This window comes from Bufo bufo, chromosome 7 (assembly GCF_905171765.1).
Source record: "Bufo bufo chromosome 7, aBufBuf1.1, whole genome shotgun sequence".
Lineage (NCBI taxonomy): Eukaryota > Metazoa > Chordata > Amphibia > Anura > Bufonidae > Bufo > Bufo bufo.
The window spans coordinates 178,350,963-178,594,755 of NC_053395.1; the positions used below are offsets into that span (position 1 = coordinate 178,350,963).

General features: G+C 44.7%; 1 protein-coding gene across 2 annotated transcripts; it reads left to right on the forward strand.

Moving 5' to 3' along the window:
* Positions 1-89,269: 89,269 nt before the first annotated feature.
* Positions 89,270-242,994, forward strand: SESTD1 (SEC14 and spectrin domain containing 1). 2 transcript variants are annotated; one of them, XM_040440429.1, is made up of 18 exons: positions 89,270-89,354; positions 118,755-118,835; positions 152,929-153,037; positions 165,413-165,503; positions 182,303-182,416; positions 194,611-194,724; positions 201,720-201,817; positions 203,793-203,848; positions 209,762-209,973; positions 214,116-214,238; positions 218,086-218,280; positions 219,386-219,500; positions 222,719-222,878; positions 226,297-226,378; positions 230,197-230,319; positions 232,725-232,916; positions 235,810-235,931; positions 242,173-242,994. In XM_040440429.1, exons 2-18 carry the CDS (start codon positions 118,781-118,783, stop codon positions 242,300-242,302), a joined length of 2,091 nt encoding a protein of 696 aa, XP_040296363.1. In that variant the 5' UTR covers positions 89,270-89,354; positions 118,755-118,780; the 3' UTR covers positions 242,303-242,994. The 2 variants fall into 2 exon arrangements, with proteins under 2 accessions (XP_040296363.1, XP_040296364.1); XM_040440430.1 differs by lacking the exon at positions 152,929-153,037 and having other exon boundaries at positions 89,334-89,354.
* The last annotated feature ends 799 nt before the right edge of the window (positions 242,995-243,793 follow it).

The following is a 243,793-nucleotide window of genomic DNA, read 5'->3' on the forward strand; positions in this document are numbered from 1 at the left end:
AGACCAAACTCCTGGTCTCCTTACTCAGATTACAAGCCTATGAGGGAGATTTATCAAAACGGGTGGAAAGAAAAACTGGCTTAGTTGACCATAGCAACCAATCAGATTCCACCTTACATTTTTCAAAGAAAGGGCTCTGAAAAATGAAAGGAGGAATCTGATTAGTTGATATGGGCAACTAAGCCAGTTTTCCTTTACACCAGTTTTGATAAATCTCCCCCTGTGTCTTTACATCTTCCAGGAGCTCTTCTCCGTCTTCTCACATCGATGTCGGGGGGTAGAAGCACCCAGACAATGTCCCACACCTTCAGCTTCCTGCTATTAAATGGCTTGGCAACATCAAACAAAATTGGTTTTAGACTGGGGTTCACTGCAGTCACGTGTGGGATTTCAGATTTACATCATGTACTTTTCTAGAAGTTAGAGAAGCAGTCAAGAGTGCGACCTGGGTGTATTTGCTCACAACGATATTTCAATCCAATAGAGGTTTAACTCTTGGACTGAAATCCAAACATGAGCAAATCGATTTGGATTGAAAGCATCCAATGAGGCTAACCCATATTAACATTACATAATCAGGACCAGGTGGCTTCATGTTGCCTATGTTTTTTTCCTTACTAAGTACAGCTGCCTGTTCACTTTACAGCCACTTATGTAAAAGTTTAGCTAGTACTGCAAGATGCCTACTCATAATCCTATGTCTCCTCATACAAGTACTGTATATATCTATGGATACAAAGATAGAGAAATACATGAGATAGATAGGTAGATAGATAGATAGATAGATAGATAGATAGATAATAGATAATTAGATAGATAGATAGATAGATAGATAGATAGATAGATAGATAGATAGATAGATGATAGATATTAGAACTCTTGCACCAGGGCCCATAAACCTTTAGCTACACCCCTGTACATACATGATACAGATAGATAGACAGATTTAGATTTAAATTTTAATTTATATCACAAATAGTACTTATGACCCATCCATCACACCCCAAAATGAATGCAGACCCCCTGAACTGTTAGACCCCTTAACAAATACAGACCACACCCCAGATTCAACTGTAACATATAGACCCTCAGACCAACCCCCCTTATACAGACCTGACTCCCCTTTATGCAGACCCCAAACCTCCCCATATAGAAAGACAACAGACCTGACCTTCTTATTTATAAAGTTCACAGACACCCATCCCCCCCTTATACAGACCCTAGACCAGAATCCTCATTTGAAAAGACCTCCAGACCTGACTCACCAAGACCAAAGACCCAACCACCCATTGATATAGACCCCCATTTATCCTGACCCGAGATTCCCCAATTAAACAGATTAAAGGTTTTCCTGACATGAGTTTCACACTGGGTGCAGGTTAATGGTTCACAGAGATTATCTGGCTAAAAACATACCCTACAAAACGTAATACTGAATGAAGCATGAGGAAATGAGCCTGACAACCTGACAACCTAGCAGCCAGATCCCCTTTAAATTCTACCAAACAAGTTTATATTAGTGCATATGACCCGGTAGTCAGAAAATTACCTATTGACTTCTATGGTTGTGGACATGCTTTGCAATCTGAGCTATCTGCCTCCAGGTTTGTACTAGAGGGGTAGCAGAAGAGGAATACAGCACAAGCTCAAAAGTGACTAAAAGTGTTAGGTGATTATAAAAGCTTAGTAGACAGTAAGAAAATTTCAGCATATTTTATTTTTAAATGTAGATTAAAAAAATGTACCAAAAACTTGACTTGATACAATCATGATATATTCCCTTTAAAGTACATTGTTAATATCATGATCTATAGAACTGTATTTCCCTGAGTAGGTACACACATGAGAAATTATATTATGACAGGGGCATAGCTAGAGGAGAGATGCTGGGGCATGTCTCCCGGATGATGGGGATCGGGGCAACTTTGCAGTATGGCAGTGTTTTTTCCACCAAATTACAGCATAAAAAGCTGTTGAAATAAAAGATTTCTACTTTACTCCCTTCTCACATTTCCATGAACAGGTGCAGTGGTGCTATGCCCCCCCCCCCCCCTCATTCTTCCATACATGCACATGATGACGATAGTACAAGCATAGAAGCTTTAATATGTGTCTGGACATTAAAACCCCAAGATGCTGCAGTCAATAAAAATTGCAGCATCTAATTTATTAGTCAAAGGGAGGGGCCTCCATCTGTCAGCTATGTCACCCTGATTGCAGGGTGACTATGGGTTTCTATTACAGCAAGGGGCCTAGCATGCCCCCAGTTCTGCCATCTTACTACTCTGATTGGGATGTGACAGAGGCAAAGCCTAGTAGGATGCCTATCAGTGTTATGCTAACAGGTATAATACACTGCAAAACAGTAATCAAGTCTTCTAGTTATGAAGTATCCTTAGAATATAAAAAAATAAAGTAAAAAGGGAAAAAAAGAAAAGAAAAAAACAAACACGGCTCCATCGTCAGAGAAATAAAAAAGATATTACTCTTGTCTATCACTCTTTTGTTATGAAGCTGATGTGGATCTGCTCTGCCACTGAACTGATTAGCCTTGGGGCTAATATTAAAGACATTATCCTGGCAGTCCTCTGGTATTCACCATGTAACCCCTTTACAAGGAGCTGGACTCTGCTGCAGGGGAACCACCAGGTAGCTACCTCCTGGAGTAGTCTCTGTTAAGTAGACTGCTGACCCACGGTGGTCACAAGAGACCAGTGTTGAGCAATGAGAGATCAGGCAAAACTGTAGTCAGGGACAGGCCGAGGTCAGGGCAGGCAGAGTTTGTGCAATCCAAAGTCAGTCTGAGATTCAAAGCAGGCACCTCTGGATGAGTATGCAGACCAGGCAGTGAAGTTCAAATCTGGAGATCAGAGGTCGGTACACAGGCAGACAAATGAGAAAACAGCACACCTTTGCAGGTCACTAGAGTACTGGAACCTATTGCTCAGGCACCTTCCCACAGGAGAAGGTACCTTTAATACCCTAAGGTAGCCAGCCATTGGCTGGGGAGGACTGACCCTTAAAGAGCCAGAGACAGTGTGGAAGTGGAGAGGCAGCAGAACACTGGGAAGGAAGGAGGAGAGCAGAGCTACTCCACTGGCCATACCCACCAGAAGGAAGCAGAAGGACATCAGTGGGGACCAGTCGCCAGAGTGAGTGATCTGGCGGCCATGTCCACGATAGTGGGCATGGACCTTAAATATACAAGTTGTAAAACTTTAAAAAAACTTATACATGTTAGGTACTGGTGTAATTATACAGAGTTTTTCTTCCTTTCCCACTGAACGAAAGAGTTAATAAGTTATATTCACCGCAAAATAGTTCCCCAAAAAAAATACAAGTCGTCCTGCAAAATAACCAGCCCCATACAGCTACGTCAATGGAAAAATAAAAGGTTATTGCTCTTGGAATGCAACGATCAAAGAATGAGAAATGTGCTGGGTCCTTTTAGTGTAGCCGTTGCCAGTGACTTAGTAGAATGCCTTTTAGTTGCTTTGTGCTATATTCATATTCAAGGCACAGAACAGTCTGAACATTTGAAGCAAAATTTAATTTGCATATTAACTGTTAAAAAGAACACGTTCATCAATGCATTGCTTATGGTAGCAGCGGTCTGAATGTTATTATTATGTGGATTTCAGATGTACTTGATTAACACACAATATTGCATTGTATTAAGGCTTGTCTGCCAAAGGAAACTCTCCCGAGACGCGGACAGCTGGTTAGAAAGTTCATGAATTTAATTGCATTAAGGACTAATGTTTAACTACATTCAAAATGAATAACACTGCCTAGCTTATATCAACTCTGCAGAATGATATTTTATAGGAAAGGTCATGTGCAATTGTACAAAACCACTGGTGACTTTCCTTGACATATTAACAAACAGAAAGCACTGATTATAAGACACACTAAAAAAAATCCCCAATTTTGATTAAGCCTCATGCTCATGGCCGTACTGTATTATAAGTGCAGAGCTAGCATATAGCACCTATATCCTATTTTGGATAATAGTGTACACTCCTCTACTAATATACCTACATTCTAGAGATGACCGAACCACTCAAGATTCGGTTCAGTTCAGGTTTGCCAAACCAAAATTGCTCCAATTGGGTATATAACACCCTCTAGCCTCTTAGGACTCAGATTTTTCATTTTTATTTTTTCATTTATTTTTTAGGAATTTTTTCTTCTTTCCTCCCCCCTCCTCAAGCTCTCAAATGCAATGACAACAATGGTAAATTATGTCTGAGTGACTCTTGACATACACAGCTATGGGTAAACACAAGTTTGATGGCGTTAACATACAGCGTGTTTAAAATACATAGAGTGCCGGCACATGTCTTGTGTTTTTTTATATTCCAAAGCTTCCAAAAATTGTCTGTAATCGGGGTAGATGATGTTTAAATATTTTTTAAAAAGTGGCTTGGGGGACCAAACATCAAAAATTATCCCTTGACAGAGTCAGAATGCATGCCTATACAAGATGCACAAGTGTTGATTGTCAGAAGAAAAAGTGGCTCATTGTGAAGGAGCATAAAAAAGTCTCCTTTTTAATTGGGAGCAGGGGCTGTGGAGTGTGGATGTGGAAAGGGTAGGTTAATAACAGGCACGTGGACAGAATAGTAGCACCCACGGATGCAGCATAGCATGGAACATACAAGGCAGTAGGTCGGCTGTCTATGGGTAGTAGTAGAAGTGGTCGTAGTGGCAGATGTTTTGTGTTAATGGTGGCAGTAGGGAATTAGCAGCGGCGGCAGCACCAGCCATATGGTACATGCAGAATGATGGAGGCAGAAGCAGCCTTACAGAAGATGATGGTTGGCAGGCCGCCGCAGTGGCATGGTGGCAGAGGTGGCATGATGGAGGCATCAGCAGCCATACAGAACATGTTGGTTGGTAGGCCGCAGCAGTGGAATGATGGTAGTGGTGGCATGATGGAGGCAGCAGCCATACAGAACATGATGGTCGGCAGACTGCAGCAGGGGCATGATGGTGGCAGTGGCATGATGGAGGTGGCAGCAGCCGTACAGAATATGATGGCGGCAATGGCATGATGGAGGCAAGATGGGGCACCGTCAGCAAGGTCAGATCTATTCATCAGCCTCAGCCAGAGGAGTGTGAGAATGATGTTTTAGACATTGGTGGAGGACAACTGAAAACCCTCTCCGAGATGACACTGGAGGCTGGGCAAGAAAGAGAGCAAGCTGTGCCAGTTCGGGCCACTCTTCCAGTCTGCCTGCCCAGAAATCCATGGGGTCAGGGAATTGGGTATGCACCAGACACTGGCCATAGTTTAGGTAGGCTTGAACCTGGGCATTTAGGTGGGAGCTATGGGGTTGCTAACTGGCCTCAGCCTGGCGTGGTACGTGGAAAAACGCCTCCATCATGTTGAGGAAACTGAAATGGCTTCTGTTGCTACTGCTATTGACTATTCTGCTGATTGTGGTGGCGGGAGGGGGTGTTTTTATGTGGGGGGGCAGAGAGGGGCCTCTCTTTCAGACACACAGGAGGCTGGTATACACTGTGTTTCCTTGTAATAATGTAATTTGGCCTCCCTTTCTTCATCAGGAAAACATTCCCGCATTTTGCTTTGATAGTGATTGTCTAAAAGCATGGCTATCAAGTAATCATCAGACTGTTTGATGTCACTGATTCACCTGTCACTGCGTAAGCAAGTGAGTCTACAGGTCACCATTCTGGGCAGCGTGCCTGAGGAGCCAGTTCTTTCCAACTCCACCCCCCACTCAAACGATTGGGTGTCGTGACCAGTGTCACCGTCAGCATCATCATTAGTAATGACGCAAAGTGAGCTTCGGATCCTAGAATACTGTATGGAGATTCACCTCCGTACAGTATTCAAATGTATGGGCTCTGGCGAGTTGAAATGAGTTATCACAGAACTCTTGCGAGACTTCGTGAATAACTTTGTCATTCGATTTTTAAAACTGAAAAACATTTTAAAACAGGAATCATAAGTCGGCTTTGGTACTAGCTGGTACCTCGGTACCAAAGCCAACTTCAGAACCAAGTTTTAAAATGGTTTTCAAGTTGAAAATTCAAATCCCGAAGTTATTTGCTGAAGTTTCGTGAGACTTGGGTGATAACAAATTTCCTTTGGCGGAGCCCATAGATTTTTATGTTTTTGAGCGAATCGACTTTGGATCTTGGATCCGAAGCTTGATTCGCTCATCCTTTATCATCATCATCCTCTTGCTCCTCCAACTCCAACTCCTCCTCCCCCATTGTGGGTCCCCAACAGCCACAGGGCCAACAGCAAGATGCGTTAGCTGTTCTTCTTCATTCTCCTTCACTGAGTGAGCATCAGCGTCTCTTCAAAAATACAGTGAAGAGAATGACGGACAACTGCAGCATAAGCTGCCACTGCCTGACCTGGAAACAACACATGCTCCCTGCTGAGGCGGTCTAGTTCATGACAAAATCATTCACAGCTTTCCGCTCTTTGTACAGACACTCAAGCAATGTTGAATTCCAGCGAGTTGGAACGTCATGTAGCTGCAGATGATTCTAACACTGAAAGTCCAGGAAAGCACTCCTTACCTCGTGAGAATGGCTGAAAAGACAGATAATCTCCTGGACATTGCCAGCACTTTGCGCAAGCTAGTGCATTATTTTTTTTTAAAGGCCATGCAGGGAGCATGTTTTATTTCCCCAGGTTCAGGGAAGCCAGGATGTTGGGGCTCTTGTCACTGACCACCTTGCCCATTTGGAGTTGGCAGGGTGACAGACAATGGGATGTTTGCTACTTGATGTACTTTAGCAACTGCTCGCCAGTGTGGCTACTCTCGCCAAGGCCCATCAGCTCCAATACAGCAGAGGCAACACTTGACTTGACACGTGTGATAGAAACGACGACGAGTACGAGTGACACTGTTGGGGACAAGACCGTGTCCATCAAAGAGGAGGTGGAGGAGGCAGATAAGTGCCTGCTGTGGAAGCCAGCCAGATGATATGGTTGGGAAGGAGTCAAAAGGACCTGGCCATGCTGCTGGGGTGCTACCTCTCCACTGTGACAAAAAACATTGACCCAGTGGGCCATGAAAGACATGTACTGTCCCTGCCCATAAGAGCTGATCCAGGTGTCCACCATGGTATGAACCTTGCTGCACAGCAAGAATCGCAAGGAGTGGCCTGCGTTCTCCGCCACATGAGAGTACAAGGCACTTTCTACAACGGTACTGCTGCGACTGTACCACCAGCAACTTGGCCAGGTGGGGGTTCAGCTTGTAGACAAACTAATTGCTGGTGGAGAAAAGTTATTTCATGGCCGAACATTCTGTTATAGATGTCTCACAATGGAGCCGAGGATAAGGAGGAGTCTTAGTAGGAGAAAAAGAAGGTAATGATGATGACAGAGATACCGTATTGCTTGGGGTTGCGGGTTGGCTGCAACAAAGAGGACCAGGAGAAGACATAGTTGTTCTAATTGGGAATGCTGGAACATTTGTATTTTCCCCAAGGCTTATTTTCAACCTGCACATCTTGCACATGGTTGTGAATTTGTGTGCCTGCCTTGTGGAGAATCGCTCGCACAGATCTACAGGCAGCCAAGCTCAGCTTAACTCTGGCATGTTTTGGCGTTAACCCACCCACAGAGTCAGCAGCATCACCAGATCCCAAAGCAGATGTGGCTCTGGTTGTCCTTTGGGAGGTACGTCACCTCTGCTCTTTATTGCTGCCGCTGCCCTTCTCCAATAATGTTGCCTCCTCTTCAGCACCTCAATCCGGCTCCCAGGTCCTGTCCAGCAAACAATCATCAGAGACCTCAACCTCCCTGTCGCTTTTATCATGTGAGATATCATGGTTAGCTCCTGGGCTCTCCATCCCCTGCTCTTCTTTTTTCCTAACTGCCACTTTCGCTGCCCCCACCGTTAATGCCTTGGCTACAGGTGCCACTATTACCTCCACCATCAACACAACTATGCCTGGTGTCCTCAGCCTCATCTCAAACCTCCTCTTAAGGGCAGCCGAAATGGTAACGGCTCTCACACAAGTCCTCAACAGGGAGACTCTCTTGACTATCTGCTGTAGGGCATGGTGGGGTTTCCTTGCCACTTCTCAGGAAAAAGGAAGGCACCCCACTAGGAAGGGGCAGTGAAGACTGAGAGGGCTCCACTGAAATCTTTCTTTGGGGCTGCAGGGAGGAGGAGCAGGAGGAACACTGTGACCCATAGCTCCACAGCATGGTGTCAGAATCCAAAGTCGCCTCCACATCATCATGCTGTGACTGAGAGGAGGACTGAGCCATCCAATCCACAATCTCGTCCTCTTTCTTCACAACGATAATGTTGCCCCTTTCTGGACAACTGCTGCCTGCTACTACTACAACTATTACTTCTGGCCGGATAGCTGGTGCTGCTACTTTCTGGCTGTGGGTCATTCATTGGGAACCCTTCAGTAGCCCTGACATTTTTGGGCCTCATAGATAATGTTGTGTGCTACTCTGTGTGCTACCTTGTGTATTGGTGTACTAATCACCTATATGCTAGTTTAATAAAATTGAACAACCCCACAAAAAATAAATTCCAACCATGTCACCTCCTAGCTAATCCCTGACCTCTTTCCCTGCACTGCTCAGCCCACATGCAGACCTTTATGGTAGGTATGATGTGTCCCCGTGCCTGGGCTGAAACACCCTAAATTCCCTAAGATGGTGAAGAGGGGAAATAGGAGCAGCCTGCTCGCACAGAACCTGGATGGGAGATATGACACAAAACAACCAAACTAGAAATCACACTTATCTTTCTGAGCTGGAACAGACAACCTTCCTTCCTAGCTTCCAAGACCACAATGATTCCTATAATCCGCTCAGAGCACTGGGATGGTGTGCTATTTAAACTAATGACCCCACCCAGTGCACCTGATGAGAGGCGGATCCAGCACGGCTCCAAAACAAACACTAAACTCGTGCTGCTATCCTGGCCGACCTCCACACATCGTCAGAGCGGGGCATGACAGTACTCTGTGTGCTACCTTGTGTATTGGTGTACTAATCACCTATATGCTGGTTTAATAAAATTGAACAACCCCACAAAAATTAAATTCCAACCATGGGGAGAAAGAAATAAATGGAAATGGATGATGCTTATATCACATAATCACTTACAGACAATTTGTTGCACTACCCTGACTTTTGGTGTACTAATCACCTTATATGCTGGTTTAATTCAATTAAACAACCCCCCAGAAAATTTTTAAACCATGTCGAGAAGGAAATAAACAGAAATGGATGATTGATGCTTGACATTAAGTATCACATTATCACTCACAGTTAATTTTGTGCACTACCCTCTAGTGAACACCTATATGCTCATTTAATTCAATTGAACAACTCCCCAAAAAGTTTGGAACCTTCTTGAGAAGGAAATAAATGGAAATAGATGATTGAGGCCTGACGCTTAATAACACGTTATCACTCACAAATAATTTGGTGAAATACCCTGTGTATTGGAGTAGTGAACACCTATATGCTGGTATATTTACGTATGTGTAAGGTATTCAAAAAAATATATGAGTCTTAATAAATCAACAATTAATTCCCCAAAAGAAAAAGACCCTTAAAATTACAGTATTTATTAGTAATCGTTTAAAACCTAATGCCCAAACTATGGTTAGGATACAATGGCAGTCAATCATATACAGATACAAACAGATGCAAAAATAGATGATGAGGTGTAGTGAGGAACAAGTACGGGGTCACCAAAGAGGGAAAAAATTAACCCTAAATGTCACCCTATTGTGCCCCACAGCCCAGAGACGAATCCTGATGGTGGAGACTCTCTGTCATCGTGCCCTCGATAGCCCTAACAATAAAAAGACCCCCCAGTGACCCCGACACGTTTCCCTCAACAGTATGGGTTCCTCAGGGGGTGAATGTAAAGGGTCTATGTATCACATCAAAAAACATGGAAAAAATGCCCAAAATAATCTGGCACAATCAGATAATGGAAAAATCAGATACTATATCAGATAATTAAAATGTAATAGCCAGACGTGGCTGAAAGGTACGTATTATATAGAATGAAATGAAGAGTGGTAAGGGTATGGCAATGACAGATAAAGGACCAATATAGGACCAGATACAGTACAGACCAAAAGTTTGGACACACCTTCTCATTCAAAGAGTTTTCTTTATTTTCATGACTATGAAGGCATCAAAACTATGAATTAACACATGTGGAATTATACACATAACAAACAAGTGTGAAACAACTGAAAATATGTCATATTCTAGGTTCTTCAAAGTAGCCACCTTTTGCTTTGATTACTGCTTTTCACACTCTTGGCATTCTCTTGATGAGCTTCAAGAGGTAGTCCCCTGAAATGGTCTTCCAACAGTCTTGAAGGAGTTCCCAGAGATGCTTAGCACTTGTTGGCCCTTTTGCCTTTACTCTGCGGTCCAGCTCACCCCAAACCTGATAACCCACCAACCAGGCTCTGGGCGAGAGACAGGGGAAGGGTCACCTCCTAGCTAATCCTTGACCTCTTTCCCTGCACTGCTCAGCCCACATGCAGACCTTTATGGTAGGTATGATGTGTCCCCGTGCCTGGGCTGAAACACCCTAAATTCGCTAAGATGGTGAAGAGGGGAAATAGGAGCAGCCTGCTCGCACAGAACCTGGATGGGAGATATGACACAAAACAACCAAACTAGAAATCACACTTATCTTTCTAAACTGGAACAGACAACCTTCCTTCCTAGCTTCCAAGACCACAATGATTCCTATAATCCTCTCAGAGCACTGGGATGGTGTGCTATTTAAACTAATGACCCCACCCAGTGCACCTGATGAGAGGCGGATCCAGCACGGCTCCAAAACAAACACTAAACTCGTGCTGGCCGACCTCCGCACATCGTCAGAGCGGGGCATGACAGTACCCCTCCTTCTACGGGTGACCTCCGGACACCCCGGACCAACCTTATCCGGATGGGACCTATGAAAAGCCCTCACTAGTTGGCTGGCATTGACATCCAACGCCGGAACCCACATCCTCTCCTCAGGGCCGTATCCCCTCCAGTGCACCAGGTACTGAAGGGAACCCTGAAGAACTCTAGAGTCGAGAGTCCTGGAGATCTCAAACTCCAAGTTTCCCTCGACTAGAACAGGAGGAGGAGGCAATGGCGATGGTCTCACGTATTTTTTTAGTAAAGACCTGTGGAACACATCATGGATCCTCCAAGTCTGCGGAAGATCCAGACGAAACGCTACAGGATTGATCACCGCAGAAATTTCATACGGACCAATAAATCTTGGACCCGGTTTGCAAGATGGCACTCTCAATTTGATATTCTTAGTGGACAACCACACCAGATCACCCACACACAGGTCCGGACCAATCACATGTCTCTTGTCAGCCATTCGCCTATACCTCTCACCCATCTTCTCCAAATTCCCTTGAATCCTCCGCCAGATGGAGGATAAGGCAGAAGAGAATTTCTCCTCCTCTGGCATCTGAGAGGAACTAGTCCCAGAAAAGGTACCAAACTGAGGATGGAAACCGTATGCGCCAAAAAATGGCGACTTACCCGTGGACTCCTGCCTACGGTTATTCAACTCAAACTCTGCTAAGGACAAGAATGAGGACCAGTCCTCCTGATTCTCAGCCACAAAGCACCTCAAGTAGGTCTCCAGGTTTTGATTAGTACGCTCCGTCTGACCATTCGACTGCGGATGAAAAGCCGAGGAGAATGAAAGTTGAATGCCAAGCCGAGAGCAGAACGCCCTCCAAAACCTGGAGACAAACTGTGTGCCCCTATCAGAGACCACATCCGAAGGAATACCATGCAATTTCACAATATTATCCACAAAAATGTGCGCAAGAGTCTTAGCGTTAGGCAGACTAGTTAGTGGTATAAAGTGAGCCATTTTACTGAAACGGTCAACTACCACCAAAATCACTGTTCTCCCGGAGGAACTCGGCAGATCCGTAATAAAGTCCATAGACAAATGCGTCCAAGGACGAGACGGAATCGACAATGAATTAAGTGAACCAGCCGGTCGAGTATGAGCAACCTTTGAACGAGCGCAGGTTTCACAAGCTGTCACGTAATTCTCAATGCTCTTACGTAACCCTGGCCACCAGAACCTCCGGGATACTAGATCACAGGTGGACTTACCACCAGGATGTCCAGCGAGGCAGTATCGTGATGTTCCTTGAACACCTTACAGGGAGTGCAGAATTATTAGGCAAGTTGTATTTTTGAGGATTAATTTTATTATTGAACAACAACCATGTTCTCAATGAACCCAAAAAACTCATTAATATCAAAGCTGAATATTTTTGGAAGTAGTTTTTAGTTTGTTTTTAGTTTTAGCTATTTTAGGGGGATATCTGTGTGTGCAGGTGACTATTACTGTGCATAATTATTAGGCAACTTAACAAAAAACTAATATATACCCATTTCAATTATTTATTTTTTCCAGTGAAACCAATATAACATCTCAACATTCCCAAATATACATTTCTGACATTCAAAAACAAAACAAAAACAAATCAGTGACCAATATAGCCACCTTTCTTTGCAAGGACACTCAAAAGCCTGCCATTCATGGATTCTGTCAGTGTTTTGATCTGTTCACCATCAACATTGCGTGCAGCAGCAACCACAGCCTCCCAGACACTGTTCAGAGAGGTGTACTGTTTTCCCTCCTTGTAAATCTCACATTTGATGATGGACCACAGGTTCTCAATGGGGTTCAGATCAGGTGAACAAGGAGGCCATGTCATTAGATTTTCTTCTTTTATACCCTTTCTTGCCAGCCACGCTGTGGAGTACTTGGACGCGTGTGATGGAGCATTGTCCTGCATGAAAATCATGTTTTTCTTGAAGGATGCAGACTTCTTCCTGTACCACTGCTTGAAGAAGGTGTCTTCCAGAAACTGGCAGTAGGACTGGGAGTTGAGCTTGACTCCATCCTCAACCCGAAAAGGCCCCACAAGCTCATCTTTGATGATACCAGCCCAAACCAGTACTCCACCTCCACCTTGCTGGCGTCTGAGTCGGACTGGAGCTCTCTGCCCTTTACCAATCCAGCCACGGGCCCATCCATCTGGCCCATCAAGACTCACTCTCATTTCATCAGTCCATAAAACCTTAGAAAAATCAGTCTTGAGATATTTCTTGGCCCAGTCTTGACGTTTCAGCTTGTGTGTCTTGTTCAGTGGTGGTCGTCTTTGAGCCTTTCTTACCTTGGCCATGTCTCTGAGTATTGCACACCTTGTGCTTTTGGGCACTCCAGTGATGTTGCAGCTCTGAAATATGGCCAAACTGGTGGCTTTTCTCAGTTCATGGGCAGTTATTTTGCGACTTGGTTTTTCCACACACTTCTTGCGACCCTGTTGACTATTTTGAATGAAACGCTTGATTGTTCGATGATCACGCTTCAGAAGCTTTGCAATTTTAAGAGTGCTGCATCCCTCTGCAAGATATCTCACTATTTTTGACTTTTCTAAGCCTGTCAAGTCCTTCTTTTGACCCATTTTGCCAAAGGAAAGGAAGTTGTTTAATAATTATGCACACCTAATATAGGGTGTTGATGTCATTAGACCACACCCCTTCTCATTACAGAGATGCACATCACCTAATATGCTTAATTGGTAGTAGGCTTTCGAGCCTATAGAGCTTGGAGTAAGACAACATGCATAAAGAGGATGATGTGGTCAAAATACTCATTTGCCTAATAATTCTGCACGCAGTGTATATCGCAGCCCCTTAGGAACAAACAACCTCCCTGGGGTACAAGAACCAGGAGCCCCGTCCTGGGCTCCCAACACCTCCATCTCCAATTCAGGGTACAGAGCGGAGACCACCACCCCATCCGCTAAAATCGGCGCAGGATCCTCTGAATCACCTCCCCCAGGAAAGCTGTGAGACAAGGCATCTGCCTGGACGTTCTTGACCCCTGGGCGAAAGGTAACCACAAAATTGAACCTGATAAAAAACAGTGACCATCTGGCCTGCCTAGGGTTCAGACGCTTGGCAGATTGCAGGTAAGCCAAATTCTTATGGTCCGTATAAACCGTAACGGGGTGAGACGCCCCCTCTAACCAGTGACGCCATTCCTCAAAGGCCAACTTGATAGCTAACAACTCTCTATCTCCAACATCATAATTCCTCTCGGCGACCGAGAGCTTCTTAAAGAAAAAGGCACACGGGACCCACTTGCCAGGAGATTAACCCTGTGACAGCACCGCTCCAACCCCCACCTCTGATGCATCAACCTTCACTACGAATGGCTGAGACACATCCGGCTGCACCAGAATGGGAGCAGACGCAAAACGCTCCTTAATAGCCGAAAAGGCCTGCAATGCCTCATCCGAACAGACAGAGACATGGGCGCCCTTCTTGGTCATATCAGTGAGAGGTTTTACTACGGTGGAATAATTCGAAATAAATTTTCTATAATAATTCGTAAACCCCAAGAACTGCATCAAAGCTTTCTGATTCTCTGGTCGGTCCTACTCCAGAACCGCCCGGACCTTTTCGGGGTCCATACGAAAACCAGAATCAGAAAGCATGTATCCCAAGAACCGAAGCTCTTGCAGGCAGGGGATATGGATCCCGGACTGTAATACGGTTCAATTCCCGGAAATCCAAACACGGTCTCAGTGATCCATCCTTTATCTTCACAAAGAACAAACCTACAGCCACTGGAGACTTAGATGGTCTAATATGACCCTTTGCCAAACTCTCGGCGACATACTTTTGCATGACCTCTCTTTCGGGTTGAGAGAGGTTGTAAAGCCGAGACTTTGGCAACTTAGCCCCCGGAATGAGATTAACTGGACAATCATAGTCTCGATGAGGGGGCAATTCCTGAGCCCCACCCTCCGAAAAGACATCCGCAAAATCCGAGAGATACTGAGGTAAAGCCGTAATGGACACACCAGAGATAGATGTGCCAAGACAATTAGCCGAACAAAACTCACTCCAACCAATGATTTGTCTCGCTTGCCAGTCTATAATTGGGTTATGTCTAGTCAACCATGGCAACCCCAAAACTATAGGAACTGGCAAATCCTTCATGACAAAACAAGAAATAATTTCAACATGTGAATCACCCACCCTTAAGTGAATACCATGAACAATGTGAGTAACGCTCCTTTGAGAAAGAGGGGAAGAATCAATTGCAAAAACACGAATCTCGTTCTCTAAAGTGCAAGTACTTAGTCCTAGGTTTTGAAGAAAAAGAAAGTCAATTAGTTTTATCCCAGCACTACAATCAAGGAATACATCAACAAAAACATTTTTTGACTCTAGCGCCACCATAGCTGGAAGGAGAAAACGGGAACTGCAGGGAGCTTGCATACCTGCCTGCTCCACCACACCATTCGTACTACCAAGTGTCAGGAAAGTTTTTTTTTCTTTTTTCTTTTTCTCTTCCACCTGTTGTTTAACATAAGGACAAGCAAAAATAAAATGACCCCTCTTTCCACAATAGTAACATAGTTTGTGCACTTTCCTAAAGTCTCTACTATCAGAATGGCAAGAAACCTGACCCAACTGCATGGGTTCCTCCGCTATCCCAGAGTTACCTGTAACATCACCCGGGGAGGCAGTAGAGACGAAACCACTCACAGAAGGGGTACCTTGCACGGAGGGAGCCCTATACCTCTCTCTGATACGTCTATCTAGCCGTACTGCTAAAGACATGGAGTTCTCCAAAGAGTCTGGGTATTCATGAAAAGCAAGGGCATCCTTCAATCTTTCAGATAACCCCTGACAAAACTGACTACGTAACGCGGGATCATTCCACTCTGATTCAGTAGCCCACCTCCTAAACTCAACATAGTAAGCCTCTGCAGTAAGTTCCCCCTGAAACAAATTACGTAATCTCGACTCTGCCATCGAGACCCGATCTGGGTCATCGTAGATTAATCCCAGAGCCTTAAAAAATTCCTCCACCGACCGGAGGGCCCGAGAACCAGGTGGCAGAGAAAAGGCCCAGGATTGCGCGTCCCCTTTAAGCAGAGAAATAACTATACCTATCCTCTGACTCTCATCACCTGACGACGATGGACGCAGCCGAAAGTACAATTTGCAGGATTCTCTAAAACGGATAAAGTCATCCGTACCTCCTGAAAATCGATCAGGAAGAGCCACTTTAGGCTCCACACAAATTTGACCTGCACCAGCTGCCAGAGCATTCTGACACCGTGTGACCGAACCCCGTAGCTCCACAACCTCTAGGGATAGCCCCTGCAAGCGGTCAACCAGTGCTTCAATTGACGCCATCAAAAAAACGCTGAGTAATGGCAGTCACAGTATGGCTGATTATAATGTCACGGCGGGCGTGCACTCAGACTCACAGATAACCCACCAACCAGGCTCTGGGCGAGAGACAGGAGAAGGGTCACCTACTAGCTAATCCCTGACCTCTTTCCCTGCACTGCTCAGCCCACATGCAGACCTTTATGGTAGGTATGATGTGTCCCCAAGCCTGGGCTGAAACACCCTAAATTCCCTAAGATGGTGAAGAGGGGAAATAGGAGCAGCCTGCTCGCACAGAACCTGGATGGGAGAGATGACACAAAACAACCAAACTAGAAATCACACTTATCTTTCAGAGCTGGAACAGACAACCTTCCTTTCTAGCTTCCAAGACCACAATGATTCCTATAATCCGCTCAGAGCACTGGGATGGTGTGCTATTTAAACTAATGACCCCACCCAGTGCACCTGATGAGAGGCGGATCCAGCACGGCTCCAAAACAAACACTAAACTCGTGCTGCTATCCTGGCCGACCTCCGCACATCGTCAGAGCGGGGCATGACAAAACCATCTCGATTGGGTTCAGGTCCGGTGACTGTGGAGGCCAGGTCATCTGGCGCAGCACCCCATCACTCTCCTTCATGGTCAAATAGCCCTTACTTTCAAAGTTTTCCCAATTTTTCGACTGACTGACCTTCATTTCTTAAAGTAATGATGGCCACTCGTTTTTCTTTACTTAGCTGCTTTTTTCTTGCCATAATACAAATTCTAACAGTCTATTCGGTAGGACTATCAGCTGTGTATCCACCTGACTTCTCCTCAACGCAACTGATGGTCCCAACCCCATTTATAAGGCAAGAAATCCCACTTATTAAACCTGACAGGGCACACCTGTGAAGTGAAAACCATTTCAGGGGACTACCTTTTTAAAGCTCATCAAGAGAATGCCAAGAGTGTGCAAAGCAGTAATCAAAGCAAAAGGTGGCTACTTTGAAGAACCTAGAATATGACATATTTTCAGTTGTTTCACACTTGTTTGTTATGTATATAATTCCACATGTTTTAATTCATAGTTTTGATGCCTTCATTGTGAATCTACAATTTTCATAGTCATGAAAATAAAGAAAACTCTTTGAATGAGAAGGTGTGTCCAAACTTTTGTTCTGTACTGTATATCTCACATAGTCTAGGAGTCCACCAGATTTCTGCTGGCTGTACGATATATGGGCTCCCAAAACGAGATCACACCACCCCTCACAGATGTCGGATGCTGTGGGCATGCTGGTATGATTCAATTGAACAACCCCCCAAAAAAATTCCAACCATGTGGAGAAAGAAATAAACCGAAATGGATGATTGAGGCCTGACGTTATAACTCACATGTGGTGAATTACCCTGTGTATTGGTGTATCTGGTATACACTGTAAGACCCATCAACCCTCATTTACAGCGAAGCACAAAATGAAGTTCTGCTTGTTCTGCTAGGGCACCTTCCTGCCTGCTGCTACACTGATTGGCTCATGTAGGCTCTCTGTTGGCCTGTGAGAAATCAGGGCAAGCCCTCTCCCTTACTTCCTCTCAGGGTCATGTGAGCACCCTTCTTCTTCCTCCCTAGTGCTTTTTTTCCTCCAACATGTGCAGTAAAATGGCGCTGTTTTACTGGATTCATGCAAAACAAACCTGAAAAGGTTTGGGTTCATCTGTCATCCGAAATATAGCAAAGTTCGGACCAAACCCGGTTTGCTAGAAATTGGTTCACTAATCCTGACCACATTCCCTACTAATACACCTGCATCCTCTACTGATATACCAGTATTCTCTACTGATATACTTGCATTCTTTACTCATATAACGGCATCCTCTACTGATATACCTATATTTTCTAATGATATACAGTACAGCCTTTACTGATATACACTCACCTAAAGAATTATTAGGAACACCTGTTCTATTTCTCATTAATGCAATTATCTAGTCAACCAATCACATGGCAGTTGCTTCAATGCATTTAGGGATGTGGTCCTGGTCAAGACAATCTCCTGAACTCCAAACTGAATGTCAGAATGGGAAGGAAAGGTGATTTAAGCAATTTTGAGTGTGGCATGGTTGTTGGTGCCAGATGGGCCGGTCTGAGTATTTCAAAATCTGCTCAGTTACTGGGATTTTCACGCACAACCATTTCTAGGGTTTACAAAGAATGGTGTGAAAAGGGAAAAACATCCAGTATGCGGCAGTCCTGTGGGCAAAAATGCCTTGTGGATGCTAGAGGTCAGAGGAGAATGGGCCGACTGATTCAAGCTGATAGAAGAGCAACGTTGACTGAAATAACCACTCGTTACAAACGAGGTATGCAGCAAAGCATTTGTGAAGCCACAACACGCACAACCTTGAGGCGGATGGGCTACAACAGCAGAAGACCCCACCGGGTACCACTCATCTCCACTACAAATAGGAAAAAGAGGCTACAATTTGCACAAGCTCACCAAAATTGGACTGTTGAAGACTGGAAAAATGTTGCCTGGTCTGATGAGTCTCGATTTCTGTTGAGACATTCAAATGGTAGAGTCCGAATTTGGCGTAAACAGAATGAGAACATGTATCCATCCTCTGATGGTTACTTCCAGCAGGATAATGCACCATGTCACAAAGCTCGAATCATTTCAAATTGGTTTCTTGAACATGACAATGAGTTCACTGTACTAAAATGGCCCCCACAGTCACCAGATCTCAACCCAATAGAGCATCTTTGGGATGTGGTGGAATGGGAGCTTCGTGCCCTGGATGTGCATCCCTCAAATCTCCATCAACTGCAAGATGCTATCCTATCAATATGGGCCAACATTTCTAAAGAATGCTATCAGCACCTTGTTGAATCAATGCCACATAGAATTAAGGCAGTTCTGAAGGCAAAAGGGGGTCCAACACCGTATTAGTATGGTGTTCCTAATAATTCTTTAGGTGAGTGTATATTACCTTCTCTATTGATATACCTGCATTCTCTACTCATATACCTGCATTCTTACTAATATGCCTGCATCTGTTAAACCTGTAAGAAGGTACAAGGAATCATTGTGGATGATAGGTACGTGTCACCGAGGTTTTATGTGTCAGCAGCAGTTGCTGTTTGACACCTTGATACTTAGTATGGTTATAATAGCTGATCCGGGGTGGCTCTTACTAGGAGTAGTCAAAGTGCTGGGTGGGTGACTACTCCCCATGTTCCAGGCCGGGTTTTGCCAGGCATAAAAACCAGCCAGCATTGCCAGGTGGAGAGGATTACCTCTGTCTGACAGTGGAGCTCATGAGGTCTGTGTGCTGTGATCTGAGGGCTCTGTTGGGATCTGCGGCTTGAGCCGGGGTTGAGGGCTCAGACCCCTGTGAGGGTGAACAGGCCGCCTAACGCCTGCCTGTGGACTTGACAAGGCAGAACTTCCAACAGGATGTGAAGTAACACCCAGGAGAAAAGGTGACTGTTTTGTATATGAACTTTTCATGTGTGTGAACGATCACCAAGCAACGTGCGTTTTTGTTTTGCTTTCACGCGTGAATAAACACTGATGTTTTGAACCTTGTACTTTTACTTTGCCTTTGTGCTGCACCTGATAATCCTAACTACCAGAGCGAATCCCCACACACCCTAGAGCGGTTTTACCACTCCTGCACCCTGGTACTGTGTTTATTGGTCTAACCTCATGCCATCTATGTATTTTGTCCAAGTCCTCAACACTGTGCATTCCTAATCTGTTTGCAACTGTTATGTTCATGTAATATGCCTGGTTCACCAGCAGGTGGCAGCAAATATGGCAGAGCTGTACTTTGATAGAATGGAACTCTCTATTCCATTCTAACCCCCCTTTGTAGGGAGGTGGGCTGGTCTTCCTTCATTCAGGAAGGGTGGGGACCAGTTAGTTCCAGTCTAGTTGACCCCCAGCAGGGGCAGGTCTCTGCTGGATGTGCCCACTCCAGCCAGAGCACCTTAATCTCTGCTGACCATGGAGGCCAAAGCTTGAAGCCTCAGGAGCCAGGAGGAAAATTCCCTGGCATAACCTAGAGTCAGACTACAGAGAAGAAGTGCAGCATAAAGAAGAAGCTAAGTTATATAGCCACCCTGTCAGTACAGCAGAGTCAGAGAGAAACAGAGACATAGCAGAGTTGAGTTTGCCTGCCAGTTTAATACTAAAGCTTGCTGGAACCAAGACAAAGCCTGTAAACTGTTTGAAGAAACATTTATTCAAAGTAAAGCTGCCATTGAACTTCATCTCAAGGTCTGGACTCCAGTTATCCTTTTATCCCTCAATTATTCTCCCTTTTATCCCTCAATTATTGCTTCGGAGCCAAAGCCTGGGGTCCAGCGGTATCCAGGTAGGAGCACCGTGACACACAATAAAAGACATTATAGGCCGCACTATAACACTCGGCATTCCTAAACCTGGGACACATTTTTTCATATATAGAGGGCCCTGGGGGGAGGCCGCCATTGCACATCCTCTACTGATATACCTACATTCTCTATTGATATACATACATCCTCTACTGATATACCTGCATTCTCTACTCATATGCTTGCATTCGCTACTCATATGCCTGCCTGCATCCTCTACTGATATACCCTTCCAGCGGTGCATGGTGTCGGACCCCCAATGACACCTGGGAATAGGTCATCAATATATGATGCCTGCACGACCCCTTTAACTAGCAGCACTAACATCGAGCACCACCTCCTCTTCAAACAGCCGATTGGTGAGGGTGTTGGACCCCAGCCAATCAGATATTGATGACCTTTGCTGAGGATAGTTCATCAATATATATTGCCTGCTTAACCTGCTTAAGTAAATTCAACCCCACATAAACAAGAATACATGACAAATGACAAAATTTCATTATTTATTTAACAAAAACTAGGTCAAAATGCAGAAGCTGTGTGTGAAAAGTTAAGTACACCCTTACTGCTTTCATAGGAATTAAGATGGCACCAGCCAGATGCTGCTCACAAAATACCGTTCATCACCCGACAAATGTGACCACTAGGGATAAGCAAATCAACTTCGGCTGCTTCATCCGAAGTCGATTCGCATAAAACCTCGTTGTAAGGCTCCATTCACACGTCCGCAAAATGGGTCCGCATCCTTTCCGCAATTTTGCGGAATGGGTACGGACCCATTCATTCTCTATGGGGACGGAATGGATGCGGACAGCACACAGTGGGCTGTCTGCAGCCGCAATTGCGGAGCGCGGCCCCGATTTTGGGTCCGCAGCTCCGCAAAAAGATAGAGCATGTCCTATTCTTGTCCGCAGCTTGCGGAAAAGAATAGGCATTTCAATGGGTGTGCCGGGCTGGTGTGTTGCGGATCCGCAATTTGCGGGTCCGCAACACACCACGGACGTGTGAATGTAGCCTAATACTGTACGGAGTGGGAGTGTTAAAAACCTTGATAGCTAACTCGGGTTTGGTTCCAAGGTACCACTTAGAGCCGAACCCGAGTTCGGTATCAAGGTTTTTTACAGTAATAATTAATTCACAAAGTTATTACACAAAGTCTCGTGAGACTTTGCGAAGTAATAACTTAGGCTCATCGGAGACAATACATTCTAATACTGTACTGAGCTCCTGCTCCGTACAGTAGTACAACAAAGTTTTATGTGAATCAACTTCGGATAAAGCAGCCGAAGTCGATTCACTCATCCCTAGTGATCACCTATACAAAAGTAGAAGTTTTGGCAGTGTGTTGGTCTGGAGCAATTAGTTGTGTGCTAGCACACTGTCAAGGAGGAAATACATCAGCAATAATCGTAGAGAAGCAATTGTTGCTGTCCCTCAATCTGGGAAGGATTATGAGGCCATTTCCAAACAACTTGAAGACTATCATTCTCCAGTGAGAAAGATTATTTACAAGTGGAAAACATTCAATCTTCCTAGGACTGAAAGTACCAGCAAATTCACTGCAAAAACAGACCATGAAATACTTAGAGAAATTGCAAAAAAAAAAAGCCAAGACTCTACAGGTCTCAGCATTTTAAATGTTCATGTTCATGACAGTACAGTTATAAAAAGAATGAACAAGTATGGCTTGCTTGGATGACTTGCCAGGAGATATCCTCTTCTTGCTAAAAAGAACATATACCCATGGCTTTAGTTTGCAAAGTTACAGTTTTAAACATACCTCAATGCACAGCTCTACATTTGGTAAAAACCAAACACAGCATATCAGCACAAATACCTCATACCAACTATCAAGCAGTGGAGGGCTGATAACTTGGGATTGCTTTCAAGCCGCAGGACCTGTCCCTTGTATTGTAACGGTATCTTTTAAGTACTGGTTGGTTCTCTCTCCATTTAATTATGTTCCCTTTTATTATTACCATTCTGTGATTATTACCATTCTGTGTAAGGATGTGCCTTGTAATGTAGTACCCATCCCCCATTGTGCTGATAAGTGATCTCAGAGACATGTGCGCTGCACACTGGAGGAGTGGCTAAAAGGTTTAAACTCTGGCACACATACAGTTCGGGGCACTCCATTAAAAAATGCATTCTAGTTAGGATGTAAGAATTGATTTACCCTATCTCTTGTACACCTTGAGGTGTTGTCCATGAGCTACGACATGGCGACCGGAGTGCCACCCCATATTGCATGGCCAGTGATGATTATATATATACTTTTTACTATTCTGTATGTGATTTCTCTGTTTTATCTTATATTTAATCAAACTTTGTAAATATATTTATTCACTTAGCTTGCGTACGCTTATTTATTTTCAAATCTTTTGAATTCACTTTATTTTACATCCCTCTAGCCCTTCCCAGTAAGTTGGTGATGTGGACTGTACGTGACTCTACTTATGTACATGTGTGAACATTAATTGCAAATTTACATGTGTCCTCTGCATAATTTTGAATATGATTGTCTCATAAAGACAACCCATGTCCACATGTTCTATTAATGAATCTTTTAATCTGTACATTTTCTATTTTTGTAAAAGGAAAAATTGCTTTGTAAACAGTTGGAGTTAATTCACTCCTAACAAATTAGATGTGGTAAAATTATTGGACAAACCGTAACATAGTAATACAGTTAACAGGAGAGAAAGGGTAAGAGTAGAAAATAGAGGAGGGTGGGGGGTACTGAGAAAAGGGTAAAGGGGGTACCAGTCAAAATAATCATTTGTGAATAATTACATTAAATGATAACAAATAAAACAAAATGTTTTATACATCTTAACCTGTCAACTTGACAAAAATTGAGAAACTTTCTCTGGAGTCAAGTATTCCATCCAAGCACTCCATATAACCTTATATTTTTGTAAATTTTGCGCAACAGTCCATCTGAGTCTTTCAAAGTCCTGTATTGTCCGGATTTCGAGAAACCATTCTTTGACTGTCGGTGGGTCTTCTTGCAACTTCATCCCTTATACTTGGCATACGTTGGTTAAAACTCTAAAGGAGAACAAACAGTTAGGGAAAACCCCTATAGGAGATGTCTTTAGAAACAATACCCTTATCCCTCTAGAAGACTTTCGTAGACTGTTTGGACGTAGGGCGATCTCCCCCAAAAAATACGCAACTTTATCTAAGCTGCTGACCAATTGTTTTAACGAGCATATTGAGCAGTTGAAGATAACCTTTTGGCCTCCTTGTTGCACAAGAATACAATAGGAGATCACCTAGTGTCCAAATGTTACAAAGTGGTCAACAAAACAGATAGCTTGCCCTCGTAATTAATCTTTTAATCTGAGTAGATATGAGCATCCCGTTGCAGTGCTTCAGTTCTCCTGCAGGGGCACTGCAGGAAAACTGAACACAGTCCCCCAGATTTCCATGCCGATATGAGATTATCACTAGGGGTCCCTGCAGCGGTAATCTGCTTGCCCATTTTTCTGATCTTCCAAAATGGGCAAGCTCTTTAATTAATACAGATGAGGATCAAACGTTTTCTACTCTGTCAGAGAAGTCACCCTCATAGATTTAAAAAAAATATATAGATATACAGTGGATATAAAAAGTCTACACACCCCTGTTAAAATGTCAAATTTCTGTGATGTAAAGAAATGAGACAAAGATAAATAATTTCAGAACTTTTTCCACCTTTAATGTGACCTATAAACTGTACAACTCAATTGAAAAACAAACTGAAATCTTTTAGGTAGAGGGAAGAAAAAAAATAAAAATAAAATAATATGGTTGCATAAGTGTGCACACCCTTAAACTAATACTTGTTGAAGCACCTTTTGATTTTATTACAGCACTCAGTCTTTTTGGGTATGAGTCTATCAGCATTGCACATTTTGACTGAACACAGCTACATCCCCAGTTATAAGACCTCATTATTTTAGTTTTTTTTTTCCTTCCCTCCACCTAAAAGATTTCAGTTTGTTTTTCAATTGAGTGGTACAGTGTATAGGTCACATTAAAGGTGGAAAAAGTTCTGAAATGATTTATCTTTGTCTCATTTTTTTACATTACAGAAACCTGACATTTTAACAGGGGTGTGTAGAATTTTTATATCCACTGTATATAGATATATAGATATATACATTAAATTATAAGCCCATGCAAATGTAAATTACTTTAGCAAGGTAAAAGTGACTACCTTTAAATTTTATGATCCTAATAAAGCTGAAACGTCTAATGCCGGTTGACTGCCAGGTATTAATGCAGATTTCTACTAGAGCTATGTGAGTCTTCTAAGTGTTGATGTCTTGCCCTAGTCATGCAGTCCAATTTAGATAAGATAAAAATCCTTGTGTTCAGAACACACAGTAATAATAAGGCTCCTCATAGATTTCTAATATGATTTATCTGGAAAACATCAGCATCTACTATATAAAGCTGAGTGTGTGTATTTATGTATGTCCACTAAAGGAATTTTTACGAAATTTTGCACACGGGTACATCAGGTGTCCGGGAAGGTTTTAGACCGGGTCTCAGCTCTCTAACACGTACCGTTCCTTAGATATTCCCAAAAAAATGCATTAGCCAATAGAAGCCTGGTCATATGACCCTTATCAGCCAATAGAAGCTCGCAGGCCCTTAGTCTCTACATACACACAGTTTTACACTAGGTTTCCATAACAACCCAGCCATTTTTCTTCAGTGCTGTAGGTCAGCTTTAATGGGGCAGGGCGCTGTGGATGACACTGTTAAGGGAGCGGAGTGCTGTGGAGGTCACAGTTAAGGGGGCAGGTAGGGTGGCCATTCAGGCCACCCTCAAAAGATGGACTTAAAAAACCCGCCCCCAGGTCCCACTAAGCCACGCTGTCGGCCTGGTTAGGCCACGCCCCCTCCCACTCCACAGCCGACGGGGATTGAAAAACTGAAGGTAAACATAAATTTCTGTCAGCTGCAGGCGTGGGAGGAAGGGTGACTTTCTCCATACAGCTCACACTTAGACAGCACAGTGCTGCTGTATGAGAGTGAGCTGTTCTAAAAGACATCCCTGTGTCCGTCCAGGCCCTGCGCTGGACAGAGGACAGGGAGTCTGAAAGCCGGACTGTCTGGCCTAAAACCTGACCTCTGGCCACGCTAGGGGCAGGCTGCTGTGGAGGTCACAGTTAAGGGGACGGTCCGCTATGGAAGTTAGTGTTAAGGGTCAGGTTACTGTAGAGGCCACTGTTATGGGGACAGGGTGTTGTGGAAACTACTGTTAAGGAGATGGGGTACTGTAGAGGTCACTAATAAAGGCGTGGGGTGCTGTGGAGGTCACTATTAAAGGGGTGGGGTGCTGTGGAGGTCATTATTAAAGGGGGGGATGTTGTGAAGGTCTCTGTTAAGAGGCGGGGTGCTGTAGAGTTCACTGTTAAGGGGGTGGGGTGTTGGGGAAGTCACATTTTAAGGGAACGGAGCTCTGTGGAGGTTACTGTTAAGGGGGCGGGTTATTGTGGAAATCACTGTTAACGAGACGGGTACTGTGGAGGTCACTAATAAAGGTATAATGTTCACAATGATGTCACAAAACTTGGCTCTAAACCTGGAATGGGACTCAGTTCAATTTACCACACACTGCTTTCATCATTCATAGTTGCAATAAGTATTAGGCCTTATTCATACAACTGTATTTTCAGTCCGCGTCTGAGCCGCACTTTTTCCGGATCACACGGGGACACGTTGATTTCTAACACAAAAAATGCAGGCAGCATAAGAATGTCATCTGTGTACTGACTGCATCTGTGTGACCGTGCCGCAAGTTATAGAACATGTCCTGCATTCGAATCCAACCAAGGACAACATCTTCATGGAGTTTGTATGTTCTCCCCGTGTCTGCGTGGGTTTCCTCCGGGTTCTCCGGTTTCCTCCCACACTCCAAAGACATACTGATAGGGACCTTAGATTGTGAGCGGATATGACCGTGTGAATGTAGCCTAAAGCTGTTTTCTTTTTTCTGTGATTGATATTTTATATCATTAATCCTGTAGATGTAGTCCTGCTATAAAATGTCATATGGTTCATGCAGAGTCTCAGGTCTTGTATCAGACAGTAACAGGATGTTTTCATCATCCATTTTCACATTTGGGTGGATACTGCAAATGATCCAGAGAAATATTTAGAACAGCAATGATCTATTTCTCTTTGCCAGACGTGTTTCAAGAAACTTTTGAGGAAGGAATAGAAAATGGTTGGAAATGTTCAGGTATATTAGTCATTGTTCAGTTGCTGTGGTAGGGATCCATTTCTATAGTGCTGAGCAAAATGGTTGGGAGACGCCCTGAGATAATTCCTCATATGATGGAAGCAACATAATCTTACACTAAACAAGTTGTCCCTCAAAAAATATTCTACAGTTTGACCTGGATCTGAATACTTTTGTAACTGCATGTAATTAAAGATTTAGCATAGCCACTGATTTATTCAATAAAATGTATCTGTATAGCACCACTTGTTTTTTTCTTATTTCTTTGTCCTGCTCACTGATGGCTGCACATGCTCAGTTTCATCCTTCAACTGCCTCCTGGGCTGTGATAGGTAGAGCTGAGACACGCCTCCTGAGCAGCAGCAGAAAAGACACTCCCCTTGAGCTGTCAGCTTGATATAAATCTAGCAGAGCAATGAATGGGGAGATCTCTGGATCCATGTGAGGTACAGGGCTGGTTCTAGCTTTGTTAGCTAGATACGATGTACTATGTTTTTCATTTTTTACATTAGTCATGGGATAACTCCTTTAAGCCCCAGTGGAAAAGTATAAGTGAAAAAGTATAGTTTAATAATAGTAATCATCATAACATAGTAACATAGTAACATAGTACATAAGGCCGAAAAAAGACATTTGTCCATCCAGTTCGGCCTGTTATCCTGCAAGTTGATCCAGAGGAAGGCAAAAAAAAAACCTGTGAGGTAGAAACCAATTTTCCTCACTTTAGGGGAATAAAAAATTCCTTCCCGACTCCAATCAGGCAATCAGAATAACTCCCTGGATCAACGACCCCTCTCTAGTAGCTATAACCTGTAATATTATTACACTCCAGAAATACATCCAGGCCCCTCTTGAATTCCTTTATTGTACTCACCATCACCACCTCCTCAGGCAGAGAGTTCCATAGTCTCACTGCTCTTACCGTAAAGAATCCTTTTCTATGTTTGTGTACAAACCTTCTTTCCTCCAGACGCAGAGGATGTCCCCTCGTCACAGTCACAGTCCTGGGGATAAATAGATGATGGGATAGATCTCTGTACTGACCCCTGATATATTTATACATATTAATTAGATCTCCCCTTAGTCGTCTTTTTTCTAAAGTGAATAACCCTAATGTTGATAATCTTTCAGGGTACTGTAGTTGCCCCATTCCAGTTATTACTTTAGTTGCCCTCCTCTAGACCCTCTCCAGCTCTGCTATGTCTGCCTTGTTCACAGGAGCCCAGAACTGTACACAGTACTCCATGTGTGGTCTGACTAGCTATTTGTAAAGTGGTAGGACTATGTTCTCATCACGGGCATCTATGCCCCTTGTGATGTAACCCATTATCTTATTGGCCTTGGCAGCATAGTTACAAACATTGCAGTTGGTAAATTTGATGCCTGTAAGCACCGCCCTTGGGAACTTCCCAGCCTCACCTGCGATTGCCTTATCATCCATGGGGTTTACATAAGCACCGCCCAATTTTAGCCCAGGGCAGACCAAATTTGCCAGGACTGCCTTTGAAAATTAGGGACTATTGGCAACTATGTAAAAATAATCAAGTCCCCCAATAGTCTTTTCTGATCTTTGAGGGACAAACCATAATAATAAACACGCATAATTTAAAATTAGCCTTTTGCTTACCGCTGCACAGCCATATATGCCGTGGAGATAAGCTCTTATCTGTAACTTAACATATAAAAGCGTCGGGTTACATTACGCTCTGCCGGTACCCTGTGGTGCTGCAGATCTCTTTGACCAGGGCAGTCAGACAACTGCAGTCACAGTAAGTACCCCGGAGACCAGCAAAAGTGGTGTCCCTGCATGGCATCACTGTAACAGGGTGTTATAGTGATCCATTTCACTGTAAAGTGAAAAGGCCAGCAGCTACACGCTCTTCTTGATGTGAGAGCATCTCCTGCTAGCTGTAAAATTTATTTGTGAAGCTTCAGTCTGTGAATTAAACCTTTCCTGTCCTGACTGTGGCAGGAAGGGGTTAATTCAACAATTTTATTTTATTTATTTTTTCATTTAAAAAAGAAAAAGAAAAAATATATATTAAATAACTAAAAATTAATTTAAAAAAATAATAAAAAGTGAAATATAAAAAATTAAGTTATAGCTATAGTTACTAGTTTTAGCAATAGTATTGCAGACTATGTAAACACACAAACTCACATTTTCCTCTTTTCGTTCATAAAAAAAATAAAATAAATAGATATATTTATTAGTTGTAGCAATAGTATAGCAGACTATGTGTGTGTAAAGTATACAAATGTACCTTTTTTTTATTTTTATTTTTATAAAAAAAATATATATATAAATATATATATATATATAAGTTTTAGCTATATTTAGTATAGCGGGGGGAGTTTTGTGCGTAAAATATACAAAAGCACGCATATTTTTTCATTCATAAAAAAAAAAAGAAAAAGCTCAAAGCTTAAAATGTATACATTTCTTTTAAGATAAAAAAAAACTTAGGTCCTCAATATATAAAAAGTCACTTTGAAGAAGTTTCTAATGTTCTGTGTCATAGAACCAGCAATAGAAAAATTGGCCGCCAAAATATAAAATGTGGTCTAGTCCTTTGAAATCTTACAGTGGGCCCAACCAGTAGATAAATGACACATACAGCGTTTTTTTTCACTGTACAAACATACGGTAATAGTATTAGAAATGTTTTGTCTTAAAGACGACCTTTCATGGGTTTGTAGTAAGTGAGATAAATATCTGTACCTGAGGGGTACTCCCCCGGCTCTGCTGCCACACTGCCTGTTTTTTTTAAATAGCGCTCCTGCGCCCCGTTATGGCCCCCCCTCCAGGGAAAAAACCTCCCTGGCTGTGACGCTTTGCGCTGCGATTGGACAGCGCTACAGTGTGAGATTGTGGATAAGCTCTGCCTGTATAATGTTTATGTTTAAATTGTATTGGAGCTGTCATTTGGCATTCCGGGCACTAGAGGCCACTGTTTTGCAGCACAGTCAGCACACTCTGGGATCTGCATATGCAAAGCAGATGATGACTCATGCAAGCTGCTTCTGTGTGAACCAGGAAGTGTTGATCTGACATGGTGAAAGGAGTGTGCTGTGAGGGACTGAATCCGATTCCATCCTGGCTTGCGGATGTCCGGCAGTGAATGGACACTCAAAGGATGGAGAGTAGGTGTTGTCCCCTTACTGGATCCAGCTCCTTGAAATAGAGGTTGTCCCAGGAAGACCATTTCCTGTGTGTGGACAAGAAGCCTTATCATCAAGCAAGGCCGCACGGTTGCTGAGAGCTTGGTGGCCACCCTGGGTAAGCGGCATCCTAGGGCCCAAAAAGGACGCAGGTCAGTACACCTGATTACCAATTGTACTATACTGTTTGGTGCCTAAAGTAACAGAGACTAGCCTAGGCCTTGTATTAGCTAGTTAGTTAGGGTTATAGCTTTGTTATGACTTACTGTACTGGACTGCAGCGCAGTAATTGACTTGCAGGCTCTGCTGCGTCTGCCCACAGTTAGGTGTGTCCTCTATAGCAGCACAGCATGACTTGTAGGCTCTGCTGTGTGCGCCAACGGGCTAGGCCTGTCCCTCGGACGGGGACGGTGACTGTGGGCCTGGGGTATTACTTATTCTGTTTGTACTTGTGTTATTACTGTTTCCAAAGTAAAGTTTCTGTTCTTGTATATAAAGCTGGTGTCAGTGTCGCTTTCCTTGTCTGTGACTTCGCTGTATCCTGGGGAGCCCACCCCGGTACACGGCTTACAACAGCAGGGTAGAAGGAGACGCCCATAGAGAAAGACTGCGTCTCCTCCCCATTGCTCTGATGCTCAGTATTAGCATACTGAGCGCGAAATTTGCGGGAGGGCCATAATGGGGCGCAGGAGCGCTATTTAAAAAAAAACAGGCAGGGTGGCAGCACAGCGGGGGTACCCCCCAGGTACAGATATTTATCTCACTTACTACAAACCCATGAAAGGTCCTCTTTAACCACTTCACATCCGGGCCATTTGCCCCCTTCCTGACCAGGCCTAATTTTGCAAATCTGACATATCTCACTTTATGTGGTAATAAGTTTGGAACACTTACTTATCCAAGCCATTCAGAGATTGTTTTCTTGTGACACATGGAGGCAAATGACCCCTTTTAGACTTAATAACTGAACCATAGTAATAATAAAATAATGACATGACACCTTGTGTTGGAATAAAAATGGCCGCAATGCTTTATTAAGGGTAAATAAATTAATAAATAATTAAAACTTCAAATTCATTAAATAAATAACCATTAAAAATTCCAATAATTACCAAAATCCACTCAGCAATAGCTGAGTGATACAGACCCTCTAATAAAGCAAAGCGACATAAAGCATAAGAATAGGGAGGGAGGGCGCGGCGACGATTTGGTCTTGATAAAACTGGCCCAGAAGCGCCGCCGAAACCCTCTTTTTAAGGACCATACTTTCCCGCCGCTGGCATCCACACCAATCAGCTGTCCAGAAATCTACCTCAGCAATCAGCTGCACCAATCAGAAGATCCTTGCTTGTCATCCAAAGGCTCAGGTGAGACTGGCTAAAACCAGCTGATTCTGACAGAACTTAACCATTTCATGAAAACCTGAAATAAAAGAGTGGGAAAGCAAGAAAAAGGGGGGGGGGAGAGCCAAACCATACCAAAATACACAAATTAATGGTGTCATTGGCCCCATGTGTCCCCCAAGCGAAACGCTCTTGGGGACCTGAACATGGAGGCAAATGACCCCTTTCAGACTTAATAACTAAACCATAGTAATAATAAAATAATGACATGACACCTTGTGTTGGAATACAAATGGCCGCAATGCTTTAAGGGTAAATAAATTAATAAATAATTAAAACCTAAAATTCATTAAATAAATAACCATTAAAAATTCCAATAATTACCAAAATCCACTCAGCAATAGCTGAGTGATACAGCCCCACAAGCCAAGCCTTAAAAAGTTGAGGCCCCCCAAATCACTGCAGACATTTTTCAATCACATTCTGCAATCCCACATTGAAAATGTCGATACCCACCTCAGACAGGTGAACATTATCCGATCTGTAAAAACCTGAGACATAACCTTCTAGGTCCACATGCCTGTAACTAAAACCACCAAGTAATGGAAGAAATTTTTCCATTGCCCGGTTTACCCGCTTTCTAATTTTTTCAAAAAAGATTAAATCAGCTTCTGCCCATCTTAACCTAGGAACAATTTCCGGAAAAAAACTATTTAGTGTTAGGCAACATAGATTGCAACAAAGCCAGATCTTTCTTAATTTCCCATAAAAGGTCACAGGTCTTTACTTTCTCTATATCGTTACCCCCAACATGGATAATAATCAAATCAGGCGAAGGCCATATACAAAATAATCTCCGTACTTCAACCAACAGTCTTTTCCAAACTAGTCCTCTACTACCCCACCAAAAAATCTGCAAAGATGAACTGTCAAAAGAAAGAATTCTAGAGTAAGATCTCCTTTCAGCTCGCTTCTGAGCCCAGAATATGAATGAGTGGCCCAGAATCCAGACTATAAATTGAAGGCCTGAAAAATAGAAAATTACATTAGTCTGATAACATTAACTCTGGTCTAACATAAAGCCTAACTCTGTGAGAGTCCCAACGACCTATTCTACGAATCACTGATTCATCCAGACCACAATTTGCCGCTTCTGTAGCAGCACCAATCCTAAAGGAATGGGATGACATTTTTAGCGAACTCTAGCCCAAAAACTCTAGTCCAAAGCATTTAAACATTTTTTTTAAAACCGAACAAAACTGAAATCTAGTCAAAGGGGAACAATCCTTGTGTAATAGAAACGGACCTGACAAAGACGGACACACTTCTAACCATGACTTAGCAATAGCCACAGGGCATAAAACTGAACCAACCCATTGATTCAACTTAGTATCAATGTAAACCTGCCTCTCCCAAACTGATCAGTCTTAGAGTGACTCAAAAAAATCTTTATTGAAGTCTCCTTAACTGACACATCTGAACAAGCTAACCAAGAACAAACAAACTTATTGGCTGCTACCAACTCCCCAATTCTTAACGCAGCGAAAAAAGCAAAAATGAAAGCTATCCTGAACAATAAAACCTCAAAATTATCAAAACAAACTCTTGGTAACACATTATATAAATCTAATAACAATTGAATGGAAATAGGCCTTCCATTATCAACATTGGCAAAACGTTTCCTGTACCCTTTTAACATTTGCTTAATCTGAAAACAAGCAGACAGAGGCTGCTCACCATATAATTTTTAAAAGAAAGAAATACCTGAATCAGACTTAGACACAGCAGAAAAAGACAACTGCCTGTCACACAAACTTGCAACAAATAATAAACCTTTATCAGAGACATTGACCAAATTATCGTCAAAACCAGAATTGAATAATACCCAATCACGCCATGCGGCTGTATAAGCAGCCCATGTTCTAGGTGCTAACGAGCGTACAATATTCTCTGAAACTACTCCCAAATAAGGTCCCATAAATGGCGGGGGCATGGAATCCCTTGCTGACTTGCTTCCGGAGCGAGTTGCCGAAACTTCCCAAACTGCAAGCGAGATAAAGAGTCGGCTAAGCTATTTGGTGACCCTACAACATATTTAGCTTTAATCCAAATGTTGCATTGCATACAAAGCAGCACCAGGTGCCTTAACAGCTTAACCACTAACTCTGATTTGGACGCCAAAGTGTTAATGGCAAAAAGCACACCTTTGTTGTCTGTGTGAAACAAAATTATTTTATTCTTAAACTTTGAACCCCAGATTGCTACAGCAACAACCACCGGAAATAACTCTAAAAACACAATACTCTTTGTCACACCACAACTAAACCACGAATCAGGCCATCTCTCCGCTGACCACTTACCTTCCCCAAAATAAACGTAACCGCAACTCCCGGCAGCATCCGTAAATAAACCTAACACTTCGGAATCTACGAATTCCTCTTGCCAAAAGCTAGAGCCATTGAAGTTCTGTAAAAATTCTAACCAAATACAAAGATCATCTTTCAAGCACTTAGTAAGCCAAATGTGCGAGCTAGGAGATTTCAAACCCCTGGTGGAAAAATAAAGGCGCTTTGAAAAAACTCTACCTATGGGGATAATTCTACTAGCAAAATTTAACGAACCCAACACTGATTGCATTTCCTTCAGAGTACATTTCTTTTTCTTCAGTAATGCGACTAAGAGATACCTCAATTTAACTAATTTCGCTTCTGGTAACCTACATTCCATTCTAATAGTATCAATAGTAATTCCTAAAAATTCTAAACAACAACACGGAAAAACTGTTTTTTCATGAGCCGCTGGAATACCAAAACATATTTACAGATATCAAAAAATGTCAACAACAAATCAGAACAAAGACTAGAATCAGGAAAACCTACAAACAGAAAATCGTCCAGATAATGTAAAATACCGCCACTAGAATTTAAAGGGAGTCTGTCACCTACCTGACCGGTTTCAAACAGGTGACATTGTTCAGTGGGGCATCTGTGTCATGTCTTTGTGCCTCAATGAACCCAATGAATAAAGCTAGAAAATGTTTCAAAATAATAACACAATAACGTAAAACCCATAGGAAGGCACTTGTCAAAATAATAAAAACCATCAAATTGAAAACCTAACGAACAAAATCCAGCAGGATTCACTGGGAGCAAGCGAAAAGCCGACTTAATGTCAGCCTTAGCCAACAAAGCCCCTTTACCGAACTGCCATAGTAACAACACTGCACTGTCGAAAGAAGAATATTCCACCGTAGCACATGACTTGTCAACCATGTCATTCAGAGAATGTTTCTCCGGAAATGACAAATGATGTATAAGTCTAAATTTACCTGACTCTTTCTTTGGTACAATACCCAAAGGGGAGAGTCTAAAATTTTCAAAAGGCGGGCTGCTGAATGGACCCTCAATTCGTCCCAAAACCAATTCTTTCTGTAGTTTCACTCTTACAACATCCTTATGAATAGACACAGACTTTAAATTGTCAACCCAGCAACAGCCCCCACCAAGGAGCTCAGGTATAAGAAACCCTACATTAAATCCGTCAAAAATCAATTTAGCTTTCTGCTGATCTGGATAACGCTCTAGCCATGGGAGCATTGCGGATAATTTCACTGGACTCGACGCTTTGGAGAACTTGTTCCTTGGTACCAAGCTGCTGCTGACCTGACTGAGAGTTCCTTTTGAAACAGCGCACCATGGGGTGGGCGCCCCCCGCAAAAGGAACATTCATGCTTGTAGCGACAATTACTCAACCATTTGCATGATGTTTCATTAAACAAAAAGCAAACGCCTTTTTAAAAAGCAGATTGATTAGGCGAGATTACGGATTTAAAAGGAACCGATTTTTGTGGTAACATTAAATTCACCCACAAACCTATGTCCTTCACACCCCATTTAAGAGAAGGATGGACCGCCAGCTTCTGACGAAACGTTTCGTCATAATAAAACCAAGCCAGGCCTCCAAAATTGCGATAAGCCTCGATAATGATATAGTCCAGAACAGAATTCTGGATGCTTCTCTCCCAGCACAGCTGAAAATATACAAAAGGCTTGAAGCCAGTTATTAAATGACCTGGGCGTGACACGTTTCCTCTCATCGTCACCCTTGTCCTCCTTCTTATCAGCCTTAGCCGTATGCTCTTTAGCCGCCGGCAAAAGCGACACAATGTCCACATACTCCATGCGCCAAATCCTCTCCTTAATGCTGATGCTTAGATGAAAACCAAGAGGCGAGACCTCACATGCCAAAGCCTCTCTAAAACAAATCTCCTTAACACCAGCTCCTTTTTCCAAAATAGGAACCCCGTACCCTTTCAGAGATTTAGAGCTTGTGCTTAAAACATCTGCAGCTGCATTAACCGTTACACTGCCCGCTGCATTAACCTTTTGTAAACCAGAAAATAAAGATACCCCATCAGCATTAAGAGATTCGGAGCTTGCACTCCATACATCTGCAGCAGCATTAACAGTTTCCTTGCCCACTGCATTAACCCCTTGTCTGCCAACCCGATCTACCACTAGCTTAAAAAAAATCTGCTAACATAGAAGACTCAGACACAGGGACAACATTCTGCTCCTCCTGGACCTGTCCAGAGGTTGAAGCCAGAGGCTGACTTGTGCTTCCATGGGGGCCCGGAGGTAGCTCAACCACAGAGCGTGGGAGCTCCTCAACAGGCAGCCCCACTGAATCGGTTACCTCCAGCAGGCTTGATCCCCTCCGAGCTAGCAGTGATGGCCAGGCTGCTTCCTGATTCTTCAGCTGTGGCCTCTTCCTGCTGCTGTGCACAACTTCCTTCTGGCCGCTCTGTACTTAACTCTCTATGCTCCTGGAGGACCGCTGCCTCTGCTGGTAAGAAGGAGGAGCTGCAGACACAGTACGTCTGTTCTGCCTGTAGCCGGAAGCCGGGAGAGTGGTCTAAGCAGCCCTAGCTTTGCGAGCTCTTTTGCATGGGCGCATATTTAACCCCTCATCTCCGCTCTGACCGGAAGCAGGATCCTCTGCTTGATCTTCCGGCTCCATGGCACCATCTTCATGCGGTCCTCTCCTGCACAGCGATGGCGAATCCAGCAGCGGAGCAGGCAGTGGCGGTGAGTGAGGTAGGGAAGTCAGCAGGGAAGGCGGCGATACTTGACGCGGTGACATCTCCAGGCAGGCTCGTAACCAGTCTTCTCCTCTGGCGCCTTCAGCATTATCTAACAGCCGACGCAGCAGAGCCTCCATCCTGCAGATCCAGCGACTATCCGGTCTTGATAAAACTGGCCCAGAAGCGTTTCCGAAACCTTCATTTGAAGGGCTATACTTTCCCACCGCTGGCATCCACACCAATCAGCTATCCAGAAATCTACCTCAGCAACCAGCTGCACCAATCAGAAGATCCTTGCTTGTCATCCAAAGGCTCAGGTGAGACTGGCTAAAACCAGCTGATTCTGACAGAACTTAACCATTTCAAGAAAACCTGAAATAAAAGAGCGGGAAAGCAAGAAAAGGGGGAGGGAGGAGAGAAAAAAGAGCAAAACCATACAAATTAGGGTCCATTCACACGTCCGCAACATGTTTTGCGGATCCACTGAGCCGCGGAGCCGCAAAACACGGACAGCGGCAATGTGCGTTCCGAATTTTGCGGACCGCACATTGCCGGCACTATAGAATATGCCTTTTCTTGTCCGCAATTGCGGACAAGAATAGGAAATGTTCTATTTTTTTCGGGAACGGAATTGCGGACGCGGAACTGCGGGTCCGCAATTCCGTGTCCGGGCAGCACATCGTGCTGCCTCATAGGAATGAATGGGTCCGCAATTCCGTTCCGCAAAATGCGGAACGAAATTGCGGACGTGTGAATGGACCCTTAATGGTGCCATTGTCCCCATGTGTCCCCCAAGCGAAAAGCTCTGGGGGGCCTGAACATTGTACTTCATGACAGTCATAAATTTGAGTCAATATATACTTTACCTTTATTTATGAAAAAATCCCAAATTTTCAAAATTTAAATTTCTCTGCTTTTAAAACAGAAAGTGATACCTCATAAAATATTTATTATTTAACATTCCCCGTATATCTACTTTATGTTGGCATCATTTTGGAAATGTCATTTAATTTTTTTAGGACATTAGAAGGCTTTGAATTTTAGAAGCAATTTTTAACAAAATTGCCAAAACCCACTTTTTAAGGACCGGTTCAGGTCTAAAGTCACTTTGTGGGGCTTACATAGTGGATACCCCCAAAAAATAACCCCATTGTAGAAACTACACCCCTCAAGTTACTTAAAACTGATTTTACAAACTTTGTTAACCCTTTAGGCTTCTTCCACAAGAATTAAAGGAAAATGGAGATCAAATTTAAAAATTTAACTTTTTTGGCAGATTTTCCATTTTAATCCATTTTTTTCTTTAACACATCAAGGGTTAACAGCCAAACAAAACTCAATATTTATTACCCTGATTCTGCGGTTTACAGAAACACCCCACATGTGGTCATAAACTGCTGTATGGGCATACGGCAGGGCGCAGAAGAAATGGAGCGCCACATAGTTTTTGGAAGGTAGATTTAGCTGAACTGGTTTTTAGATGCCATGTCCCATTTGAAGCCCCCCTGATGCAGCCTTACAGTAGAAACTCCCAAAAAGTGACCCCATTTTGGAAACTAGGGGATAAGGTGCCAGTTTTTTTGGTACTATTTTTGGGTACATATGATTTTTTGATCATTCGTTATAACACTTTATGGGGCAAGGTGACCAAAAAATTGGTTGTTTTAGCACAGTTTTTATTTATTTATTTTTACAGCATTCACCTGAGGGGTTAGGTCATGTGACATTTTTATAGAGCAGATAGTTACGGACGTGGCGATACCTAATATGTATACTTTTTCTTATTTATTTAAGTTTTACACAATAATAGCATTTTTGAAACAAAAAAATTGTTTTAATGTGTCCATGTTCTAAGAGCATTAGTTTTTTTATTTTTTAAATGATTTTCTTATGTAGGGGCTCATTTTTTTTGCGGGATGAGGTGATGGTTTTATTGGTACTATTTTGTGGAACATACGCCTTTTTTATCACTTGGTGTTGCACTTTTTGTCATGTAAGGTGACAAAAATAGCTTTTTTTGACACGTTTCTTTTAATTTTTTTACGGTTTTCACCAGAGGGTTTAGGTCATGTGATATTTTTATAGAGCTGGTTGTTGGACGCGGCGATGCCTAATATGTATACTTTTTTATTTATTTCACTTTAACACAATAATAGCATTTTTGAAACAAAAAAATTATGTTTTAATGTGTCCATGTTCTGAGAGCTATATATATTTGAGCGATTTTCTTATGTAGGGGCTCATTTTTTGTGGAATGAGGTGACGGTTTTATTGGTACCATTTTGTGGGACATATGCCTTTTTGATCACTTGGTGTTGCACTTTTTGTGATGTAAGTTGACAAAAATGGCTTTTTTTGACACAGTTTTTATTTTTTATTTTTTTATGATGTTTATCGGACTGGGTGGATCATGTGATATATTTATAGAGCCCACCGTCACAGGCGCGGCAATACCAAATATGTCTATTTTATTAAATTTTTTCAATTTTAAAAAAAAATAAAAGATTCTTACTTGGGAAATTATTTTTTTTTACATGTGAAACCTTTTTTTTATTTTTTTATTTTAACACTTTATTTTTTATTTTATTTTTTTTACACTTTTCGTCCCCCATAAGGTCATACAAGACCTCTTGGGGACATTTAACTTCACTTTTTTTTTTCACTATTGATTTCTCCTGTAACTGGGGCTGACAGCGGGATACTGCGCTGTACTGTCTGTGAAAGACCCGACAGCTACTGCACTCTCCGGCCCCGGCGGTCACATGACCACGGGCCGAAACAGGAAGCGCATATCGCTTCCTTCTCTGTATACACAGCGCTCGGTGAGGTGGGAACTGTCCCTGCCTTCTCTAAGGGTTGCCCTGCTGTCACTGACAGCGGGCAACCCGATCTGCAGCTGCACGATTAGCGTGCAGCTGCGATCTCTGAATGGACATTCAGAATCGTCCATTCAGAGATATAGAACCACCTCCCGGATGTTTTTAGTCAATGTGTGGACTGGAAGTGGTTAAAATCTTTTGTAAGAAAGGAAAAATATGATTTTTTTTCAGAATTTTCCCAGTTTTTTTCTAAAGGGGATATCCAAGACATATTCAGACCTCAACTGGCAGACTCAGACTGTTGATGATACTCCCTGGTCCCTGCCGCTGGATTCGGTCTGTGTGGCTCCTGCACCATCACTTCCCCTCCCTCTGTGCCAAAAACAACTTACGTTGACAGGGGGACACGTGACCACTGAAGCCAATCACAGGCTACAGTGGTAACCCGCTATAGAGATAGATAGATAGATAGATAGATAGATAGATAATGAGAGATAGATAATAGATAGATATGAGATAGATAGATAGATGATAGATAGATAGATGATAGATAATGATAGATAATAGATAGAATTAGACAGAAAGATAGACAGATACAGACAGATAGATAATAGTTATCAGAGATAGATAGATAGATAGATAGATAGATAGATAGATAGATAGATGATAGATAGAGAGATAGATAATAGATAGATAGATAGATAGATAATAGATAGATAGATGATAGATAATAGATAGATAATAGATAGATAATAGATAGATAGGATAGAATTAGACAGAAAGATAGATAGATAATAGATAATGAGAGATAGATAATAGATAGATATGAGATAGATAGATAGATAGATAATAGATAATGAGAGATAGATAATAGATAGATATGAGATAGATAGATAGATAGATAGATAATAGTTATCAGAGATAGATAGATAGATATGAGATAGATAGATAGATAGATAGATAGAATTAGACAGAAAGATAGACAGAAAGATAGATAGATATAGATAGATAGATAGATAGATAGATAGCTAGAAAGATATGAGATAGATAGATAGATAATAGATAGGATAGAATTAGACAGAAAGATAGATAGATAATAGATAATGAGAGATAGATAGATAGATAGATAGATAGATAGATAGAATTAGACAGAAAGATAAACAGATACAGATAGATAGATATGAGATAGATAGATAGAGTGAGATATTAGATAGATAGATAGATAGATAGAATTAGACAGAAAGATAGATACAGTAGATAGATAATGAAATAGCTAGACACAGACAGACAAGCAGGTAGATAGATGTAAACAGACAGATATCAGCTATAGAGACGAATAGTTCTCTGCATCAATCACATAACGCAGGGCCTAGTAGGTCAGTGGCCTTAGCAGGTCTGAGGGCTTTTTTCTAGGCCCCTGGCCTCCATTACAACCCATTAACTCCTTGTGGTGACAGGACGTGAGCCTCTCCTACTGTCAAACTCCTACTGACGCAGCGGGATATAGACCGCATATTACAACTGACAACCACTAGTGATGACACGGGCCCCGCTCCTGTGACTGCCCCATTCCTATGCTGTAATAATGCTGCGGTTTAGAAAAATGGCTCACATATCATGACAAGGGGTAAAAAAAAAAATACCCACGATAAAACAGTTTCAGAATATGGAAATGATTATTTATGTTTTTATAGTGCAAAAGTATTCATACATTAAACAAAAAAAATATCACAGGAAAATTGATGTTTTATTTCTAATATCTGAAAAAAATAAAAAAATAAAAATACTAAACGTTGATAAGGAGTTGAAAGCTGCTGTTCGGTAAAGCTTGTATGTGGTCCATCACTACAGCAGCGAGCAGCAGAGATTCACCAGAAAACGTCCTGTTCTTCTGAGAAGTCTTGGCAGTGCAATGCAGAAAGTTTTACGACTTCAGAAAAATAAAGGACGTGTTTATCCAAACATTTGCAAAATGACTTTCATGTATGCTAATCCGAGCATTTCTAAATGGTCCCTCGGCATAAATAAAGAGATGGAGACAGCGAGATGTGGAGACACCATTGTCATTCATGAGGTTGACAAGGAAGATCAGCGAGCAAAGCCTTCAATGCTTTAACTTCTTAACCTTCTTGAAACATTTCTCTGGAAAAATTAAAATGATAATGCGCTTTAAGCAACTTTGCTAAAGGTTAAACATAATCATGGTGTATACAAACTAATCCTTAAAATGTCAGTCTTCTAAATGGAGGTCACTGACTAACATTTACATAAGAATGTGACATCACAGAGTCGCTGGACATCAAGGATGATCCGTGGCCGCCGATAAATAATACTCAGGCACAACATTTACATTTAGTAAGATTTACATTTTTAAAGTGGCATTTTCATTTTAGTTCATTTTCATCTGCTCTGAAGGGCACTTGATCCATAAAGATGTAGTATAGGTTGCAACTAGAGATGAGCGAATTATTGGAAAATTAGATTCAGCTGCTTTGGCGAATTAAAAAAAAAAAATTAGCTTAGGCTACTTTCACACTTGCGGCAGAGTGATCCGGCAAGCAGTTACGTCCAGTTGCCGGATCCAGCAAAACGTATGCCAACTGATGGCATTTGTAAGACTGATCCGTCTTACAAATGCATTGAAATATGCTGGTTCCGTCTTTCCGGTGTCATCCGGAAAAACGGATCCAGCATTTATTTTTTTCATGCGCAGACCGGAAGGACAGATCCGGCATTCCGGTATTTTTAATGACATTAATGACATTCAGGCAATTGGCATTCAGGCAAGTGTTCCGTTTTTTGGGCCGGAGATAAAACCGTAGCATGCTGCGGTATTATCTCCGTCCTGAAGACATCCTGATGCATCCTGAACGGATTACTCTCCATTCAGAATGCATTAGGATAAAACTGATGAGTTCTTTTCCGGTATAAAAAGCCTAGGACGGAACTCGGAAAAGAAAAACGCTAGTGTGAAAGTACCCTAAGTGACAAATTACTTAGTTATGAAGCGCATTTCTTTCCAAGCAGTGGGTGCAATGACAGAGAGCGGCGATTGCTCTGCCCCCGCCATTGTACCCCTTAGATGCCGCGTTCATACAGTACATCTGCTATAAATAACAGAGTGTAAAATAAAAAAAATAAAAAAAATAAAATCATACTTACCTAATCCATTTGCTCACCTCAAACAAAAAAAACTCATACTTACCTCATCCATTTGCTTTCAATGGTCTGGCCGCCGCCATCTTGCTTAGGTAAGTATGAGTTTTTAGTTTTTTTTTACACTATTTCAGGTTAAATCGATTCGTTCCACCAAACACGAGGAAATTCGGCTTTGCGGCTAATCGAATTTATCCTGAAATTTGTATCGACGTCAGCACTAGTTGCAACTTCAAAAAGCAGATGCCTTGGGCCTGTGAATTAAAGGGGTATTCCAAGATTTGACTATTGACACCTATGCTAAGGATAAGCTATCAATTTTTGATCGGCGGGGGTCCAATACCGTGCACCCCCATCAAACACCTGCTCCTGAGTAGCTCCAGGGCCAGAAGTCAGCACTGAAATTACATAGCTCTGTCCAATGTGTATTGCAGTGGTCCCCAACCAGTGGCTCGGGAGCCCCTGCTGTGTGGCTCACCATAGCAGTCCTAAGTTATGAGTCTGACCATATGTACTGGAAATTGACATATCGTATATATTGACCTAGCCTAGATTTATCACCAAACAGTGCCAATTTGGATGGTATAATACTAGATTTAAATTTCGCACGGAAATATTTCTCAGCGAATGTTTGCAATTTTATGACTTTTGTTTTTCCACGTTCATAATTTCTCTCCTCTGTTTTTGAATTGGCTGTTGCTCCCGGCCGTCACTGAAAGTTGAATGTGGCTCACAACATACAAAAGTTTGGGGGCCCCTGGTGTAGTGGATGGAGCTGGTTAGAGCAGCACTGCTTCCAGTGAATGAGACTTCAGGCACCGGAGCTACTCAGAAACAACCGATCAGCGGGGATGAGGGGTGTCGGACCAATTAGATATTGATAGCCTGCCCTGAGGACAGACTATCAATAATAAAATCCTGGAATACCCCTTTAAGGGGCAAGCTATTGCATGCAGTTTATTTCATGCATTTGAACTAACCAATTAAATACCAGAGATGCTGGGTATGTCACACTCAGTGCCGTTTACTATATGGGGATATCAGCATTACTAGTATAGTTAGGATTGTCAGGATACCAGAATTTGGACTTTGATCCCGATACCGAGTGCAGTATCAAAATTCTCAATACTAAAACGGTACTTTGCTGAGGTTTGTATTCGATTTTTTTGGCCATGTAAAATGACTTTAGTATGGGCAGCTTAATACTGCCTATGGACCAACTCTGGAAGATTACGAAAAACTACAAACCTAAAATTATATTTTGTTGTTCCTTCACAGATCCACTCACTGATTTCTGGGGAAACCAGTGGACCATCTAATGTGCATGGAGATGCCCCAACTTTTCCCTAACGTGTCTGATGCTCTGTTAGGGAAGGGATGCAAATACAGTCAGGTCCATAAATATTGGGACATCGACACAATTCTAACATTTTTGGTTCTATACACCACCACAATGGATTTGAAATGAAATGAACAAGATGTGCTTTAACTGCAGACTGTCAGCTTTAATTTGAGGGTATTTACATCCAAATTAGGTGAACGGTGTAGGAATTACATCAGTTTGCATATGTGCCTCCCACTTGTTAAGGGACCAAAAGTAATGGAACAATTGGCTTCTCAGCTGTTCCATGGCCAGGTGTGTGTTATTCCCTCATTATCCCAATTACAATGAGCAGATAAAAGGTCCAGAGTTCATTTCACGTGTGCTATTTGCATTTGGAATCTGTTGCTGTCAACTCTCAAGATGAGATCCAAAGAGCTGTCACTATCAGTGAAGCAAGCCATCATTAGGCTGAAAAAACACAACAAACCCATCAGAGAGATAGCAAAAACATTAGGCGAGGCCAAAACAACAGTTTGGAACATTCTTAAAAAGAAGGAACGCACCGGTGAGCTCAGCAACACCAAAAGACCCAGTAGACCACAGAAAACAACTGTGGTAGATGACAGAAGAATTCTTTCCCTGGTGAAGAAAACACCCTTCACAACAGTTGGCCAGATCAAGAACACTCTCCAGGAGGTAGGTGTATGTGTGTCAAAGTCAACAATCAGGAGAAGACTTCACCAGAGTAAATACAGAAGGTTCACCACAAGATGTAAACCTTTGGTGAGCCTCAAAAACAGGAAGGCCAGATTAGAGTTTGCCAAACGACATCTAAAAAAGCCTTCACAGTTCTGGAACAATATCCTATGGACAGATGAGACCAAGATCAACTTGTACCAGAGTGATGGGAAGAGAAGAGTATGGAGAAGGAAAGGAACTGCTCATGATCCTAAGCATACCACCTCATCAGTGAAGCATGGTGGTGGTAGTGTCATGGCGTCGGTATGTATGGCTGCCAATGGAACTGGTTCTCTTGTATTTATTGATTATGTGACTGCTGACAAAAGCAGCAGGATGAATTCTGAAGTGTTTCGGGCAATATTATCTGCTCATATTCAGCCAAATGCTTCAGAACTCATTGGACGGTGCTTCACAGTGCAGATGGACAATGACCCTAAGCATACTGCAAAAGCAACCAAAGAGTTTTTTAAGGTTAAGAAGTGGAATGTTATGCAATGGCCAAGTCAATCACCTGACCTGAATCCGATTGAGCATGCATTTCACTTGCTGAAGACAAAACTGAAGGGAAAATACCCCAAGAACAAGCAGGAACTGAAGACAGTTGCAGTAGAGGCCTGGCAGAGCATCACCAGGGATGAAACCCAGCGTCTGGTGATGTCTACGCCTTCCAGACTTCAGGCTGTAATTGACTGCAAATGATTTGCAACCAAGTATTAAAAAGTGGAAGTTTGATTTATGATTATTATTCTGCCCCATTACTTTTGGTCCCTTAACAAGTGGGAGGCACATATGCAAACTGTTGTAATTCCTGCACCGTTCACCTGATGTGGATGTAAATACCCTCAAATTAAAGCTGTCAGTCAGCAGTTAAAGCATATCTTGTTTGATTCATTTCAAATCCATTGTGGTGGTGTATAGAGACAAAAAATTTAGAATTGTGTCTATGTCCCAATATTTATGGACCTGACTGTAAGCTCTTAACAAGCTCTGCCTCTAATGCCACCAGATGTTTTCACAGGTTAATGCCATCTTCTTATGCTTGCTGATATAGGGGGGTGGGAAGAATAGCTTGTTTCTGCTGACAGCTGTCTAAGGTGTATGGTCACCTTAACATTGTAGAGTGTAGATTCTCGGTCTTGACTAATATGTAACTGCATCATAAATCATATTATACACAGCACGGGAATACTTAAAGGTCATCCATGACATATGCCAGGTGAATACGTCTAATGGTGGTATGCAAGGATAAGTCAGAATAATAAATCGTATTTCCAAACTCCTTACTATAAAGCTGTCTATGTACGTCCAGAAGTGTCTGGGAAACCATGATGTTTTTGTTCTTGTGTATGTACCAATATGCAAAGCTATGATTTTAAAGTGAAGAAGCTGTTAAAGATAATGTCAGCCTTGCACATGCCTTGCTCAGGGTTGCAACATCAAGGTCTGTAGGAGGAAGAATTTTAAAGCGTACCTGAGTTTTCAAATGAAGTTTGCATAATGTTGTGCTTATTTGTACAATCATAACTGTGAAGGAGCAGTTACGTTTGGGCTTCCCTAATGTTTTTTTCAGCCATATTATTTCCTTCTTCAGCTGCACTGCTAGATGCATTTCATTCAAAAGCAAGGGGTATCTCCCTTCTTTCAGCACTGTACTGCTGTGATGTCCTTTACCTTATTTTCCACAATTTATTTTTCAGTTCTGGAGTTCTCAGAACAGACTTCCAGAAAAGCAGGAGGCTCATATGATCTTCAGAAGCAGTGTAGAAGCAGTTCTTTTAACAGGCTCATGCTAGCTCTGACACCCTCCACTTCCTCATCTTCTGATTCTCCGTTACCAGGGACGGATCTTGCCTGACAAAAGGTAGTGGACGGCAAATTAGATTGAAGGGAGACCCGATGCTTGTTTGCATCGTCCTGATTACACAGGCCAATGCAAACTTTGAATGAGAGAGGAACTATTGCTACTGTCGACATTTATCCCTCATTCTGTTCTAATCATTATCGTCAGCACAACCCTGAATACACAGGGGGAAGTGCTGCCAATTATCAGGCATCCTGATGAATAATGCCAATCAGTCCATGAATGAGCATCTGCTCATTCATCGGCTGCTCAGTTATACGGGCCAATTATTAGCAGCAAGCGTTCGTATCGATAATTGGCCCGAAATCATGCAGTGTAATAGGGTCTTTAGTTCTTGACCAGTCTCTGGCTTTTAGGGGTTGACTCTCCTTATTAATACCCTATCAAGGTATAGGTACTGTATGTCAGAAGAGGTTCTCTGCATGATGGCTGTCCCCATAATCACGTAAAATCATAAAATAAAAACATAACATCCTCGAATGGTTTAGAATTACAGTATTTGCAGCCTACTCAGGGACTTTCACTTGAGTCAAGGATTGGGACACCCAATGGGGATGAATGTTCATACAAACACTCATTTCTAATAATTGTCCTGGGTAAAGATGCTGCCAATCATCGGAAGAATAACAAAGTTCTGTTTCACATTGCCGGCAGTAGTTCTGGCAAGCTGTTCCAGCAAAGAACAGCCTGCCAGAGCTGTCATCATCTGGTATTGCCGAAGATTACCAAAATCCTGGTCTGGCGGAGATTTGGCAAAATATACCGGGATTCAGCCAGACAACAAATGCTGCGCTTGGTAGGGGCCAGATTAATATAGTTAATGTGGCTGGTGGGCATTCCCTCCAGCAATGTCAAATCCATTGAGCTCCGTCAGGCTACTGCCGGCAGTGTGAAACAGGCCTAAACACTTGTTTGTGGGATGGTTGCACCTAAAATCATCTTTTCCAGCAGTACATTGCTCTGTGGATACAGGAATGTGCCGCCGAGAAACTGTATCGGAATGTATGATCCCAGATTAGCTGCCATACAGTATCTGACGACCGCACTGGAATGTCAAAAAAATCCCCTCAAACCCACCAATAAAAATGCAGTAGTAAAAACGCTATGTATGATTCCAGACCAAGGGCGTCTGTATTGGAACACTTGAGGTTGTGATTTAAACACTATAGATATAATGTATCTTCTTCATAAACCTTCCTTATGAACCAGCAATATGAACCGGCAGCAGTAAAAACTTAAAGCTGCAATTAAAATGCCTGATTATAATTTAACTTTTTTCTTTGCTGACTTCTAATTAATCTGCTGAATTACAGTTTTTCATGGTTCACCAATGCTCCAGGTAGGAAATTAGTATAATGCATGCATCTAAATGTAGCTAATTAACATTTTGTGTGGTTCACCAGTAATGTTCGGGTTTTCACTGGTTCCAGTTCAGTGAACGCTTTATTCGGGAAACCATTAATAAACATATTCAAGCTTAATTAATAAACATCATGGAGGCAGTGAAGCTGCGCTACACCTGATATAGGTACAACATATGCTGAAGTACAGTCAAGAAAAGATCATCAGACATTTAATGGGAAAGAATATTGTGCAAATAACATGATCTGAAATGTTTTGAGAATGTTTATTTTTTTTATTACAGTTGAAAGAAAACTGTTCAGAAATGTTCAGTACCATCAGAATTTTTTAAGGCACCATTAATACAGTACAGTGGTCCCTCAAGATACAGCGGCCTCAGGATACAATATTTTCTACATACAGTGGTTTTTTCTGACCCATCGTAAGTTGAAACTAGATCCAACACACAATGCCTCAAACTGTGATCCAACCATCCAAGGCCCCTTCTCTAGTAAAATGGCTGTATTAGTTGCTAGTTATCAGCTATTCTTGACTGCTATACTGTATGTAAGGACTTGTTTTGTCTGTCTTAGTTATCTGTTTATTTTTCGTAAATCTTAATTTTCTCTTATCTTGGATGACATTTTGGGGCTACAGTGATTTTATTTTATGAAAGTAGGGCATTTAATTAGAAGCAGCAATGGCGATGTCTCGGACGTACCGAGACATACGGACGTCCCCGCGACAGTGAGTGGCAGGAGATCTTTGAGACTGGCAACAGGTGGTTTGGTTTGACATGTTTACCTTGTGAATCTGTGTTGTTTCTGGTAGTGGCAACACCCTTAACCTCCAGGTGTTGCTATTGTGGTCATTTAACTTTCCGTATTTATAGTTGTCTCTCCCACAATGCTGTGCAGTTTATAGCTTCAGTTGGACCCGTGGATATGCACAGAGAAAAGTCCAGCTCACTCAATCATTTGAATCACCCGCGTGCACGGAACAGCCCGGTGAGCCCATGCAGCAGTAATGAAAAAATAAAGTTCTTATTCTTGAGAATAAGAACTTTGTTTGAAACGTGTCAATGTTGCTACACTAGTGGGTGGATGTCCTGTACACTATTTTCTATTGCCTGAATAAAGCTGAGGACTTTAGCTACCAAGAAATCGTGAGTGCTGGAACTTTATTTTTTCATGGACCTGTGAATAGCTGGTATTTGGATCTCGGCTGAGTTCCTGGTGCTGCCATAGCTTCTTGGAAGTTAAGTGTTACCTTTCCCTTTGTATTTTTGCTTTTCTGTGAGTTGCATTTCTTTGTTGTTTGGTATTAGGCCTTAGGGAGACTCACATTCATCCTTCCTTTTGGAGGAACAGGATGTCTCATTCCTGTCATTAGTACCAGGGTCCTTTAGAGTTAGATAGGACTTGAGGTATACCTGTGTATGAACTCACCTACCTCTTGGGTATGTTCATACTGATAGTCAGTCAGGGCTTTGATTAGGGTTTTCACTAGGAGATGTCCATCTTCCTTCCCTAGTTTTCAGGCCTTATTTCCATTTCCCTCCTATGTTCGGTGTGGAGGTTTCCCTCCCACACTAGACAGTAACAGGTGATTTCCTCAACTTAAACAATTTATTGAAACAAAAGCCAACACCAGTGGTGGGTATACCCCCACAAAAAATGTCAATGTCTCAATAACTTGTCATGTGGCCTTGAGCATCAATTACAGCTTGACAACAACGTCTCATGCTGTTCACAAGTCGACTTAAGCCTCATTCACACGTCAGTGTTTTGGTCAGTGATTTCCATCAGTGATTGTGAGCCAAATCAGGATTGGAGCCTCCACAGACATAAGGTATAAGGGAAAGATCTGCACCTGTTCTGTGTTGAGAGCCGCACCTGGTTTTGGCTCACAATCACTGATGGAAATCACTGACTAAAAAATTGACATGTGAATGAGGCATATTTGTTCGCTGAGGCATGGCATCCCATTCTTCTTTAAGGGTGATACTTAGGTCATTGAGTTCTGGGGTACAGAGTTATAAGCCTCTACACGGAGACTCAGCTGATCCCATAGGTTTTTAATGGGATTCAGGTCTGGAGAAAGTGGAGGGCACTCCACTTGAGGTACCCCAGTCTCAAGCAGCCGTTCCCTAATGATGCAACCTCGATGAGCTGGTGCATTGTCATCCATGAAGATGAAATTAGGCCTGTGTTGTTCATGCAGAGGCACAAAGACTGGATTAATGATGTTATTCAAGTAGTATAGGCTTGTCACTGTACCATTCACAAAGTGTAGGGCAGTTCTTATTGACTAGACACACCTGCCCACACTGTAACACCACCAGCACCCCTGCAGGTATCCCAATGACTCTTTAGTGAAACAAAATAAGGACATGGAGGCAGCCCCAATAAAGTAGTTGAGAACAAAAAGGTTCTTTTAAGCTTGTTTCACACTGACGTTAGAATTGTCCGGCAGGCTGTTCTGGCAGGGGAACAGCCTACTGGATCTGTGCTAACATTTGCACATGTGTGCTGCTAGAAGTCCGCCCTGGCCCCATTCACTATATTGGGAACGGGAGGGAGATGCGGCCACCGCAAACATGCCAAGAGGCAGCCAGACAAAGACCACAGCACAATAAGTGATGGAAAAAACTGACCAAATAGCAGAAATGGGAACTCAGCCTTACAGGTCAATGTTAGCGTCATGTCTAAATTATCGGCATGGACTTAACCGTGCGGTGGCCCAAAATTCAAGTAGTTGGCCCCATTACAGTGGGGAGGGTGTCAGCAGTAAGGCTTTGTTCACATCACTGTTCATTTTTCCGTTCTTCTCTATCCGTCAGAACAGGCCAAACGGTCAGTATTTGGTCAGCATATGATCAGTATTGGAAAGGCAAAAACAGGAGTGGGTCCAAAACAGATATACCATGTGATGGAAATATAAGCATGTCTTCTGTGTTTTGGACCCACTCCTGCTTTTGGCTTCCAAATCATGATCAAATCCTGATGCAAGATACTGACCGTGTAATAGAGGCCTCATGCTCAACTAGCATGCGTTTTGGCCATTTGCCTCTGAAATCGGCTTTATTCAGATGGAAAAGAAGTACTGCATGCAGGTCTTTTATGGCCTCTATCACACATTCAGTATTTGGTCATTTTTTGGCATCAGTATTTCATTAGTATTAGTAAGGCAAAAACAGGAGTGAGTCCATAAGAGAGATAACATGTGATGGAAATATTTGCATGTCTTCTGTGTTTTGGACCCACTCCTGCTTTTGGCTTTCAAATCATGATCTAATCCTGATGCAAAATACTGACCGCGTGATAGAGGCCCTCTGGACGCTCAAACGACAGGACCCGTTTTTTTTTGCTATTTTTCTGTTTTTCTGACGGATCAGAAGAACAGAAAAATAAACTGTGATGTCAGCACTGCCAAACAGGGACACTAGTGGCCCCGTAACAGACTAGTGAGGGTGGCAACAAAATGAAGAGTCACAATAGTGGCGCCAGAACAGACTGGTGAGGGTGGCAACAGGATGAAGAGTCACAATAGTAGCCCCAGAACAGAGTGGTGAGGGTGGCAACAGCATGAGGAGTCACAATAGTGGCCCCTGGACAGAGTGGTGGGGGGAGGCTGCAACAGCAGTGGCGGTAACAGCACAAGATGGTGGTAGATCACAGTAGAAGCATGATGGCAGTGTAGGCAGCAGTCTATAGTCAGATCATTACTGCCAGAATGTATCTGTATCTGGAAATCCTGTATCTGGAAATCCTGGTTGATACAGGCCTGATTCATCTTTATAAAGGTTAGTCCCTCAACATTTTGTGTTGAAAGGCGAATTCTCTTTGGGGTAACTAGGCCACCCGCCACACTAAAGACCGGCTCTGATGCCATGCTACTGGCCAGGCAGGAAAGCTTGCTCAGGGCAAACTCAAGCAGTTGCGGCCACAATTCAAGTTTGGCTGCCCAATAGTCCAGGGGATCTTGGATCTTGGTAGACAGGGTGCAGTCCAAGTATGCCACTACCTGCTGGTTCAAGATCTGCTCCATGTCCTACTGCTGATGCTGGGTGGTTCCTTCAGTAGGCGGGTGAAGAAAACTGCTCATCAGAGGCTCAACACATAAGTTGCTGCTGATGAAGCTGGTGCTGCTTCTGCCCCCCCCTTCCCCCAACCCTCTCTAGCAGTCATGGCAGTGGAGCGTGAGTGTCACGTCTTCTGTCCCCTCGCCAGTGAGATTTATCAGAATCCCCTCCAGGACATGAAGGAGTGGAATGACATTCATCCCATTGTCCTGACAGCAGACAAATAAAGTGGCCTCCTGAAAGGGCTTGAGCAAATGGTAAGTGTCACGCATGTGCTGCCACTGTCTAATGTCAAAGTTACACAGGGGAGTTGTCACGGCTGTCATGGTCTGGTGATAGTACACCGTGACACTTTGGCCGTGCATGCTTGTTGCTGGTGGCAACATATTGTTAGCATGATTTTACACTTCCCCTTTCAGGCTGGTGTTCCTTCCTATTTTGGTTTGTTTACGGTTAAAGGAGTGTGCAAGGTGGATCTGGGTGTGGCCTCATGGCTCTTCTTACATGTATACTGGAGTTGTGTGCCTGAGGTTAGTTATTTCTACCTTTGTACGAGTAGGAGCTTTGCTCCTCTCTGGATGTGTCACCTGTTTGTGAGGGCTTCCTTGTGGAACATTAAGGTCTCTACAGTGTCATCCTGGTGTCAGCTTCCCTTCACTACCCTTTTATATGTGTGGTGTTGTTTGTATTGGTTGGTGTTTTATATCTAGTCGTTGTTAAATGTCTGGTGGTGTTTGGTGTCCAGCATGTTTGCTAGACATTCCCAGGTCTATCGTTGTTTCCTGCGGAAGTGGGTGCAGCATGGATTGCCTCACGTTTTGGGCATTCATGCTTGTCCTCCGGAGGGAGGGCGAAAGGTGAGTTTCCGTTTACTGTGCGGTTCTCGGTTTCTGTTGTTTCCGTTGTTGTGTACCATCACTAGTGTTGTTAGCTCCCCTCGTCCATTTCTCAGTGGTTCCTTGCTCTTGTGCCATGTTGCTGGCTACATTCATTTGGTGTACTGGCTGTGTGCTGGTTGGGGAATGCTTGCTGGCAGCGGCCCTGAGTGTGAACTGAGTCTGAGATGGACGCAGTGTTTGGTGCGGTTTCTCCTGACTGCTTGTTGGCTGGCTGCCTGGTTCCTAGTCAGTGGTTCAGGCATGCTGGCGGCAGTTTAGGGTGACGTACTGACACTGATCTTCACTTTTTTTTCCCCTTGATGTTGGGTTTTCCAACTTTTTTCCAAGGTATGTTTTAGGGAGGGCCTTGAGGGGAGGGAGTGTCACGGCTGTCATGGTCTGGTGGTAGTGGACCGTGACACTTTTGCCGTGCATGGTTGTTGCTGGTGGCAACGTATTGTTAGCATGATTTTACACTTCCCCTTTAAGGCTGGTGTTCCTTCCCATTTTGGTTTGTTTAGGGTAAATGTGTGTGCAAGGTGGAGCTGGGTGTGGCCTCATGGCTTTTCTTATACTGGAGTTGTTTGCCTGAGGTTAGTTATTTCTGCCTTTGTATGAGTAGGAGCTTTGTGTCACCTGTTCGTGAGGGCCACCTTGTGGAACATAAAGGTCCCTACAATGTCATCCTGGCGTCACCCTACCTTCATTACCCTTTTATATGTGTGGTGTTTTTGTATTATGGATGTTTTATGTCTAGTCGTAACATGTCTGGTGGTGTTTGGTGTCCAGCATGTTTGCTAGAAATTCCCCTGTATATCATTGTTTCCTCCATAAGGGGGTGTCAGGGTTCCTCGGAGGGGGAACAACAAGTCTGTATGCAGCACTGCCTGGGGCCACAATGCGTCCTGTTTGTATGGGGGTCCAGGCAGTAACTGGTGTGCTGGATACCTGGGTGTGGTTTTTTGTATTGTGTCCTGTATGGTGTGTGGGCACCAGTACTTATGCTCGGGTTCCAGTCGGTGTTGCTGCGGCACGTAAATGTATTGTATGGTGTGCTTACCTGTCGATCCAGTTACTGTATACGGTCTCACCCTTTTTCCCTGCATCTAGACCGGTGGAGACCCTGTTCATACGTGTCTGGGATGAACAGGTCGTTTCTGCCCTTTCTTTATTTAAAGGGATTATCAGGGCGACTCAGGGTCCTAGGTTTCCTGGGTATGAGCAGTCCTACCATCCAGGTTCGCTCATACAGTGAGGAGTTAGGGCGAGGATTAAGGATGCAATAGGAGGTGACCTGCTCCCTTATCCCAGCCTCTGGCTTAGTTGCTTGTTGGTCTGCTCCACATTGTACGTGGGCAGTTTCCCCCACTCCCCACCGTGACAGTAGTGACTGTCCGTCTGCATCATAGAAGTCGGTCACGGGTTTCCTTTGCTCATACAGTTGGTCCAATATTTGGAGCGTGGAGTTCGAACTGTGAGGTGATGTAGGGGAACACCATTCTGCCTTTGAAGTTCAAGGAGAGCATGTTTTGCACGGTAAGAGTGGCTGAAGGGCATGTACAGTTTCCTGTGTGGAAGTCTTCAGGAACTTGGTGACAACCAGATTGAAGACATGCGCCATGCAGGGCACGTGGGTCAGCCCTCCCTGATGCAGCACAGACAGAATGTTCTTCCCATTATCGGTGACCATGGTTCCTATCTCCAGTTGACAAGGAGATAGCCAGGATTTGATTCATTGGTTGATAACACAGTGGAAGCAGAGGAGGACAATGGGGCAGAAATCCTACGATTACAACGCGGAGGTGGCATTGCCATCACCTTGCCAAGTTGCTGGCGTGCCTGGGCCGGAACCACGTTTACCCAGTGGGCTGTGGAAGACATTTATTGTCCTTGACCATAGTTACAGCTCCACACGTTGGCGCTGGCATGAACTGTATCAGACACTGACAGTCTCAAGGACTGGCCAACCTTCTGCTCAACACGTGTGCATTACTTATTTAGAGAAGAAATGACGGCTTGGGACTCTCCACCTTGGATGGACACAAGCCATCAGATCTCTGAAATGCTCAGGTGCACATTCAGCTTCTGCGCTATTGGATGAGTGCACACATACTGTTGTCTCTTTGCTACCACCTTGGTGATCGATTGCTGGCAAAACACGTGACAAGGAGTAGTAGGAGGAGGAGCATCAGGAGCATTAGCTGAAGGGAAGAAACAACAGCTTTGTTCTGCTCAGGTTGACGGGCCCTGTCTACTGGAGATGGTGTGCGGGCTGCTGGAAGATGCATCGGTTGCTGTGTCAGGCTGTGCCACTACATTAGTGCCACAGTTTTCCCAGGCCACTTTATGGCGACGCTCCATGTGTTGATGCAGGGCCATGGTGCCAACATTAGCACCGTGACCTTGCTTCGCTTTCTGCCCACATACCCTGCATACCGCCATACTGACATCCTCCAGCGACTTGATAAAAAAATTCCCACACTGCCGAGTATGGCATTTTACCCCCAACACTCCGTGATGATTGCCTGCCGCTGCCTTTATGAACCCTGGCTAGTGGTTTCCTGACAGGTAGGCTCCTGAGCAGCAGACGGTCTCCCCTGGGTGCGTTTGACTCCAGATTTACCATTGCTTCCACCTTGCTGGCTCATCGGCATGCTGCCACCCTGCTGCTGTCTCACAGGCCTGCTGCCGCCCTCGCCCCATGATGATGATAATGATGCCCCCTCTTCACCCGACTCCCATGTGTGATAGGCTACATCATCATCCACTAATGTCTGTTCGTCACTTATGTCACCCTCACCAGTCTCATTGTCACATCCCTGACCTCTCGCAACTCATACTCCCACACGACTGTCATCATTCCTAGTTGCACGCCTAAGGGCGGACACAGCGGACCTCACCTCCAAGTCTATGCTGGCCTATAGCTGCTGACTGACCTCACTAAGCTCGTCCTCGCTGAAAAGGGGTGCAGAGCGGCAGCATGCATTACTTCTTCCCGAGCAGAAGGTGCAGCAAAAGAAAGAGGTAGTTGCAGGATAGGAGAGGGCACAGAGGTAGTTCCTGGGCCATGCCAACTAAGTGTGGTGTCAGAGGTACCCACCAATTCCTGGCTGTATATATCTGTTGTCATCTGAGATGATGCTGAAGAGCTAGTCAACCATTCCAGTACAGCTGGATTGTTGGTCAAAACACAACCGCTAAATGACAGTGGCAGCTCTGGCCAGTTGCTACGGCGGCTGCTACCATACCCCTTTTTCTGCCACTACTTGTGCCAGCTACAGCAACATTTTTGCCACTGCCTATTCCTTTTGATGGCCCAGGCAACTGTCTTTTGGCCATAGTGTACAGCCGGGGTGCACATGCTTTCTTGTTGGGGACCAAATTTCCAGACTGAACCAATGACGAGAGCCAAAAATAAAATTTTAAGGAGTATTAACAACTGAAATACTGTATTTATGACATATTGAATATGCAGTATATACCATTAATGTCCAGTTACAGTTCCAGGACTCCCATCTAATGGAAGAATCACGTGAAAAATACATGTGAGCAGCCACAAGACATAGACATACATACAAATACATACACGTCTGTTACCAGATGGTTGCAGGCCGCACAGAATGGTATCAAGGGTATCATGTGGCCCCCGGGCCGTAGGTTGTGCACCCCTGGTGTACAGTAACTAAATCAGTAATGTAACAGATGAAGTATGAATTGCGCAGCAGACTAGAAAAACAAGCCTATATATTACAACGCCTGTTGACAATGAGTCTGATGCACAGTATGTCTATGTATAACTAAACAGATTAAATATTAACGGCGCAACAGATAAACTAGGTAAACGCGCGTAAGGTAAGTTTTATCCTGCAATCTAAACTAGTACATGGATTGCAGGATAAAACTTACCAGGAAAGGTTAAAGGACCTTAATATGTATAGCTTGGAAGAAAGAGGAGACAGAGGGGATATGATAGAAACTTTTAAATACATAAAGGGAATCAACAAGTAAAAGAGGAGAGAATATTTAAAAGAAGAAAAACTACCACAAGAGGACACAGTTTTAAATTAGAGGGGCAAAGGTTTAAAAGTAATATCAGGAAGTATTACTTTACTGAGAGAGTAGTGGATGCATGGAATAGCCTTCCTGCAGAAGTGGTAGCTGCAAATACAGTGAAGGAGTTTAAGCATGCATGGGATAGGCACAAGGCCATCCTTCATATAAGATAGGGCCGGGGGCTATCCATAGTATTCAGTATATTGGGCAGACTAGATGGGCCAAATGGTTCTTATCTGCCGACACATTCTATGTTTCTATGTTTCTATAGACCGGCTGTTAAAACTAAGTCTGATGCACAGTCAGTCTATGTATAACAGAACAAATTAAAGGGTTTCTGTCACCACACTTTTCACTATTAAACAGGCTGACATTATACATGTGCAAATGTCACCTGAATTTAACTATGCTATTCTTTTTTTTTCAGCGTGCCCCCGTTTTTGTGCAATTATAACTTTTATTTTATGCTAATTAGCCTCTAGGAGCAGGGGGGGGTTGCACCTGCTCCTAGAGGCTCCGTTCGCCCACCTCTTTCCACTCCCTTCTACTCTTGATTGACAGGGCCAGGCCAGTGTTGGTCTCCTCCTGCTGGCCCTGTCTGCCAAGGAAATCTTGCACCTGCTCCGTCCCGTTCAGTATTTGGCGCAGGCGCAGAGAGGGAAGGATGATCGCCGGCTGCAGGCTTTCTCACTGCGACGTATTCGGCGCAGGCGCCAAATTTCCCCGGCAGACAGGGCCGGCAGGAGGAAACCAACGCTGGCCTGGACCTGCCAATCAACAGTAGAAGGGAGTGAAAAGAGGTGGGCAAACGGAGCCTCTAGGAGCAGGTGCACTGCCCCCCCTGCTCCTAGAGGCTAATTAGCATATAATAAAAGTTATAATTGCACAAAAATGGGGACACATTGAAAAAAAAAGAATAGCAGCGTTAAATTCAGGTGACATTTGCACATGTCAGCCTGTTCAATAGTAAAAAGTGTGGTGACAGAAACGCTTTAAGTATAAATGGCACAGCAATGGAACAAGATGCACAAGGCGATTACACAGAGCCTGCACTGTCCCTGCATTCTCCCTAAGCTATCTCTACACTGCCCCTGCACTGTCCCTATCCAATATTCTACAATTAAAATATTGCTAAAACGCTGTCACTTGCCATGTCTCTCCCTTTGTTCAGTTCACAGTAAAATGGCAGGGATCGGGCAGAATTAGGCTTTTTATAGGCCTGTGACATCACAAGGGATTGCTATGTGCTGATTGGCTGGCTGCACGACATTATGGGTCATATAGTGTTCCTGGGCTTCTTACTTTCCCTTTGTAACACATGTAGCTGCAATTTAAGGAAAAAAAACTATTGGTTACCACGAAGCGCGAGGAAATTAGGATTTGTGGCAAATCAAAGTTTTCCTGAAATTCGGATCAAATTTTATTTGTTTCACTTCGATTCGCTCAACACTACGTATAACAAATCAGTCTATGTAACGATGTTAGATTATTTTAGCAAAAGGAGAAAAATTATGCTTTACCTGATGGTGTCTTCACATGAGGAGTCTTCAGAAAGATTTCTTTAAAAATAAAAATAAATGGGTCAAATGGTGCAAACATAATTAAAATGGACAATGAAGTTCTGGATACTGACTATTGAAATCTCAAAGCAAATATCAAAGCAAGAAAATAAAAGAGGTCACTGTGAGGGTTGGACTCAGATGGTGTAAAGTTTTATTTTCATCTTAATTAGGAGAAAGTAAAAAGCGTAAAAAGCAAGTGGAAAATGTTCTAGTGTCCTGGCAACCTCTAATTAACTTGCTTACCTACTGTTGTTGTAAAGAAGTGCATCCCCAGCAGCGGTGTCCCTATGTATGCAGAACAGGCATGTCAAACTCAAGGGAAATCAAGAGGCCAAGTGAACTAGGTCAGGAATAGTAAAGAATTCGAGCACAATCCCTGTGTCACTGTTTTGCAGAAAATATTTTTTTTTTTAACAATTCTGCGCCCAAAATGTGGACCATATTAATGGCAATTCTTTGGACCCTTCCCTATGAGTGTGTGACATCATTTAAAAAAAAAAAAAACTTCCCTTAAAACTTAACCTTTATTGCTACAATTGAAAAGATCCCAAAAATATAACCAAGGAAAACCCCTGAAAAAACCCTCCAAGGTCACTCTAGGGACAACAAAGAAGACAGTGGGGTCACCCTTATCAGGGTGGCAGCTCCGCTACTATGTAGGGTAAAATAGGCACTTTGTAGGGTTTATTCTGGGCTTCCCCTTGGTTATATTTTGGGATCTTTTTAATTGTAGTAATAAAGATTACATTGAGGGGATGTTTTTTGCTTTCTATGATATATAGGTGTCACGTGCCGGAGGCCCTGGGCAGACCTCCGGGACGTCATGCAAACAGAACACAGGCAAGAGTCAGACCAGGGACCAACAGAATACTTTATTACACATGTAATAAAAGGAACATGACAGTAACAGCAGGCAAGGGTAATAGTGGAAGAACTATCACCGAACCAAGGTCACTGGCAGACCAGGGGCAAAACACAGAGGCTGGAGAGCCAGTGAGCCCCGTTCTTCACAGAGCCCCTGGAGTTGGGGATAAGCTGGACTGAGGGCTCACTGGTTGCACCTCCAGGAAGGTCCCGATAAACTTGGCCGCTACCTGCAGAGAATCACGCTGGTGCAGGCATCAGCGGAAACAGACAACATGACTGGAACCCAACCAAACACAGGACATGGATCAGACAACAAGACAAACAGGAACCAGCACAGAGGCAGGTGCCTGGACCCCAAGCGTAATGAAAGCATGGCAGTTTAAGGCAGAGTTGCCCACAGACAGGAGGTCCTCCCTCCGAAGAACCCAGGGGCTCTCTCACGAAGGCAGGACAAACACAGGAACAGAAGCAGTAAGGCACTTCAGGACAGACATGGATCAGAAGCAGTTGGTACTTCCAGGCTCAACATTGAACAGGCAGGATCGGAAGCAGTTAAGCACTGCCAGGCTATCAGACGCAGTTAAAGCACTGCTAGGCTAGACATAGAACAGAGTGGACTCAGACCAGGTAAAGAAGATCAGACAAGGGAAAAACATCAAAATCAACACCAACATCATCACAGGTACAGAAGAACAGACAAAGCAACAACAACACTTTACCAGGCGACACCACACAAAAAGTCAGATGGCAAAAAAAACCTGGGCAGGGCCGGTGTTAGGTGGGGCAAACTGTCCAGGGCCCCCATTGTCTAAGGGGCCCCCTGCTTCAGTGCTGCTGTTCAGATGTATGGGGGCAGTGTGAGGGAAACTACTGTATGGGGGCATTGTGGGGGAAATTACTGTGTGTTGGAAATTACTTTATGGGGCAGTGTGGGGAAAATTACTGTGTGGGGACAGTATGGGGGAAATAACTGTATGGGGCAGTGTGAGAAAAACTACAGTATGAGGGAAGTGTGGGGAAAATTACTGTATGGGGCAGTGTGGGGCAAATTACTGTATGGGGCAGTGTGGGGCAAATTACTATATGGGGCAGTGTGGGGGAAATTACTGTATGGGGGCAATGTGGGGGAAATTACTGTGTGTGGGAAATTTGTATATGGGGCAGTGTGGGGGAAATTACTGTATGGGGCAGTGTGGGACAAATTACTATATGGGGGCAGTGTGGGGGAAATTACTATATGGGGCAGTGTGGGGGAAATTACTGTATGGGGCAGTGTGGGGGAAATTACTGTATAGGGGCAGTGTGGGGGAAATTACTATATAGGGGCAGTGTGGGGGAAATTACTATATAGGGGCAGTGTGGGGGAAATTACTATATAGGGGCAGTGTGGGGGAAATTACTATATAGGGGCAGTGTGGGGGAAATTACTATATGGGGCAGTGTGGGGGAAATTACTGTGTGGGGGCAGTGCAGGGGAAATTACTGTGTGGGGGCAGTGTGGGGCAAATTACTGTATGGGGCAGTGTGGGGCAAATTACTATGTGGGGGAAATTACTGTATGGGGCACACTGGTGTTAACCTATGGATCAGGTGATTGTGTATAAACAAGAGAAATACTAGTTGTAAAATATCATTGGAAGAAAATTATCACGTGATCGGTGAGTCATGTGATGTCTTTATGAATGGGAAAGGGTGGCAACTTATTAAGGAGAGGTGGAGAGATTGATTTCCTGTGGTCTACAATGTATGAATGAAAAAAGGGGTGTGATTTATCATCACATTTAAGATTATAGGTTATATCAAATTGGGATCTATATTGTATATGCTAGACATATGGATTTATAAATTTTATGATATTGCTGTGAATTTTGTAAAAGAGTTTTATTGTTCTTATAAAAACACGCTGTATCCTCAAAAAATGGGCGGGCATTACTGTGGGGGCAGTGTAGGGGAAATTACTGTATGGGGGCAGTGTGGGGCAAATTACTATATGGGGCAGTGGGGGGGAAATTACAGTATGGGGCAGTGTGGGGCAAATTACTATATGGGGCAAGGTGGGGGGAATTGCTATATAGGGGCAGTGTGGGGCAAATTACTATATATGGGCAGTGTGGGCGAAGTTACTGTGTGGGGACAGGGTGGGGGGAATTACTATATGAGGGCAGTGTGGGGGAAATTACTATATGGGGCAGTGTGGGGAAAACTACTGTATGGGGGCAGTGTGAGAGAAATACTGTATAGGGGCATTGTGGGGGAAATTACTGTGTGTTGGAAATTACTTTATGGGGCAGTGTGGGGGAAATTACTGTGTGGGGACAGTGTGGGGGAAATAACTGTATGGGGCAGTGTGAGAAAAACTACTGTATGAGGGAAGTGTGAGGAAAATTACTGTATGGGGCAGTGTGGGGCAAATTACTGTATGGGGCAGTGTGGGGCAAATTACTATATGGAGGCAGTGTGGGGCAAATTACTGTATGGGGCAGTGTGGGGCAAATTACTATATGGGGGCAGTGTGGGGGAAATTACTGTATGGGGCAGTATGGGGGAAATTACTGTATGGGGGCAGTATGGGGGAAATTACTGTATGGGGGCAGTGTGGGGGAAATTACTATATGGGGCAGTGTGGGGGAAATTACTATATGGGGCAGTGTGGGGGAAATTACTGTATGGGGGCAGTGTGGGGGAAATTACTATATGGGGCAGTGTGGGGGAAATTACTATATGGGGCAGTGTGGGGGAAATTACTGTGTGGGGGCAGTGTGGGGGAAATTACTGTGTGGGGGCAGTGCGGGGGAAATTACTGTGTGGGGGTAGTGTGGGGCAAATTACTGTATGGGGCAGTGTGGGGGAAATTACTATAGGGGGCAGTGTGGGTGAAATTACTGTGGGGGGGCAGTGGGGGAAATAACTGTGGGGTGGGGGGGAAATTACTTTGGGGGCAGTGGGAGGGAAATTACTGTGGGGGGATTACTGTGGGGGGGGGGGGGAAGTGGGGGGGGATTACTGTGGGAGGCAGTGGGGGGGATTATTGTGGGAGGCAGTGGGGGGGATTATTGTGGGAGGCAGTGGGGGGGATTATTGTGGGAGGCAGTGGGGGGGATTACTGTGGGAGGCAGTGGGGGGAAATTACTGTGGGAGGCAGTGGGGGGGGGGGGAAATTACTGTGGGGGCAGTGGGGGGGGGAAATTACTGTGGGGGCAGTGGGGGGAAAATTACTGTGGGGGGCAGTGGAGGGGGGATTACTGCGGGGGCAGTATAGGGGAAATTACTGCATGATGCAGTGTGGGGAAATTACTGTGTGGGGGCAGTGTGGTGGAAAATACTATATGTGGCAGTGTGGGGGGAACTACTGTATGGGGGCAATGTGGGGCAAATTACTGTATGGTGGCAGTGTGGGGGTAAACTACTGTATGGGGGCAGTGTGGGACAAATTACTATATGGGTGCAGTGTGGGGGGAAATACTGTATGGGGGCAGTGTGGGGCAAATTACTATATGGGGCAAGTGGGGGAAATTACTGTATGGAGCACTGTGAGGCAAATTACTGTATGGGGGCAGTGTGGGGCAAATTACTGTATGGTGGCAGTGTGGGGGGAAGCTACTGTATGGGAGCAGTGTGGGGCAAATTACTCTATGAGGGCAGTGTGGGGGAAAATACTGTATGGGAGCAGTGTGGGGCAAATTACTATATGGGGCAGTGTGGGGGAAATTACTGTATGGGGCAGTGTGAGGGAATTACTGTGTGGGGGCCAGTGTGGGGGAAATTACTGTATGGGGGCAGTGTGAGGCAAATTACTATATGGGGCAGTGTGGGGAAAATTTCTATATGGGGGCATTGTGGGGGGAATTACTGTATGGGGGTGTTACTATTGGGGAGGCACTGTAGGGGCAATTCTATTATTTCTAGGATATATAGGGATCATTGCCTGGAGCACAATATAGGGGGCACTCTAGGGGACATTATAGCTGCTGTGGACACTATAGGGGTAATTTATCAAACTGGTGTAAAGTAGAACTGGCTTAGTTGCCCATAGCAGCCAATCAGATTCCACCTTACATATTTGACAGCTCTTTTGGAAATCCAGTTCTACTTTACACCAGTTTGATAAATGACCCCAATTATGTCTACTGGGGTCACTATTTTTTCAGCAGTATAGTACCAGCAGTATAGTACCTGGGGCATTGGGGGGGCTCAACAGGCACAGTATTGAGGGTGGCAGCAGGATGACACTCTGGGGACACCAGGATGGGGAGGTTGATGGAAAAATTGAAAAATCTAATGTGTCTGTATTACAAACTCTGGCTGAAAGAATTTGTCATAGCGGTCTAACAGAGGAGAAGAGGAAAGAGAAGGTCTACATGACAGGAGACGTCCCTGGATGTAAGAGGTATGTGGTCAAGTATATAACGGCTTGGACATGCTGGGAGTTGTAGTCCCATCCTCTTATATTTACCCCTGTAATGTGCTCTGATATTAAATAGACATGCCTCCTGCGGTAATGTGCTCTGAATTAGGGCCGGGACGATGGATAGGGGAGGTTAGTCATCCGCCTAGGGCGCCACTTCGCTACCCATAAAGGGGGGCGCACTCATGGCCCTGCCCCTGGGTCAGCAGCAAGGGGCTACACCCAGCAAGGCCCAAGACAGACTGACCTCAAGCCCCACAGTCACAGAATGCTGCAGCCAGCAGGCCCGAATGACAACCAGCATACACAGGACAACTGTAGCCAGTACAAGGTTACAGGCAGCCAGCCTACACAGCAACAAGTAACAGAACCGCACAGTGAAACAAACAGAAATGCATCCATACACAGACCCCGTTCACACACAAGACCGCAGCCAGCACGCATCGCAGAGCCAGCATGCATGGGAACACATACAGCCAGTACACAAAGCGCATGCAGCCAGCCTGCACGGCCCCGGTGACAGGAACCACAGAGATGCAGACACGGAAAGCCACAACACAGGCCACAGTTCACACACAACACTGCAGCCAGCACACAGCTCCAAGCAACCAGCATACACAGGAGTCAGCCTGCAGCCAGTATGCAAGAGGGCATGCAGCCAGCCTACACGGCCACAACTGTCACAGTGAACCGCATAGTGACAACTGGTACTTATTTGAGTACTTCTCCCAGATCTTTGGGCCCATTGAGTGTAGACTTCTCAGGTCTGTGTTACTATGAGTGTATGATGCCATATTGTACCCATGAAGCAATATGCATTGGATCAGGCACAATTTTTAGAGATAAAAAAATCTCTGAGAGCTTCCGTACAATATTGAAGGCACACATAGGTAAACTAAGGGCCAATATAGTGCAGTATTTTTTCTAGACATGCTTACCAGTCCCTTTAAGTATTAGTAGCCTGGTTCTAATTTCTGTCTTGGTACGTAGATGGTTATTGGCTTGCAAGGAGGAGAGGATACATTCAAAGGCAAAGATTCTCCTGCACTCCTCCAGGTTAAAATCCGAAAAATGCATTGACAAATCGTAGGTAAAAATATGTTGTCAGCAGTAACCAATCCATTTCTTTGTCAGATCATAGTCTTATAGCAAGCTATGGAAGAAATTTGCTTTACTTTTTATGATACATAGAAAATACAACCCCATGAATAGTTTTTTACTTTAATTTGGGAATTAAAAACATGGCCATATATGCAGGTTGATAGGATTTCTATTGATTTAGAAATAATTCAATAAGTGGAAAATTGTCGGTCATAAAATATGATCATGTCTTTATCCAAGTCATCAAAATGAATAAAGATAATATCAGGAACTTAATTAGCCATGATCATGTGGTGCCTTCCTCTCTTCCCAGCAGGCATCGTCCAGTCTGTGTGGTGCTGGGGGAGATGTGAAGCAGTGCATGTGCCAGCTACATGGCTGTTCACGGAAGGTTGCCATGCTGACCTGCCAAGACCTGGATGAATGGCCTATAAGAGAGAAGGGACACTGGGACAATAGGGCACTTGCTCGGCATCCAATCTGAAGTCTAAGTGGGGGATTTAAATCAGGCACTGACTCCGAGCCATCGCTTGTGATTTCTTATGTGTCCTGGCTCCTGTGCATTGTGCTACTCTCACTCCTGCATTGGAATTCCTCGTGAACTGATTTTGACTTGTTTCTGAATTAACCCTTTGTCTGCTGATTCAGCTTCCACTGACTCTCCTGTCGAACTACAGAGTAACAGTTGGCACTCCGTTCACTGCCGCTGCCCGGTGCACGTGTCCAGGGTTGGCATCCTGTCAATATACAACGGAAAGAGACCGGAACTCACCATCGTGAGTGCCGGTATCTTTCCTTTGTATGTCTCCTGTCGAACTGATTGCGGTTTGTCTCTAAATTAATGCCTGGTCTGCTGATTTGGCTGTATCTGTCTCTCTGGGTTTTGACCCTGCTGCCTGATAATTTATTTGCACTTCCCTGGTCATTTTAGTAGGTTTGTTACTAATGAGCTCACACCTGTTTTCTGCTGTCTTTCTCTGTAAACGTAACCTAGGTCCCTAGCAGCAAAGTCCATCCAGCCTTGTGGAGGGCTCTGGTGAAGAACCAAGGGGTAGCCCTAGTTCCTTCTAATCTGAGTGGTTACCGAAGAATCATAGCAGTTTTTGAGTTGCTGGATGTGGTTCAAGATGGTGACCTTAGTATTTCCTTAAAGATAACCATGTTTGACAATCAGGAAATATTTACATTCCTTATCTTAGTTACACAAATGGTTTAAACAATCAAGGTCATTTGTGAAAAAGGTATGTGAACCCGGCTGGCAATACAGCGCCCAGAAGAAACTGTGAACAAGGTTCCAACACATAAATATAACAATAAAATTTGGCATCAGATTCTTAATATCTATATTTTGTCTATAAGGGTTCAAGCAAAAGTCCATCTCATTATCATATATCATCTCATTATGTCACTAGTAGACATCTATAGGCCCTTTCTGTACCTCTGTGTGCTTCCAATATTATGTGCAGCATTGCTAACCATATTTCAGAGATACTCAGAGCATTGTTCTGTTCATATGACTGCATACAGGGTGCATAACGCCTTATGAAAATATTGCCCTATATTCCCAAGAGTAAGACCTCATGTATACGGCCATATTACGTCTTTGTTTTGCAAGGACTCACAATAGTGATTACATATGGGATGCATGGCACCTCTACGCGACTTCCATACATCTCCAACTTCTCATGAAGACTTAAGGGTACAGCCATATGTTCAGGTTTATTGATGCAGTTTTGGAAGACAAAACCAGGATTGAGTTAAAAAGTGAGGAGAAGTTGTATCTGTCCTTAATAATTTCTCTCCATTTATGATCCACTCCTGATTTTGTCTTCCAAAACTGCATCAAGACCCTGGTGCAGTGGCGGATTATAATTGGGGCATTTGGGTTTGTAGCCCCGGGCCCGGCATAGCTGGGGGTTCCAAAGCCGACCCGAACGCCCACAAACTACAGCGGGGCACGGGAGCACATAATTCCCTGCCCCGACGCCGATCACCGCCATAGGCTTCAGGCCTACTAGGCCTGAAGCCTATGCGGTAGTAAAATCCCGGCGCAGGCGGACTTGATGATGTCATCGCACCGCGCCTGTGCCCAGACGCAGCACACTGACGTGTGTGCGCAGCGCGCCTGCACCATCTACAAGTGAGCGCTGACTGGGACACAGGTAAGTATTAGCGTTTTTTATTTTATTTTTTGTGTGCCAACTTTGGGGGACATTACTGAAGGAACAGTGGGGGGCAGTGTGTGAAATTAATACTGTGGGGGCAGTGTGTGGGGCAAATTACTTAATGGATGGCAGTGTCGGGGCAAATTATCTAATGGGGGCAGTGTGTGTTTTTTTTACTTGATGAGGGACGTGTGGGGGGCAAATTACTTAATGAAGGGCAGTGTGGGGGCAAATTACTTGATAAAGGGCAGTGTGGGGGCAAATTACTTGATAAAGGGCAGTGTGGGGGCAAATTACTTAATGGAGGGCAATGTGGGGGCAAATTACTATATGGATGGCAGTGTCGGGGCAAATTACTTAATGGATGGCAGTGTCAGGGCAAATTATCTAATGGGAGTCAGTGTGGGGGGAATTACTATATGGAGCAGTGTGGAGGAAATTAATATATGGGGCAGTGTGGGGGGGATAATTACTATATGGAGCAGTGTGGGGGAAATTACTATATGGGGACAGTGTGGGGGAGATTACTATATGGGGACAGTGTGGAGGAAATTAATATATGGGGCAGTGTGGGGGAAATTACTATATGGAGCAGTGTGGGGGAAATTACTATATGGGGACAGTGTGGGGGAAATTACTATATGGGGACAGTGTGGGGGAAATTACTATATGGGGACAGTGTGGGGGAAATTACTATATGGAGGCAGTGTGGGGGAAATTACTATATGGGGACAGTGTGGGGGAGATTACTATATGGGGACAGTGTGGTGGAAATTAATATATGGGGCTGTGTGGGGGAAATTACTATATGGAGCAGTGTGGGGGAAATTACTATATGGGGGCAGTGTGGGGGAAATTACTATATGGGGGCAGTGTGGGGGAAATTACTATATGGGGGCAGTGTGGGGGAAATTACTATATGGGGACAGTGTGGGGAAATTACTATATGGGGGCAGTGTGGGGGAAATTACTATATGGGGGCAGTTGGGGAAATTACTATATGGGGCAGTGTGGGGGAAATTACTATATGGGGCAGTGTGGGGGAAAATACTGTATGGGGATAGTGTGGGGGAAATTACTATATGGGGCTGTGTGGGGGAAATTACTATATGTGGCAGTGTGGGGGCGTTTCTATTAGGGGGATACTATACAGGCATTATTACCTGGAGCACACTATAGGGTGTTATTATTACTGGGGGCACTCTAGGGGACATTATAATTGCTGTAGACACTATAGGGACTTTTGGGGTAATTTATCAAACTGGTGTAAAGTAGAACTGGGTTCGTTACCATATCAACAGATTCCACTTTTCATTTTTGACAGCTCCTTTGGAAAATGAAAGGTGGAATCTGATTGGTTGCTATGAGCACCTAAGCCAGTTATACTTTACACCAGTTTGATAAATGACCCCAATTATGAGAAATCTAACGTGTCTGTGTAACAAACTCTGTAGAGACGAGATGCGGCTGAAAGAATTTGTCATGGCGGTCTGGGTCAAACGGAGGAGAAGAGGAAAGAGAAGATCTACATGACAGGAGATGTCACTAGAAGTAAGGTGTGGTGCTTTATTCTCCTATATGTAGAGATAAATCATTACTGTGACCTGCGTCTCATCTTCTCCTCCAAGTCTTTTTTTATCATAATCATATGTATTTTAAATTTGGCAACTAAAATTTTATTTTGTCACCTGCAGTCCTATGTAACAGCCCAGATAACAGTGATAACTTTCTGTGTACAGATGTTCCATGCAGTCCTATTTAACACCCCACATAACACAATAGTTCACTGTGTTATGTGGGGTGTTACATAGGACTGCAAGTAACATCTATGAAATCTGTACTCAGAGAGTTATGAGATGGTGGGCACCCCTGGCACCCCCACCAATCAGCTGTTTGAGGAGACCGCGAGATTACAGTGAGCGCCGTAGCCTCTTTGCTCCGTACCAAGCACAGCGCTGTCCATTTGATAGCACTGTGCTTGGTATTACAGCTCAGACCCAATCACTCATATGAGACAGAGCTGCACCTAGACCATGGGAACGATGTCATATGGCCTAGGAAGAGACTTTGGCGCTTACGAAGCACAGCAGCCTCTTCATACAGAAAAAAATAAAATAAAATGGAGGGATGGGGGGGCTGAATTGGGTAGACAGCCCCGGGCCTATCATGCACTTAATCCGCCCCTGCCCTGGTGGTCTTTTCTGTCTGATTTCAAACAAATCTGAAATAAAGATGTATCCTTGTTTGTAGGGTAGAATATTTTTTTTTATACATACAGAGCCTGTATAACAGCACACGGAGGTTGTGCAGCCAGCTCCATACTAAGGAGCTGTACAGAGTTCTTGCTCAAAGCTTTACCATGAGCCCTACCTAAACTGCATAGTCCTTTTCTGGGGCATTACCATATCTAAGATCATCAATAATGTAGACACAGAACCTGTGGTACCCTAAACCGTTCTACATCCTTAACCCAGAACCGATAGATTTTCCACTTGTAGAATCTTTACCAAGCAAAACACAATGTTAATAAGGTGCACAATGCAAACTTTAGATCTCACTTAGTCTACCGCTGAAGGTAAGTTTGCTGTGTACTGTATGTTGATGAGCTAATCTGATGCTTTGAAGATGAACAGACTCTTGCTGGTCCATACTTTATAGACTCTTAGTGCAACTTATTGTGGATAACAATAGTTTTCACAGTAAAGTATTAGAATATCCTGACAGCCTTTTTTTCTTCTTTAGATGTATATATTCAAAGACGAGGCTCTGACTACATCACTGTTCCTCAGCAAGGGACTTCATGTTTTTTCATGAAATCCTGTTTATTCTTTGATGAAGTCTCGTAATCAGCAGAGGCATTTCTTCTTTTTTGTGCAGACTGCATGTAGGGAAATGGCAATTTCTCGTGTAATGTACGCAAAATCCGATAAATGCATCACTGGAGACAGAGAAAGAGGATGTCAATATTTCAGAAGAGTCTTGTGTGGGCCAAATAACATCCTCCGTCAGAAAGAACGTTTAAAAGAAAACTCCAAACATCACAAAATGTTCCACTGATGAGACATAACAACAATATAATAATCATCTTTATTTATATAGCGCCCACGTATTCCACAGCAATTAGAAATCACAGGGCACATGTGCAAGCAAAATCAAATATTACGAAGTAAAAAACTATTAAAAGGGTTTGCCCATCTCGCACTTTGGTGGTATATCGCTAGAATACTCCACCAATGTCCAATAAGTGCGTGTCCCACCCAATAGCGGATTTTAATAGGGGCGTTTGAGTCAGCAGCCCCGGGTCCAATGACAGTGAGGGGCCCAAGTGCCATTACATATTCATATTTTCACTTGTCACTAAGGGCAGCGCTAGTGGTATGCTAACAACAGCTGGCCGGGGCCTGATTGGAAGGAGGGAGAGAGAGGAGAGTGAGGAGAAGCAACAACTACTCCAATCAGGTAGCTGTTGAGTGCCCGGCCCTCTCTGATGTTCTTAATGGAAGTTTGCATCCCAGAGCTGGCTAGGGTTGCTACCCGGTATATCTGCAACGTGCCGGTCCGCAGGGGTACAACACGTGAGGTTCACGGTGGGCGAAGTGTACAAACAGTTCATCGGTTAGGCCTGGTTCACACTTGAGCGTATTTGATAAGTGCGTTTTTGTCGGACGTTTTTTGCGGGGCGTATTACAGTGCGTTTTTGGAAATAGGAAAACGTGCGTCGTACCCGCGTTCTTGCGATTGACCACAGAGGCGTCCAATGAAAAACAGCCATGTCTACAATAAGTTGTCCAATGAAAGAGACTTCCGTTGAAGTCTATGGGCGCAAACGCGTGACAATACGCCCCAAAGAAGCTCCTGTACTTCTTTGGGCGTAGGGCGTTTTACAGCGCGTTTGTATGTGCTGTAAAACGCGCAGGTGAGAACCATGCCCCAAGGGAAACATGGGTTTTCGCCTGTTGAGTGTTTTACAACGCATAGGAACGCGCTGTAAAACTCTCAGGTGTGAAGTGAAGGGGAGAACAGCACTGGATTCTCCGGGGCACACTCTATTACAGGGGACACCGGCCAGGTGGTGATTGAGGTGCCCTTGATGGTGACTGAGTTTCTGAGTGCCTGTGCGGCTGGGCCCCTGACTTAGGCAGTGTCGTGACGCCAGCACCTTGATGGTGCAAAATGTTGAGAGTGGCAGCAGTTTGGAGTTAGAAGAATGAGCCAGGTTTAAATCCAACTGGTACAGTAATAAAACAGTCTCTGATACACATGCAAGTTGGATGTGATGAATACCAGTAATAGGCTGTACTTGTAGTTATGTCTCAGGCTATCGTAGGTAATTGTGTACTCACTGATATTTCAGCTCTTTGCCTTGCTTCAGTCTCAGTTGAGAGTAGTTCAAGTCTTTATCTTCTACACACAAGTGATGCAACAGAAATCTTATCTATCCTTAGAATAACGGTGAGGCTGCCGGGAGCTAATAAATCCTTCACCTAGATACAAAGGCGCCTAGAGCCCAGAATAATGGCTTTGTCCTTCCTTTGTCTTTATCCACAATAAACTTGACAAAATTCACTTGCTACTCCGGAAGAGTGAATAGTAGAATACAGACTTAACCTCTGCCTATCTTCCTGGCTTTATACTGAGATACACGTTGGCTCCTCTGGGCCATGGAGCCCAAGAGAGAGCTGAGAGGAGAGGGGACCTTTCCTTCCCCCTAGCTCCTCACTCCTCCACACTCTGAACTCAACTCCTACATTTTACCAACTGACTAAATAGGCCTGAACTGTGCTACATATACTGTGGTGCTACCCCCATCTAGTGGTGGAATGTATGTAGCGCACCTGACAGCCTGGTAACAGGGATTTCACATAAGAAAGCAATACAGCATGATATAACATGTGACATAATAAGCTTTTGCAGTGCCCACGTACACTAGTGGGACGCTGCATACACCCTTTGTTTAATATGTGTCGGCCTCAACAAAATTCTTGACTAAGTCTCCTTTATAGAACCAAGTCTTCTATAAAACTTCTTAGTGCAGCATAATAAGAAAAGTGCAAAAAGTCTGTTGAATTGTAAACATAGGAATTGCATAAAAACAAGCACAGAAGAATGTCTTTCTGGGTACGTGACTTAAACATTATTATAGTCCTGTTGCATAATCCTCATCAACCTGAAGAGGGAATAGGAAGGGAAAACTTTGTGCAAACTAGGCGCAACTGGGACAGGAGAAAAACACAGGCCAGAAGAGATCTTGGAAAGTTCCTTAAAGGGCCAGCAGGCTGAGCAATGACCTGGAAAAACTGTCACTGTGTCTTTAAAAACTGACAACAGTCCATGCTGGGTAACAAAGAAGGACTCCCTAGTGACACAGTCATTGTAGAATGGCCTACAGGCCTACTCACGGGTATGGATTCGGCGAGGAGGGCACATCCATGGATAATGGACTACCGGAATTCCATTCATCCGGAGATGGGCCACCAGGAACAGCTCCCACTGGACAGTGGACAGGTAGAACTGGTAACCTCAATTGCCTCCGGATTTCGTTGAATATGGTGACCTTTTCTCTGGTAGCCAACTCACTTCTCCCTTGTGGCAATTCCTGAAGGAACAAACTTTGCAGCCCCCGAACGCACCCTTCTTCGGCATTTGGCTTACAGGTATAAGCGGTCTTCTTTTTAAGGCGCCTTCTCCGGGGGTTCGGATCGAGGAACTTGTGGTGAGGAAACAATGGTGGGCTGCCACAATACATTAGTGCTTGCCGTTCCTGTCGTGTACAGGCTCTGCACTGGAGTGGTGAATGGTCTTTGTGGAAAACTCGGCAACTCAGGGTTAGGGAATTCTTCCGTGGCTTCCTCCTTTGCTTTCCTCTGGCTCCGGTTGGGCCGTGGATTACTCCTCCTTGTGGGTGCAGCTGGCGTACGGTCTCCTTCTTCAGCAGTGTTGGAGGTAAAGGGCTCCCGTTGAGCTTGTAGGGGCTCTGCTGGCCTCAATGGTGGACCCGCGGTATAGTACGAGCCATAGCGGGAGGCCCATGCCTTGTTCATGAGTACGTAAAAGTTGTCCCGTTCCCCTGCCTGGAAAAGATCGCCCTCTGACGACCATTGTGATGGCTGTGGGCCACGACTAATCTCCGCTGTCTCCATGGCGGCCTCAGGTAGCTTTGGCATTGCCTCTTCTAAAGCGGTGAGTGATTCCGGCTCATTTTCAGACCCTGCAGGCACATTTGCCGCCATGCACCCGAATCTTTCTCTCTGCGTGTCTGTAAGCAGCCACTCATCTATCAGACTGATCCACTGATCATGCAGGCACCACCTTTCCTCTTTCACGCCCCCTAGGTTCTGCAGCATAGGGGAGGCGGCGCTCATATTGTAATCTATGGTAATGAAGTGATGGCGCAGTAGAAATTATTTTCCCGCACTTTTCAAGGGGCGGCACTCTATTTTCCCGCCGAATAGGGTGTCTTACAGAGTGATAGCGCCATAAATCAGAAAAGAAGGCCTCCAGCAGCCATTTTAGGTTCAAGGTCAAAGTCAATTCAGTCACAGCAAGCAGTTCTAGTGACACAAAAATATGCGATTTTATCAGTTTTAACAGTGCGATTTCAAAGTAGACAATTGGCACAGTATATCCATGCAGTTTTAAAGAAGTTTAAACAGTTCGTTAGCCCAATAAAACAGTCAAACAAATGGGGCTCATTCACATAAGGCACAGAGGATATTGATCCTGTTCGTGACGCCAATTTTAAATGCAATGTGCCAGTCCGCAGGGGTACAACACGTGAGGTTCACAGTCGGCCGAAGTGTACAAACAGTTCATCGGTTACTCGCGGTTTAGCAGATGCCTCCCTGGGCCAGCAGTGCAGTGAAGGGGAGAACAGCACTGGATTCTCCGGGGCACACTCTATTACAGGGGACACGGGCCAGGTGGTGATCGAGGTGCACTTGATGGTGATTGGGTTTCTGAGTGCCTGAGCGGCTGGGCCCCTGACTTAGGTAGTGTCATGACGCCAGCACCTTGATGGTGCAAAATGTTGAGAGTGGCAGCAGTATAGAGTTAGAAGAATGAGGCAGGTTTAAATCCAACTGGGAACTTTACTATAACCAGGTACTTGATAACAATTTGCATCCAGTAATAAAACAGTCTCTGATACACATGCAAGTTGGATGGGATGAATCCTAGTAACAGGCTGTACATGTAGTTACTGTATGACTCAGGCTATAGTAGGTAATTGTGTACTTACTGATATTTCAGCTCTTTGCCTTGCTTCAGTCTCAGTTGAGGTAGTTCAAGTCTTTATCTTCTACACACAAGTGATGCAACAGAAATCTTATCTATCCTTAGAATAACGGTGAGGCTGCCGGAAGCTAACAAATCCTTGACCTAGATACAAAGGCGCCTAGAGCCCAGAACAATGGCTTTGTCCTTCCTTTGTCTTTATCCACAATAAACTTGACAAAATTCCTGGCTTGATACTGAGATACACGTTGGCTCCTCTGAGCCGTGGACCTCTCCTTCCCCCTAGCTCCTCACTCCATCTCCTTCTTCCTCCACACTCTTAACTCAACTCCTACATTTTACCAACTGACTAACTAGGTCTGAACTGTGCTATATATACTGTGGTGCTACCCCCATCTACTGGTGGAATGTGTGTAGTGCACCTGACAGCCTGGTAACAGAGATTTCACATAAGAAAGCAATATAGCCTGATATAACGTGACATAATAAGCTTTTGCAGTGCCCACGTACACTAGTGGGACTCTGCATATCCCACGTGCTTACTCTCCTTCTGAGTCCTCTTGCACTTCCCTTTGCTTGTTTGCTCCCTGCACTGCCAGATATTATCCTTCTTTACAGCATTCCCAGGCCAGGTGAGAGGTGAGAAGGAAGCAGTAGAAGAGTTCTGAATGATGGAGCAGAGCTGAGGTGAGAAGAGCCGACAGAAGGAAGAGCTGTTTGCCACCGCAGGGTAACTGAATTTACAGCTGTTAGGGTCAGAGAAAGATAGGAGCCTCAGCTCTGCTACTCTAGTGCAGATGTTCTTTTATATGGTACCTAAGGCACGTGCTGGATACAGCGTGCACTCCAGCTAGTCTATCTCAAAGGTAAAAGGATGGGACGTGACTAAAAATACTCAGCTCTGCTCCCTGTTAATAACAAAGAGAGAAATTGAGCTGTGAGACAGAGATCTACTGCAGGACCTGCAGAACATCTATCACAGGGGCCACCTAGAACAGCGTAAACAGTCCTGCTATAGGCTCTCCTCTGCTTTGTACCTTTATACCTGAATAAATAAAACTTAAAGGGTAAGGATGGGTTCACATCACTTTTTTGCCATCCATTTAATGCATACAAAAAATGTATATGTTAACTGATGCCTCCATAGAGTTCCTTTGTAAAAAAAAAAAACATTAAATGTTAACGTATACGTTTTTTTAACCAGACTCTGCAGGATAGAAAAGTGTGGGGTGCTGCGCTTTTGTATCCTTTTTCCCCCCAACGTATACGTTAAAACGGATGGCAAAAACGTGATGTGAACCCACTCTAACCTATTATTCGACCCCTACACTAACACCACCGTAAATGTACAGCACTGGTCGTCTATTTAAATATGGTGCCTCAAAGCGAGCGCAGCAGGCGCCATAGCCACTGGGTTTCAGCTAATGATAATACAAGTTTTACTTATTGGCTCAAACTCCCTCTCCTCCAGCCACTCTAGTACCTCCGGCGATGCAGCCATGACTTTCCGTAGCCTCAGCAGTGGACAGTGCAAGACCACTGAGGCCAGTGACTGGCTGCAGCAGTCACATGCGGTATACAGGTACATCACAGCTGCAGTCTGTTAAAATCGTTGAGTGGCCCAGCCAGAGCCCTGACCTGAACCAAATCAAACATCTCTGGAGAGTTCTGAAAATGGCTGTCCACCGAAGGTACCCATCCAACCTGACCAACCTTGTGGCATCATCCCCAATAAGACTGGAGGTGCTTCAACTCCTGAGTAAAGGGTAGGATTTTTTTTTCCTTTTCAATAAATTAGCAAAGATTTCCAACATTCTGTTTTCACTTTCTCACTATTGAGGTATTAAGTGCAAAATGATGGGGAAAAACTTAGCTTGGAGCACATAGTGGACATATTGCAATTATATAATTATACATTTTCCAGTTCAGAAATATTGTTAGTTACTATCCTACAGTAGGTCATTGGCATCTGATCGGTGGGGGTTTGACAGCCGAGACCCTCAATGATCAGCTGTTTGTGAAGGCATTAGCGCTCACAGTAGAGCTGTGGCCTTTTGCAGCTTAGCCTAGGGCCTGGCCATGTGACAACACAATCATTGGTCACATGGCCTAGACACAGTTCATCCGCATTGAAGTGAATGGGACTGAGCCGCGATACCAAGCACAGCCGCTATACTATATAGGTGAGCTGAGGGAAGGCAGTGGCACTCACAGGAGCGTCAGTACCTTCTCAAACAGCTGATTGGCGGGGGTCCTGGGCATCAGACCCCCACCGATCAGATACTGATGACCTATCCAGAGGATAGGTAATCAGTTATAAAGTCTACAGAGGATAGATCATCAGTTATAAAGTCTACAGAGGATAGTTAATCAGTTATAAAGTCTCCAGAGGATAGGTCATTGGTTATAACGTCTCCAGAGGATAGGTCATATAGTTATAAAGTCTCCAGAGGATAGGTCATCGGTTATAAAGTCTCCAGAGCATAGGTCATCAATTATAAAGTCTCCAGAGGATAGGTCATCAGTTATAAAGTCTCCAGAGGATAGGTCATCAGTTATAAAGTCTCCAGAGGATAGGTCATCAGTTATAAAGTCTCCAGAGGATAGGTCATCAGTTATAAAGTCTCCAGAGGATAGGTCATCAATTATAAAGTCTCCAGATGACAGGTCATTAGTTATAAAGTCTCCAGAGGACAGGTTCTCAGTTAAAAAGTCTCCAGAGGATAGGTCATCAGTTATAAAGTCTCCAGAGGATAGGTCATCAGTTATAAAGTCTCCAGAGGATAGGTCATTGGTTATAACGTCTCCAGAGGATAGGTCATATAGTTATAAAGTCTCCAGAGGATAGGTCATCGGTTATAAAGTCTCCAGAGCATAGGTCATCAATTATAAAGTCTCCAGAGGATAGGTCATCAGTTATAAAGTCTCCAGAGGATAGGTCATCAGTTATAAAGTCTCCAGAGGATAGGTCATCAGTTATAAAGTCTCCAGAGGATAGGTAATCTGTTATAAAGTCTCCAGAGGATACATACCTCCCAACTTTTGAAAATCGCAAAGAAGGCCAATATGTGCGGCACGCATCACGGCAGTTTTTTTTCATACTAGGCCACGCCTCTAACTCTGCCGAAATGCTGACTCCATCAGAACTGCAGCAGCTGGGGATCGGTTAGATGAGTTAGGTTCCTTCATTTTTTTTTACAAATTTTTTTTCTTGCACTTCAATATCTATTTAAATATTAGCACATACATCATTAGATTATAGCTATTTTAAGGTCCAAATTGCACCAAATAATGACGTTCTGGCCTAATATACAGGTAGAAACCATACAGACACTTTAGTAAGGAGCAATTTAGTAAATTTAATAATGCACATTTCTGCATTAATTCCCTAAGTCAAAAAGAGGGACATTTAAGGATCAAAGAGGGACAGAGGGACATGGGTCAAAAAGAGGGACTGTCCCTTCAAAAGAGGGACACTTGGGAGGCATAGGATAGGTGATCGGTTATAAAGTCTGCAGAGGATAGGTCATCGGTTATAAAGTCTCCAGAGGATAGGTCATCAGTTAAAAAATCTTGGAAAAACCCCTTTAGTTGCACTTATTCCAGCTTGAAGAGCACAGTCCATTTCATATATTCATGAAATTCTCTAGCAGACATGTCCTCTTTAGGCCTCATGCACACAGTTGTTTTTCTCGGCCTCCGCTCCGTTTTTTTTTTGCGGATAGGATGGGGACCCATTAATTTCAATGGGTCAGCAAAATAATGCTGATAGTTCATCCGTTTGTGTTCCGCGTTCGTTGTCTGTGTTTCCCTTCAGCAAAAAAAATAGTGCATGTCCTACTTTTTTCACATTAGCGGACAAGGATAAGCATTTATTACAAGGGATCTGTGGAATAAAACTGATCCTCCCAAAAAAACGGATGTCACATCCGTTTTTTTTGGCGGACGCACAATTTGCGGACGCATGAGGCCTTAATGAAAGGACCATCTCCGCATAAAAATGCACCGGCTATCCGAAAGCTTTTGTGTTCCATTTGGAAGAATAATATTAATATTTCAGGTCGACATATCAACAAAAACTTTTGATTACATCCTGATGGGAACGGGAACCAGCACAAAATGCTAATAGGTAAACAGTCTGCCAGTAATTCTGGATCTTCTGCTATTTGGTTTGGGCTCAAAGGCTCTGCTATTTCAGTGATTGGACTTGTGATTCGCCCTTGGACGGCAGTCAGGGTCACAGAGAAAGAAATCGCACATGAGCGTCATCTCAGAGACACATTGTGTTCTCTCTGTAAGCTGTAAGACCACTCCGACCTTCCAGGACGGTGCGCTACCACGTCAAAAGAAGCCTATTTCCTATATCCTAAAGTCACCGAATATAAATCACTGCCAGAGCGCTGCAGACACGGCCAACGTCTGTAATAACACAATGGATTTTTTTTTCCCACTGTAACAAGTACATTGTGACATCTGCTTTAGGAGAAGATCAAGTATCAAAGACGTTTGGACACAATGGAAACCGGAGGTAGAAGATTACAAACAGGGGCCTGAAATCGTATCGTCCCTTTCTACTATGTTCTTTACTTCTCCTCTCTGCGATTTCATATGGTGGAGTGAAGGGAACTAGGTCAGCCAATATATGGCACATATGTGAGTTACACAAAGCTTCAGCTGTCAGAGTTGTATCTCATGGGGGATTCTAAGGGAGGCACCAACCTCTTCATCCGAATTTTAGTATAATGGTCCCTAAAGGGTTTCTGTCACCTGAAAAATGGGTATTAAGCCGGCTGACATTAGCAATGTGCTAATGTCAGTTGAACATAACTATATTGGTGCCATCTCACTGCCTGAAGCCTTTATTGAGAAAAACTTACTTTTATAATATGCTAATTAGCCTCTAGGAGCAAGGGCGGCGTTGAACCTGCTCCTAGAGGCTCCGTTCTCCCACCTCTTTTCACGCCCTTCTTCTCTTGATTGACAGGGCCAGGGCAGCGCTGCTCTCCTCCTGCCGGCCATGTCTGCAGCGTAAATATTGCGCCGTTCAGTATTCAGCGCAGGCGCAGTGAGGAAGCCAGCAGCCGCCGAGCGTCCTTCCCTCACTGCGCCTGTGCCGAACACTGAACGGCACAAGGTTTACACTGCAGACACGGCTGGCGGGAGGAGAGCAGTGCTGCCCTGTCAATCAAGAGAAGAAGGGCGTGAAAAGAGGTGGGAGAACGGAGCCTCTAGGAGCAGGTGCAACCCCCCCCCCCCCCCTTGCTCCTAAAGCCTAATTAGCATATTATAAAAGTTTGTTTTTCTCAATAAAGGCTTCAGGCAGTGAGATGGCACCAATATAGTTATGTTCAGCTGACATTAGCACATCGCTAATGTCAGCCAGCTTAATACCCATTTTTCAGGTGACAGAAACCCTTTAAGAGAAGAACTGAAGCCACTTTTTATTACCATTCTCTTACCCCTCTCCTATTCATTATTCAGTATCCTGCCTTCTAATGGGGAGAGGTAGGGTAATTTCATCAGTTATAGCATTTTTAGAAGTGTTCGTTCCTTAAAACTGGCCTGATTAAATGATGAATGAGTAAACATCACGTGATAGTGTTTTTCAAAACAGGTTTTGTTTTTTTTAAAGGCATAAGAAAACAGATGAAATTAATATTTTTTAAACCACAGCATGCTCTGGATGTGACATTTTATTTGAAACCAGCACCTGGGTCTGAATACTTTTGTAATTGGATGTAATTAAAAATTTAGCATAGCCACTGAGTTATTCAATTAAATCTATCTGTATAGCGCCACCTGATGTTTGTTCTTTTTCTTATTTCTTTGTCCTGCTCACTGAGAAGGCCGCACATGCTCAGTTTCATCCTTCAACTGCCTCCTGAGCTGTGATAGGTAGAGCTGAGACACGCCCCCTTAGCTGCAGCAGAAAAGACACTCCCCCTGAGCTGTGATAGGTAGAGCTGAGACACGCCACCTGAGCTGCAGCAGAAAAGACACTCCCCCTGAGCTGTGATAGGTAGAGCTGAGACACGCCCCCTGAGCTGCAGCAGAAAAGACACTCCCCCTGAGCTGCCAGCTTGATATAAATCTAGCAGAGCAATGAATGAGGAGATCTCTGGATCCATGAGAGGTACAGGGCTGGTTCTAGCTTTGTTAGAATAAGGTTGTCATGTACTAGATTATGTTAGATTTTCACTTTTTTTACATTAGTCATAGGATGACCCCTTTAAGGCGTAAAAGATGGAAAATTTGTGGAGGCCCATGCCACGCCCCCACCACTCCCTCCTCACTCGCAAAAACGCCTGTGTGACAAACTATTGTTGCACAGGAATTATTTAAGTCACAAAGTGGGGTCTTATGACATGTTTTACACCAGAAAGTGGCATAGCACACTTAGTAAATGACCTCCCAATGATCTCTATGGGGACAGTTGATTGCAACAGCGATCATTCGTCTACATACAGAGGAGGTGATTGCAACATGTAAACGCAACTCTCATCTTCTCCGACAATAAGGCAAGTATCGGGAGCATTTAGTTTGTCCCTGATAATTGCCTATAACATCGGTCTGTGTAAAAGAACCATAACTTTTTCAGCCAATCAGATATCTGGGAAATTCACAACAGGAAAATGCATATGCAATAACCAGTCTAATCAGCTGATGAAAAAACGGTATGAAATTCATAGGCCTTCTGCACACGAACGTGTGCGCCCCGTGGTCGTGCTGCAGCCCGCAAAATGCGGGCCGCAATGCACGAACACAGTCCGTGGGGCAGCCGCAGCGGATCGCGGACCCTTTCACTTTAATGGGTCCGCGATCCGGCCGTTCCGCAAAAAGATAGGACATGTTCTATCTTTTTGCGGAACGGAAGTACGGGACGAAACCCCCACGGAAGCACTCCGTAGTGCTCCCGTTGGGTTCCGTTCCACATCTTCGGATTTGCGGACCCATTGAAGTGAATGGGTCCACATCCGTGATGCGGAATGCCCACGGAACAGTGCCCGTGTATTGCGGATCCGCAAATGTGCAGGAGGCCATATTGTGATTTTTTTTTAAACCACAGCATGCTCTGGATGTGGCGTTTTATTTGCCTCATTGCCTGCCATTTTTCGCTCATAGACTTCCCTTTTTTAGCTTTTAAAGATGCATGTGTGATGAGTGTTGGTGTTTTTTATTTTTTAAACTAATGTACAGTATTTTCCCCATACTGCTCTACACAGGATATGGCTTTACAGGGGACACATACTTTCCTATAAGGGCTCCTTCACACACACACTTTTGTTCATTGGGGGAGGGGGTTGGTTCAAAAAAAGGCCACCAAAAATTCCTGACTTCATCATCCATTTTTTGTTTTGTTTTATGAGTTGTTGTTTTTTTAAAGTGGAAAGTATGTGCACCCTGTAATATCACTTCCCCTGGAGAGCTGCATGGGAAGAAAACATTGATTAAGAACGTCATGTAAAAACACCATTAACGCTCACTGCGCTGAAGCAGTAAAAAAAAAAAAAAAAAGAAAGAAAAAAACACGGTCAAGATCTATGGAATAAAAATGACAGGTAATGAGGTAAAAAAACACCAGAGCCGGAGCATGCAGCAATTAAAAAAATTAAATAAAAATCCTCAACGGTGCAAGAAAACCACTACAAAAAGAAAATGCCTGTTGTCCTTTCGTTTAAAGTGGTTCTCCCATGAATAATGTAGAAAATGAAAATCAGACATCATATAGACCATGACAACCTCTTTCTAACAAAGCTAGAACCAGCCCTGTACCTCACATGGATCCAGAGATCTCCCCGTTCATTGCTCTGCTAGATTTATATCCAGCTTGCAGTTCAGGGGGACATATTCTTTCTCATGGGTGTGTCCTTTCTGCTGCAGCTGCTGGCAGGTAAAGGGTGAAGCTCAGGGCCGTCTTTAATATTGATTGGACCCTGGGCAAAAATGTACTTGGGCCCCCTGGATCCCGCCTTAGCAGGCAATCACGCCCTCCACCACAACACACACAAAAAATCCACACACCTGGTAGAGTCCAGTGAATGACTGTGAATACTTCCAGTTCTGAAGACTCCAGCGGCTCAGGATCAGTGCTCTGGGCAGCTGGGCTCAGGCTGGAAGTGGGCACCGCTCTGCAGGAAGGAGACCGGGGCTCGGCTCACCCTAGTGTTACAGTGCACCCCAGCACCCCACAGTAGGCAGTATAGCACCCTATAGTATACAGCACCACACAGTATGCAGTATAGCACCCTATAGTATACAGAACCACACAGTATGCAGTATAGCACCCTATAGTATACAGCACCACACAGTATGCAGTATAGCACCCTATAGTATACAGAACCACACAGTATGCAGTATAGCACCCTATAGTATACAGAACCACACAGTATGCAGTATAGCACCCTATAGTATACAGCAACCCACAGTATGCAGTATAGCACCCTATAGTATACAGCACCACACAGTATGCAGTATAGCACCCTATAGTATACAGAACCACACAGTATGCAGTATAGCACCCTATAGTATACAGCAACCCACAGTATGCAGTATAGCACCCTATAGTATACAGCACCACACAGTATGCAGTATAGCATCCTATAGTATACAGCACCACACAGTATGCAGTATAGCACCCTATAGTATACAGAACCACACAGTATGCAGTATAGCACCCTATAGTATACAGAACCACACAGTATGCAGTATAGCACCCTATAGTATACAGCAACCCACAGTATGCAGTATAGCACCCTATAGTATACAGCACCACACAGTATGCAGTATAGCACCCTATAGTATACAGAACCACACAGTATGCAGTATAGCACCCTATAGTATACAGCAACCCACAGTATGCAGTATAGCACCCTATAGTATACATCAACCCACAGTATGCAGAATAGCACCCTATAGTATACAGCAACCCACAGCATGCAGTATAGCACCCCACACTATACAGTACCCCACAGTATATAGTAGAGCAGTATAGCAGCCCACAGTATACAGCACCCCACAGTATACAACACCTCACAGTATACAGTAGAGCAGTATAGCACCTCACCGTATACAGCACCCCAAACTATACACAATACAGCACCCCACACTATACAGCCCCCTACACTGTACAGTACAGCAGTATAGCACTCCACAATATACAGCACCCACAGTATACAGCCCCCCACACTATACAGTACAGCAGTATAGCACTCCACAATATACAGCACCCACAGTATACAGCCCCCCACACTATACAGTACAGCACTATAGCACTCCACAATATACAGCACCCACAGTATACAGTCCCCCCACACTATACAGTACAGCAGTATAGCACTCCACAATATACAGCACCCACAGTATACAGTATACAGCCCCCCACACTATACAGTACAGCAGTATAGCACTCCACAATATACAGCACCCACAGTATACAGTATACAGCCCCCCACAGTATACAGTACAGCAGTATAGCACCCACAGTATACAGCCCCCCACACTATACAGCCCCCCACAGTATACAGGCCCCCACAGTATACAGGCCCCCACAGTATACAGCCCCCACAGTATACAGCCCCCCACAGTATACAGCACCCCCTATACAGTAGTTTACAGTATATTAGCATAACAGCCCCAGTCACCTTTTTCTGATGTAATCTTCACAAAAAAATCTCCACAGTTAAAGGGTTTCTACCACCAGAAATACTGTTATGTAGCTGACTGATATAGCGATGCGCTAATGTCAGCACTACATAACAGTATGTTTCTAACATTAGTCCCTGCAGCCGTTTTTGTAAAAAATGCACTTTTTCTATTATATGCTAATGAGCCTCTAGGTGCTATATGTGGGCGTAAAATCAGCACCTAGAGGCTCCGTCCACTCACCCTTTATCCCGCCCAGGTCCCCTGTTCTGCCCGCCCCGCTCCTCTTGATTGATGCCATGGTCCACCCCATCCTTGACGAAATCCAGCGCCTGCGCCGTTCACTTCTGTCTTCGGCGCAGTGAGTGAATGATGCGCTCCTGGTGCCGGATTCCTCATTGCGCCTGCGTGGACTACGTCACAGTGAGGAAGCTGGCATCAGGAGAGCGGCCTTCACTCACTGCGCCTGCGCCGAAGACAGAAGTGAACGGCGCAGGCGCAGGATTTCGTCAAGGATGCGGTGGACCGTGGCATCAATCAAGAGGAGCGGGGCGGGCAGGGGGACCTGGGCGGCATAAAGGGTGAGTGGACGGAGCCTCAAGGTGCTGATTTTACGCCCACATAGCACCTAGAGGATCATTAGCATATAATAAAAGTGCATTTTTTACAAAAACGGCTGCAGGGAGAAATGTTAGAAACATACTGTTATGTAGTGCTGACATTGGCGCATCGCTAACGTCAGTCAGCTACCTAACGGTATTTCTGGTGGTAGAAACCCTTTAAGGCAAACTTCTACAGCAACACTCCTGGTAGGACCTTGATGACCTCATAGCCATGTGACCAGTAATATTGCTAGGTTACTGGTCACATGGTGATGATGTCATCTAAGGTCCTAGAGAATCACAGCTCTCACAGTACGCTGCCTGGAGTGCCGGCAGGCATGGCATGGTAGCAGGCATGGCATGTGTAGCTGACAGCCTGACACCCGGGGCAGTGGCTAGCAGGGCTCAAGTGGCAGCTGCCTTGGGCTGCCCAGGAGCAACTGGGCCCGGGGCAGCTGCCCCTTGTTAAAGACGGCTCTGGTGAAGCTGAGCGTGTGCTTCCATCTCAGTGAGCAGGACAGCGAATTTAGAAAAAGAGCAAACAGCAGGTGGCGCTATACAGATAGATTTCCTTGAATAACTTAGTAGCTGTAATACATTTTTGATTACATGCAATTACAAAAGTATTCAGATCCAGGTGCTGGGTTGAAAAATGTAGAATATTTTCTGTGGGACAACCCCTTTAATATTGCCAATAGACTTCCATTCCATGTATCATCTGGAACTGCCACTTTTTGCCTTAAAAAAGTGACAAAAAAAGTGCACACCAAACTGCAAAACACCCCCAAAAAATTAACATGTGACACCATCCTAAAGGTATACAAGAAACGCCATGAAAACAATGCCTGGTGGTAAAACACTCTGGGGGTCATTTACTATGTCCCCTAAGCCAGAAACTGGCTCGAAAAAAGTAGCAAATTGTGAGTCAACTAGATTGAGTCACAATTGGCCACTTGTGGAGAGCAGGGCCGAGGCTCTGATACCATATTGGGTCCCGTGAGCACGATCTAGGCCTTCGGAGCCGGTCACTTGCAGTAAGTTTAATATCGTTGTCTCCTCTGGTGGGGCCAAGAAGCCCCAGTGCGACACTGGGCGCAGGGACTGAAGGAGGATGTGCTTAATATAAAGAAGTCCTGTCACTTCTTAAAGGGAACCTGTCACCGGGATTTTGTGTATAGAGCTGAGGACATGGGTTGCTAAATGCCCGCTAGCACATCCGCAATACCCAGTCCCCATAGCTCTGTGTGCTTTTATTGTGTAAAAAAAGAAGAAGATTTGATACATATGCAAATTAACCTGAGATGAGTCCTGTCCCTGACTCATCTCACATACAGGACTCATCTCAGGTTAGTTTGCATATGTATCAAATAGTTTTTTTTATACACAATAAAAGCACACAGAGCTATGGGGACTGGGTATTGTGGATGTGCTAGCGGCCAACTACCAACCCATGTCCTCAGCTCTATACACAAAATCCCGGTGACAGGCAGTGTTCCCTCTAAGCCTTCGCAGCTGCTGAGCGGGGTCGGCTCAGAGCTGGGCACAGCGCCATCAAAGGTGGGCGATAGGAAAACCTAAGATAATTGTCACTTCAAAGAGCATACAAACCCCTGCACCATCCCGTACAATACAGTATAGTCCTCTCTGTTATCACTGGACATTGCTCTCCATATATAAACCATACAGGGAAAAAAAATCTTTGATCCAGAGAACTTACATAGAAAAACTAATAACCAAGAGGCTAAACAAAACCCAGTTTCTGACCCTTATGTTAAAACATAACTTTCATTTGATTGCTTTAATAAGGAAAAAAATAATTTAAAAAAGCTGCTGTTTCTCTAGATGACATTATGTTGATTGTAGTGGTAATAGTCTCAAGGGTCTATAAAAGCAACTATTTTTACAAACCATTGAAACTCTATTAACACTACTATCAACATAAGGTCATCTAGAGAAAAAGCAGGTTTTTATTTATTTTTTCATCTCTTTAGGTGTTAAAACATAACTTTCATTAGATTGCTCTAACACCTAAAGGGGGAAAAAAAAAGAATTTTAAAAACCTGCTTTTCCTCTAGATGACCTTATGTTAATAGTAGTGTTAATAGAGTCTCAAAGGTCTGTAAAAATAGTGTAGCTGCTTTTATAGACCCTTGAGACTCTATTACCACTACCATAAACATAAGGCCATCTAGAGAAACAGCAGGTTTTTAAAATAGTTTTTTTCCTTTGGGTATTGTTATGGGGGACCTGTGGAGGACACACTGTTATGGGGGACCTGTGGAGGACACACTGTTATGGGGGACCTGTGGAGGACACACTGTTATGGGGGACCTGTGGAGGACACACTGTTATGGGGGACCTGTGGAGGACACACTGTTATGGGGGACCTGTGGAGGACACACTGTTATGGGGGACCTGTGGAGGACACACTGTTATGGGGGACCTGTGGAGGACACACTGTTATGGGGGACCTGTGGAGGACACACTGTTATGGGGGACCTGTGGAGGACACACTGTTATGGGGGACCTGTGGAGGACACACTGTTATGGGGGACATTATACAGGGGTAATATAACTGAGGGGTATCAGGTAAATTATACAGGGGGTAATATAACTAAGGGGTATCAGGGTACATTATACAGGGGTAATATAAGTTATATTACCTCTGTATAATGTCCCCTGATAGCCCTCCTAAGTTATATTACCCCTGTATAATAATGTCCCCTGATACCCCTTAGTTATATTACCCCTGTATAATAATGTACACTGATACCCCTTAGTTATATTACCCCTGTATAATAATGTACACTGATACCCCTTAGTTATATTACCCCTGTATAATAATGTACACTGATACCCCTTAGTTATATTACCCCTGTATAATTTAACCTGATACCCCTCAGTTAGATTATATAACTGAGGGGTATCAGGGTACATTATACAGGGGTAATATAACTAAGGGGTATCTATCAGGGTACATTATACAGGGGTAATATAACTAAGGGGTATCTATCAGGGTACATTATACAGGGGTAATATAACTAAGGGGTATCTATCAGGGTACATTATACAGGGGTAATATAACTAAGGGGTATCTATCAGGGTACATTATACAGGGGTAATATAAGTGAGGAGGGCTATCAGGGACATAATACAGGGGTGAGGGGTAAGATAAGTTATATTACCCCTGTATAATGTCTGATAGTAGTCTAGCCCTCCTCAGTTATATTACCCCTCATGTACCCTGATACCCCTAGTTATATTACCCCCTGTATAATTTACCCTGATACCCCTCAGATATATTATATAACTGAGGGGTATCAGGGTAATACAGGGGACAACAGAGGATTCGTAGCACTGTGGGACAGGGGGGGTACATACTTCTTTTTTTATATGCCCTCACCTCACCAGCTAGCAGGCGGCCAGGCGCGCAGGGTACTCAGATCAGATGCAGCGTGACGTGACGTGACCTCAGCCTGCGCCGCACGTCACGCACTTCCTCTCTGCCTCCACCAGGTCCGGGACTCCGCCCCCCTATTTGAATACTAGCCACCGCCCACCGGCAGCCCACAGTCAGGTATTGTAAATGAACTGACCGTGCGGCGGGCGGCGTCAGCCAGCAAAACAGACAGGGGAATCAGCTGGGGGCCGGCACAGCTGAGTGAGCGGGCATTATAAAATTGTGAGCGGGGCCACAATAATTGCTGCGCGGCCGCCCACCCGCGCAGCTTAGAGGGAACACTGGTGACAGGTTCCCTTTAAGACATGTCAGTTTTAGTAACTACTTGTGTTCCTCATTAGTGTTGATCACAAATATTCTAATCGCTAATTTTTTATTGCGAATATATTACATCACCGATTTTCGCAATCAAGTAAATAATGACTGGAGATCCGAATTTATGGTGAATATTTGACCAAAAATTAGCGAAATATCGTGAATTTGAATATTGCCTATGACGCTCATCACTATTCCCCATGTAATAACCATTCTGGAGCATCTATTCTTATGGCTCTCTATCTATTGTGCCATTCCTCTATTATTGCTGCTAGAATTTTATGAGTGAACTGTCAGCAGCTTGCAGTAAAGGTACAGCTGGGTGTTACCAGTTGGGGGGTGCGACCCTGCACAGTGCGACACCAGCAGCACTGATTGGACAGAGTCAGACATACTGAATACTGGTAACACCCAGCAGTACCTTTACTGCAGACTGCTGCCAATTTACCTCTACACTTCTAGCAGGAATAATAGAGGAATGGCACAACCTACAGCCATAAGAATAGATGCTCCAGAATTGTTATTACATGGGGGATGCAAGTAGTCACTAAAACAGGTCAGGGCCTCTTAAAGCCAAGGAAAACTCCTCCTCCTATGTATGAAGACCGGCATCTTGATAAATGGCCCCCGCTATACGGACAAAAATACCTAAAAGAACCTCTACAAAAAACAATGTCAGGTCTTTTACTGGACCCCCAAATACGCCCCGTCTGCCATCTGAACCCCCACCGTGCACCAGCAGGATCTGGAGTATAGAGAATACAAGTGCAAGGCATGCATGCTTATGCAGATTAGGACAGTGTAATGCAAAAGTGGACTTTTCCTTGAAGCTATCCTGGCAGCACACCGCCCCATGCCTATAACAATACATGTTCCCGGTCTGAAATCTGCATATTTTGGGAAAGCCTCCTCCCAGCGTCTAGATGCGCAGGCTGAGCCGCTCACTGCCCGACTCTCCAGTCTACTACGAGGCTGTCACACATCCACACGCAGAGGACACGCCCCTCCTTCCCCAATTCCCTCCCGACCGCATCACTTTCATTGTTTCCATGTCTGCGGTCGCCAAGGAGTCGAAGTCCCAGTCTCCCTGAAGGGCGGGGCAGACAGGGAAGAGGACCCACGTGAACGCGTCTCGGCCAATCAGCTGTCTGGCTTTCCCTTGGCGCCGTCCCCTTTTGTGGGCGTGGCTCGGCGAGAGGGGAGGGGGGGTGCGCTGGAGTGTAGCGGGGAGGGGACGCAACAGGAAGTGTGGAGCGTATCTGCCGGAGCCGCCGCCGCGGTCGCTGCCTTATCTCATGTAAATATTGATGGGGACGTGGTGGTGGTGGCGGCGGGTGGAGATGGGGGACGGCCGGGGACGGCTGAGGTGGCTTTGCGGGCTGGGTGTGTGCGGAGTCGGGCAGCGCGCTGCTGGCTGCGGGGATGGCTCCGTGGACAGATGCTGCACGGGATGAGCAGCCAGGTGTGAGCGGTGACAATGGCCTCCTGCTCCTCCGGCTGCCCCTTCCCCTCTGCTGCCCTCTAGCGGCTGCCCTGCATGTCACAGTCTCATCAATCTGGCCACACACACATGGATGGAGTCTGATCGTGACATGATGGGAAAGTCACGACAGAAGTCTCCAGGTCACATAATGTATCAATGGGGGTTGGGGGCAATATATACTGTGCGTGTCTGTCATATTTACAGATTTTTGTTTGATTTCTTGATTTTTCACCCCAAAATACCAATATCTCCACCTCTAATGACATGTCTGTTTTAATAACTTACTTGTAATCACGATTCTGGAGCCTCTTTCTTATAACTCTGTCTAGTGCCGCTCCTCTATTATTCCTGTTAGAAATGTGTGAAATAATGTACAACTGAGTGCCGCCAGTTAGGGGGTGTGTCCCTGCGCAGTCTGACACCGGCAGCGCTGATTGGACAGCGTCAGACTGTGCAGGGACAACCCCCCCAACTAGTAACACCCAGTAATCAATTTAGCCACAAACTTCTAGTAGGGATAATGGAGGGACAACACATCATAGAGTCATAAGACGGGCAGAATTGTCATTTCAGATGGTTATTTACTGAAGCAGACGTGCCAGGAGAGGGCTGTGATAGTTGCAGATTTTTTGTTTGATTTCTTGATTTTTTTTTTCACCCCAAAAACCATTTTCTCCACCTCTCCTGACCTGTCTGTTTTAGTAACTTACTTGCATTCCCCCTATAATCACAATTCTGGAGCCTCATTTTTTCATAACTCTGTCTTGTGCCGTCCCTCTACTATTCCTGTTAGAAATGTGTGAAATAATGTACCAGTTAGGAGTGTGTCCCTGCGCAGCGCTGATTGGACAGCGTCAGACTGTGCAGGGACACCCCCCCCCCCCCACCCAACCAGTAACACCCCCCCCCCCCCCCCACCAGTAACACCCAGTTGTCAATTTAGCCACAAACTTCTAGTAGTGATAATAGAGGAGCAAGAAAATCATAAGACAGGCAGAATTGTTGTTTCATATGGTTGTTTACAAAAGCAGAGGTCAGCGGAGGTCCCCTTTAAGGCTGGCGTCTCCCGTGACTGAATAGCGGTGGATTTTTTTCGCGTCAGATCCGCTGCGTTGTACAACGTTGATGAGATTTTAAGGATTTGGAGTCTCGTCCACACGCTCCCCAGCGGATTTCACTCTTTGCAGTGAAGTTCGCTGATGATTCGTTTCCTTGCTAAATATGTCGTTTTTGTTGCGGTCTTTGCGGAGGGATCACTACAGAAATCGCCGCAGACTTTTTCGCTACAGTTTCGGGTATAGTGTGGATGAACCCCGAATTAGTGAGGCAGGTGTCAACTGCTATGAATGCTTTAATGGGGTCCGGAGTGGTTGTCACCCAGCTGCCATAAATATGAAATACAAACTTGGGCCTCTTTCACACGACCGTATGACTTTTTCAGTGTTTTGCGGTCCGTTTTTCACGGATCCGTTGTTCCATTTTTTTGTTTCCGTTGTGTTTCCGTTTTTCCGTATGCCATATACAGTAATTACATAGAAAAAATTAAGCTGGGCATAACATTATTTAATAGATGGTTCCGCAAAAACGGACACGGAAGACATACGGATGCATTTCCGTATGTGTTCCGTTTTTTTGCGGACATTTTGACTTGAATGGAGCCACGGAACGTGATTTGCAGGCAATAATAGGACATGTTCTATCTTTTAACGGAAACAGAATGCATACGGAGTACATTCTGTTATTTAAAATTTTTATTCGGAACCATTGAAATGAATGGTTCTGTATACGGAACGCAAAAAACGGCCCATAAACGGAAAATTAAAACGGTCGTGTGAAAGAGGCCTTAAAGGGGTATTCGAGGGTTACAGCCCCGTGTAGCGGATGGTGCCTGATGGAACAATTGCACTCGTCTGATGCCCGCTGCCCTTTTCTAGTGCCCTGGCTCCGCTCGGCAATCTTCCGGTCTCCGGTTGGGGGTCACACGCACCGCTGACTGGCCTCAGCGGTTACGTCTTCGCAAGCAGCATGTGACCCCCATCCATATATAAACAGGGCAGGGCTGGGAGATCGCCAAACGGAGACGTGGCGCCGGAACCGAATGGTGGGGGCCGCAGAATGTGATCCTTTTCATTAGGTAGCACATGTATTAGGGGCTTGTTACAAAGAGACGTAATCCCGGAAAACCCCTTTAAATTGACTGATGACTACTCCTAAGGGTACGTTTCACATGTGAAGAAAATGGCCGACCGGCAAAACGGTCCATTTTTGTTGTCTTTTTTCGAAAAAACCACCCCTTTTGAATTGTATGGGGGTCCGGCCATTATTCACGGCGGTGTGAACAGAACCTTACACTGCGGCGGTTCTGAAAACTGCCGCTGTGCGAAGAGGATCGGTTCTCTTACCGGACTCTGAAGTTTACAAGTATATTCCAGATGAAATGGCAATACTGGAGTGTCTTTTCTTGGAACTCTGTGGTGTGCAGCAGTTCCTCTGTTGTTCCTCCTAGAAGTTTACAAATGAAGTGACAACTGGGTGTTACCAGTTGGGCAAGGGCTGGTTCTGTCCAGTCAGTGCTGCCAGCGTCGGGCTGTGTATGGACACACCCTGTTGTCAATTTATTCATACATTTCTTGGAGGATTAAAGGAGGAACGGGGCACTGCAGGGTAATGAGAAAATATGATGCAGAATTATTAAAAGAGGAATGGAAGGACTAAATACAGGAAGGGACCCCGTGTCCCATCTGTCACCCCCACTGATCACACCGCGGTCCTATGGCTAGTCCATCAGTGTTCGATCCTGGAAACCCCCTTTAAGTGCTCGGCCTGTTGAGTTTGATATCCACGTAGCTTGTGCTTCCTTTGCATAATTGAGAATCTTTCCACATCCACCTGATCGATGTCCTGGTTCTGGCCGCTGATCAGTCCAGGAATGAATGGAGCTGCACCACTGACGTCTCGCAGGAAAGGGCTGTGGCTGGAGACTGGTTTATGGAGGAAGCAATGCCAAGGATCTCTTCTCTCCAGTCCTAAAGAGGACCCGTCCCCTCTCCTGACCAACTACCTGCATCCCTCACGGAATATCAATTCTGGAGCATCTACTGTTATGGACCCTATGTTGTGTCATTCCTGTATTATTCCTGCTAGAAGTTATGAACAAATTGTTAGCAGTTTATAGTGAAGGTCCAGATGGTTGTCACCAGTTGGGGGCGTGTCCCTGCACAGTCTGACATTATTCAATCAGTGCTGCTACAGTCAAACTGTGCAGGGCCCCCCCCCCCCCCCCCTCCCCAACTGGTAACACCCATCTGTACCTTCATTACAAACTGCTAGCAATTCATTCATACCTTCTAGCAGGAATAATACAGGAATGACACAACACATAGTTAGGGCTCTTTCACGCGGCCGTCGTTCTGCCGTTCCGTGCATTGCGGCGGTCCCCAATGCACGGGCGCTATCCGTGCGGCTGCCGGGACTGATCCAGACCCATTCAACTTAAATGGTTCTGTGATCCGTCCGCACCGCTAAAAAATAGAACAAGTTCTATATTTTTTTTTTGCAGTGCGGAGGCACGGAGAGGAACCCCACGGAAGCATCCGTAGTGTCTCCATGGGGTTCTGTGCCTCCGTTCTTGCGGACCCATTCAAGTAAACAGATGCGGGCCGCAATACGGACGCGGCCTACCAACGGCTGTGTGAATGAGGCCTTATAAGGATAGATGCTCCAGAATTGTTATAACAGGGGAAAGTACGGATGTAGCAGCAGTCACAGTCATAACGTGTTCTGCTACTTTTACACGGATCCGTCATGGATCTGCAAAAACGCTTCTGTTACAAAAATACAACCGCATGCCTCCGTCATGAACGGATCCGGTTGTATTAGGTCTTCTATAGCCATGACGGATCCGTCATGAACACCACTGAAAGTCAATGGGGGACAGATCCGTTTTCTATTGTGTCAGAGAAAACGGATCCGTCCCCATTGACTTACATTGTGTGTCAGGACGGATCCGTTTTGCTGTGCACCACATCGCGGACAGAAAAACACTGCTTGCAGCGTTATTCTGTCCGCGTTGGGAGCGCAACCAAACGGAACAGAATGCATTTTAGTGCGCTCCGTTTCATTCAGTTCAGTTTTGTCCCCATTGATAATGAATAGATACAAAACTGAAGCGTTTTCCTCCGGTATTGAGATCCTATGACTGATCTCAATAGCGGAATTGTAAACGCTGGTGTGAAAGTAGCCTTAAGTAGATGTGATAACTCACCAAGTGTGACTGTTAACTCTGCTACATCCATATGTTACTAGAATGGACATGTCAGGAGAAGTGGCAGCTCCTCTTTAATGAGGACCTTTCACCGGATTTTATTAATTCAGATAAGTACCTGTACTGATGCTGCCACCTTGCCTGTTTTGTTAAAATGGCGCTCCTACGCCACGCTGTGCCCCCCGGTATTTTCCCCGCTCAGAAGCAATGGGGAGGGGACGCAGTCTTTCTCTGTGGGCGTCTCCTTCTCCCCGGCTGTAGCGCTGTCCAATCGCAGTGCAGTTCGTCACAGCAAGGGAGAAAAAAACTCCCTGGCTGTGACGCTCTCCGGATGGCATACAGATGCATTTCCGTATGTGTTCCGTTTTATTTGTGGGCCCATTGACTTAAATGGAGCCATGGAACGTGATTTGCGGGCAATAATAGGACATCTATTAACGGAACAGAAATACGGAAACGTAATGCATGCGGACTACATTCCGTTTTTTTTGCGGAACCATTGAAATAAATGGTACCGTATACAGAACGCAAAAAACGGCCCGTAAACGGGAGGAAAAAAAAACCGTAGTATGAAAGAGGCCTAACTCAGTGGCTATGCTATTTTTTTTTATTACACGCAGTTACAAAAGTATTCAGAACCTGGTGCTGGTTTGAAAACTAGAATAGGGGGGGGGGGGGGGGCGACCCCTTTAAGTTGAGTTGCAGGATTATTTTTGGTTGCGCTGTGTTATTTTTGTGTGGTTGGTTTTCATGTGTTGGCCTCCTGTTCTGACCTGTCAGGTTCTTGGTTATGTAGTATGACTAATGCCAGTCGGGTGGAGGCCCCACATCACAGACCATGCGCCCTAGCAAGTCACACAAATGACACGTGTTGTTGCTGTGTAGCCGTAATCTTAAAGGGGTTGTCCAGATCCTAAAAAAAGAATAATAAAATTGGGGATGGCCGAGGACCTGATCGCGCTGCTTCTCGGGGGTTCGTCTTTCTCCGCTTTGCCAGAAGTCGGACATGACTACTCCCTGAACGTCACCTCTGCTGGCCAATCAGTAGTGATGACCCATGACTCCACATGTCACCACTGGACACATGCAGGGATTCGGCACGTCACACTTCTGGCCAGGCGGTAACCAGAAGAAGCGGGGACGCAGATGTGGCGCAGGAATTTCGATGACCAGAGAGGGTGAATAGGTTTTTTTATTCTGACTCAGTGCTCGGCCTTCCCTAATTTTTCCCAGGGCCGGAAAATATCTTTAAGGGTCCATTCACACGTCCGTAAGTGTTTTGCGGATCCGCAAAACACGGACACCTGCAATGTGCAATCCGCAATTTGCGGACCGCACATCACAGACACTATAATAGAAAATGCCTTTTCTGGTCCGCAATTGCGGACAAGAATAGGACATGTTCTATTTTTTTCAGGGACGAAATTGCGGATCCCGAAAAAAGGGATGCGGATCCCGAAAATGCGGATGCGGATCCAGGAAATGTGGATTTGCATCCGTTCCAGCCCCATTGAAAGTGAATGGGTCCGCAAATTGCGGAACGAATGCGGACTCAAATTACGGACGTGTGAATGGACCCTAAAGGGGTTGTACAGCTATTTAACACTTTTTTGTCACCTTTCTGCTTGCCAGACCTGTGGATACTTACCTGCCACCCTTGGTTCCAGCCCCTGCCGTCCTCCGCTGTGTTCGCCGCGCTCCGGTCCCCTCTGCAGCCAGTGACTGGCCGGAGTGATGACGCCCCCCAAGCGGCACAAGGGCCGTTAGAAGTTCCAGAAGTTGGGCCAAGAATAGTTGAGTTGATAGCAGAGTCCACTGTAAATAGTTATTCTTTAGGGCTCAGTCAGACAGCCGTATTTCTGCCTCTGCATCTGTTCTTGCGGAACGGGTACAGACCCTTAGGCCCTTTTTTTTCCAGTATACGGAACCATTCATTTCAATGGATCCGCAAAGAAAAAGGAAAGCCCTCCGTATGCCTTCCATTTCTGTTTTTTCGTTCCGTTCAAAGATAGAACATGTCCTATTATTGTCCGCATTACGGACAAGAATAGGACTGTTCTGTGAAGGGCCAGCTGTTCCGTTCCACAAAATATGGAATGCACACGGACGTCATCTGTATTTTTTGCGGACCGCAATATACTGAAAAAACCATACGGTCGTGTGCAAGAGGCCTTACTGTGTATGTTTCCCCGGTGCCTGCAGGTTTGTCAGGAATGATTGTCCTGGTTGTCAGGTAGTCAGTGCTCCTAATAAAATCCCGCTGACCCATCAGATCGCGCATTAGTGATCGGTGCTCGGCTTTAGATGCCAAGTCATATGTGTGTCTCTTCCTCAGGAGGAAGGAATATCCCCCCTGATTACTTCCTGTATATGACGCCCTGTACAGATGGAGGTAGAGGTCCCCTGTAAGTAAAACCTCATCTTACAAGCTGCTTTTATGAATGCACAAGACAATGGCTTAAATAGCGATTCCTAAATCTGTTCCTACGCGCTGTAAAACGCTCAACAAGGAGAAACCAATGCTTCGCTATGGGAATGGTTCTCACCTGGGCATTTTACAGCGCGTACGATCGCGCTGTAAAACGCCCGACGCTCAAACAAGTACAGGAGCGTTTTTTTGGGCGCTTGTCGCGCGTTCCCGTACATAGACTTTCCGGAACGCGCGACACTGTGTGTACGCTTGTCTCTGTATGCGCGATTGTAAACGCCCGTACAATCACGCATACAGAGCGCTCCTTTCAGAACGCTCAGGTCTGAACTGAGCCTTAGTCATTGGTACATTTCTATAATAACCTGGTAGATGATACAACATTCCCTAGAACCGCCTTGCAGCTCTGGTTACTACATGTAGAACCCGGCACTCAGTGAAAGTGAACACCGCAGCCGTCTAGACCCTGAATCCAGGATGACATTTATGTTACGGAGCCTTCTAATTGTAGGGCGTCCGGTCCTGTTCTTTCCAGCACTTTGTGTTCTGGAGCTGAACTTCTGTGGACAGATTGATTTAAAAAAATTGTATGTGTGTGTATATATATATATATATATATATGTCATAATTTTAGAATTTTCTAGATTAAAGGAATATATTGCTCTGCCGCTCCATTCATCTCTATGGGACTGCCAGAAATAGCAGTGCTGCGCTAGGCTGTCTCCTGAATTCCCGTAGGAATGAATAGGGCAGCAATGCGCATGCCTGACCTGCTGCGCCATTCATTACTCGGGGGGCCCTGAGAGGCAGTGGGTCCCAGCGGATGGAGGATAATTTGTCATAACTGAAGCACCCCCTACAAGGGCTCATGTACACGAACGTTGCCTGTGGAATGCACACAATCATTGTGTGTGAATTCCTTATTTTGCGGAACAGAACATCCATCCCATAATAAAACTGTCCTATCCTTGTCCGTAAGGGCTCATGCACACAACCATTTTTTCCCCTGTTCCGTTTTTTCATTTTTTTTTGCTGCACGTATGCAGAACCATTTACTTCAATGAGGCTGCAAAAAAAAGACCCGGTGTGCATTCTGTGTCCGCATGTCCATTCCGCCCAAAAATTGAACATGTTCTATTATTGTTTGTATTATGGATAAGGTCAGAACTGTTCTATTATGGGCCGGACGTGCTGTTCCTCTAGATGCGGAATGCACATGGCCGGTATCCGTGTTTTGCAGATCTTCAATTTGCGGACTGCAAAACAGGCAATGTTTGTGTGCATGAGCCCTAAGATGGACAATAATAGGACATGCCATCACACGGGACTGATATGCTTCAGATTTTCCAAATCTCATCCAAAAGCTGTAAGAAAAAACAATCTGTGTCCGAAATTGACGTGCGTCAGATTTTACCAATTGCAGCGCTCAGGGGGAATATCCATGCAAATCTGCTGTGAAATCTGCATGTAACACTCGGCAAAATCCATGATGGAAGTTGAAATGTGGAGACTGTGCGTCATGTAGCTGTACGAACGGCGGGTCCGGAATATGCGCGCGCGCCATATCACAGATGCGGACCCGCTCACTTGAAGGGGTCCGCAATCGGCAAGATAACGGAGGGTTATAGAGCGGAAGCACTACGGAGCGCTTCCATGGGATTTCGATCCGTGCCTCCGCACTTCAAAAAGTAGAATATGTTGGTGCGGACTGAATCTTGCGGATCGTGGACCCATTCAAGTAAACGGGTCCTCAAACGGAGTGCACATGGCACATTGCGGACCACTATTTGCAGTCCACAGCACGGGCACGGAGCGCACACGTTCGTGTACATGAGCCCTAATGCAGGTGTAAATCTCTTACCATGTATATGGTGTCCAGCGGATCCGCAAAATGCACATACCAGCCATGCGGATCCCCCAATTTCTGCGTGCCTCATTACCAAAATGCCCATTCTTGTCTGCCAAACGGACAAGAATAGTAGATGTTCTATTTTTATGCCGGACTGACATACGGATGTGCATTTTTTTTGCGACGGAACGAACGGGGAAAAAAATACGGTCATGTGCATGAAGCCTAAGCCATGGGTGTCGCACGCTGCCCCTGATCTGTTTAGAAGCGTGCGACTGCCCCTGGTCTGCCCTTTTCAGCGCTCTCAATGCTTCCTGTTTTTAGAGCTTTTCATTGTGTTTATTAAGAAAAATAATGACCCTTTTTCACCGTCCTTTGTTACTGCAGCTTTTATACCGTGCCAGCGTGCTATACGAGGCGGCACCTATACGGGACATGGTTCTAAAGTATAGCACTTTCTCCAAATTGGGATACAGTCACTAGACGGTTAAAAAATAATAATTGATTGCTGTTTGGGAGACCTATCCATGTTGCAGTCTGACCCTACTGCACGCCCGCAAATATTTCATTATTTTTTTGTGCCTAAAGGAAAAGTATCTCCCGTGTGGTCTCTCCCTTCTCTAATGAATGTTTCATGAACGTCCCTTGTAGGGTAAATCAATTTTTGTTCCGTTCGGCAGCTGTGCCGGGGACTGTGCCTCCCAATTACAGCACCCAGGACTCTGGCACCGTCCCCTTTGACACTGCTGTCGGTTGCCCATGTCTGGGCTATAATATGTTTGCGCACAGTATGAGTATTCTTGCCATTGTTTGTTGAGGAAACAAGCGACGAGGAGGATGGGGGTGCGGTGGCTCGGCGGAAGAATCGGCTGTGAATGTATAATTATTCGTCTTGAGAGCTCGCTGCCCTGCGTATAATTATGGCTGAATTATGTCTCCGTTTGGCGATGATGTAATCACAATTATCCTTCATGTCTGCTCGACAGGTTGCTGCGCAGTTCCGGGTTTATGATTTGAGAATTTGTCCCTTGTCAGGCTGTGTACGGTGTGAATGATTTCCGTGTCGCAACATAAGGCTGGTCGTAGATATTAAATGGGTATTCCTAGCTGGGAGAGTGATGGCATATCGCTAGGATATGCCACCAATGTCAGATAGGTGCTGGTTCCACCTTTGGGATCTGCTCCTGTCTCCAAAGTGAAGAGAGCACACTGCGCATGCGCGGTTTGCTGCCCATTCACTCCTATGGAGGTAAATAAAGAGCAGTAAACAGAGAGAAACCCTCGCAAGTGCAGCCACCTCTTTACTGTATTTACCGCTATGGGACTGACGGAAATAGCCAAGCCAGCTCTTGGCTACTTATCGGAACTTTGATAGCGGAGGACGGAGGGTGGCCTAGAGCTGAGACCCTCACCTATCTGACTTTGGTGGCATATCCTAGTGATAGACCATCAGTGTCCCAGACGGGAATACCCCTTTAAGGCTTGATCACACTTTCTTATTCAAAGTCATCCTAGTGCGACCAAAACACACTGCCAATTTTTTTTTACCGAGCTGTCTATATGGCCATGTAGGACATGGACTTGGCAACCACTGGAGTCCATGGTCTCCAGGTCTGTATTGCGTGAGATACGGTCTGAGGGGGTCATTTATCAAACTGGTGTAAAGTAGAACTGGCTGAGTTGCCCATAGAAACCAATCAGATTCCTCCTTTAATTTTGGACAGCTCCTTTGGAAAATGAAAGGAGGAATCTGATTGGTTGCTATGGGCCACTAAGCCAGTTTTACTTTACACCAGTCTGATAAATGACCCCCTGAGTTTCTTGGCACAGGCCCATGGTCTGTGCTGGGAAATGGCAGTAGGAGTACGACCACTTATTTCTGTGGGACATGGTGCTGTCTGGGTGCAGTCCGTTGTGACCATGGCAAAAAAACACAGTACTGTGAATGGGCTCTTAGATGAAGATCAGCTGGACCAGCATCATGTAATGTTTCTGGGGCCACCCAACTCTCGCCCCAATGCCAGATATCGAGAGAAGAATTGGGCATTTAGAATTCAACATGGCTGATCCTTTTGTTCTCTGGGGATATTAGCCGCCTCCAGAGTTGTCTTCTTGTGTTTTTGCCCTTATAACAGGTTCCTGAGACCTTTCATAGGGGGCCTGGTAACCCACAAGTTAATGGTAATTGTTGAAAAAATTTGCATAGCTGTGGAGCACCATATACAGCCCTGATCAAAAGTTTAAGACCACTTGAAAAATGGCAAAAAATCATATTTTACATTGTGGGATCTTAACAAGGTTCCAAGTAGAGCTTCAACATGCAACAAGAAGAAATGGGAGTGAGACAAAACATTTTTGGAGCATTCAATTAATTGAAAATAACGACTAAACTAAAACAGGCTGTTTTTCCGCTGATCCAAATTTTAGGACCTTTAAAAGGCCAAATCTGTGCAAAGATGTGGATTCATTGTCATTTTCTGTCAGGTAGTCACACGTTGTGATGGCAAAGGCAAAAAAACTCTCCCTTTTTGAACGTGGTCGGGTTGTTGAACTGCATAAGCAGGGTCTCTCACAGCGCGCCATCGCTGCTGAGGTGGGACGCAGTAAGACAGTCATTTGGAATTTCTTAAATGATCCTGAGGGTTATGGAACAAAAAAGTCAAGTGGAAGACCCAAAGAAATTTCATCAGCACTGAGCCGGAGGATTCAATTGGCTGTCCGTCAAGACACTGGACGATCCTCGACCCAAATTAAGGCCCTTACTGGTGCTGACTGCAGCCCCATAACCATCAGACGGCATCTGAGACTGAAGGGCTTCAAATACAAAAAACGTCTTCAAAGACCTCGTCTCCTTGAACGCCACAGAACTGCTCGTTTGGACTTTGCAAGAGAGCACCAAACATGGGACATTCAAAGGTGGAAGAAAGTTTTATTCTTTGATGAGAAAAAATTTAACCTTGATGGTCCTGATGGTTTCCAACGTTACTGGCATGACAAGCAGATCCCACCTGAGATGTTTTCTACGCGCCACAGTGGAGGGGGCGCCATAATGGTCTGGGGTGCTTTTTCCTTCAGTGGAACAATGGAGCTTCAGGAAGTGCAGGGGCGTCAAACGGCCGCTGGCTATGTCCAGATGTTGTAGAGAGCATTCCTCATGACTGAGGGCCCTCGTCTGTGTGGTAACGACTGGGTTTTTCAACAGGACAACGCTACAGTACACAATGCCCGCAGGACAAGGGACTTCTTCCAGGAGAATAACATCACTCTTTTAGCCCATCCTGCGTGTTCCCCTGATCTAAATCCAATTGAGAACCTTTGGGGATGAATGGCAAGGGAAGTTTACAAAAATGGACAACAGTTCCAGACAGTAGATGGCCTTCGTGCGGCCATCTTCACCACTTGGAGAAATGTTCCCACTCACCTCATGGAAACGCTTGCAGCAAGCATGCCGAAACAAATTTTTGAAGTGATAAACAATAACGGCGGAGCTACTCATTACTGAGTTCATGTTTGGAAGTTGGATTTCTGTTTTGGGGGGGTTTCGTTTTTTTTGGAGGTGTGGTCCTAAACTTTTAATTAGCTGAAAAACAGCCTGTTTCAGTTTATTTGTTGTTTTCATTAAATTGAATGCTCAAACAATGTTTTGTCTCACTCCCATTTCTTCTTGTTGCATGTTGAAGCTCTACTTGGAACCTTGTTAAGATCCAGCCATGCTAAATATGATTTTTTTGCCATTTTTCAAGTGGTCTTAAACTTTTGATCAGGACTGTACATTAGATGGTTGGCCAGTCCTGCTGCAATCAGCGGGTTCCACCAACATTCATCTAATGTGCATGGCCATCTTTACGTTTCGAGGTGGGGGGGATTTGCGAGATGATTTTTGTCAGTTTTGTTGCATATAAAGGTGGCTTTATTTTGCTGCATGCCATATTTGCTTTAAAATGTGCTCTAGCCACTTTTAAAAGTTGTTAAAGGGAACCTGTCAGCAGCAAAACCCATCCCAAACCGCCAGCAGTACCTTCAAGTAGCCGGCAGTGAGTTTTGAATGATGATTTTCTCACTGCATTCTGATGAGGCAGAAGTATGAAAAACCATTCTTTTATCCCCTGAGCGCGCTATTTTAAAGTCACTCTTGAAGTCAAGCGGGCAGCGGCCTCCTTTCTTCAAGTCAAGGTAACCGCGTCCCCTTCCCGGCCCCTTCGCTGTGACTGACAGCACTTATGCCCGACAGCCGACTGTCAGTCACAGGAGAAGGGGCCGGGAAGGGGACGCGGTTACCTTGACTTGAAGAAAGGAGGCCGCTGCCCGCTTGACTTCAAGAGTGACTTTAAAATAGCGCGCTCAGGGGATAAAAGAATGGTTTTTCATACTTCTGCCTCATCAGAATGCAGTGAGAAAATCATCATTCAAAACTCACTGCCGGCTACCTGCAGGTACTGCTGGTGGTTTGGGATGGGGTTTGCCGCTGACAGGTTCCCCTTAAGAAAAGGGGCAGGTCCACAGTTTTAACAGCTTTAGGCCCCTTTCACATGAGCGAGTTTTCCGGATAGGTGCAATGTGTGACGTGAACACACAGCACCCGCACTGAATCCTGACCATTTCAATAGTTCTGTGCATGTTCTATGTTCTGCGTTTTTTCACTCAGTCCTGGACCCATAGAAGTGAACGGGGCTTCAGTGAAGAACGCATTGCATCTGGAAGCAGGTGCGGATGGGATGCGTTTTTCACTGATGGTTGCTAAGAGGTTTGTAAACCTTCAGTTTTTTTATCACGCGTGTGAAAAACGCATCAAAACGCATTCCACCGCGCAGAAAAAAACTGAATACAATCGCAGACAAAACTGACTGAACTTGCTTGCAAAATGGTGCGAGTTTCACAGAACGCATCCGGAGCCAATCCATCACGCTCGTATGAAAGAGGCCTTACTATAACACCTAAAATTAGCATAAATTATAGTGAAAGACTGCGGTCATAGCTAGACAAGCAAAAATGTGCCAAAGGCGTGCATCTCTTACTAGATTTGGTGATTTGAACATATTTTGGTTAAGAACTGCCATATGGATGGCATATGTTCCTCTACGAGTTGTCAGCGATGCCCCTTTAAGTGGTGCTTTTAAAGGGGATCTCCGGGCTACAGATATTGATGGCCTTTCCTCAGGATAAGTCATCCATATCAGATCAGTGGGGGTCCGATACCCGGCATCACCCCCGATCAGCAGTTTTGGGCTGCATCTGGCCTTGCAGATGGTGTTGGTTGAGTGGCAGTACCCCAGCACGACTACTACACAGGGTACAGAGCTTTCTGTCTCCAGCTCTATATACTGCATAGTTCCCAGCACTGCAGAAGCCTGAACCAGTCAATTGTCGGGGGTGCCACGTGTTGGATCCCCACTGATCTGATATTAATGGCCTTTCTGTAGCCCGGAGAGTGCCTTTTATTTAAAGGGCTTGTCCCATCTCAAACACTGGGGGCATATCTCTAGAAAGGAGCCTGCTAAGTAAAGGAGAGCGGATGGCACATGCGCGGCCGCACTACATGCATTTCTGTGGCACTGATGGAATTAGCCGAGCTCGGCTATTTTCGGCAGTCCCATAAAAATTAATGGACCAGTGGCCGTGTCTTCACTTTCAGGCTCCTTTCTAGAAATAGGTGCGGGTCCCAGAGGTGAGACCCGCACCTATCAGACAATGGGGGCATATCGCTATTATATAACACCAGATCTTTTTTTTCTTTTCTCTTTATTACCCCAAAAAATAATAATAATTATATATATATATACTGTTAAAATGTCAGGTTTCTGTGATGTAAAAAAAATGAGACAAAGATATATAATTTCAGAACTTTTTCCACCTTTTAAAGGGATTCTGTCACCTCGTTTTAGCTTATAGAGCTGCGGACATGCACGGCTAGATCGCCGCTACCATGTCCGCAATATACCTGTCCCATAAAGCGGTGTCCTTTTATTGTGTTTAAAAAATGATTTTATAGATATGTAAATGACCCTGGTAAGGTGCCCAAGGGGCTGTACGAACCTTCTTGGTGCCCAGCCTCGCCCCCTGTGAAGGAGCCCAGCACCGCCTGCGTCCTCCAAATCTCCTCCTTGCTCACAATTAGATTGCCGTAATCTCGCGATGCGTGAGCTCGCGCATGCGAAGTGCCGGTATAGTGTTCCTTCCCTGTGCTGGAATCGGCTTTAGGGAAGGAACTGCGCATGCGCGAGCTCGCACATCGCGAGATTACGGCAATCTAACTGTGAGCAAGGAGGAAATTCGGAGGACGCAGGTGGTGCTGGGCTCCTTCACAGGGGAACGTGGCTGGGCTCCAAGAAGGTTAGTACAGCCCCCTTGCATATCTATAAAATCATTTTTTAAACACAATAAAAGCACACAGCCCTATAGGACCGGTATATTGCGGACATGCTAGCGGCGATCTAGCCGCGCATGTCCGCAGCTCTATAGGGTAAAAAGAGGTGACAGAATCCCTTTAATGTGACCTATAAACTGTACAACTCGATTGAAAAACAAACTGAAATCTTTTAGGTGGAGGGAAGAAAAAAATATAAAAATTTAATAATATGGTTGCATAAGTGTGCATACCCTTAGAATAATACTTTGTTGAAGCACCTTTTGATTTTATTACAGAAAAAAGTTCTGAAATTATTTATCTTTGTCAACATTTTTTACAGCACAGAAACCTGACATTTGGGTGTGTAGACTTTTTATATCTACTGTGTGTGTGTGTGTGTGTGTATATATATTATATATAAGCATATAGAGTACAGGAAAGGGCAGACTTCTGAAAGCTGCTGTCCTGTAAGCATCTGCATATAATCGGTGGGGGTCCTCTTTTACGGGGCACATTTTATACCTCATTCCTTTTGCATTAAAAAACGTAGACCAAATAAAGCCCATTCAGCCGGTCGAGAGTGAGTTCATTTTGCCATCGGCGGAGGTGCCTGGTGCTGATGAAGAACACGTGTGTAACATTGGCTACCACATAGGCCTCTTATGTCCTTCCAGTCTAGTGCTGGCGGCCACTAATACCAGCATAAAAGGAATGACAAAGCAACGTGTTAGGCGAGAGTAAGAGCCTGCACCGTGCAGGGAATGTAATAAATCCTTTTATCGCTTAGCTAAGTAAGTGCTGCTTCATCAAACCTTAAAATGTGGGACGGTACATCTGGTGTGAACTGTGGGCTGAGAACTGCCCTATACAAAGAGCTGCATCTTCATTGCACCCGGCAGGTTGCTGCACAGTTGAAAGCGAAAATAGAATTTAAAGGGAACCGGTCACCACAAAATGCAGTCCAGTCTGCAAGCAGCATGTTACAGAGCAGGAGGAGCTGAGCAGATCGGCATATAGTTTTATGGGAAAAGATTCTGCAAAGCTCGCAATTTATTGCTTTAAATCTCTGCTCTTCCTGAGCTCACTTGTACATGGGGTACATCATCATTCCGTATGAGAAATTTAATAACACCTCGAGGCTTTGTTCACATGGCCAACAAATGCTGTTTTATGCAGGGAATTTGCATCCAAAATGCCACCAGTGTCATCCCATTGTTTTCAGAGGGAAAAAACGCAACCTAGTCCATGCGGGCACGTTTTTTTATGCAGCTGCAGTCTGAAGTGGCGTTACTTTTTTTTCAGCAAAAAAAAGGGGGTTAGTCAGCACCTCCCAGTGCGCAGGGGCACGCCGCCATGGCAAAGACCTAGAGGAAAAAAAAGACAATGCAGCAGCACTCTGCAAATCAGACAAAGTACAACAATGCTTACAAAAATGATGGTGCTAATACTACGCTTATTTATAAAAGCGAGATGCTTGGACAATGCATTTTGTACAAAACCATCTAAGCCCGTCTGCCGAACGTCAAGGCGATCTCTGTTAGATGGTTCCTAACACGAAATACTACCTGTTATGCGCCATAATGACCGCCATAAAATTCAGGGAGTGTTGGACCCACATGCATGTTGGATCCACTCTGCCTTTTTCCATTCTCTGTGCCAAAATGGCCTCCATTACAAGGGATGCAGGTACCAACATGCATGCTGAGCCCACTCTATACCCTTCCTGGTGCTAGACAGCTTCCAATGAATGTAGTGAGAGCAGGCTACAGCTTTATACTGAAAATAATTAAAATCAGCCTATGGGGCAGACAGGCTAATCAGGAGTGCACGACTCGCTGGAGTGCCACATCTTCAGCATTGTAAATCTGCAAAAAAAGGGGGTTAGTCAGCACCTCCCAGTGCAGAGTGGATCCAACATGCATGTGGGTCCAACACTCCCTGAATTTTATGGCGGTCATTATGGCGCATAACAGGTAGTATTTAGTGTTAGAACCCGTCTAACAGAGATCGCCTTGACGTTCGGCAGACGGGCTTAGATGGTTTTGTACAAAATGCATTGTCCAAGCATCTCGCTTTTATAAATAAGCGTAGTATTAGCACCATCATTTTTGTAAGCATTGTTGTACTTTGTCTGGTTTGCAGAGTGCTGCTGCATTGTCCTCTTTTGTTACTTTTTTTCCAAGCATTTTTGGGGCTGCTTTCCCCATTGACATCAATAGGAAAGGGTAAAGTACATTGCTGAGGAGGAGAAGCATGCAACGGTTTTTGTCCGGCTAACAGCTAGATCAGGCATGCCGCAGGTGCGAACAGACCCTTAGTCAGGTTCAGTTGACCCCAGGGTAGGTAGAGAGGCGTTGCGGCCATACTATGGATGCTGTTATTACTAGTCTTTCTGCTTTTTCAAGGATATCCAATTTTCTGATCAGCTCGTAGGTTCTGCAAAACTTCCTTTTTGTGCTTAAAGGTTAATGTTTAACAGATATTTTAACTTGAGCTTTAAAGTGTCTTCAGAACATGGAGTCCACAAAGTAATGATTCCTAGATGTCTGGAGCTGAGCTTTGGATGAAAGCTACCATGGCAGGTGTTGTGTCCTGCTCCTCCGAAGGAGCATCGCTTACCCTGCCGTCTCCTTATGTCTTGAGTGTTCCCTTCTAAATTCTGCAGTCATAATTTGTGGTCACCATTCACGGAAGGCTAAACATATGAAATCACCTGTGTCTTGTGTTATATTTTTGGGATTCTATTATTTTCTCCACTTTTTAGACTACATGGCCAGTCTCCACCAAACAACAGCCTGTGGGCTTTATAAGTCACAACTCTAAAAACTCTCTAAATTCAAAGTCACATAGTCTTTGTAGGTTTCAAATGAGGGTAAAAAGGGCTCTTTAGGGTAATAACTTTGGGTGAGTCCACATCAAGTGGCCAAAAACGGTCCGTGCTGTTAAAAAACAAGCTTTGCAGAACCACGCTGATTTGCAGTAAACCTCATAGTGCTAGCGTTTTTGGCTGCTGGCCAGCTACACATCTGCTCAACCATGGCTTGCTGTGCGGTCTGACCCTTGACCTACAAGTGAATGGCGTGGTCTACTTAGGCCAAGTTCACACTTCCTCCAGGCATGGCCACCTGTTCTGCTCCAGCCAGTGACTGGCTTCAGTGATGACATTTCAACCTGCAGCAGAGCAGGTGATCATGACCACGAATCAGAAGGTGGACACGCAGGAGCCAGCACGCTGGACCGGATCGGCAGAGAGCAGGTAAGTATGATTCTTTCCCTAGCAGAGGCATCAGTGAAAAAGTTTATTTATTTCTAGACAATCCCTTGTCTAGGACAGGGCCCTTGAGAGGGCATCCTGTGACTAAGGCCTCATGCACACGACCGTTGTGTGCATCCGTGTCAGTTTTCCGTGATTTTCTGCGAACCCATTGACTTTCAATGGGTGTGTGGAAAACTCGGAAAATGCACCGTTTGTCGTCCGTGTTTCCAGTCCGTCAAAAAAATGTCCTATTTTTTTGACGGACAACGGTTCGCGGACCCTTTCAAGTCAATGGGTCCGTGAAAAAACACGGAGGCACACAAGATTGTCATCCGCGTCTGTGATCCGTGTCAGTTTTTTTCCTATTATTTTCAAGGCAAACTTGACTTTTTTTTCACTTTTCTTGTCTGGTGATCCTCCAAAAATCAAGGAAGACACACGGAAAAAAAAACGGACACGGGACATCGGAATCCCGTTTTGCGGACCGTGAAAAAATATCGTGTGCATGAGGCCTAAAAGGGATTTTTCCAGAGGAGAGAGGAGAAGTGTATGATTGTTGGGGGTCCAACCACTGTGACCCCCACGGTCACTAGAATGGAGGGCTTCTTTGTAAATGGAGTAGTAGTGCACATGTGTGATCACTTCTCCGATCACTTCTATCGGACTGATGGAGAGAACGATTGGTTCTATGTCCATTGACAAAGGAGACTCTGGGACCTTCATTCTTGATTCTCCATAATCGGTGGGGGTCCAACCACCCAGAACGTATAGATATGTCAATATTTGTCACTAAAAAAATGGCACAAGTTTTTAAGTAGATCTGCCACATTGTCAGCTGTACATTACCATTCCTCTTGTCAACAGGATGTATCCCTACTCGGTGTCATACTGTCCGCACTGGTTGGATAGTGCCTGAATGTATTCATATGTTTACAAGAGTAGTAACAGAGGAACTGCATAATGCGGAGTTCCAAGAAAAGATGCTTACAGACACAGAGCCAAAAAAAAAAAAACCTTATGACTGCCAGGAGCCACAAACTATACATTTACACACGAGTCACCGTATTTTTCGCCCTACAAGATGCACCTAGGTTTTAACAAAGAAAAATAAGAGAAAAAATATATTTTTCTTCAGACCTCTGATCAGACTCCTAAATCAGATGCCCAATCCTTATCTGACCTAAAATAAGATCCCCAAACGTCATCAGACGCCCAAAATAAGACCCCCCAATGCTCGGATCGGATAACACAAATCTGACTCCCAGTGTTAGACCCTCAGTACTCAGATTTCCCCCACCCCCTCATGCTCAGATTCCCCCCCTCATGCTCAGATTCCCCCCCTCATGCTCAGATTCCCCCCCCCCATGCTCAGATTTCCCCCCCCCCTATGATCAGATTTCCCCCCCCCTATGCTCAGATTCCCCCCCCCCTATGCTCAGATTTCCCCCCCCTATGCTCAGATTTCCCCCCCCTATGCTCAGATTCCCCCCCCCTATGCTCAGATCCCCCCCCCCTATGCTCAGATTTCCCCCCCCCATGCTCAGATTTCCCCCCCTATGCTCAGATTTCCCCCCCCATGCTCAGATTTCCCCCCCCCATGCTCAGATTTCCCCCCCCCCCATGCTCAGATTTCCCCCCCCCCCATGCTCAGATTCCCCCCCCCCCCCATGCTCAGATTCCCCCCCCCCCCATGCTCAGATTCCCCCCCCCCCCATGCTCAGATCTGACCCCCCTCATGCTCAGATCAGGACCCCCATAGATCAGGCCTCCCCCCCCCCCCCATGCTTAGATCAGACCCCCCTCATGCTCAGATCAGACCCCAATGCTCAGTTCTATAATTTAAAAAAAATCTCTTCCCTCTCCTGATCAGGCGCTGGGCTCCTGCTCGGGCACCGGCTACTCTGCAGGTCTGACACGCTCTCCACTGTGACCTGATGAGCACAACGTCAGGTCATGGTGCGGGTCTCCACGTACTACGTTCTCACACTGTGTGCATCAGGACATAGAGGAGAGTGAGCTGGAGCTGCAAAGTAGCCGGTGCCCGATTAGGAAAAGAGATCGGAGCATGGGGTGGAGAGTGAGCCGTCTGACTGCTTCCCGGCTCCACAGCTAGAGCCGCACGTGAAGAAGCAAAGAGCCGCATGTGGCTCAAGAGCCACGGGTTGGCCACCCCTTCTCCAGATGATCCCATGTTCTTTTCATGGGGAATGCGACCTTTTAGTAAGGCAGACGTGTCCGGAGAGCCATCCTCATTAATAGAGCCCTTCATATACGGTACTTGTTCCCTTCTTGCATTAATAGGTGTAGGACCCAGCGGCTGTCCTTGCCTTCTAAACCTGCATCTCCACAGGATGTTGGAGTCTTGTTTCAAAGGCGTGGTGTAAGTAATGGCTCAGTGAACAAACCTAAATGAGGATTATTTATAGTCGACTGTACAATTGCAGAGCTGCGCTCCTGGGCTCCACCGCCGAGCTGCTTGGCAAGCATGGATGGAGAGCGCAGCCCCCGGGGCAACGTTTCATTAATATAATTCTTTAAGTAACTTGGTAAAATCGCAGAACCTCTGGAAAAATACAGAACACATTATGTCAGCGTTACATCGCAGGTTACTGAAAATCTCCACCTGGAATAGATTAGTGATCTGCATTATTACCAGTTCTATATGGAGAGGTTTTGTATGAACATATCCCTAATTCCGAAAGTGTCCGTTCAGCGTAAGGTATACCCGTATGCGTCGCCGGACACATGTTCTCTTTTTACAGAGGGAGTTAAAGGGGCTGTGCAGAGAGTACAGATTGATGATCTATCCTTTGGATAGGTTGTCAATTTCTGATCGGCGGGGGTCCGACTCCCGGCACCCTCTCCAATCAGCTGTTTGAAGAGGAGTAGGCGCTCATGCGAGCGCTGCTTCCTCTTCGATATTAACCTGAACATTGTCTTGCTTAAAGTGACGACACAGCTTTATTACAAGTGCTGGTCCCATTCACTTGAGACCAGCACTTGTAATTTCTATGCGCCACCGAGACGACGCGCAGTGTAATCTCGAAGAAGGGTCAGCACTTGCACACCCAGCGGGGGTGCCTGGTGTCAGACACCGACCAATCAGATATCAATAACCAGCTAACCAATAACAGAGCTTGTCTCGATTTCAGTTTAATGGATTCCTTCAATTTGGGCATAAATCACCTTAGACAGTCATTCAAGAGGGGCCGGAGGCCGAGCTGTCAGATGGCTAGTCTGGTGGATTTATTACAGAATGGCTTTCTGCAGCTGTCTGTGTAGTGTAAAACATACAGTCTGCATTATTCTAAAAAAAAAAAAAATTCAGATTTTTTTTTAGCCCAATTGCGTGGCCCACATTCACTATTGTCAGTGCACACAGACACTGTCATAAACTGCACCAAAATTTGGCACAGGCTGGTGCATTTTTGACTCAATTTGGAGGATCAATTTTTGGGAAATCTTCTGAACCTATCTTACACTAAATGTCAGATGTTAGGCCACACACCCATTTCGAGCATTGCTTCACGGGAAAGGGTGCATGGCCTTATATGTTTAGCCCCAAAATTGGGCCACAATTCTGGCCTAAAATGCTGTCTCAAACTAAACCAACCAATAGTTGGTATAGAGTCAGAGAAAAGCGTCTATCCTTGCACCACATTTATTATCCAGCCTGAGCCCCTGTAATAAATCTGGTGCAGGTCTGGACAGTCTATACAGTCTGCTCTATTGTAATTGGCTCCCTCTAGTGGTGGCTAAAGACAGCAAGAATTGTATTGTATATTCAGGAGATTAGAACTCTGTTATAAATATTGTAGGGTTTTGCTCTGGTAGACAGGATTAGCGGACGCAGTATAGAGGCAACAACAAGTTCTTTAGATCAAACAGTTCAGTGTTTTATTCATACTCAAGGATGTACATTCACAAGGGCTCATGCACACGACTGTATGTATTTTGCGGTCCGCAAAAAACGGATCCACAAATATGGATGACTTCTGTGTGCATTCCGTATTTTGCGAAATGAAACAATTGGCCCCTAAGAGAACAGTCATATCCTTGTCCGTAATGCGGACAATAATAGGACATGTTCATTTTTTTTGCGGAACGGAAATACGGATGTACGGTTATGGAATGCACACGGAGTAATTTCAGTTTTTTTGTGGACCCATTGAAATAAATGTTTCCTCATATAGTCCACAAAACAAAGCAACGGACACGGAAAAAAAATACGTTTGTGTTAGTGTTGAGCGAGCATGCTCGGCCAAACACCTTTTTCACTCGAGCATCGCGATGCTCGGCACATGGCGGTGTTCGGCCGAACACCGCGTGTGCTCGAGGGCGTTGCTCGAGTATCCTCTCCGCACGTTTGTTGGCTGCTACACAGCCAATAAATGTGCGGGGAAGTAGTGCCAATCGCTGTAATATCGTAGCCATGTTCGTTACTGCCATTACAGTGATTGGCTGGCTGGAACACGTCATCTATGCTATATAGCACCCGATGACGTGGTTGGGCTCAGTCTTAGGGCTCATTCAGACGGCCGTATGCTGTCCGCAAAAATACTGAATGCTATCCGTTTGTTTGCGGATCCGCAAAAAAACGGATCTGCAAAAAAACGGATAGCATTCAGTATTTTTGCGGACCCATAGACTTCAATGGGGCCATGTCCTGATTTTCACGGACAAGTATAGGACATGTTTCATTTTTTTTGCGGATCCGCAAAAAAAACGGATAGCATTCAGTATTTTTGCGGACAGCATACGGCCGTCTGAATGAGCCCTTAGTCAGGGAGAGCTGCAGCAGAAGGGACAGATAGTGTAGGGAATTTTATTTTTTGGTTGGGCAGAGTTGGTGTTAGAGACCCAAAAGTCCTTTTAAGGACTATTTTTGTATCTGGCTGTGAAATATATTAGCGCAACGTGCGCTAAATTGCATGCAATTGTTTTCGCTGCTGGTAACAGCAGCGACATTACCTGCGCTACATCTGTATAATGTTTGCGCATCATAAATATCTGTGACATTGAGATTAATTTATTTGCACATACACTTACAAAATCTGTGCTACGGTACATGTGACATACTTGCAAGCATATATACCATTTAATATGCGGAAGACGAGCAGTAAGGGACAGGGAAGCGGTCGTGCTGTTGATGGTGCACGCAGAGGCCGTGGCCCTTGGCGCGGTGAAACTGTGCCTGCTGCCAGAGCACAAGAAACGCACTCATCCACGATACCTAGCTTCATGTCCCAGTTTGCAGGGCGGCGCAGGACACCACTCTCGACGTCAGACCAGTGCGACCAGGTGGTCGGTTGGATTGCAGCAGATAATGCTTCCAATCGGTTAAGCACCACCCTGTCTTCCACAAAGTCCAGTCTCAGTAGCCAAGGGTCTGGTCAACAGAATCCTCACCCTGATCCTCCTCATCCCACCATGGAGCGTCTTGGCAAACAAGTGATCCCACACTCGGATATTCTGAGGAGCTCTTTTCATCGCCATTCCTTGATTTGGCCCTCTCGGCAAGCCCGCTTGAAGAGGGACATGAGGAGATCTTGTGCACTGATTCCCAAACTCTTGAGCATCCAGTCAGAAAAAGATGACGGTGGGGAATGGCAATTAGTGTTTCACGAGGTGGATGATGACAATGATGAGACACGGTTGCCAATAAGTAAGCCGCAATTAGTGTCTCAAGAGTTTGATGATGAGGATGAGACACAGTTGTCAATAAGTGAAGTTCTTGTTAGGTCAACAAGTCAGGAGGATGACCAGAGTGAGGAAGTGGAAGAGGAGGTGGTGGACGATTTAAATCACTGACCCAACCTTGGAAGGTGGCAAGCCGAGCGAGGACAGCAGTACAGAGGGGAGGTATCCGCAGCACCGCAACAGGCTGGAAGAGGCAGTGGGGTGGCAAAATGGAGAAGGCGGGCCACACCAAACAGGCCTGCAACTGTTTCCCAGGACACCCCCTTGCGGCAATCTCCCTTGCCAAGGGGTAGGTGTTCCGCAGTCTGGCGCTTTTTTGAGGAAAGTGCGACGATAAAAGAATTGTCATTTGCAACCTGTGCCGTACCAAAATGTGCAGGGGCGTGAACACTAGCAACCCCACCACCACCAGCATGATCCGCCACATGACATCAAAGCACCCTAATAGGTGGGCCGAACGCCTGGGTCTACAATCAGTGTCTGCGGGTCACACCACTGCCTCCTCTTCCCCTGTGTTACGTGCTGGCTAATCCCCTGTCCAAGACGCAGGCAGGGATGCCTCCCGCCCTGCACCTGGACAAGCCCCATCAGTTAGCACATCCAATTTAGTGTCCCAGTGCAGAGTACAGATGTCCATACCTCAGGCCTTTGAACGAAAGCGAAAAAACCCAGCCACCCACCCACCCACCCACAGGCCATAGCATTAAATGCGCATCTTTCCAAATTGCTGGCCCTGGAAATGTTGCCATTTAGGCTTGTGTACACTAGGGCTTTCCGCACTGAGGCAGTCCCCAGCCGCCACTATTTTTCCCAACGCAGTTATTGGAAGGTCCACATAACGACTGACACATAGACAAGTGCTTTTGGCCAGGGACGCTACATTTTACTGACTGCACACTGGGTGAACGTTGTGGAGGCCGGGAGTGAGTCGTACCCTGGGATGGCACAGGTGCTACCGACGCCAAGGATTGCGGGCCCTACTTCCATCAGGATTTCCACCACCACCTACATCAGTGGCTACAACCCCCCCTTCTCCTGCTTCACTTACACCTATGAATTCTCATCTTGCAGCACCAGTCAGCCATCAGTCAGTAGCTGGAAGCAGTGTAGCACTGCATTTGGTAAGCGGCAACAGGCCGTTCTGAAACTGATATGTTTAGGTGACAAACGGTATAAGAGACCAGACTGAGCTGTGGATCTCGCCACTCAACCTACAGCCAGGCATGGTTGTGTCTGATAATGGCCGTAACTTGATGGTGGCTTTGGAGCTCGGCAAGCTCACAGACATACCATGCCTAGCCTACGTGTTCAATTTAGTGGTTCAGCGGTTTCTCAAAACCTACCCCAATTTGCCTGAGCTACTGGTGAAGGTGCGCCGCGTGTGTGCCCACTTACGAAAGTCTTTACAGCTGCCGCCGGTAGGGCAATGCTGCAGCAGCGCTTGCAATTGCCAGCTCACCGATCATTGTGCGATGTGAGCATGCGCTGGAACTCGACTTTCCACATGTTGGCCAGGCTTTGTGAGCAGCAGAGGGCAGTAGTGGAATACCAGCTGCAACATGGTCGTCGCCTTTCCAGTCAGCTTCCGCTCTTCACAAGCGACGAGTGGGCATGGATGTCGACGAGTGGGCATGGATGTCTGACCTCTGAGGTTTTACGCAACTTTGAGGAATCAACACAGATGGTGACTGGCGATGCCGCTATTATCAGCGTAACCATGCCATTTCTGTGTCTACTGAAACGCTCGCTGCTCACAATGAAGGCGGACACTTTGCATGTGGAAGAGGTGGAAATGGGGGAAGACAGTACACGGGGTGATAGCCAGACCAGCCTCAGTTCGTCTTCTCAGCGCAAATTGGATGATGATGAGCTGGAGACGGTTGCCTCCACTACAGAGGGTAGTACCCATAGCAGGTTTATTCCATTGGTTCCGCGTGGATGGGCCGAAGAGGAGGTTGTTCATCCTTCTCGATCCCCGCTACAAAGAGAACTTCTCATCTCTTATTCCTGTGGTGGAGAGGACTAGCAAAATGGTGCAATACCAGAAGGTCCGTGTGGAAAAATTGCTCCAAAAATTTCCAGCTGACAACGCTGGTGGTAGAGTACGTAGTTCCTTGGGCTTACCAAGGAGGGGAACACACAGCAGTTCCAACATAGGCAGGGCAACACTCTCCAAGGCCTGGGACAATTTCATGACACACCGCCAGCACCCTCACCCTGATGCGCGGCCTAGTGTCACAAGGAGGGAAAAGTTTTGGAAGATGGTGAAGGAGTACATAGCAGACCATGTCAGCATCCTTAGTGATCCCTCTGTGCCTTACAATTATAGTGTTTCCAAGATGGACACCTGGCACGAACTGGCGCTCTACGCCTTGGAGGTGCTGGCCTGCCCTGCCGCCAGCGTTTTGTCAGAGCGGGTATTTAGTGCTGCTGGGGGCATAATAACTGATAAGCGCATCCACCTGTCAACTGAAAATGCTGACAGGTTGACTCTCATCGAAATGAACAAGGCCTGGATTGCCCCTGACTTCTCTACTCCTCCAGAGGAAATCGGCTGAACATAAAGGCACTTTAAATGTGTTGTTTAATGTACTGAATACACTGTATTCCCATGCACCCCTTCCACCACAAAAAAGGGTATATGGTTCAATCCTCCTTTTCTCGTCCTCCTCCTCCATCATATCAACATGCTTACTAGTCTGCCCTCTCTCCTAATGTTTTAGATGTTCAGCTCAGCAGCAGGCCCTCTCTCCTAATGTTTTAGATGTTCAGCTCAGCAGCAGGCCCTCGCCCCTAATGTTTTAGAGGGTCACCAGCAGGCCCTTGCTCCTAATGTTTTTGAGGGTCACCAGCAGGCCATCAATCAGAATTTTTCAAGGGTGTGTATGATGCCCTTCTTTATGTGTTATAACGGGTGTATTGGAGTGCCGGTTCCTTGTAATTTTTGGCAGCCCTTTCACTTAGTGCATAGGCTTTATGAGTGTAGGAGTCCCACTACCTGAACAATTGTACTACAATGTGAATGAGGCCCCCCTTTATGTGATATACAGGTTGTATCGGAGTGCCTCTTTCTTGTAATTTTTGGCAGCACTTGCACTTTATATACAAGTAAATATACAGGAAAGAATGTTTCCTAACAATCTTTCCTCTAAAATCGATTTTATCTTTGGTATTGTGCATATAATTGTCAGTCTGTAAAATTGGTGTACTACTCGGACAACATCGTTCCCAGCAGCGACCTGGGAATCCAAGATGCATCCAGACATCCTCCCCATGCTGTTCCCGAACCATTTCGGTGGTATTTCCATCAATTTCTGACCTTTTCCTATGAACCAGACACCCTCCCCTCTTCAGAGCTGGGGGTGCCTGGTTTAATGCTCGGGTTCTCCCATCGACTTCCATTGTGATCGGTAGATCACCCGAGCATCCCGAGGTGTTCTACTAGAGCACCCGAGCACTTTGGTGCTTGATCAACACTAGTTTGTGTGCATGAGCCCTTAAAGCATTAGTCCTTGGCTATTATGTGATGGAATTCGTGCCGTTTGATTCCTGAAAGGGCTTTTGTCTTCTCTGTTTAAAATTTGGTTATCCATTAAAAAAGGTATTGCCAATATCGGCGAAAAATTTTGCCGACTCCTCTGTCCTGTTCTGACCGTGAGAGATAGATTTATGGGACCGCATAATTCTCATCAGCCTCCTTATTTATTCTGTACTAATACAAGAGAAAACAAATTTTGACGTGTTTACTTACCATACATATGGAGAATATCTGTGGCATAGGCACCCGACAGCGTAATACCAGCGCTCCACAGCATGTAGTATCTGACGTGTTAGATGCCTTACCAACATTTCTTGCTTCAGCTGTTTGTTAATGGCAAGTCGCCATAAGGATCCATTCAGATGCTGATAATCTATCCTGAGGATAGGTCGTCGGTATAAAAGTCTCGGAAAACCCTAAATGTAGCTCTCCAATTTCATATGTAGTTTGACTACTATTTTTATATGTTTGATTGTGAATCAGGTTTAAGTGCAGTTAGGTTACTTAGGTTCCATTCACATGTCCGTAAGTGTTTTGTGGATCCGCAAAACACGAACACCGGCAATGTGCGTTCCGCATTTTGCGGACCGCACATCGCCGGCACTAATAGAATATGCCTATTCTTCTCCGCAATTGCAGACAAGAATAGGATATGTTCTATTTTTTTCGGGAACGGAAATGCGGACCCGGAAGTGCGGGTCCGCCTTTCCGGATTCGGGCCGCACATCATGCGGCCCCATAAAAATTTAATGGGTCCACAATTCCGTTCCACAAAATGCGGAACAGAATTGCGCACGTGTAAATGGGGCTTTACGCTAGGTTGACACCAGCGTTGTGCATGCACGGTGAAAACCTGGCATTTCTGCTGGAAACCGGCCAGATCAGCATCAGATCACATTGTAGTCAATGGGGATGTATATGTATAGCGCCACCTGCTGTTTTATTATTTTCCTTATTTCTCTGTCCACTTCAGTAACATCACTGGGGTGGTTTCACATGCTCAGTTCCATCCTTCAACTGCCGCCAGCCATATCTAAACTGTGACCGTTACAGGGAGAGAGCTGCAAAAAGGACCCCCCCAATCCCCCCCCAGCTGTTATAGGGAGATCGGCAGCAGAAAGGACACAGGAGTACTATATGATGTCTTATTTTAATTCTTACATTAATCACAGGATAGCCCCTTAAATTTTGCTCTTAAAGGCCGTCATGAAAGGATTGGTATCCTACTGATTTATGTCTGTAGCTCTATGTATCTCCATGGTTAGAGATTACAAAAATACCCAGTATGTAGTCGGAGCTTTTTTTGTTTTTGTTTCAAATGCAGCCGTATTCCCTATTTAAAGGGGTTGGCCCATCTCAAGCATTGGTGGCATATTGCTAGGATATGCCACCAATGACTAAGAGGTGGGACCTGCACCTATTTCTAGAACTGTGCCCGTAAAGTGAAGGAGAGCGGGCCGCACATATGCACGGCTGCCTTTTTATTCATTTCTATTGGAGTCCCATAGAAATAAATGGGAAGCACACTGCGCAAGCTCGGCCTCCGCTCCATTCACGAGCCAGCGCTCGGCTATTTTCGCCACTTAGAAATGAATGGATCCGCTCCCCTTGACTTTGCAGACTCCATTCTAGAGATAGTTGGGACCCGCGCCTGTCAGACATGGGTGGCATGTAAACGCAGAGATGACACAATGGATGAAACACTGCAGAAGCAGATGTGGTGTTTTTTTTGTTATTTTTTTAATTAAGAAAATCCTTAAAAAATGTTTGTTTTTTCTGTCAGTTTTGATGATGATTATTATGGGTACTATAGGCTCCTTTTCTTTGTTCCAGAGCCCTGTGATCCATCACCAGGAAACATGGACGCCACTGTGATCTTACCGATACTGAAGAAGAAACTGGCCTTCCTCTCAGGTACGTTCTTCTCTGGCTGCAGAATCTGAGCGGCCATCGCTCATTTTTCCCTTCACTGAAAAAAAGAGGATTTTCAGAAGCACTTGGATATGTTGCAGCGTCTTGCTACATCTGTTAGCGGTTTTGGCAGAGGCTAGCTGAACTTGCTTATACGGATTGTTCCAGGGCAGGTGTTACATACACAGAGCAGCCATGCCTCACACCCGCTATGTCTCTGTTTGAAGATCATTTCCAGACTCCTTTCTAGCAGAGCTCACTTCCGGACAGCTCCACTCACATTCTCAATGGAAAATGGCATATATTTTACTAGGGATCGACTGATATTGATTTTTTTTAGGGCCGATACCAATAATCTGTGAACTTTCCTGCCGATAGCCGATAATTTATACCGATATTCTGTGAATTTTCTGCTGAAAATGAATGTTTATTGTTAACGTGTAGTTATTTTTTTTGTAAATCTTTTTTTTTTCATTTATAATTAATATTTTGGTGGTTTTTTGTAACCTTTTTTATTTACTAACTATTAGCCCCCTTAGGGACTAGAACCCTTGTCCTATTCACCTTGATAGAGCTCTATCAGGGTGAAAAGGACCTCACACTGTCCCTGCTGCTCTGTCCACACAGCAGCAGGGAGCAGACTATGGCAGCCAGGGCTTCAGTAGCGTCCTGGCTGCCATGGTAACCGATCGGAGCCCCAGGATTACACTGCTGGGGCTCCGATCGGAACTGCCACTGCACCACCAATGAGGAGGAGCGGAGGGGACCCTGTGGCCACTGCCACCAATGATTAATACTGGGGGGCTTGGGTGGGGCAGCGCACTGTGCCACCAATAAATAATAGCTGCGATCCGCGGCACCTGAGGGGTTAACTTCCGCAGATCGCAGCTACCGCTCATAGAGGTCGGGAGCCGGCTATTTGATTCTGCAGCCAGCTCCCGCCTCCTGTATATGAATTAATGAGAGACTTATCTTCATTGGTGGCGCAGTGGCCACAGCCCCTCCCCTCGTCTCATTGGTGGCAGCAGCAGCACAGGGGGAGGGAGACACTGCTTGCTTCTCCCCTGTGCTGCTGAGGGAACACGGAGAGCGCTGTCAGCAGCGCGATCCGTGTTCCCGATTTGTTATCGGTATATCAGCAAAATGGATGCCGATACCGATAACGTTCAAAATCCTTAATATCGGACGATAATATCAGTAAAACCGATAATCGATCGATCCCTATATTTTACATAATACTGGGCTGCCCTAGAATGTGAGCAGGACTGGTTGCTACCCTTTGCAGAGCTGTCTGGGGGAGGGGGGGGGGGGGGAGCAAGGGAGCGTGGCCTCGCTACACTGCTCTACAATAGATGGTAATGTTGCCATCCTGCCTACGATATGTCATCATGACTGAGCAGCCTGACAGGAGCACACACTATTGTTTAGTATATGTAAGTGCCAGCGTGTAGTGAGGCCTCACCTTTCTAGGCAGCTCTGCATCTGGTAAAACCAGTTCTGCTCACATTCTAGGATAAATTGCTGGCGGCCAATTTAAATCATTCCTGGGGAACCCCTTTAAATTGCCTGTGTGTTACTGTTTGCCACATTTACTTGCGTTTTTATGCAATTTTACCATAACAGAAAAAGTCATTGCAAGCAAAAAAAAAATATATATATATATATATATATATATATATATATATATATATATATAACAAAAAAAAAAAAAGCAATTTTTTGTAACTGCAGAAAATAACAACTTTATTGGACTCTTTGCAGTTGTCATATTGCGGTTGCAGAGCATTGCATGTTCATATACTGTTAGGGGTGGGCGATATGGCCCAAAATCTATATTGCAATATAATTTTAAGCATGTGCGATATATATCGCGATATATTCTATATTTCGGGGGGGGGGGGGGGGTTAAACTTCTTTCTTCTTTTTATTTTTTTACTTTTTATTTAATAACTATTAGCCTCCTTAGGGGCTAGAACCCTTGTCCTATTCACCCTAATAGAGCTCTTCGCATAGTGCACACCGCAGCAGGGAGCTGACTATGGTAGCCAGGGCTTGAGTAGCGTCTTGGCTGCCATGGTAACCGATCGGAGCCCCGCGATTACACTGCTGTGGCTCCGATCAGCGCGCCGTGATCCGCCGCAATTAACCCCCTCAGGACCTGCGGCGGATCACAGCGCACAGTAATAGAGGCCAGGTATGGGTTATGGCCGGCACATGCAGGCTACGTTTGTATTCAGTCATATTAACTATATTCTTTGGTGGCGCAGTGGCCACAGTCCCTCCTCCTCCTATTCTGTTCTCATTGGTGGCGCAGTGGCCACAGTCCCTCCTCCTCCTACTCTGTTCTCATTGGTGGCGGAGTGGCCACAGTCCCTCCCCTCCTCTCTGTTCTCATTAGTGGCGCAGTGGCCACAGTCCCTCCTACTCTGTTCTCATAGGGGACGCAGTGGCCACAGTCCCTCTCCTTCTCCTCCTCTGTTCTCATTGGTGGCGGAGTGGCCACAGTCCCTCCTACTCTGTTCTCATAGGCGGCGCAGTGGCCACAGTCCCTCCCCTCCTCCTCCTCTCTGTTCTCATTGGTGGCGCAGTGGCCACAGTCCCTCTCCTCCTCCTCCTCTGTTCTCATTGGTGGCACAGTGGCCACAGTCCCTCTCCTCCTCCTCCTCCTCTGTTCTCATTGGTGGCGCAGTGGCCACAGTCCCTCTCCTCCTCCTCCTCCTCCTACTCTGTTCTCATTGGTGGTCAGCGGCAGCCGCACTCAGTGGGGAGGGAGGGACTCCCTCCTTCTCCACTGTGCCGGCTCAGGAGAACATGGTGCGTGCCGAGAGCGGCGCATGCCATGTTCTACCGCGATATAAACAAAATCTCTATCGTTGGCCAAATTTATATTGTCTCTATCGCATATCGTCTATATCGCCCACCCCTATACTGTACCATGTCATTTGGCCACATAGAAATACACCGTATGCTATAGTCCACCGTGATCTAGGGCTAAGACGCGTGTGCACGAGTGATAGAAACTTTAGGGGGGGGGGGTGATTTATCAAAACTGGTGCAAAGGTAAACTGACTTAGTTGCCCATAGCAACCAATCAGATTGCTTCTTTCATTTTCCAAAGGAGCTGTGAAGAATGAAAGGTGCAATCTGATTGGTTGCAATGGGCAACTACGCCTGTTCTACTTTACACAATTTTTGATAAATGACCCCCTCCCTACTTGTGTAACCCTGAGGGGCTCCTTTATAAGTTAGTGCTGCTGATTACTGCTTGAACCTGTTAGAAGACATGATGCAAGTGTGAACATAGCTGAAGGTTATATGGCCCCATAGACACCATGCACCATTTTGCGCCACAATTTTGACATAAAGATCTGTCTGAAAGGGAGCCAACCAATCGAGAAAAGTGTCTGTCCCTGCACCACCTTTATCCTCCAGCTTGAGCCCCTGTGATAAATCTGGTGCAGCTATTTAGTTAATCTGGGCCAATGTGCATAGACTAGTCTGAGGGGCTGGCCACCATTGTGGATGAACGCACAGAAGATCGGGCACCAGCTGGTTTCTGTTGTGGCGCGTTCTCTATGTATTATATAGATTCTGAATAATCCGATATAAAGCAGGAGCCTTGGAGTTTAGGGAAGTGACAGATTGTTTAGGAAGGAGTCTTGTGCGGCCGAACGTGTCCACCCTGCCAAGTACAAAGCCATAAATCTCTTGGATCCTTTTTTCAGAGCGAGAATGAGGTTAGGTCGGGATCGCTGCTCTCTACTCCTCCTGCTTTGCAAGTGTGAGACTGTAATGAAAGCTAGATTTTTATTTTTAGGCACTTACTATGGAAATGTATTTTTTATTTTTTAAAGGGCCATAATGGGTTTAAAACCCCCCCCCCCCCCAAAAAAAACAGACCTACTCACATGGATCCACCGGTGCTGCTAGTCCAATCCCACTGCTCTTCCGGGTCCTGGCTCCATACAACAGAAACATCAGGAGACGCCCCCTCAGCTGATCTCTCGCTCAGGGGGGTCACTGTGGTAACCTACCCAAGAGCAAAAACTGAAGCTGGTGAACCCATTTAAAGGCATTCTGTCAGCTAGTTTTAGAATATAGAGCCCTTTACATGCACTAGCATCAGCCTCAGGTTACGAACTGCGCATGCGCGAGATTACGGCACTTCAACTGTGTTACGTCGGGGGAGCAGGGAGGGGAGTTGGAGGGCTCCTTCGCAGCGGGCGGTGGAGGGCTCCTTCGCAGCGGGCGGTGCTGGGCTCCTTCGCAGCTGGCGGTGCTGGGCTCCTTCGCAGCGGGCGGTGCTGGGCTCCTTCGCAGCGGGCGGTGCTGGGCTCCTTCGCAGCGGGCGGTGCTGGGCTCCTTCGCAGCGGGCGGTGCTGGGATCCTTCGCAGCGGGCGGTGCTGGGCTCCTTCGCAGCGGGCGGTGCTGGGCTCCTTCGCAGCTGGCGGTGCTGGGCTCCTTCGCAGCTGGCGGTGCTGGGCTCCTTCGCAGCGGGCGGTGCTGGGCTCCTTCGCAGCTGGCGGTGCTGGGCTCCTTCGCAGCTGGCGGTGCTGGGCTCCTTCGCAGCTGGCGGTGCTGGGCTCCTTCGCAGCTGGCGGTGCTGGGCTCCGTTTTTTATCAGACCTGTCGAAATGAATGGGGTCAGTATGTGATCCGCAAAAAATGCCAATCGGACTTGGATCCAAAAGGATGCAGAACCAAAATACAGTCATGTGAATGGGGCCCAAGAATGTATAAGGGAATTATTGCTTACGTGGCTACTGTGGGGGCAGACACATTACTGGAGACTTTCGGAGCTAGTTGAACTGTTTTTTGCCAGATATGACGCAGTGGTTTCTTGCAAATTTGTGTCCCCTCCACCTCTTTGAATTCAATATTCTGTGACCATTGAATTGAATGCAGCTGAGCAACCGCTATGGACCCTGAGTGCGCCGCTCCAGTGAGTGCGGTTTTTACTCAACCAGGCGTCATGGTCACATTGAGTCGCCATCTAGCGCTCGGGCTTAAAAGTTGTCAGTAGTAGTTGTTGCTGCAATACTTCGGCTTACTGTTGTGTACTGTTAGTGTCATTGCTTTCGTATTACTCCTTCTAAGGCCCCTTGCAGACGAGCGTGAGCAGATTAGGTCCGGATGCGTTGCGCATGCGTTCAGTGAAAAATGGGTGATTTCGCAAGCAAGTTCATTTAGTTTTGTATGAGATCGCGTTCAGTTTTTATCGCGCAGGTGCAAAACAACATCTTATAGCAACCATCCGTGGAAAACGCATCGCATCCTCACTTGCTTGCGGATGTGATTCGATTTTCACGCAGCCCCCTTCACTTCTATGGGGCCTGCGTTGTGTGAAAATGGCAGAACATAGAACATGCTGAGATTTTCACGCAACGCACAAGTGATGTGTGAAAACCAACGCTCATGTACACAGACCCATTGAAATGAATGGGTCCGGATTCAGTGCGGGCACAATGCGTTCCCATCACGCATTGCACCCGCGCGGAATACCCGCTCGCGTGAAAGGGGCCTAAGTCTTTACCATTTTAAAATACAATGTATATCTCGCAAGGTTCGTGCTCAAATTTCTCAATGATCTAAAATAACTAAAGAATCAACGCGTTCTGAGCAGACATTATTTTATGACCTGGTTAGGGTACTTTCACACTAGCTTTTTTTTATTTTTATCCGGCACTGAGTTCCGCCCTAGGGGCTCAATACCGGAAAAGAACTGATCAGTTTTATCCTAATGCATTCTAAATGGAGAGCAATCCGTTCAGGATGTCTTCAGTTCAGTCTTTTTGACTGATCCAGACGGAGATAATACCGCAGCATGCTACGGTTTTATCTCCGGCCAAAAAAAAAACTGAACACATGCCGGAATGCCGTCCCCGGCATTTTTTTCTATAGGAATGTACAAACCGGATTCCAAAAAAGTTGGGACACTATACAAATCGTGAATAAAAACTGAATGCAATGATGTGGAGGTGCCAACTTCTAATATTTTATTCAGAATAGAACATAAATCACGGAACAAAAGTTTAAACTGAGAAAATGTATCATTTTAAGGGAAAAATATGTTGAATCAGAATTTCATGGTGTCAACAAATCCCAAATAAGTTGGGACAAGGCCATTTTCACCACTGTGTGGCATCTCCCCTTCTTCTTACAACACTCAACAGACGTCTGGGAACCGAGGAGACCAGTTTCTCAAGTTTAGAAATAGGAATGCTCTCCCATTCTTGTCTAATACAGGCCTCTAACTGTTCAATCGTCTTGGGCCTTCTTTGTTGCACCTTCCTCTTTATGATGCGCCAAATGTTCTCTATAGGTGAAAGATTTGGACTGCAGACTGGCCATTTCAGTACCCGGATCCTTCTCCTACGCAGCCATGATGTTGTGATTGATGCAGAATGTGGTCTGGCATTATCTTGTTGAAAAATGCAGGGTCTTCCCTGAAAGAGATGACGTCTGGATGGGAGCATATGTTGTTCTAGAACCAGAATATATTTTTCTGCATTGATGGTGCCTTTCCAGACATGCAAGCTGCCCATGCCACACGCACTCATGCAACCCCATACCATCAGAGATGCAGGCTTCTGAACTGAGCGTTGATAACAACTTGGGTTGTCCTTGTCCTCTTTGGTCCGGATGACATGGCGTCCCAGATTTCCAAAAAGAACTTCGAATCGTGACTCGTCTGACCACAGAACAGTCTTCCATTTTGCCACACTCCATTTTAAATGATCCCTGGCCCAGTGAAAACGCCTGAGCTTGTGGATCTTGCTTAGAAATGGCTTCTTCTTTGCACTGTAGAGTTTCAGCTGGCAACGGCGGATGGCACGGTGGATTGTGTTCACTGACAATGGTTTCTGGAAGTATTCCTGAGCCCATTCTGTGATTTCCTTTACAGTAGCATTCCTGCCCGGAGATCACGGGCATCCAGTATGCTTTTACGGCCTTGACCCTTACGCACAGAGATTGTTCCAGATTCTCAGAATCTTCAGATGTTATTATGCACAGTTGATGATGATAGATGCAAAGTCTTTGCAATTTTTCGCTGGGTAACACCTTTCTGATATTGCTCCACTATCTTTCTGCGCAACATTGTGGGAATTGGTGATCCTCTACCCATCTTGGCTTCTGAGAGACACTGCCACTCTGAGAAGCTCTTTTTATACCCAATCATGTTGCCAATTGACCTAATTAGTGTTAATTGGTCTTCCAGCTCTTCGTTATGCTCAAATTTACTTTTTCCAGCCTCTTATTGCTACTTGTCCCAACTTTTTTGGGATTTGTTGACACCGTGAAAATTGGAATCAACTTATTTTTCCTTTAAAATGATACATTTACTCGGATTAAACGTTTGATCTGTCATCTACGTTCTATTACAAATAAAATATTGACATTTGCCATCTCCACATCATTGCATTCAGTTTTTATTCACAATTTGTTTAGTGTCCCAACTTTTTTGGAATCCGGTTTGTATTAGTGCCGGATCCGGCATTAAAAATACTGCAATGCCGGATCCGCCCATCCGGTCTGCGCATGCGCAGATGTTTAAAAATGTAAAAAAAAAATAGAAACGGATCAGTTTGTCCGTATGACAAACAGACAGACGGATCCGTTCTTGCAATGCATTTGTGAGACTGATCCGCATCCGGATCAGTCTACAAATGCTGTCCGTTTGCATGCAGATTGCCAGATCCGGCAGGCAGTTTTAGGGATGGAACTGCTTGCCGGATCACTCTGCCGCAAGTGTGAAAGTGCCCTGAAGCTTCCAGCGTAATTGTACTCCGGTGGTGCAGACCTGATGCCCGCTGTTATGTGCAAAAATGAAGGTGTTTCCATACATCGAAACCTTGTATGAGGCGATGATGAATTAGAAAAGTATCCGGCAGGTGCATATTTTCAGATAGACTTGAGTGAAGAAATACCGTCCTTATCCTCACGTCACGGTACAGTCCAGTGAAAATCAGCCCAGAATATCATGACTTACACAAGATGTGTTGTCCTACCCTTGAACTTTTAGGAGTTGGTTCACTTGGCCGCAGAACGCACTGTAAGTCTCCAGATGGGACGTCTGAGGCATACACTACTACAGCTGTAGTAATACTCACCATGCAAGATATTCACAAGAGATTGGGAAGGAATTTTAACCTCTTCTTGCTCGCTCCACCTTAACTTATGTTCTACTGCGTGACCTCGGTGTTACTTCTATGGCACAGGAAGGCACGGAGATAGGCCGCAGCTCTGCGGTGCAAGTACCAGACCAAGCAGGTCTTCAGTCCCTCACATCTGATTGCCAACATAACATCCCCCAATGTGCTTGTGGCGGTGTCTGGTACTGCAGCCCCAGTCAGGTTTATGAGACTGAGCGGAGGCTTAGCGGCCGTACCAGAAGGGTGTCTCTGTGTCAGGTACTGCAGTAAGTGGGATATATCGCGACAGAAACCAGTGAAGTTCCTGCTGCGGTTTTCCGTTTAGAAGCCATCAGCCCACTTGTGGCATAGCTGCGTTGAATGGAGCTACATCTCGAGCAGACACCCGCCATGGCTCTAAGCGGCATATCCCTTCTTAGCGCATTGCGAGTTTAATGCACTGGCCTACGAACTGCAGTGCTGCCTCCCATAGAAAACAATCGGAGATGGAAACCACGTGGCCGCCAGCGGGATTATGGCTCTGTGCCCGCTCCTAAATTCCAGGCCCTTATTGTGCATAGGGGTTAAGTGTTATTAGTGGCACAACCCCTTTCATTATTCTATAAAAACAAAAATGTGAGGGCTAGATGATTGGTTCAGGGTGCAGTGAATAGAACCTAGAAAAAGGAAGGACAGTTGATGAATCACCAGCAGGGGTCATGGAGCGCCCAATTCTGATTATGTGTGTGTGGAGGGGGCAGGCTAGCCTGTCTAGCTTGATCCCACAGAAAAGCTACTTTACCGCAAATTGCCCAAAAAATTAAAAGGGTTTTCCAAGAATTTTATACTGATGAGCTATCCTCTGGATAGGTCATTAGTATCTGATCGGTGGTGGTCCAACCCCTGGGACCCCTGCTGATCAGCTGTTTGAGAAGGCTCCGGCTCTCCTGTGAGCGCAGCGGCCTTCTCGCAGTTTGCCATGCACAGCACTGTACATTGTATAGCGGCTGTGCTTGGTATTGCGCTCAGCCCCATTCACTTCTATTGTGCTGAACTGTGTCTAGGCCATGTGAGTGATGAACGTGACGTCGTTGGCGGCGTCAGACCCCCACCGATGAGATACTGATGACGTATCCAGAGGTCATCAGTATTAAAGAGGTTTTTCCATCACATACAATGGGGGCATATCGCATGCGCAGCCGCCCTCCATTCATTTCCGTCGCCTATTTCTGTCTGCCCCATAGAAATGAATGGGAGTAGGGGCCGCGCCTACGTGATGCGCTCCCAGTCACTTGTATGGGAGCAGCGCTAGGTGGTGCACGGATCCCGGGAAGCCTGTTCTGAAACTACAACTCCCAGAATCCTCCTTTCACTTCTATAGGAGTTACAAGAACAGCCAAGAAAGTGTGTATGCTTGGAGTTGTAGTTTCACAGCAGCTGACGTGCCGAAGGTTGCTCATCCTTGGTCTATAGCAGGGATGCTCAACCTGCGGCCATCCAGCTGTTGTAAAACTACAACTCCCACCATGCCCTTCTGTAGGTGAATTATGGGAATTGTAGTTTTCCAACAGCTGGAGGGTCGCAGGTTGAGCATGCCTGGTCTAGGGGATGTGCTGAAAAAGTAAGTCCGATTTATAGGGACTCTAACTTGCCGCCTACTGGGCTCGAATGATTTGCTGTTAATTTCTTGGTGGCACATACCCAAACTGTTCAAGAATGATTTGAGGAACATGACACAAAATTCAAGGTGGTGACTTGGCCTCCAAACTCCAAATTACCCAGGTCTAAATACGATTGACCATCTGTGAGATGTGCTGAAAAAGTAAGTCCGATCTATAATATACAGTTGCAAGAAAAAGTATGTGAACCCTTTGGAATTACATGGATTTCTGCACAAATTGGTCATAAAATGTGATCTGATCTTCATCTAAGACACAGTCTGCTTAAACTAATAACACACAAAGAATTAAATGTTACCATGTTTTTATTGAACACACCATGTAAACATTCACAGTGCAGGTGGAAAAAGTATGCGAACCCTTGGATTTAATAACTGGTTGAACCTCCTTTGGCAGCAATAACTTCAACCAAACGTTTCCTGTAGTTGCAGATAAGACGTGCACAACGGTCAGGAGTAATTCTTGACCATTCCTCTTTACAGAATTGTTTCAGTTCAGCAATATTCTTGGGATGTCTGGTGTGAATCGCTTTCTTGAGGTCATGCCACAGCAACTCAATCGGGTTGAGGTCAGGACTCTGACTGGGCCACTCCAGAAGGCGTATTTTCTTCTGTTTAAGCCATTCTGTTGTTGATTTACTTCTATGCTTTGGGTCGTTGTCCTGTTGCAACACCCATCTTCTGTTGAGCTTCAGCTGGTGGACAGATGGCCTTAAATTCTCCTGCCAAATGTCTTGATAAACTTGGGAATTCATTTTTTTTTCGATGATAGCAATCCGTCCAGGCCCTGACGCAGCAATGCAGCCCCAAACCATGATGCCCCCACCACCATACTTCACAGTTGGGATGAGGTTTTGATGTTGGTGTGCTGTGCCTCTTTTTCTCCACACATAGTGTTGTGTGTTTCTTACAAACAACTCAACTTTGGTTTCATCTGTCCACAGAATATTTTGCCAGTACTGCTGTGGAACATCCAGGTGCGATTGTGCAAACTGTAAATGTTTTTGGACAGCAAGGTTTTTTTTTGGACAGCAGTGGCTTCCTCTGTGGTATCCTCCCATGAAATCCATTCCTGTTTAGTGTTTTACGTATCGTAGATTCGCTAACAGGGATGTTAGCATATGCCAGAGACTTTTGTAAGTCTTTAGCTGACACTCTAGGATTCTTCTTCACCTCATTGAGTAGTCTGCGCTGTGCTCTTGCAGTCATCTTTACAGGACGGCCACTCCTAGGCAGAGTAGCAGCAGTGCTGAACTTTCTCAATTTATAGACAATTTGTCTTACCGTGGACTGATGAACAGCAAGGCTTTTAGAGATACTTTTATAACCTTTTCCAGCTTTATGCAAGTCAACAATTCTTAATCGTAGGTCTTCTGAGAGCTCTTTTGTGCGAGGCACCATTCACATCAGGCAATGCTTCTTGTGAAAAGCAAACCCAGAACTGGTGTGTGTTTTTTAGGGCAGGGCAGCTGTAACCAACACCTCCAATCTCATCTCATTGATTGGACTCCAGTTGGCTGACACCTCACTCCAATTAGCTCTTGGAGAGGTCATTAGTCTAGGGGTTCACATACTTTTTCCAACTGCACTGTGAATGTTTACATGGTGTGTTCAATAAAAACATGGTAACATTTAATTCTTTGTGTGTTATTAGTTTAAGCAGACTGTGATTGTCTATTGTTGTGATTTAGATGAAGATCAGATAACATTTTATGACCAATTTGTGCAGAAATCCATATCATTCCAAAGGGTTCACATACTTTTTCTTGTAACTGTAAGGGCTCCAACTTGGATTTGCTGCTAATTTCTTGGTGGCACATACCACAGGAAATCATTCAAAAGGCATTACACAATTACCTACACAATTTTAAGCAGGTGATTAGATTTTATTATCAATGTATGTGTGTGTGTATGTATGTATGTGTATGTGTGTGTATATATATATATATATATATATATATATATATATATATATATATATATATGAGAATGGTCCCAGTAAGTGGACCGAAACATCACATGGGTGAATAAAGGATCTCGCATTTTTCACCATCTGAAAGCTTTTTGCTTTTTTCTATATAGAACTGTGGTCAGGTTTGTACCGCTGGCACTCCTATACTACATCGAGGTGTGCTGCCCTGGACTTGTTTTCCTTTGAGATATATATATGTGTGTGTGTGTTTATATATACAGTACAGACCAAAAGCTTGGACACACCTTCTCATTCAAAGAGTTTTCTTTATTTTCATGACTATGAAGGCATCAAAACTATGAATTAACACATGTGGAATTATATACATAACAAACAAGTGTGAAACAACTGAAAATATGTCATATTCTAGGTTCTTCAAAGTAGCCACCTTTTGCTTTGATAACTGCTTTGCACACTCTTGGCATTCTCTTGATGAGCTTCAAGAGGTAGTCCCCTGAAATGGTCTTCCCACAGTCTTGAAGGAGTTCCCAGAGATGCTTAGCACTTGTTGGCCCTTTTACCTTCACTCTGCGGTACAGCTCACCCCAAACCATCTCGATTGGGTTCAGGTCCGGTGACTGTGGAGGCCAGGTCATCTGGCGCAGCACCCCATCACTCTCCTTCATGGTCAAATAGCCCTTACTTTCAAAGTTTTCCCAATTTTTCGGCTGACTGACTGACCTTCATTTCTTAAAGTAATGATGGCCACTAGTTTTTCTTTACTTAGCTGCTTTTTTCTTGCCATAATACAAATTCTAACAGTCTATTCAGTAGGACTATCAGCTGTGTATCCACCTGACTTCTCCTCAACGCAACTGATGGTCCCAACCCCATTTATAAGGCAAGAAATCCCACTTATTAAACCTGACAGGGCACACCTGTGAAGTGAAAACCATTTCAGGGGACTACCTCTTGAAGCTCATCAAGAGAATGCCAAGAGTGTGCAAAGCAGTAATCAAAGCAAAAGGTGGCTACTTTGAAGAACCTAGAATATGACATATTTTCAGTTGTTTCACACTTGTTTGTTATGTATATAATTCCACATGTGTTAATTCATAGTTTTGATGCCTTCAGTGTGAATCTACAATTTTCATAGTCATGAAAATAAAGAAAACTCTTTGAATGAGAAGGTGTGTCCAAACTTTTGGTCTGTACTGTAATATATATATATAAAAAACTGGTTTGGCACACAGGAAAGCTTGCGAGAGGATAAATTCATACGAGACACAACACTTATGAAAGGAAGGAAGAACCCTCAAACCATTTACAAGATTGTAGCTGTAATATAAACTGGTATTTTGCCACTGACGTCTGCAGTAAATGCAGCTAACGGCAAGCTTTTGTTCTGTCTCAGGTGGTTCAGCTAATGAAATACGGAGACTTCTGCAGAAGAGAATAGCAGATTGCTGATGAAGTGGTAGAGGTTTTTTTTTATCTTTCACTAGACGCAGCATAATTAACAATCCAGCCAAGTACTTCTCCAAAAGCATCCAACAGATTGTCTCTGCTAAATGAGTTCTTGTACACTTGATTCCAACTAACACTGACAAATGTGTTTTACTATTGCCTATATCGCTTTGTAAAACGGCTATCCTCATACTGTATGTAGATGTGCCAAATGTACCGTCCTCGCCAGGAACATCTTGTAAGAACAGATGATGAGAGCCATTTGTCTCCTTTTTTTTGTGATGTCAAGAGTATGAACCTTTACACATCAGGGGTGCTTACAGGGGTTCTTCTTTGGGAGAAAATGGTTTAGAAAGGATTCCAAGGGGGAATCGAACCCCCAGGAATTGATGAGCACCCTCACTGATTGCCTGCCGGTCCCATTCCGATACTTGTTGGGTCCCCGTTTGTGTCTACCTCCTGGTCAACACATAGGCAATGCCTTGAGATGCCTATTCAGCCCATCACTGGTAGAGGTGGGTCACTGCTGCAGCCAGCATTTTGCTGAGCAGGTATCTCCAGGATCTGGAGACCAGCAAGAACCTAGTAATTATCAGAACAGGAGTAACCGTGTGTTGGTAAGGTTGAGTATGTAGTTGACAATGGCCTACTTATCTATATAGGAGTAGTTTCTCTTTGTCCTGACTGCTACAGAAGCAGTAGGACAATAGTTTGCATGACATTTTCGATGGTATAGTACTGCCAAAATGAAAAAGAAAAACGGCAATAACTCTTTTTAAAAAACAAAACAAAAACATTCTCTGAATATTGAGTTTAAAAAAAACACCAGGATGGCGCTGGTATCTCTGGTGGCTGGGACTCCTAGGCAACCGTTAGCGTCTTACAGTGTAAGACACTGACAGTTCAATATAGCACAATACAGATGTATTGTGCTGTATTGAAACAGGGATCAGACCCAGAAATCATGAAGTCCCATAGTGGGACAAAAAAATAAAGTGAAAAAAGAAGTTAAATAAATAAAGTTTTACAAAAAAACTTAAACGTTTCAAGTAAAAAAAAAAAAAAAAGCGCCTTTTTCACAAAATAAAGTAAAAAAAAATTTTGTTACTTTTTTTTGTGTAAAAAAATAGGGAAAAAAAAGAAAAGTAGACATATTAGGTATCAACGCATCCGTATTGATCGACTCTATAAAAATATCACATGACCTAACCCCTCAGGTGAACACTGTAAAAAAAAAAAAAAAAAAAGAAATGGTGTAAAAAAGCCTTTTTTTTTGTCACCTTACATCATAAAAAGTGTAATAGCAAGCGATCGAAAAGTCAAACGCACTCCAAAATAGTGCCGATCAAACCGCCATCTCATCCCGCAAAAATGATACCCTAGCTAAGACAATTGCCCAAAAAATAAAAATTATGGCACTCAGAATATGGAGACACTAAAACATGATTTTTTTTGGTTAAAAAATGATGTTATTGTGTAAAACGTAAATAAATAAAAAAAAAGTATACATATTAGGTATCACTGCGTCCGTAAGAACCTGCTGTATAAAAATATCTCATGACCTAATCCCCCAGGTGAACACCGTAAAAAATAAAAAAATAAAGTGTGTCAAATAAGCCTTTTTTTTTGTCACCTTACAAAAGGGGATATGGGGGACAGAGGGGATATGATAGAAACTTTTAAATACATAAAGGGAATCAACTCGGTAAAGGAAGAGAGCATATTTAAAAGAAGAAAAACTACCACAAGAGGACACAGTTTTAAATTAGAGGGGCAAAGGTTTAAAAGTAATATAAGGAAGTATTACTTTACTGAGAGAGTAGTGGATGCATGGAATAGCCTTCCTGCAGAAGTGGTAGCTGCAAATACAGTGAAGGGGTTTAAGCATGCATGGGATAGGCATAAGGCCATCCTTCATATAAGATAGGGCCGGGGGCTATCCATAGTATTCAGTATATTGGGCAGACTAGATGGGCCAAATGGTTCTTATCTGCCGACACATTCTATGTTTCTATGTTTCTATCACAAAAAGTGTAATCGCAAGCGATCAAAAAGTCATATGCACCCTAAAATAGTACCAATCAGTCATCTCATACAGAAAAAAATGATCCCCTACATAAGACAGTCGCCCAAAAAATAAACAAAACTAGGGATCTCAGAATATGGAGACACAAATTTTATTTATTTTTTTCAAAAATGCTTTATTTATTATGTAAAACTGAAATAAACAAACAAAAAAAGTTGTCATATTTGGTATTGTCGTGTCCGTAACAACCTGCTCTCTACAAATAACACTCAATCTAACCTGTCAAATAAACATTGTAAGTGACAAAAATAAAAGCGGTGCCAAAACAGCTATTTTTTTTGTTACCTTGCCACACAAAAAGTGTAGTATAGAGGAGTGATGTCGGACTGTTTAGAGACCGAGTGCCCAAACTGCAACCAAAAACCCACTTATTTATCGCAAAGTGCCAACACGGCAGGTTAACCTGAATACAACAGTCCAGTATAGTATATCTGTCATGTACTTTATCATTTAGCTATAATAGCCTGCCTACATTCAGTGAGCCGCCTGTGCTGTTCATAGTGCACCCTGCGCTGATAAATGGCAGGAAAAGTCTAAGGCATAATGATACACCATAGACTTTTTCCAGGGCGTGGGTGCCCACAGTAAGGACTCTGAGTGCCACCTCTGGCACCCGTGCCATAGGTTCGCCACCACTGGTATAGAGCAACCAAAAATCATATGTACCCTAAAATAGTACCAACAAAAAACTGCCACCTTATCCCTTAGTTTCAAAAATGGGGTCTTTTTTGGAGTTTCTAATCTAGGGGTGCATCAGGGGGTCTTCAAATTTGACATGGCAGCTTAAAATGATTCCAGTGAAATCTGCCTTCCAAAAAACATATGGCGTCTTTACGATCACATATGGGGTGTTTATATAAACTACAGAATCAGGGCAATAAATATTGAGTTTTGTTTGGCTGTTAACCCTTGCTTTGTTAGTGGATAAAAATGGATCTAAATGGAAAATCTGCTAAAAAAGTGAAATTCTGAAATTACATCTCCATTTTCCATTCATTCTTGTGGAAGACCTAAAGGGTTAAAAAGTTAGCAAAATCAGTTTTTAATACCTTGAGGTGTGTAGCTTCTAAAAGGGGTCACTTTTTTTTGGAGTTTCTACTCTAGGGGTACATCAGGGGGTCTTTAAATGTGACATGGCAGCTTAAAATTATTTCAGTGAAATATGCTTTCCAAAAAACATATGGCGTTCCTTTCCTTCTGCGCCCTGCCGTGTGCCTGTACAGCAGTTAACGACCACATATGGGGTGTTTCTGTAAACTACAGAATCAGGGCCATAAATATTAAGTTTTGTTTGGCTGTTAACCCTTGCTTTGTTAGTGGAAAAAAATTGATTAAAATGGAAAATCTGCCAAAAAAGTGAAATTCTGAAATTTAATCTCCATTTTCCACTAAATGTTGTGGAACATCTAAAGGGTTAAAAAGTTTGTGAAATCTGTTTTGAATACCTTGAGGGGTGTAGTTTCTAAAATGGGGTCATTTTTGGGTGGTTTCTATTATGTAAGCCTCACAAAGTGACTTCAGACCTGAACTGGTCCTTAACCCCTTAAGGACTCAGCCCAATTTCACCTTAAGGACTTGGCCATTTTTTGCAAATCTGACCAGTGTCACTTTAAGTTCTGATAACTTTAAAACGCTTTGACTCACCCAGGTCGTTCTGAGATAGTTTTTTCATCACATATTGTACTTCATAACACTGCTAAAATTGGGTCAAAAAAGTTAATTTTTTTTGCATAAAAAAATACCAAATTTACCAAAAATGTGGAAAAATTTGCAAATTTCAAAGTTTCAGTTTCTCTACTCCTGTAATACATAGTAATACCCCCAAAAATTGTGATGACTTTACATTCTCCATATGTCTACTTCATGTTTGTATCATTTTGGGAATGCCATTTTATTTTTTGGGGATGTTGCATAGCTTAGAAGTTTAGAAGCAAATTTTTTAAATTTTTCAGAAATTTTCCAAATCCCACTTTTTATGGACCAGTCCAGGTCTGAAGTCACTTTGTGAGGCTTACGTAATAGAAACCACCCAAAAATGACCCTATTTTAGAAACTACACCCCTCAAGGTATTCAAAACTGATTTTACAAACTTTGTTAACCCTTTAGGTCTTCCACAAGACTTCATGGCAAATGGACATAAAATGTAAGAATTTCAATTTTTGGGAAAACTTTCCAATATAATCAATTTTTTCCAGGAACAAAGCAAGGGTTAACTGCCAAACAAAACTCAATATGGGTTGCCCTGATTCTGTAGTTTGCAAAAACACCCCATATGTGGTCCTAAACTACTGTTTGGCCAAACGGGAGGACATAGAAGGAGGGGAACGCCATATGTGTTTTCGAAGGCAGATTTTGCAGGACTGGTTTTGTTTATACCATGTCCCATTTCAAGCCCCCCATTGCACCCCTAGAATAGAAATTCCAAAAAAGTGACTCCATCTAAGAAAGTACACCCCCTCAAGGTATTCAAAACTGGGTTTACAAACTTTGTTAACCCTTTAGGTGTTCCACAAGAGTTATTGGCAGATGGAGAAACAATTTTGGAATCTCAATTTTATTTTTATTTTTTTAATTTTCCATTTTAACCCTTACTTTATTACTGGAAAAAATGTGTTAACAGCCAAACAAAACTCAATATGGGTTGCCCTGATTCTGTAGTTTGCAGAAACACCCCATATGTGGTCGTAAACTACTATTTGGCTAAACGGCAGGACATAGAAGAAGGGGAACGCCATATGGTTTTTGGAAGGCATATTTTGCTGGACTGGTTTATTTACACCATGTACCCTTTCAAGCCCCCTGATGCACCCCTAGAGTAGAAACTCCATAAAAGTGACCCCATCTAGGAAACTACGGGATAAGGTGGTTGTTGTTTTGGGACTATTTTAGGGTAAATATGATTTTTGGTTGCTCTATATTACACTTTTTTGAGGCAAGGCAACAAAAAATTTAAATTCTAAAATTGTTTCTACATTCGCTATTAAGTTTTGTGGAACACCTAAAGGGTTAACAAAGTTTGTAAAGTAACTTTTGCATACCTTGAGGGGTGTAGTTTCTTAGATGGGGTCACTTTTTTGGAGTTTCTAGTCTAGGCTACATCAGGGGGGCTTCTAATGGGACATGGTGTAAATAAACCAGTCCATTAAAATCTGCCTTCCAGAAACCATATGGCGTTCCCTTCGTTCTATGCCCTGCCGTGTGGCTATAGCCATTTACGACCACATATGGGGTGTTTCTGCAAACTACAGAATCAGGGCAATAAATATTTAGTTTTGTTTGGCTGTTAACCCTTGCTTTATTACCTGAAAAAAAAGGATTCAAATGGAAATTTTGCCAAAAAATTGGTGTTTTGGCACCTTTTTTTATTTTATATTTTTAACGCTGTTGATCCGAGGGGTTTGGTCAAATGTTATTTTTATAGGGCAGATTCTTACGGACGCGGTCATGCCTAATATGTCTACATTTAAAAATGTATTTAGATTTTACACTATATTATCATTTTAGGAACAAAAAAAATAAAATTTTTGTATCTCCATAGCCTAGGAGCTACAGTTTTTTTTGGGCGACTATCTAATGTAGGGGCTCATTTTTTGCGGGATGAGATGGCGGTTTTATTGGCACTAATTGGGGGTGCATATGACATTTTGATCGCTTGCTATTACACTTTTTGTGATGTCAGGTGACAAAAAAATGGCTTTTTTTTTTTACACGTTTTCTTCTTTTTTTTTTTTTTACTCTGTTCATCTGGGGGTTTGGGTTAAATGTTATTTTTATAGAGAAGATTTTTACGGATGCGGCGATGCCCAATATGTATGGCTCTCAGACTTTGGAGACACTAAGCAGGCATCCTCAAACTGCGGCCCTCCAGATGTTGTAAAACTACAATTCCCACCATGCCCTGCTGATGGCTGTAGGTTGTCTGGGCATGCTGGCAGTTATAGTTTTACAACATCTGGAGGGCCGCAGTTTGAGGATGCCTGCACTAAAACTAATTTTTTGGGGGAAAAAAATTGTTTCTGTGCAGGGTGGATTTGATTTAAATCAAAATGATTTAAATTTACGATTTAAATCACTAGTCAGTAAGGCTTGATTTAAATCATAGTTTTCTACATAAAGACTAATTCTTGCTGGTATAACTTATAATATGCAAGTAGATGAAGATTTAAACAACTTTTCATACTACAGTGATACCTCGGTTCACGAACGCTTCTGTTCACGAACAACTCGGTTCACGAACAGAAAAGTTCATAAAAATATGCTCCGGTTCACGAACTCCGCCTCGGTTCACGAACAGGAGCCGTGGCCATTTTAATGCTTTTTCCAGGCTGTCACATGGTCGTGACTTCCTGTAGGAAGACCGTGGAGAGAAGAAGAGACACAGAAAGAAGTACTGTGAGTACTCTGCAAACATTTTAAGTGATTTTTTGATTTTTGGTGTGCTTTTTAGCACATACAGTACTGTACAGTTCACTGGACACCCAATATGGCTCTCAAGAAGCATAGTGGAAAGAAGAAAGTGCGGAGCAGCAATGAAGGTGACAATGTGCAAAGTGGAAATGCAGGTGACAAGAATGTGCAGCGCAAGCATGGTGGCAAAAAGAAAGTGCAGAGCAGTACTAAAGGTGACAGCAAGGTTGTGAAGAAAATAACCATTGAGCTATACTATACTGTACTAATGTGTATTGTAATTTGTTTCATATTTTTGTGCTTCAAAAACCCACTAAAAAAAGGTCAGCACGGATTAACCGGATTTACATTGAACCCTATGGGAAAATGTGCCTCGGTTCACAACCAATTCGGTTCGCGACCAGAGTCAGTTCACGAATTAAGTTCGTGAACCGAGGTATCACTGTAGTTTGATTAGGTTGATTCTGCATTCATAGGTTTGTAGAAGTTAGGATTAAGGTATTTTTCTCAACTCTGTTCATATTATAACATTTTTGCTGTGAAGAAGAGGCATGTGATCTCTGCTGAGTCAAATTCAGTTTTGAGAACTGCAAAAGTTAACCAAGCATCTGTGATAATATCTTGTAAGCAGAGAAACTGCCCAATAATCTTACAAAAAACTCTGGAAGAGCATGACATTGTGAATGGATTAATGGAATTTATTTACCAAAAAATTACACATATAGAAACCTAGAATGTGTCGGCAGATAAGAACCATTTGGCCCATCTAGTCTGCCCAATATACTGAATGCTATGGATAACCCTGGCCCTATCTTATATGAAGGATGGCCTTATGCCTATCCCATGCACGCTTAAACCCCTTCACTGTATTTTCAGCTACCACTTCTGCAGGAAGGCTATTCCATGCATCCACTACTCTCTCAGTAAAGTAATACTTCCTGATATTACTTTTAAACCTTTGCCCCTCTAATTTAAAACATATGTCCTCTTGTAGCAGTTTTTCTTCTTTTAAATATTCTCTCCTCTTTTACCTTGTTGATTCCCTTTATGTATTTAAAAGTTTCTATCATATCCCCTCTGTCTCGTCTTTCTTCCAAGCTATACATGTTAAGGTCCTTTAATCTTTCCTGGTAAGTTTTATCCTGCAATCCATGTACCAGTTTAGTAGCTCTTCTCTGAACTCTCTCCAAAGTATCAATATCCTTCTGGAGATATGGTCTCCAGTACTGAGCACAATACTCCAAATGAAGTCTCACTAGTGCTCTGTAGAGCGGCATGAGCACCTCCCTCTTTCTACTGGTAATGCCTCTCCCTATACACCCAAGCATTCTGCTAGCATTTCCTGCTGCTCTATGACATTGTCTGCCTACCTTTAAGTCTTCTGAAATAATGACCCCTAAATCCCTTTCCTCAGATACTGAGGTTAGGACTGTATAACTGACTTTATATTCTGCTCTTGGGTTTTTTACGCCCCAGGTGCATTATCTTGCACTTATCAACATTAAATTTTAGTTGCCAGATTTTTGACCATTCCTCTAGTTTTCCTAAATCCTTTTCCATTTGGTGAATCCCTCCAGGAACATCAACCCTGTTACAAATCTTTGTGTCATCAGAAAAAAGACACACCTTACCATCGAGGCCTTCTGCAATTTCGCTGATAAAGATATTAAACAATATGGGTCCCAGAACAGATCCCTGAGGTACCCCACTGGTAACAAGACCATGGTCTGAATATACTCCATTGACTACAACCCTCTGTTGTCTGTCCCTCAGCCACTGCCTAATCCATTCAACAATATGGGAGTCTACGTCACATGACCCCGGCGTTGTGACAGGATGCCCGCTGAATGATTTCAGGGGACATCCTGTTCCGATTAACCCCCTCCGCGCCGCAATCGCGTTTTAAAGTTAGGACGTACCGGTACGTCCTGAGTCCTTAAGGGGTTAAGGACTCAGCCCTATTTCACCTTAAAGGGAACCTGTCACCAGTTTTATGGTGTCCTAACTAAGGGCAACATAAATAAGTGACTGATTCTCTTAGCATAATGCTGGGTCACTTTCTTTAATTGACCCAGTCAATCTGCCAACATCTTGTATTGAAAAGCTCCAGCTGATAATGATGAGTCATGAATATTCATGAGCTCCTGACTCTCCCCGCCCACCTGCTGCTGATTGACAGTTAGGGCTCTTTTACATGAGCAGATGCCGTGCGGGTAATCCGCTGCGTAAAAGAGAGCCAAGACCCGTTCTGGACAGCAGAGACACGGAGCAGTAACATGACTGATAATGCTCTTTGCCTCTTTGTGATCTTTTTACTACTACAAAATCACAGTGAGATAAAGTTGTCCCCGTGATTTTGTAGTAAAAAGATCACAGAGAGGCACGGAGCATTATCAATGATGTTACTGCTCCGTGTCTCTGCTGTCCAGAGCGCGGCTTGGCTCTCTTTTACGCAGCGGATTACCCGCACGGCATCCGCTCGTGTGAACGAGCCTTTATTTTCCATATGACTCAGCAGCAGGTGGGCAGGGGAGTGGCTATAGCTGTTAATTAAATAAACGCTGGACTCAATGACATCACGCTGGACTCAAATCAGCTCATTAGCATGCGGCATCTTTGTGTGTATATTATGAGGTAACCACCTGTCACACCAGTAAGTGAATACATCTAAGGCACTGAATTGACCTGCGGTTTGCTGCGATCGCCGATGCGATTGACATGGCCAGGCAGCGCTCGCATCATTCTGCCAGCCCTGTCCGCTGATGAAATCTCTGGAGGGAAAGACGGTCGCAGGCTGCCAGCTTCCCCACCGCGCCTGCGCCAAATACTGAACGGCGTGAGATTTCACCAGAGCACAGGGCTGGCAGACGAATGAGCGCGCTGCCTGGCCCTGTCAATCAGGACTTGGAGGGAGGCGACAAAGGTGGGAGAACGGATCCTCGAGAGCAGGAACAACGCTCCCCCCCCCCCCCCCCCCCCCCCGGCTCCTAGAGGCTAATTAGCATATTATAAAAGTTAGATTTCTGGCATAACGGGGGCATAGATAAAAGTAGGAATAGGCTAGTTAGGTTTAGCTGACATTAGCACATATGTCAGCTAGCTTAATAGGGTTAAATCTGGTTACAGAATCCCTTTTAATATTTCAGTCAAAGCTGTTGAACTCCAGCTCCAGCCTTCACCTCCTCATCTCCTTCCGTTATTGGATTTTTGCAGAGTGCATTTATATGCTCCACTATCTGGAGTCCATCACTATATTACGGTGCCTAATCTGTTTTGCTTGGGGTTTTCAGTACTCTCATTTATTTCCACATTATGAGAAATTGGATGAGTGGAAATGTTTAGCAATGGAAAAAACCTTGATACCCAACAGTGTTTTGCTTAAAAGTATTTCATGGAATTTGCATTCAGCTGTTTTTAATATATTCAGGCCATATAATTTGCACGTAAATGGCATGTGAATTTGGCTAAGCTACTGGTCTTCTGTGGTTTATTAAATGATTAGATCACTGGATATCCAGTTTACAAATTTTACCTTACTTTTGGCCCTATAAGACGGACCATAAAGCCCGTAAGATGAACCTAGGTTTTCGTCAGAGCCCAATGTTAATCAGTCCTCAGTTCAGAGCCCCAATCAGACCCCCAATGTTGATTAATCCTCAGCTCAGAACCCCAAGGTTTATGAGACCCCCAATCTGATCTCCATGTTAATAAGTCCCACATGTTACATCAGACCTCAGACGAAAAAATGTAATTAACTTACCTCTCCTGTTCTCACCCGCCACTCCTAAGACCCAGCGCCCTTCTTGGTCTTCTTGCCACGCCATGCTGTGACCTGACGCCGTACAGTGTGAGGTCACAGAGCGCCCCGACGTCCTCGCGCTGTGCGCAGGGGGTTCCAAGAGTACAGAGCCCGCACGGGTTTTTTGGGGTTTTGCCTTCCTTTGTGTAAACATAGTAGGATTATTAGTTGGACTTAAGAGACCTGTGTCGTTTTTACCCTTTTAAACTACAGGTGCATCTCAATAAATTTGAATTTCATCAAAAAGTTATTTTTATTAATTCAATTCAGTAATTGAAACTTGTATACAGTATCATTACACACAGTGATCTATTTCAAGCATCTATTTCTTTTACTGTTGATGATTATGGTTTATAGCTAATGAAAACCCAAATGTTCAATATTGTAGACTCTTAGTGTCGCACTCTAATCAGCCAATCAACCCAAAATACCGGAAAGGTTTTCTAAGCCTTTAAATGGTCCCTCAGTAGGCTACATCGCCATGGGGAAGACTGCTGACTTGATAGTTGTCCTGAAGACAGTCTATGACCGTAAGCCACAAAATGTCATTGTCGCTGAAAACTGTGGTAGAAAAAGGTGCACAAGCACCAAGGATAACTTCAGCCTTGAAAGGATTGTCAAGAAAAGATCTCCTGAGCCTTTAAATGCTCCCTCAGTTGCTACATAGTCATAGAGGAGACTGCTGGTGTTGGTCCATTGTGTTATATCAAGTCCAAAGTCAGCGGAGCCGTCTACCAACACTTCATGCTTCCCTCTGCTGACAAGCTCTATTAAGATGCTGATTTCATTTTCCAGCAGGACTTGGCACCTGCCCACACTGCCAAAAGTACCAATCCCTGGTTTAATAGCCACAGTATCACTGTGCTTGTTTGGCCAGCAAACTCGCCTCACCTAAAACCCATAGAGAATCTATCAGGTATTGTCAAGAGGAAGATGAGAGACACCAGACCCATCAATGCAGACGAGCTGAAGGCCGCTATCCGAGCAACCTGGGCTTCCATAAGACCTCAGCAGTGCCACAGGCTGATCACCTCCATGCCACGACGCATTGATGCAGTAATTCATACAAAACGGGCCCCGACCAAGTATTGAGTCCATATACTGTAGATACTTTTAAGTAGGCCAAAATTTTTGTATCAAAATTTTTTTTTTTATTGTTCTTTTATAATATTGTAATATACAGACTTTTGGGTTTTCATTTAGCTGTAAGCCATAATCATCAACGTTAAATGACATCCTGAAATACACTGCAATCTGCGACTTTTCCACCGCTCACACCAGATCTAAAAAGGGGACAGGCCGGCAGGCCACTTCTCATTCATCATTTTCTACGCCAGTTTTTAGACGTTGAAAATGGTCTAAATGTAAGGGCTCTTTCACACTTGCGTTCTTGTCTTCCGGCATAGAGTTCCGTCGTCGGGGCTCTATGCCGGAAAAATCCTGATCAGTTTTATCCCAATGCATTCTGAATGGAGAGTAATCCGTTCAGGATGCATCAGGATGTCTTCAGTTCCGGACCGGAACGTTTTTTGGCCGGAGAAAATACCGCAGCATGCTGCGCTTTTTGCTCCGGCCAAAAATCCTGAACACTTGCCGCAAGGCCGGATCCGGAATTAATGCCCATTGAAAGGCATTAATCCGGATCCGGCCTTAAGCTAAACGTCGTTTCGGCGCATTACCGGATCCGACGTTTAGCTTTTTCTGAATGGTTACCATGGCTGCCAGGACGCTAAAGTTCTGTTTGCCATGGTAATGTGTAGTGGGGAGCGGGGGAGCGGTATACTTACCGTCCGTGCGGCTCCCGGGGCGCTTCAGAGTGACGTCAGGGCGCCCCACGCGCATGGATGACGTGATCGCATGGATCACGTCATCCATGGGCATGGGGCGCTCTGACGTCATTCTGGAGCGCCCCGGGAGCCGCACGGACGGTAAGTATACCGCTCCCCCGCTCCCCACTACTACTATGGCAACCAGGACTTTAATAGCGTCCTGGCTGCCATAGTAACAATGAACGCATTTTGAAGACGGATCAGTCTTCAAATGCTTTCAGTTCACTTGCGGTGTTACGGATTCGGCGTGTAATTCCGGCAAATGGAGTACACGACGGATCCGGACAAAGCAAGTGTGAAAGAGGCCTTAGCCAGCTAGGAAGACCGCGATAGACAGCAGCAGTGGACAGAAAGAGGGAAGGGAGACAATACGTGCGCACTGCGAGCGCCATCTCCTACTACAGCTGATCGGCGGGGGTCCCGGGTGTCGGACCCCAGCCGATCTGATATTGCCGACCTTTCCTGATTAGCGGTTATCAATAGTAAAAGCCCAGATAACCCTTTTAAAGATCAGTTCCACTGTAAAGATCCTCTATTGTAAATGTTCAGCAGCGTGTGCTTTTCTTCGGTAGTTTATTACATGTGGTTCCATGTGACACTTTTAGGTAATGCTCATTATTAAGCGTACTTTACATTCTTTTACGTAATTACATTTCAACAATAAATGCTTCTTTGTGTGTAGCCAGAAGGTCCAATCCTCAGAGGACTGTGAACCAACAGCTTGTGATTCTGGTTCTTGAGAGGTCTTGACGTCGCTGGCTAAATTGAGAGCCTGTTAACTGGGATCTCATTGCCCCCCCCCCCCCCCCCCCCTTCTAATTATTTCCAGGTTTTTTAATGATGTAGGTAAAGCTAATTTTAGATTTTTCATCAAAAAGGTAGGCAGGCTTCACCCCTTATCCAAACAGATTGCAGGAGATATTTTAAATTAAATCATGTCTCCCGATGAGTAAAATGAATTAACTGAGACATGGCATAATTGGTGCTCTGTAGAATTGCTCTTGATTTTCTATAATGTGATGCAACTCGCTCAGCAAAGGCTCAGTAGAAATCACGTCACGGTAGTTGACAGCAGGCGCTATGTTTCATACCCTTTTTTTGTTCCTAAAAGGAGTTAAATAAAGATTGACTGGAAAAAGATGTGATTTTCACGTTCAGTCCAGTGTGTATTATAATTATTCTTTACAAGTATTAAAATAAATTAGTCAAAGTGGTAAGGGCGGGCATTGCTTTAGTATTTTAATTTTTTTAATTTTTATTTTATTTTATAAAACATGTCAAAAATACAGAAAAAGCTTGGGGGTAATGCACACCATAGCTTGCACAGAGAGTGAAGTGTTTTTTTTATTTTTTTTAAATGGTCTCTAATCTTGTAACACAACTTGGCATAAATCAACCATACTAGTGAATATATGAAACTTTGTAATATATCTTATCAGATTAAAAAATGCTTCCTTCTTCCTCTACCCCCTCCTAAACTAACATTCGCTGCTAAATCCATTTGAGAGCTAAGGCTACTTTCACATTAGCGTTTTTTGCGGATCCGTCGTGGATCTGCAAAAACGCTTCCGTTACAATAATACAGCCGCCTGCATCCGTCCTGAACGTATCCGGTTGTATTATGTCTTCTATAGCCATGATAGATCCGTCATGAACACCATTGAAAGTCAATAGGGGACCGATCCTTTTTTTTTTTTTATTGTGTCAGAGAAAACGGATCCGTCCCCATTGACTTACATTGTGTGTCAGGACGGATCCGTCTTGCTCCGCACCACGTAGCGGACATAAATAAGCTGCTTGCAGCGTTTTTCTGCCCGCGATGGGGATGCAACCAAATGGAACGGAATGCATTTTGGAGCGTTCCGTTTCGTTCAGTTCAGTTTTGTCCCCATTGACTATGCGGACAAAACTGAAGCGTTTGAAAACGCACATGTGAAAGTAGCCTAAGGCCTCATGCACACGACCGTATGGCTTTTTCAGTGTTTTGCGGTCCGTTTTTCATGAATCCGTTGTTCCGTTTTTTGTTTCCGTTGTGTTTCCGTTTCTGTTCCGTTTTTCCGTTCCATTTTTCCGTATGGCATATACAGTACACAGTAATTACATGGATGAAATTGGGCTGGGCATAACATTTTCAATAGATGGTTCAGCAAAAAACGGAACGGAAACGGAAGACATACGGATGCATTTCCGTATGTGTTCCGTTTTTTTTTGCGGACCCATTGACTTGAATGGAGCCATGGAACGTGATTTGCGGACAAGAATAGGACATGTTCTATCTTTTCACAGTACGGAAATACTGAAATACTGAAACGGAATGCACACAGAGACACTTCAGTATTTTTTGCTGAACCATTGAAATGAATGGTTCAGTATATGTACCGCATACTGAACTGCAAAAACGGCCAGAATACTGAACGCAAAATACTGTCGTGTGCATGAGCCCTAAGTCGTACTGTCAGCGCACTGAGGAATCCGATTACATACTGCTCATAAAAGTTGATGAAGGGGGGTGGCCTTTGTCTTATGTGTTGTGCCACCATTATGTTATTTCAATATAATTAAGCATGAAAAACTAGTTCATTTTCACTTTCTATTGTTGTGAGATATTCTGTCTACCTCATTATAATGGGGCCTCCTGATCTTTAACCAGTATAGTAATGTGCGTGTCCACCTACTAAAGTGGTCGCACATGGTTAGTTCAGTCTTTCGACTGCCACCAGCCATATCTACTGTTAGAAGCTGTGACCGTTACAGGGAGAGAGCTGCAGCAGAAAGGGCACACAGCTGAGCTGTGATAAGGAGAGAGCTGCAGCAGAAAGGGCACACAGCTGAGCTGTGATAAGGAGAGAGCTGCAGCAGAAAGGGCACACAGCTGAGCTGTGATAAGGAGAGAGCTGCAGCAGAAAGGGCACACAGCTGAGCTGTGATAAGGAGAGAGCTGCAGCAGAAAGGGCACACAGCCGAGCTGTGATAAGGAGAGAGCTGCAGCAGAAAGGGCACACAGCTGAGCTGTGATAAAGAGAGAGCTGCAGCAGAAAGGACATGTCCCCCATGCTTCATTTTTACATTTAGTAGAGCAATGAATGAGGAGATCTCTGGATCAATGTGAGGTACAGGGCTGGTTCAAACTTTTTTTTTTTTTAACTTCAGTCAATCCCTTTAAGGCTCTTTTACATGGGCCAATGAATGATGGAACGAGCACTAATTTGAATGCTCATTCCCGATCGTTCCCACTCATTTGTCACCTGGTCACATCCTTTATGCAGTTCAAGAAAACTCTCACAGGTAGACAGCACACCTCCCCATGTAAGCATCAATATTAAAGGGGTTGTCTCACTTCAGCAAGTGGCATTTATCATGTAGAGAAGGTTCATACAAGGCACTTACTAATGTATTGTGATTGTCCATATTGCTTCCTTTTCTGGCTGGATTCATTTTTCTATCACATTATATACAGCTTGTATCTATGGTTACGACTAACATGTAATCCAGCAGTGGTGGTCGTGTTTGTACGCTATAGGAAAAAGCGTCAGCCTCGGGTGGCCAGGACCGTGGGAGCGCACATAGACCAGCACTTTTTCCTATAGCGTGCAAACACGGCCACCACTTCTGGACTGCAGGGTGGTCGTAACCATGGAAACGAGCAGTGTATAATGTGATGGGGGGGAAAAAAATAATGAAGCCAGCAAAGGAGGCAATATGGACAATCACAGTACATTAGTAAGTGGCTTGAATTAAAGGAGTTGTCTGGTCTTTTACTATTGATGACCTATCCTCAGGATAGGTCATCAATATCAGATCGGTTGGGGTCCGACACCCGGCACCCCTGCTGTATGAGGAGACGGCATGCGCAGGAACATAGACCATAGACCGCAGCAGCGGACAGGAAGAGACAAGGGAGACGGCACGTGCGCACTGCACGCGCTGTCTCCTCATACGGCTCATCGGCAGCCGATCTGATATTGATGTAGAAAATTTGTGGCACACCAGAATCAATTAATGCTTTTTAATTAGTAGACATATTACATCATATATATATATATAGTATATAGTACATCCGGATTAGATAATAGAGATAATCCGGCAGAGGCTTTCACTTACAAGTCACAGATCCCTTGAAAAAGGTCAATCACATGACCGAAATGTGGGACTAAACTATACGATTTTTAACCTATATTATCTAATCCGGATGTACTATACACTATATATATATGAAATTATATGTAATATGTCTACTAATTAAAAAGCATTAATTGATTCTGGTGTGCCACGAATTTTCTACTTTGATACCAGACGACGAACCGTCCTCCCGTGAGCACCCAACCTTATACAGGGTGTGCAGATCTCATCACCCCTTTACTTTGATCTGATATTGATGACATATCCTCAGGATAGGTTATCAATAGTAACAGCCCAACAAACACTTTCTCTACATGATAAATGACATTTTCTGAAGTGAGACAAAAACTACCACCAGACTATAGCTACATGCACATGACCGTATGTGTTTTGCGGTCTGCAAATTGCGGATCCGCAAAAAAAACGGATAAAGTTCCGTATGGCATCCGTTTTTTTTGCGGATTCATTGTAATAATGCCTATCCTTGTCCGCAAAGTAGAAAAAAAAATAGGACATGCACAATTTTTTTGCGGGGCAACGGAACGGACATACTGATGCGGACAGCACATGGTGTGCTGTCCGCGTTTTTTGCGGACCTATTGAAATGAATAGGTCCGCATCCTATCCGCAAAAAAAAAAAAAGGAACGGACACAGAATCGAAATACGTTCGTGTGCATGAGGCCTAACGGTAGTAAAACAGAATTAGCAAAAAGTATGAAATAAAAAAAATTAGAGAAATTTGGGAAAATCCCTTTAAAGTCCCATTCCCATTTAAATGTCAGTCGCTAATACATTTTTAGATGCACTGGCTTCCTGACTCCTAGAACTTGTTGTTTAGGTGATTGATTGGTTGTTTTTCATAATTCATCAGTTATTTGTTGATGCCCCCGTTCTAAAGAATAGGAAAATACCGCGGTAATCCATTCGGACCGTCAGCTGCTCTTGGTGATGATAATAATAAGCACAATGGCCCCATCCTAAATTATTAATTCAAAAGTCCGGTAGCCAAAGTGTAGTTCCAAAAAGAATACTCCATCAGTATTCCAGACCTGTAAATTGAGCATCTAAATCAACGCATTGTATAATTTCATGGTGTAAAATATGTAGTTTCGGCGCATCTGTGGCCACCCGGATCCCTGACGAGCATCCAAGCCTTCTCTCTGCTTCATCTAATGGACTTTGCACCATCACAAAGGAATGAGAGCTGGCAGTGACGGCGGTGTGACGGCGCACGAGCCAAGGCTGGATGCCATATCTCTTTCCATGCCGGCTCACTTGCACCTGCAATTTTGCTTTATGAGGATTTTTACTCTATTCATTGAGCCAGGGTGCGTTTTTTCGTATGCCCTCGGGAGGAATTCAAACAGCATTCCTCACCCAAAAACTGCTGCGAAGACCTTATTTTGCCTCCCTGTACCGTACTCTTGGTTTGTACTGCCGCAGGCCCATTAACGAAGCAGGATAATGGCGCAATAACGGGCTTCTGACAGCGGTGGGTTTCACGTTTCTGGTTATCCAGCTTCTATTTCATTGCCACATTGCTTAGATCTGGAGAAATCTAGACCATTGGCCCTGCCGTGCTAGCTTAGATCATAGGAAAATACTCCAACGCGGTTATGTTTTCCACGCAGAACATTATACGTTCCTATGACAGTCTAAAGATAATAAGACGTTAAGAAGACCATGCAGTCAGTTCCGATTACGTTCCGCTGTGGGTTTTCTGCTGCGTTATTGGCAATGGAAAACTATAGTAACTTAGAGGTTATCCCCTGATTAATGTAAAAAATGAAAATCGGATACCAGACAGCCCATGATAGTCTCTAACAAACTTACAACCAGCCCTGTACCTCACATGGATCCAGAGATCTCCACATTCATTGCTCCAATTGTTCTGCTAGATTTATTTCAAGCTGGCAGCTTAGGAGGCGTGTCCTTTCTGCTGCAGCTGGTGGCAGTTGATGGATGGAACTGAGCATGTGCTTCCATCTCAGTGAGCAGGACAGAGAAATGAGGAAAAGAGCAAACAGCAGGTGGCGCTATACAGATAGATTTCAGTGAATAACTCGGAGGCTGTAGTAAAATTTAGATTTACATTCAATTACAAAAGTATTCAGAATCCAGGAGCTGGTTTGAAAAATGTAGAATATTTTTTTTAACTTAATGCTGGAAAAAGACATATGGTACGTTCAGCCTATCATCCTGGAAAGTTGATCCAGAAGAAGACAAAAACCCACATGAGGTAGAAGCCAGTTGTACTCATGTCGGGGAAAGAATTCCTTCCCATCTCCACTTCTGGCAATCTGAATAACTCCCTGGATCAACCTTCTCCAGAACTCTAATAACTATAAGGCCATGTCCACATCTGCGGCAGGAGGATCCGGCACAAATGGCGTCTGTCTGGCGGATCAAAAGCCGCTGTATGCAATGGATTTTGGCGGGCCAAAGCCTGGCATTTATGTCGGAAATCGGTCGGATCACCGCCGGATCTTGTTATAATCAATAGGAATCCGGCAGCGCCGGATCAGTTGAACTCTGCCAGAACAGCCTGCTGGAAAAAACATTCACCGAAGATGTGAACGTGGCCTTACCTAAAATATTATTACACTCCAGAAATGCATCCAGGCCCCTTTTTTCACCATCATAAGCTCCTCTGGCGGGGAGCTCCATAGCCTCTTCTCTGCTGGTTCTTTCCTCTAGACATAGAGGACCCACCTTCTTATAGTTTTACAGTTCTGACCTATACTGAGAGATTTGTAAAAAGACAAAAGTTTTAGACTTTTTTTTAATTTTTTTTTTTTCTATATTATTCACAGCCATTCAGAATTGTGGCAAACTATGCAGAACAAGGTCACACATACCCAGTGTTGTCACTCACAAGCGGTTTCTGCTGTTGCTAGGTAACAGCCCAAAACCATTCCGGAAAAGAGCGCTGGTTAGATATGTACCGTAATTACAATAGTGATGCTGTTTTTTTCAAGTTTCCATTTCAAGGGCTTGTCTGGTGTAGAGAAAAATGCCCGAATGCAATCACAGAGGACCTGTCACTACTCCTGACACGTCTTTATTAATAACGTAATAAGAATTCCGGAGCAACTTTTGTCTTAAAGGGGTTGTCCGATATCTTAATAATTTGAAGGGTGGCCAGGCAATAACACTTATCACCTTGTCAGAGCCTCCTGGTTCCGGCGCTGCATCTCCTGTCCTTGACGCTTTCCGGTTCCCACCAGAGTGCCATCTACATGTACATCAACGGCATGTGGCTAAAACAGGCAAGTCGGGAAAGCTGAGCAGTCCATCTTAAGGAAGTCCCGACTAATGGAGGAAAGATTTCTGTTCAGGGCCCTCGGATATTGGCTAGAAAAAGTATATTCCGCTTTGGAGGACCCGGCATATCTATAAATTGCATAGATGCCCCATTGATTCTCGTGGGAACGGTGTTAGGCCACATGCCTACCACCCTATTTTTTTTTTTATCCGTAAACTATTCATATTTTGTGGGGATAGCACACAGACCTATTAATTTCTACGGGTTCTTACACACATCCAGTATTTTTGCAGATCCGTTGTTTGTGGACCAAGATACGGACAAGGCCTTGTGCATGAAGCAGAAGGCTGTTGGTGCGTCTGGCAGATTTGTAGCAGACCTTTCTGAGACCGCTCTATTCACCTTCATGGGGCTTGCAGAAATGAATGGACGTGGTACAGAAACAACCCCATGTATTCCCAGTTGCTGTTGGGCTTTAGTGCCTGGGGTGGCGCTGCAGGAAAAATTTAGCACTTACCACCGCGTTCCCCATAAATGACAATTGACTCCCGAGGGCAGGACACCCTGCATTGGTCTTATTAACATAAAGGAATTAAAGGGCATCTGTCAGCAGATTTGTACCTATGACACTGGCTGACCTGTTCCATGTGCACTTGGCAGCTGAAGGCATCTGTGTTGGTCCCATGTCCATATGTGCCCGCATTACTGAGAAAAGTGATGTTTTAATATATGCAAATGAGCCTCTAGGAGCAACGGGGGCGTTACCATTACACCTAGAGGCTCTGCTCTTTCTCTAACTTCTGCGCCCTCTCCACTTTGATTGACAGGACCAGGCAGTGGAAACCTCATCATTCCTAGTCCTGTCCGTCAAAGTGGAGAGGACTCGGCAGTTCCAAAGAGAGGGCAGAGCCTCCAGGTGTAATGGTAACGCCCCCGTTGCTCCTAGATGATCATTTGCATATATTAAAACATCGGTTTTCTCAGCCATGCGGGCACATATGAACATGGGGCCAACACAGATGCCTTCAGCTGCCAACGGGTCAGCCAGAGTCATAGGTACAAAACTGCTGACAGATGCCCCTTAAAGTCTCTGGGATACTTACTTAGAATAAGGAGAACATCCATGGTTTCTCCTTGTTCATATTTTAGATGCTTTTTCCATAATTACATAGGAATATAACTTTCCCGCACCTAGAAAGGTTTCGTCTATTGAAGCTTTTTTCTTATTATTATTCTATAAATGATGTCTTATGACCCGCATGCTTCTTCCAGATAACTTTTCCTTTAGTCGCAGGGCAAGCTCCACTTTTCTCTTCCTATAAAGGCAGCTTTATTTAGGTGAACCCAGCAGACGCAAAGGGCACCTTCCCGCTGCTAACATTGTGCCTTCTTTCTACAGGCGGAAAGGACAGAAGAAGCGGCCTCATTCTGACAATCCCATTGTGCTCCGAACAGACAAATATGGATGAGCTGAGCGTCACCCTGGACTACCTGCTCAGCATCCCAAGGTGACTTTTACCTCCGGCATGAATAAATTATAGTGAACTTTAGCGCCAGTCATCTCCAGCTTTCTAGAAGGTGATTTGTGGTCAGGGACTGTTCAGCAGGTCTCCTTTTTACTTGGATGAAACCAGACTCCAGGATTCAAGCCGTAGAAGAAAAACCCGTCTCAGTCTGTTAACTCCTTATTTGATCACCTGGATGGACGGGTTCCAGATTTGGCAGCGATCCGCCTTAGCAAATCCAGGGCGACTGAGCATTGAGCTGTCGACTTATTTATCCAGAAACAATCTTTCAGACAGGATTGCCTTTGTATAAATTTTATGATGGGCAGTAAATTGGGCAAAGCCAAAGCGGAAATATTTTGTTGCCAGCAGTAGAAGAGTACGTGCATAAGGGAGTATTCCGAAATGTAGTGTTTGCTTATAAAGGGGTCAGCCGTCCTGCCACTTTCTAATGTGTTTTATAGAATAGCTCAGTAGCTAGACTACATCTTTAATGACAAAATGACAATTACAAAAGTAATACAGATCCATCATCCAGGTGCTGGTTTGAAAAATGTAATATATATATATTTTTTTATGGGAGAACCCCTGTAATGTAATCCTGCATGACCCCACCTCTGACGAGCACTACGTCCACCAGCATCCACCTTGAGAATAGATCATGGACTCTAGGAGGGAGATTTATCGAAACGGGTATAAATTAAATCTGGCTTAGTTTCCTATAGCAACCAATCAGATTTCATCTTTCATTTTCCAAAGGAGCTCTGAAAATTAAAAAGGTGGAATGGGATTGGTTGCTGTGGGTAAGGCTACTTTCACACTAGCGTTGTTTGAATCCGGCGGGCAATTCCGTCGCCGGAACTGCCCGCCGGATCCGGGAAAAATGTGTGAAAACGGATTACATTTGAATCCTGCTCAGGATTCTGATCATAATGAAAAAATGCATTGGAAAAAACGGATTCGCCATTTATGGACTTTAACTTTTTTTGCACATTTGTCGGGTTTAACATGCAAAAGCCGCATCCGGTTTGACGGAACACGCGGCGCCGGATCCGGCATTAATGCAAGTCAATGGGGAAAAATGCCGGATCCGGCGTTCAGTCAAAGTGTTCAGGATCTTTGGCCGGAGGTAAAAATACAACATGCTACAGTTTTCTGAAAAGCCTGATCAGTCAAAAAGACTGAACTGGATGCATCCTGAACGGATTACTCTCCATTCAGAATGCATGGGGATAAAACTGATCAGTTCTTTTCCGGATTTGAGCCCCTAGGACGGAACTCAGCGCCTGAAAAGAAAAACGCTAGAGTGAAAGTAGCCTAACTAAGCCAGTTTTCCTTTACACCAGTTTTGATAAATCTCCCCCTGTTTTATGAAATAGAGTGGGGGATATTTATCAAGCGTAGCCCAAAGGGGAATTAGAGATTTCTAAAGAGCCTCTAAAAATGAAATGTGGAATCTGGTTTGCTGTGGGTTTTGATTTAATCTTCCTTTTGTATAGGACATAGGCCCTTGTGAAACGAATGCTCTTAGGTCAAGTAAGAGAAAACATGTTCCCTTTTCACATTTATAATATTCTCTGCTTTTTAGGGTCTGTTTTTTATAGTCTCTCATCAAGATTACTGCCTTTACAACTTATTTTCACCCCAAGAGGGATGGGGGATGGGACTCTTGCCCATTGGTTATTGTATTATATCTGGCCAGTATGCGTCAGTACACTACAAAGGATGGACTGGTGCAGTAGTCTCTGCTGTTTCATCCCCCAAAGTCCCGTAAAAATATATATATATATATTTTTTTAAACATGGTGACTGATGCCACTGTATGTTCTGGGCACCCTTTGATTGTGTAATAATAGACATCCTGATGGCGTATCTGTTAGAGCCTATGGGTGATTGATGCATTTAAAGGCACCTGTCACCTATAGGGTATAAAGGCATCCGCTTAATGGATGTGTCTGCAGTTCTCATCTTGTATCCGTTAAATGAAAGTGAAAATCAGTCGGCACTCGACTAAGACTCAGTCCGCACGAGAAGGAGATATATCTAGACCGCATGTAATAAATCTCAGCAGACCGTTGAATGGACGCCATTCTAGCCTGTGGGTGACGGACGCAAGCGTTAGGCATCCGCATCCATCACAGCCTCTTTTGTACATATACACTGGGAGTTTTTCCCATTTGCTGAATAGAGGCGAAAAAAAAACAATTTGAACGTTACTTAAAGGGGTTATCCCATCTTAGACAATGGGGGCATATCGCTAGGATATGCCCCCATTGTCTGATAGGTGCGGGTCCCACCTCTGGGACCCGCACCTACAACGAGAACGGAGCCGGGGAGAGTTGTGGCTTGGAGGACCCCGGGTTTAAATGGGAGCGCACCGTGCATGCGCGGCCACCGCTCCCATTCATTTTTATGGGGCCGACGGAAATAGCCGAGCCAGCGCTCGGCTATTTTCGGAGGCTCCATAGAAATGAATGGAGGGCGGCTGCGCATGCGCAGTGCGCCCTCCTCCACTTTCTCCGCTCTGTTCTCCTTGTAGGTGCGGGTCCCAGCGGTGGGACCCGCACCTATCAGACAATGGGGGCATATCCTAGCAATATGCCCCCATTGTCTAAGATGGGATAACCCCTTTAAAGAGAACCTTTCACCGGTCCTGACATTCCAATATAAGTACCTGGCACTGCAGGGCATGTTGAGGAGATGTCCTCGCGCTTATTTTTTTCCCCAATGGGCTTCTCCGTTTCCCGCTCTGTATGCTGATCCATACCATTGGTACAGGGAGGAGACGGTTGTGTTTCTCAGGGGGCGTCTTCTTCTCCCTGGCTGTGAGATGGCCAATTGCAGCGGATCGCATGAGACGCCCCCTGAGGAACACGGCCATCTCCTCCCTGTACCGATAGTATGGATTAGGATATAGGGCAAGAAGCCAGAACGGGGGAACAGAGCACCCCATCTGAAAAAAAAATAAGAGCGAGGACATCTCCTCAACATGGCCTACACTGCCAGGTACTTATATTGGAATGTCAGGACCGGTGAAAGGTCCTCTTTAATAGGCAGGTCTCTCCCCTTTTATTTTTGGATGTAGGTCTAACAGTATTCCCCACTTTCCATGTATTGTTTTTTTTTGCACATAAAGATGACGGTATCATTGTTCCTGGTGAAGGGGGGTGTTCTGTCCGGAAGGGACAATGACTCTGACACATGGATATCATCAGATAATAGACTTGTTTTGTTCCAAGTGTAGTATTTTATATTGTTAGAAATAATACAGGATATTAGTCACACTGGTTCCCTGGAGTCTCATGCCTTTATATGGTGACTGCAGATTCATACATTCTGCTTTTTATCCTGGCAGAGGACGATCTATTCCTCTAATATCATAAATGACATTGAACAGCCCTCAGGACTGCAGCTGTATCATAGAGCAAAGCCAACCAGTATAGACTGGGAGGACAGGAGAAGGTCATACCACGGCATGTGACAGAATGGAGCCGCCAATGTCATGGAAGCCTGCAAGCATTTGCAGCGATGCATCCCATAATAATACTTTGCCCTGTTCCTGACTTGTAGTTTTAGGTGAAAATCTTATTTCAGGTACACGTACAATTGTTTATCAGGTCTTAAATGGGGTTATCCCATGAAGGGTAACAATTACCAGGATAACAATATTAGGAAATTTATCTTGATAACGATATATATAGATTGAAATACCCATTTAAAAGAAAAAACATTTGGGGCCACTATAACACATTATACTGGATGGAATGGCAGGCCACAAGGAGCCATTGTACTGTATGGGGGCCACAAGGAGCCATTGTACTGTACGGGGGGCCACAAGGTGACATTGTACTGTATGGGGGGCCACAAGGTGACATTGTACTGTATGGGGGGCCACAAGGTGACATTGTACTGTATGGGGGCCACAAGGTGACATTGTACTGCATGGGCGGCCACAAGGAGCCATTGTACTGTATGGGGGCCACAAGGAGCCATTGTACTGTACGGGGGGCCACAAGGTGACATTGTACTGTATGGGGGGCCACAAGGTGACATTGTACTGTATGGGGGCCACAAGGAGCCATTGTACTGTATGGGGGGCCACAAGGAGCCATTGTACTGTATGGGGGGCCACAAGGTGACATTGTACTGTATGGGGGGCCACAAGGTGACATTGTACTGTATGGGGGGGCCACAAGGTGACATTGTACTGTATGGGGGGCCCAAGGTGACATTGTACTGTATGGGGGGCCACAAGGAGACATTGTACTGTATGGGGCTGTAAGGAGACATTGTACTGTATGGGGGGCCACAAGGAGCCATTGTACTGTATGGGGGGGCCACAAGGAGCCATTGTACTGTATGGGGGGGGCCACAAGGTGACATTGTACTGTATGGGGGGCCACAAGGAGACATTGTACTGTATGAGGCTGTAAGGAGACATTGTACTGTATGGGGGGCCACAAGGAGCCATTGTACTTTATGGGGCCACAAGGTGACATTGTACTGTATGGGGGGCCACAAGGTGACATTGTACTGTATGGGGGGCCACAAGGTGACATTGTACTGTATGGGGGGCCACAAGGTGACATTGTACTGTATGGGGGGCCACAAGGTGACATTGTACTGTATGGGGGCCACAAGGTGACATTGTACTGCATGGGCGGCCACAAGGTGACATTGTACTGTATGGGGGCCACAAGGTGACATTGTACTGTATGGGGGGCCACAAGGTGACATTGTACTGCATGGGCGGCCACAAGGTGACATTGTACTGTATGGGGGGCCACAAGGTGACATTGTACTGTATGGGGGCCACAAGGTGACATTGTACTGTATGGGGGCCACAAGGAGGCATTATACGGTGTGGAGGTCACAAGAAAACATTATACTGTGCCTACGTCATCGCGCTGCCTGTGACCTGGCACAGAAGGTTGAGATGAAGTCATTACGACCGCCTGCGCCGTTCTACCGCCTCATAGGCTTCAGCCTACCAGCCTAAGGCCTGCAAGGCTGAATGGCGGGGACGGAAGCCAGAGGCTCCTATGCCGTGCGGCAAACTGCCGCCCCTCATAAAGGCTCGGCCATATTGCCATTTCTTCATACCGCAGTATATCGTAGACACTGGTTTATCTCCCAACCCTATCCACAGGATAGGTGGTGAATGTCAGATCACTGGTTTGTGAGTTCTCTGTCTAAACAGAGTGGTGGTGCGTTTGTCAGATCACCTCTCTATTGACCCGGACCGACCCGGGAACCTTCCGTTTTGGTATGGCTATGGATCCCAGTGGTGAGACCCTAAACAATCGGACATTTGTGATTTAGGCTGCACAGTAAACTCTGGAAAAAAAAAACAATGTCAGATTTGCTGTTTTTTGGTTACTTCACCTTCAAGAATGGAGTAAACAACGATCTCCTTTCTTTGACTAAGCCAGCCCCCCTTCCCGGTCTCTACATCAGATGTGCACTGGCTTAGCTCATGAATTAGCCAGCGAGCCCCCTTCACACATCACTACACTGACACAGGCGGGGAACAAACCCGAAAGTGAATGTCCAGGGACCATAAGATGGGGTCTGGTATCAGGGCATCATATGTTTTATTGATTTTCATTATGAGCAACTTTTTATTTTCCTGCAATGTAAAAAGTATAAAAAAAAAAGCCACACGACTCAGCCCCAGGACACTGCAGGGGCACGGACACCTGGAGCCAGGAGATACGTAACGGGAGAAGATGAAGACCAGCACACAGGGTCTCTGTTAAAACATCATCATTTAATAAAGTCCATTAAAAAAAAAATTTAAATACCATGAGTACAGTACCGCAGGATCGGTCTGCACGTTTCGAACTTGATTGTACTTGATCATGACCTAACTGAATACATAGTAAAACACTATTTAAAATATGCAACAAGTCACATAATCAGTTAGGCCTAGTTCACACGAACGTTTTTTTTTGCGAGTGTACGGGCCGTTTTTTTGTGTTCCGTATACGGAACCATTCATTTCAATGGTTCCGCAAAAAAAACGGAATGTACTCCGTATGCATTCAGTTTCCGTTTTTCTGTTACGTTGAAAGATAGAACATGTCCTATTATTGCCCGCAAATCATGTTCCGTGGCTCCATTCAAGTCAATGGGTCCGCAACAAAAAAAAACGGAACACATACGGAAATGCATCCGTGTGTCTTCCGTATCCGTTCCGTTTTTTCTGAACCATCTATTGAAAATGTTATGCCCAGCCCAATTTTTTCTATGTAATTACTGTATACTGTACATGGCATACGGAAAAACGGATACACAACGGAACTCAAAAACGGAACAACGGATCCGTGAAAAACGGACCGCTAAAAACTATACAAGCCATACGTTCGTGTGAACTAGGCCTTACACAAATGCTGCTGATCAACAAGTCAAAAAGATTAACCCCAAGTGTACTGGAGTAGAAAAAAAATGTAGCAACAGATCAGATCAAGCCTCTCAGTTTAATGCTTTTTTCCCACTCCAGTACACGTGGGGTTAATCTTAGTGTGTTACCATGTATTCAGTTAGGTCATGATTAATAACAAGCCCCTGAAGTTTGAAACGCCGATCCTGCCGTACTCATGGTATGTAATTTTTTTATTTTTATTTTATAGATTTTATTAAATGATGTTTTAACAGAGACACCGTGGACTTCACCATTTTCCTGATATGCGTCTACTAAAGATTCTAAAGAAGTGCTGGGGCGGTGGAAGAGAACCTCTCCCAGCCGTCACGACACCAGGGAAGGGCACATGGGCTGAGGAATTCTCTGGCAGGTTGTATGGTATCGGCAGAGCCAGGGAACATTGTAACGGGAGAAACCAGATCCTTCTCTATAAGGCCTATTGCACGCGGCCATTCCGTGCATTGGGGATCGCAATTTGCGGTCCCCAATGCATGGGCAACGTCCGTGCGGCGGCCGGGACGGATCGAGACCCATTCAACTTGAATGAGTCCGTGATCTGTCCGCACCGCAAAAAATGTTCTGTTTTTTTTTGTTTTGTTTTTTTGCGGTGCGGAGGCACGGACAGAGACACCACGGAAGCACCCCGTAGTGCTTCCGTGGGGTTCTGTGCCTCCGTTCCGTACTTCAGCTTAAGTGAATGGGTCCGCATCCGTGATGCGGGGAGCACACGGCTGGTGCCCGCATATTGTGGACCTACTGTTTGGGGGGCCGCAATACGGCCAGGCAATGGCCATGTGCATGAGGCCTAAGGAGCAATGCTTCTCTTGAAGACTAATGACCTACAGGTTGAGTGATCCAGACTGTGAGCGGTGGAGATTGAAAATTGAAAGTTCCCATTTAAAATGCGTTACACAGGGACTCCTTTTACATTGCACGTATGTAAAGTATAAAACGTTGACCTTTTGGCTCCTGAGATTGATGACCTATCTTCAGGATGGGTCATCTGTATCCAGTCAGTGGTGGCCCACCGTCTCCCTGGAGCTAGCACATTGAATGGACCTGTTCCATGGAGGGGTAATGCAGCTCAGCGCCCATTCACTTCAGTGGGATCCTAGGGGCAGTGACCCATCGGAGCGGTGCTTCCTGTCCCATTCAGAGTGCCGGTTCCAGTGCCCGAGGCTGCAGGGAACAGCTGATCGATGGGGTTGTGGGCGATTGGATATTAATGACCTCGATATCCGGATTCTGAAAACCCCTTTAATTATTCTCGAATGTGTTGAAACCGCTTCACGTCTGGGCAGGTTTGGTACTTGGCAAAAAGCTCTTCTTTTTTTTTTTATAAGCTCCTATTGTGTGAGAAGCTGAGTGACTAATATTTTGGGCGCATCTCAAAAAAGTGGCGTTCACTCCTCGGTCTGGTGCAGTGTATACTGCCCCAGCCTGTTCAGGTTTGGAGGCTACATTCGGACTCTACGCTAGGAAAAGCTCCCCACATCTACACCATATGCGGTATATGCATAGGGCTTCGACTACCTGACTGACGGCCAAAGAAATTATTATATATATTTTTTTGCAGTATGGAATAGTGTAGTAGGCAGAACCTTCAGGAGCTCATCAGCGATGTCTCCCACCAATGTGACGGGTGCAGATGACATTTACCTAGTGTGTGTGGCTGGCTAAGCACTATAGACACCGATGAGACTCTGTATGCCTCTCCCTAGTCTCTGGGAGAGGGTCAGCAACCCTTGGCGCTCCAGCTGTTGTGAAACTACAACTCCCAGCATGCCCCATTCACTTCTGTGGGAGTTCTGAGAACAACCAGGCAAGTGTGCATGCTGGGAGTCGTAGTTTAACCACAGCTGGGGTGCCGGAGGTTGCTAATCCTTGCTCTAGAACAGGCATCCTCAAACTGCGGCCCTCCAGCTGTTGCAAAACTACAACTCCCAGCATGCCAGAACAGCCTACAGGTATCGGCCTACAGGGCTGCAGTTTGAGGATGCCTGCTCTAGGGAATGGGAGGTACTGCATTACTTCTGGGGGTCTGTAAATGTCTCTGAGAGGGTTTTGCAAACTTTTTATAGCTGGAAAAAAACCTCTTCTCATAGGGAACCAATTAATTTTTTTTTCCAAATAAATTCTCTCATACAATAACATCAAGCCTGACATATATTTATTTTATAACAATTTTTTTACTTTATGGCTCAGATTTAGGGCTCATGCACACGAACATATTTTGTTTCCTTGACCGTTCCGTTTTTTATGCTGATGGGATGCGGGCCCATTCATTTCAATGGGTCCGCAAAAAAATGCGGACAACACACCATGTGCTGTCCGCATCAGTATGTCCGTTCCGTAGCCCCGCAAAAAAAATAGTGCATGTCCTATTTTTTTTTTCTAGTTTGCGGACAAGGATAGGCATTATTACAATGGATCCGCAAAAATAACGGATCCGCAAAAAAAAGGATGCCATACGGACGTCATCAATTTGCGAACTGCAAAACACATACGGTCGTGTGGATGAGGCCTTACTAATGTATGTGTATCTGTCTAAAAAGTGGTACAAATTGGCACAACTTTATACAATTTTTTTCGGACTTGCTTGAAAAGGGCATGGCTTAGCGGAAGGGGTGTCACAGGGAAAAGTGTCTGTACCAGCACCACATTTACCATCCAGCCTGAGCCCCTGTGATAAATCTGGTGCAGGTCTAAACCGCATGTCTAAGGCCTCATGCACACGACCGTTCCATTTTCTGCGGTCTGCAAACCGCAGATCCACAAAAAACGGAAGCCGCCTGTGGGCCTTCCGCAATTTGCAGAACGGAACAGGCGGCCCATTGTAGAAATGCCTATTCTTGTCCGCAAAATGGACAAGAATAGGACATGCTATATTTTTTTTTGCGGGGCCACGGAATAGAGCAACGGATCGGGACAGCATACGGAGTGCTGTCCTGCATCTTTTGCGGCCCCATTGAAGTGAATGGGTCCGTACCCGAGCCGCAAAAACTGCGGCTCGGATGTGGACCACAACATCGGTCGTGTGCATGAGGCTTCAGTTTAGTAAATCTACCCCGATGTGTGGAAGACTGCAGATGGCATACCCAACAGTGACTTTACACTCCATACTGCAGAATTTATTGCGAGTTAGGCCCCTTTCACACAAGTAAGTTTTCCGCGCGGGTGCAATGCGTGATGTGAACGCATAGCACCCGCACTGAATGCTGACCCTTTCATTTCAATGGGTCTGTGTACATGAGCGTTGTTTTTCACGCATCACAGCATGTTCTATATTCTGCATTTTTCACGCAGCCCTGGCACCATAGACGTTAATGGGGCTTCAGTGAAAAACACATCGCATCCGGAAGCAAGTGCGGATACAATGCGTTTTTCACTGATGGTTGCTAGGAGATGTTGTTTGTAAACCTTCAGGTTTTTTTCACGTGCGTGAAAAACGCATCAAAGCGCATTGCACCCGCGCGGAAAAAACTGAACGCAATCGCAGACAAAACTGACTAAACTTGCTTGCAAAATGGTTTGAGTTTTCCTGAACGCATCCGTACCTAATCAGTCACGCTCGTGTGAAAGGCGCCTTAATTCAGGGTTCTCATTTTATTTAGGAGTCTGGTCGGAGCACTAAAGGCCCCTTTATACAGCCTGACTCAGCAGGTAGTTATCGGGACAGAGCCGTGCATTCCCAATAATTCCCTGCTCATTCAAGGAGGCGAGAGTTGAATTTACATGCAGTAATTATGTCCTCTGTATGGGGTGAGCACTAGTGATCCCAGGAATGCTCCTTCCTGATAATTGCCCTGATCGTTAGCCCTTGTAAAAAGTCCTTCCTCCCGGTGACTGCATTTGATTTCAGATCGGCTCTCGGCACAGGCACAGGTAAGGGCTTACCTGTGCATCGCCGGACGGGTGAGTCTACCTTACTAAAGATGGCAGCCTGCGAACTGACCATCACTGGTCACCAGATGCCATGAAATTTTCTCCTGGCGCGTAACTGTTCGGGTTGTTTTCTTCTGATGTCTATAGACAAACAGATTGTTTTCTGCCGTCAGATTCTTATTATATTGTGTGTAAAAAGAAAGTGCAATTTTTGCAAATGGGATTTTGAAAGGTGAATCGTCTTTGTAGGGTTTATGTTCCCGGAATAAAAATAAAAAATAAAAAAAAAGTTATGGCCATAAATCTTCACGGAAAATAATGAAATGACTTGTATTGTATTTTGAGGTGCTAGTTTTTAATGGCTTGCACGAGTCTGGAGAAGCCGGCGAATTGAGGCCGACTTGTTTGACCCCAACAAATGTACGCCTGTTGTACATACACATTCACATTTCTTTAACTGTTTCATTAAAATTTTCCTTCTGGCAGATTTCTGATTTTCTTTTTTAAATCTCCATATGTGTTCTGCTGTAAGGCGGAGAGCTCCCTAACTAGTCAGCAGCCTTAAAGGGCATCTGTCAGCAGGTTTGTACCTAGGACACTGGCTGACCTGTTGCATGGGCGCTTGGCAGATGAAGACATCTGTGTTGGTCCCATGTTCATATGTGTCCACATGGCTGAATTTTTTTTTTAGTTTTAATATATGCAAATGAGCCTCTAGGAGCAACGGGGGCGTTGCCGTTACACCTAGAGGCTCTGCTCTCTCTGTAACTGCTGGCCCTGACATCTGGTTCCTCCACTTACAGAGCTCCTTCGGGAGGGGAGGGGGGTGGATCTGAGGGGGTCTGCGCCTCACTACACACTGCATTGCACTAAAATAGATGGTAATGATGTGATCCTGCCTACGATATGCCATTCATGACTGAGCAGCCTGACAGGAAAACTCACCAATATGTAGTATATGCAAGTGCCAGAATATAGTGTGTAGCCAGGCCACGGCCCCTCACTTCCTCCCCTCCCCCCTTCCTCCCCATTCGGCTCTGTAAGTGGTGGCAATCAGTCCTGTTCACATTGTACGACAGGTTGCTGGCAGACATTTTAAATAATCCAAGGAGAATGCCTTTAAGCTGGCTATCCAATTCAGATCACAAAAAGCTATTCTTCCCCACTCCCCTATACATGTGTGCACTTGGCCGAGCATGCATGTGTTTGCAATAAGGAGTGAGGAGTAAGCTGCTTCCAGATGCCCCCCTTGGGGGCTTATCTCTCGTCAAGGACAGATCCAACATGTCCGACCCTTCTTTCCCTCCACATCTGCTGTCCGGACAGCAGAAATGGGGACCACCATGGAGGATTGGTGGTCAGGGGACCCCTTGTTCTCCCTGTAGTAGAGGGTTGCAGACATGAGAGCCCCTACATTTGGGGGGGGTCATATTCTTTGTATATAGTATGGCGCACTGTTATCTTTAGGCCCCTTTCACACGGGCGAGTATTCCGCGCGGGTGCAATGAGGGAGGTGAACGCATTGCACCCGCACTGAATCCTGACCCATTCATTTCTATGGGGCTGTGCACACGAGTGCATTGCGTGAAAATCGCAGCATGCTCCTCTCTCTGAGTTTTTCACGTAGCGCAGGCCCCATAGAAATGAATGGGGTTGCGTGAAAATTGCAAGCATCCGCAAGCAAGTGCGGATGCGGTGCGATTTTCACGCACGGTTGCTAGGTGACGATTTGGATGGGGACCTGATCATTATTATTTTCGCATTACAATGTTTTGCACTTACCTTTATGTTGGATCTTCTAAATCCCGCATTGAGGCACGTTGTACGGTGTTCTCCAGAGGAGACCGTGTACTGCAGATGGCCGCTGGAACATTACTGCACAGGCTGTTCCCTCCGTCCCGGAATGTACAGCCTCAGCCACAATGAAGCGTGCATGATAATGGGGCATAATGGCATAAAAGTATAGTAAAACTAAAGTGGTCATAAGCATTTCTTTAAGAAAAATCCTACTGTTGTATATACAAAAACTAGATATACCGGTAATCATATAATACTTTTTTTTTTTTCAGTGACAAATGCAAAGCTCGGGGGTTTACCGTCATTGTTGATGGAAGAAAGTCGCAATGGAACGTAGTGAAGACTGTTGTTCTCATGCTCCAGGTAAATGATTATATTCTGTTTTGGTGACTTTAAGGGGTTGGCCGGTTTCCTGTATCGATGACCTCTCCTCAGGTTCGGTGGGGGTCTCCGACTCCTGGCATTCCTGCTGATCAGCTGTTTGAAGAGAACGCGTCGCTGCTTTCTCTTTACTGTTTACCTGCTCGCCGTCGACATTGCAGCGGCGAGCAAGGGTGATTGCAGGTCCTCCGCCCCACTCACTGCTATGGGGAGGGGTTGGTCCATGAATAATGTGTGTCGCCTATCCCTGTTTGAATTTAGTGATGGTCACGCACGGCTGCTCAATTCAGTGTTGGGTCTGACAAAGGTAGAGGAGCGCAGGCCATGGCGAGTCGCATGTGTGACCACCGCTTCATTTAGTTTTATGCAATTTATGGAGATAACAGAGTCCTATAGAAATGAGTAGAGCCATGATCGCCATATGGGTGACAACTGCGCCACACTGGACTTGGGTACCCCCAGTCCCGAGACTGATGGCAGGTTCAATGGTCGGACTTCAATCGATCATATATTTATTACTAGTTCTGTGGATAGCTGATAAATGTTTGCTATAAACGCCTTTATATTTTCTTTTACTAAAATGCATATATTTTTAGCTGAAAAGCATTTTTGCAATAGTTTTTTTTTAATTAAAAACTTTGCACCTTTTGGCTTCTATTTATCATATAATTTTAGCAAGCAGTAAAAATCAGTCAGAGAAGTCGACTGACTGTTCGGTCTCCAGCCCCCATGGTTGAACTTTGATTTAGGCTATTTTCACTCTAGGGTTTTTGCTGGATCCGGCAGGGCTCAGCAAAAAAGCTTCCGTTACTGATAATACAACCGTCTGCATCCGTTATGAACGAATCCGGTTGTATTATCTGTAACATACCCAAGACGGATCCGTCAGGAACTCCATTGAAAGTCAATGAGGGATGGATCAGTTTTCTATTTGCATGACTTGCATTGTGGGTCATGACGGATCCGTCTTGCTCCGCATCCCAGGACGGAAAGCAAATCGCAGCATGCGGTGGTTTGCTCTCTGGTATGAGAACGGAACGGAATGCATTTTGGAGCTCTCTGTTCTGTTCAGTTACATTTTGTCCCATTGACAATGAATAGGGACAAAATGGAAGCATTTTTTTCCCGGTATTGAGACCCTATGGCGGATCTCAATACCGCAAAATATTAACACTAGTGTGAAAGTAGCCTTGGTCATAAATCCGCTTACAAGATTGTTCAGGATTGCTGCAGACAAAGTCATCAAACGACCATTCTGGTGGACTTCGCTGTGAATGGGATCCTGCAGTTTGCTGTGTAGTGTGATGGATAGAAGCTGCATAAACCAGACCGTGCAGAATTTGTACTAAAGCCTTATTGCAAAAAATGTTTTCTGCCACAAATGCATGCATTTAAGTAAATAAAAAAAACATACCCTGAAAGATGTCTATAGCCTTTAAAGCTTACCATAGACATGGGACCATTGGTGGTTAAAGCTGTTTGTGGGGACGGCCCTACTGTCTCGCCAAGTCTTTCAATGCCTGTCAGTGCTCTAGTCTTATTGTTTTCCCCAATGTAACGAATGCTAGGGTTGTCCTCTTATAACACTCACTTCCTAGACATGACACATCAGTTTACTGGAGAATTGGAGACGTTTCTCAGTTGTGTGATCGTTATTCATCAGCTCTAGGTTCATCTTAAAGCTGCCCATACTTTATGTGGAAGAGCTGTCCCCTTTCCCGGGTTTCATTTCAGTCACTTGTTCTTCATGTTGCTAATAAAACTAAATAGAGGGGGGGAAAAAAACTCACCTTTTGTAAGTCCTGCCTGTTTGAGCGATGTGAAATGATGATGTTCCATCAAGTGACTGATGCAGCCAATCCCTGGCCTCAGAGGTCACCGGGGCTAGATCGTCATGTCATCGCTGAGCCTCTGCCATTTATATTATTGGAGAACTTTGTAACCATCTGAGACATCGGTGGCTGCTCTGCTTATTCATTCTTCTACATATGATGAGATGCTGTCTATCCTCTGTGCAGTAAAATTATTTAATAGCACCTTCTCCTGTTTAGACAGCCCCTCAAATCCAGCCATAAAGTTATTACTCTGGGTCGCATCTTCTAAGGTTGACCCATCAGCTATGGATTTTAAAGGCAGCCACACGCACCCCCGCAGTCTGCTGTTCATGTGGATGGATCGGTGTATTTTACTTATCACATCCTATTGCTTCCTCCAGTGGTAAGTGTCACTGGAAGAGTCCCTCGAGCTGCTCTACTAAAAGAACATGGACTTCAGACAAGCCAAGCTTTATTGTTATTGAGGCTGTTGGGACTGAACAATGGCCTTACTAGTAGTGTTGAGCGAACTTCTGTTTTAAGTTTGGCGTCTAAAGTTCGGCTTCCGGTTAGCGGAGAATCCCGATATGGATTCCGAATTCCGTTGTGGTCCGGCCATTATTGATTCCGCTACCACGGACTACAATGGAATTCGGAATCCATATCGCGATTCTCCGCTAACCGGAAGCCGAACTTTAGACGCCGAACTTAAAACAGAAGTTTGCTCAACACTACTTACTAGACATCTTTAGAGCTGATATTGCATCTCTTACAGTCAGTCTATCTAGCTCTATCTATTTCTCTCTCTCTCCCTCTTTTTCTTTCTCTTTTAGCTCTTTCTCTCTTTCTCGCACTTTTTCACACTCTTTTTCTCTCTCACTCTCTTCTTTCTCTCTATCCATCTTTCTGTCTCTCTATTTCTCTATCTCTCCCTCGTTCTCTCAGTATCTCTTTCTTTCTCGCTCTGTCTATCTCTGTAGGAAGAGAGAGACTAGTTGGGCAGGTTTATTTGTGAACTTTACCTGAACAGTTTAAAAATAAAAGTGAGCTGCGCTTTTATTGGTTGCAATGGGCGACGAAGACAGTTGTTCTTTTAGACAGTTTTGATAAATGCGGTGTGGTTTGTAGCTCGGACTCGGTCTGCCATTGCCGTTGCCTCCAGAGATCTGTCATTTCTGTGGTTGGTGTGGTTGACTGTCATTGTAACAAATCTAACATTACAACCAGCGTGTGAAAGAGAAGAAAGCTGAAAAGAGTAAATGTAGTACAATATACCAGAGATAATGTGACAGCATAGTCATCTGAGGTCCATTATTAAATTTGCCTCTAAGCCGTCTTAGGACACGGGAATGAGGCGTACCAGATCCATAATTTATTCTATTTAGACCCTCAGGACACAACTTACTTTACACTGGGAAACAAATTAAAGCCAAATTGAAGCATAAGTCCAGCAATCCGTCTCTAGGTTCTCTTTGTGATTTGGGATGAAGCCAGGAGCAGCGTTTCTTTCAACCGGTAATTCATCAGCCGGAGGTTCTTGACTTATTGCATCCTGAACCTCAGGCCCAGTGTGACATGTAGGACAGGATGAGAGCGTTCACTGGACTCCAGTATTTTCTCCACATTAGGGTAATGACAGACCTGAATGGTTCTTGTGGTATGATAGATACTGGAGGTGCTTTGTGCGGGTTATCATGTTATCGCTCGTGAAATTGCTGTTTCCAAATGTAGACAGTAAAATGGCCAGCCTAAGGATCTGAGCGACTAATTGTGATGAACTACTGGGTCAAGACGTCTCCGAATCTCCAGGTCTTTCAGTGGTGTTCCCAGTATGAGGTAGTTGGCTCCCACCAAAAGGGTCATGGGTGCCAAAGGCTCATTGATGCATGTGGGATGCTAGACAGTCTAGTCCCACAAAGGTAGTCCAAATCTAAAAAGTTCATGTTCTTGCGATTGCATGTGTGTGTGTATATACAGGGTGATTGTTCTCTGGTGTTTCTCGCCTGTCATGCCAACGCTCATCCGTTCTATGAAGGAGAGGGCAACCCTCTGCCCATCAGCGGAGATCTAAAGCGGAAATGGAAGCCTTTTCTGCCGATGCAACCTCATTAGCAGAGGTACGGTGACCACCCGTTTGCGTCCGAGCGCCCCAACTGGTAACGCCCATCTGGACCTTGAACTGCAAGCAATTCATTCATAACTTCTAGAAGGAATAATAAAGGAATGTCACATCATAGAGTCATAAGAACAGATGCTTCAGAATTGATATTACATGGAGGATGCGCAGACCTGTCAGGAGAGGGGACCGGTCTTCTTTAAACTTTATAAAGACAACATGTACAGGGAGCTTGTAAGGTAGGGGGGGGGGGTTCACACCACGTTTTATCCCTCCGTGTGAAGTATACAAAGGATACAAAAACCCAACACATCATGTTCTTGTATCCTGCAGAATCCGGTAAAAAAAAGTATCTTTTTTTATTATTATTATTATTATTATATATATTTTTTTAAACAATAGAACTCTATGGTGAATGGATGCCGCTGTCTGACATCAGTTTGAGGCATCTGTTTAACGTATACGTTAAAGGAATGGGAAAAACATGATGTGAACCCAGCCTTAGACCTCATGCACACAAACGCAACCGTTTGTGTGCATAAACGTTTTTTTTTTTCGTTTACATTCTGTTTTTTGCGTTCCGCATACAGTCCGTATACTGAACCGTTCATTTCAATGGGTCCGTAAAAAAAACCTGAATGTTATCCGTATGCATTCCGTTCCGTTCAAAGACAGAACATGTCTTTCCTATTATTGTCCACATAACGGACAAGGATAGTACTGTTCTATTAGGGGCCAGATGTTCCGTTCCACAAAAAAGGGAATGCACACAGATGTCATCCGTATTTTTTGCGGACCGCAAAATACTGAAAAAGCCATACGGTCGTGTGCAATAGGCCTTAAGACCTCATGCATACGACCGTATGGCTTTTTCAGTATTTTGCGATCCGCAAAAAATACGGATGACATCCGTGTGCATTCCATTTTTTGCAGACCCATTAAAATGAATGGTTCTGTATACGGAACACAAAAAACGGAACGTAAACGGGAAAAAATAAAGGTTTGTGTGCATGAGGCCTAACCCTGTGTTTTTCTGCCTCCCTTCAGGCTATACTCTTTAGGCTCCATTCACACGTCCGTGGTGTATTGCGGACCCGCAACACACCCGCCCGGCACCCCTATAGAAATGCCTATTCTTGTCTGCAAGCTGCAGACAAGAATAGGACATGTTCTATCTTTTGCGGAGCTGCAGACCTGAAGATCGGGGCCGCTTTCCACATCCATTCCGTCTCCATAGAGAATGAATGGGTCCGCACCCGTTCCGCAAAATTGCGGAACGGATGCGGACCCATTTGCGGACGTGTGAATGGAGCCTTAGGCCTCTTGCACACGACCGTTTGGCTTTTTCAGTATTTTGGCCCGTAAAAAAATGGATCCGCAAAAAATACGGATGACGTCTGTGTGCATTCCGTTTTTTGCGGAACGGAACAGTTGGCCCCTGATAGAACAGTCCTATCCTTGTCCGTTATGCGGACAATAATAAGACATGTTCTATCTTTGAACGGAAATACAAAAACGGAGGGCATACGGAGTACCTTCCATTTTTTTTTTTGCGGATCCATTGAAATAAATGGTTCCGTATATGGAACGCAAAATAAAGTAACGTAAACGGAGGTGGAAACGTTCGTGTGCAAGAGACCTTACTCTCACAAATCCGGTCAGAACGAATCCAATTTTCCAGAAATCAGACATGCACCGACTAAGGCTCCATTCACACGTCCGCAAATGGGTCCGCATCCGTTCCGCAATTTTGCGGAACGGGTGCGGACCCATTCCTTTTTATATGGGGACGGAATGGATGTGGACAGCACACAGTGTGCTGTCAGCATCTGCATTTGCGGAGAGCGGCCCCGCTCTCAGGTAGGCATTTCTATAGAGGTGCCGGGCGGGTGTGTTGCGGGTCCGCAACACACCACGGACGTGTGAATGGAGCCTAAGGCTACTTTCACACTTGTGTTTTGTGCGGATCCGTCAACACCATTGAAAGTCAATGGAGGACGGATCCGTTTTCTATTGTGCCTGATTGTGTCAGTGAAAACGGATCCGTCCCCATTGAATTACATTGTGTGACAGGTTAGGCTCAGTTTCAGCATTTTGGTGTCGGTCTCCAAAGCAGAATGGAGACTGAACTGATGCATTCTGAACGGATCCTTTTCCATTCAGAATGCAAACTGATCCGTTTTGGACCGTGTGTGAGAGCCCTGAACGGATCTCACAAACGGAAAGCCAAAATGCCAGTGTGAAAGTAGCCTAAGGCCTCATGCACACGGCCGTTGTTTTAGTCCGTATCCGAGCCGCAGTTTTGGCGGCTCGGATGCGGACCCATTCACTTCACTTTGTGCTGTCCGCATCTGTTGCTCCGTTCCGTGGCTCCGCCCAAAAAATATAACATGTCCTATTCTTGTCCCCGCTTTGCGGACAAGAATAGGCAGTTATATTAAAGGCTGTCCGTTCCACAAATTGCGGCACGCGCACAGATGCCATCAGTGTTTTGTGGATCCGCGATTTGCGGACCGCAAAACACACCACGGTCGTGTGCATGTAGCTTTTCCCTGGAAATGTCTGAAGCTGTATAAATAATTGACACATCATAAATAAAATCTATGCTTCAACTGGATTATTTGCAGGAAACATTCTCCACGGGGAGCGAGTGGGAATCGTAGACCTGACCCTAGTTGGTCAATTTCACTCATTTATGTCTTTATAACGTTTTATGGAAAGGATCAGAGCTTCCGATGGTGTCCCAAATCCAGGGGCGACTTCTCATCAGACTAACCAGACATTGGAGCACTAGCGGTTGTTAACAAAAATAATAATAACGTTTCTTCCCTGCCTTCCAAGAGCCAGAACTTTTTTTTTACTGTTCTGTTCTGGTTTTAGCGCTTGTACAACTTGTATTTTTTAAATTCCCCCCCAAAATCTTTGAGGGCTCAAATTGGAAATAATGCAATTCTGCCATTGTTTTGGGGTTTGTTTTTACCAGGTTCATTGTGTTCTAAAACTGACATATTACCTTTAGGCTACATGGATGGCGTCCGTGTGCGTTCCGCAATTTGCGGAACGGCACGGACAGCCTTTATCATAACTGCCCATTCTTGTCCGTAAAGCGCGGACAAGAATAGGACAGGTTATATATTTTTTTTGCGGCGCCACAGAATGGAGCAACGGATGCGGACAGCACACAGAGTGCTGTCCGCATCTTTTGCGGCCCCGTTGAAGTTAATGGGTCCGCATCCGAGCCGCCAAAACTGCGGCTCGGATGCGGACCAAAACAACGGCCGTGTGCATGAGGCCTTATCCTGATGGTCAGTACAGTTACAGCAATGCCAAATTTATATACGGTTTTCTTAGGCTTCGTTCACATCACCGCTCAGCCGTTTAGGAGCAGGAGAACGGAAAGGACGGATTCGGCACATAACTGAGCCTAACGGAGCCTACGGATCCCATAGACTATAATGAGGTCTGTTATGTTTACGCTCAGAAGATGATTTTGGGGCAGAGACAAAAGTTGTGCATGCATTTTTTTGTGTCCACTTCAAAATCATCTTTTGAGCGGAAACATAACGGACCCCATTATAGTCTATGGGGTCCATAGGCTCCGTCCGGCTCAGTTATGTGCTGAGTCCGTCCTTTCCGTTCTCCTGCTCATAAACCGAGCAGGAGAACGGTGATGTGAACGAAGCCTTATGCTTTATCCTTTTTAAGAAAAGAAAAAAAAAAAGTTTTATTGTGTTGTCATATTCTCATAACTTTTTTTTTTTAATTTCCTTTATATCTGTGTGAGTTTTTTTTTTTTTTTTTTTTTTGTAGGGTAAGCCTTTGTTTTTTTTTTTTATTGGTTCGATTTTGGGTTGCATATGACTTTTTTTTGTTTTTTTATCCCCTTTTTTTTATAACATTTTCGCAGGGGTCAGGTGACCAAAGAAAACAGCAATTTGTGCATTTTTTTTTTATGCTAAGGTATTCACCGTGCAGAGTGAATACTTCTGTGTTTTAATAGTTTGGACATTTTCAATACCAATTATGTTTTATTATTTATGTTCATATGTAAATTGGGAAAGGGGTGAATTCAATTTTTAATACTTGATGTTTTTAAACAATTTTCAAAACTTTTTTTTCTTCTTCTTCTTCTTCTTCTTCTTTTTTTATCTTTAGCCATTACAGCCAATTGGCACCCCCATGGGGATCAGATGTCAGAGGGCGCTCTCATGCTGAATAACTGCCCCAGTGCTGGAGTTGCTATTGGCCATGGCATCTGAGGGTTAAAGGGGTCGTCTCACTTCAGAAAAGAGCATTTACCATGTAGAGAAAGTTAATACAAGCCACCTACTAATGTATTGCGATTGTCCATATTGCTTCCTTTGCTGGCTGGATTCATTTTTCCATCACATTATACACGGTTCGTTTCCATGGTTATGACCACCCTGAAATCCATCAGTTGTGGTCGTGTTTGCACACTGTAGGAAAAAGCACCAGTCTATTTGGTGGCCAGGACCGTGGGAGCGCACATAGTCTAGTGCTTTTTTTCCTATAGTGTGCAAGCACGACCACCACTGATGGATTGCAGGATGGTCATAATCCCTGGACACGAGCAGTGTATAATGTGATGGAAAAATGAATCAAGCCAACAAAGGAGACCATATGGACAATCACAATACATTAGTAAGTGCCTTGTATTAACTTTCTCTACATGATAAATGCCACTTGCTGAAGTGAGACAAACCATTTAAGGTGTCCATGATCACAATTCTCTCTGATCACTAACACGGTGTGCGGGTGTCTGTGTCTAACACGACTATCACATGCTGGCTATGGCACTAGCTCACCTCCTACGCAATGTTTAAACATCTGACATCCGCTGTTGCTAAGGGGTTAAAGTTGTTTTCCAGTTTTTGTTTTTTTTTTGTTATAAATGCATATTCATAAAGCTTAGGCCTCATGCACACGACCGATGCATATGACTTTCAATGGGTCCGTTGAAAACTCGGCTAATGCACAGTTTGTCATCTGCGTCCGTGGTTCCAGTCCGTCAAAAATATATAACCTGTCCTATTTTTTTTCACGAAAAACGGTTCGCGGACCCATTCAAGTTAATGGGACCGTGAAAAAACGTGGAGGCACACAAGATTGTCATCCGCGTCCGTTTTTTTCCTATGATTTGCATGGCAAACTTGACTTAGACTTTTTTTTACTTTCCTTCATGTCTGGTGGTCCTCCAAAAATAAAGGAAGACACATGGAAACAAAAATGGAAACGGATCACGGAACAACGGAACCCCATTTTGAGGAACGGAACACAACAACGGTCGTGTGCATGAGGCCTTATCCGGTCTCATTGCTGTTCTTCCTTTTGGCTGTCTATGGGTCAAGCCTAGATTAAACAATGGCTGTGGAATCCTTTGTATCTTTTATCAATATCAATGCAGACACGTGACATTGTCTCATGACTGTGTCCTCCTCCGCTCACGGCAAACTGAACAGAACCCATGTTCCCATAGCTTCTGGATCATCTTAGGCTACTTTCACACTAGCGTTCGGGGCTCCGCTTGTGAGTTCCGTTTGAAGGCTCTCACAAGCGGCCCCGAGCGGATCCGTCCAGCCCTAATGCATTCTGAATGGAGGCGGATCCGCTCAGAATGCATCAGTCTGGCTCCGTTTGTCCTCCGCTCCGCTCAGCAGGCGGACACCTGAACGCAGCTTGCAGCGTTCAGGTGTCCGCCTGGCCGTGCGGAGGCAAACGGATCCGTCCAGACTTACAATGTAAGTCAATGGGGACGGATCCGTTTGAAGTTGACACAGTATGGCTCAATTTTCAAACGGATCCGTCTCCTATTGACTTTCAATGTAAAGTCAAAACGGATCCGTTTGCATTATCATGAACAAAAAAAATAAAAATTTTTTTTTTTTTTTTTGTTCATGGTAATGCAAACGGATCCGTTCTGAACGGATCTAAGCGTTTGCATTATAGGTGCGGATCCGTCTGGGCACATACCAGACGGATCCGACCTAAACGCAGGTGTGAAAGTAGCCTTAGTTGTATCAAAACCGATTGCGGTTTTCATATTTAGGGACCTTTCTGGAAGTGAAGAAGCAATCTGCCTTAAAGGGGTGTTTCACCCCTGGGGACCTTTTATACAGACCCCCCTCCCCAGCGTGGCCAGACTCTCAGTAGTAAGCATGCTTCCCTGATCCCCCTCTGCTGGGTTTCGGCTTCATCGCTCCCCTATGTGAACGTCCGCTCTGATTTGGGTCATGCTGCAGTCAATGACTGGATGCAGTGATCACATTTAAAGGGGGTTGTCTCGCGTCAGCAAGTGGCATTTATCATGTAGATAAAGTTAATACAAGGCACTTACTAATGTATTGTTATTTTCCAGATTGCTTCCTTTGATGGCTGGATTCACTTCTTCTTTCCATGGTTACGGCCATCCTGCAATCCAGCAGCAGTGGCCGTGCTTGCACACTACCAAAAAAATGCACCAGCCTCTCTGTTGGCCGGGACCACGGGAGTGCGTGCTTTTTTTCTGTAGTGTGCAAGCATGGCCATCTCTACTGTATTGCAGGTTGGTCGTAACCATGGAAACAAGCAGCGTATAATGTGATGGAAAAATGAATCCAGCCAGTAAAGGAGGCAATACGGACAATCACAATACATTAGTAAGTGCCTTGTTATTAAAGGGTTATCCAACCCCTATAATGACCCCCCTAATGCCTGGGCCCCTCATATAGATTCTACTTACCCGGCACCCACATCACTTCTGATCCCCGCACGGCTGCTGCTGAATCTCCCGGTCGTGCGGATCAAAACATCCAACATCTCACTCCAGACATGGAAATTGTGCATGGTCAAGCTTTAATTGTGCTTTCAGTCTCATTCATCAAGGGAAGGGGTTAAACAAGTCTGGTATTAGCGCCTCAATGGATGACTGCTCTAAAAAAGTCTATTACAAATGCATTAGAATCAGGTAGAGGCATGCTCTTTTTTTTTAATAAACTGGGTACACTCCTCGCCAACTACTTGCTTCGGCTTCATTGGTGCAGTGTAAATTTTTTCATAAATGACATTCCCTATCGAACCAGAGTCTCTCTAAATACAGTGCGTTTCAGTCAGCTTTCATCCTCCCTCGTTGAGGAATCGCCCCAGTTATAGGCGTCTGACCTGGTAGTTCTTAAAAGGAAATAACACAGTAATGTCTGCACTGACGGCACTTGCTTCAGGCGCAGAGCGATAAATGAAGGCGACGCAGGCCTCACACTGCTGCTCCCACCCCGCCTGTCGCTCGGATCGCACACAATCCATAGCAGCAATTTAGATAAAATGCCTTTTCTTTGCCCCGAGGCTTCTCTTTTAGTGTGAAAGATCCCCATGACCAGCTCTGAGGATGAAGACGGCAGCTCCTCAGACGCTCGACAGAAGTCAATAATCGCCATAGGTTGTGTAATATTGGGTTGTTTAATATTTAAGGGAACATGATGGGATTTCATCTTGAGGTTAATGGTTAAGAATTCGGGTTGTTCTGTTTTTATAGATACTTTTATATTTTTTTTATTTTTTATCTTTTACCATCATCCTTTGCTTTGTATAATGATTGTCATGTTTGTGACTACTTTGTCATATGTTTATAGATAACCCTCTGCTGAATCAGCACTTTCAGTCAGAGCTCAGCAGCGACTTCCCCATCCATGTATATGCTCAACACCGCATGTGTTTTGATTGAGAAGAGGGTAATAAGCCAGTGCCAAACATCTGGCGGTAGAGATGAGGGAGACGATCCTACAGAATCGATTTGTCCAATCAGCAGAGCTGCTTCATTTGCATAAGCTCTGCCGATTGGACAAATCGATTCGAAGAGCCCTGCTGATTGGATAAATTGATTCTGTAGAAATCATTTCGTTCATCTCTATCTGGCGGCTTTTCCGTTATAAGAACAAAGAGGTCAGACATGTTGCAATCCAACAGCCCGATCCTTCTTTCTCCTGTCGTCTGGCAGTCCAGATGTTAGATGGCCAGGGCCCTTGGAGCACTGCATTTGTAACGCCCCTGTGCTCTGCACACTCCACCCTCTGCTTTGTGTGCAGCGGCGCTCCACGTTTGACACTCGGAACAAAGGATTGGGTTAATAACAATGGATACCAATTCTTAAAGCAGAAAGTACAAGGCTTTTTATGTTTAGCACATAGACACCACCCGGTTCTTAATGCATTCTCATACATCTGTATTAGGCTAGTTTCACACTAGTGTTAGGCCTCTTTCACACGGGCGTTGCGGGAAAATGTGCGGGTGCGTTACGGGAACACCCGCGATTTTTCCGCGCGAGTGCAAAACATTGTAATGCGTTTTGCACTCGCGTGAGAAAAATCGCGCATGTTTGGTACCCAAACCCGAACTTCTTCACAGAAGTTCGGGCTTGGGATCGGTGTTCTGTAGATTGTATTATTTTCCCTTATAACATGGTTATAAGGGAAAATAATAGCATTCTGAACACAGAATGCATAGTAAACTAGCGCTGGAGGGGTTAAAAAATAAATAAATAATAATTTAACTCCCCTTAATCCTCTTGATAGTGGCCCCGGCATCTCCTTCTGTCTCCTTTGTTGAATAGGACCTGTGGTGAGCATTAATTACAGGAACAGGACCTTTGATGACGTCACTCCGGTAATCACATGATCCATCACCATGGTAAAAGATCATGTGATGGATCATGTGATGACCGGAGTGACGTCATCAAAGGTCCTTGACCTATAATGAATGCTCACCACAGGTCCTGTTCAGTAAAGGAGACAGAAGAAGATGACGGGCTACGCGATCAAGTGGACTAAAGTGAGTTAAATTATTTTATTTCTTTTTTTAACCCCTCCAGCGCTGTTTTACTATGCATTCTGTATTCAGAATGCTATTATTTTCCCTTATAACTATGTTATAAGGGGAAATAATACAATCTACAGAACACCGATCCCAAGCCCGAACTTCTGTGAAGAAGTTCGGGTTTGGGTACCAAACATGCGCGATTTTTCTCACGCGAGTGCAAAACGCATTACAATGTTTTGCACTCGCGCAGAAAAATCGCGGGTGTTCCCGCAACGCACCCGCACATTTTCCCACAACGCCCGTGTGAACCCAGCCTTACTCTTCCTGCAGGCTGTTCCGGGTTTCATCATATCCAGCATAGCCGTAAAAGGCCAGAGCATCTCCATGGATCTTCTCTGTTTCCGACACTAGTGACAGGATTCGACCGGACAAAACCTGCTGCTGGTTTTTATCCTGCCGAATCTCGGCACTAATGGCAGATTCTCGTCTGGTTCCATTACAGTCACTGGCCCTTTTCTGACTCTGCCTGATCCAATGAACTCCATCAGGCTGTCCCTCTGCCCTAACCTCCTGCCAGAAGATTTTAATGCTAGTGTGAAACTAGCCTTACTTTATAGTAGCTTTGATGTGCTTAGATCCTAGAAGAACAGAGCAGTGCGCAGCAAAGCTGGAGCCATGTTTGGTTATTTAGGTTGTATTCAGATGCAGCGCCAAAGTCAACTGTGACTGGTAATGTGCCACATTTTTACAATAATTTGGGCAAGAAATGACACAAAACCAGTATGTGAGATCACACCCTTAGGCCTCATGCACACGTGTATCCGGTTTTACCGTCTGCAAATACAGATACTGGTCACGTGCATCCTGCATTTTCCCTTTCGCAGGTCCCGCGCTATGTTACAAATGTCAATTTTTGTCCACACAATGGACCGTGGAACGGACATACTGATGTGGACAGCACACGGTGTGCTGTCCTCATCTTGTGCTTTTCTATTGAAACGAATGTGTCCACATCCGGACCGGATGCAGCCCAAAACTAAAGCAGTGTGCACGAGGCCTTCGGGCAGGTTTCCATGTAGCGGCAAATGGGCGTTACTGGAATGGCAGTGGTTTCTCAGCAAGGTCGGTTGAAACTGATAAAAAAAAAAAAAACACATGCTTGACCTGTTCTTGCCAAGAAACCGTGGCAGTTCAGGACAAACCCCTTGGCGCACTACCACTCTGCGGATTCTACGTGATCACCTGCTTGTATCCCGTGGTCATTGCCCACAGCCGGGTTCATAATCCAAGACCATTGAGCCTAAATTGAAAGAGTTCACTATTCATCAGGTAAAACATAAATGAATAAAACCAATTAACAAAAATTGACTGCACTAAATTGATTCCAATTAGCAGCACTGAAATATTTATAACAGTTGTGTAATAAATCGCGGGACGGATATATGACCAAAGAGAAAACGCCATTCAGCCGCTCTTATGTGCGACAGCTTTATGAGTTCCTGTAATCCAGAGTGCTCGTTAATTTAACGATCACAGAAATACTTTATGAGCAATGAGTCTCCTAAAGTTATGCCCTAAAACATATGGGGCTAATTTTAAAGCCGAGCCATATAAATGTACCACCGGAAATCTGGGAGTAGAACGGGCCTGAGTGCCAAGCTATAGACGCTTTATGCCTAAAGGGATTTTTTTTAGAATTATTATATTTTTTTTTTTTACTTATTACAGCATTAAAATCACTGTTTAAAACATTAAGAAACCTTTATTAAAAGTGGTATTAGTGCAACATTAAAAAATGTCATGGCTTCTCATCATGAAAGCCACAACTTATGACAGATCCCAATGGCAGCTGAGGGACCCCTTTTGATTTATATGGGGTCCATCGTGGTTCTCGTCATTTTCCCCTTTTCTCGCATGCATTCACACTTGCTTGGCTGTTCTCAGAACTCCCATAGAAGTGAATGGAACATGCTGGGAGTTGTAGTTTCACAACAGCTGGAGTGTCGGAGGTTGCCGATCCCTGGAATAGGTCATCAATATGAGATAGGCAGTCCGTCTCCCGGTACCCCCGCCGCTCAGCTGTTTGAGGAGGCAATGGCGCTCCCGTGAGCACAGCAGCCTCATCGCAGCTTACCAAGCGCAGGGCCATACATTGGATAGTGGCTGTGCTTTGTATTGCAGCCCAGCCCCATTCACTTGAATTGGTCTGAGCTGCGCCTATGACATGTGACCGATGGACGCGACGTCACATGGCCTAGGGAGAGGCCTAAGCGTTCACGGAGTGCGGCGGCCTCTTCTCACAGCTGATCGGCGGAGGTCCGACTCTTGGAACCCCGGATGGCCTATCCTGAGTATAGGTCATCAATATGTAAATCCCGGAGAACCCCTTTTAAGTGTCTTCACCAATTCCCCTTTCCCCCCCCCCCAGTTCAGTAATAATTCTCCTTTACATCAAGTTGAGACATACTGCCTGATAAAGTGTTGTGGTTGTTAGGTAATGTATCCCTAGCAACCAGATTGTCAGATTTAACCCGACCATAAGGAGAAGCATCTTGTGAAATGTCCTGTAACTGACGTTAGCACCTACTAGCCCCGGACCTAACGCCTCCATATAATTGCATAGACAGCACATTGATTTCAGTAGGAGCTGTGCAATGCTCCATTTCCCCAGGTGTGGCACTGCAGGCAAATTGAGCACACACGGCAGGACTCTCTTAGGCTGATTTCACATCACCGTCAGAAGAACGGGGCGGTGGGTGGGGGGGGGGAATCCATTATGTACATTTGGCGATTTCCATCTGAGATTTGTTTTTCTTTTTTTAAACGGAAAAAAAGTACTGCAGGCATGGTTTTTTTGTTGTTGTTTTTTTTGTTTTGTTTTTTTCTTACAGGATCTTGGATTTTTTTTTTTCTGTTCTTCTGACAGAAAAAGGAAAACAAACGGTGATGTGCCACCCAGCCGTACAGGTGGTCATCTTATTGTTGGAGAAGCTATCTAAAAATAATCAGGACCTTGGACAATCCAGTGGCACGGTTCCTGAATTCAGCGTAGCATAGCCTGAGCTGGCAGTCGCTTGTACCGGATTTCTGTTCTTGGTATCTCACATTGCGTGCTCCAGAAAGCGCAGTGATTGATACAGGCTGGTGTAAAGTTCAGCCCTGTATTTTGTTACCAGCTGAAGGCACTGAATTATGGATTGAAATGCGAACTGCAGGGAACAGTGAGAGCTTTGTGCTTCCTTCCCATCAGATATTCCGTTTTTTTTTTTTTCTTCCCCCGACTTCATCCGTCAGATTTCGATTTGGAGGAAAAATATATATTTTCATCTGTTTTTGTGAGGGAAGTGGGTAATCTTCTCCGGCTTACTGAATTGCTAAATATAATAGTTTTCTTCATCGCTTTTTGCTGCAATCTTTATCGAAACAGCCGGGCATTGGGCAAGCGCCTAATGGAGTTTGATCGTTTTATCTCGCAGTTGTTGTCCGGAGCAGGCAAGATGGATAATCTGTCGTCTGCTCCACAGAATGCGATAAGTAGCTTCTGGAAGTTTATTTAGGGCCTGGAATCCTTTTTCAAGGGGAAATAGTGAAAAATCCATATTTTTAGGTTTATGAATAAAATATACAATACTGTGCACGTTTGTAAAGGTACACAGAAGTAAATACAGGTTTGTAATCATTAAAGGGGGGTTTCAACCTTTTTATACCGATGACCTATCCTCAGGATAGGTTTTCTGTATCTGATCGGTAGGGGTTCCACACCCGAGACCGCCGCCGATCCAGCTGTTTGGAGAGACCGGATCGCCGATGCCTCTTTACAGCGCCGTACATTATATAGTGGCAGTGCTTGGTATTACAGCTCAGCTCCATTCATTCCAGCTGTTCTGAAACGACAAGTCCCAGAATGCAATATGTTCACTGCTATGGGTGCGTATGCTGGGAGTTATAGTTTCACAACAATTGGAGTCCTTATGGGTTGTTATCATCTGTAGACACTTATGTACTGCAAGAAATATTTCATTATTTTTGCGTTTCATTTACAGAATGTGGTTCCTGCCGAAGTGTCCCTGGTTTGTGTGGTGAAGCCAGATGAGTTCTGGGACAAGAAAGTCACACATTTCTGCTTTTGGAAGGAGAAAGATCGCCTTGGTTTTGAGGTAAGAACGCTGGGACTAAATTTTTGTCTGGGAAGTCGTCACCATGGGTTGAAAGAAAATGTAGCTCTCTTACTTGCCGGACAAAACTCGGTCAACCGGGTTTTCCCTTCTTCCCATCACATGCGTTTAACGTTTCCAACCAGCACCAAGTAAGTTGTCTCTGACAACATCCAGCTCCATCTCTTCCTGCAGGGATCTCACCCCCTCTAAGGATAGCACAATGGGGGAGATTTGTCATCTCCCTTGCACCTAAAAAAAAGTTGCAAAACATACGCTTGCGACTTTTTAAAAACCTAGTTGCATCTCCAGGTTTTTAGGTCACCCTCACCACTTTTCCTAAAGGGGCATTGCAAGGACTGGAAGGGGGCATGACCAACAGCCGCGAGAAATTTTATCCTCATTAACGCCAGTTTTCTGGCGCAAAATGAAGCTAGAAATCTACGGCAGCTCATAGATTCGTCATAGATTTCCCTTTGGGCGCACGGACTGTCAGAACGTACAGCAGTTGTGTGTAGCGCATTGCTGTACCAGGCAGAAGATGGGTACATCGGGGGGGAAGGCTGGATGAGGACCCACTTTGACTCACTATGAATGGCTTTAGGGAGGCTTGCTGTGTCTGCTAGGAAAGGAGCTGAAGGAAGCATCCTGGGGAGAAAGAAACTACTGGATGGATATAATATTTTTCCAAAAACTTTCTATCATGGCAATAAAACCCTTCTCACATCATGCTAATGACCTTGGTTTGACGCCTATGCGGGGTAAAGCTCCCTTCTATGTACATGGCATTGAGGCTTGCAACATATCGCTCTGTTTAGGCATACAGTGGGATACGTCGCCCTTAGGGTCCCATTGTAAAAAAAAACTTATACTATGTGGATTTTAAAGGGTACAATTCTGGCCATTAATGAACAATGAAAACCTGATTGAAAAAGAAAAAAAAAACATAAGTTGAAGCAGAGCCAGCGATAAGATTAGATTCACCGATCATCCTTGGTAGGAGAGCAATTTCCCTTCTGGTATATATGCCCGGTTAAGTATTTCATTAGAATTCAGCAAGCACTGAACAGAAGACACGGGGCGCCCTGCTGCATCGTAGTCACCGGTACGACATACAGTGAATGACACGATTCACTCATAGTCATGCTTTTGGTGGCTATGAGTAATGTCTTACTCTGAAGGGCCGTGAACTTTGTAACACAATACATGTCCAGTTTTTTTTGGTAGATCTAGTTATAAAAACATCCTTTTAGGTCTGCTGGGTCCACCAGGGTAGAAAATATTCTGGATCCCACAATGCTTTGGCAGTCATGGCTTAGGACAAGGGTTACTGGAATAGACAGATGGGCATCAGGCAAAGGGTCAGGACACAGAGAATCACCATAGTTTTTCAGGTTATGTATTATTATTATTGTTGTTGATGATGTTTGTTGGACAAAAATAAGAAGTCCATCAGTTTATTGTATTTATGTGTTTGGCCCCAACACACACAACAGCAGTGAAGTCAATTGATCGATGTAGCCCATCAATTTAAAGGTGTTGTCCGGGCTTCAATATCAGATCAGCGAGGGTCCAACAACCGGCACCCCCGCCAATCGGCTGTATGAGGAGACGGCGAATACAGTGTCCACGTGCCGTCTCCCTTCTGCTGCTGTCTATGGTCTTTGAATGGAGCAATAGCACATATGTGTGACCACCGTTCCATGTGCACTCCTCTGGAATGGGAGGGGGCTCGGGACCTCCATTCTAGAGATCTGTGGGAGCCTCAGAGGTGGGTCCCCCAGTTATCAGACCTTTATGATCAATTCTGTGGATAGATGAAAAACGCTTTTTGTGGGATAGCCTCTTAAAAGGGATTCCCCACTTTGGACAGTCCCTACTTAGAAGGGTCTCTTGACAATACGCTGATCACACAGTGTCCCTCTGCTCGGATCCCAGCAATGAAGCTTGAATCTGTGGGGAAACCTGGCAATAAGTGTACAGTTTCCCTATAGCGCGCCCACAGGAGGAATGTAAGCATACACCGCGCCTGTGTTACAGCCCATTTTAGTATTGGGAGTGGGACTGGGGTGGCGCTTCTCCTCAAAAAGGTGGACATTCTAGGGGGGGGGGGGGGGGCAGTCAGTTAGTCAAAGTGACTTAAAGTAAATTTGTCCTCAGAAAATGACCTATTGTTTAAGGCTACTTTCACACCAGAGTTTTGTATCCATTCATTTTCAATGGGGACAAAACTGAACTGAACGAAACGGAGTGCACCAAAATGGATTCCGTTCCATTTGGTTGCGCTCCCGTCATGGACAGAATAACGCTGCAAGCAGTGTTTTTCTGTCCGCGATGTGGTGCGGAGCAAGACGGATCTCTGACGCAATAGAAAACGGATCCGTCCCCATTGACTTTGAGTTGTATTCATGACAGATCCGTCTTGGCTATAGAAGACATAATACAACCGGATCTGTTAATGATGGATGCATGTGGTTGTATTATTGTAACGGAAGCGTTTTTGCAGATCCATGACAGATCCGCAAAAAACGCTAGTTTAAAAGTAGCCTAAATCATGTTTTTATGTTTAACATATTTTTAAAACATTTGTTATTTTTAATGTCAATGTCTATATTTAAACAAAAACTATAAAATCCTGCAGTTTTCACACTGGCCACTAAGCCTAATAATAGGATCCGCTTCTTGGTCTGTACAGATCACTTTACTGCAGTTACCTGCTTATCTATACACATAGGCGATATCCTTAAAGGCAGGATTAGAATGACAGATAAGAAGCGATCCATCATTCACAACAGGTGATTGTCAGAGCTCATCTATTCCTTCCCTGTACAATGACCTCTGCACAGGTCACAGAGCATGCCTAGAAAACATTCCCATAGAAGTCAAAGAGGTCCCCTCCTGACCATTGTGTCTATGGCCCATGGGGCTGCCGTAAAGCAATTTTTTAATGCTGTGTAAATGCTGTTAAGAACAGCTCAGGCAAGATGGCCGCCCCCTTAATCCTGTTTTAGAAACAGAATAAAAAAAAAATAGGTAAATCAGAAAATTAAAAAAGACTAGAAAAAAAAGGATGTTTGTTACTATCTGGTTTTAACTGGCAGAAAACATGTTTGGTGACCCCTTTTCCTTTAAGAGGGTGTTAGAGATACCTCAGTCAGTTAGTTTGGGCCTACAGCTCACGTTCAGTGCAAGGCCTTGTGCCGGACAGGGAGCCACAGAAAAGGAGGTCACCCCAGCGCCATCCAGGCCTTGTGCCGGACAGAGGACAGGGAGCCACAGAAAAGGGAGGTCACCCCAGCGCCATCCAGGCCTTGTGCCGGACAGAGGACAGGGAGCCACAGAAAAGGAGGTCACCCCAGCGCCATCCAGGCCTTGTGCTGGACAGAGGACAGGGAGCCACAGAAAAGCAGGTCACCCCAGCGCCATCCAGGCCTTGAGCCGGACAGGGAGCCACAGAAAAGCAGGTCACCCCAGCGCCATCCAGGCCTTGAGCCGGACAGAGGACAGGGAGCCACAGAAAAGGAGGTCACCCCAGCGCTATCCAGGCCATGAGCCGGACAGAGGACAGGGAGCCACAGAAAAGGAGGTCACCCCAGCACCATCCAGGCCTTGTGCCGGACAGGGAGCCACAGAAAAGGAGGTCACCCCAGCGCCATCCAGGCCTTGTGCTGGACAGAGGACAGGGAGCCACAGAAAAGCAGGTCACCCCAGCGCCATCCAGGCCTTGAGCCGGACAGAGGACAGGGAGCCACAGAAAAGGAGGTCACCCCAGCGCTATCCAGGCCTTGAGCCGGACAGAGGACAGGGAGCCACAGAAAAGGAGGTCACCCCAGCGCCATCCAGGCCTTGTGCCGGACAGAGGACAGGGAGCCACAGAAAAGCAGGTCACCCCAGCGCCATCCAGGCCTTGAGCCGGACAGAGGGACAGGGAGCCACAGAAAAGGAGGTCACCCCAGCGCCGTCCAGGCCTTGTGCCGGACAGAGGACAGGGATCCACAGAAAAGGAGGTCACCCCAGCGCCGTCCAGAGGACAGGGAGCCAGGAAACCGGACTGTTGGGACCCCAGCGATCGTACATTTATTACCTTTCCTAACCCCGTTCATTATATTTGACACAGTTCCTTTACATCAGTTTAACGTTATTGGTATTTCAGTTCTGTAGAAATCATTTCATTTTTCCGCGTGACTCCTCTTTCCTTCCTGTTTTCGTACTCTAAGCCTGTTTCTAATTTCAATCTCGGGAGCCGCATGTTTATGCAGCAGCCCTGACTCCTATATTTTGTGTTGGCTGTAAAGTGCAGAAATTGGAAATGAAATCCCTCGAGCTGTTCTAGCTCATCTGATGCCTGCCTCTTGTTTTCACAAGGATCACCGTTATATTACAGCAAATCAATGCAAACAAACACAGCCGTGCAAATATAGCAGCCATAAACCCGACAGCGGGCATTGTGTATTTTTCATAGCCCCCATGAGACTGGAAGTGGCAGTTCATTGCATCAGTAACTGAAGTATGATTTGCATGTATTACAATATAAGATTCCCCAATATGCACCAGTAACCAGGGATATGGAGACGGTAAAGCGTCTTTACAGAGCAGTATTAAGACCCCACAGAGTCTTATATATGACACTTTTTGCGACAAAGCATTGGCACTATATATTGGCTATATAGTGTAATAAGAGGAGGCTGGAAGACTTGGAAACGTAGTTCAATAAAGGCTTCCCTATTGTACCTGACAATGATTCCTTTGGGAATGGGTAACTTGCATTTCCCTGCCTGCAATGTGACCGAGATGGTCTTTGTTCGGAGGTACGCAGCCATTGTTTTATTGAATGAGCCACACCCTGTCCGTATTTCCTGTTGGCAAGAGATCCTATAGGTGGTACAGTGACCATTGAGTCTATGGGCAGCAGAAAGTGGGGATTACTAGATGCCCACACTATTCTAGGCATCCGTATAACTGGTTCCTTATTACTATTGCAGTGTGGAATTGGCTCCAACATAAAGCAAATGTTCTAATTTAGGAGAATGTGCAAAAAAAAAAAAATGTAAATGATGAAGGTGGTAGGGAGAAATGCAAGTCTTTATCCTAAGGGTGAAGCTGACCTTAAAGCGTACCGGAGTTTTAAAAATAAAGTTTGTATAATGTCTGTACTGTCATGACAGGGATGTGTCTTTTTGGGGCTTCCCTAGTGTCTATTTCAGCCATATTATTCCCCGTTTCATATGCACAGCTAGATGTATTTCTCTCAGAAGGAAAGGACATATGGTCTAAGACTAAGGCTACTTTCACACTCGCGTTTGGTGCAGATCCGTCATGGATCTGCACAAACGCATCTGTTCCGTTCAGAACGGATCCGTTTGTATTATCTTTAAAGGGGTTCTGCACTTTCATTTAACTGATGATCTATCCTCTGGATAGATAATCAGCTTCTGATCGGTGGGGGTCCGACACCCATGACCCCCGCCGATCAGCTGTTTGAGAAGGCAGCGGCGCTCCAGCAGCGCCGCGGCCTTCTCACTGTTTACCGCCGGGCCGCCAGCCCACTGACGTCACGACTAGTATCAACTAGCGTGGGCGCGGCTAAGCTCCATTCAAGTGAACAGAGCTTAGCCGCGCCCACGCTAGTTGATACTAGTCGTGACGTCAGTGGGCCGGCGGCCCGGCGATAAACAGTGAGAAGGCCGCGGCGCTGCTGGAGCGCCGATGCCTTCTCAAACAGCTGATCGGCGGGGGTCCCGGGTGTCGGACCCCCACCGATCAGAAGCTGATGATCTATCCAGAGGATAGATCATCAGTTAAATTAAAGTGCAGAACCCCTTTAACATAGCCAAAACGTTTTCTATTGTGCCAGATTGTGCCAGTGAAAACGTTTGGCTCAGTTTTGTCAGACGGACACCAAAAGGCTGCCTCCAAGGCGGAATGGGGACGGAACGGAGCCAAACTAATGCATTGTGAGCGGATCCTTATCCATTCAGAATGCATTAGGGCAAAACTGATCCGCTTCGGAGATCCTTGAACTGATCTCACAAACAGAAACCAAAACGCCAGTGTGAAAGTAGCCTAAGGTAGTGGGGGTGTGCAGTGGGTAAATATTGATGACCGATCCTCAGGATCAGCAGGGGGTCCGACTCCTACTGATCTGATATTGACTCAGATTGCAGTAGCGATTGCTCGTCCCCATACAGTGGCGGAGATGGCGGCATGTAAATGCAGCTCTCCCCTCCTCTGACAAGCAAACAGTTATCGAGAATAAACAGTTCCCTCCTGATAATTGGCTTACCAGTCAGCGTGTGTAATTGTGCCATTAGGGAATGAATATGCAATTCAAGGTCTGGGATTCTATTCTTCAACTGGGAATGAAAGGTTATAAAATGTTTTACTTGAATCTAATTATTTGATGACCCAGGCAGTGTGCCTGCTACAGTCCTGTAATAGTCATTACATTTCATGATATTCAAGGATTTCCGAGGTGGCAAGTGCACTGTCTGTGTAGTCTCAAATGACTGCCCATATGTGCACCTTTCACTTTTTAAAGGGGTTGTCCGGGTTCAGATCTGAACCCGGACATACCTATATTTTCACCCAGGCAGCCCCCCTGATGTTACCATCAGAGGATGTCATTCTCCGACGCGCTCCCTGGCCCAGCGCTGGATCGCGCAGGCCAAGAGCTTTTTTTATTTACAATAATACACTGCTGGGCGTCACCGGCTCTGATGGGCTGTGTTTAGCGCTGCCCTAGCCGTTTTACAGGGTATGGCAGCACTAAAGCCCGCCCATCAGTGCCAGTTACATCACTGGGCACACTGTTGGGTGGAAGCCTCGGCCTGGCAGCCCTAAGGAGAGCCGGTTCGTCACCGGATCTCCTGAAAAATGCCTTTTCCCTGCGCGATTCAAAGGAGAGCATCGGAGCTACCTGGGTGAAGATAGGGGTATGTCCGGGTTCAGCTCTGAACCTGGACAACCCCTTTAAGTATATTGATCATAAGGAAGGTAAGTAATTCATGGGTGATGTAGCTAATGGAGGAAGTTGTCTTTCCCCCAGCTGCCACATTCATAACTACACCAGTTTCCTTCAGAATGCTGTTGCTAGAGTAATAAATGCCATTTTCTGACAAAATGACACTAATTCCATAGCACTTCACCTCCACACTCGGAGAGCCGTTTGCATTCCATCCCCAAAAATGCCTTTTCTTTCTTATTTAATAAACAGCAATAAATGTTACTTTGCTGCGAAAGAATTTGTCTGTAATAGCTTTGCTCTTTGAGTAGGTTATTAGTGGTTTGGGATTTTTTTTTCCAAAGCTTTATTTATTGAATAATGATACTTTTTTGAAATGGTGACTAACTGCAGTGAGTTCTAAAGAAAAAAACATAGGGTTCTTCTCTATGAGCCAAATACTTAAATGCTAAACACTAAAAATACGGCGTGTTGTTTGGACCTGAATGTAGAGGAACTACACTATTGTTGAAAATAGTAAGAAGAATGCCTGTATTTTTAGACTTGCCTCATGCCACCCTCTGGGCGTAACTTTTAAATCTATTTGATTCCTCCATCTCTTAGTATACATATAGTGGTACCTTGGAACCGAACCCGAGTTCGGGAAATGTTTTTTTTTACAGTATAAATCAATTTCTGAAGTTATTTTGCAAAGTCTCGTGAGACTTCGTGAAGCAATAACCTTGGCTCATCATAGCCAATATATTCTAATACTGTACGGAGTGCCCGTTCCGTACAGTATAGAAACAAAGTTTTATGCGAATCGACTTCGGATGTTTCATCTGAAGTCGATTCGCTCATCCCTAGATATAACACTTACTATTAGCTGCTGAATCATGACTGTGCTGTGTGGTCTCTCTGCACTTTCTCCCTCCTCCCCTATCCATAGACTTCCATGGAATGATTTAAAGGGAAAGTGTCATCAGAAAATGACCCATGGTTAAATCACTTGTCTTAAACATACTGTACATTTGTTTTGGTGATTTTATTTAATTTACCATCATTATATATATATTTAAAGTAAATTCATTCAATTGTGCAGTTTTCACACTGACCAGTAGACCTAATAATATGTCAAGTCTTGTTCTGTTCAGGTAACTTTTCAGTAGGCATCTAATAATCTCAGACAGGATTACAATGACAGATATCACCTCTATATACCGTATTTTTCGCCCTATAAGACGCACCGACCCATAAGACGCACCTAGGTTTTAGAGGAGGACAATAAGAATTTTTTTTTCCATTACACCTCAGATCAGACCTCAGCTAACAGCCCCAATCAGACCCCCGATGTTAATAAGACCCCAACAAGTCATGTGAATGCCCCCCCCCCCAATCAGACCTCAGACCCCAATCAGACCTCATATCAGCCCCCACTGCCTCTCATATGGGCCCCAGCAGCCCCTATTGCCTCATATCAGCCCTCTGTAGCCCCCCATTGCCTCTCATGTTGCCCCCATTGCCTCTCATGTTGCCCCCATTGCCTCATGTTTAATAAAATAAATAAACCACTTACCTCTCCTGCTCCTGGATGCCGCCGCTCCTCTCCTGGATCAGTGCGCTCTGTCTACCGGCTGTGCTATGAAGGCTGCACACAGCATGAGATCACAGAGCACAGTCACGCTGTGCACAGCCTTCATAGCCAACAGCCAAGGACCAGGAAGCGGTGAGTACAAAGCCTTCACCGCTTCCCGGTCCTCCGGTACTAATGAGCGCTTCCATATTGGAAGCGCTCATTAGTATTTGCCCCATTAGACGCAGGAGCATTTCCCCCCCACTTTTTTTTGGGGGGGGGGGGAATGCATCTTATGGGGTGAAAAATATGGTAGATAACATAGGATTCACCATTTACAATAGGTGATATCACAGTTTATCTACAAATCACAGACCATGTCTCCTGTAGAAGTCAGTTAGACCCCTCTAGTCTATTTGGCTGTGGCACATGTTGCTGCTCTCACAGGAAGTCTCAACCCAGTGCGAACAGTAGGATTTTAGGATATTTTTAAAATATAGATAGGAGTGTGGAAAATTCACCAAAAATTCTAAAAGAAAATGTTTACCATAAAAAGTTGATCTAAACAAGGTCATTTTCTGATGACACACTCCCTGTAATCTGATCCTTTAGTGAGCAGGCAGTCAGTCTTGGTCTCACGAGACAGATTTCTCACACAATTAGTTTAGATAAGGGGGAGAGGAGAGAACAGTTGATAACTCTAACACAAGGCATCTTTCTCTGATAAGATATATTACAAAGTGTCTTATATTCGCCCGCACTACCGAGATATATGCAAAGCCAAGTGAACGTACAGTGACTGTTTAAAGATGTTTGAATTACAGTGTCTGTCTCAGATGTTCTCTATGAAAAAGGTATTTGCCTTGTGCATATTACATATTCTCTCTGGAAGACTCTTTACATAAATAGAGATATAATAGTATAAAACATCTTTTCTATTATCTGAAGGAGGGGGCCGGGGGAAATCTATTAAGCAGTGTCTGACATTTTCATCCAGCCGGTCCGTAGACCCGCTTATTCTGTAATCTGCTGCCGACTGACACCATGGATTTTATCTAATTTTGTCGACTTTGTTCTCGAAGCCAATTAATTCACATGTAATTTATATCTCTTGATCTGTCATGTAAATGTTTCTTCATGGTTAAAAGACAGTATCCGTTCTGGACAGCCTAAGAAGTAAAACCTAGCTGCCTGTGAAAGTACAAAATTAATTTTGAATTTAGATTATATTTTTGCGAATGAAGGATTGGCTTTCCATCCATATCCAATATTGTGGTTTTAATCAAATTCCATGGCTGAAAGCCAGAGATTTGTAAAACTGAAATATTCATGCATTGTGACATTCAGTATTTGGGCTTACAAAGATTTACATATTCACTTTAGAGGTTACATTTGAGGCTACTCTCACACTGGCATTTTGGTTTCTGTTTTGGGATCCGTTCAGGGCTCTCACCAGCGGTCCAAAACGGATCAGTTTTGCCCTAATGCATTCTGAATGGAAAACGATCCGCTCAGAATTAATCAGTTTGCCTCCATTCCGCTCCTGACGATGCGGAGGCAAACGGATCCGTCCTGACACACAATGTAAGTCAATGGGGACGGATCAGTTTTCACTGACACAATATAGCACAATAGAAAACGGATCCGTCCCCCGTTTTGGCTATGTTACAGATAATACAAACGGATCCGTTCTGAACGGATGCATGCGGTTGTATTATCAGTGCGGATCCATGACTGATCCACAACAAACGCGAGTGTGAAAGTAGCCTGAACTCGTAAGATTACATACACTTTTTACAGTGAATGTAGATTGATTGGCCTTTCTGTGATAACTGAAATCTAAGCCCCTAATTGGCTCGCCCCCGCCCCCCCCAATCCTTCTCTATGGCAAAGGTGCCGGAAGGGTTGATGACCGTAGTCTCATAATGTGGGAGCGATGCAGCCCGATCTCCACGGATGGAAGGCTATAGATAGCTCTGAGACCCCAAACCCTTATGTCACCAAGTAATGCCCCAGACTTTCTTAAGGGTGCTGCCTGGCAATTAGGACCAGCAAAAATGTATTCAATAGATGGGTTTGAAGAACTCCTTAAAGATATTTATTATTGAAAACTCACATAGTCCATTTAATGTGGTTTTAAAGGTGTTATTCAACCCCTATAATGACCTCCCAAAATGCCCCGGCCCCTCATACAGGTTATACTTACCTCACACCCCAGCACCCGCATCGCCGCCGCTGCATCTCCCGTTCGCGCAGATCAAAACGCTCCCTAACATCGTGAGTGACATTAGGGAGTGAGGTAAGTATAAGGGTACTTTCACACTTGCGGCAGAGAGATCCGGCAAGCAGTTCCGTCGCCGGAACTGCCTGCCGGATCAGGCAAAACGTATGCCAACTGATGGCATTAGTAAGCCTGATCAGTCGAAAAAATGCATTGAAATGCCGGATCCATCTTTCCGGTGTCATCCGGCAAAACGGATCCGGCATTTATTTTTTTCACCTTTTTTTTTTCAGTCTGCGCATGTGCAGACCGGAAGGACGGATCCGGTATTCTGAATGCCGGATCCGGCACTAATATATTCCTATGGGAAAAAATGTTAAATCCGGCATTCAGGCAAGTCTTCAGTTTTTTTTTGCCGGAGATAAAACCGTAGCATGCTACGGTTTTCTCTTTTGCCTGATTAGTCAAAACGTCTGAACTGAAGACATCCTGATGCATCCTGAACGAATTACTCTCCATTCAGAATGCATAGGGATAAAACTGATCAGTTCTTTTCCGGTATAGAGCCCCTAGGACGGAACTCTATGCCGGAAAAGAAAAACGCTAGTGTGAAAGTACCCTAACCTGTATAAGGGGCCCGGGGATTTTGGGGGGAAATATATATATATATATAATATATATATATATTTTATTTTTTTTTTTAAGTGCCCACAACGTAGCTCTGAAACAAAAGGTTCATACTTGCCTGCTCCATGCCGCTCCGGTCCTCCGTGCTGTCTCCATCATAAGGTCAGGGCGCTGATTACGTCCGGTTGGCTTGGGCATGGTCACATGCACCATTTCAGTGTTGATGTGCTGCCTGTGGCCACCACTGAAGCCAGTTTTTGGATGGGGCAACGCACGTGACTATGCCCATAGCCAGCTGGGATGTGTACAGCTCCGGGACTGGAAGATGGCGAGAGCGGGGGCACCACTGAGAAACAGAGCAGCGGAGAGCAGAAAAGTATAAATCTTCTGTTTCAGGGCCATGGTGTGGGCACTTAATTAAAAATACATCAATTTACAGGTAAAGCCCTTTTAAGACTTTAGTTGGTCATACACATTAGATTAATAATGGACGAACCACTGACCATCTAAGTGGTAGGGGGCCTCCTGACAGCAGATGTCCATGCAGAGAAGGACCAGCCAGTTTCATTTCAACATGCCTGATCAGAGGAGGAATCGGACTTATTGCCCTGTCCCTATTGAGAACACAAGCACGCTCATTCACACATGCTCGACTGGCCAAACGCTATCTAAAGTCTATGGCCAGCCATACCAGTGTCACCACTAGCTTTTGACCTTGTGTGCTAGATTTGTCTTTCTTTCTTGCTTCCTTTTAGGCAGTATGCGTCCTGATGTAACACTTCAGAAAGGGGCCTGCCCAGCTTATATTTTGTCACTGCAGTTATGTTGTTTTCTAGGTTATCTTGGTGTCCGGTAATAAGCTGACGAGGTACATAGAACCGTCACAGCTCACCGAAGAATTTGGAGGAAGCCTTACTTATGATCATATGGATTGGCTGAATAAAAGACTAGTAAGTAATAAACAGAAAATGACAAACTGTACAAGCATATTACTATCTGATATATATATATAAAGCTGAGTGCGTGTATGTCCGCTAAAGGAATCCGCACCATCGCATTTACAATCACATAATTTTGCACAGCCGCCTCCTGTGACTCGGGGAATGTCATAGACTATGTTTTGAGTGGAAATTTTCACCCCGCGCTTTACAATTATTTGCCAAAGAATACGCTTAGTAACCTAACCACCAAACTACAGGAGCCGTTGTCTGTTGGCTGTTGTGGCAGTCAGGTTGCCTATAGCAACCAATCACATCTCAGCTTCTATTTTGCTACAGGTCATTAATATGAGCTCTGATTGGTTGCTATAGACAACAAGGACATTCTTCGTATAAGACAGCTTATGTGTGAGTTAGGCCTCATGCACACGACCGTATTTTTTCACGGTCCGCAAAACGGGGTTCTGTTGGTCCGTGATCCGTGACCGTTTTTTCGTCCGTGGGTCTTCCTTGATTTTTGGAGGATCCACGGACATGAAAAAACAGTCGTTTTGGTGTCCGCCGTGCGGAGCCAAACGGATCCGTCCTGAATTACAATGAAAGTCAATGGGGACGGATCCGTTTGACGTTGACACAATATGGTGCAATTTCAAACGGATCCGTCCCCCATTGACTTTTAATGTAAAGTCAGGAGTTAATATACCATAGGATCGGAGTTTTCTCCAATCCGATGGTATATTTTAACTTGAAGCGTCCCCATCACCATGGGAACGCCTCTGTTAGAATATACCATCGGATTTGAGTTAGATCGTAAAACTCAGATCCGACAGTATATTCTAACACAGAGGCGTTCCCATGGTGATGGGGACACTTCAAGTTAGAATATACTGAGAACTGTGTACATGACTGCCCCCTGCTGCCTGGCAGCACCCGATCTCTTACAGGGGGCTGTGATCCGCACAATTAACCCCTCAGGTGCTGCACCTGAAGGGAGTAATTGTGCATATCATAGCCCCCTATAAGAGATCAGGGGCTGCCAGGCAGAAGGGGGCAGACCCCCCTCCCTCCCCAGTTTTAATTTCATTGGTGGCCAGTGCGCCCCCCCCCCCCCCTCCCTCTATTGTATTATTTTCATTGGTGGCACAGTGTGCGCCCCGCCCCCCTCCCTCTATTGTATTATTTTCATTGGTGGCACAGTGTGCGGCCCCCCCTCCCTCCCTCTATTGTATTATCATTGGTGGCCAGTGTGCGCCCCCCGGCCCCCCCTCTATTGTATTAATATCATTGGTGGCCAGTGTGCTGACTCCCCTCTCCCCCGCCCCCCCCCCCCCCCGGCCCCCCCTCTATTGTATTAATATCATTGGTGGCCAGTGTGCTGACTCCCCTCTCGCCCCCCCCCCCCGATCATTGGTGGCAGCGGAGAGTTAGAAGCATCATACTTACCTGCGAGCTGCGATGTCTGTGACCGGCCGGGAGCTCCTCCTACTGGTAAGTGACAGGTCTGTGCGGCGCATTGCTTAATGATCTGTCACTTACCAGTAGGAGGAGCTCCCGCTGCCACCAATGATCGGGGGGGGGCACCTGAGGGGTTAATTGTGCGGATCACAGCCCCCTGTAAGAGATCGGGTGCTGCCAGGCAGCAGGGGGCAGTCATGTACACAGTTCCCAGTATATTCTAACTAGAAGCGTCCCCATCACTATGGGAACGCCTCTGTGTTAGAATATACTGTCGGATTTGAGTTTTCACTAAGTGAAAACTCAGCTCTGAAAAAGCTTTCATACAGACGGATCTGTGCATGAGGCCTTAATATGATTTTGATTGCGACGCTTAGCCAACGTTGTTGTTGTAGAGGCTGATGTAACTCACATGACCTGAGGTGTATACTAGTTCTGTGGGGTTTTATATACTGTCAATTAAAGACAATAATGCCCCGTAAAAAAAAGGAATTCGATTGGACGATTGTCAGGCTGCTGTGGAGATCACTGTTAAAGGGTCGGGCACTGTGGAGGTCGCTGTTAAGGGGGCAGGGTACTGTGAGAACACTGTTAAGGGGGCAGGGTACTGTGGCAGTCACTGTTAAAGGGGCAGGCGCTGTGGAGGTCTCTGTTAAGGGGGCAGGGAATGGGGGAAGGTCACAGTTAAAGTGGTTCTCCAGGAATTAAGAAAATAAAAATACTTAAATATTACTTCATTATAAATATATTCCCAAATACCATTCATTAGTTATAATGGCTTGTTTTGTCTGGGGAGCAATCATTAGGAGAAACAAAATGGCCTCCATCCTATTAGTACACACAAAACCTGTCCTAATCACATACAGTCAGGTCCATAAATATTGGGACATTGACACAATTCTAACATTTTTGGCTCTATTCACCACCACAATGAATTTAAAATGAAACGAACAAGATGTGCTTTAACTGCAGACTGTCAGCTATAATTTGAGGGTATTTACATCCAAATCAGGTGAACGGTGTAGGAATTACAACAGTTTGCATATGTGCCTCCCACTTGTTAAGGGACCAAAAGTAATGGGACAATTGGCTTCTCAGCTGTTCCATGGCCAGGTGTGTGTTATTCCCTCATTATCCCAATTACAATGAGCAGATAAAAGGTCCAGAGTTCATTTCAAGTGTGCTATTTGCATTTGTAATCTGTTGCTGTCAACTCTCAAGATGAGATCCGAAGAGCTGTCACTATGAGTGAAGCAAGCCATCATTAGGCTGAAAAAACAAAAACCCATCAGAAAGATAGCAAAAACATTAGGCGTGGCCAAAACAACTGTTTGGAACATTCTTAAAAAGAAGGAACGCACCGGTGAGCTCAGCAACACCAAAAGACCCGGAAGACCACGGAAAACAACTGTGGTGGATGACAGAATAATTCTTTCCCTGGTGAAGAAAACACCCTTCACAACAGTTGGCCAGATCAAGAACACTCTCCAGGAGGTAGGTGTATGTGTGTCAAAGTCAACAATCAAGAGAAGACTTCACCAGAGCGAATACAGAGGGTTTACCACAAGATGTAAACCATTGGTGAGCCTCAAAAACAGGAAGGCCAGATTAGAGAGTTTGCCAAACGACATCTAAAAAAAGCCTTCACAGTTCTGGAACAACATCCTATGGACAGATGAGATCAAGATCAACTTGTACCAGAGTGATGGGAAGAGAAGAGTATGGAGAAGGAAAGGAACTGCTCATGATCCTAAGCATACCATCTCATCAGTGAAGCATGATGGTGGTAGTGTCATGGCGTGGGCATGTATGGCTGCCAATGGAACTGGTTCTCTTGTATTTATTGATGATGTGACTGCTGACAAAAGCAACAGGAGGAATTCTGAAGTGTTTCGGGCAATATTATCTGCTCATATTCAGCCAAATGCTTCAGAACTCATTGGACGGCGCTTCACAGTACAGATGGACAATGACCCAAAGCATACTGCAAAAGCAACCAAAGAGGTTTTTAAGGGAAAGAAGTGGAATGTTATGCAATGGCCAAGTCAATCACCTGACGTGAATCCGATTGAGCATGCATTTCACTTGCTGAAGACAAAACTGAAGGAAAAATGCCCCAAGAACAAGCAGGAACTGAAGACAGTTGCAGTAGAGGCCTGGCAGAGCATCACCAGGGATGAAACCCAGCGTCTGGTGATGTCTATGCGTTCCAGACTTCAGGCTGTAATTGACTGCAAAGGATTCGCAACTAAGTATTAAAAAGTGAATGTTTAATTTATGATTATTATTTTGTCCCATTACTTTTGGTTCCTCGACAAGTGGGAGGCACATATGCAAACTGTTGTAATTCCTGCACCGTTCACCTGATTTGGATGTAAATACCCTCAAATTAAAGCTGACAGTCTGCAGTTAAAGGGAATCTGTCACCTGCTTTTACCATTTAAAGCTGGCACCATCGCTATGTTGACTAAAGTACCTTATTTCCAGCAGTCTTCTTTTTACTTTATTTCGTTTTGTAGTTTTGATATAAAAGCGCTTTTCTGTTATGCTAATTAGGGTCCAAGGAGCCCAGAGGGGCGTTTTTTTCACTCTCCGGAGCCCAGTGACTCTCCGGAGCCCCCCTGCAGTGCCCAGCCCGCCTTAATTTGAATCCCAAGAAAGCCTCCTGATCATCAAATAACCTCCCACAGCCCCGGCAAACGGTTCCGCCCCCTCCCCACGTCATAGTCTACCTAATAGAAATGCCCCGTCCTTCTTCCTGTCTGCGGCCGGAAAACTCGCGCAGGCGCAGTACTGCCAGCGGCCTGCACGATCATCAACGCCCTGAGGGCAACAGCGCTCAGGTCACATCACTGGGCTCGGCGCATGCCCAGTGAGACTTTTGAGGCTGTCGCCCTCAGGAAATTGATGATCGCGCAGGCCGCTGGCAGTACTGCGCCTGCGCGAGTTTTCTGGCCGCAGACAGGAAGAAGGACGGGGCATTTCTATAAGGTAGACTATGATGTGGGGAGGGGGCGGAACCGTTTGCCGGGGCTGTGGGAGGTTATTTGATGATCAGGAGGCGTCCTTGGAATTCAAATTAAGGCGGGCTGGGCACTGCAGGGGGCGTCACTGGGCTCCGGAGAGTGAAAAAAACGCCCCTCTGGGCTCCTTGGACCCTAATTAGCATAACAGCTTTTATATCAAAACTACAAAACGAAATAAACTAAAAAGAAGACTGCTGGAAATAAGGTACTTTAGTCAACATAGCGATGGTGCCAGCTTAAAATTGTAAAAGCAGGTGACAGATTCCCTTTAAAGCAAATCTTGTTAGTTTCATTTCAAATCCATTGTGGTGGTGTATAGAGCCAAAAATGTTAGAATTGTGTTTATGTCCCAATATTTATGGACCTCACTGTATACACAATCTTGTAAGGGATCGTCTCTTTTCAGGGGGTCACACTCACAGCCATCTTGCCAGACAACGGATTTTCATGTCCAAACTGCGTATTTATTTTGGCACTCTTCTCATACAGGATAGTCCAGTTATCAGGCACTGGATCAGTTGCGGTTCCCACATACACAATCAAAATAAATGCCTGCCCGGCTGGGCTCTAACTAAGGCCTCATGCACACGACTGTGGTGTGTTTGGGGTCCGCAAAACATGGATGGCATTCGTGCGCGTTCCGCACATGGACAGCCTTTAATATAAATGCCTATTCTTGTCCGCAAAGCGCGGACAAGAATAGGACATGTTATATTTTCTTAGTGGGGCCACGGAACGGAGCAATGGATGCGGACAGCACACAGAGTGCTGTCCGCATCTTTAGCAGCCCCATTGAAGTGAATGGGTCCGCATCCAAGCCGCCAAAACGGCGGCTCAGATGCGGACCAAAACAACGGTCGTGTGCATGAGGCCTAACATATATAAATAAGTTCTTAACTCACTTCTAGGGCACAGTTCACAACTGCAACTCGGTCCGGCTTTGCTCAACCAAATAGTCTAGTCAAGGAAGGTATCAGGCGTCACATAGCCTTGTGGCCCCTCAGCCCTCGTGACTGAGACCACCCAGAGCCTCCGCAGGACTCTGCTTCACAAACACTCTCCTTCCCAGACTGACACACTGGGTGGTGCTTTATGTTGGCCTGATTACAGCAGGCCTCACCTGCGATCGACTCAAGTGAGAGGAAAACATATCCTGGAATAAGTGGGTGGATTGGGAGGTCCCACTGCCAAACCTACCATCCCAATCCAATAAAATCCAGCCCTGAACAAATAAAGAAAATAGCTTCAGCAACTAGGTTTGCTTAAGCCAGCGCCATCTTCCTGGACTTTACTTATCTCACCTAGGTGAGATATATACCCCTTCCAGGGCTTCACCGTACACATCACTATTCACATTGCCACAATATATATATCAAAGAAGTTGTTCCACGGCACCTCCATATGGTAAAAGAAATGTGTCCTTTTATTCACCCATGCCATGTTTCAGTCCACTTGCTGGGACTTTTTTAAAGCTTGAAAAAAGTCCCAGCAAGTGGACTGATCGTTGCATGGGTGAATAAAGGACACATTTCTTTTACCATATGGTGGTGCCGTGGAACTTCTTCTTTGTTGTATCCAGGTGATTTTGTCGATATCCATATCTGCTGGCACTCCTTATACATTTTTTGATAAACCTTTTTGGGGGAACTTTTGTGGTGCTGCTCCTGCGATATATAAATATATAAATGTATATATACATGTCTAATTACAGGCATCAGCACAATTTTAGACTACTGTTACTCCTCCATATTGCCACCTGGAAGAAGCGGTAGTCCGAAACCATCGGTCTTCGTGACTGCTGCTGGGATCACACTGACATCTGGATGCCACTTGCATGATTCTGTTGAAGCGAACCTGTCACCATGAGAGTGCAGTCTGCAGGCAGCGTGTTTATAGAGCAGGAGGAGCTGGTCAGATTGATATATAGTTTTCTGGGAAAAGATTCAGTAAATTCTTTTTTTAATCTCTGCTCTTTTTAGGCTCAGTAGTTATTTAGGTGATCTTATTAGGGATTTCTCTGTATAAGCGCTCATGCACACGATCGTCGTTGTTTTGCGGTCCGCAAAACATGGATACCGGCCGTGTACAGTCCGTAATGTGGACTAAATAGAAGTTAAAAAGACTGTAAAAAACATATAAGAAAAAATGCAGCCCTAGAATTTTTTTTAAAATAAGGAACCGCACCACTCCTATCTGCCATTGTTGCATCTCAGACCACTTTACTGGAACATGGACGAGATGCAATACCAGAGGCATCCTGTTTGTGCAGCAGGAGCGCAGTTTCAGGGGGGGGGGAAATCCCTTTTTTTATTTTTTTTTATTATAATAGCAGACAAGCCCCTTTAATTTTGTCTGTAACAGATGAATTGTGCATATCTGGCAGCCTTTATTTTCACCCAGTCCTGGCTATTGTTCTTCATTACTTTCTGTACCTTTTATAATGTGCAATTTGTATTCCTTCTGCCAAAACCTAATGGAAGTTCTTCCTCCATTGTACGGGATGATGTTTTTGCCTCTGCATTGCAGGTATTTGAGAAGTTCACAAAAGAGTCGACATCGCTTTTGGACGAGCTGGCTGTTATCAACAATGGCAGTGATAAGGGAAATCAGAACGAGAAAGACAGGTTTGTGAAACAAGCTGATTGTGCGTTACTTGTGCTGTGTGGCGCTATCATCGTAATCCCATTATTAAAAGCTATGTGTGCTGCCTGCCTTCAGAAACCAGCCGAGCAAGAGCGTGAAGAGCCTTGTATGGTTATTCTGTAACGAAATGCACATCCCTACAGCATCTACCACCCTTAATTTTCTCAAAACAGTGGCAGACTTAAGGCCTCATGCACGCGACCGTATCTATTTTGAGGTCCGCAAAAACGGATGACGTCCGCATGCATTCTGTATTTTTTGGAACGGAACAGCTGGCCCCTAATAGAACGGTCCTATCCTTGTCCGTAATGCGGACAATAATAGGACATGTTCTATTTTTTTGCAGAACGGAAATACGGACATATGGAAACTGAATGCACACGGAGTACCTCCCTTTCTTTTTGCGGACCCATTGAAATGAATGGTTCCGCATACGGTCCGAAAAAAAACGGAACGGACACGGAAAGAAAATACGTTCTTGTGCATGAGGAAAGGGGTTGTCTCACTTCAGCAAGTGGCATTTATCATGTAGAGAAAGTTAATACCAGGCACTTAGGTTGGGTTCACACCTGAGCGTTTTACAGCGCGTTCCTACGCGCTGTAAAACGCTCAACAGGCAAAAACCAATCTTTCCCTATGGGCATGGTTCTCACCTGAGCGTTTTACAGCGCGTACGAACGCGCTGTAAAACGCCCTACGTCCCAAGAAGTACAGGAGCTTCTTTGGGGCGTATTGTCGCGCGTATTGTGGCCATTTTTTTTCATTGGATTAATCACACAAACGCGCGTACTACGCGCGTTTCCAAAATACAAAAACGCCCCAAAATACGCCCGATAAAAACGCCTGTAAAAAGCGCTTATCGAATAAGCTCAGGTGTGAACCCAGCCTTACTAATGTATTGTGATTATCCATATTGCCTCCTTTTCTGGCTTGATTCATTTTTGGAACACATTATACACCACTCGTTTCCATGGTTACGACCACCCTGCAATTCAGCAGTGGTGGTCGTACTTGCACACTATAGGAAAAAGCACTCATGCGGTCCCGGCCACCAGAGGGGCCGACTCTTTTTCCTATAGTGTGCAAGCGTGACCACCACTGCTGGATTGCAGGGTGGTCGTAACCATGGATACGAGCAGTGTATAATGTGATGGGAAAAATGAATCAAGCCAGTAAAGGAGGCAATATGGAGAATCACAATACATTAGTAAGTGCCTTGTATTAACTTTCTCTACGTGATAAATGTCACTTGCTGAAGTGACACAACCCCTTTAAAGGGTTTGTGCAAAAATTGGTTGGGGGGGAATTTGGAACCCCTACATTTGCCCATACCTGTAAAGGAAAGATTAGTTGCCTACTTCCCAGTGCCAGCTCACTGCTTCTCCTCCTGACTTGCGATGCTCCGCTGGGCTCCCTCCATGTCAACATCCAGTTTGACTTGGCTGCAGCCAATCACTGGCTGCCGCAATGTCAGACGACGAATCAAAACCTCCCGTCTCTGGCAAAGACAAGAGTTAAATATAAAAATTCCTGCTGCCTGCCTTCATCATTAGGTGGAACCACTGCACACGGGCTCATTGTCTACTCATTGGGATCTGTAAGAATCTGCATGCAGACACTCCCCCTAGTGGTGGCAGCAGGTAAATAGAATGTTATTCTTCGCAAAGGCACGTAGTGGTCACAGTTCAGTGTTGGGCTGGCCCCCTCTCATTGCAGGCCCTGTAGCAGTGGCGTGGCGGTTAGGTATGCCTCTGTTTGCAGGTAGCAGCAGTAATCGTGGCAGTTTGCAGGTCACAACGCGACCCATTTCGGTTTTATTTCCGACACAAGCTGCTCTGCGTTTTTCGCGATGCAAAAAGCGTAAAGTCACTGTGTAGCCAAAGCCTAAATTATAAAGTCCATTGGAAATATAAGTGTTGACTGCAATAAAAATACATTTTTACTTTTCATTTTAAGGTCAATGGATTTCAATTACCTTCCTTCTGTTGATCCAGAAACTGTTCTACAAACAGGTAAGGTGTGTTATAATGGAAGCCATGAGCCGTACATGTGATAAGTTATGAGCTCTGTAGTACAATGCACTGTATATGAGTGGGATTTTACATTCCCCATTCACACGCTCCAGTGGGAGGGGTGCAGCCAGGAACGGCGCTGGAGTAAATGGTGAGTATATGTATTTTAAAGCGCTATTCTCATCTAGGACATTGATGACATATTGCTAGGATATGCCACCAGTGTCATATAGGTACAGGTCCCACCTCTGAGACCTGCTCCTCTCTCCGCAACGGGACACCCTAAGTGAACAGAGAGCCACCAAGCATGCGTGGCCACCCTCCATTTAACACTATGGAAGTTCTGAAAATAGCCGAGCGCTAGCCCCCTATTTCTGGCAGTCCCATAGCTGTGAATGGAGAGGTGGCCCCGCTTGTACCTCATGCTCTCCATCCACTCATATGAGACTCCCGACTATTTTCAGAACTCCCATAGCGATTAATGGAGTGCACACTGCGTGTAAATAGGAATGAGTCCCAGAGGTGGGACCCTCGACCTATCTGACATTGGTGGCCTATCCTAGTGATGTGCCATCAATGTCACACATGGGCCAACCCCTTTACCACACTGTTGAGATTTTTATTATCTCAAACAACCCCTTTTAAAGAGGACCTGTCACCGCTCCTGACATGCCTGTTTTAATAGTTTCATGCATTCCCCATGTTATAGCGATTCTGGAGCCTCTATTCTTATGGCTCTATGTTGTACCATTCCTTTATAATTCCTACTAGAAGTTATGAATGAATTGCTCTTAGCCTTCAGTAAGGGTACAGAGGGGAGGTAACCAGTTGGGGGTGTGTCCCTGCACAGTCTGACTATCCAATCAGTGCTGCCATTGTCAGACTGTGCAGGGACACACCCCCAACTGGTTACCACCCCTCTGTACCCTTACTGCAGACTGCTAGTAATACATTCATAACTTCTAGTAGAAATAATAAAGGAATGGCACAACACAGAGCCATAAGAACAGATGTTCCAGAATTGTTATTACATGGGGAATGCATGAAGCTATTAAAAAAGGCATGTCAGGAGAGGTGACAGGTCCTCTTTAAATCCATATTGGAAATATCCACTGAATAGAAGCATGGCTATAATAAGTTAATAAATCTAAAAGTACAGAATGTTCTGTAGATGTCTAGTTCTAATGACGTATTCTCACACTGTGTCGGTATGTAAAGCGAGCCGTACAGTTTGTGCCTCTATAAAGGTGGAACGATTAGGAAGACAAAAAGTAAAATCAAAAGCTCCGACCTACCAATTCAGAGCTCCTAGAACCCAGAAATATATGAAAAGAATTTATCGCTGCGGATAGGAATGACTCACGGACCTATATTTACTGGTACGACTGGCTGAGCTCTGCCACATCCGCTTTCTGCTGATCCTCAACTCTGCATTGCTGTTCCATATGGAAAGCTGCAGGCACTAGAATGTTCCCGCTTTAAGTTTCCATAGAGGAATCAGTATATATTTAACTGCACTTCTCATGGTTGTTAAAGGGACTGTCTGGAAATACTGTACATTGAGCGCGCTCCTTTAAGAAATGCATAGGATCTGCTCATCACTGGGATTTTTCCAGTAAAAATAGGATTAAAGGGGTTATCCAACCCCAATATTGACCCCCCCCCCAATGCCCAGGCCCCTCGTATACATTATACTTACCTGCTCCCCGGCACCCGCGTCGCTCCGGGTCCCTGCACGACCGACGCTGCATCTCCCAGGGATCCGGAGCGAAGTGGATGCCGAGGAGCAGGTAAGTATAATGTATATGAGGGGCTCGGGCATTGGGAGGGTCATTATAGGGATTCGATAACCCCTTTAAGCTGAAATACTGTACCTATGTAATGGTCCAGAGCAGTGGAGTTTCTGTAAGGGAGCAGCCATTTTTGTGTAATCTCATATGACCCTTTTAAATTATGGTAAATTCCCTACCATGTTGTCAGAATTGTTTACTTTAACCCCTTGGCGATATGCGGCATCTATATATGGTGCCAAGAGGTTTGCGTATTCTGCCATACATTACATTATTGTGTTGTGCCCATGCCGTCATCTGTGGGTGTCTGCTATATATTAAAGGGGTTATCCCAGGGCGCATCATATAATACATGACAACCTCTTTCTAACAAAGCTAGAACCATCCCTGTACCTCCCATAAATCCAGAGATCTCCCCATTCATTGCTCTGCTAGATTTATATCAAGCTGGAAGCTCAAGGGGAGGGTGTTTTCTGCTGCAGCTAAGGGGGCGTGTCTCAGCTCTACCTATCACAGCACAGGAGGCTGTTGAAGGATGAAACTGAGCATGTGCGGCCTTCTGAGTGAGCAAGACAAAGAAATAAGAAAATGAACAAACAGCAGGTGGCGCTATACAGATAGATTTTATTGAATAACTCAGTGGCTATACAAAATTTTTAATTACATGCAATTACAAATGTATTTAGATCCAGGGGCTGGTTTGAAAACTCTAGAATATTTTTCGTGGAACAACTCTTTTAAAGCTGACACTGTGTTACAACAGCCGGGATCGGAGATACCTCCGATCAAGGCAGTTTAATTTCTTAATGTCATGCTCAATAAGTTATCAAAATTTCTAGTCACTAATATGCCATTATATGCCATAGTTACATGAGCGTCAGCCGACCATCTGATGTGTATGGGAGGTGTTTCTACCTGTCTGCAGATGTCGGGGAGAAAGAAGAGTCTGGCATGTTGGATTTTGAACATGTCCATTCCTTATGTCCTCAGAGGAAAATAAGTCCTCGCCAGCAGTGTAACTAGAAATTACTGGGCCCCACAGCAAATTTTTGAATGTCCCCCCCCCCTCCCCCCTTCCTTCCACCTCCTGTGTAACCCCCCACTCCAGCAGCTAGTCAAGATCATTCTCCCAGACCAGGCCCGGCAGCCGCTCCATCCGTTTTCTGCACAAATATATTGTCACCGTATATAATGTATAATACTTTTGAGTGGGCCCTTACAAAATCTTTTAGTCTTCCTCCTGGACAGGCCCCGAAGCAGCCGCTTCCACTATTGCCCCTGGCGGTGGTTTACTCGCCTCTCCTTATTGACAACACACTCAGCCGAGCCAATTTCATGTGTATGGGGGGGGGATAGGCTGAATGAGTGTTCGGCTGACAGCGATCTGCAGTGTATGGCCGTCCTAAATTCTAAGGACATCATCATTTATTTTTTCTATTTCACCACATCTAACTTTTCAGCAGTGAATCATGAAAGTTCAAACACAGCGAATAACGGAAGCGATATTAAGTCATAGTTTGCATTTTCATCCAGAGGTCACTGGAGATAATAATTATGTCGTCTGCTGAAATGATTGGGCGCAGTATAATTAATAATGAAGAAGATGGATGGGTCCTCACATCTCCACTTCAGCAGAATGCTTAGGAGGTCGTGGAAGATCATTGCCTCTTCTCTCGGCCACATTATGTTAGATGCTGTCTAATTGCTGGAAGATGAGGAATACTAGGTCATTGCGTTCCATCAATGATATGGGTACTTGAGTGCAGTATTAGGAAATGGTGTCCAGGCGGCTTTGTCTTGATGAGTCACGGTGTTGTCATAGGCTGACTTATCCTTCAAAGAATCTCCATGTCTAAAATATCCTTAGATCTCTGGTGACTTCCCGTCCAGACCTCTGTGAAGTGTGGACTACGCATAGCTCTGCTCGACAGTGTCGTTTACGAGGCATCTCATCTAATTCCTGACCGGCCAGGCAGTGGGCTAGTGCTGTATTATATTACTATGGAAATGTCACTAAACCGTACGGTCTGCGCACGAGATATATAGAAGACTGCCTTGTGGGGAAATAAACGGGGCACGAGCGGAGTGTAAGACTATGACCGGACTAGGAGACTATGACCGGACTTAATGGGATTATCCAACGTATAAAACATGCCCCTCATATATATTATACTTACCCTGCTCCCCGGCACCCACGTCGCTCCTGATCTCCGCACGGCCGCCACTGTGTCACCCGCGATGCTTGGGAGGCTTGTCCCCCTCGCGGCCTGCTATTGGCTGCTCCCCTTTCCCCCGCTGTGCAGATCAAAACATCCCTAGCATCGTGGGTGACGCAGCGGCGGCCGTGCGGAGATCAGTAGCGACACGTGGATGCAGGGGAGCAGGGTAAGTTTAATCTATATGAGGGGCCCGGGCATTGGGGGGCATGTTTTATACATTGGATAACCCCTTCAGGCTACTTTCACACTAACGTTAATAATTTCCAGTATTGAGATCCGTCATAGGGTCTCAGTACCGGAAATCCGGATCCGGTTTTTCAGAACACTTGGTACCGGATACGGCATTAATACATTTCAATGGAAATTAATGCCGGATACGGCATTCCGGCAAGTGTTCCGGAATTTTGGCCAAATAACGTAAGAGTGACTGAACTGAAGACATCCTGATGCATACTGAACGGAATGCTCTCCATTCAGAATGCATTTGGATAAAACTGAAGCTTTTTTTTCCAGTATTGAGCACCTGTGACGGAACTGAATACCGGAAAACTTTTAACGCAAGTGTGAAAGTACCCTAAAAGTAGCCTTAAACCCAGTCCATTCTTCTTCTTCCTTATTTTACTGATCGAAAAGAAACTAAGAAAAGGTAAAAAAAAATAAAAAATACAGCAGGAACGATAGAGTATTGGAGGCCCTGTCCCCTCTGCTGTTCTAGTAACTACTTGCATCCCCCATGTAATAACAATTCTGGAGCATCTACTCTTATGACTCTTTGATATGCCATTCCTTTATTATTCCTGCTAGAAGCTTTGAATGAATTACTAGCAGTTTGCAGTGAAGGTCCAGATGGGTGTTACCAGTTGGGGTTGTGTCCCTGCAGAGTCTGACATTGGCAGCAGTGATTGGATAGTGTCAGACTGTGAAGGGACAAACCGCCAACTGGTAACACCCATCTGGACTGTCATTGCAAGCTGCTAATACCTTAATACATTCATAACTTCTAGGAGGAATAATAAAGGGATGGCACAACATAGAGTCATGACAATAAATCATCCAGAATTGATATTGCGTGGGGAATGCATGCAAAACATGTCAGGAGAGGGGACAGGTCCTTTTTAAAGGAAACGTGTCATCAGAAAATGGCCTACTGTTTAAAGTTTTTAGATTAAACATGTTTGTTTAAGGATTTTTGCCTATTTTTTTTTTTTTTTTAATGATCAAGTATGTTTTAAAAAAAAACTGATATCTTGTACCTTTCACACTGGCGACTAAACCTAGTAATAGGTTGACACTTCTTGATCTGTAGACATCAGTTCTCAGCAGTCATGTCACTGGCAGGATTACAATGACAGGTAATGCCTATATGTAGATAACTCGGGGTCCTACTATTCACAATATGCGATGGTCAGAGCTCGCCTCCTCCCCCTCCCTGCACAATGAATTAGAATGGAGGCCTAATTGAACTCAAATTGCACGGTATATTGTATCAAAATGAACTTAAACCTGGCAGAACTGAACAAAATTCTCTTTGAAATTGATGGGGCCGTAACCCGAACGTTTCCAGTTTTGTGTTTGGTTTTGTTTTGTTTTGTTTTCAAAATTGATGAAAAAGTAAAATGGCAGGGTGAACCTGGTCCAACTTGTGTACCAACCTCCAAATGCCTTTGAATGTATTATCCATCGTGGGATATACAGAGGTCAGGTGCCTCCCATGTACAGATCAAAATTACTGTATCTATGAAATAAATTCAGATCTTCCCATCTTCATACGTCAGAAACCTGTCGTTAAGAGAAGAAAGTATGTGGTTATTACAGCCATACTTTGTTTTTACAAAGATCCTTGGGTATCTTTATTTTTTTTATTTTTATTTTTTACTGTTTTTACTTCTTTTTATCCTGTAAAGGTCACGAGCTGCTATCTGAACTTCAGCAGCGGCGCTTTAACGGTTCAGAGGGAGGTGTCGTATGGTCTCCTATGGACGATGAACTTTTGGCTCAGCCTCAGGTTATGAAGCTCCTTGATTCCCTCCGAGAACAATATACTCGTTACCAAGAAGTGTGCAGGCAGCGCAGCAAGCGGACTCAGCTTGATGAGATTCAGCAGAAGGTTATGCAGGTAAGACGGAGCAGCTGGTTTATACCATCAGTCACAGCAAATTTTCTATACCCTAGATTTAAAGTAGAATTCTATCTGAAGGTTATAGGGTATCAGATTTGTCCCTATGACACTGGATGACCTGTTACATGTGCAGCTGAAGGCATCTGTGTTGGTCCCATGTACATATGTGCCCTTATTGCTGAGAAAAATGATGTTTTAATATATGCAAATGAGCCTCTAGGAGCAACGGGGGCGTTGCCATTACACCTAGAGGCTCTGCTCTCTCTGCAGCCGCGCCATCTGCACTCTGATATGGCCAGACAGTGAGAACTTCATCATGCCCGGCCCTGTCAGAGTGGATAGGGCGCGGCAGTTGCAGAGAGAGCAGAGCCTCTAGGTGTAATGGTAACACCCCCGTTGCTCCTAAAGGCTCATTTGCATATTTTAAAACTTCGTTTTTCTCAGCAATGCGGGCACATGTGAACATGGGACCAACACAGATGTCTTCAGCTGCCAAGTGCACATGTAACAGGTCAGCCAGTGTCATAGGTACAAAACTGCTGACAGATGCCCTTTAATATACTTGTAGAATGTTCCCCCATTTCCTCGCTGCTCACGCAGGTCTCCAGCCAGATCTATCGCACGTGACGATGTGACATCCAGATACATGCAAAGTCTTTCTTTTTACGGAGCTCAGCTTGTTACCACTAAGCTGATGATTTGGAGCTGAGGTCAGTGTCGTATTAAGATGCTGCTCCAGTGAGGCGGTGTGATATAATAGAGAGGTAATCTATAGCCTTGGAAGTGTCTGCTTTGATTATAGGACATGCCTCTTAGTTAGCTTGCACCGACAAAGCTATTTATCCGGGAAGTCTTAATCCAGGTCTGAGTTAGTGATGGCGCAGAGAAATGGAGGTTGGTGGTGCAAGGGCAGTCACGTAACATCAGTGCATGGGTAGCATGGTGGAGGTAACAAAGATCATCCGTATTTTTTGTGGATCCGTTTTTTGGGGGAACGCAAATTACATACGTTCGTGTGCATGAGCCCTTAAAGGTATTAAAACATAACAAAACTATGTAAACTTGGTGTCTCTGTAATTGCACTGACAGCAGAATAAAGGTAACTTGTCATTGGTAAAAACTTGGTAAAAATGAAACCCATAAGACAATGGTGCAGTTGTTTTTTTTTTCCCATTTCCATCAAAATAATACTTTTTTTTCAGCTTCCCAATACATGATATATGGCATATTACATGATGTTATTAGAAAGTACAAATTGTCCCACAAACGCACAACCTCACAGGTGAACGGAAAAATGAAAAAGTTACGGCGTTTGGAAGGCAGGAAGAAAAAAATGAAAACACCAAAATGGAAACTGGCAGCATGGGAAAGGGGACACATTTTCTAAAATGGGCTCATCAGACAAAGTATCAGTTGTGCTTTAAATGGGGTTGTCCCATGATTAATGCAAAAGAAATGAAGGTCAGACATTACATAGTACTTGACTCCCTTTCTAACAAAACTAGAACATGTACCTTACATTGACCTAGAGATCTCCCAATTCATTGCTCCAAATGCTCTGCTCAGGGGACGTGTCCTTTCTGCTGCAGCTCTCTCCCTGTAAGGCCCCTTTCACACGGGCGAGTATTCAGCGCGGGTGCAATGCGTGAGTTGAACGCATTGCACCCGCACTGAATCCTGACCAATTAATTTCTATGGGGCTGTGCACACGAGCGGTGATTTTCACGCATCACTTGTGCGTTGCGTGAAAATCGCAGCATGCTCTATATTCTGCATTTTTCACGCAACGCAGGCCCCATAGAAGTGAATGGGGCCGCGTGAAAATCGCAAGCAAGTGCGGATGCGGTGCGATTTTCACGCATGGTTGCTAGGTGACGATCGGGATGGGGACCCGATCTGTATTATTTTCCCTTATAACAGGGCTGGCCAACCTGCGGCTCTCCAGCTGTTGAAAAACTACAACTCCCAGCATGCCAAGGCAGCCTAAAGCTATCAGTCTACAGCAGGGCATGGTGGGAATTGTAGTTTTACAACAGCTGGAGAGCCGCAGGTTGACCATGTTCACACCATAGTTAGAGTAGCGGCTAGGACCCTTTGCCATGCTGAGTGACCGTGACGTGGTGCATTGATGGGCTCCGATATCTTCCTGACTGGAACATATTGGCGAAAGTCTCAGCTTTTAATACCTGCATGTATGACTTCCCAGTATAGTCAGTAGCATTTCTGTTTTGGTGCATTTCCTCTCTGTGTTTCATCTGCCTTATAACATGGTTATAAGGGAAAATAATAGCATTCTGAATACAGAATGCAAAGTAAAATAGTGATGGAGGGGTTAAAAATAAAAAAAAATTAACTCACCGAGTCCACTTGATCGCGTAGTTGCGGATCTCTGTCTTCTTCTGTAATGTTGAGCTGCCGGCTAAGGACCTGTGGTGACGTCACATCACATGATCCAATCACATGGTCCCTCACCATGGTGATTAACCATGTGATTGGACCATGTGATGAGCACAGTGACGTCATCAAAGGTCCTATTCCTGTGCACAGCAAAGAAGAAGACAGAAGAGAAGCCTGGCTGCGCGATCAAGTGGATTAAGGTGAGTTAAATTATTATTTTTTTAAAATGTAACCCCTCCAGCCTTATTGTACTATGCATTCTGTATTAAGAATGCTATTATTTTCCCTTATAACCATGTTATAAGGGGAAATAATACAATCTACAGAACACCTAACCCAAACCCGAACTTCTGTGAAGAAGTTCGGGTTTGGGTACCAAACATGCCGATTTTTCTCACGCGCGTGCAAAACGCTTTGCAATGTTTTGCACTCGCGCGGAAAAATTGCGCATTTTTCCACAACGCACCCGCATCTTAACCGGGCAAAAAACATGATGCCCGTGTGAAAGAGGCCTAACTGTCACAGCTTCAAACAGTAGATCCAGCTGGAGGCAATTGAGGCATGGAACTGAGCATGTGCGTCCCCCTCAGTGATGTGGACAGAAAAATGAGGGAGGGGAAAATAAACAGCAGGGGGCACTATGCAGATACATTTTATTGAATAAGTGGTTATACCAAACATTTAATTACATACAGTTAAATATGTATTGAGATCCACGTGCTGATTTGAGAAAGTACCATGGTAATCCCTTTGAGTATGCAATTTACTGCCCGTCAAAATTTGGTCTCTACACATAAATTAGCAGCTGAGGGGCACTGTGAGTACTTTTGTATCTGTTCATTTAGAATACTATATTGATTGCAGTGTAATAATGAATATAATTTGAATCCCTTTGTTTTCCTTCATTCTGGTCCATAACCTGCTCTGAACCAAGAATTTTTTTTGTTCTCAACCAGGATTTCTGATTTTTCTAGATCACTTAAAGGCTATGTACACCTTTGGGGCAATTTTTTTTTCTTAGTGCATTGTGAGCTAGAAATCTTTTTTTCAATTGGTCTTCATTAACAATATGGAGCCCTTATCTCTGTACAGAGCTGAGATGCTCAACTAGCAGGATCTGAATTTTCCCTCTGCTCTGTCTGACAGGGAGCTGACGGGTTCCTTATCTCTGCTCTCTGACCTTTTATAAACACTCATCAAAGCTCAATCCTTACCTTACTGATAAGAATGTGGCTTAAATAAGTTCTTATGACCTCTCAGTAATTTAGAGCTAAGGTTTGTTAGATGAAGACACAAAGTGAAAGTAGGATGCACACAGCTAGAAAAACAGTAAGCCTTTTGTGACAGAACGGCTCAATATTTTTAATAAAGACCAATTGAAAAAAATATTTTTAGCCCTAATTGAGTAAAATGCAATCATAAAAAAAAAAAAAATGTCCCCGAAGGTGTACATAGCTTTAAAGTGTAGCTTCAGCTTTTATTAATGTTGGCCTCATAGCCAAAGGTGTCTATATTTGGAGAATGCTGCCTTTTCCTCACCTTGTGGAAACTTATTACACTTTGGATGACCCCCTGAGAGGTGTGCACCTCTATACATTGAATACATTTCTGAGCCTTTTGTGCCCTGCTCGGTTTGCTGTATTTCATCTAGTTGAGTATGTATTTTATGTCTTGCTCAGTATACGTTCTAAAATTCCTTTCTATAAATAATTGAGTGACGATGACATCTGTGCTTATTGCAGGTTGTAAACTGGCTGGAAGGACCCGGCTCCGAACAGCTGAGAACACAATGGGGAATTGGTGACTCTATGAGAGCGTCCCAGGCCTTACAACAGAAACACGAAGAGATCGAGAGTCAGCACAGTGTAAGTGGAGACACACCAGAATGTTTCCACTACTGTGGAAACTGAGGGTAGTAGTTTACATGACTGTTTGTATTTAGCCTGTCGCATGTTATATAACGCTTTGAATATGCAGGAATCTGGATTTTCAGTCATCCCTTTCCATTAACAACACAGTATATTTATCTATTGTATTCTAGTTTGTACATTTATTTTATGTATTTATTATTTTAAATAATATTTTGTAATTATTTTATTATTATTTATATATAATGTATCTGTTATGTGATATTAGGTCTACCGATCCAGGAATGCCCTGCCAGTCCCCCATGCTGGTTCTTGTCAGGTCTAAAGCTGTGTAATGTCTGCAATCTGACAACAGAAAGTGTGTTCAGCTTCAAATAGACATAGGCAAGTACCAGTAGAGGAGACCGGCAGGGAGTCCCTGGTTGTATTATGTGATATTGGAAAGAACTGTATTCATAACCCTGATTAAAACGCTGTTTTTCTTTTGTTGATTCCGAGGATCCATTTGATGAGTTACAATACTTTTTCTAAATTTCCAAATTAGGCCTTTGGTGCAATGAGGGTGTCGCCATTGCACCCAGGCTCTTCTCTGTTCTATGGCCAACCCCTCCCTGGTTGCTTTGATTGACAGGACCAGGCAGTGGCAAGGCAGGGAGGGGGAGATGCTTGCCGCAATAAAGGCGATGTCCAAGGGTTGTGTCTGGCATGGCAGCTCAGCTCTGTTGAAATGAATGGGGCTGAGTTGTAATACCACACACTACCTATGGACAGGTGTGGTGCTCTTTTTGGAAAAAAAACAGCCACCTTTTTCTAGTTGTAGACATCTCCTGGTCTCCTTCCGTTCATGTTCCAAGGATGTCCAGTCTTCTGCCATTCTCTTCTTCTTGCTGCAGTGGTGATGCTCCAGTGCAGGGACATGTGATTGCTGCAGCCAATCATAGGCTGTAGTGGGTCACCGCTGCGGCCAGTCATTGCCTGCACTAGTTACATGTCCTTGTGTCGGGACGTCATCGCTGCAGCAGGAAGCAGAGGACTGGGCATCCTCAGAATGGGAGCGGCGAGGGAACATTGAAGTGCCTTGCAAAAAGGGCTTATGCACACGGCCGGAACTGTTTTGCAGTCTGCAAATTGCAGATCCCGGCCGAGTGCATGCCGCCATTTATTTTTTAGCTTCTGAAGAAATGTCCTATCCTTCTCTGCAAAATGGACAAGAACAGGACATGTTCTATCTTTTTTGCAGAAGGGACGTGCGGATGCGGACAGCACAGGGGGGTCCGCCTCTGATCCGCAAACAAAACCGGATCGGATGCGGACCAAACATACGGTCGTGTGCATGAGCCCTAGAGGTGATAGCCTTTCATTAGGATGGGCTGTTAGAGGTTTTATTAACGGCAGCCTGGCTTATTATTTCCGCCATCAGCTGTTGGAAGGGACCATAGCTCCAGATACTCTTCAGCGTTTATCAGGTACAGCTCTGTACTTTTAGAAGAGTAAGCAGGGAAGCGGACTCAGTGCCGCAGCCACTTCAATCAGCATATGGGCAAGGGTACCAAAAATCAGCCCCCCACCGATCTAATAACGATGGCCTATTACTTTTAAAGTACCGGACAATCCTTTTAATCTTTTAGCCTGAATCCAGACATCCAATCAGTTTTATTATTTTTTATCCTTCTCTTCATTATTGGATATACAGTATATGCCTCAGAGAAGTCTCACCTCTGGAGTGACCACATTTTAATCTTCCCCACCACGTAAGATTTCATTGATGACTACCCGCTGGACTCGGGGACCAGGATTTAATCCGTAGCAGAGGGGAATATATGACTCCCTCTGGACTGGTGATTTAACCATTCCCGGTGCCTGGCACGCGCCGCTCGCTCTATTTCGGACATTATCTCTGTGCTGACAACTCCTCCATCACGAGATACTATTATTACCTGCTCGAATACCCATCATTAATAGAATAGCTGAGGCTTATGCAGGGTCATTGCCCGCGCTCCACTCTCTAAATATAGCAGAGATAACTGCTCTGAACTTATTACAAGAGCTATTTGCAACAAGATAAACTGAACGGGCCTAATGGAGGGCATTGCTGAGGGGGTCCAGAAGCTGTTGAATGCATTCGCAATTAAACCAATTAAAGCCCTTATGAACAAGAGCAATTTACGTATTAGGGGAGAGCGAATAACCTGAGTGTAGGTGTGATTTATGGAGCCTGTAGATTGACAGAGGAGGGGGGAGGAGGCAATTATGTCTGTTACTCATCATGAGAAGTACATTGGTGCTGTGAACCGATATTCCGTTTTTTATTTCCGTTGCGTTTCCGTTTCTGTTCCGTTTTTCCGTATGGCATATACAGTATACAGTAATTACATAGATAAAATTGGGCTGGGCATAACATTTTCAATAGATGGGTCCGCAAAGAACGTAAACTGAAGACATACGGATGCATTTGCTTTTTTTGCGGACCCATTGACTTGAATGGAGCCACGGAACGTGATTTGCGGGCAATAATAGGACATGTTCTATCTTTAAACGGAACAGAAAAACGAAAATACGGAAACGGAATGCATATGGAGTACATTCCATTTTTTTTTGCGGAACCATTGAAATGAATGGTTCCGTATACGGAACGCAAAAAAACGGCCAGTAAACGGGGGGAAAAAACGGCCGTGTGCAGAATGCCTAAAGGAGTTGTACGACAATTGAGGGGGCCCCTGCCACATACACAGACTTGGCCGGACCTGTAAAGGAAAGTTTACTTACCTTCTTCGTGGTGATGGATCCTCGTTTCTTCTTCTCCTGGCCTGGTCCAAACGCTTCTTCGCTGAAACCATCCAGTTTGATGCCACCTGCAGCCAATCACTGGCCACAGCGGTGACTGGCTCCCCTTACCTCATGACAAATTGCCGCATGACGCAAGGGGATCAGTTTATTGCCGCAGCCAGAGATGGGCTGCAGGCGGCGTCAGACCAGATGTTTTCAGTGAGGGAGCTTAACGAGGCATCACATGCCAGGAAGGAGAAAGGAGCAAGGATCCATCGTCAGGAAGCCAGTGAGTAAGCTTCCCTTTACAGGTTCGGCCAAGTGGGCGTTTTTCCAAAACCCTTCAAATGGGTTGCCTGGGTTAGAAAACCCATTTTCAAATACTCTATTAGGGCACTATTTCAGTGGGAACCATGCCATGCTTTACCACCTCTTCTGGACAGGGAAGACAGACCTGCTTCTCTCACCTTGATGCTCTGTGTGTCCCCTGAAAACTCCTCTTAGCAGCAACTTCCCAAAAATATAGAAGATTTAAAAAGTATCTTCTTTGGTGAACCCTGAAAAAAAGCAGACAAATGTCGTATCACAGAAAGAGAAACACGACCTCTAAACACCTTGACGCTCTGAAACGCGTCAGCCACGTTTCTTTACGGCCGAGGTTTGGCTGCTGTTACTTGAATTCAGTAAAGAAGGCACTATTCAAGTCATCTGGGGCCAAACTTCACTATCTCTAAAAAAGTTAATTTTGCCTGTGTTGGGTCTGCACAGGGGGTCTCGGCAGCAGGACGACTTGTAATCATCTTATTTTTAGAGGACCCTTTGAAAAAATTACCGCCACTGTAATCCCCCATTCCTCTTACCAAAATTCCTCCAGCTTGTTGTAAAGGGAGAGCTGAGGTGTATAGATTTGATAGATGTACAGTGGATCCTGATAGATCCCTCGATTCCTCATTTATACAGAATTATTAAGCTGGAGTCATCTTCGGCTGCGCTCATCTTGGATGATCTATATTATTTCAGCCAGAACTTATGCCGCTCTTATGACACTGGGTTAAAATATTCCTTTTCTTTATTCTAGGAATGGTTTGCTGTCTACGTAGAGCTGAATCAGCAGATTGCAGCGCTCCTAAATGCAGGCGATGAAGAGGATCTGGTGGAGCTGAAGAGTTTGCAGCAGCGGCTCAGCGATGTCTGTTATCGGCAGGCTAGCCAGTTAGAATTCCGACAGAACCTGCTGCAGATCGCACTCGAATTTCATGGAGTCGCCCAAGAGGTATCACAGTCCTAAAGAAATGAGCAATCTCTAACCACCAGCGGCATGATTTTGGTGACCAGGTCCCTTCAAGAAATAGTGCAGGAGAGACCAAATAAGTGTGCCCTGTGCCAGTCCTGTCCGAGATTGGCTGCACATCGAGCATGTGTAGTTTAAAGGGGTTATCCCATGATTAATGTAAAAAATTTTAATTACGGTAGATATCATATAGTACTTGACAACCTCTTTCTAATAAAGCTAGAACCTGCCCAGTACCTCACATGGATCCAGAGATCTCCCCGTTCATTGCTCCAATTGCTCTGCTAGATGTAGTTTAAAAGGGTTTTCCACAACTTTAATGCCGAGACTTATCCTCAAGATAGAGCATCAGCATCTGAAGTCAGTAGGGATGAGCGAACTTGCGTTTTAAGTTTGTGTTATCTAAGAATTCAGTTATGGATTCCACTACCACGGACTCTAACTTATGGTCCGTGGTAACAGAATCCATTACGGAATTTTAGATAACCCAAACCTTGTACGCCGAGCTTGAAACACAAGTTCGCTCATCCCTAGTAGTCTGTATTAAAGTCTTGGAAAATCCTTTTAAAGCTGGCAGCTCGGTGGGCATTTCCTGTCACAATGGGGCATGTCCTTTTGCTGCAGCTGGCGGCAGTGGAAGGATAGAACTGAGCACGTACATCTACCTCAGCGGACAGAAAAACTAGAAAAAGAGCAAACAGCAGGTGGCGCTGTACAGATTGATTTAGTTGAAAATGCAGTTACAAAAGTATTAAGATTCGAGTGCTGGTTTGAAAACTATAGGGTATTTTTTGTGGGACAGCCCCTTTAAGACCTAGCATATATAAACAGGATGGGGAGAAAAGGGGCTCTTTTAACAGGGTTAAAACATAAACGACGTCAAATTGGTTTTTACCCTTTATAGTTACACATTGCCAATGCAGTTCTTCTCCATACTGGCGACCTTTTTTTCCCCAAACGCTTTCTTAGAGCTCCTGAAAATTGAAATATTTTAATCTACAAGCCTTTTGTTGCCAAGCGTAGTAACCGCTTGCTTCCCAGTTCTCCGCGTCGCAATAACCTGACTTCTAAATATTGTGTTTGTCAGTTGTCGCAGCAGTTGGACGGCCTGCTGGGTATGCTGTGCGTTGATGTGGCCCCCACCGATGGAGCAGCAATTCAGCAAACATTAAAACTGCTTGAAGAAAAACTCAAAAGCGTTGGTAAGAAGCCGCCAGACACATCTTATACACCTATCGTGAAGAAAATACGAATTAGACCCCCACCACCCACTGACCTCGTATTTCCACCAGCTATGGACAGCTAGGGTGCAGGTAGATGTACACAGATGGTTAGAGATGGTTTAGATGTATTAGCAATGGGAGGTGTTAGAATGAAAAGTAAAATACATACTGGTCGTTCATCAACGTGTCCGATACCTAATGGAGTAACAGCTCAGCAGTAAGGGTGCGGGGTGGCAAGACCCCTGCCAATATGATATTGATAGCCTATCCTGAGGATAGGCCATCGAAATCCTGGACAACCCCTTTCAGTTGATAATTTTTAGAGGCGTTTTCCTGGACTTTGACATTGATGGCCTATCTATAAGACAGGCCATCAATATGTCCACCACCCACTAGCTGCACAAAGGTGGTCGCAGCACTTTGGTGAGACCTGCTTCTCTGTCATTGTTTATCTATTGCAGCTTAATGGGATTGAACTGGACAGAGCCGCAGTACCGGAGACAGTCACTATAAGATATACGGCCCTGTGCCTGTTAAACAATTTGGGGCATACAGGGTTCCCCCTTCAGCCAGCTGATCCATGAGTGACCAGGAATCTGATATCGATGGCCTGTCCTAAGATATGGCCTTCAGTATCTAAAGGTGGATTTACACGACCCGATCTTCAGGACATTCCTGCACGCGCTCGTTCCCGACAATCTGCCCGTGTAAATGTGCCGCCGATCACCTGACGAACCAGCAAAGCGCTCGTTCACTGGGTGATCCTGTCATTCATAGAGGCAGGTAAATGATCGTTTCTGGGCAGCAGGTCGTGCAGTCTAAATAGCGATCTTCTGCCCAGAAATAATGCGATTGCAATAGCGATCCCTCGTACTGTGGAGGTGATCGCTCTGCCTCACTGAACCTCTACAGGAACGCTTCCTTCCTGACAATCTGCCCGTGTAAACCCGCCTTTAGTCCCAGAAAACCTGAATGATGCAATACTAGAGAAAACTGGAACAGATTTAAGTTCACAGAGTGATTGGTTTATGTGGCCGTTATTATCATCCTCGCCCTTCCTCCACCCGCTGAAGACGCTGTAAGTAGTAAAATGATGTTAGTTCTGTGCAGATGATGAGTGGAACAGAAGATCCGTATTCTGACATGCGGTTACTGAATACACAGTGATGCCCATTGTTCTCCTCCAGCTCCGGCTGTACCATGTAGATAATTATACAACAGAACAAGTTAATAGTTTGTTAGTGATAACAGCCATTTCAGAGATATTCTGCCCTGCTACATGTACACAGGGACGTGTTGGTTTCATGTAGTCCACCTATTAAATGATTATATTTCACTGTTAGGTCTCACAGAACAGTAACATTAATATCAATAAAAGAAATTCTCCGGTATCTAGATATTACTGTTATGTTCCCTCTCAGGGGTTAGCCACGTTAGCCACATCACCAGTGGCTAAGTCCCACCGTCAGGGGTGGACTGGGAGCTTAACGTGGCTCCATGTTGTAGTCAGGTCCAATTGACAGAAGGCGCGTATACAGCACCTCCCCAGCAGAGCCATATACCACAGTGCAACACAAAATACCTCCCCAGACATGTTCTGTCCTCCTCCTCCTCCTTCTGTTACTTCTAATTAAGATGTGGCGGATGAAGAGGTGAGGAGCAGGCTACAGCAACAAGCCAACCCTACCTTCAGTAAGCTGGCTCGTCTTTCAACGCTACCAAACTTACCCCGTCTATATACAGTACATCCAGTGACATCTCTGGCGTGGATGTTCTCTTTCCTCATCTTCTCCATTCGGCGCAGACCGCCATGATGACTTCCTTTAGTTACATCTTGTTGAAAAAACATCTTAGGTCCTTCACTTTTCTATCATCCAAACCACCTTCTCAACAAAAACTCCCAACCATGCTGCCCCAACAGTGTCACCCTGCTGCTTCCACTCCCAGTTCTGTGGCCACTATGCTTTCCAATGCCTCCTGATGTTACGCTGCAAAAAATAGTGTCCCCCTAAAGTGCCCACAGTAGTAACAATGTCCTCTATACTAATAATGAAAGCTGTAAAAATTGGCCCTTATAATGCCCTCTGTTGTGCCCCGGTAATAATGCGCCTATAGTAACTTGGCAGTAATAATGCTTCCCTATTGCGCGGCCAGTGATAGTTCCCTCAACTAAAACTCCCATATTGCCCAAGTATTAGAGCAGTTTGCTGGGAGTTTTATAACGATGATCTATCCTCTGGTCGGTTGGAGTACGACACCCGGGACCCTCGCCGATCAGCTGTTTAAGAAAGCACCAGCGCTCGCAGTAGCACTGCAGCCTTCTGCCTGCTCACCGAGCATAGCGCCGTACATTGTATAGCGGCTGTGCTTGGTATCTTGCTCAGCTCCTTTCACGTCTATGGGGCTGAGCTGCGCCTAGGCCATGTGACCGATGAATGTAACGTCACTGGCCTAGGCAAAGAAGAAGAAGGCAGCGGCGCTACTTTAAGCATCAGTGACTTCTTAAACCGCTGATCAGAGGTGGTCCCGGGTGTCGGACCCCCACTATCAGATACTGATGACCTATCACTGTAAAACTTCTGGAAAACCCTTTAAAAATGGCACCATAGTGTCCTCACGAATCCATAATTGATTGAAGGATTTCCTGACATACATTTTAGGGTACTTTCACACTAGCGTTTTTGTTTTCCGGCATAGAGTTCCGTCACAGTTTTATCCTAATGCATTCTGAATGGAGAGCAATCCGTTCAGGTTCGCATCAGTTCAGTCCCTCTTACGTTTTTTGGCTGGAGAAAATACCGCAGCATGCTGCATTTTTTTCTCTCTGGCCAAAAATCCTGAACACATGCCGGCATTCATTTCCATTGAAATGCATTAAAATTGCCGCTTTGCCGGATCCGTTCTTCCGGTCCGTGAATGCACAGACCTATAAATCTGTGAAAAAAATAAATTCCGGATCCGTTTTTTCGGATGACACCGGAGAGACAGATCCGGTATTTCAATGCATTTATCAGACGGATCCGCATCTGGGTCCGGATTGTCGGATCCGGCAGGCAGTTCCTCTGACGCAAGTGTGAAAGAAGCCTAAAATGGGTTTTTATAGATTTGGATGTTTTGATAGTTCCACATTTTCAAACTGCAGATGTTTCTTTAACAAATCACATTTCAGTATACACTGAGCATGTCTTTGCATTTAGATACTGGCCTTCAAGGGTTACGTGAGAAAGGACAAAATCTCCTAGATCAAATATCTAACCAGGCGTCTTGGGCTTATGGAAAGGATGTAGCAAGTGAAAACAAGGATAATGTCGATCATGTTCAAGGTGTAATGGAGGACATGCAGCTGAGGAAGCAAAGGTGAGTTGGTCTGCTACAGGTGTGTATGGTTACCATAAAACCTTGTTTCCGGGCTCCCACCTTCTTGAGTTACAACTTTCTAGAAGTATTTCCACGGCAGACACTTGTTTAAACGCGCTTGTTTCTGTATGCAGCGACCACCCAAAATTACAATGAAAAATGATCTTCTAGATGAGTGGTCTTATCAAAGAACATGGCCAGTATGTATAGTATATGATGGGACTGAAAATCTTTCACAAGACACCTGGTCTGAATAAGGGGTGGTCTGTAACCTCTAGGGCAGGCATCCTCAAACTACAGCCCTCCAGCTGTTGTAAAACTACAACTCACACAATGCCCTGCTGTAGGCTGATACCTGTAGGCTGTTCAGGCATGCTGGGAGCTGTAGTTTTGCAACAGGTGGAGGGCCGCAGTTTGAGGGTGCCTGCTCTAGGGTATGTCTACCTGCGGTGGATACTCTGTGATTTGTCAGTAGTAGCAAAGTGGATGACATTTCAAGAAATCTCATCCACAAGCTGTGAAAAAAATCTACAGCTTAAGGCCTCATGCACACGACCGTTGTGTGCATCCGTGGCCGTTCCGTTTTTCGTGATTTTCTGCGGACCCATTGACTTTCAATGGGTCCGTTGAAAACTCAGGAAATGCACCGTTGTTCATCCGCGGCCGTGATCCGTGTTTCCTGTCCGTCAAAAAAAATATGACCTGTCCTATTTTTTTGACGGACAACGGTTCACGGACCCATTCAAGTCAATGGGTCCGTGAAAAAACACGGATGCACACAAGATTGGCATCCGCGTCCGTGATCCGTGGCCGTTGGCAACTTTCACACAGACGGATCGCAGATCCGTCTGCATAAAAGCTTTTTCAGATATGAGTTTTCACTTTGTGAAAACTCATATCCGACAGTATATTCTAACACAGAGGCGTTCCCATAGTGATGGGGACGCTTCAAGTTAGAATATACTGAGAACTGTGTACATGACTGCTCCCTGCTGCCTGGCAGCACCCGATCTTTTACAGGGGGCTGTGATCCGCACAATTAACCCCTCAGGTGCCGCACCTAAAGGGTTAATTGTGCGTATCATAGCCCCCTGTAAGAGATCAGGTGCTGCCAGGCAGGAGGGGGCAGACCCCCTCCCTCCCCAATATTATATTCATTGGTGGCCAGTGCGGCCTCCCCTCTCTCCCCCCCCCCCCCCAGTTAAAATCACGTTCCGAATCCCCCATCATTGGTGGCCAGTGCGGCCTCCCCTCTTTCCCCCCCCAGTTAAAATCACGTTCCGAATCCCCCATCATTGGTGGCCAGTGCGGCCTCACATCTCCCCCCCCCCCCTTAGTTAAAATCACGTTCCCCCATCATTGGTGGCAGTGGAGAGTTCCGATCGGAGTCCCAGTTTAATCGCTGGGGCTCCGATCAGTAACCATGGCAACCAGGACGCTACTGCAGTCCTGGTTGCCATGGTTACTTAGCAATTTTTAGAAGCATTATACTTACCTGCGAGCTGCGATGTCTGTGACCGGCCGGCGCTCCTCCTACTGGTAAGTGACAGGTCTGTGCTATAAGCAATGCGCTGCACAGACCTTTCACTTACCAGTAGGAGGAGCGCCCGGCCGGTCACAGACATCGCAGCTCGCAGGTAAGTATAGTGCTTCTAAAAATTGCTAAGTAACCATGGCAACCAGGACTGCAGTAGCGTCCTGGTTGCCATGGTTACCGATCGGAGCCCCAGCGATTAAACTGGAACTCTCCACTGCCACCAATGATGGGGAAAGTGATTTTAACTGGGGGGGGGGGGGGAGAGGTGAGGCATGATAGTTACACTTTTTTTTCACGTTTTTTTCCACTCCTTGCCTGACGAGGCGTGACTTTATGGGAAATGGGGGGTAGCCTGAATGTGCCTCCGTGCACCAAGAAATTTTTGGGTTAAAACTATGCCAAGTTATAGGAGATGTTTAGACGAGACAATTTTTGGAGCATGGACGCTTTTTTTTTTACTCAAAATAGTAAATTTGTCTAATAAAATTATTGTGATCAGAAAGAGATGTGATGACTCCGAGGAAATACAAAAAAATATGTATTAAAATGAATCGGTAAGTGTCCTGTGGGGCCCTTTTAGTCAGTCTTAAGCCATTAATATTTTCACTTTTCACTATTAAATATTCTTAGGCCTCTTTCACACTACCAGTTTTTTTTTTTTTTTCCCGTTTACGGGCCGTTTTTTGAGTTTCGTATACGGTCCGTATACGGAACCATTCATTTCAATGGTTTTGGAAAAAAAAAAACGGAAGGTACTCCGTATGCATTCCGTTTCGGTTTTTCTGTTCCATTGAAAGATAGAACATGTCCTATTATTGCCCGCAAATCACGTTCCATGGCTCCATTTAAGTCAATGGGTCCGCAAAAAAAACGGAACACATACGGAAATGCATCCATATGTCTTCCGTATCCGTTCCGTTTATGCGGAACCATCTATTGAAAATGTTATGCCCAGCCCAATTTTTTCTATGTAATTACTGTATACTGTATATGCCATACGGAAAAACAGAACAGAAACGGAAACAAAAAAAAACACAACGGGTCCGTGAAAAACGGACCGCAAAACACTGAAAAAGCCATACTGTCGTGTGAAATAGGCCTTATAGTCCATGTAAAATTCTGATTCTTTTTCATTCAATGCGCACCATCGATTTCATTAAAGGGGAGTAAATGAATCTTAACTTTTGACTGACACTTTCAAATAAAAAGAGGAGCAGAAGAAGAGTGTTTAGAAAAGTTGCCAAGCTTCAAGGTGAAGGTCTGGATAGATTAATCCATTCAATCGCTATCATCATACTGAGCGGAGCCCTTTGTGATTTGATCAAGAGTGATTCAGCTTTCGGCACATTTATCAAGATTAAATCAAGGAATTGCCATGTGCCCCCGCGGCCCTGCCAAAGTCATGACAGGTTCTTAAGTGGCGCTGAAAGTTATCCGAGTCATGCTGACGTCTCCAGGCATTGTGCTTACTCACATGAGGTTATCATTATGTTCTTCTTACACGGATATAAACCCGCAAAGATGATCAAGACACTCTCCGCCCTCTGCTGAGTTTACGGTATAATGTTGGTCAGTGGTTGATCGAAAGAAAGATGGTTTATCCAAGGTCAAAACAGACAAATTCATACAATAGTTTTATTTTCTTGGGGAAAAGTTTTCATGCTTTCCACTGACTGGATCAAATTCCACTTTCGGAGATGTATTATGACTCCCACACGGAGCCGCAGTAAGCAATGGAAAAAAATGCTGTTAGATTTCAGATTATTGGTTTTGCATCAGCATGCCGCTCATTAAAGTGGCACATACAGGACTTAACTGCAGGACGCTGTGAGTATGGAACCACCCATGTAAATGCATCTTTTTTTACATTTGTATATCCAGGTGTGAGGACATGGTGGACGTCCGGAGGTTAAAAATGCTGCAAATGGTTCAACTGTTTAAGTGTGAAGAAGACGCAGCACAAGTAAGAGATGAGACAAATTGCTTGAATAGAATTGTAATCTTAAAGGGGGTTGTCTCGCGTCAGCAAATGACATTTATCATGTGGAGAAAGTTAATACAAGGCACTTACTAATGTATTGTGATTGTCCATATTGCTTCCTTTGCTGGCTTGGTGCATGTTTCCATCGCATTATACACTGCTCGTTTCCAGAGGCTACGACCACCCTGAAATCCATCAGCGGTGGTCGTGCTTGTACACTATAAGAAAAAGAGCCAGTGTATGAGCACTCCAGCGGTCCCACCACCAGAGAGGCCGGCACCCTTTCCTATATTGTGCAAGCACAGCCTCGACTGCTGGATTGCAGGGTGGTGCAAGCAATGTATAATGTGATGGAAAAATCAATCCAGCCTGAAAAGGAGACAATATATTAGTAAGTTCCTTGTAATAAATATGTCTACATGATAAATGCCATTTGCTGAAGTGTGACAACCCCTTTAAATTGACATTCTATTAGGTGCAAGGTTTCCTGTGTTGATTACCAGTAGCTATCCTAATGTCCCTCCATGATGCCTCCACAGGTCTCCCTTTTCATAAAGGAGTTTTTCAACATTTTTATACTGATGAGCGAAGCGAGCTTCAGATGCTTCATCCAAAGTCGCTTAGTTCAAAACTTCAGAATAATACTGTACGGAGACCCGTCTCCGTACAGTATTAGAATGAATGGGCTCCAATGAGCCGAAGTAAGGTATTCGCGAAGTCGTGTGTGACTTTGTTGAATAACTTCGGTAGTTTATTTTTAAAATGGAAAACCACTATAAAGCTTGAAACAGGACTCAGCTTCGGTTCCAAGGTACTAGTCACTTTAAAAATCAACTACCGAAGTTATTCAACAAAGTCGCACGCGACTTCTCAAATAACTAACTTCGGCTCATCGGATCCCATACAGATGAATCTCCGTACAGTATTATTCCAAAGTTTTGAACGAAGCGACTTTGGATGAAGCATCTGAAGCTCGACTAGTTATCAGTATCTGATCTGTGGAACCCCTGTTGATTAACTGTTTGAGAAGGCACAGGGCTCACAGGAAGTTTGCGGCCATCTCGCAGCTTAGCCTAGGCCATGACAAGCACAGTCACTATCTAGTGGACTGTGTGTCACTGTCCCTTCTGTGACAGATGTCAGCAGATCAAGGAGACTGGTGGAGCGTGGAGGAATCTAACAGCCTCTTTGATTACTCTTTATTCAGTGTTTGTTTGTGACCTCATCCCCTGTTTCAGGTGTAGCTTAGTACTCATTACTCTACCCTATTTAGTGTTGCCCCACCCTTCTGTGCGGTAGGTAGCTTCATTTGGGTTTGGCAGAGCTGGTGTGAGGTAGTCTCTGGGGTTCCTGATCTTCCATCACTACAGAAATCAAGTGTCGCGTTTGTTTGTGTTTTGTTTTCCCTTCCTTGATTTTTGTTACTAGGCCTCAGGGAGACGCCTGTTCCTTCATCGGGAAGGAACGGGTTGCCTCAGCCCTGACAATATTCTTAGGGTCTCCAGGGTCCCAGGTTACAGGGTATGGGCATTTCTACCTTCAAGGGTTGCCCATACGGTTAGGAGTCAGGGCCAGGAGTAGGGTTACTTGGAGGTGACCTTTTCCTTTCCCTAGCGTTGAGGCCTAGTGGCTTTCCCTTTCCCTCCTGGTTGTTAGTTTGGTGTTTCCTCCTATACCTCTTCCGTGACACTGCGCTGTGCTTGGCAAGCTGTAACGAGGCTGCAGCTTCCTCAAATAGCTGATCATCGGAGGTCCCGGGTATCAGACCCCCACCTATCAGATACTGATAAAAAAAAATCGGACTACCTCTTTAAATACCAGTAAAATTCCAATAGGCTGATTCCATTCATTGTGACAAACACAACCAGATTAGTGCTTGCCCAGGCAAAATGTAGTCACCTTGTCACATCTATTGCCTCCTTAGCTAACTTGAGCTTCCCTTAGAATACCCTGCACTGCCCTCGTTCCTGAAGATCAGCATGTACAAATCATTTAGTTTCCCAACAACCCTTATAGTATTTAATTATAATACATATTACCCATTTTACTCTGCATATGTGCAGTTCTCAAAGCAAGGCCGACTTGCCAACCTACCACATTTCTACAGTATGGTGTCCATCTCTTGTCCTAACTGCTTTGCCATGTGTGCTAGACCTTGCCTTCTTTACCGGAGGTGCCCGTAATATATTAAAATTCCTTTGTAACAGGCACCGTTCCCTTCCCTCACCAATGCGCTTGGGAAGGTCTCGTGGTACCCAGCGCCGGACTGGCCCAACAGAGGATCCTCTCGTAGGCCCAGGTTCAGATATCATGGCCCCAAAGGTCCAGACAGAAAACATTTGGAGCTCTTTGGAGATAATAAATTGCCACCAATACCTATTTCTTTGTATCAAAACCTGTTACTTTGACGATATAAGGCCTCTTTCACATGGGCGTTGCGGGAGCGTTACGGGAACACCCGCGATTTTTCCGCGCGAGTGCAAAACATTGTAATGCGTTTTGCACTCGCGTGAGAAAAATCGCGCGTGTTTGGTACCCAAACCCGAACTTCTTCACAGAAGTTCGGGCTTGGGATCGGTGTTCTGTAAATAGTATTATTTTCCCTTATAACATAGTTATAAGGGAAAATAATAGCATTCTGAATACAGAATGCATAGTAAAACATCGCTGGAGGGGTTAAAAAAAATTAAAAAAAATTTAACTCACCTTAGTCCACTTGTTCGCGGCCCGGCATCTACTTCTGGCTATATCTGATCTCTGTGCAGCAACAGGACCTGTGATGACGTCACTCCGGTCATCGCATGGTACGTCACATAATCTTTTGCCATGGTGATTCACCATGGTAAAAGATCATGTGACGTACCATGTGATGACCGGAGTGACGTCATCAAAGGTCCTTGACCTATAATTAATGCTCAGGTCCTATTCAGTAAAGGGAACAGAAGGAGATGCCGACATCGCCATCAAGTGGATTAAGGTGAGTTAAATGATTTTTATTTTTTTTTAACCCCTCCAGCGCTGTTTTACTTTGCATTCTGTATTCAGAATGCTATTATTTTCCCTTATAACCATGTTATAAGGGAAAATAATAATGATCGGGTCTCCATCCCGATCGTCTCCTAGCAACTATGCGTGAAAATCGCACCGCATCCGCACTTGCTTGCGATTTTCACGCAACCCCATTCATTTCTATGGGTCTTGCGTTACGTGAAAAACGCACAAAGAGGAGCATGCTGCGATTTTCACGCAACGCACAAGTGATGCGTGAAAATCACCGCTCATGTGAACAGCCCCATAGAAATGAATGTGTCAGGATTCCGTGCGGATGCAATGCGTTCACCTCCCGCGACGCATCCGCGCGGAAAACTCGCTCGTGTGAAAGGGGCCTAAGGGTTTGGCCTTGAGAATAATTTATCTGACCCTGGTGGTACCCTTACAGCTACTAGGGTTATCACCTTGACCAATGCTTCTCAATATTCCTTAGTCAAATACTACTTGCTCAGCACAGCATGAGCACCCAATTGAGATATGGCATGCACTCCCGGGGTACCACAGATTGAGCACCTAGGATCTAGAGCTTATGTATTCCTCAAGAGCAACCATGCCTAGTTATGTAGTAATACATCTCCACGCTCATACTGTATAACTAGTCTAATTTTCTATTCATTATTCCAAAAACAGTATTGCACATTTATACCCTAATTTGGCACATTCTCAGTTCATTGAATACTTGCCCAGTTCATCTGAATGCATTTTGCACTTTTCCTTTTAACACTATTTCCCCCCTTGTTGTTTTGCAGGCAGTAGACTGGTTGAATGAATTACTTGATGCCTTACTTAAGACACACATCAGGCTGGGAGACGACAGTCAAGAGACCAAAATTCTGATGGAAAAACATAGAAAATTTGTAGATGTTGCTCAGGTAAATCTATGGTGTGTTCAACGTTCTACAGGATAGAAGGTTATTTCAGTGGCATCATTTTAATTAAAAACGGGGGCAGAGTGGCATAAGATAATAAATAGTCAGTACTCACCTTATCGATCACTTTTCACCTCTCCGGTACTCTCTCCTCCCCACTTCTTGTTATCAGGCTCAACACACAGGAAGCAATCAGACTGCCCACTCAGCCAGTCAGTGGGCACAGCGCTGCCTCACACCAGCCAGTCAGCAGACACAGCAGCCAGTCAGTGGTGCCCCGCCCCAGCCATTTAGCACTCATAGCAGTGCCCCAGCCAGTCACAGCTTACAGCAGTGCCCCAGTCAGTGGTCACAGCGCTGCCCCACCCCTGCCATTTTGCATTCACAGCATTGCCCCAGCCATTCAATGGTCACAGCGGTGCCCCACCCATGCCAGTTAGCAATCACAGCAGTGCCCCAGCCAGTCAGCAGTCACAATGGTGCCCCAGCCAGTAAGTGGTCACAGTGGTGCCCCCACCCCATCCACTCAGAGCTCACGGCAGTGCCCCAGCCAGTCAGTGGTCACAGTGCTGCCCCACCCCTGCTATTCAGCAGTCACAGCATTGCCCCAGCCAGTCAGCAGTCACAGTGGTGCCCCACCCCAGCCAGTCAGTGGTCACAGCGCTGCCCCACCCCAGACAGTCAGTGGTCACAGTGGTGCCCCACCCCAGCCAGTCAGTGGTCACAGTGCTGCCCCACCCCTACTATTCAGCAGTCACAGCATTGCCCCAGCCAGTCAGCAGTCACAGTGGTGCCCCACCCCAGCCAGTCAGCAGTCACAGTGGTGCCCCACCCCAGCCAGTCAGCAGTCACAGTGGTGCCCCACCCCAGCCAGTCAGCAGTCACAGTGGTGCCCCACCCCAGCCAGTCAGCAGTCACAGTGGTGCCCCACCCCAGCCAGTCAGTGGTCACAATGCTGCACCTCTCCAGCCAGTGATTAGATGAGCAAGCAGTCCAAGCTTTTTCTGGTGTGTCAAGCGTGAGAATGCCGGGTTTTGGCCTGACAAATAACTTTGCTTGCAGCTGTTTTTGACCAGCTGAAAACTTGCACTTATGCTGGAAAGCGGCTGTATTTCCGCTGTATCCCATTATAGTCAGTGTGGTCCAGCAGTGAACGGCAGTATCCAGCTAGGCTAAATTCGTTGAACTGCGGCAGGCTGTTCCTCTGCCAGATACGTTTACTGCAGATGTGAACGTAGCCTGACACAGAAAACACAACTACAACCTCATGAAAATCGGCATAAACTACACTGCCACATGCATTTACACTAAGACTCCCTGATAAACAGTAACCCCTACCCTCAATCTTGTAACTAAGGAGTATTTGGAGAAAACCCTTATTTGGTAGAGATGGACTATAGGACAAGACATGTTTCCTGATTTAAAGTATTTATCACCTATGATAAAAAAAAATATGTGATTGTCAAATACATGGCAAGATCTTAAAATGATAAAAAGAAGTTACACTGATCATCATGAATCCCCTTTGTTCCAGCAGTGCTGCCCTGATCCTGCTGCTGCAGCAAAGAGGTTTTTGGCTGCAATCATGACGTCCTGGTACAACCCTCGTGACCGCTGCAGCCAGTCACTGGCCTCAGCAGTCTATGACATTAGACTGCTGAGGCCAATGATTTGCTGCAACGGTCACGTGCTGTATATAGGCATGTCATGAAACAAAGCCCGGCGGGAGGATCAGAGAGGTGACACTGGAACAGAGGGGGATCAGAACAGTTGGTATCATTTTTTTATTTTTATTAACTTACCATGCCTTTAATCGTTATTTTTTTTAAATCTATCAACCCCTTGAAAGGGGTTATGCTATAAATAATGTAAAACAAATGAAATTCATACATATAGTACATGATCTAGTACATGACAACCAGCCCAGTACCTCCCATGGATCCAGAGATCTCTCCATTCATTGCTCTGCTAAATTTATTTCAAGCTGGCAGCTCAGAGGGGCGTGTCCTTTCTCAGGGGCGTGTCCTTTCTCAGGGGCGTGTCCTTTCTCAGGGGGCGTGTTCTTTCTCAGGGGGCGTGTCCTTTTTGCTGCAGCTGGTGGCAGTTGAAGGGTTGAACTGAGCATGGGCTTCCGTCTCAGTGAGCAGGACAGAGAATTTGGAAAAAGAGCAAACAGCAGGTGGCGCTATACAGATAGATGTCATTGAATAACTCAGTAGCTGTAATAGATTTTACATGCAATTAGAAGAGTATTCCGATCCAAGTGCTGGTTTCAAAACTGTAGAATATTTTTTATGGGACAACCCCTTTAACCCAAGGTGCCAATTCTATTGCCTGACATATTTTTTTTTTTTTACTACATAATTGTTTTGTTCCCGGCCCATTATTGCTTTATTTTTCTCCCGCAGAGCACATACGATTATGGCCGCCAGTTACTGCAAGCCACAGTTGTATTATGTCAGTCTCTGAGATGTACGTCGAGGTCATCAGGGGACACGCTTCCCAAACTAAACAGAGTATGGAAACAGTTTACGATAACCTCCGAAGAGAGAGTTCACAGGCTGGAAATGGCTCTTGCTTTTCACTCAAACGCCGAAAAGGTTAGACTCATTTGCATGTGACCTGCGCCGAGTACTTCTATTCATCTAAAGGTCACTTGTCCTTTTCTAAAGCCTCTTTCTATATTGCTCTGCCAGTACGATACCGCTCACATGGTCTCTGATTCACGTTGGTGTTTTTTAATTTTATCTATTTTCATTCTTTTTTTGTTACACGTGTTTGAATTTGATCTTGGTTAATTCTCTCACATCATTTCAACTACTGATGTGTTTTAAAGGGGCATCTTTCTCCCCAGATGATGTGGAATTATTCTAAATACATGCGGACAAAAAACAGCTCCTACTTTGGTGGTCCCAGCGATTTTACATGATTTTCCATACATACGAATGGACACCATGTGCCGCTACCTTTCCCCTGCAGAGAAAGGCTATTTTCACACCAGCGTTTCTGCCGGATCCGTCATGGATCATCAAAAACGCTTCCGTTTCTCATCCGTCTGCATCGGTTATGAACGGATCCGGTTGTATTATCTTAAAAATAGCCATGACGGCACTAAAACCATTGCAAATCAATGGGCGCTGGATCCGTTTTCTTTTGTGTCCGAGAAAACGCTTTCAGCATTTTTCTGTCAAGGCATAGGAACCAGAGCAATGCATTCTGGTGCGTTTAGTTCAGTTTTGTCCCCATTCATTGTCAAACGGAAGTGTTTTCCTACGGTTTTGAGATCTTATGACGGCTCTCAATACTGGAAAGGAAAAACGCAGATGTGAAAGTAGCCTAAATGAATGGCTGCACCGAAGAAAAGCCAACAGAGATGAAGGCCGAGTTCACATCTGCGTTGTGATCCGGCATATATGCTGGGTTTTGGCCAGACAAAAATACCACAGCATTTTTTTTATCCGGCCGGAGGCCAGCATATATGCCAGAAAGCGGACGGACCCTATTATAGTGGATGGTAGTATCCAGGTACAGTGAAGTCCGTCAGTCTTTTCCTCTGTCAGAACAGACTGCTGGAGTTCACAGTGCAGATGCTGAACGCAGCCTAACTGATCAGTAGAGTAGTTTTGGTCTAAAACAGGGTTGTGTGGCTGTCACATCCCCTTTAAAGGGGTTCTCCAGGAATTAAAAAAAATGAAAATACTTAAATATTATTTTATAATAAATATATTCACAGATACCGTTCATTACTTACAATCGCTTGTTTTGTCTAGGGAGCAATCATTAGGAGAAATAAAATGGCCGCTGTCCTATCAGTACACACAAAACCTCCAGAAGGCCATATCTCCAGAAGGATATAGATACTCTAGAGAGAGTTCAGAGAAGAGCTACTAAACTAGTACATGGATTGCAGGATAAAACTTACCAGGAAAGATTAAAGGACCTTAACATGTATAGCTTGGAAGAAAGACGAGACAGAGGGAATATGATAGAAACTTTTAAATACATAAAGGGAATCAACTCGGTAAAGGAAGAGAGCATATTTAAAAGAAGAAAAACTACCACAAGAGGACACAGTTTTAAATTAGAGGGGCAAAGGTTTAAAAGTAATATCAGGAAGTATTACTTTACTGAGAGAGTAGTGGATGCATGGAATAGCCTTCCTGCAGAAGTGGCAGCTGCAAATACAGTGGAGGAGTTTAAGCATGCATGGGATAGGCATAAGGCCATCCTTCATATAAGATAGGGCCAGGGGCTATCCATAGTATTCAGTATATTGGGCAGACTAGATGGGCCAAATGGTTCTTATCTGCCGACACATTCTATGTTTCTAATCACACAGGAGGACAAGTTACTTCACCACAATGAGCCTAAGAGCTGCCTCATCCTCCTCTCTGCTCTGCTTGTCAGGAATCATTATACTGAATACAGATGATAAGATCTTCAGCTGAATCTCTGTAGGAATGGAGATGATGAGACATGACAGGAAGTGGGGATGTAGCTAATGAGCAGCAGCACTTGTATGCAGTCTCCATTACCACAGTCTGTCCTGTCCGTCCTCTCTGTACTTCATGTCTCCTCATGAACTAAATTCCCCAGAGATTCAGCTAAAGTTCTTATCTGTATTCAGGATCATAATCCCTGACAAGTAGAGAGGAGGATGAGGCAGCTCTTTACCTCAGTGTTGTAAAGTAAATTGTCTTCATGTATGATCAGGACAGGTTTTGTGTGAACTAATGAGAATATATTTATAATAAAGTAATATTTAAGTATTTTCATTTTCCTAATTCCTGGAGAACACCTTTAAGGACCAGACGTCTGCCAAAACTATCAGTTGTGTAAATGCAATTAATTTATTTAAAGTTTCCTGTACGGAAAAACTAGTGGGGGACGACGACGACATCACGTATGAACTGCTATTACACACTGGTATATTACTGAGCAGAGTATTCTCCAGCTCTACAAAACTGATATCCTTAGGATAGGCCATCGGTGTAAGGCTCCATTCACACGTCCGCAAATGGGTCCGCATTCGTTCCGCAATTTTGCGGAACGGGTGCGGACCGATTCATTTTCTATGGGGACGGAATGGATGCGGACAGCACACAGTGTGCTGTCAGCACCCGCATTTGCGGAGCGCGGCCACGATCTTCAGGTCCGCAGCTCCGCAAAAGATAGAACATGTCCTATTCTTGTCCGCAGCTTGCGGACAAGACTAGGCATTTCTATAGGGGTGCCGGGCGAGTGTGTTGCGGACGTGTGAATGGAGCTTTAATGGTTTGGGGTCTGACTCTCGGGGCCCGATATTCCAGCTCAGCCCCAGTTACTTGATGGGACAATGAAGCCCCTTCGATCAGCGGAAGCACTGAGAGACTTCCCCCAATAACATGATATTTGGGGTAGGACAGGCAGTCAGTTTTGTAGAGTTGAAGTTCCCCCTTTAATGTGCCTGACCTGCTCAGTAACTAATTCAATCTACCTTCTGATTTCTTGCAGATTTTACAAGAAAGCCCAGACCTTCCTGAATCCTTGTTGGATTTTGAACAATTTGAGGAGGTTGAAGGAGTTGGGAAATCTCTGCTGGATAGATTAACCGTGCCTGTCATTTATCCCGACGGGTATGTCATATCAGTGTACTGAGTGTCTGCCCAGTGTCTGCTGTTCTGGAAGATCCTCTCAGGTGTCAGGCTCCTTTCTCTCCCGCATGCTGAATCTGTCTGGACAAAATAGTTTATTCGTCTGTTTTTTTTTCCGTTTTACTATGTTTTTCTCTTTTTACACTGGTGTCCGTTTCCTCACATATCTGTTTTGAACATATTGCAATGGAAACCTAAGGTTCTGATTGACCTCTCATGAGATCTAACATTTTATATTTCTGGGTTAAGTGTAGCAGACCGTGGAGCAAGGTGTCTTAATTGATTCCTCCCCTTTAACTTCATGAAGTGATTTAGTGATGTCTGATACCTGGCCACATTTCTGCAGTATGAGGTAACTGTACATGCGTACTAGGAGGGGCCGGGAGAGTAGAAAACATGTAGTTTCGGAGCAGAGAGCTCAGGTCCATTGAAGACATCATCAGGGTAAGGGCTCATGCGCACAAACGCACTTTTTGTCCGTGTCCATTCGTTTTTTTTGTTTGTTTGTGGCCCATATGTGGAACTATTCATTTCAATGGGGCTGCAAAACAAAATGGAAATCACACGGTGTGCATTCCGTACCCGTAAGTACGTGCCACAAAAAAATAAAATAAAATAGATCATGTCCTATTCTTGTCCGTTTTGTAGACAAGAACAGGCATCGTTACAAGGATCCGTAAAAAAACGTATGTAACACGGACATCACACGGATATCATCTGTTTTTTTTTTTTTGTTTTTTTTTTGCGAACCGCAAAATACATACGGTCGTGTGCATGAGCCCTAAGATGTCTGGCTACCATACTCCCGCTAGTGCACGCGTGCCTCCGGAAGTCCGCTCCAGCCCCATTCACTATAATTGGTGCGGGCAGTACTGCATGCAGTACTTTTTTTTCCATCTAAAAATCGGATCTCAGACGGAAACGGTTCAAACGGATGCCAAATGTGCAACAGTTTCCGTTTTTTTTTTTTTTTCTGTTCTTTTGACAGATCAGAAGAGCGGAAAATGAAAAGGAGATGTGAACTTTCACAGCGCAGATGTAAACCCAGCCTCCTGCTGTCCTCTCCAGTCCCATCGGCACAGGATGCCATTTCCAGTGCCGACACAGTACTTGTGCTATGTGTAAAGTGGACTGACTAACTAGTCGTTTCCATATCTAAGGCACCCCCCTTCTCTCGGTATGCGTCGGTCGTGATGAAAAAAGGGCTGGCCAGCCTCCTTCACTCACACTGCTGATGACGTGCCAACATGGGAAACTCTATCCTGTGTCAAGCAGAAGCCAAGAGGGAAGCTGTTGGGGCTGGGACTGGCACGGACAGCTGGAGACCGGGGGCACCATTGTTAACTGAAAAGTATGAGTAAGTTGTATATCTTGCTATTTACGACAAATTCAAAGAGGTTTCCTTTAGTTGGACAACCCCCTTTAAGCCTAAGGAGAGCACTGCCCATCAGAGAAATCCCAGTGATAATTAAAGGGGTTCTCCATGAATTTTATAGAAATGGTCTATCCTTAGGCTAGGTCATGCGTATCTGGTCGGCAGGTTCCAACTCCAGGCACCCTGCAGTAGCTCTGATGCTGGATCTACACAGCTCCCTACGCTGGTTACCGCAGCATTGTTCCCATTCATTAGACTCTAAGCGGTGCTGCAGTACACAGTGTAGTTCTGGCTCCTATTTCCAGCACCAGGGCTATTGCGAAACAGGGAATATACAGGAACAGCCAGTTCCAGGGCTGCTGTAAATTTCTAATGTTTTAACAAGAAAGTTCACACCTGCGTTGACATTTTTTGTTCTTCTGATCCATAAGCGGAACAGAAGAATTTTTAAAAAGGACCCTTCTTAGGCTATGTTCACATCTGCATTGTGATATATGCCGAGGATCCCGCAGCTTCCTGCCATAATGCAGGCTTTTGGCCAGACAAAACATTGTGCATGCTGGACATGTTGTCTCGCCAAAAGCCAGCATTTATATACAGAAAGCAGCCAGATCCCCTTCAGCTCCCATTGTAAACAATTCAGAACCGGCAGGTCGAGGCATTATCTAGCAATGCCAATACGGTGAACTCCGGCAGGCTGATGGATTTCACGATGCAGATGTGAATGTAGTAAATGTAGTAGCCTTATTTTGAGCATCAGTTGTGCATCAGTTTTTGGCAGTGCTGGGTTCACATGTTCGCTGTGGACTCCGGCAGAGTAAGAGACTGCCGGAGTTCACCGTACCCAGTGTAGCCAGATACCACCATGCAACACCGGATTCCCATTCACTGTAATGGGATCCGGCAGTAATCTGGTCGCTTTCTGGCATATATGCTGCGTGTAGCATTTTTTGTCCAGCTGAAAATCAGCCTGTACTCCGGATACGGTGACCAGATTACGGTGCCGGAGTTCACAACGCAGATGCAAACCCGGCCTTAGTACAGCCAGCAGGGATATTTTTCCCGTCAGAAATAACTGATGTGTGACGGAACTGATGCAAACTGAGCACACCTGATGCCCATTCAAACAAATGAGGATCGGTTATTTTTGTTTTTTTCTGTTCTTCTGATGGATCAGAACAGAAAGCTCAGAGCAGATGTGAATGAGCCCTAAGCAGGCAACGGGCTGATGCTGACAATGCCTGTTTCACATGATCTCTGAGGAAGGCAGCAATATCTAGTACCCTTATGGACATCATGGTAATTGTACAATATGACATTATTGCTAGAGTTGGTTTATAATGTGCCTTGCTGGCTGCTGAGCGAAGAGATAAATTGTGCAACCCCAGAATAGTAAGGCTCCATTCAGACGTCCGTAGTGCATTGTGGACCCGCAATACACCCGGCTGGCACCCCCATAAAAAATGCCTATTGTCCGCAATTGCGGACAAGAATAGGACATGCTCTATTTTCTTGTGGAGCTGCGGACCAGAAGATCGGGGCCGCGCTCCGGAAAGGCGGATGTGGAGAGCACATAGTGTGCTCTCCGCATCTCTTCTGGCCCCATAGAGAATGAATGGGTCTGCACCTGTTCAGGATAATTGCGTAACGGATGCGGACCCATTCTACGGACGTCTGAATGGAGCCTAGCTGCAATTCTCTAGTCTCACCCATAATAACACGAGACTTGCTTCGTCTCCCGTCTATGACGTTACACTTCGTTTATGTGCATATAGATAATTTACGGTTTCAAAATGTCATTAATGAAGCTGAGTTCAGCTTCGGATTTTGGAATAGTGATTGATTAATGTGCATGTAACGTCATAGACAAAGACACACTGATAGGGACCTTATATTGTGAGCCCCATTGGGGATAGCTGGATGGTAACATCTGTAAAGCGCTGCGGAATATAGTAGCGCTATATAAGTGCATAATATAAATAAATAGACGCGAGACAAAGCAAGTCTCACATTATTTGCAGCAATATTTTCCAGGCCTGTACATTTTAGCGCACTACGTAGGAGATATTGTAAACAAAGTGTTCAAACAAATCGGGTTCGAATAGAGCAATCCGAAGCAGATTCGCTCAAGCCCTACTGATGACATATGCAGAAGATAAGTCATCAGCATAAACGTCTTGGAAAACCCCTTTAAAGGGTTTCTGTCACTAGAAATTTTGCATCCTCCTGCCGGCCCTGTGCGCTGGGGAAATCTCGCACCGTTCAGTATTCGGCGCAGGCGCGGTGAGAGAAGGACAATCGCCGGCTGCCAGCTTCTTTACCGCGCCTGCGCTGAATACTGAACGGTGCGAGATTTCCACAGGGCCGGCAGGAGGATGCGAACGCTGCCTGGCCCGGTCAATCAAGACTTGGAGGGCGTGTAATGAGGTGGGAGAACGGAGCCTCTAGGTGCAGGGGCAATACCCCCCCTGCTCCGAGAGGCTAATAAGTAAGAATTCTGCAGTAACGGGGGCATGAATAATCACAAGAATAGCAGAGTTAGGTGCAGCTGATGTCAGCCAGTTTAATAGTGAAAATTCTAGTGACAGAAACCCTTTAAAGGGTATTTCCATTTTGGATGAGTCCTGGCTTTCTTTTAAAGGGAATGTCACCAGAATTTACCTAATCTGCTTTCCTTTTCTGATTGTAGATTTTGTTTTATTCTATTTCCTGAACATGATTTATGGAGGCGGCCATTTTACCTGGACTGTTAATAGCATTTAGAGAGATGCTTTACGGCAGCCACATGGGCCATAGACACAATAGACTGGAGGGACTCATTGACGTCTAAGGGAGAGTTTTCTAGGCATGCTCTGTGACCTGTGCGGAGGTCATCGTACAAGGAAAGAGTAGAAAAGCTGTGGCCATCACCTGTTGTGATCGGTGGATCCTATGTTATCTGTACATTGATGATACCTTTTGTTGTAATCCTGCCTGTGGTGATAATGAGATGACTGATGAAAAGTGGTCTCAACAGACCAACAAGTGACAGCTATGAATAGGCTTAGTGACCAGTGCAGAACCTGCAGGATTTTAGGATTTCTTTTTAAAATATAGTGACATGGAAACTTAAAAATACCATAACCATAAATTCTTTGAAAATGTGTTTAACATGAAGAATTGATTCAAATAGTAACTAATTTTTAAATAGTTTAACATTTAAAAAAAAGGTTAGTTACTCTTTAAGCACCAGCTCATTTTCTGATGACACATTCCCTGGACAGAAGCCTGTGTAAAAGTTGCCCCAAACATCGCTCTTTTCCCGCCATCATTCTTAAAAGTTCAGGAGGCTGAGATATGTGACGCTGTTTGTTGGTCTCCTTGCACTTGGGAACTAATTTAGTTGCTCAACAAGTTTCAAGGGGTTTTCTAGGAATTAAATATTGATATCCTTCAAACAGCTGATTGTTGGTCTTAGATATTTAAAGGGGTTTTCCAGGAATTTAATATTGATGGCCTATCCTCAAGATTGGCCATCACGGTCATATTGGCGGAGGTCCAAATCTCGCAACCTCACATCTATTGGTTCCCTTGCCTATTTTCAACTTGGAGCCATTCAAGTGAATGGATCTGGGCTGCACTACCGAGCGCAGCTGCTGTATAATGTACTGTGCAGTGCCCGGTACGCTGAGGGTAGATAATCAGTATTACGCTCCCAGTAAACCACTTTAAGTCCCTGACAACTCCTTTAATAAGTAAAGAAATATGGTTTTTAAACTATTGACCCTAAAGAGCAGCTACTTTGTTGGAGAAAACATTACTGGTGACCACAGTTTTACAGGCAGGCACAGACATCGGATAGGTGATAAATGCAACCACTGGGGCCTCCACCGATCACTACAATGGGGGTCCCGATGTGCTGTTCCTCCTCCCTGCACAACCGCAGTGAGTCCCAAAGACTTTGAATAGAGCGGCATGGATCATACATGGCTTCCACCCTACTCAAACTCCTCCTCATGGTAGTGAGGGGGAACAGGGGGCAAAGAACCTCTATTCTAGTGAGCGTAGGGGTCCTAGCCATGGGGCCACCAGTGATCAGAGATTTATAATCTATCCTGTGGTCACAGAATAAGGGTCCATTCACACGTCCCCAATTTCGTTCCGCATTTTGCGGAACAGAATTGTGGACCCATTCATTTCTATGGGGCAGCAGGATGTGCTGCCCGGATCCGGTCCGCGATTCCGATCCCGAAAAATATAGAACATGTCCTATTCTTGTCCGCAATTGCGGACAAGAATAGGCATTTTCTATTAAGTGCCGGCAATGTGCGGTCCGCAAAATGCAGAACGCACATCGCCGATGCCCGTGTTTTGCGGATCCGTAAAACACACACGGACGTGTGAATGGACCCTAATGTGAAGATTGTGATGTGTGCCCTCATAGAGATTGCATCAATGTGAATGGAAAAATAATCAAGTCGTCCTTACTGCGTGTATGGCGCCCTCTGACAACTTCAACTACTCAGTTTAAAGTTTATCCTATATCGGAGATGGCCAACCTGCGGCCCTCCAGCTGCTGCAAAACTACACCTTCCAGCATGCCCAGACTGCCTATAGCTATCAGCCTACAGCAGGGCATGGTGGGAGTTGTAGTTTTACAACAGCTGGAGAGCCGCAGTTTGGACATGCCTGCTATATTATGGTTTTAGTGCAATCTGTTATGCTTTGGCTAATGGAGACTTTTTTTTATTAATTTTTTATTTTTTACTATACCTGTGGATTACTTTCAACAGAACTCCATTATGTTATGTACTAAAATTAGCTGGGCTTTAATCCCATAATAACTAATCAATTGTGCTTCCCTTACAGAACTGAGCAGTATTTTGGAAGTCCAAGTGACATGGCCTCCACAGCAGAACATATAAGGGAGAGAATCAAGATGCTTTGCCTAAAGAAACAGCAACTTCTACAGCCCGACGCCTCCATAAGAGAGAGTTAAAAAGAGACTGGACTGTGATCTACCCAATAAGCTAAAGTTTGTAACGCAGCATGTCGTCCTTATCCACGATTCCATATAATCCGTGGGAAACGCCTTTTACATCCATCTCATGAAACGGTTATCTTCTCAATCTAAAGCTCTGCGTATTGTAACACTATCAATCTATAAAGCCTTACTTATATACTGTGCCGTGAATCATCCCGTGTCTGAACAGCGTAGTGTTCGCTCAACACTACCTTAGCCCTACAGCTACCAAACGGGCCCCAAACGCGTGGCAGGATAATGCGTCTTGTGGCCGTTTGACAGCGGATGGGTTAAAAGCTTTACCTTATTATGGGAGTCAAATAGACGAGCATTTGGCAAACGCTTCAATTGGTGCTACCTGAAATGAAGGATCTCTCCGTGGCAAATACAGAAAGGGGAAGACTGATTTGTAAAGTGCTGTGCCTAATCGGATAATGTAGTATTTTTAGAATGTGGGTAAATTACCTGTTGTTTTTAGGCTGTAGCGTACTTCTTCTCTTGTCTTACTATCGGGAAACATTTCATTTTTTTTTTATTGTGCCATTATGCAACCCGCCCATGAAAACTTTGATATATCATACCTGAAACAAATGTTTTCTTACCTGTATGGGACTATGTATTTAAAGCTGTTTGTGCCGAATGAATAAAACCATCTTTATAAGATTGGACATTTTGCCTACTGTTGAAATCGGGTACCAAAATGTACCTTTTATCAGATTTTATTTCTTTTTCCCTGAAAGTAGATTATTGAGAATAGAAATATTTCCTTGTCCACGTTCCACAGGCCCAATACCACCATTTGTGAAAACTGTGAAACAAATGTAGACCTTCATATTCTGTTGGTGCAAGGTCCCCATCATCGTAATTTGCACTGAAATCTCTACATTTGACTCAAAAAGTTTGTGCAGCCTTTTTGACAAAAGGAAAAAGTCCTTTGTGTAGGACAGAACTGACTAAAACAGGTGCAAAAGAAGCAATATGCATGCACAAAATTATATATATTTTTTTTCTTTTTTAATTTTCTGCCGGATCAGAAGAACAGAAAGCAAAACGGTGCGTTAGAAGTATAATTTAGAAGCTGCTCAGTCTTTGTACTATTCCCTGTATCTTCTATTTGTTAAAGGGGTTGTCAAAGTTAATTTGCCCCATGCTACCTAAGGCTTTAAAATACATAAATGATTATATCCTCACATCTCCCCCCTCCCCGTTCTCAGTGCTGCCAGTGCTCCGGACCTCCAATTGCTGTTTGTATTAAAGGCTGCAGCAGTGATGTGTAGGTATACTGCACATGACGGCTTCATTCAATCACTGTCCACAGTGGTATAAGCCACGAGGCCGCTGGCTGCAGCAGTCACGTGCTGTATGACTTGTATAACTGTGGAGAGAAAGATAACTTTTTATTAAATTTTTATTTATTTTGTAGCATTAGGACTTTTATAGGTAAAATCTGTAACCCCTTTAACAGAT

Excerpts from the sequence above, each read along its gene's own strand:
- SESTD1 (XM_040440429.1), top strand. The coding sequence starts at position 118,781 with ATGGACGCCACTGTGATCTTACCGATACTGAAGAAGAAACTGGCCTTC. Across the intron at positions 194,725-201,719 it reads ATTGGCTGAATAAAAGACTA|GTATTTGAGAAGTTCACAAA; the intron begins GTAAGTAATAAA and ends TCTGCATTGCAG. Across the intron at positions 222,879-226,296 it reads ATGCAGCTGAGGAAGCAAAG|GTGTGAGGACATGGTGGACG; the intron begins GTGAGTTGGTCT and ends TTGTATATCCAG.